Source organism: Canis aureus, chromosome 2, assembly GCF_053574225.1.
Source record: "Canis aureus isolate CA01 chromosome 2, VMU_Caureus_v.1.0, whole genome shotgun sequence".
Classification (NCBI taxonomy): domain Eukaryota; kingdom Metazoa; phylum Chordata; class Mammalia; order Carnivora; family Canidae; genus Canis; species Canis aureus.
The window spans coordinates 73131957-73420314 of NC_135612.1; the positions used below are offsets into that span (position 1 = coordinate 73131957).

General features: G+C 39.4%; 2 protein-coding genes, 4 long non-coding RNA genes, 1 other non-coding gene and 2 pseudogenes across 25 annotated transcripts; 5 read left to right on the top strand and 4 right to left on the bottom strand.

Moving 5' to 3' along the window:
• The first annotated feature begins 15771 nt into the window (after positions 1-15771).
• On the top strand, positions 15772-28001 carry LOC144290992 (uncharacterized). The gene is made up of 3 exons (XR_013358451.1): positions 15772-16022; positions 24270-24387; positions 26068-28001. It is a non-coding gene; the product is annotated as an uncharacterized LOC144290992 (long non-coding RNA).
• A 5572-nt stretch (positions 28002-33573) lies between these two features.
• On the top strand, positions 33574-44748 carry LOC144290994 (uncharacterized). The gene is made up of 3 exons (XR_013358452.1): positions 33574-33861; positions 43945-44192; positions 44399-44748. It is a non-coding gene; the product is annotated as an uncharacterized LOC144290994 (long non-coding RNA).
• Positions 44749-44806: 58 nt separating this feature from the next.
• Positions 44807-48822, top strand: LOC144290999 (uncharacterized). Its single transcript, XR_013358455.1, has 3 exons — positions 44807-45148; positions 46116-46484; positions 48109-48822. It is a non-coding gene; the product is annotated as an uncharacterized LOC144290999 (long non-coding RNA).
• A 20233-nt stretch (positions 48823-69055) lies between these two features.
• Positions 69056-122758, bottom strand: RHOH (ras homolog family member H). 6 transcript variants are annotated; one of them, XM_077878992.1, is made up of 4 exons: positions 122620-122758; positions 115388-115903; positions 70585-70717; positions 69056-70094 (listed from the first exon to the last, which is right to left on the bottom strand). In XM_077878992.1, exon 4 carries the CDS (start codon positions 69892-69894, stop codon positions 69319-69321), a length of 576 nt encoding a protein of 191 aa, XP_077735118.1. In that variant the 5' UTR covers positions 69895-70094; positions 70585-70717; positions 115388-115903; positions 122620-122758; the 3' UTR covers positions 69056-69318. The 6 variants fall into 6 exon arrangements, with proteins under 6 accessions (XP_077735118.1, XP_077735128.1, XP_077735113.1 ...); XM_077879002.1 differs by lacking the exons at positions 115388-115903; positions 122620-122758 and adding exons at positions 106319-106404; positions 109478-109930; XM_077878987.1 differs by lacking the exons at positions 115388-115903; positions 122620-122758 and adding an exon at positions 109478-109930 and having other exon boundaries at positions 70604-70717.
• A 25572-nt stretch (positions 122759-148330) lies between these two features.
• N4BP2 (NEDD4 binding protein 2) lies at positions 148331-226469 on the bottom strand. Of its 14 annotated transcripts, none has more exons than XM_077878873.1 (21): positions 226339-226469; positions 213364-213465; positions 210755-210860; positions 204847-204929; positions 202879-203218; positions 197866-199012; positions 197174-197298; positions 191157-191245; positions 186022-186098; positions 180142-180297; positions 175873-178256; positions 175187-175272; positions 174625-174670; positions 173173-173369; positions 170994-171089; positions 170327-170445; positions 167912-168050; positions 163567-163755; positions 162433-162601; positions 153288-153411; positions 148331-151997 (listed from the first exon to the last, which is right to left on the bottom strand). In XM_077878873.1, the coding sequence occupies exons 5-21, from the start codon at positions 203102-203104 to the stop codon at positions 151952-151954; spliced, it is 5415 nt and encodes a 1804-aa protein (XP_077734999.1). In that variant the 5' UTR covers positions 203105-203218; positions 204847-204929; positions 210755-210860; positions 213364-213465; positions 226339-226469; the 3' UTR covers positions 148331-151951. The 14 variants fall into 14 exon arrangements, 12 of the variants coding, with proteins under 12 accessions (XP_077734999.1, XP_077735017.1, XP_077735010.1 ...); XM_077878891.1 differs by lacking the exon at positions 226339-226469 and adding an exon at positions 225665-226084; XM_077878884.1 differs by lacking the exon at positions 210755-210860.
• LOC144301851 (U1 small nuclear ribonucleoprotein C pseudogene) lies at positions 153419-162419 on the bottom strand (annotated as a pseudogene).
• Positions 184760-185210, top strand: LOC144291004 (acylphosphatase-1 pseudogene; annotated as a pseudogene).
• Positions 226470-226671: 202 nt separating the features above from the next.
• On the top strand, positions 226672-229184 carry LOC144301856 (uncharacterized). The gene is made up of 2 exons (XR_013368748.1): positions 226672-227089; positions 227852-229184. It is a non-coding gene; the product is annotated as an uncharacterized LOC144301856 (long non-coding RNA).
• Positions 229185-273406: 44222 nt separating this feature from the next.
• Positions 273407-273479, bottom strand: TRNAK-CUU (transfer RNA lysine (anticodon CUU)). The gene has a single exon. It is a non-coding gene; the product is annotated as a tRNA-Lys (tRNA).
• Positions 273480-288358: the final 14879 nt, after the last annotated feature.

The window sequence follows — 288358 nt, forward strand, 5'->3', positions numbered from 1 at the left end:
TAGGACCAGACATATCCATTGGCATATTAATTCAGGTTAACAGAGCACTCAAATATTGAACTTTGGAAGTTCATGATTTTCATGCCAACAGCTACCTTTCCCCAGCTCATGGGTACTAATTCTGAACAGTATCTCACATAGTCTGTGCAAAACCACCACCCAGTGGAGTATACTCTGGTCAGAAAAAGGGGACCCATCATTCAAAGAATTTCTGGAGAGCACAATAATCTTTTCAAAAATCTGCACCTTTTGAGAAGTGGCAGTCACTTGTCACAAGTTCACAAAGTATTCCAGCCATTTCAGAGTTTCCAGGAGCCAAATCCTCCCTGACAGACCAACTTTGAGGCACTAATTTATAGCCCAAATATGATAGTAAGATATTATAGACATTCCATAAAATCATAGTTTTAACATAACCTATTACATAAGTGATACATATTTGTTGCAGAAAAATTAAGAAGCATAGAAATACGCAATGAAGGAAAAGAAAAATCACCCAGAAGCATCCAACCAGGCAGAAATAGATAGGGTTCACATGGCAGCCATCTTTTTTAAGTGCCCATGGAACATGTTGTCATGTCTTTGAGACCTGGAAGGACATGGGCCATTAGCAGAACTCTGTCTTGCTCATGAACACACAAGTGCAGAGGATGCTTCTAAATACTCTTTTCGTGTTCTGATGCAGTTGCAATGTAGTTCACACACAGTTTACCTTGAATGGTCTCTCATCCTTTCCTGCCCCTCTCCTCACCCTCAACCTTATTCAACCCTTTTCAGTTGAAACTGCTGAGAACCCTTTGCCCATTGGGGTCAAGGCCAATGTATCTCTGGCTCCACTCCAGAAGAATGAAGGCAGTGTTTCCATCCCTTGGAATAGACTCCTGCCTGACAGAGAACCCTAGTAAATTCTTTTGCTGAAACAAAAGAGGAGGGAAGGGAGAAGACAAACACTTTCCTTCTGCTGCTGCATTTTTTTAATTGCCAAAGTCAAAAATAATATCTGATAAAGGGTTTCTCCCCTGTAAATCAATATGACATGAATATTTTCTCTCCATTTCATTAAATATGAAATCAGAATAGTTTTAATTTTTGAAAAGCTCATTCGGACCATCTAGCTGAGCTCCTTTGTTTTACAGATGAAATATCTGAGGCCTAGGGAGAGGGTAGATAGAAAGGATGCCAACTCACCACCAAGAGCCATGCCAGGTCTTTAGTCTCTCTCCCCTAGGGGCCTGACCTCTCTACTGTCCTGGAGCTGTGACACCTGCTAACCAATTCTTCTCAACTCATTAAATTCTCAGGAGATGCCCCAGCATCCAACACCTATTTCACTGCTACTTTCTACATTTGTTGGATTCATCCAGGGCATGCATCTCAAAATTAAAAACTCAAAGTTCCTTTAAAGGAGTGGTCTCCAAATTCTTTCATTATGCACCAGAGTTTGGGGTGAGGGCTGCCAGCTGGGATGCCAAGTCTCCCCCCAAAGAGCTACCCACTAAGACAGGGCTCTCCAAACATTTTGGAGTTTGTTTCTGTCTCGGTTCTCATAATTAAGAAATACAATATGGTGTAGAGTTTAAGACAATACACTCTGGGGTCCCAAATGCTTGAATTCAAGTCCTGCCCATCACCTACTAGCTGTGTAACTTTGGGCAGATTATTTAACCTCTCTATGCCCTAGTTTCCTCTTTTATAAAATGGGGACAATTATACTAGTGCCTGCCTCTTGGGTTGTTTTGAGAATTAAATGAGTTAAGATATGTGAATCCCTAAGAACAGTGCTTGGCCATAAAATGAGTTAAATATGTGATAATGAAAGAGGGGCAATGCACCCCAGCATTTTTAAAAATTAGGCATGTAACCTGTAGCCACAATTCCTCCCATTCTGTGTGTGTGTGTGTGTGTGTGTGTGTGTGTGTGTCTTGTCTATCATTCTTCTCACCCATTTCTTGGTTCCTCCATCCCCAACCTCTTGACGGGCCTAATTAGAGGATTGTCATTATACTATAGGTGGGAGAATAACAGCCCCGTCATTTTCTTGTTGTCCTTTTTTACTGCAATGTTACTATTATTGTCGATGCATGGTGGATTTATTTGTTTACTTTCTTACTTATTTTTTGCAGTACTCTTTTTAATCCTCTTACCCACTTTGTGAAAGTTAGCCGACCTAAATCGATCACAGAAGCTGGCAAACTCTTTCTGTAAAGGGCCAGATAGTAAATATTTTCGGCTTTGCAGGCCATATGGTCTCTGTAGCAACTACTCTTCTTTGCATCTGTGCTGTGAACGCAGCCATAGGCAAGGTGTAAATGAATAAGCATGGCTGCGTTCCAATAAAACTTTATTTACAAAAATAGATGGCCGGCTATAGTTTGCTACTTTTAATATACATCATCAAATCCTTAAGTCCACTTAGCCAGGCTCAGGCAAACTGCAATAGGGGTCAGCATCCCAGAAGAAGGACCCTCAAAGGAAAAGGGAGTCATGATACACAAGCTTGCTGTGGGCAGATGGGTGGTGAGGCCAGGGCTGACACCAAATGCCACTCATCCAGTGAAATCCAAACTGTCTTCCAGTGCAGGTGCCCAAGGGCCTATATAAATTACTAGAGAGAGGGAGCTCTCACATAAAATGAGCTTTTCCACTGAAGAATCAGAAACACTTGGGAACTAGAGAGCACACAGCAGTCCTGTTTGATGTCTGGAGTCCAAGGAAGCTTCCTTACTTCCACATGGTGACCGTTAGAGCATCATGGGCAGGAAATCAGAGTCCCCAAATAGGGGTGACATACATGATGATAGAAAGTGTGGCTACAGCCAGGTGAGGGGCTGAGAGCAGGGGAGTGTTTCAGAAGTACATGTCCCTCTTAGGTCCCCATGAATGAGACAGGCAGAGCCTGGTGGCACGGCTGTAGCAATTTCCCTGAGTCCCAGAGCACTGTTCTGTTTCTAGGATGGTGACCCCTATCCCTCAACTGTACCCAAATCCATTTGGCTTGGGGAAATGCAGGTGAAATCACAACAAAAAGGATTCAGGAAAGGCAGGAAGGAGGACCTGTAGGAAACAGGAGCAGTGGGCTATGCATCTCAGCAGGGTGCTAGCATCAAAATAGCTCTTGTGGGGCCATGCCTCCCTTTGTAAATGCACATGTCTCCTTCCCCATGGCCTTCTGGCACTGCTAGAGGTGTAGTAGACTGGAAACTCTTCACGCCAAAAGCCAGCAGGACAACCTCTCTTGGTGCTTCTGAGCATTGTGAAAAAAATGGCCAACTCCCAAAATGACATAAAACAGACCCCGCTCCTGGGCATCATCTGGGACTCCTGTCTCTCACTCACATGGTGCCAGGGCTGCCATTACAAAATACCACAGACTAGGTGGCTGAAACAATAGAAATTTTTTTCCTCACCGTTCTAGAGGCTGGAAGTCCAAGATCAGGGTGCCCCGAGGGTTGGTTTCTTCTGAGGCCTCTCTCCTTGGCTTGCAGATGGCTGTCTTCTCCCTGTATCCTGACACAGCCTTTCCTCTGAGTGTATCCGTGTCCTAATCTCCACTTCTTATAAAGACACCAGTTATACTGGATTAGGAGCCACCTCGATGACCTCACTTAACGTTAACCGCCTCTTTCGAGATCCTATCTCCAAATTCTAAGGTACCAGGGGTTAAGTCTTCAACATACAAATGTGAGGGGGGGCTGGGACACAATTCAGACCATAATACCCCACATCCAGTCGGTCAACATATCCTGGCTGTTCCAGCTTCACAGCATTTCTGGAATCCAGCCATCTCTATTCCTCTCACCATCAGGGTCCTGGTTCAAGCCCTAACTGACCCCCCTCTGGTTCCACCAGATTTGCCTCCTGACAGCAAGCCTTGCCCCACATTCCATTCTCCACACAAGGCCAGCATAAGTCTGACCATGTCACCCCTGGGCTCAGCCCTCCTAGGGGATTCTCATCGTGCTCAGAACAAAAGCCCAAATCCTTACCAGTGACAGCAAGATCTCTGATTTCCCATCTTTAACCCTGTTCCCCTGGCTTCCTTCATCCCAAACACTGATGTCCTCGCTATTTCACAAACATACCACTTCTGCTCAGGATCATTGCTCCTTTGGTTCCCTCTGCCTGGGGCACCCTTGGAACATATCCTCTCAACTCCTCCTCTCTCTCTTCCTTCTTGGTTCAGCTCAAACACTTATCAGAAAGCCCTCCTCTGAGGACCCTCCCCAAAGTAACACTTCAATCCTTCCTATATCTATTCCTTGTTTTCCTTTCTCATGGCACTTATGACCGGCTAAGGTACATGCAGGTGTGTGTGTATCTGCTTGCTCATTGTCTGTCTCCCTACTAGAAATTAAGTTCCATGAGAGTGGGGACAGGGCCTTGTTCTGTGCCGTATGCTCAGATTCAGAGGAGATATTTATTGATGAAATAAATAAGCATTATTTAAAATGAGAACAGAATCCAAGGAATTAAAAAGTAGGGAGAAGGCCAGCTCTCAGACAAAGGATGGTGGATTTTATGATTCATGAGCTTCCCAGAATCTTTTTAGCACTTATGGCTAGGGGATTATTTACAACCTTACGTTACTACTCTAGTGCTGTGTAGTGTTTTAACCTAGGTCAAAGCAAAATTCCTTGAGAACATGGATCATAATTTCTACTTCTGTATATGTACCCTGTGCCTAATACCTAGCGCGAGCTCAAGGGGAGCAACTGCCAAGTTCAGATAGCTGCATCTGCCATGGATGCAGGAGGAGGGAGTGATGGCATCTCTCCCATGTCCCTGCTGACCTAACGCAACAGGAGAAACATGAAGACATTAGGAGGAGTCCTGTGACCCAGGTTCAAGTCTTGGGATCACCACTTACTAGTTATATGAGCTTGAGCAAGTCACATAATTTCTTTGAGTCTCAGTTTTCTCATTTGTTAAAAATGATCATTACAATATTTACTTCAAAGGGTATTTTGAGGATTAAAGAGGAAACAGGTAAAGTGCCCGGCACATACTCAGCATAGGGCAGGCTCTCAATAAATGTCAATATGATTCCCCCGCTGAACCTCACAGGCTCCAGTAGACACCAAAGCCTCCATTGGTAAAAAGAGACCCATTACGTTGCCAACAGAAGAGCCAAGTTCATGAAGAGACATGAGCAGGTGATAAGGGATATGCAGTTTTCTGGGTCAGGAGAACAGCTGATATATGAGACAGGGTATCCGATGCATCCAGGTGAATGATCCGGGGATCATGGCAGGCTCTGGTGTCGATGCTTTGTCAGAGGACACACACTATTCTCCCTGAAACCTCCTCAGGGAATATATTTGAAAGCCATAAAACTTTACACAGTTATTTAGGATGAGTACCCCTTGGCTTCCTCTTATTTCTGGGGTCTTTCTTCACCATGTGCTAAGGACCCCCCATCTATGAGACCCAAAGGCCCCCTCCTTCTTGGGACTTTCTGAAATTTCTTTTGTTCTTAAGTTTCTGATCCCTTCCTGCCCCAGTATGTTCTCCCTCCACTAGCTTTACTTCTCCTTTCATAGCAGCTCATGTGGTTACAATTACACCATATTTTCCTGCTAATTCCAGTGACCATCTCTCTGATGGCAAGGGTTAGGTGAGAGACAGACAGGCAGGGAGGAGGCGGGAGGGGTCACTTCTCCTGTTAACCATAACTTTGAGTTGCTGGTCCTCCTGAAGGGGAAAGGAAGGGAAAGTGCAGAGGCAGCACCAAGCAGACCAAAGTCACACTCTTCCCAGGGTATTTTGGGAGCTTTGGGCTACCAACAGCTCATACAAATATGTGTTCCGTGAGAAGCAGCAGCATGTCTCTATGGGCCCAGGTCCTCACTTATCCCCCACCTCCACCCTAGTCCTGGTCAGAGGGAACCAAAAGGACATATTAAAACAGAAAAGATGCGGGATGCCTGGGTGACTTAGTGGTTGAGCATCTGCCTTTGGCTCAGGTTGTGATCCCGAGGTCCTGGGATCGAGTCCTGTATTGGGTTCCCTGAGGGGAGCCTGCTTCTTGCTCTGCCCATGTCTCTGCCTCTCTCTGTGTGTCTCTCATGAATAAATAAATAAAATCTTAAAAAAAAAAAACAAAACAGAAAAGGTGTGAGAAGGGGCTTTCTCACCAGAGCAACAATTTTTTAGCAACATTGGGCAACTGCCCTCAGTGCCTGAGCCTCCTGAGCTCAGATCCTTAGCAAAAAGCAGCTCAGTGGGAATGAATGGCTTACGTCCCTGCTTCTGAGAAGCATCTTTGGGATGAGGGTGTGGAAAAGAGAGTCCTGACAAATAAGACAGGAAAACTGGAAGACAAGAATTCCCAATTTTTTCCCCTCAGGGCCACTTGTTAATTTTCTATTCTCCATTTCTTCTTCTCACCTATCACTGCCATTGACCCTGGCTTGACCCTGGCTCCTTACCATTGATCTGAATTGGAGGAGACCAGCAGAGCCATTGGAAAGACAAGGGAAACCAGGGGGTGGGGGAGGGAGTAGACATGCATCCACTGACCATGGATGAGCCAGGGCAGGAATAGGCCATCAGGGAAGACCATCAGACCTTCGCTCTTTTCAGAGCCTTTCATAGCCATACTAGAGCCTGAATAAAAGAGAAAATCAACAATACTGATCCTGCTATCAGAAAGGGAGATAGAGCATACAGACTCCTAACTCTGGGAAACGAACTAGGGGTGGTGGAAGGGGAGGAGGGCGGGGGGTGGGGGTGACTGGGTGACGGGCACTGACTTGACGGGATGAGCACTGGGTGTTATTCTATATGTTGGCAAACAACACCAATAAAAAATAAATTTATAAAAAAAAATACTGATCCTGCTAATTATAATTTTGACTATTTATCATTTTCTGTTGATAATGACTTTTTTGCATCAATTTTCACTTTTTAAAATATTGCATAAAAACACTGTATATATTCATTACTGAATGGCACCTCCTTAGGATTTGCTCTTGCCTTACCCTTGGTTAGATTTAGCCCAGCTGATGTGCTGGTCAAGTCACTGGTCTCTTTAAGGAAAGAGAGGCTGGAGGCTATAGAAATCAAAGTCCATTTTTTTAAAATATGTAACTGCAATCCTACAAAAAAATATTTAGAAGAAAGAATGAAAGTCTCAACCACAAAAATGGCCCAAATTTTAGACACAATTCAGATCCTTTCTTTTTCTAACAAAGCCAGGGTACTTCACCTTACCAACCACCAGGTGTCTCTGTAAACTCCCTGCCGGTCCCCACACAAGACACTCAAGATAACGTCATAAGTAAAATCTGCGGTTTTTAACCAGCTCTAAAGAGATGGCATACACCCAGAGAACAGTTTGAAATGCAACAGCTCAAATATTAAATCTACAGAGATCCATCCATTTGTCTGGGATTGCTGGCTACTAGCTAAATGCTTATGATAATACAATCTATTAACAAGCTATGAAATAGATTGTTAGAATCAGTTTGTCCTAATCAATATCCTTTCTAGAAGGTCCCTGCATTACTCTTTCCTCATCCCTTAGCCAGATTAATGTCCAACAAAGCACAATTCTGCAAGACCATAACAGTATTTCAGTAGGGTCTCAGAGAAATCAACTCTTCACCCAGGCTTTCGGGACTAGCCCACTCACTCCTCTTGGGCAGGGGATTTTGAAAACAGCATTCAAACCATTTGCTTTTGTTTAAAAAAAAAATGAGTAAATGCATAGAGTTCTATGGTCAGGGCAGCCCGGGTGGCCCAGTGGTTTGGTGCCGCCGTCAGCCCAGGGCCTGATCCTGGAGATCCAGGATGGAGTCCCATGTCGGGCTCCCTGAATGGAGCCTGCTTCTCCCTCTGCCTGTGTCTCTGCCTCTCTCTCTCTCTCTGTCTCTCATGAATAAATAAATAAAATCTTAAAAAAAAAGAAAAAGAGTTCTATGGTCAATGTCCAGTAAACAGAATGGAAGAAAAGTTGTAGCATTCTTGAAAAAGTAAGTTTACCTACGCACGTTATTTTCCACCCTGCTGTCCAAAGGAAATGTAAACAGTCCAGTGAATAGACTATTTCCCCTGACCTTGTTTTTTTCTGAGGTCATTCTGCAAATTAGCCCTTCTTCATTCCATATCTGAGAGGGGCCAGGTAAATGGCTGTTGCGGAAAACCTCTGTGATGATGCTCTTTGAGTTTTTCCAGCTTGCCCAAGACAGCATCCATTCTTCATTCTTAAATTACTACTACGAACCATGGCAGGAACAGCCACTAATATTTATGGAGTGCTCACTACATGCTTGTCAGCACAATAAGAGAAACTGACAAATACTATGTCCTTGAAAGGTCATTGCTCTGCGCTCCCGTGACAGTCAAGCTCACCTGGTTTTCTCCCAGCTTTCTGGGCAACTTCTTCTCATCTAACCCCTTCTTCAATGTGGGGATTTCTCAGATTCAGTCCCAGGCCCTCTACTCTTGGTTAGTGTAGCAGAAAATCTTAGCTGTTAAAATACAATCTCAAACTGTCAGAAAAGAAGAAGAAAGAGTGGGTTGCAAGAGGATAAATTGATTGCATGCACTGAAAAGGGAGTGCCAACTGCAGGTTTGACCCCTCATCCTCGCAGGGGGAAATGAATTCTTTGGATTAGTGCTTCTTGCCTTTAAAGTGCAGTCAAATCACAGGGTGGGTGGATGTCTTGTTAAAATGCAGGCTCTGAGTGAGTTTGTCTGAGGTGAAGCTGAGCTTCTTCGTCCCACATGATGCTAATGCTGCTGGTCCCCAGACCACACTCTGAGCAACAAGGCTCTAGATGACTTAATAATTATAATGAGGTACTGATAAAGTACACCTAAGTTGCCAGTTAAACTGACAGACCAAGTCCATACATAATAATGGCTGAATTATAGGATGGGGAATAGAGATTGTGAGAACTGTTTTTTTTTTTTTTTAGGATTTTATTTATTTATTTGACAGAGACATAGAGACAGCAGAGAGCACAAAGAGGGGGAATGGCAGAGGGAGAAGGAGAAGCAAGTTCCCCGCTGAGCAGGGAGCGGGAGGTGGGGGCTCCATCCCAGGACCCCCAGGACCCCAGGATCATGACCTGAGCTGAAGGTAGATGCCTAACTGACTGAGCCACCCAGGCGCCCTGAGATTGTGAGAACTTTAAAGAATATTTGTTTCTGTTTTCTAAAACTCAAAATCGATTTGAACTTAAAAGGAACTTAAAATTTTGGTGATAAAAGGCTAAAAGGCTTAACCTCAAGATTAATTACACAGGCTGGAACTGCTAGACCGGGTACCCCTACCAGGAATCAATCACTTGATAACAGAATCTGCAAAATGAGCTAGTCTGAGGGGGGGTGTTTTTTTGTTTGTTTGTTTGTTTGTTTTTGGTGTCTGTGTGTGGATGATCTATATGATTGTTGCAACCATAAGTTGATGTAGAAATAGAAATCCCAGGAAAGAAGAAAATTAAAATAAGAATTAAAATGTAGGTAACAATGGAGATGATGAATGAACAACCTTAAATCCACACTAACAATTTAAAATAAGATTTGCATAATAATTTCTGTAATCATTGCAAAACTAGTGTGTGTTTTACCAGGTTTTCAAGATGTTGGATGCATTTAAGAACATCCAATGTGTTTGTTTTGTGATTTTAGTTAAATGGATAGAAGAACTTAATTTAGGCTTACAATCAACACGTAAATCTTTAGAGAAGATTATTTCCTTAAAACCATAACTTTTGCTTTATTAGTTATATATGTAACTATATAAAGAGAGAAATGCTGACTTTGAGGATAGAAAAAATGCTAGTTGCTTAATAAGTATATGGGATGGTCTCATTGACCTTCTTGGAGTCTATCACATGCTCTGAGTTCCCTGCCAAAGCAGGCCTTCCAAAGTTCCTTTTTCCTAGAATGCACCACCCCCGATTTTCATATGCCTCTTTGCCTCAAACCTAGTGCACTCAGTGACTCTTACCCTGGATCATGAATTCCTTACCACTGTGCCCTTATAGCCCCGCAAAGTTATTAGTATTATCTCATGTACAGATGAGGAAGGAGGCATGGAGAGGTTTTTATTTTTTTTTTTTAGGATTGTATTTATTTATTTTAAAGAGAGAGAGCATGGGACCCCTGGGTAAGTTAGTGGTTGAGCATCTGCCTTTGGCTCAGGTCATGATCCTGGGGTCCTGAGATGGAGTCCGCAACAGGCTCACTGCAGGGAGCCTGCTTCTCCCTCTGCCTGTGTCTCTGCCTCTCCCTCTGTGTCTCTTATGAATAAATAAATAAAAATGTTAAAAAAATAAAAATAGAGAGAGCACATGAGTAGGAGCAAGGAGTGTGGGGAGAGGCAGAGGAAGAGAATCTCAAGCAGACTCTGAGCTGAGTGCAGAGCCTGATGTGGGGCTCGATCCCACAACCCCGAGATCATGACATGAGTCAAAATCAAGAGTCAGACCCTCAACCAACTGAACCACCCAGGGAACCCAGCATGGAGAGCAACATATATCCAACTGGCAGATCTGGGATGGAAGCAAGTTCTCTCTTACTCGTGAGCCCACGATCAATGTTATTATGCTGAATTCTGTAAACAGTGATCTCTAAAGCTGGGTGATAATGCTGCTCGGGTGGTGTGCTGTCGTCTGCAAACACAGAGTCGCATAATTACAGGAAACTCTCAGAGCTTCCCCAAAAAGGAGATTTGGGACAAATCTTTAAACACTGCTTCCTCGAAGGACTAATTATGGGAGAACACAATGAAAATGCACACCTATAATTTAGGCCTTAATATAAGTTATGCTACTTGCCCTTTACAAAATCCATGCACTGCTATGATCAAAGGCCCAGCGCAGTGCACTCTCCTAACTTTTTTACATTGACAGAATAGCACAGTAGTTAATTGTCTCTAAAAGGATTCTGGGCCCAGACTGTCTGGGATCGAATCTTAGAGCTGCCATTGTTTCAGCTGAGAGGCTTTGGGTAAGTCACTTAAACTCTCCCATGTTCAGTTGACTCATCAGCAAAGAAAGCATAATAAAGGACCTACCGTGAGGTTGTTGTGAGGCTTGAATGAGGTAATGATGCACATAAAGAGCTTAAAACATGAGTGAATCTCTAAAAGGAGATAGCAAACATTTACTACACGTCTATTAATATTATAGAACCTGAGCAGCCAGTTGAGGAACCAGAACTTGAACCCAGGACATTAGATTCTCATCTCTTTTCCACCAGATCCAATTACTACCTTATCCATTTTGGCTGAACTTGCTCACATTTTCACTCTGCAGGCATGATACACCTTCCATATGCCCCCCTTCCTCATTTCCATTGGTGCCTTTCTTTTCACTGTGTAATTGAAAACCCCGACTGCAGAAGAAGGTTTATTTATAGCGGAGAAAAAATTAGCGTTATTTAGCTTGAGCTTTTCCGCAACCATCAGTCCATTACTGTAAGAGCGTCCACATTTACATTGCAACATCATTCTGTTTTCCCAGTGCCCTGTAATCATTAATTAGCTACTCAAAACAATGTTTATTGAATGTCTATGGAGAGAGAAGCCTGATCCAGCTTTCTTCCATCAGAAACCAGCATCTTCCCTGAGCTCAGATGCCCACATACCAACCACTTACTGGATAGCTCTGCTCGGATGTCCCACATGCATTGTAGACATGGCCAGATTTTAACTCGTCTCCCTGTGCCAAAACTGTGCGTTGTCCTAGCCTGCCCTCACAAACCACCACATCCCATCTGTCACCAGTCTCCCTTGGTCCCATCTCCTAAGGCCATAAGGCCCTTTTCTCATCTCCGTGGACACACAAGATAGTGTGGCCTGGACTATTGCAAATTGCCTCAAGGCTGGTCCCTCTCCATCAACCTCTTCCTCTTCCAGTCCCTCCTTCACATCGCAATTACATAGATCTTTTGACATCTCACCATGACACAACCCCCTCCCCATGTGAAATCTTTCCATGTTCCCCCATCATCCATAGAATGAAGCTCTACTCCGAGACCCAGCCCTTCATGTTCTCAGCCCCACCTTCCCCACATAGTGTTAGTGCTGGGGAGGATTTTCAGCCCATCCGCAGGTTCCGTGCTGCTGCCCCAGTTACTCCCTCAGCCCGGAATACTCATCGTGCCTTGCCTGACCAGTGAACAATTGCTTCTCTTTTAAGAACTCATTTTGAGAGTTGCCCAATCAATTAAACTTTTTTCCAGCATCCCCGGGCAGAGTGCTGTACTTCCTCCTCTGTGTTCTTGAGGTTTCCCATACATGCTTCTATTATGAGGCCCAGCCTACTGTTTAATTGCTTACATGGGTGTTCCCCCGACCAGCCCGAATACCTTCCCAACAGCTCTATTTGTCTTGGTATCCCCGGTGCCTGGCACTCGAGAGGTGCCCAATAAACACTCGAGAAATACATAATTGTGGTGGCAAGAGTGAGAGCCTGTCGGGAAGGCTCCTGGCTGCCAGCTCACCTCCTCCTGCCACGGCACACCTCCCCAGGCAGCCTGGGTCAGCCTCCCTCCAGGACTGGTCCTCTGTGAAAGGATGGTGGGAGCTGAGTGCTTCGGGTCTTAACCTTCCCTGGCCTGGGCCAGTGCCAGCATGGCTTCCTGAAGAGGGAGCTGGAACCCGGATATAAATGGGGAGAAGCCAAGCTACCTATTGCCAAGCTCCATCAGGGTCCAGCTTGTCAGAACCTGTTTCCGAAAGGGTGTGCTCTGTTTGGCCCAGGAGCTCACAGATTCCAGTCAGAACGGAAGGAGCTAAGTGAGTCCAGACTCCACCTTTGACCCAAATGCAATGCAGTTGCCGCAAAGCCACATAGATGCTCAAGATTCTATGCTCCTTCGAGAAAGATTTGTATGGAACTCATCTCAGGTAGCAAGACCCTTGGCAAGGGGGGACAAGTCACTTAACTATTTTTGATGAATGAAAATATTTTTAGATAAAAATTAAAATCGTTTGCTACTGGGGGCACCTGGGTGGCCCAGTTGGCTGAGTGTCTGACTTCTCCTCAGGTCATGATCTCAGGGTCCTGGGATCAAGCCCCACGTGGTGCTCCTTGCTCAGTGGGGAGTCTGCTTCTCCCTCTCCCTCTACCCCTACCCTACCCCTGCTGGTGCTATCTCTCTTTCTCTCTTAAATAAATAAATGAAATCTTTAAAGAAAAAAAAATCATTTGCTACTTTCCTAATACAAACAGGCCCCAGGAGGTAAGTTCTGACCAGAAACTCTGCTACTTAATTCAGTCTCACTACAAATATTTACTAACCGCTGGGCAGAGAGTTTATGGAAGAATTAGTACATTGTTTCTTCCTTCAAGGAGCTTATAGAGAAAAAAGATAAACTTCTAAGAAAAGCTGAATAATAAATAAGCAGCGAGTTAAACAAGTAATACAAGAAGAATATGCCTCAAAGAGGTGACTCACTGCCAAAGAAGTTCAAAGCAGGGAGATGACGATGGCCCCCAGGGTGGGCGGACTCAGAGGGCACAGAGACAGGGCAGCTTGCTCTCCTCCAACAGGTCAGGTCGGACCAGCTGGGTGATTGGACCAGCAAGCCCAGCGAGCTGGAGGGTAGGGGGTGGGAGTGGCGGGCATTTTGGTAGAAAGAATAGAGTAGATGCTTCCAATTTGATGTGTAAGTTTCTATTTTGCCATTTATTAGCTAGAGATCTCAGTCACTCGTTAACCTCTCTGTACCTCGGTTTTCCTGCAAGCCTCCCTAGAGCATCCAAGACCACAAGCATTTAGCACAAACACATGTGCTAAGGCCTGCGTACAAAGATGAAACGGGAAGACCTAACATGTGAGGAGGGCCAGTAAATATTAGTCCTCTTCTTCCTTTACCCTCCACGGCTGTCCTCTTAAAGGAGGGTTGACCAGACCCAGCAGACTATTCCTCAGTGAAATGCAAGATGTGGGTCCAGAAGGTGCAGGAGAGACAGGAAAAAAAAAAAGTGTGGAGACACAATAAGCTCATTACCATCCACTTTTCTGCCCTCCTGTCCCACCTTCTATTACGAAGTGGTCTTTCCTCCCTGAGGCCAGGCGTCCTGATTTGCGGCCACCACCACCCCACTCCCTTGTGCTTTGACAAAGCCTGGGAGTCGCCAAGGTCAAAGGCAATAAATAACCCTTAGTCAGATGCTATCATTATCCCAAACGCCTGCTGCTCACTTAATTTTTACCTATTCATTTATTTTTTTTTAATTGCAAAAGACAACCACTAGAGGGGCCTAGGAGCTCGGACCCTATTTATTGGCAGAACGCCTGCCGTGCTTGCTGAAAAATGTTAGTAGTCAGGGTCCACAGAACATCCACTGGGAGCTGAAAACAATACCTGCTGTACCTTCTGCGATCTCTTGGTAAAGAACATGGCTCCCTTGAGGCTAAAAACCATTCTTAACTCAACCCATCCTCCACAGCCCATCAGGCTAGGCCAAGGGTTTCTTAGCTCTGATTCCATTTTTCAGTGTTTCCTCCTGATTAAAGCCCTTTGGCTCAGCAGGATTGTCTCTAATGACAGTAAATGGTTCACATGAGGATGAGGCAATCTTTTCACATCTTGAGCTGCCATCCCTCTTGTAAAGCCCTGCCACTGTCTGAATTCACAGCCCTGGATTCTCAGGAAAGCCATCAACCTGGGGTTATAGGTTTGGTTCTTGTACCTCCCCCCACCTCTACCCCCTACCCCAATTTCTCACACCACAGGGAGAGACTTGAATAGCTATTGTATTTTATCTACCTATAGCAATCCTCATTAAAATCAACCACTCATTTGCCAACACACACACACACACACACACACACCACAAAAAAAGCCCCCACAAAATTCAGGTCCCTGTGTGCCTCTGGGGTCACGATAACTCAAGTCTCCGTGACCAAAGCGGAGTGGCAAAGCTTGTTTTTCCTTAGCAGGAGTCTGCTTTCACAAGAGTTCCTCTCTTACATTTTCTTTGAGACACTCACGCACACTCCAGCAACAATGGAAAGGAGCATGATTTCCCAAGCAGGTTGCCTAGAAACCACTCCTGTGGTTCTGAAACTAATTTAAACATGAAAATTCAGCTCCTGACTCATGCCAGGAATGCATGTAATGGTTTTCTCAGTATTTTACTTTCTTTTTCTTTCACATTACAAAATTATGCATGCTCATTGCACAAAAATGGAAAAGAAGATGAAAATACACAGGTCCAGAAAGAGAAAAATCCCCCATAATCTCACTACCAGAGGCAACTGCTGTTGTCAGTTGGGGATATTTTCTTCCAGACTCTCTGCTTCTATGTATTTTTAGCATTGTTGATATTAATACTGAATTTACATAGATCTTGCTTTTTTCACATAGGATATTACCAGCCTTTCCCATATGGCTAAAATTCTCATAATGATTTTTTTTTAAAGACTGCATTATATTACAGTCAATTTCCCATTATTTACGTGACCATTCCCTTAATGCTACACATTTAAGTTATTTCCAATCTTACACCATTTTAATCGATGTAGTCATGGTCATCTTAGTCCAAAATACTATGTATTTCCTCATTATAAAGTCATAAAAGGAATTTCAAAAAGGTTGAGTGTTTTAGAAACTTTTTTTAAAAAATTGAACTAGTGCATGTTTATAATTTTTTAAAAACTTAGACCATTAAAAAGAAAAGTAAAAGTAAAAGTAAAAGAGAACTGTTCTTTCTAGTACCACTTCCTATGGGTAATCACTGCTACCAGAAGTTTTCTAGGAATATAGAAGCACATACCTGTGTTTGTTTATTTGACACTATACTCTGTTCTACCACTTACTTACTTTTTTCACTTACTGCATCTTGGAGATCTTTCTACACCAATCCAAGTTGATCAGTTCTTTTTAGAAGTTGCACAATATCCTATTAGATGATGTGCTATAACTCAAATGCCTGGACAGTACTTCTTACTGCGCATGATACGTACTCCGTGAGCTGGGAACCCAGCACAGGGTCTGAATCTACACTGCTCTGTCCACACTGCACCTTTGCCGAAAAAGGGAACACATGGTTGCACAGGTAACAGCTTTACCTCTGGAATTAGCATTATAGTCTATAGAGGTCTCCAAATTTTTCCCTTTTTTGCTCTTTTGTTATGGCTGTTTTCAAACTAAAAGTTTACTTACTAATCCTCGCCCACACTCCCTCCACCCCTACCCAGCCCCAGGGAACCACCATTCTACTTCTATTTCTATGAGTTCAGCATTCTGATTAATTGATTCTCTTTTTTTTTTTAATTTTTTTAAATTTACTTATGATAGCCAGAGAGAGAGGGGCGGGGGGGCAGAGACACAGGCAGGCTCCATGCACCGGGAGCCCGACGTGGGATTCGATCCCGGATCTCCAGGATCGCGCCCTGGGCCAAAGGCAGGCGCCAAACTGCTGTGCCACCCAGGGATCCCGGATTGATTGATTCTCTATTTAAGTAGAGTATTTGCCCTTCTCTGTCTGCCTCATTTCATTTAGCATAATGCGCTCCACATTCATCCCTATCAATCTGGCAATAGCATAATTTCCTTATTTTTTAAGGCTGAGTAATATCATTCAATTATTATATATATGAAATATATATGAAATATATATTATACTGTATATTTATATAATATTATATAGACATCTCATTTTCTTTTCCCACTCAACCATCAGCAGACACATAGGTCGTTTCCATGACTTGACTATATGAACAATTCCGCAACATCCCTAGAGTACAAATATCTCTTCAAGATAGTGAGTTCATGTCTTTTGGATAACAGCGCGAAAGTGGGATTGCTGTATCATGTGGCAATTCTATTTTTAATTTCTTGAGGAATCTCCATACTGTTCTCCACAGCAGCTGCACCAGTTGGCATTCCCACCAGTAGCGCACAAGGGTTTCCTTTCCTCCACATCCTCGCCAGCATTTGTTGTCTCTTGTCTTTTTGATAATAACCATCCTAACAGGTGTGAAGTGATAAGTCTTTGTGGTTTTCATTTGCATTGCCCCACTGATTAGTGATGTAAAGCACCTTCTCATGCACCTGTTGGCCATTTGTATGTCTTCTTTGGAAAAACGTCTATTCAGATCCTTTGCTCATCTTTTAATTGGGTTATTTGGTTTTTTGCTGTATGAGTTCCTTACATGTTTTAGATATTAAGCCTTATCAGATTTGTGGTTTGCAAATATTTTCTCCCGTTCCATAGTTGCCTTTTAATTTTGTTAATGGTTTCCTTTGCTGTGCAGAAGCTTTTTAGTTTGATGTGGCCCCACCTGTGTATTTCTAGTTTTGTTGTTTTTACCTCTACGAATTTTTCTTATCTCCACACCTGTTGTTTTTTGAGCATGTTTCCCCCTGCCACTTATGTATACTTATCTATTTATAAGTTATACACATATGCTACTTTATGAATATACCGATGTTTACATGACAGGACACACACTAAAGATGGACATTTTAATGGGTTGAATTAAAGATGAAATAGACAACAGTAAATTTATTTAATAATAAATTATATAAAAATATATATGTAATAAGATCATTTTACTCTTTTTGATCATGTGATTGCATATACTTCATCATACTTAAAAATATTGATTTAACATCCTATATTACAGTTATTCTGGGCTTTGATTCTAAGTTCAGCTTATTTCAATAGTTGATTTTAAGGGTTGTTTTTGCTGGCCCTACTTGGAGTCCTGCCAACCAAAAATACAAACTTGTTTTGAAAATCCACTTTGTGCTCACATTATTTAGTTTATCTTTGATTCATGGCTACTTTGGAAGAATCTTTTAATGCTAGCTACCAGGGGTGCCTAGGTGGCTCAGTGATTGAGCATCTGCCTTTGGCTCAGGTTGTGATCTTTGGGTCCTGGGATCAAGTCCCGCATCAGACTCCCCGCAGGGAGCCTGCTTCTCCCTCTGCCTGTGTCTCTGCCTCTTTATCTGTATCTCTCATGAATAAATAAATGAATAAAATATTTTTTTAAAAAAGCTAGTTGCCCATGTCATAACCTTTAGCTTAACTAAAATTAGGTGAGATTATTCCATAAATCCATTTACCCAGGCACATGTCCAAAACCAGATCCCTGATCTTCCACTTCAAGCCTGCTCTCTGCCTCATCTTCCATGACTCAATTATTGACAACTCCAGCCCCTCAGCTGGTCAGGCCAGAATCCTTGTGTCTCTCCGTCAGCTTCCTTTCCTTCTCTCAGCACTACATGGAATCCCTTAGGAAACCTATTAGCTCTACCTTCAGGTCATATCCAGAACCTGAGCCCTTCCTGTCCCTTCTCCAGTACTGTCCTGGTCTAAGCCACTGTTCTGTCTCACTTACAGCTCTTGCAACAGCACCCTAACCATCTTCCTATGTCTGTCCTTTCCCTCCATATCTATCTAAAAGGCATATATGTAGACCATTTACTCTAAAACACTTTAGTGTATTTCCTAATAAGAATATTGTCTTGCATGACCATAGTACTGTTACCGACCTTAGTAAATATAACATAAACACAGTAATTTTATCTAAGCTACCATCTGTCTTCCTAGCTTGTCAGTTGGCCCACTGACGTTCTGTAAGACATTTTATTTTGTTTAGAACAGGATCCAGTCTGAGATCAGGGTCAGGTATGATATTTACTTGCTGGAACTCATTACTCTTCTTCATTTGGAACATTCTACTTTGTCTTTTATGATACTGACATTTTTGAAGAATACTAGTTCTCTCTCCCCTATTTTTTTTAAAGATTTTATTTATTTATTCATGAGACACACACACAGAGAGGCAGAGACATAGGCAGAGGGAGAAGCAGACTCCCTGAGGGCAGCCGGACATGGGACTTGATACCAGGACGCTGGGAAAACTACCTGAGCCAAAGGCAGATAGATGCTCAACTGATGAGCCACTCAGGTGCCCTTCTCTCCCCTATTTTTAAAAGAATTTTCTCATTTGAGATTTTTTAAATTTAAATTCAATTTGCTAACATATAGTATAAACACCTAGTGCCCATCCCATCAAATGCCCTCCTTAGTGCCTGTTACCCAATTACCCCATCCCTTTGAAACCCTTTGTTTGTTTCCCAGAGTCAGGAGTTTCTTATTAGAGAGGTCTTCCTCTCTAATTTTCCCCCATTCAGTTTCCCCTCCTTCCCTTAGGGTCCCTTTCACTGTTTCTTATATTCCACATACAAGCGAAACCATCTGATAAGTGTCTTTCTCCGATTGACTTATTTCACTCAGCATAATACCCTCTAGTTTCATTTGGGGTTTTTTGATGATTCCTCACCATTAAATTCAGGTTATGAATTCCTGGCCAGAACATTATAGTGATGCTGTGTCCTTGCCAGGGTATCACATCTGGAGGCACACAAAGTCCATCTGCTCCTTAGCAGCAGCATAAATTTTAATCAGCCGACCAAGGTGTGGTCTGACTTCTCCACTGTACAGCAACTATTTTTTCCCCTTGCAACGAATAAGCAATTTTTACATGGGTATTTTAAGACCCTGCAAATATCTTATTCCTCATCAAAATTTCCACTTGGATTTAGCAACCACTGACGATTCTTGCCTAAGCTGATCTTTTATTGGATGACTGTAAAGGGTACCTATCAAACTCCAACACAACCAGCACATGTACCAGACAACATATGACATTCTACTGTTAAGCAAGAGCCCTTTCTTCTCCTTATCTACTTATTATCAGCATGGATGCATGGATTGCAACTTTTCACTAGTTTGTGACCCATTGCTGTCTTTAATTACTTCAATGCTCAAACTGCCTCCCATTTACCCGGTGGAAGCCGCCTGGGTGCCTGTGCTCTTCTTTTAAAATGAGATCCCATACAGCAGTATGCCCCGTTTTTTGAAAGTTTACATTATGCCACTTGGCTTTTACAAAAGACCTACATTAGTACCTGTTTTCACTAACTGAAAGAAATCCAAGAGAATTTTTGTTTTTGTGGAAAAAGGTGAAATGCAAAAACAACATTTGGTGTTTGTTTGACAGCAAGCGCCCAGCGGCGAGAGAGGGGCCCCGCCAGGCTCCTTCCCCAGGAACCACGCTCAGCATCCTAGTGTCAAGCCACCGTAGTTGTGAATTGGGTCACAAGCATCTGCACTTTATTGCAATTTATTCTGTGCATTTGTTAGCAAGATGTGTCGCCAGACAGCAGGAAAGCCTATGAGAGGTTATTTCTTGAGTCTGGGGACACTCAAAATTGCTCCATATAAATTAATGGTAATTGCTCCTTTGCTTTATGCCATTTTGGCTTATGAAAGGTTTCAGAGGAACGTTCTACTTTTGGATAGTGAGGGAAATCTGTAACTTCCTTGCTCTGAGTTGTAGCCATGCAACCTCTCCAAAGGAAGAACCCATTTCTAGCCCTGGTTTTAGAGCCTTCTCTCAAAGAATAACATGCTGCCCAAGACAGGCCTATGATATAAAGAAAGATTTATCATGAAAAATCTCTGAATGAAAGTCTCTGTTAAAGATAATGTGGAGCAGTCTCTGCTTCTCAGTGGCTCAGGCAGTTAAGTGTCCAACTCTCAGCTCAGGTCATGATTTCAGGGCTTCAGATTGAGCCCCACATCAGGCTATGCACTGGACATGGAGCTTGCTTAAGATTCTCTCTTTCCCTCTCCCTCTGCCTGCCCCCACTGTCTCTCTAAATGAATGAATGGATGGATGGATGAATGAATAAATGAATGAATGAATAAAGTAACATGGTACTTAGGTATGTGCTGGCTTAATTACTGAACCTCCAGCCATCCCCCAGAGGGGCAAGTACTATGCATTGAGCATGGAGACTCAAGTAAGAATGGAGCTCAAGAGACTGATGTCTGAACAGACAAAGCAAAGAGAGGCAGTGTGGTACAGTGGTGGAGAGCACAGACCCCCAGCCGGACTGCCTGCAACTGGGAGAACTCAGTTCTCTGGCTTCGCAGCTCTATGACTTTGGCAGGCTACCTGACGAGGCTGTGCTTTGGTCACGGCACTTGTACACTGAGCACCACTATGGTGCATCTGTCTGCTGCAATGATTAAGTGACTTAGTACTAAAGTATTCAAACCAATGTCTGGTCCACAGTTAGCTCTCAATCGGTGCTGGCTGTTGTTAAAATATAGTAAATAGAAGTGCTGTAAAAAAGGATGTAAATGTAACCTTTCTGGGAGTTTCGAAGGAAGTAGCAAGTGAGCCAGACCAGAAGAAGAAAAAGGACTTCCAGGTAGGCCTAAGGGCGCTGGTCAGGGAGATGGCATCTCATTCCTGCAATGACAATTCCTTGTTTATACACTTTGTATTTACCCTGTGTCTCCCTTCCCCTCTGATTTCTGGTTCTCCTTATTATATGAAGGAATGAACAAACTCACCAAGAAACACCATACCCCATGACATGCTGACAGCATTTCACAACATTAAATATGACTTCAACACAGTCAGGATTGACTCCCTGCCCATCTAACCGCACCCCCACACGCTCTAAATGACCTCCCCAGGTCCGCCCTGAGTCTTTTTACCTAGCCATCAGGGAACCAGGGAGCCAGTGCAAGGCCTGGCTTGGGATGAGAAAGGGATGGGGCAGTACTTATGAACCCAATGGAAGATGGTAGCCAAAATGAGTGAAGAGGAGTGTGCTCTCATAACCAACTCAAGCATTCAAGTTCATTTTTGAGAATACTGTATGGGCAAGGGTGACATTAAAAGTAATTAACACACACAAAAAAAGTAATTAACAACTAGTACGACATGGACAGCCATCAGAGCAGAGAACGGCATCAACAACCTGCCATGGTGCAGAGCTACCCTGTGTGCTCTGCTCTGTCCAAAATAAACCTATTCATAGTCAAGACTCTGGATCTACCCAACTGGCTTCCAAGTTGCATATCAGGTCAGAGTAGGAAAACTAGGTGTCCAACCCAGGATCATATGCAGCACCAAGCACAGTATCTGTACATAGTAAGTGCTCGATATACATTTGCTGAATGAAGATGCAGCATGATTAGAAGCATGAACTTCAGAGCTAGATGGCATTGGGCTAGAGTCTTGGCTATGCCGTGAACTGTCTGTGTGGTCTTGAGCAAGTGACTTAAACTCTCTGTGCTTCAGGCACCTTACTTATACAGTGGGGATAATAGTAGTTGCCAGATTAAATAAGAAAAGACAGGTTTGAACAGTACCTAGCACATAGTAAGAACCCAACAAGTATTAGTTTTCAATGTCAGTTATCTAGCATTCAAAAAAGAGGTGTGTTGGAGGACTCACATAAAGGATCTAAGCCACTAGTCAGGTAGTCAAATAAATGTTGGCCAGCCCCAGGAAAGAAATTGCTGTCATTTGGCTAAAGCCAGATACTTTTTACTTGAGTTTCAGATATACTCTGCCTCGCTCTAGAAGTTTCTAGGTCCTCTCCTCTTTGATTCTAGGCTTGGTCTTCCTGACCCTAAGGAATCATCCTAGTAAAAAGGAAGATGTTATCCCAGGTGCCACACTTGGGAGCTCCTGTCTTCATTCACTGCCTCTGCCAATCTCTGGGGAGCCTCTCTCAAATCAGAAGCAATGCTCAGCTGGGGCTGAGGGTCTAACAGGCACCTGGACCACTGCCTCAATTCCTAGTTAGGTGTCTAATTTCGTCCTCTTCCTGCCACCACGCAACTCATCCACTATGTCACATAGAGCTAGACAAGTAATATCTCATAGCCCTGGTGATTAAGCGTTCACCACGTGGCCCCAAGAAGCAGACAAAGCGTCGTTTTTGTTTGCAGATGAACCATTTAATAAGAGACTGATGCTAGCGTTTGCTAGCTATTTACAAGGAAGTCAAGCAGTGGTGACTTAGGTTTTCCACCTCTGATTGGGAGTGGGAGGTGATTTTCAAGGGTAATGTCACTTAGCAACTGAAAGGAACTCTAAAAGGGCTCCTTTCTGGTCTGTGGCTAATCCAGGTGACTTTGGGATCCCCATTTCCTTGAGATTAGAGTGCTCACAGTAGATACACTCTTTATCAATTGGCTGTATGTGCTTCCTGTCCCAGGGGTTTGAGATGGGCAATTGCAGCCACGACTACCGGATATAAGCAGAAACTTTACAACCACAAGCTTCCTTGTTGTTGCTGTAGCCCTTCTGCTTCCAAAGTTCAACGGGAAAATAAAGTGGGTCTCTTGGCCCACAGTTCCATTTCTAGCCAGTTCTTCCAGAAAGGAGCCTTGGTGAAGGATGACAAGGTTGAAAGGACATTTAGGGCCAGCAATCGGTTGTCCATTCTTTTTTTTTTTTAAGATTTTATTTATTTATTTGAGAGAGAGAGAGAGAGAGTGCAAGCACAAGCAGGGGGAGAGGCAGAGGGAGAAAGAAAGGGAGAAGCAGACTCTCCACTAAGCAAGGAGCCCAATGCGGGGCTCAATCCAAGGGCCCTGGGATCATGACCCAAGCTGAAGGCAGATGCTTAACCAAGGTGCCCTTGGTTATGTATTCTTTTTTTTTTTTTTTTTTGCTTTTTAAGATTTTATTCATTTATTCATGAGAGACACAGAGAGAGAGGCAGAGACACAGGCAGAGGGAGACCAGACTCTTCACAGGGAGCCCGATGTAGGACTCGATCTCTGGACTGAGATCACACCCTGACCCAAAGGCAGACAGAGGATCAACCACTGAGCTACCCAAGCATCCCTTGGTTATATATTCTTGATTATCCATAGCATTTAGTAGTCAGAATGGAAAGGAAAAGCAATATGTTCATTTTCTATTCAACTGGTTGATTATAGACGCCAAGATAGTGTTATAGGAAGTCATAATGTTAGAGCAGGAAGGGGCCCTGGAGACCAAATAAAGTTACCCATTTTAGAGAAACTGAGGCCCTAGAACATTAGGTTTCTCTCTCAAGACCATCACATTGTCCAGCAGTAGAGCCAAAATTAGCACCTCGATATCCTGCTACAGGTCTAAAATATTAACCCTTGCACATGGCAAGTGGCATTTTCCTGGCAGCAGAAGAAATATACAAGAAGGTAATTCTAGTTCTGGGATCCAATCCTACTCGAGTCTGAGCATATCTCATAACTCCAGCAATAGGCTTGTGGAGGAGATCCTAATTGTGTCCAAATCCATTCTCCCATCCTACAGTAATAAAATGCCAAAGGCTAACAGGGCACAGGGCTACTCAGGAAAAAAAAGAAAAAAAGAAAGCTACACTTCCTTGTATGCCTTACAATGAACTCATGTCTGAGTCCTGGTCAGCAGGATGTAAAGGAAAGTAGGGAGTGCTTTAAAGGACAAATGTATACATTATCCTCCAGGCCAATGACTGAAGAGCTGACCCAAGGTCTGGAGCTGGAGCAGCCATCTTGGGCCACGAGGTAGAAGCCCGATGTTGAAGAGGACGGAACAACAAGACAGAACAAAGCAGTGATCGGGGTGCTACCACACCAGCCCTAGGTTGCCTCTGTTTATATGAGAGATAAATATTTTTTAATCCTTTTAAAACCACTGCTATTTGGGGGGGGGTGGAGTTCAGCCTCAAGAAAAATAATGCAACTCTAATGTCAGCAGCAAAACTCTTTTGAAAGTTTCCTGTAGGGCAGCCCGGGTGGCTCAGTGGTTTGGCACAGCCTTCAGTCTGGGGCCTGATCCTGGAGACCCGGGATGGAGTCCCACGTCGGGCACCTGCATGGAGCCTGCTTCTCCCTCTGCCTGTGTCTCTGCCTCTCTCTCTTTCTCTCTCTGTGGGTCTCGTGAATAAATAAATAAAATCTTTTTAAAAGAAAGAAAGAAAGAAAGAGAAAGAAAGAAAGAAAGAAAGAAAGAAAGAAGAAAGAAAGAAAGAAAGAAAGAAAGAAAGAAAGAAAGAAAGAAAGAAAGAAAGAAAGAAAGTTTCCTGTAGAGTTTCCCAGAAAGAAATATGAGGATTTCGTTTCCTGGACCTGGTGCCTACTTAAAGAGAAGCGCCTATTTCATAGAGAAAGGTGGGAGCCAAGGAAAGATCCCATCTACAAAATAGAGCCACTCTCTGATGATTTGACTTCATTTGGTTTTTAAACCAGTTCCTCCTTTAAAACAAGAGTTCTGTGGAAAAGCTGAGCTATCTGTTCACACCTACAAATCAGAACATCCTCCACTGATGGGTTAGGAGCTTGGGGAACAGGTGTTGTCGTGTCGTGGCTTCAGGAGGAAGTGACTACCCTCGGGGAGGGTAGGCCATGTGGGACTGACGGGATGGGAGTGCAGGAGGCAGCACAGCCAGGAAGGAAGGTGCACAGGTGTGGGGGCTCCATCACAGTGGGTCTACTTGGACTCGTCTTTGGGAGGCTGGGACAGCGCATGACCACCAGAGGGCAGCAGTGGGAGGTGAACCTCAGGGGCCTCCACATGGTCACTCACCCCAGGTCCCTAGTGGAACCCAGCCTGCTGGTCCAACCCGGGTCTCTCTGCTTCTCTTTGTCCAAAGTCGCCCTCCTTACCAGAGGGAGTGGGAAAGGAGTCGCTTCCCTAAGCGGAGGAGGCCGAACCAGCAGCTTTCATAGTCATCAGCTTAGGGTTCCCTGACAATAATCGTTCCCTCCTTCTACCACTTTTTGCCATCTCTACATCACACATTCAACATCTTATTAAAATAGACTTTATATTGGGTTGCTTTTTTTTTTTTCTTCACTTGGCTTTGCCCTAAGCAATAACAGCTGTGAAGTAGCAGGTTTGGGGTGGCATAATTATTACATTTAAAAAAAATGTCTGTATTACCAGAAAATCCTCTAGCTACCAGTAGCGGTATGCTTAGAGAAACAATGCATTATTTCATCAATGCCCCCAATGACCCAACGAAGAAAGAAACAATATTATCCCCATTTTACAGATGAGGAAGTTGAGACTCCGTGAGATTAAACAGCTTCCTCGGGAGTTTTTCACCAGAGCTGGGATTTGAGCCAAGGTCTGTTTGAGTTGAAAGGCCTAGTGCTTGCTTTCTCCCAGGAGAAGGAAGGCGAAGACCTCTAACGCTGAAGCAGAGGAGGAATGAGAGGGAAGACTCCCAATCCCACCAGAAATCCTCCCCTCAGCTCTCCCTCACTTGCTGCCATTTCTTCTTTTCCTTCAGGTTCTAAGAATGTCTCCTTTGCACCAAAACAGAACATTCCAGAATGCATCCCTCCTAAATAAAGGCTGCCAACTCCTCATCAGGAATGAAATGTCCTTTGGGATTTTTTTATCATCTCTAAAATGACGATAAAAAAATTCAGCTCTCTGTAGTCCTGGATAAACCAGTAGGGAAGGAGAACTAAACTTTCTGGAGGAGTCTCACAACATACCCGTGGGAGGCTGTGGAGTGTGCACTTGTCACATTGAGCCCGGAGGACGGCGGGGAGTAGAAACCTCAACATTTATCTGCAGCGACTGCTCATACCTGAGAATCATGGTGAGAGGTGTAGTCGAAGAGAAAACCCCAGACTCTGCTTCTTACCAGCTGCATGACCTTGGGCAAGCCCCTTATCCTCTCTGGGCTTCAGTTTCACCCTCAGTCAGAAAGAAGGATCTCTGTCCCAGAGGGTTATCTTAGCAGTAAGTGGGGGAGCCTGTAAGTTAGTATTAAAACATGCTACTATCATTGTTATTATGTTAACTTACTGTGAAAGTACAAAGGATGTTCTTTTTTTATGTAGATTATAAACCAATTTTTCCTTTTCTTTTTTTGAGATATCAGAGTTGTATCGATATACATTGCAAAATGTGAAAGGACAGATGTGGCCCTGCCATAATAATAATCAGGTCCACAGCTTAAGCAGGAAGGGTTTTCATGTTCAAACCCAGTTAGCTTAAAGTAAGTTGTCGCACTTGGGAAATATTGCCTTGTCTTTCTGGAAACAAAAAAGAAGAAAGAAAGAAAAAGAAAAGAGAAGAGAAAAGAAAAGAAAAAAGAAAGAAAGAGAACATGTCCTAAAGCAACCCAAAAACTGTTAAATTTTGAAATACCCCTGGCCCCAAAGTCTCACTTCAGACACTGTTTCCTCTTTCCTGAATATTCTAGCCCAATATGCATGACTTTTTGCCTCTGCCCCAGGGCCCCACAGAAAGAACAGACAGGACATGACTTTGCCCAAATTAGTTTCACTTTCTCCAACCAGGCCAGTCACAGCCATGGAGAGCTGCCTCCCATGGCGCTGAGGGCATTTCTGTTTTTCTTAGTGCAAGGCAGGGAGGACTTAAGTCAGAGAGCTCGGTGATGCAATGAATTTTCCAGCTGCCAATGACACTAGAACCTCATCACATTTTTTTGTCTTCCTTCCTAACCCCGGAGTGTAGCAAGCATCCATGTTCTCATTAACAAAGCCACCTGTTGCATTACCACCTGTGATGACTGAGGCAACCTTTGTCTACTACTTATTTACCATCTGGCTTCACAAGATGGAAGCTACGTAGTGCAAATAGCAGAGAAATAAAGTTGGAAGGCAGCTGGGTCCCCAACTTCATGGAACCACATACCAACTCTGGAAAGCTTCTGCGTGATGAAATCACCAAGAGCCTTCCAAAAACCAGATGTTCCTGTCCCTCTCAGGATGACTACCATCCCCCATAGCTCTCTGCTAGACTCATCTCAACCCCACTCTGCTCTAATGCCAGCACAAACAGATGGCCTGGGGAGCAGTGTTCTCTTCATCTCATCAACTTCTCTTTGTCATACTGTAGCTTGATCCTTCTGGAGAATGGTATTCAATCACCAGAGACTCATTCTGTAGAGCTTGATTGACCAAGGGGAGAGAACAATCTTCTTACTATAGCCTAAATGTAGATATCTGGGACCCCAGCCTGTCTCCCCCCCCCCCCCACCCCACATCTGATATGTAAACAGCTACGTTTTAAACAACTTCTCAAATTCTGAGGGTTTTATCTGTCTAATCAGCTTAGTGTTGAGGGAGTTTGGAGCAGTCAGACACTCACTCGCCAATGGCTAAAAGAGAAAGAAATACATAAAAAGATTTGTTAGTAGTCACTTTGTGCAAAGCAGAACTCACATTTGTCTTCCGTCTAAAAAGCTGGTCATCGACTTTGAATGTGGTTTCATTGATGCCGTTAGAAAATATTTTACCTCTAAACGAAAAGAAAGATGAACTGCCTCTCAGAAAAGGCAGAAGTAAGAGAGAATAAAAAAAAATAGAAAAGCTGATACAATTCTGTTTTGATGTTTGATGACATTCAGTGTCCCAGAACAGTGCTTTGGGAATAATTTTTCCTTTTGATCTTGCAGTATGAATGGACACGGAGACCATCTATATGAAAGGACAACCTGGGTACATAGGGCAGAACAAAAGAATTTGCCAGGAATGGGAAAAGCACACATATATAAATAAGCAGAAACATTAACTCCTGTCTGACTACTAAGTTATAATCTCCTCTCCACTCCATATCATACCAACCAATTATTCATCAGTACCCTTCAAATGTAAAGAGTATGGTAAAATTTATGTTTCAGATTTATCTCACCTTGATGCCAGGGTGGCCCTCCCGGGCATATCTGCCATCTGCCCCTTCCACGATCCCTCCTCCCTCAGGGACCAGAGAGTAGCACTCATCTTGAATTCTCCTGTAAGCTGCAACGCCTAAGGATGATCTGATGCAGGTATATAGTCTCCGCAACGTGTCCCTCTCTTCCACTTTCTTTTCTTGCTTTCCCACATCCATTAGACTACTCTCCTCACCCAGATCCTTCCAACCCCAACAGTTTTGTCTTTGATCTCGCTTGCCTCCTCCTGATTTGGCCAATCTTAGAGCATCCATGAGGCTTCACGATATGGAATGAATATAGGTCATTTGTTCCAGGTCATTTGTTCCATTCATTAAATTTATTTATTCATGAGACTACACAGAGAGGAGAGAGAGGCAGAGACACAGGCAGAGGGAGAAGCAGGCTCCGTGCAGGGAGCCCAATGTGGGACTCGATCCCGGGTCTCCAGGATCACGCCCTAGGCTGAAGACGGCGCTAAACCGCTGAGCCACTCGGGCTGCCCAAATTCTGGCTTTTTACTTCCTAGCTGCATGATCTTTGTCAAGTTACTTAACATTTCCACTTTAAGAAAAAGTGGTTCTAATACTACCTCAGAGGAATTCTGAGGCCATTAAATTAGAAGATGTATGTAACATCTATGGCACATTTAAGTGCATGTTAAACATCAGGATTTTTTCTTCCCCTGTCTATTCCCCCAAATAGTCCTGATTTAAAGGATTATTTGTCAGCAATTACACTAAATAGTTTGGCATTATTATTACTCAGGTTTCATTCAATGTTTTCATTCATCATTCTAAGGAACACAATAACATGTCATTTTTGGCACCTGCCTCTGGGGAGGTAGTGACATCTTTTTTTAGTCGTAGATCATTTTCATAACTGGCTCTTTACCTTCACATAATACATCAGAATCTGCTCAGTTTGAAACTGTGAGGATCCTCAATGGTTTCATACCCAGCTCTGGGAAGCCTCTGTTGGCCCCTTGGGAGCTAGAAGTTTCTACTTCTCTTCCTCTGAGGGGACACTGCTGAGAACAGGTGGGAGGGCTGCCTGTTCAAGTGTGGCCTCAAAGACAAGGTGGAAATGAAAACGAGGTGAGAATGTGGTGCAGTAGCCTGTGAACCCGAGACACATAGCTGTGGGGAACAGTGGCCGGGAAGGAGTCATTTGCACAAACCAGTTAGCAACCAGAAAATGGAACCACCCGCAAACAAATCCTGTAAGAGAGGGACAGGGTTTTCCAGTATTGCTTTTACCGTGAGAGGATTGTGCTGCATCTCAACTCTTAGTGCCATTTGATTTGAGGCTGCTCACACAGATTTCTTTGATGACGAAAAACTTGCAAAATCATTCATTTTCTCCCCTTTATACCTCCATGCCGACTAAGCCAGAGGCCAGACTCCATTGCAAACAGAGATGTATTAGTTAAGATACAGTTGAGGCTGCTGTGTAAGAGACACAAAAGAGAAAATTTATTTTTCTGATGTAACAGTCTGAGCATAAGCTTTCCAGAGCTGGTACATGCTCTTTGGTGTTGGAGACCCAGCTTCCTATCTTTTTGCTTTGCTATTCTCAACATATAACTCCTATCTGTGGTGTCAGATGGCTGCTCTGGCTCCCACCATCACAGCCACATTCCAGCTGGCAAGAAGAAGAAAAGAAACAAGGGAGAGCATCTTGCTTTCCTTCAAAAGAAGTCTGGAATTTCATGGGTGCTGGGATGGCTCATTCAGCTGAGCATGGGACTCTTGATTTTGGCTCAGGTCCTGATCCCAGGGGTGGGATGGAGCCCCTATGGAGCTCAGTGCTCAGCAGAGAGCCTGCTTGAGATTCTCTCTCTCTGCCCCTCCCTCTGCTCGCAAGCACGTGTGCACTCTCTCTTTATCTCTCTCTCTCTCTAAAATAAATAAATAAATCTTAAAAAGATAAAGTCTGGAAGTTCCAAATATCACTTCCACTTTCATAGCATTGGCCAGAACTTAGCCACATGACCACACTCACTGCTGCAAGGGAAGCTGGGAAATTTAGTCCTAGATGGGCAGTAAGGAGTCCAGCTAAAGCATTGCTACAGAAGACACGTAGAATGTGATATCGGGGGACAGTTACAGTTAGCATTCTGCCCAAAGGATCAAAGAGATGTTTAAATCAGCAAAACCTGCTGGGTATGAGGACATATTTTTTGTGGGTAGTAAAGCCGACATAGGTGGAGCAAAGAGGAGAGCCCCAATTTGAGGGGCAGCCCTGTTCACCCTAGATAATACTGTTACACTGAAATTCAGGTCCAGTGTTCCAGAGCTGCTGGTTTTCAAGAGAAACCAGAAATGGTTTCTTTTTAAAAATATGATATCTCCCAACTTTAAAACATTGGCTCAAAAACAGTTTAACATGGTATAGGCTGAACATATCTGTAGAATGACATTTGGGTGCCTGTGTTAGATTCAATTTGCATGAAAGTGTCAACTGTGCTTAACTCTCTGCCTGAAATGCTAAACTTTAGAAATCTAAAATTAGAACTAAAAGGCAAATCGATTTAGTAAAAAAAAAAATTTTATTTATTTATTTTTTTGATCAAGACAAACTCCTCAAAGTAAATAATTTCTTGGCTTGTGGGTCAGGCACTGAAACAAAAAAATCAGGAGTTGGCCATGAATTTCTTTCATCCTTCAAATACCATGTTTCACTTTAGATGTGAAATAATTGTACTCTCGATCTGGTTTGCAATGACCAGGTAGTTACTTTAACTAGATAAATGAATTGGAAGAAACACTCAGGCTCCATTTTTCAGTGCAAGATGGAAATGATAGGCACAGCAGCCATGAACCTGCCATTCAGATCTCCTGCTGTGGGGAGCACGGCTGTGGGCCCCGTGCTGCCCTTCTGGCTCTGCCACCGCTTCACATGAGGACCACATCTCCCGTGAGCTTCTCCCAACCAGTGATCCAGACAGAAGGGGGACTTCTCCAGTGATCCACTTTGGCTCCCAGACTCCTCAGCAGCCTGGCCAAACCAACCTTCCTTCCTTCCTTTCTTTCTTTCTTTCTTTCTTTCTTTCTTTCTTTCTTTCTTTCTTTCTTTCCTTTCTTCTTTCTTTCTTTCCTCTTTAAATATTTTGAGAGAGAGAGAGAGAGCACACCCGTGCACATGCGTGTGCATGGGCTGGGAGGGTTGAGGGGGTAGGGCAGAAGGAGAGACTCTCAAGCAGGCTCCGCTGCCTTGGGTTCCAGCTCACAGCCCTGAGATCATGACCTGAGCCGAAATCAAGTGTCAGGAACTTAACTGACTGAGCCCCCCAGGCGCCCCCTGGGCAAACCTTTCTTGTAACTGTTCTGCAGTCTGAGGCTCCTCCTACCCTAACCTTCTTCCTTTCGCAGGTGTCAGAACTCTCCCCTCACCCCCGCGGCCCCCCCTGCCCCCCCGTCACCTGCCCCCACTTCCTTTATCCTTCACAGGCTCTCCCCCTCAGAAATCCCTTGCACATCTAATCCCACCATGACAACTGCTTCAAAGCAGGTGAACTAACACATGAGGCCGATGAGAGCAACAGCAGTTATACTTGACTGTGTGCTAGGTGCCCGGCATGGTGCTTACCCGGTGTGTAAGAGGCCAGGAAGGTGAAGGGGTGGGCAAAATAGGTGGAGGGGATTAAGAAGTACAAACTTCTGGGACACCTGGGTGGCTCAGCGGTTGAGCATCTGCCTTTGGCCCAGGGCCTGATCCTGGGGACCTGAGTCTCATGTTGGGCTTCCTGCATGGAGCCTGCCTCTCTCTCCGCCTGTGTCTCTGCCTCTCTCTGTGTCTCTCATGATTAAATAAATATAATCTTAAAAAAAAAAAAAAAAAAGAGGAAAAACTTCCAGGAAAAAAATAATGACAATGGCTAACTTTACTGAGTATGTTCCAGGACCATGCATTACAGCCTCACATGTATTGTCTTTACAAAAATCCTGAGGTCCATAGTGAACGACCATTTCCCTTGATTCTACAGATGTGCAACTAGGTTAAATAACCTGCATAAGGTCACATGTCTAGCAGAAGTAGACAGTGATTCAAACAAACCCACGTTGGTCTGATTCCAAAGCCCATTTGTTCATACATCGGATATTTGTGTATTCCTTCCCAATTTCTTCCATACCCAAATATCACCACATATTACCCTCGTGACTTAAGTGATTCATGAATAGCACCTGCACAAGTATTTACTTAATATTTCTCTTTAACTGGGATACCTGGGTGGCTCAGCCGTTAAGCGTCTACCTTCAGCCCAGGGCGTGATCCTGAAGTCCTGGGATCGAGTCCCACATCTGGCTCCCTGCCTGGTGCCTGCTTCTCCCTCTTCCTGTGTCTCTGCCTCTCTCTCTGCGTCTCCCATGAAAAAGTAAATTTTTAAAAAATTTCTCTTTAACTGATTTTTAAAACTTGACTATATTTATCTTTAAAAAGTGACATGATATCCCTGAAATAAATGGTAATCTGCTATTCCTGCCAAAAATTAATCCTAAAAGTAATCACAGTAAAAACAAAACAATAGTATCAAATTTTAGCCAGACAATATAATACCATTTAAGGAGACATTATATCCAACTAAAGATTCAAAATTTGGGGTCTGCACTCATTTTGTGTGTTTGTTTTTTTTTAAGGGTAGATCAGTAAGTGTTAGGTGGTAAGCATCAAATGAAAACATTTTTTTTTTCTTGACAAAACCAGAAAGATTGACAAAACTAAAAAGGGACTAACTTTCCCAGTCTGGGACTCAGTGCTCTTCAATGCTGTAACCACGTATCCTGAAAAATTCTCTTGGGTGGTTGTATTTGGGAAATGATGAGTGATGGAAACGGAAGAAGGCTCATTTAGACAGAAAAGCAACTTTATACAATGGCCCCATGCCCCTGAAAGAAAAGAAAAAATCAATTTAATTCCTTTCCAGCCTCTGCAGGTTCTCAGCACTCACAATTGTACCCTCTGGTTTTTCTGGAGAGTTCAATTTTTCAAAAGTAAAACAAACCAGAGCCTGCAGCATGAGTGAACCCTGCTTTTTGGGCAGGTGTATCCGGTAGAGAAACAAAACATCGCTCTGTGGTTAGGCTGCCTAGTACACTGGAGTTCAACACATTCAGAAATCAGCCTGCCTCGGTGGTGGTGGGGTTGCTGAACCACACAGCGAGAACATGGGCCCTGTGTAAAAAGCTCCCAGCCTCCCTGCGTACGGAAGACAGCACTGACCCAGAGCTGAGCAAAGGGCAGGCTACAACCCCTGCCACCTCTGAGCTGGGCCTTTCAGCCACAGCCCCATGTCATTCATGGTTGAAGTCCTGCTGCCGCAGGGCCACACAAGGTTGTTGCAGCGCAAGCCCACTCTGGCCACACTGTGAGTTGGAGAGAGCTTTGAAGCCATCAAGGAGGTGAGGAGAGGGCTTGTCACCAGCCCTCCTTTCTGATTCTGAGTTCCTCAATCAATTTTTGTCACGTGTTGTTTGCATTTGGTTTGGTAACTGGCTGGCAAATGTAGTTGGACCTGGAAGCAGAGACAAGACTGGGATGCCACTGTGAAGAAGTGTTTCAGACCCTCTGTTCATCATCACAGAATCCCAGCTTTGTGCCCACTTTGCAGATGGGAACACAGAGTCACTAGGGACTGAAATGAGTGGCTTGAATGCTGAGATGGGACTGCCTGTCTATGGCAGATTCCTCATTCTGTACCTCTTTAGGCCTCTGGATCTCTAGTATACTATTCTTTTGAATTAATCCTCATCCTAGCAGACATAAGAAGAGGAGGAGGAGGGGGAGGAATAAGTAACATTTGTTGAATGCAAAACACTCTAAGTGCCTCATCCTGTTTAATGTTAAAACCCCTACGGGTTGTGTGTGTGTGTGTGTGTGTGTGTGTGTGTGTGTGTGTATTCCTCTCTGCCAAAGAGAAAATTTGAAACACAAGAGGTTAACTGCCAAAGGTGACCCAAAGGAAGGACTCAAGCCCAAGCGGTCTGACCTCAATGACCAAACCTATATCCACTATGCTGTCTTTTCAGGCAGACACACCTGCCTCTAAATCCAGACTCTATCTCTGTGTTACTTGGGGCAAGTCACTTGACCACTCTGAACACTGTTTTCTTATCTGTAGAGTAAGGATAAAAATAGTGACTATCATTTAAGGATGGTATGAAAAGCAGCTAAATGAGGTTATTCAGGTGATGGGCTTTGCATGGTGCCTAGCATACAGGAAGAGCTCAATAAATGCCAAGTATAATTAGCAACAGAATTGTGGCCTTCAGGATTGATCCACTTCCTCTTTCCTTCCATAATGGCTATCCTCTTTCTAGTTACCACCTGCTGTTTACCTAAACAGAGCTTCCTTTTTGGCTCACTCGATGTGATTTGGCTGATCTGAGGCATCCTCCTCATACAGCCTCTCCCCTTTGGAGCTGCATGCAGGAGATCATGACAAGTCCATCAAGCACTTCCAGCACCATCAAGGATTTGTAAGGGCAGTGACAAAATCTGGGAGATAGATGGTATCATAGAGTTGTTTGTCACAAAAGGTAATGTACCCCAAAAGGGGCCACTGTAAAACAAGCCGCCCATGATGTATGTGTGCCCCAGGACATCTTAGAGAATGAGTTGACTTGGAGGAGTGAACAGAGGAAGATCACTCTGTGATGAGAAACATAGAGTTTGCAGAATCTCTACATATAATGGTTTTCAAACACGTCTGTGAATTCTTTGACACCTGGCACATCAAGAGGTGGAGTCTAATCCCTTACCCTTGAATATGGACTGGATTTAGTGACAACTGCGTGACTTCTAGGGCTGGATTATTAAGGGTGTTTTGCCGTGGCTCTCTGTCCGGATGCTTGGTCTTCAAATCCAGCGGCCATGGCAGGAGGAAGCCCAGTGACAATGGGGGCCCAGGGATAGGTGTTCTGGGCCTCAGCTCCAGTTGAAGTCCCCAAGAACAGACAGCCTTTGTGATGGCTCCAGCCCAGTCCACCATCTTTCTTCAAATTAGTGACAGATTCCCAGTAAGAATTGCCTCCTGAGCCCATAACCATAAATGATTGTTGCATTATGCCACTGAATTTGGAGCGATTCATTATACTGCAGTAAATAGCTGGACACTACAATTTATTTCACAAAGTTCTGCCTCTAGGTCACTGTTAGCTACTGAGAGCTCTATGTTACTATTGATTTTAGTTACTTTGGAACTATTATTTTAGCACTTACTTTCATGAGGTCTAATAATTTTTGTTAGGTACATATCAAATAGTTTCACAATCCACAGTGATCATTTTTATCAATTTATTTTTTTAAGATTTTATTTATTTATTTGTTTATTTGATAGAGAATAAGAGAGAGATAAAGAGAATAAGCAGGTAGAGCTGCAAGCAGAGGGAGAGGGAGAAGCAGGCTCCCTACTGAGCAAAGAGCCTGATGTGGGGTTCGATCCCAGGACCCTCAGATCGTGATCTGAGCTGAAGCCAGATGCTTAGCTGACTGAGCCAGCCAGGTGCCCTCATTTTATCAATTTATTTAAAAATAATTCTGAGGGATCCCTTGGTGGCGCAGCGGTTTGGCGCCTGCCTTTGGCCCAGGGCGCGATCCTGGAGACCCGGGATTGAATCCCACATCGGGCTCCAGGTGCATGGAGCTTGCTTCTCCCTCTGCCTGTGTCTCTGCCTCTCTCTCTCTCTGTGTGTGTGTGTGACTATCATAAATAAATTTTAAAAAATTTTAAAAAATTAAAAATAATTCTGTAATAAGAACTAGAGTCACTTTGTATGTTCCCCTGAGGAAGAAGCAGGTAGGCAGCCTTTCCTTGGAATAAACCTGAGATGACTTTTTTAGCTCCCTAAGCCATCACAAGTAGGGAAGCTTTAGGATGAATTGACCCTTGAAGCCCTCTTGGAAGAAGGACTGAAGCCAACAGAGAAGCAGAGCCCTGATTCCCCAGGCAGCCCCAGCATATTGGGCTGTGAAACAATAATGCAGAGGTTTTCTGTAAATCATCAGCCAACTGTGAAGTGTTTTCTAGGATTCAGTTTTGTTGTCAACACTCCTGGATATAAAGCTTCCAACCCTCAGCACCTACAACAAAAATGAGTATCTATATAAATATTAATACATATATATAAGCACACACATACACAGGGCCCCACTATCTTACCAATTGTGAGCCTTGAACAAATTACTTAACCTTACAATCTCAGTTTTTTGTGTCTAAAATGGAGATAATACTTTCCTCATAGGATTATTGTAAAGTAAATGACTAGAGCAGACCAGGCTCAGTGAATATTAGTTATTAAAATAATTCACACACATAACACATATAGAAAAGAGATGGGAGAAATTGCACCAAACAGTTATTGTAGTTATCTCTGAGCCATAAGACTATGGATGCTTTTTATTTCCTTTCTTATAATCATATATTTTGAAGACATCCTATGTTTCATTAATTTTTTCATTATTTTTTTAAAAAATATTTTGATAAAAAAATAAATAAATATTTTGATAGAAACTATTTTTTTAAATGAAGGTGGTTATTAGATGATAGGATTATGGATAACTTTCTTAATGTTTTAAATGTATTTTGTGTTTCGATTTTCTCAAATTGACTTAGTGGGATTTTTAGGTCTAGGAAAATACAGATGGAGGATGAATTTAGGCTCAGCCATGTGGTACAGATCCAAGATTTCATGGTTTCATTATCTCGTTAGATGGAGATTACTGAGGATTTCTGCAGTCATGGTCAACTTCTCGGAGATGGTAGAGTTCAAGGTTGAAACAGGAGAATGGGAGCCTTTTCCAGAGGACTAGTTCTACTCAGGTCTCATACACATACACATACAAACACATATGCACGCATACGCACACACAGCTTTAGCTCTAACTACACCAGGTGCTGAGGGAAACAATCCCTATTTTCAAGAGTTTACTGCCTAAAAAAAAAAAAAAAGTTTACTGCCTAATGGAGAAGGTATACACATAGAGAAGTAATTTTTCCATTTAATGCAGTAGATACTAATATAAATACGAGTGCAGGTTTTGATGGAAATGCAGGCAAAACATATTAGCCCATCCTGGGGTTCAGAACAACTTATTGGAAGTGAAGTTTCTTGAGCAAAGTCTTGAGGAATCTCTTAGGTCAGGCTGTTAAAGCAAAACGTCACAGACCAGGTGTCTTCAACAACAGACATTTATTTCTCACAGTTCTGAAAATGGGAAAGTCCAGGGTGAATGTGCCAGCAGATTCGGTGTTCCATGAGCACCCCTCTTCCTGGCTTGCACATAGCTGCTTTCTTGCTGTGTCCTCACATGAAGGAGAGAGAGAGGGCTCTGGTCTGTTTCTCTTCTAATAAGGGCTCTAATCCCATCATAGGAGCCCATGACCTCATCTAATCCAAAGGCCCACTTTCAAATACATTGAGGAATATAGCTTAGATATATGAATGGGGGGTGGGGGTGGGCATGACATTCTGTCTATAGCAAGAGAAGAGTCAATCCCAGGGATAGAAAGATGGGTGTTCGCAGAGGCTGGAATAGAAGAGTGAAAGGACATTGGTGTGTGCAATAAACAAGAAGAGTACTCTTCAAACCCTCCCTGCCCCATCTCACACACAGAATCCTTTCTTCAAACAAACAAACAAAAATCCCATGTGGGAGCTTAAAAGCTAAAATACATAAAATTGGGTTGGCTGTATAAGGGCCGTAATGAATATCTCTCCCCAGAGGAGGCCCATGAAACCTGTCCCCACAAGGCCCAAGATTCCAAGGGGAGTGGGAGGTAGGACAAATCGACTCTGCCAGAGCAACTGGTGGGGGCCAGGTCTTGGATGGCCTGATTTATTCTATCTTTGTAGAAATGCAGTGGGGCACCGAGGGGTTTTTCTCTGAGGAGCGTGTGCTCAGGGTTGTACTTTGGAAAAGGGAGTGGCAATATGTGAGGAAAGTGCCTTAATCTGGGGAAAAGACCATCGAGACTTGAACTAGGACAGGGATTGTGTCAAGAAGAGGGTAGGTTGTTGGAGCATCACTAACACTATTTTTCAGAAGATTATTTTCCACTAGGAAGTTTCATAGGAGGTCTGGCCACCTACATGGATGTCAGCCCATATGGGCACTCCCATGGCACATCATTCATACCAACCTCTTTCCAGCAGCCATTTACCCATCCAATCCCAATAGCCCACCTAAAGAGATGCCTGGTTTTGTGAGTGTGTGTGTGTTTGTGTGTGTGTGTGTGTGTGTGTGTGTGTGTGCTTAGAGAGAAAGATTGAGAGAATGCATACAAGTGAATGAGGAAGGGGCAGAGGGAAAAACAGAGAGGGAGAGAGAGACTCTCCGGCAGACTTGAAGCTCAGCACAGAGCCCACCATGGGTGGCTCTCGATCTCACAACCCTGAGATCATGACCTGATTTCAGTCAAGAGTTGAACGCTTGACTGAGCCACCCAGGTATCTCAAGATGCCTGTTTTAAACATAAGGGCAATGAGGTATGTAGCTGTGGTGGTTAATTCTGTGTCAACTTGGCCAGGCCAATATCTAGGGGCACCCGATATTTAATCAAGCCCTAGCCTGGACGTTGCTGGGAGGTATATTTTAGATGATATTAACTTTTAAATCAGTGGTCTTGAGGAAAGCAGATTACACCTCATCATGTGGCAGGCCTCGTACAATCAGTTAAAGGCCTTAGAGAAAGAAGAATGACTCCCCCAAGGAAGAGGGAATTCTGTCTGCAGTCTTTCCTGGGTCCCCAACTTGCCTGCCCATGCTGCAGATTTTGGACATGCCAGACTCCACAATTGTGTGAGCCAATTCCTTAAAATAAATCTCTTTCATATCTATATCCATCCATTTATCATCTATCTATCTTTCTATCTATCTATCCATCTATCTCTCTATCATCTATCTATATCTATTGGTTCTGTTTCTCTGGAGAATCCTGAAAAATACAGTGGCTTACCCCATTGACCAGATAGAGGCAGGAATAAAATGCTGATTTGTAACAACTTATTAATTCAAAAAAAAACTTATTAATTCAGCTTCACCACCCTTCCTTCCACAACAATGAGTTCAGAAGGTGGGGCAGGTGATGCTCTTACTCAGCATTCCTAAAGCAGACCTCTGATTACATCACCAGCCTGCTTAAAATTTTCAACGATTCTCCGTAGCCTGCCAATAAAGTCCCAATTACATGGTCTAATAATGGTCAAGGATCTCTGGACTCAACCTCCATTCCCTGTCTTACCTCTCACAACTTAAATTGATTATTGTGCACCAGATTTCACTCACTTCCCTGTAAGAAGATTGTATGTCCACATCCTTTGCCTTATGACTTATAGTCCCTCCACAGGAGGAGTGTAGATTCCTGCTGCACTGATTTCTGGGCTTCTCCACATAACTTGTTTTGCCCAATGAAATGCAATCAGACCAGACAATAACCATCCTAGCAATAACTTTAAATGCTTGTGTGATTTGGCTGAACTGAGGGTTGGTGGCCCCTAGGAAGGTGGGGAAGAAGAGTGCAGAACTCTCTCACGAAGATCGTTTTGCTTTTCAAGTATGAAGAATAACAGCTGCCCCTTCTAAAACTTTCTCAGAAATCCAGATTTTACACTCTGATGTAGTGTGAAATTGCTTCACTCTAAGCAGTGAGCAGCCTGTTGTTTCTTGAAGGTTTATTAAATCACTTATGATTCTGGATATTTACACTATAAACCAATAGATTTCTTTGAATCTTAGTGTTTTTTGAGGGGAAATCTCTTAAAATTATGCCTTGTTTTACTTTTACTGTGTAGTAGGGTAGGAAAAAATACCTCAACAGTGGATATCAACTCTTAATTGAATATAAAATGTCTTTTTTTTTAGGACGATAGTGTCATGGGTCTTTCGAGATGGAAAATAAGACCCTGAGACATGGGAGAACAGGTGTGGGGAAAATGAAATGGCAAAACTGTTCTGCTTTAGAAATAAATAAGAATTGGGGCAAAAGTGGGAGGCAGAGAGAGAGTGCAGAGATTGAAGGAAAGTGGAAAGAGAGAGAGGAGATTAAGCAAAGATCAAGAGGCTGGAATCCAGATTGGTTGAAGCACAGACCTGCAGTCTCCAAAAACGTGTTTTATTTTTTGTGTAGTAATAGAGTTCCAGCTGGGCACTTGATTGCCCGCTAGAGACTACACTTCCCAGGCTCCATTGTAACCAGTGTGATCACATGACTATGTGTTGCCAATGGCATGAGAATGGAAATGATGTATGCAATTGCTTGCTTAGAAGGAAATCCTTGGCCTCCATTTCCTCTTCTTCTCTACTCCCAATGGGCTATTTGTAAACATGGTTTGACTCAGCTTTGACCATGCAGATGAGGACACAGCCACTCCTAGAGGATGGCAAAGCAAAAAGATAGAAGGAGCTCTTGTTTGAGTGACAGCAGAGAGCAATGATGCCCTTCATCCTGGACGGCTCTTCCTTTGGACCAAAGGAAGAATCTCATTGTTTCAGCAGCTTAGCCTAAATCTTAACTGATACAATGGTAAAATCATGAGGGGACTTTTGAAAAACAGAGATAACAATCATTCATTTTTTTAATTTACATTTTTCAGTGTTCTAAACCCCTCATCTTTTGACTTTTGGCAAAATGTGTTACTTACATAAAGGCCTATATAAGTAAGAAGCTTGTATAGAAATCAAGGAGAGGGTCTCGTATCTGGGCCGACAGAGCACAGTCAAGAATGAGAATGTGTGCAAGATGGTTTATAGACTGAAATAACCCCATAGAAGTAGGAGCTAAAGGACAACCTGAAAATGTGAGCTCACCTGAATTCACAGATATCTCAGGGAAGGCCTGGATATAGAATGGAAGGATGTTTCAATGCAATCTGGATCTTAGGGATCAGGATAAGTCCAATGAACACTTGGACCAAAACAGTGATTAATCCAAAAAGGCAGGAATATCTCTGATGAGAGTGATGTGAAAAAGCCTGGAATATAAATTCTAGAGTCAGATGGCATGTGTCTCAATGTCTATTCTACTGCCTATAACTATGTGACTTCAAGGAAGTCACTTAAAATCTAAGCCTCAGTTTCCTTATCTATAAATTAGATATAATAATAGCTGCCTCGTAGTGTTATCATAAGGAATTGAAAGGAATATTGTACATAAAGCATTCAGCAGATTGTGGGACATATAATGAGAAGCCAACACATACTAGCTTTTACTACTACTATTAATTTTTTCACAATATTAATATGAGATCCTATTATTCAAGTCAAGGAAAATCATTAACTTTGAGAATCCTTTGGTGGAGTCAGGGGCTCAAATGTTTCTGACTTGACCTGAGGAAAGTGGGTGGGAGAAGGGTGTCACTCCAGCATTCAAGGTGTACCCGACCAAGTATCAGTAGCTCCATTGTGCGGATGAGAAATAAAGTTGAGAAAGGTGTCTCATTTGAGTTCAAAGGCATTTTCGCAAAGCCAGGCTGAGAAAACAAGAACACTTCTCCTGTAGTTTCCACTGCCCTGGAGCCTACCCCCTCTTCCTTCCCACTGTGTCCCCGGTTCAGTAAGCCACCTACCACCCCTCAAGGAACTCAGGCAGGAAAGCAACAGTTCTGTACTTCCTGTTTTCCTTCACCCCCTACTACTAATCAGTCCTCACTATTTCATCTCCAGAGTTCTCTCAAATCCATCCACTTCTTTGTCCTGCCTCTGCCAGCAGCCTCCTTCAAACCACCCACCGTGGCTTCTTCATTGCTGTCCACACTTGCATTCTTCATTTTCCTCTCCTCTCAGCAGCCACAGAGATTTTTAAAAATCCAGATGTAATTACTCCTGGCCCTGCTTCCCATTGGCTTCCTGCTGCCCCAGGATGAAATCCCAGCAGCCCACTTTCTTTGGGTCAACATATAATAGGCCCGTCCCCTGCCTAGTTCTCTTGAAACTCACACCACCAGTTTTTCTGTTTATAGAGCAGAGCTCCCAGCCTTTGAATGCTGTTTCCTCTACCTGAGCAGTTTTCTTCTCTCCCTCCCCTCATTTAACTAACTCATTCATCCAAAAACATTTTTATCAAGCTCCTACTATATGCTAAGTCCTACTGTAAGCCATAGAGGTAAATAACCTCTTCTGTCCTATGAACCTTATCTGCAATCTGGTGAAATCTATGGACCTTTTTCTGAGACTAATGGTTTTTTGTTTTGTTTTTTGTTTGTTTTTAAGGATGATGATGTTTTATTTAAGTATCAATTTTTATCATTGTTTTCTTATTTCACTTGAACCTCACCATAAGCCTATGGTTAGATAAAGTAGATATTGTGCCCCTCTTTTCCCCAACATATTACAAACAAAGTTGAAAAGAATATTACAGTGAACACTGTAATAGGCAGATTAATGCCACCCCCCCACAAAGAAGTCCATGCTTTAACCTCTAGAACCTGTAAATATGCTATGTTATATGGCAAAAAGACTTTACAAATAGAATTAAGGACTTAAATATAGGGAGATTATCCCTATAGGAAGATTATCCTGAGTCCAATGTAATCACATGAGTCCTAAAAGGGGGAAGAGGAAGGTAAGAGGAAGAAAAGGTAAAAGATAATTTGAAACATGGAGGACCTGACCCACCATTGCTGGTGGTGAAGATGGAGAAGAGAACTGTTATGGTTGAATTGTGTCCCAGGCTAATGCTTTCTAAATACATAAAATAAATATGGAGGATTACAAAAGAAACCAAATGTACTGAAATAGTTACCAAAATCTTTTTAAATTGTGATATAGTAGCATATCTGTTATTTTATGATTGCATTAAATAACAAAATCTAGCAATGGGTCTAAATAATATAATCTCCTAGTAGTGATCAGTATAAATGGTATTTTAAGAGATCTGTGAAACAGTAGTGTGTGACAAAGTCTCAAGGACAGCTCATACCACTGTGGTTTGTTGCCTACATTCACAATGGAATGAAATGCTAAATTTCAGTTAGATGTTAGTAAAAATAAAGATGTCATTTTTTTTCCTATCCAAATTCATAGAGCCCAGTTCTATCCACAGACTCCAGAGAGTCCCCTAGATCAGATTAAACCTGGGGAATATAGTAAGAAACACAGGAGCTTATGTTCAAGTGGCAGGGGGTGGGGGGAGGCTGATAATCCAATAACTTCAGATTGTGCTGAGTTGTTTAAAGACAATAAAATGACTTCAGATTATAACGAATTGTTGAAAAAAAATCAATAAAGTGGGCACCTGAGTGGCTCAGTCGATTAAGTGTCTACCTTCAGCTCAGGTCATGATCCCAGGGTTCTGGGATCAAGTCCTGCATCGGCTCACTGCCCAGGGGAGAGCTTGCTGCTCCCCCTGCTTGTGCTCTCTCTGTCAAATAAAAAATAAAAATCAATAAAGTGAAAAAAAAGTAAAAAAAAAAATCAATAAAGTGATAGGGATTAACCAGCAACTAGGGTGCCTGATGAGAGTGATGTGAAAAAGCCTTCTTTTTCAGCTGAACCCCAAAGAGAAGGATCTGGTCTGAGAAGAAGCCAACCAAGAGGTGCCACAAAGGGAGTGGACAGTGAGAGCCTGGCCCAGCCTGGCAGACAAGGGATATGAAATCGGGGAAGTACATACACATCAGTCTTAAAAGGCCAGAGTAGGAAGACCTTGAACTCCTGCTTCAGTTCCCTCCTCTTGAATATCAGGATGGCATTGAGACCAGCACCTGGGGGCTGCTATAGAAGCCCTTGAGATCATGTGAGTGAAAGGCCTGGTAGACAAGCACACTATGGAAGTTTCCCACAGATCCCACCCTATCTCATTCAACCCCATGGGTGTATACAGTTGGAGTCCCCATTCCTCTGAGAGGTTGGTTAGATCATTTGCTTAAGGTCACATAGGTGGTTTAGGACAAAGCCGGAATTCAGACGAAGCTATCTGACCCTTTTCTCTTTCTTCTCTAGGGAGAAAGCACGAGTTCTTTCATATCAAGCTCACCCAGCTCTCTGGTGGCTCCCAGGACACAACCTGTCTGTGATCCTTTCCCCCTTGACAGAGCAGCATCTCCCAGGAGGAGAGATGAAAAATCCAAATGCTGCAACTAAACGCTGCCAGGACTGAGGGAAGCCACTTAGCCCTAATTTCCTTACTGTTAAAACCAGCATAACCATGGCAACACACTCCAGGGCTTTTATTAAAGAATCTGACTGTGAAAATCAGCCTAAATCAATGGAAGGAGGAGAAGTGCTCCGTGTTTTACACACACACACTGGTTGCCATCAGCCTCAGCACCCTGAGATGCTAAAAGCATCCTCCCTGCAGAGGAACCCGCCCCCCCCACCCCCGGGGGCCTCCCATCCTTTTCTAAGAGCACAAGCTCCAATGAGCACTTCCCGAGAGACATTTCTCTCCCGTAGCAGATAAGGGTCCAGATAAGGGGTCGGGCATATGCTATATTCACTTTTCTAAAACAGCCCAAATGCAGCCAGATAGTGTCTCCTGTCCAATGTGGAGGAGCTGAGAGAGAGAACCAGGCAGAGGGTGAGGTTGGGTCCAACCTTCTCTGTTTTCACCCTCTTGTTTTTCTCCGCCTTTTGCCATTTCTCCAACAACCTGACCTCAGAGCCTTCCTCTCTCGATGCCTCTGGAGATGTCCTTCGGTTGGTGCTTTGGCCTCAAGTGTGTGGAAAATCTGTTCTTCCAGCTTCATCCAGGTGTGTCTGGACAGGAGGAACCCTGCCTCCACCTGCTGCAGAAATGAGAGGGATGAGAAAAAGCATCAGCAGCTCTGTGGCCCCCATCCAATTCACTAAGACCTCACTGGATTGGGGGACACACCAGGGCCCTGTGGGGGGCCAGGAGCAAAGCTCAGGCCATGCACCATGACCAGTCTAGTTTACCAAGAGGTGCATCTTCCCACTTCCTACCCCTTTTATTTCACTGTCACCAGCAGGCCAGAGGGTGCCCCAGAAATGACAGAGGTGAACTTTCTACTGAGTCTTCCTATGGCCCACCCATGTGCTGAGCACATTCACCTCATTTAAACTTAATAAAATTCTGAGGTGGGTACTATTATGACCTCGTCCAGGACAGGAAACTGATATCTAGAAAGTTTAATCCCTTGCCCCAGTTCACTTGGGGGTTTTGACCTTGGGTCATCTGACTCCACGGTTCTTACTTCCCCAGACACTGTTGCCCAGTCAAAGGATGGGGCTGGATGGTGAGATGGTGATTAGGCCAGAGTTTATTCTGGGCCTAGAACTGATTTGTCAAAATGAAATGACACAGGCAATGTTGTGTCATGGGGACTCTTAACACATATACCGTAAAATGGTCACAGATTTTTGTGACTGGAAAGTATTAACTGCCCCTTGGCTTGCCACAGTACCTCATGGAAACGAGGCTCTGACTGACTCATGCGTTCGGCAGCTGCCTAATGCTGGCAGCAAGCTCCTCTTTTGATGTGGCTTCCCTCTCAAACTTATCATGCCAAACTGCTAGAGAAAAAGAAAATTCATTCCACGGGACTAAGTTCCTACTCATCTTGGCTGCAGCACATAGGGAGGAGAGAGCAAAGAAAATGAAAAAGAGCAAGTGGGTGAGCTTGTAGCAGTAGCTCGCAAGGAAGCTGGGCTTCCCCAACCCGCACAACCTGACAATCTGCCTCTCTGTGCTCAACAGATGGAAACTGTGTCCTGAGGTGAATGGTTCCCCTCAAGCTGTCTTCACAACAAAACAGACCCTGAGCCCTACCAGAGGGAGGAGGAAAAAAAGACCAAAAACACTGTGAATTAAGAAATTTGTCAGAAGAAAAGGGGGGACCACTCGCTGAGTTTGCTCTCTCGGCCTCTCACCAAGGACCTCAGGACCTGGAGTCTTCCTCAGCCTTGGGCTATAGGCTGCTCACTTCCCTCTCTGGGCCTCATGTTTTCCTCAGAGACGGCAGCTCCCCATCCCCCTCGCCCCGAGGGCAGGCCTGCAGCTTCGTGCACTTGCTTTCCCAGCACCAACACAGCACCCCCCACATAGTGGGTGCTCAGACCCCTTTTGGTGAGTACATTCGTGAAATTCTGAGACCCAGAATTCTCCCTGAGACCAGGTTCTGAGAACCTCTGGAGGTTGCCTCCAGAGTCCTTTGGAATCAAACCCATTTTCTCCTGGGAAGCATAGCTCTCAGCTTAGGAAAGTACAGGTGCCACAATGTGGGAACAGAAGCTACAGTGAGATCAGAGCAGATGATATCTAGAGAACCTCCTAAAAGGAAAAGTATGTGTCAAAATATAATGGGTAATTTTGCAATGTGATAGAAAGTGTTGTTCCATGTTTTCAACCCCAGCTTTTATTTGGGTTAAAAACTTTTCTGTTTCCTTTGCCTGAGTCTGAGACTTACATCCTGGCTTAGATACTTATGCTGTACATGTATGTGTGTATATGTATGTCTAAGTCTGTATATATGCATATATGTACACTCTGATCATAATCACAGCACCGTTGAGGCCTCTGAGGTGATCCCCCAATAAATAACATTTCTCTTCCCTATCCAGATTCTGAACAAGTTAAGAAGTAAAATAGAAGAAAAAAGCCAGAGGCCAGGATGTCACCCTTATTACTGATAAAGCTGGATAGGAAGGCATAGGTTGGTGTAAGAGTTAAACAAGCTGGCTTCCTGAACCCCAGAATCAGGTAGATTTCCCACCCGTTCTCAACAGTGCTCTCCAGGGTCAGGGGGTGAGAGAGGGCAGCCCAGGGAGACCTGCTCTATGAGGATTTTCAACATGAAATATCAGAGGAGAACACACGCCATCCCTGACCAGGCCTGGCCCCAAAAGAATAAAAAAAAAATTTTATTAGTTCTTTTCTTTATTAGTTCTTTTCTCTATTAGTTCTTTTCAACTATACCTGGTTGTTTTCCCCATATTTACTGATAAAAGAAAGAGAGACCCAGAGTTATATTAACCAAGCTTCCCTCACAAGAAGGAAGCATCAGAAGTGGGAAAGAAGTGTCCCCCACTAAGATGCAAATGTAGCACTTGGTCATTTGAATTAAATGTCTGTTTACATACTGTCTCCCTCTTAAGATCATAAGCCCCTTGAGGGAAGGAGTTATGTTTTATTTATCTTCCTTTGTGGAAACCTTGTACTTAGAAGGCATGCAAATGTTTGCTGAATGAATATGGACCTGGAGTCTAAATAGCCTTATGTTCAAATCTTCTTAGCCAATTACTATGAAAACTGAGCAGTGTTTTACACAGAAGTTGCAAATGGATAGCCCACAAACTACATCCAGCTCAGACATGATTTCTTTGGCCCACAGGGTATTGGTCCACCAGTGTCTTAAAAGTTTGTAAATAAGTTAATAATACGTAAAACTCAGGAAATTTCATATAAAGATCTGGATTTCTGGCTTCTTCTCAAAGCTTGGAAGACTTGATTTGGTAGATGATTGCAAAAATGGCCTCAATTTTTCATCCTTCCTCTTTTCCATACACTTTGCAATGCCACTTTATAGTTCTTCCCATAAAGGGTTGGAATCTCTATCTCCACGCTCTTTCTCTGGCTTAGCCTTGTGACTTACCCTGGTCATAGAATATGACAGAAATGACAGTGAATCAGTTCTGAGTTTGGACCTGCAAGGACTTGTTTACTTCTCTCTTTTTTTTGGAAACCTGCTAAGACCCCATGTGAACAAGCTTGGACTAGCCTACTGGCCTATGAGAGATCGTACTGAACAAAGACAAGTTGTCTCAGTTGTGCCAGCCAAGGCCCGAGACATGGGAGAGGGCCTTTCTGAGATGAGCAAAGCCAGCCCACAGCCAACCCACCAGCTGACAGCACATGCATGAGTGACTCCATCTAAGACTAGAAGAACCACCCACCTGATCCACAGATTTTGGACAATAATAAAAGATTATTGTTTCAAGCCACTGAACAAATTACCATTTGTTACATAGTAGTAGCTGACTGATATACCTGGCCACATCAGACCAGCTGTCCCTCTTGGCAATACTTAGGTGGGGAGAGCAACCCCTTGAATGAGGCATGAGTTTTGCATCGCCCCACTGTTCCTACCACTGTTCGCTATTATCTCTCTCACCCAGTAGCTGAGTGATAGAGGACAGTAATTACCATTGTTGAGTGGTTGTTTTCCTCATCATTGTGTTAAGAACAAACTAAAATAGTTCTTATAATCAAGACTATCAATAGAGATTAAGAGAGCTACATATTCTAAGCAGAATGAGAGAAAGACAAAATATCTTCTTACGCTAACTACCCTAACTCCGTATATGAACCTCTCAGTGTGAGCCCTTGATTCAACACCTCCCAGCTTCAGTGTTGTCTGTAAAATGAAGTTAAGGACACATGCCTCAGAGGATTCTTTAAGAATTGAGTTCAGGGGGATCCCTGGGTGGCGCAGCAGTTTGGCGCCTGCCTTTGGCCCAGGGCGCGATCCTGGAGACCCGGGATCGAATCCCACGTCGGGCTCCCGGTGCATGGAGCCTGCTTCTCCCTCTGCCTGTGTCTCTGCCTCTCTCTCTCTCTCTCTCTCTCTCTCTCTGTGACTATCATAAATAAATAAAAATTTAAAAAAAAAAAAAATTGAGTTCAGTTTAGCAGAATAGCATAGTGGTTTAGCAATATGCTCTGGAACTAGACTGCCAGGGCTTAAATCCCAGATTTCCCACTAACTAAATCTTTGCACGGTGCCAGATGGATGCAAACTGCTTCTGATAGATGAATAATAAAGCTACTTTAGCCTCTTTCCTCTGTAAAAATGACTTCTAATCTGTACCTTATTCTAGTAAATTCCTATCAAAGCCAATGGTAAAGACTATTACTTTAGAACTACCCTGAGAACTAATAGGGACCAAAACAATGTCAATTTGCTGAGAATTAAATAATTTTATAAGAATTATGAAATATTTATGTCTGTGATCAAAGGATAAATACCTTCTGAAAATACCCCAGAGAAATAATGTAAAGGCAAAAACACTTAGATACCCTAAATACCCTACCCTCCACCTTCAGATCAAAGGATAAATACCTTCTGTGATCAAAGGATAAATACCTTCTGAAAATACCCCAGAGAAATAATGTAAAGGCAAAAACACTTAGATACCCTTAATACCCTACCCTCCACCTTCAGATCCTCGTAATTCTTCCAAGTAACAAGCAGTCAGGATCACACTTGGAGGCTCATTGATTTTATCTTGGAGAAGTTTTAGTTCTGGAAACTAAGCTTTTAAAAATGAATTAGGCCTGTCAAACTTGCTCCTCATCAAGCAGAAAGGATCAACCCTTTAATAATGTAATTTTCTCCACCTAAACTTATGGAGAACCTGAGATCTAGAACAGCAGTAACTCAACTAACCAAGGACCAAAAGGCCTTTCAAAAAAATCCAATTTATGACACAGGGGAGTGACTGCAGCTGTGATTTGTGGAGGGGCACAGTGCTTTGAATAAACTTCCAGCATATCCCACTCCTATGAAAAGGAAGATCTTCCTCTTTCTGGATGCTACCACTGAGTGCAAGCCCCTCCATCCACCCTGAAATTCTTTCAGAGGAGGACTAGAATGCATTTGTGATTTACGTTAACAATGGAAGGAAGGAGCTACTAACTCAAGACAGCCTCACTGATGAGCTTCCTATACCTTGCCAGTTGCATATGGACTCTGGTTTCCCTTCTGTAAAGTAGGTTGATTCTTTTTGCCCTTTCCTACTTCACAGGTGGCGGGGTGATGGTGGGGAGAGCAGCTAATGAATGCCTGCTATGTCCCAGACCCTATGCTAAGCTCTTAACACGCATTTATCTCACTTAATCCCCACAAAAACTTGTAAGAAAGATATTTGCATTATCCCCAGTTGATACTGGGGAAAAAAAAAAAAAAACAAGGATCCTGAGAAGCCACATAATTTGCCTTTGGTCACACAGCTAACAAATGGCTATGATGAAAGAACATAAACTCAGAATCATCTGCTGATGCTAAAACCTGGCTTTTAACCTCTGTACCACATATCCTTGATGCAAATTTATAAGACCTCGAACTCATAACACAGAGAACAAACTGGTAATTGCCAGAGAGGTGGTGGGTGGGAGACCAGAGACATAGGTGAGAGCGATTTCTTTTTTAAAGATTTTATTTATTCATGAAACACAGAGAGAGAGAGGTAGACATAGGCAGAGGCTGAAGCAGGCTCCCTGTGGGGAGCCCAATGCAGAACACAATCCCAGGACCCACGGATCACGATCTGAGCCTAAGGCAGACACTCAACCACTGAGCCACCCAGGTGTCCCAATGAGAGGGATTAAGAGGTATAAGCTTCCAGTTATAGAATATGTCCATCACAAGGACAGCAAGTACAACACAAAGAGTATAGTCAAAAATATGGTAATAACATCATATGGTGACAGATGGTGGCTATACTTATCGTAGTGAGCTTTAAGTCATGTATAGAATTGTCCAATCAATATTATACACCTGAAACATTGGATATCAACTATATTTCAATAATACATTTTTTAAATCATAGAAAATCACATTAAATATTCAAAAAGCTTGGATGAGACATTAGAAGAGTAATGAAAACACAGTTTCATGTTATTATCCTTTGGATGTAGTATTGAGCTCCAAAATAAACTTCATTTCCAAAACATTCTTTCCTACTTGTGGAGAAAAAAACAAAGGCTTTTAAAAAAAAAATTGTTTTCAACCCACAGACCTTGCAGTGGTACTATACCAGCTCAGAGCACCCGAAGAGATATATAGAGACGAGTCACCTCCTTTTATAATTGAAGACACTGCAGCTAGGAGAGCAGAGGGTCATGGTAAAGCCACAGGGGATCCGGTCCAAGCCCGATTTTGCTAGGCCTCACTTAGTTCTCCCCTGGCCTCTTCTACAGAGCTTTAAACTCTGTTTTGATGGTTCTTGGAAGCCCTGAAAAATTTACCTGTTCCTCTCCCTCCCGGTCTCCCTCCCTGTCCCCCCTACCCCCCATCAACCACATCTTTGGGCCCTCGGTCATCTCAAGCTGTCTGTACTTGCTGGGCTGTCTGCTTCACAGAGCTCTGCAGTAAGGTGCAGGAAGGGCTGCAGGTGTGAGCTCTAATTATATGGTGAGAGACACCCCCAGACCCCAGCTATTCTCAGCTCACCACACTCCAGGTAGTCTCATCACTCTGCTGCAGAGCGGCTCCCCACATATGAAGACAACAGCAACTGATGTCTGCAGAATGAATCTCCAGCCTTTGCATAGATTCGGTAGCAAAGCACTAAGATATATAACTGAACAAAATAATGAGCTCTATGGAAATATAGCTGATGAAAGCCCCATTCTTTAACATTTCAGCTAGACCCAAATGGAAAAATCCTCTATGGAACACTCCACTCAAGCTTTTGCCAATCCCTTTTGGATGAAACTGCTCTTGATAAGGTCACTGCTACATTTAATAGATCAATGGGCAAATTTTCAGTTCTCTTCCACTTGAATATCAGTGACATTTGACACAACTGAAGAAGGATCAGTGCCCAGATAATGATTTCACATATCTGAGAGATTCATCAATGCCCTGGTGACAAATTTTTGGTAGTTAACACCAAAGGAGACCAGCATTTTTTGTAGCTGTTGAATATATATTTGTGTTCAAGTTAACTGTGTATAGGTTCCTCTGTGAAATAAGTTCAGTTCTTCTCAATTTAGCTTTTTTTTTTTTTTTTAAGATTTTAAGTAATCTCTACATCCAACATGGGCCTCGAACTCACCACTCTAGATCAAGAGTCAAATGCTCTACCAACTGAGCCAGCCAGATGTCCCTCAACTTAGCTTTTTTACTGTCTTTTGGAAGTACTAAATCTCTCAAATTGCATAAATCTGTTAGAAATCTCTAACAAGAGATTAACCCTAAGAAGATATATTATTATCAACTGCTGTCCACATCCCTGCAACTTGGGGATGCATCAGGAATTGCATAGGCTCCTGGTTAAGGCCACAGATTTTACTGAAGCCTTCTGGAACCTCACTGCCCAGGCTCAAATTTGGCTCTAATGCTTACCAGCTTAGAGAGCAAGAGAAATATAAAATGTTCAAGGCTATCAGGAGCAGTTGCATAAGATTCTCACTGCATAAAAATGCTCAGCCAAGGGAAGAGTAGCCTCCATCTTGTCCATGCTCCTCTCACCAAGCCCTGTGTCCAGTTGCAAGGTTATTTCTGCCTGAAAGAAGGGCCTTTGCTTGCAGGGGTGTGTGCCCAAGAAATGTGTCTTTTCAGAGGAAATGATTTTTTTTCTAGTTTGCACGAAGTTGCCTAATGACTGGGTTCTCTAACTGCAACTCTGAAATTGGGTCTTTGTCTTCAATATAATTGGTCATGAGATCAGTTAGATACAGAACCCTAACACCTAGAACACTGCCTGGCACAGAGCACTCAATAAATATCTGTTGAGTGAATGAAAATAAAAGTCTGAGAACAAGATGTAAGTGCTGAACGTTGTGGAATATAGCAGTATTTCTCAAAGTGTGATCCAGGAGCCCTGGAGCTTTCCAAGACTCTCTTCAGGAACCAGAAGGTCCAAACTATTTTTATAATAATACTAAAGCCTTACTTGCCTATTTCTCTCCTTTTCTACAATGTTCAGAGTTCACTGATACGGTTTCAGATTCCACATTGCAACTAACTTTTAAGAAATTATAACATCCATTTTTAGAGTACTACTAAAAAAACTATCCACAATTATCTAGAACGGCCTTTAAAGTACTTCTCTTTGTTCTAACTACATACATGTGTGAAGCTGAATTTTCTCCATAAATTGCATTCAAAGCCACACATTGCAAATTGCACCTGATTGAATACAGAAGCAGATATGAGATCCAGGTAAGTTAGACATTAAAGCAATTTTCAAAAACATAAAACAATGGTACCTTGCTCACTAAAATTTTTTATTTAGGAAAATAGAGTGATTTTTCATTTAAGAATGTGTCATGATGTTAACATTTGATGTATTACTATTATTACTTCAAATGAATTAATAGACAAATATTTTGTCATTTATCCATTATAATTTTAATTTGGTTAATATTAATAGCTACTACCACTCATATCAACAAAAACTCTTTAGGTTTTCTAATGATTTTTAAGAGTGTAAAGTGGTCCCAAGACCAGAAAGTTTGAGAACTGCAGAAATGAAGCAAACTAGATGATCAGATCAGTTGAGGAACTTTGTAAAAATACAGATTTTGGACCCCATCCCCCTAGGTTCTGATTCAGCTGAGCTGGGATAGAGCTCTACGAATCTGTGTTTTGTAAGAACCCCCCCAGCAATTGTGATCATCAGTTACTGGTAGAAATAATACACACAATAGAAGTTTGGGGAGTTACAATCCTTTAGTAGGCCTGTGCAACAGTTGTCAGAAAAGGCTTCAGTTATCCAGCAAACATTTATCCAGTATACACCAAGTTCCAGGCAACGTTGTGAATGTTGGCCAGACACAGCCCCTGTCCTAAAGAAACTTACCAACCAGTGGGAAAGACAGACAGGGCAGGCAAGAGTCACAGCACACAGTCATGGGGTTCATGATGGGGGATATGGGGTGCTCTGGGAACACAGAGGTAAGGTGCCCCACTTCAGAGACCTGACCTTGCAGAATGGGAAGGTTCTGGAAAACTGAAGGGAAATGGTAACAAGGACCTGGATTATGAGCAATGATCTGGAGACAGATGGTGATGATGCCCATGTGGTGGGCAGTACATTGACCAGCCTGGCTGGCAGGCAGGGCCAGCTAAAGAGCAAAACAAGATAAGATCAGAGAGGCTGGGTGGGCCAGACAATGGAGAAGGTTAACCTCAATTTGCTGCTTGGAGTCTGGTGGAGGCATGATGTAAGAAAGGCTTTAAGATTACAACTTTGGTGACATCGTGGAGGGTGAGGGGCTGCAGAATGGGATGGCTGCTAGTGAACAATTAGAATAATGTGATTCTGAGGCCATCCAACCCAGGCAGGAAAATAAGCAACAGTGTTCATGACCATGGTCTAATGAAAATTAGATAATTCACTGAAAATCAAACAGTAGGATAATATAAGTTCAAGAAACCCTCTCTGAACGTTCTCTGCCCTTTATGTTTGGATTTCATGAATATTGTTATAACAATGGCTCTTGAAATTTTAAAGTTATGGACTTTTTTTTAATATTTCATTTATTTATTCATGAGAGACACAGACATAGAGAGAGAGAGAGAGAGGCAGAGACACAGGCAGAGGCAGAAGCAGGCTCCATGCAGGGAGCCAGACACGGGACTCGATCCCTGGTCTCCAGGATCAGGCCCTTGGCTGAAGGCAGTGCTAAACCGCTGAGCCACTTGGGCTGCCCAAGTTATGGACTTTTTTATGCAAATCTGATGAAAACTTTAGATATTTTCTCCGGGGGGGGGGGGGGGAATGAAATAAAGCAAAAAATTATGTGACTAAGCAAAATTTTCTTCACATATTTCTTTACCTTCTTGTTTTCTCTTGTTTCTAATAGTAAGTATCATTACTTACTTAGCAAGAGAGAAAAAAGAGGGACACCTGGGTGGCTCAGTGGGTTAAGCATCTGCCTTCGGCTCAGATCATGATCCCAGGGTCCTGGGATGGAGCTTTGTGATGGGCTTTCTGCTCCACGAGGAGCCTGCTTCTCCCTCTCCCTCAGCCGCTTCCCCTCCTCCTGCCCCCTCTGTCAAATACGTAAATAAATAAATCTTAAAAAAAAAGGGGGGGGAGGAGAAAAACAAAAGAATACTTTTAGCAGAATAAGGCACCAGAGTCTTCTTTTAAGAGGTAATAGCAGCAGCAGAGAGGCTGGGGGTAGAGATTCTACTTTAAAGGCCAGGAAGCCTCTTCCTGGGGACCCCAAAGGAGGCAGCATTGGGGGAAACAGGGGCTGAGTCCAAGCACAGTGGAAGAGGAGGGGCTCATGAGGTCCAGCAGGACTTGACTGATGCCTCGATAGAAAAAGTGCAAGGCTGTACTTGATAAGTAGGAGTGATTGCCTAATAATACAGCTTTCTTTCTAGAAATGTGCTATACCTTTATGCCCACCAGACATCGTAGCCATAACCAAGTGCAGGTTTTACCTTTCACTGAGCTCCTTATGAGCCCTCATCTTCCACAGCTTTTGGACCTAGTCTTCCCCCAATCAGGGTTGCTTGTCACAATTGTGAAGGCTGTTCACTGAACAACGCTCTAGGCAAAGAGGACATGGGAGACTGAAACCCAGCCTGTGCTGGGCTTGCCCGGGTTCTGTGGGTTGGCATGGGGCCATGTGCACCCAGAGCAGGAGCCATGTTCTAATTGTCACAAAGATGTCCTGCAGGGTATCAGAGCTCTCTGTGTTCCCTGTCTCCTCCCCTTGCCTTTACCACAGGGGCCATGGCAGAGAACCGTTAGTTTGTAAGTCTCCACAACACAATGTGAGCTGGAAGGGTTGACCAGACTCCCATCTCCCTTCCTCCCTCTCCTTACTCTACTCCTCCACCCCTCCCCTCCCCCTACTCCAGCACCTCTTACACATGGACTCTAAGAAAATAGATTGAGGTAGAAAGAGAAAAATGACTCACTACATGACAAGTGTGCTTCTTCTACCAAGAGCAGAAAGAAGAAAGTGGACCCAGACAGAAGATAGCAGCCACCCCCCTCCCCTTGGCCCAAGCCTTCGAGCTAAGAGAAAAGTTGTAAAAAAAAGGGCAGCCCATAAATGGTACCTGAGTAACAGCCACAGACTCGAAACCACAGGAGAGCTCTGTGTTCTCCCACTGCTGTGGGGTGAACGGGCTTGGCTGCCTTCCAGATCACACACCTGCTGCACCCCAACTCTGGGCTAAGTCTTTCAGCTGGAATCAGCCCCCAGTTCAATCTACTTAATTCCCTCCCCCTCTACCTTAAGAGGAGCTTTGAAAGTGTGGGAAATGCCAATGTTCCCCACATGCAAGCACAGCTGACTCACCCACTTCAGGCTGCCCCCTCTGCCTCCCAGGCAACTAGGCTCCTATTGCACAGACAGTCCCTTTCCTGAGGCCCATGATGGATCTGCTCCTCTAGTCTTGTTCCTGTGAGAGCACGCTAAGGCCCAGAGCTTGATTTGGAGCCAAGTAGTAACCTGGTCCTGCAAGGCTTTTACTTCAAGCCATGGCCAAGCGTCCATAGGCATCATCATAATAATGGTGAATGTTCATGGTGCACTTATTAGGTACCAAGTCCTTTCTAGTGCATATCTCACTAAATTTAAGGCCACAACCTGAGGAATGTGTAAATCCTCAGAAATACTGTAAAGTTTGTGCAGGGTCACCAGGTCCCACACGCTCCACAAACCCAGTCAAAATGACCTCCACTTTCCTCTTTAGAAACGGACATCTGTCAAACTCTATTGTAGCCTTTCTTCAAGGAAAGTGGCCTGGAGGAGTCTGTTTCAAAAATCCACCCTTGATAAAAATGGCCAGCTAACCATTATTAGACTAGACACAGAAAGAAAAGAATGGTCAAAAGTCAACTAGACGTTATCTGATGGTCGACTGGGGATGGGGTGGAGGTGTGAGGGTGACTGGTTTCTCAGAACAAGTCAATTCCATTAAAATTCCATTAGAACCCCATCAGAAAATTGCAAAAGTATCTTATCAGGAGTACTGATTTTCTTCCCAGGAGGAGGCTCTGAATTACATCACACACAGAGAGGGTCTGTCCCAGACCATGTCTGGGACAATTTTTCTTTCAATGTTCTTATGGTGAACATCACATTATATTGATGTAGTATATAACTGCTGCAATCTAATTATGTAATAATAACACATAATCATGGTGTCACAGTCATCCTCGGAAAGCATCAACCTGTATGCCTGACTTATAACAGGTGCTTACTAAGTGTTTATTCGCTAAGTGAATAAGTGAATGAATGAACTTTCCCAAACAGACAAGAAATGAGTGAACTAGATCAACACTGCTCAAAGTGTCATCCAAAGACCAGGCAGGGTAGGTCTGCAAACTCTTACTAGATTATGGCAAGATAAGCACAGAAATCAAGAGGACATATTCAAAGTTTTTAGCAATTGGATAATGTCTGTTGAATCTAATAATAAAACAATGGGACTTTCATTTTATATGACCCTTTTTGTTTCATTTTTTCCTACTAATTCTTTGTCTTTTCTTTTTCCAAGAACTCGATATGCTTTTAAACAGTGTTGGTCTGCATGAGATTGGAAATTTAAAAAAAGAAAAGATCTTTTACTACAGCAGTTTAATCAGACAATCACAGACAGACCCCTTGGAAAGGCCAGATGACTCTCTCATGTGAGAAATTTCATTCTGAAAAAAATACCCTGGCAGAGAAAGAGATCCTGAGTCAGCCATACACAAACCTCCAGCCAATGAGCTCTAACAGCAGCCTTATCTAAGATGACTAGTCATTTTTTGAAGGGGAGAGAAATAAAAGTGTCCATGCCACCTCCTCATCTACAGCTTCTCAGAGTCATGGTGTAGCTTGGAGGTTCGGCAGCTCTCATGAGCTCCTCCCTCTCCTGTCCCCAAACTTCAGAACGAACCAGGGAGAATCAGAGACATTAGCATCAAAGCAGAGTAAAATCCGAGGCTCTGTGTTGTGGCAGGATAGGGGTTTTCTACCCCCATCCCCCCACCTTCTTACCTTTCTCCCCAGTCCTCCTCCCAGCCCTTCCTGGGAGGAAGTCTGGTAAGATGGAAGAAAATGAACAGGAGAGCCTAACAATGCACACAAGTCTTGTCTGACAAGTGTCAATAGCAACAAAAGAAAGATGTGTTTGTTTCACAGCTGATGTATTCTGAAGGGCTTAAGCCTCCTTCAGGGAGCTTCTGCATGGGAAGGGCAAAGAAGATAGGAAAAAAGGTGATGGTGGGGGTGTGGACAGAAGGGGATATGTGGGCAGAAAAGACCACAGAAAGAAGACTGAATGGATGGCTGTCAAAGCCTGAGATGTACTTATAGGTGACTCACTAGGAAACTAAAGAAATCTCTGAACTTCACATCTGTCATGCCAAGATTTTTCTTTTTGGTTCTGGTTGTTCTCATAGGCCCTCCCAGTATGTGACCAAGGGGCTAGAGTGTGGAAGCAAATAGGGGGAACCACTGTTGGGAATGTGGTGGTCAGGAGCCAGGGCTGGAGCCAGATTGCCAGGACTGAATCCTGATTCTCACACATACTCACTGTCTGACCTTGGGTAAGGTTCCTTATCTGTAAAATAGAGATCATAACAGTCAGTACCTTTCTCTTGGGTGCTTACAAGTGAATGAATTAATGTATGTAAAGCATATCAGGCTAGATATATCTGTGGTCGTTACTACAGCATGGAGCAAGGCCACACGCAGACACACACACACTCTGGCATTTCCAGTACAAAGTTCAATAGACACCAATGGATGTGATGAACAAGCATGTGGTTATAGATTCCTCAGAAAAATCTGGAATACTTACCACACTGCCTTTATACACGACAGCATAGGAGTATGTGTATGCATTAATATGCTGATACTGAAAGCTGTTCACAAGACAGTAAGTAAAAAAAAAAAAAAAAAAAAAAGGCAGTTGGAAATCAGATGATGCTAAGCAATCCTATTTTTGTAAAAATCCACACATGAGTATATGAAAAATTCTGGAAGGAGGGGCACCTGGGTGGCTCAGTTACTTAATCGGCTGTGTTTGGCTCAGGACATGATCCCAGAGTCCTGGGATCCAGCCCCACATCAGGCTCCTTGCTCAGCAGAAAGCCTGCTTCTCCCTCTCCCTCTGCTGTTCCCCCTGCTTGTGCTCTCTCTGTCAAATAAATAAATAAAATCTGAAAGAAGAAAAAAAAGAAGAAAGAAAGAAAGAAAGAAAGAAAGAAAGAAAGAAAGAAAGAAAGAAAGAAAGAAAGAAAGAAAGAAAGAAAGAAAGAGAAAGAAAGAAGAAAGAAAGGAAAAGAAAAATTCTGGAAGGATAAATCCAAAAAAGTGATATAATACTGATTATCAGAGTGATTTTTATTATTGTCTTTTTGCTTTGCTGTTTCTTTCTAAACTTTTCAACAGTAAGGATACACTTATATGATGGGGGAACAGATATACAGAGAGATCTATGTAAAGACTTTATTTCCTTTATGATTCCTTTAACCTGCCCCAACCAGGCTGGCTTGCAGATATCCCTGCTGAGCATTTGGGGGGGCAATTGGGACAGATCCTTCAGGTCCCCCCAGGATTCTTCAAGTCCTGACCATGAGTTGTTCCAGGCCCATAGCTCTGGCTGTTGAGCTTGTTAGTAATGGGCAACGCAGAGCCGCCGTCTGGCTGTTGTGTCCTGTGTCTTCCTGCTTCTCTACTGTTTCTGGTTTCATGTGGGGGCCTCTGTCTCTGACATTTTCTTTTTCTTTTTAATCACCTGCCAATGCCCCTGACATTTTAAGTAAAGGGTAAACCTCTAAATGTCCATCACTCCAACCTGAAACAGATAGACACAGAGTCCATAGCTCAAAGGTAGAGGCTGAAAGGTCAGAGGCCTGAGAGAAGAGGGAGGAGCACCCAGAACCGAGTACTCAAGTCCTAGTGTAGTAGCTTTGCCTACAACCAGCTGCGTGTCCTTGGGCAACTAGGAGACTCGGTCTCCTTATCTGTAAAGTGATGAGGTTGAGCTCAATCCTTCCTGACATCCGTTCTAACTCCAAAAGTGTGAGTCTGGTAACATAAGAATAATAATAACACATAACATAATATAGTACAAACATTACATAAATAGGGGTGCCTGGGTGGCTCAGTGGTTGAGCGTCTGCCTTTGGCACAGGTCATCATCCCGGGGTCCTGGGATCGAGTCTCGAATTGGGCTCCTCACAGGGAGCCTGTTTCTCCCTCTGCCTATGTCTCTGCCTCTCTCTGTGTGTCTCCTATGAATAAATAAATAAATAAAATTTATTTATTATCTCATATACAGATAAGGAGGCATGGAGAGGTTTTTATATTTTTTAAGATTGTATTTATTTATTTTAAAGAGAGAGAGCATGGGATGCCTGGGTAGGTTAGTGGTTGGGCATCTGCTTTTGGATCAGGTCATGATCCTGGGGTCCTGGGATCGAGTCTCACATCGGGCTCCCTGCAAGGAGTCTGCTTCTCCCTCTGCCTATGTCTCTGCCTCTGTCCCTGTGTCTCTCATGAATAAATAAAAATTTGAAAAATCTTTAAAAACTATTACATAAATAGTAATACTATATAGTATAACAATAGTAATGACATAATAAAAATAATAGAGAAGCAGAAAATGTTGCAGCCATGTTGATTTAAATAGCAGACTCTCAGTGGAAACATATATACTAACAGAAGGAGGGAAAATATTTAATGTGTTTGCATGCAATATCCAGAGAATTAAAGCAGATATGGTTTGGGGCCTGGATTAACAGATAATTTCCTTCTTTCAGACCTTCCCATTTGTCAAACAGAGATATAATCTATGTCTAGCCCACATAATGAGTGTTTAGTAGACAACCACACAGTAGAGGAACCAATTTTTTAAAAAAATATGTTCTGGTGGTAAGGAGGGTAATAAGGGCAGCAAGGGCTTGGAGATGGAGACCTTGCCTCTGGTCAGCAAGTGGGTGTGCAGCCCAGACGGGTCACCTCGCCTTCCTGGGCCCCATCTCTCTCACTTCTGCTTCGCAGGGTAGGGTCCTCTTGAGCCTCAGCTGGAAGCCCAACAGAGGGGAAAGGGGGAAGTTTGTGCCACAAGATCTACGCACAATCCCAGTTCTGCCAAGCACCAGTTAAGTGTGTGTGGATGAGGCATTAGCCTTCCTCACCGGCAAAATGAGCCCAATAAAAACCCCACAGCATTGTTGTGAGGTCATGTGAGACGATGTCCATGAAGTGCTTGATAACGTACAGAGTGCTGAGTAAATACTGGCAATTATTACAGTAAGACACGGGAAACCCCTCGGACATTGCTAAAGAGCTGTCGGAATGAATATGTGAGATGATGAGAGTGAGGAAGGGCCCACTCTAGGGATGGAGCCCAGCTCTCCCATGGCCATGGCCCCATTCCAGACCCTGGAGCAATCAGGGATGGGGGGGGGGGGTACCTGGCTGCAGAGAGAAAATGATGAAGAGGAAGAGGAGGAGAAAGAGGGCATGTATTTGAGAAGTGCATCTGTGCCATGATTACTGGGGACTTTCTGAAGATTTTTTTTTTAAATATGTCCGTAAATCTCCTGGTCTCCTGAGACCACAGCTCTGCCATCCAACAACCGCCTTGGCTTAGCTGCGGTGACTCACTCGTAAATTGTGCCCTTGCCTGCTGGCCTCCGTGGGCAGCTGCCCTGGCAGGTGGGGCACCTCCCTGTGTTCTCTCCGGAAGGGCCAGCCGGGCCTCGGGTGGGCAGGCGGGCTCCCGGGCGCTGCGACCTTGCCCGCGGGTTCTTGGAACCGCTCCTAGGGCCCAGCAGGAGGCTCTGGGCGCTACTTCGAGTCCTATCTAGACTCTGCGTTCTAGTCATTTCCTTCCTTGTTTTCAGAATCCGGGGGAAACGCTTGCCTGTGGAGGCCCCAGCACTCCCCTGCTTCTGTAAGTTATGTCACCGTCTGTGCCAGCCTGTTGGCCAGGCCTGGGAACTGCGCTAAGCCCACTGGCGGGTGGGCTGGAACCCCCAGTGAGGACTGGCACTTCTGAAGGGAACTGGGGACAGAATGCCGATGGTTGCAAAAAGCACGTGTGTCCCTCTCTCGGGGACAGGAAAGAAAAAGCTAAGCCTGCTGGCTTCTTCAGAGGAGTGGTTGGGGGTTTTGTGTGTGTGTGTATTTAAAATTTTTTAAGATTTTATTTATTTATTTATTTATTTATTTATTTATTTATTTATTAGACAGCCGGAGCAAGGGGGCTGGGCTGGATGGGGGGAGGGAGAAGGAGAAGCAGACTCCCCACTGAGCAGGGAACCTGGCATGGGTCAGAACTCGATCCCAGAACCCAGTGATCACTACCCGAGACAGCGAAGGCAGATGCTTAAACTCAGTGAGCCATCCAGGTGACGCAAGAGTGGTTTGTTTTTATTTTTACTTATTTTAAAGATTTTATTTATTTATTCATGAGAGACACCGAGAGAGAGGCAGACATAGGCAGAGGGAGAAGCAGGTTCCATGCAGGGATCCCGACATGAGACTCGATCCCAGGACCCTGCCTCGGATCAACCAGGCGTCCCAAGGAGTCGTTTATTTTTAAATGATGTGGTATATCTACGCCATCCAGGCTTCTTCTCAAAACAATAAACTACCGAATATTCTCTCTCCCTGTTCCTAATTCATCTTCTTTATAGCACTGATCACCCGTCCACATTTATCTGCTTTGCTTACATACTAATTAACTACACAGACATACCTATCCCTACCCAACTGGCTACTAAACTCCACAAAAGCAGGAACTTTGGCTATTTCCAGTAGTGGTGCTAAGGTCATGGTCCGATGGGGGAAAGAACACATAATTATGAAACAACATGGTAAATCCAATGATGGGGATGTGCTCGGTCATTACCTCTTATAAAGCCTCCAAATTTCTCTGAATCCCGCCCCCCATAGAGAAGCTAAGGAGTTTAGTCAATGCTGAATGAATAAATAAATAAACAGAGATCTGTTTCCTTTCAGGGAACTGAGCTTCTGTTGATCCCTCTGTAAGACACTAGAGGCACCTGCTCTGTGTTAAGAAACAATACGGCGGGACACCTGGGTGGCTCAGTGGTTGAGCATCTGCCTTTGGCTCAGGAAGGGCATGATCCTGGAGTCCCAGGGTTCAAGTCCCACATCAGGCTCCCTTCATGGAGCCTGCTTCTCCCTCTGCCTGCGTCTCTGCCTCTCTCTCTGTGTCTCTCATGAATAAATAAAATAAATCTTAAAAAAAAAAAAGAAACAATACAGCAAATTATAAAGTACTGGAAACCTGGATTGAAAAGCAGATTTATGAAAAGTGAACAAGGGAAAGAAAATCTCTCTACTCATGATGCTTAGAGAAAAGAGTACCCAAAAGGTTGGTAGGAAGAGTGAGGCAGTCTGGGTTTGCTACCAACTTGTGGAGCTTTGGGCAAGTGTTGATCTAAGTCCCAAGATCTTAGTGTCTTCATTCACAAAACAGAAGGGTCCTCCCAGCTCTGAGGTAGATAATGTGAGAGATAAATGACAAAGCTGCCACTTACTGAGCATTTACTATGTGCCAGACATTGTACAGCTTTTACCTATACGAATTCCTTTAATCCTCCCTGCCTTGTAATGTTGTCTCCATTTTACAGAGGAGGAAACTGATGAACAAACAGGTTAGTTAACTTACATGAGGCTGCAAAGGTGGTGAGTAGCAGGGCTGGAATTCAAATCTAGCTTTGGAATTTAAATTCAGATTTTTTTAAATTCCAGCTTTGGAATTCAAATCCAAATTTTACTGTAGAATCTGAACTTTTAAAAATCTTTTAAAATTATGAATGGTATCAGGCACACCATAGAGTGTATAAAACACATAAGAATATTTTTGAAGACTAAATAACAGAAAAAATTAAATGATCACTCATGTACCTACTTCTCAAACCTAAGAAATGAGACATTACTAATGTTTGTGACACCCCTGGGTGACCCTGCTCAGGCATATTCCCTTCCCTGCCCAGAAAAAGGTAACCACTTATTTCAACGCTGTGTTAATCATTCCCATGCTTTAAAAGGTTTTTTTTATTACTTTAAATATTACATTGTTAAGTTTTGCTTGCATTTGAATTTCATTAAGTGGAATCATATTGTATATATTATTTTGCTACTTGATTTTTCAACATTGTTTACATTCACCAATATTGATATATGCAGCTATAATTAATTCACTTCTATTGTTGTATAGTGTTCTGCGTGCGATATACTAAAAGTTAGTCACTTTTGGTTGATGACATTGAGTTTTTTCTAGTTTTTGTTATTACCTACAATGATGGTAAGAACGTTCTCATACATGCTTCCCAGGAAATCTATGCAAGTATATTTTTAGGGCATGGAATTTCTAGGTCAAGGATATAGGCTACACAGCACTACTAAGTGTTGCCAAATGTTATACTAATTGGCACTCCCAAGAACATCATGTAAGATTTCCAGTTGTTTCACATCCTTGCCAAGACTTGGTAGTGATACTTTTTAATTAATTGCCAATATAGTGGTATGAAAATGATATCTCAAAGTGGATTTTATATTCATTTCCCCGGCTACTCATGTTAATTGAGCACTTTTTCTATTGTTTATTGGTCAGGCCATGCATATCTCCTCTTCTGAGAAATATCCATTTTTAGATTAGGCTGTCTTTTCTTATTGATTCATAGTTGGGGGGGTGGTTATATATTATGGGTAATAGCAGAGCTTCTTAAATATAAATATGTCATCAGAAGACACACAATTCTTGAACTCTTCTTTTGCTTTTTCAGATTAATCAACATACTCTTTCTTTCTGCATAAGAATCCCCCCAAAACATAATGACACCACCAGTTCAACAACAGTTTACAAACATAAAGCACTTTCACAATCATTACTGTACTAATTCTTAGAGTAACCCAGGAATAAGTATCTTTTTTAAGACAGGGAGACTGAGACTGAAAGACACACATGACCCAGATCTTCTGACTCCAAGATAAACCATAATCATCTGGCCTCTTACTCCCTCCTGATGGCTCTTTACCTGCCATTAAGCATTACGTTCAGTGTCAGAATAGATTTTAGAATCTATCAAAAAAGTTGATGTGGACTTCAGGTTGAATCAAGTAATCTTAATGAAGTTATATCACAAGTAAATTCTAGGGTTCATTTTATCTTTTCTGGTAAAAAAAAAAAAAAACTGCTCAAGATCTTGGCCAATGATTATATTTTGCTTTATCAGAACAGATACAATCTGAGCAAAAATAAGGCCCACCCTTGAGCTGTTCTGATCCAACTCAACTCATAGGATTGCCTTCTTGGCATTCAGGATGAGCACTCACACATGGCCTGTCCCCTCTGCCTATCATAATTCTCCAGATCGCATACTCGATGAATGCCCTTCCTCACTACCAAAGCCTTAAAAGGAAAGAACCAGGCTCTTCTCTCCCCTGTCACTCCCTCATTCAGAGGAAATATGTGAAACCTGAGAGATGGAAAAGTGAAATAAGAAAAAGAGAATCGTTTCCAACCTTTTATAGCATCATATAATATATTTCATCTCTGCCGTTTCACAAACAATCAACCTATGAAATTGTACTTATAAGCCAAGGGTTAGAGCAGGGGCTTTTTGCAAATGATGATGCTCTGTTAATAAGGAGGATCCTGTTTTCATTACCAGAAAGAAAAATAAAAAGGGAGGACTGAGATCAGATTGGAATATTTTATTAAAAAAGATTTTTAAGATATAAGCCACCTGACTGGCGGGGGTGGGGTCTACAAGGCTGCATGAGATCGGATGTGGCAAAGCCATACATACAATTGGGCTGTTCTGGGAGGAAATGGGGCATAGCGGTTTTGAGCAGAGCTTTGTAGTCATACAGATCTGCTCAAGGCCCCTGGTGCTGTCACTCATCTGCTCTCTGGCCTTAGATTTGTCACATCAACATGCCAAGCCTCAGTTTCCTCGTGTAAGATGGTATTTATTAGTGTGGCCACCTATACACCATCTGATAAGATTATGCACACTCAAGTGCTTAGATAGTGCCTGGCACACCTGAAGCACTCAATGAACTTGAACCATTAGGATGCTTTTGGCTTTCTTATTGCTCAGCCTAATTTCATCACACTCGATTCTACTGCCCCATTTATTTATCTTTAGAGAGAAAGAAAGAGCGTGAGAGGGTGGCAGTGGGGGGCGGGGGAGGAGGCCAGAGAGAGGACTGAAAGAGAATCTTAGACAAGCTCCCCAGTGCTGGGCTCCATCTCATGACCCCAAGATCATGACCTAAGTCAAAATCAAGAGTCAGATGCTCAACCTACTGAGCCACCCAGGTGCCCATCTGCTGCCCCATTTAGGCAGTCAATATAAAGTAACACTGAACAGGATGAATTATTCAAGCACTCAAATCAAGTCTTTAATGTAAACGAGCATATTTAATGTTGCCACTTGGAACAGTTAAGGATCCACACATAATAGTCTACAACATGGTACAGTGAGTTTTGAAGTGCAAGAAACATATGCCTGAATCTAGGCAGACAAAATATATACACACTCATGTAGAACATACACCGTGTGGACTCGAACATGATGACTTCACTTCCCACCTCGCTAGGCTGGCAAGCACCTGCTTCCTCCTCATAGCCACCTCGCAGCATAGCAGCCCAAATCCTAGCTCTCTTTCCAAGTCAATCCAACACTACTTTGTTTAGCTATGGTTTCCTTCCATGGGCCTGGCCCTGGGGACACTAAGATGCATAGGAGGTGCCTCTGCCTTTGAGAACCCACAGTCCAGCAAGTGATACACCAGTTGGCCTAAACTTCAGCCAGGTCCCTGGGGAGGACTTATACATGGATTCCTAGTCTCACCTGTGAGGACTCCCAGAGGGAGTCTTGAAGCTTGGTTCCTGCCAAAAGGCAGAGCACGTACATGTGTGTCTGCCCAGGTGAAGGCAAAGCCATATGACTGAGCCCTCTCTGGCTTTCCTGTCTTCCTCCCCTTCCACTGTGGAATCACCTCCTTCCTCTTCCCTCACTTAGAATCAGGTCCTGGGGCCCTCCCATTTTCAGACAACCCCCTCTTCCACCTTCCTTCAATAAGAAAGAACGAAAAGCCTACAGACAGCCAATTTTAGTAAGTAGAAATTCATTCCTGCTAACATGTTAAATACCCCTCCACCCTAAAGACTGGCCCTGAAGGAAAACCTACATGAATGATTTAAGACCGTTCATATGTTGAAGGAGAGGATCAAGATCAACAGGGAAATCAGAAAAGATGATCTGTCCTCACCTCTCTTGCCTGTTAGCTTTCAAGCCCCAGCCCTCTGGACATGCAGTGAAGAGAGTTGGATACAGGTGCTCTTAAGCCAGGCACACGGGTGATATAGAGGTGAGGACAAGCCACAGGACCAGAGGGCTGGAGATGTCTGGGTGAAGGCAGATATGTCAGTCAGTCCCAGGGAATTAAGGGAACCCTAGACCCCAGAGAGTAAGATCCAGGTACCAGGCCTTTTCCTGGATGTGAATGAGAGAAGAGGAGGAGGAGAAAGGAATCTGGGGATGAGCAAAAATCTGATTTTTACACTGATTATAGCATAAAGGACTGAGCACATCAGGAAACTAAAAAATTGGGTTAGTTAAGTTAACTAAGTTATTCACAGTCGTTCATGCCAACTCTCTTACTATCTGTATACATCAGGAAACTAAAAAATTGGGTTAGTTAAGTTAACTAAGTTATTCACAGTCGTTCATGCCAACTCTCTTACTATCTGTATACAACAATGGCCATGTTGTGCTAAAACAATGATGTACTTCAACAAATGTGGTTCAGAGTAGTTCTAAGTTTTATTCAATTAGGTGAGCAAATGATATACCTGGGCGGCCACCTTGACAATTTCTCCCTCCAGTTACATAGTCCTCTATCTCAACTTTAACAGCTGAGCAATACTGTTGCTGTTAAGCTATTGGATAGAACGGGGCTTGGGGTGGGGAGAGGTATGTCCTTCTGTATTCAATATTTCTCCTGATAACTTTTCATTATCTGAACAATTGCTATACAGTTTGCTTGTTTCCTATGCTTGGAATTTGTGGGGTTTTTTTTCACTCAGGTGTTTCATATTCATGAAATAATGAAAATTGTAAGTCCCTATCTTTTTCCCCCTTACACATATGTAGGTAGACATCTTCTCAATTACTTGGATTGGATCCTAACATTAATAAATCATGTTGCCATGCCAGCTCAGTTTAGCACTCAAATAGCAAATTTGCTAAATTACTGTCATACAGAAATTGGAGCCTGCTCTTCTTCAGAAGACCTACAACCAGCTAGGAGCCATGGTGTTGGAAGAAGCAGGCAAAGTGCACCAGTTCCTGAAATGAAAGTGAGACTTCCTCACTTCTGTTCCATTGGAGCAGTCTGATTCCCTACCTGGAAGGTTTTCCTTCCATCTATTTTGGTGAATGAAGGAGGAATGCTTAGTGCACACTTGGACGTCTTTGGGTAAAAGATAGTTTCATAAATAAGAAATGCCTTTAAAAATATAATTACAGGGAAATCTAGTGCTGGCTGTTTAAAATTTTAATTTTTAATTAGGCAGCATTAAAGAATCTTATGTTATTGAACTGTGTTGTATATACAACTCTGAATAACAGGTGGATGGAAAATTAATTGCAAGGATCAAGCTATGGTCATTTTAAAATTTGATGACCTAGTAATATCTAGAAGGCAGGTGGTCTCAACGAAGTCACTAGTTCAGGGGAAAACACTACGAGCCAGAGGACTATTTCATTCAACCAGTAGTTTGTGTTTGGGAGCATGTAGGGAAAGACTTTCCAAAAGTAAAAACTAACTCTATACAAGAGCTATACATTTTGTTATTACTTAAATAAAATGTGTCTTTAAATATGGACTGCTTTGAAAACCTCACTTCATCATCCAAAATTACAGTGACTAAAACAAAAAAACAAAAAACAAAATTACAGTGACTATTTTGCTTTTTTAATCAAAGACGGAAATCTTCATTACAGAACCTTCTAATCGGACTGGGCAAGCGGCTCATTTGTAGAGTGTATTTCATGAAAACAGCCAGCAGCCAAGTCTCATCACCAACTGTATCCTAAGGGAGGTGCTGTGCAGGACGTACCTAGGAAGAGCAAGAGTCCCTGCTGGCTTGCCTGCTCTCTCTGTCCCTATTCGTCTTTGCAGGGAGTAAACGAGCGTGGGCGAAGTCTCTGGGAGGTTAGAAAATCTTGCACTCGTTGATGGAGAAAAACCTCCTTCTGTTGCGTCTCCTGGCTTGGTTGACGGCTGTTCGGACGGCACACTCAAACACCTGCTGAACCCCCCGGTTGCTGAGGGCCGAGCACTCCAGATAGCCCTTTGCTCTCACTTCCTGGGCCAGTTTTTTTCCTTCTATGGCATTGATGCAGGAGGCCCTGTGGGGCCCCACCTCCCGCTGGTCAGTCTGGGTAGCCACCACCAGCACCGGGGTGCAGGGCAAGTTGCTCCTGATTTCAGCAATCCACTTATTCTTCAGGTTGAGGAAAGAATTATGGTTGGCCACAGAGTAGCACATCAGCACCACGTCGGCCTGCTGGTAGGACAGGGGGCGGATGCTTCTGAAGGCATCATTACCAGCTGTGTCCCAGAGGCCCAGGCTGATCTGGATGCCATCCATGAAGACGTCTACACCCGTGTTCTCATACACCGTGGGCTTGTAGGCCTCAGGAAAGGTCTCTGAAGTGAAGCGCACCAGCAGAGAGGTTTTCCCCACAGCAGAATCTCCCACCAACACACACTTGATGGAACTCAGCATCTTCCCAGCCTGGATTCCCAGTTACAAGTTCAGAATCCCAAGTAAAAGAGCCCTCAGTGGCCTGCTGAAGCAAATGCCATTCAACCCAGGGGATGAAACCCAGGCGGGGTGGTGTTCTCAGGACTTCAGACAGCAACTCTCTCCGTCCATCTGAAGGTGAGCACGAGCTACATTGAAAACCTCCCAAGGCCGATCTTCAACTGCAACAGAAAGAGAGAAAATTGAGACTTTCTTTTTCTTTTTTCTTTTCTTTCTTTCTTTTCTTTTTTTTCTTTTTTTTTTTTTTTTTAAGAGAGCGAGCGTGCTCATGCAAGTGGGGGCTAAGGCGAAGCAGAGGAAGAGAGTGAATCTCAAATAGGAACCATGCTCAGCGCAGAGCCTGACTCAGGGTTCGATCCCACGACCCTGAGATCATGACCTGAGCTGAAATTAAGAGTCAGATGCTCAGCCAACTGAGCCACCCAGGGCTCCCCTTTCCCTTTTTAAAGACGGGGGCTTCCTCATTGACACGCTGATTAATCACATGGCTCACCTCCGTGTAGCCAACCCACTGTCCACATTCCCCCATCACAGACGCCCACAACTCCACCCAGTCAAGAAGCAGAAGCTGGTTTTATCTCTAAATCAGCTTAGTGATAAAAACACCAGCAACTGCTCTGATATCAACATGAAAAAAACCTCAATAGCAACCTGATGTGTGAATGCTCACTTTCCAACAGCACCCTCTCGAACAGGAACAGCTCTCTCTATCGGCTTCTGCCCCAAGTGGGGAAGGCTGCAGACGGTAGCTTCAGTTTCTAATGGATCCCAGCCACTTTGGGAACTGAAAGAAAGAGAAGTGTAATGAGTGACAAAAGAAGCACTTCCCTTCATTTATTGATTAATCAGCCAGTCCTTGGTTTATGTGGGAATTCATGCTGAGGTCACAGAAAAGAAAAAGAAATCACCAGAACTCTAAAAATTTGCTGTGGTTTTTCTCTTGAGGTTTTGCCAAAAATCGGCTACAGAGGCAATAGAAGTGACACTGTCCTTGGCACTGTCTGTATCTGACATCGAGCTCCATAACCGATATGAATACGTAACCTGAAGGACATGACTTCATCTCCGAGCTCAGTATACACATCTGCAAGAATGTGATAAACTGAGGAACCACTTCTCAGAGATGTTGTTGGATTGAATTAGTTCTTTTTTCCCAACATTTCGAAACAGCCACCTATGTATAAGGAACTCTGCTAGGCCCTGGTGATACAAAATACCTTGCTTAAAAGCAACCCCATTCAGTGCAGGTCATTTAAACTGGGCTGCATAAATATGACAGCATCTGAATTTTGTGGAAGGGTCAAATACATTCTCATTCACCACAGGTGTGAGAGCTCCAGACGATGAGCTCAGCCTTGGAGACAGTGTCCTGTCTGCAGAGGGACGTCATAGCAGGCCAGCCCAGCCTTAGACAAAGGAAAGGTCTTTTAGACCAAAATTCAGAGTAAAGGTTATTAATACAATCTGGGCTTATAACCTCCCCCACTGGCAGTATTTCTGACCTGTCACATGTAAAGCAATGTATAGGTTTGCCTCAAAACATAATTTTTAAAAATATTTATTTATTTATTTTAGAGAAGGGAGGAAGGGGCAGAGGGAGAGGGAGAGAGAGAATCCTCAAGCAGACTCCCCAGTGAACAGGGAGTCCTGTGTGGGGCTCAATCTCAGGACTCTGAGATCATGACCTGAGCTAAAACCAAGAGCTTGCCACTTAACTGACTGAGCCATCCAGGCACCCCTCAAAACATAATTTTTAAAAAATCACTCTTCTAAATCTTGCCATTCCCTTCCAAGAAGTCTTTATTCTTATTAACCTATAGTCTCTGTTTGTTTAATTAGACTTAATAGTCTGCAAATGAGTTAATCAAATACATAATTTGCATGATTTTCACATATTCATTTTTTAACGGTACATGAGCTGGTGACTTTGACCACGTTACCTAGTCTCTTAGAGCCATGGTTTCTTCATAAAAATGAGAATTAGAAAAGTACCTCTTTATGCAATTATTGTAAATATTCAGCAGGTGGAGAGTCTGTCTTAGCACGGAACCTGGCACATGGGACCAATAGGGAACCATCATGTTATGTATTCCCACTACTATTTATTTAAAATGCCAAATATTGGGGGACCTGGGAGGCTCAATGAGTTAAGCATCAGACTCTTGGTTTGGGTTCAGGTCGTGGTCTCAGGGTCCTGAGATCAAGCCCCAAGTGGGACTCCCTGCTCACTGGGGAGCCTGAGATTCTTTCTTTCTCCTTCTCCCTCTGCCCCTCCACCCACCACTCTCACATTTGTGTGTGCTCTCTCTCTAAAAAAAAAAAAAGTAAAAAAATAAAATGCCAAATATTGAATGTCCATGGCACAGGGGCTGGGATGTCAACTGTTCAGCTAGACTCTATCTAAAGACTCACAGTGGGTCACTCGCATGCATCATGGTCCTGGATACCTACCTCTTTGTCATCAGACCTTTGAGCATGATCTTGGGGGGCTTTGTCAGGTCTCAGACTTTAGCTGTTTAGACCAACAGATGACTTAAATATATGCGTTTGTGACTCCCCCCCCCCCGCTCATTACATGGTCCAAAACCAAGACCTTTTAAGACATTTTTTAGTTTTATTTTAATGCCAATGGAGCAGGACTGGAACTAGGAAAAAATATTCATGTGTCAGGCTTTTGGTTATTAAATAAAATCTTTCTAATCGATTGATGGACTAAAAGCCAAATTTCCGGAGTAAGTACCTGCAATAAGAAGTCAATGAGGCAAAATTGTTAAGAACACCAGCTTTAAAGTTGGATGGATCTGGAATTGAATCCTGGCTCCCAACCAACCACCTATGCAACAGAGTTTTAGCAGAGTTTCTTAACCTCCCTAACTCTCCATTTCCTCCTCTGTAAATCGATGTAATAATATCCACATCACCCGGTTCCTGAGAGCATTAAGTATAAAAATCCCTAGCATAGTGCATAATATAACATACTGTATGTACATAGTCAACACATAGCAAACATACAGTAAGTAGTCCCTATTGTTAATATCATTGTCAAATAATAATTACTAAATACAGTGCTAAACAATGATTAATTATAAGTGGGGAATTAGAAGTAGCATGATAGAGGTTTCTCTGCCAAAGACTGCCCTGTATATCTTATAGCAAGTCATGATGACCAAGAAAAGGGGGATTTCTTGCCACATGAAAACAAAAATATGATGTGAACAAAGAAATTCCCATGTGAGCTTTGCCACCTACCAAGTTTCCAAGAGTCAGTGCCTTTCATTCCCAGCCAGCTCCAGCACTAAGAGGCACATCAAATCAGCTCTCAGAGCCTCAGTTTTCCAAACTGTAAATCAGTTAGACAAGATTAGCTTTCTCTGTGGTTCCATTAAAGCTGAGGCCAAAGGAGAAGGCTTCATGACCTGCCTCAGTGAATACAAGAACATAAACCTCTGTATCGTTCTGTAGCAGTAAAGACAGACGATAAACCTTGGTGATACATGTGGCCTTGAGCAGATGGCTAAATATGGAGCTGGGAGAGGGAAGGGGAGGGCCTCCATCCAGGTTGGAGCACAACCCTATATAAACATGACAGATCATCTCCAGCTGGTGTGTCCTGCAAAAGAGCCTCTGTGGGTCCCACCATCAGCATGGAAGGGGAGTGGACGTGCTTTCAGTGGAATTTCTTCTAAAATGAGAAATTCTCCCTACAAGGGCCTGGAGGTGAAAAATAGGTGTGGTTTTTCAGTGGTGCTACACAAGTGGTTAACCGGCAGGGGTGCCCCAATTCTCTCTCTTCACGCAGAAGAGTTACTGAGAGTGAATTCAAACAGCATCATGAGTGATGCCACCAAGTGACCCTGGGAAGACTTAAGTCACACTGGAACAAAACGAACCTTCAATCTCAGAAGCTTTCAGATCACAGTGACTTGATTTCTGTCTCCCTTTCTCTTCTTTTTCATCATTTTCACAGAAAGGAACCCCTTCAAGGGTCCTGGATGGTTCACACAGGAGAGAACGTGGGGACTAGGCTTCATTTCCCAAAGGCAACCAACCATGAAAGGAGGGAGCTTCTGTCTACCGCCGCAAAAGGACAAAGGCAGACTAGAGGGAGGGCATAGGGACAAGGTGCCCTAATGCACGTCATCTCCTGGAAAGCTGAGGGCTATCCAGCAGGAAATCCCGGATTCACTCTGGCCTTGATTCTTGTCCCAACTAACAGACACCCGTTCTTCCTAGTGATCCTTCTTTGGACATACTCTGTGCTTCTCTATTTGTCCTCACTCATCCCCCCAACTCCCACACCTTTCTGGAAAATGTTCTCTGATGACCTGACCCACTGCTAGATCAGAAGTCCTCTCTGTGTTGTCATAATCTGTCCTCGCAGACCCCTCATGTGACCATCATCGCACCCTGATAAAGTAGTTGGCCGTCTTATGCTTATCCCTCCTCTGCAAAACTGGAATAAGATCTGCCTTCCCTTCTTTGCAGGGGGCTGATAAAAATCAGGTGGAAATGATAATAACACAGCAACAATTTGTGCTTGGACTTTTACACAACTGTACATTCAGAAATACCCTCTCATTTATTGGGAGACACACACAGCCTCTTCAGAACCGTAGAGCACAATATAAAACTAAGGGGAAATTATGACCATTATTAACTTATTATTGCAAGTTCTGGGTTATCTGGCCTTTGATTGAGGCAGCTTATGTTGAAATGTTGATAGAATCCTCAAGCTACCTTTTTTGAAAAATATGAACCAAGGGTGGCTTCTCAATTACAGGGAATACATCTAAAAGTCATCCTCCTCAAAAGAGCTTTGGGCAAAGGACCTGCACTAGTGGCAGCCAATTCATTCATTAAGGAAATTGATTCGACCACAAATTGAACACACTTAGATGATTAAGAAAGCATCATGCTCTTCAGTGATTCCTCTCCCGCTAGAACTTCCATCAGTGACCCCCTACAGTCTAGCAAGGACATCACAGCAAGAGTAGGCCTTGCTCCAGACGGCTGAGCCCACAGAGAGCTCCCCACCTGGCAACAGGGTTGGGTGCTTCATTTCCTTTCCCTTGGCTGGGCACGTGGGGGTGAGTAGGCCAGTCCAAAAACTCTGAAGCAACTTAATAGAAAAAAAAGTGTAATCGTCTCTAAATGTTATTACTCCAAATTCTTACTCCGTTTCATTCTCTAATAAATATACACATAGATGTCTTCTCAACATTTTCTCAGATTTTCTTTTAAATGTTGATTTTCAACATAGTCTACACATTCGCCAGGTTTTAGCTAGATAGCTTCCCATCGCTTCAACGGTTCATAATTGCCCAGCCATACTCCCTGGTCAGCAGGGTCTCCGAGTCACTTCCCCAGCATCGCACCGTAATTAGCAACCGTGCTTTTTTACATATAAAATATATCTATGCACATATACATAGATGCAAGTTACTTTTGCGTGGGATGATTTCTTGGGGGATATATTCACAAATATGTTATTACTGGGTCAATGGTTGTTTTGCGACTTTCATTTACATTATTCAGCATCTTCCAGGGACTGTACCAAGTACTTTGTATTATTCATTAGTTGTTTTATTCATTTTTAAAAACATTTGTTTAGGGCTTCCTGTGTGGCAGGCACCATAACAAGCCCTCAGAGAGTACCAGTGAACAAAAGAGTTGCTGTCTGCATAGAGATTACTGTTTCAGAACTGTAGACACTTCGGGGAGGTTGAGAATATTGCCTACCATCATACGGCAAGCAAATGGCAGAGGCAGAGTGAACCCTCATGAGAGTCCCACCCAAAGCTGTGGCAGCTCCATGTGTCACCCTCAGCCTGCAGTCCCCACCAGCCCAAGCCCGAACATCTCAAATACAACTATGCTTCCAAAGCAAACCCAGTTTCAAGATACTTTCTTTAGCCACCTCTTCCAACCAGATCCCTATTCTTCTCCTACAAACAAACCAGTTCTTGGTATGTTACAAGAAGTGTGCTGTTCTTTGATCGGGAAGCTAGTTGCACAAGTGTGTTCGGTTTGTGAAAATTCACCCAGATACAGACCTACAAAGTGTTCACTTCTCTGTATGTGGATCAAACTTCGGGAAAAAAAGTATTTTTAAAAGTGAGATCACTGCCTTTGCAGCCAACTTTTCAAGTAGTAATTTATCTTGAGTTTCATCTTACATGAGTTCGTTTCACTAATTTTCAACCCTACTTTAATAATTCCCCTTAGCATGTTTCTAATAGCTACAAATAATTATTGAATTCCCCTTCAGAATCAAAGAGGGAAATTTTTTTTAAAGATTTTATTTTTAAGTAATCTCTATACCCAATGTGGGGTTCAAATGCACCCCCCCCCCCGGAGATCAAGAATCACCTGCTCCAATGACTGAACCAGCCAGGTGCCCCTCAGTTAATTTCTTTTTATTTTCTATTAAAATTCAATTTAGTTAATATATACTGTATTATTAGTTTCAAGGGTAGAATTTAGTGATTCATCAGTTGTGTGTAATACTCAGTGCTCATTACATCAAGTGCCCTCCTTAATATCCATCACCCAGTTACCCCTCAGTTTATTTTTATACAAAGATGATCTCTGTTTCAAACGGGTTTTGTTCTGAAACTTTGCTTGCGAGATGCTGGTTTGCAACTTTTAATATATGTTCTCCAAAGTCAGGTGTCTAAGCAATATTTACATTCCTAATTCTAAACTCTATTTCATCCTATCATAATTGAGTTAAAATGAAGCACCACCAAGCACTGAAACTTCCCATTATCTCAGTGCTCTGAGCCTTGAAACCTCTGAGCCAAGAGCCCTGCTCCTCTGACCCACAGGCCAAGCAGGAAGCAGGGCACCCTTCCTCTCCTCTGTTCCAGCCACCCTGCCCAGACTGGTCCCTTCCACTCTGAGGAGCACAATAATCAGATTGTCACAACTGGACTAGAGTTCCCAGCTTGATCCAGGTAATGAACAAGGCTGGCCGGCCAGCCAGCCAGCTGCCCAGAGCACCATTAAGGAGCACCAAAACCTCATCTCAGAACTAAGGTGGCTGGGAAAAGGTAGCTACTACAGCTTTCCCCAAAGTAATAGAAGGCACATTCTGAAAAACTGCTTGGAGTTAGGGGTACAGTCTGCTCAGGGCATGCTCATAGATGGTCACATGATCTCTGAACTTCTTCCTGAAGAACGTGAATTTCATTTCCAAAGGACTTACATTTTCTCAGTTGGGCACGCATGTTTGAGGGCAAAGCTGAACTGTTCAAGGAAAGAGAAAACAAAGGCCAATACATGATATCTAACCATTCTATGATGTAATGTTGCTGTAAAACAAAATTATCAAACTACTGCTGGCCCACAGGCCAAACTCACCATGTGTTTTTTGTATGGCTCATGAATCAAAAATGGTTTTTATTTTTTTTAATGATTGAAAAAAGTCAAAAGATTATTTCATGACATGTGAAAATTATATGAAAATCAAATTCCAGTGTCCATTAATAATATTTTATTGGAACACGGTCATGGCCTTTCATTTAGTATTATCTATAGCTGCTTTCTTGCTCCAATACAATCTCACAACAGAGACATTATGACTCACCAAACCTAAAATATTTACCATTTGGTCTTTTACAGAAAAAGTTTGACAACCCTGCTACAAAGAGACGCAGTTCAGAGTAAGAAAAGAGAGCATGAACTCTGGGGTCAGACAACCTTGGGCTTGGCTCCAACCTCTGACACTTACTGGGTGGTCTTGAGCAAATTACTTAACCTCTCTGAGCTTCAGTTCTTTTGTCGGTAGAGGCAATACAGCATAATGATTAAGATATGGATTCCAGAATTATACTGCCACCCAGCTCCACTAAGTACTGGCTATGTGATCTATGAAAGGTACTTAACCCCTCTACGTCTTAGTTTCTTCAACTGTAAATAAGCAACTATATGTCGATAACATCTCCCTTACAAAAGTTGTTGTATGGAATTAAATGGGTTAGTGAATGTGAAGTACATAAAATGGTACATGCCACAGAGTGAGTCTTACAGAAGTATATCTCCCGTTATTATTATTCCCCTAGAAGGGTTGATGTAAACTTATTAGAAACTGGTAAATGTCATGAGTCTGAAACAGTGCCTGGAGCAAAATAGGCATGCTCAAATAGTAACTGCTTGATGATGTTGACATAAACCAGTACTATAAAACCTGGAAGAGGAAGTAATTAATTCTCTGGAGGCGGGAGAAAGGAATGGTAATCAGGAAACCCTACAGTCAAAAAGTGACATTGGAGGTGTAAGATGAATAAGATTTTGACTAACAAAGAAGAATAAGGGGCATGGAAAGGGAAGGAAGCATGTGCAAAGGTCCCCCAGAATGAAAGTACAAGTTTGGTTTGGGGAAGTGAAGAGTAGTTCCGGGAGGCTGGACTGTGGGTTGCTAGCTAGGGAGAGAGAAGAGGCAGCAGAGGGAATGATGGGAAATGAATCTGCATTCATTTTCATATAATCCAAAATTGCTTCAGGCCTATCAGCATCAACAGTATATACTTCGAGCTCTGCAGCCAACTAAAATCCCCAAGGCCTTTTGCACATATAGTCTTGCCAACCCCTTCTCTTTTAACTTAAATAGTACCTATTCATTAGACTTTCTGAGCGCCTATTATGTATCAGGCATCGTGCCCTACCATGCAGCAGATTCCAAGTTAAATGAGACACAGTCCCTGCCCTCAGGAAATTTAGAGTCTAAAGGCAATACCAGCCATAAACCGCAAGAGTGTCTGAAGAAGGAACAAACAAAATGCTAACAAAGGAAAAAGTGCCACTTGCCACGGGCAGGAATCAAGAAAGGCTTTGTACAGACCAGGGTATTAGAACATGACCCTTAAAACAATTGAGTTGAGATGCGCAGAGATGAAAGAGAAAGAGAAAGAGAAAGAGGACCAGTGAGAGAAGAAAACTCAGGGACACGGAAGGAGGCCGGCCAGCAGCTCAGCGGGGCTCCCAGGATGAGAGAGCAAGCAGGGCTCCAGAAGCCCGTTCCTGAGGATGTGAGGAGGGGTCCCTCGGGGCAGAGATCAGAGGAGCACGTTTGGGGGCTCCTGTAATACGGAGCTGGGAACGAGGAGGGCTTTCTCTAGAGTGCACGCTGCAGGGCTAGAGTGTAGGAGAGGAGCCCAGCAACATCCCTGCGGCAGAACTAACACCCAGGCCTTCAGGGAGAAGATTCTGAGGCCCAGGCCTGGGGGCCAGAGTGGGGATGGGCGGGAGGAAGCCACTGGCAAACAGGAAACGCTGAAGGAAAGACCAGTCTGGGAGACCGGGAAGAATTTTGTATTTCAGATTGGGGTGCCTGCTGATGAGCCAGAGAGATTCCCAGAGAGATTCCCAGAGAGCCAAGGGGCCTGTGGCCACATCACAATGTGAATGAGTGGGAAGGGAAGAAGTGGTGGCAGAAAGATAGTTCTTATTCTTCCATCGACTTTGAGGTGGAATATTTACTTACACACAGTGTTCTTGTCTGCTGCTTTGTTTATAATGGGGAGAAAATTATGTAAGAACAGGTGGTTCTTGGAAAAATTAGTTTATTCCTCTGAGCAATACCATTTTAAAAAAAAAAAAAACTTATTTACAGTGTTAAAAAAAAAATCACATGCTCAACCGACTGAGCCACCCAGAGGCCCCTGTGTGTGTTGTTTTGTTTTTAAATTTGGCTTGGAAAGGAAAGAAAGGCTAATCTGAGTTCCCTTCAGGCTATAGAGAATTTCTATGAGTCCTCAACAGTGTCCAAAGACAGAACTTTTTTAGATCTAGACAGCTAAAATTATTATTCATGAGAGACAGAGAGAGACAGAGAGAGAGAGAGAGAGAGAGAGGCAGAGACACAGAGGGAGAAGCAGGCTCTATTCAGGGAACCTGACACGAGACTCAATCCCGGGTCTTCAGGATCAGGCCCTGGGCTGAAGGTGGCACTAAACCGCTGAGCCACCAGGCAGCCCAAGCAATACCCTTTAAAATAGCAGTGACGAGTATGTTAACTGACCAGGGCAAAATCTCCCTAAGCTAAATAGGTACTATTTAAGTTAAAAGAGAACTAGTTGTAAGAATACATGTGCAGGGGTAAAAGCAGGTTGGAAAATGGTATGTACAGTATGATTGCACAGGTATGAAAAAGCCCAGAGCACTATATACCAATGGGAAAGTGGATTGTCTACCGTCCTTGCATTGGAGGCGATTCTCATTTTCTTCTCCTTATTTATGTGCATTTCAAAATACTTCTACAGTATGCCTGTGTTTTGAAGTGCTTTGTATGTGCTGTTGTTGTTGTTGTTTTAAAGATTTATTTATTGAGAGAGGAAAACCTGAGGAGGTAGAGGGGCAGAGGAAAAGGAAGAAGGAATCTCAAGCAGACCCCCACTGAGCACGGAGCCTAACGTGGGGCTTGATCTCACAACCCTGAGATCATGACCTGAGTCAAAATCACATGCTCTGGGAAACGAACAAGGGGTAGTGGAAAGGGAGGTGGGCGGGAGGATGGGGAGACTGGGTGATGGGCACTGAGGGGGGCACTTGACGGGATGAGCACTGGGTGTTATGCTATATGTTGGCAAATCGAACTCTAATTAAAAAAAAAAATAGTGTTAAAGAAAATCACATGCTCAACCGACTGAGCCACCCAGAGGCCCCTATGTATGTTGTTTTGTTTTTTAAATTTGGCTTAGAAGGGAAAGAAAGGCTAATCTGAGTTCCCTTTAGGCTATAGAGAATTTCTATGAATCCCCAACAGTGTCCAAAGACAGAACTTTTCTAGATCTAGACAACTAAAATTGTTTAAAATTCCTAGAAGCGTTCTCTCTGGCTTCTGGTTCCTTTTTGGAGAGAAGACAAGCAAAACTGAGTAACTCGGCCTCCTCCCACACAGGTCTCAAGTTCATCTCTCTTCTTGCTCATAGAGCTTTTTAAGTCCTTTTTTCAGTTTTTTAGATATTCAAAGGAGTTTGAATATGGCGTGGGTATTAGATGACATTAAGGAAGTATTGCTAATTTTCTTAGGCGATCATCATATTGTGGTCACACATTTTTAAAGTCCTATCTGACAAGTGAATTGAATATGTTGCCTGGGATTTTAGATTATTCCAGAAAAGATAACAACAAGAAGAAATAAGAATGATGGAGAAAATAAAAGTGGGAAGATGTCGAGAACTGTTGAATGACAGTTACATGGGGGTATATTAGTCTGTTCTCTCTACTTTTATGTACTTTCAAAATTTTTTATGATAAAAGTTTTAAAAGGTGGGACCTTTTGTTTTCTATAGCATTTTGTGCAAGCTGTAGTTTTATTCTCATCTTAATTATACCGAAGATGCAAAAAAGTATTACCAACAAGTAAGTATAGTTCATACTACCATGACTTTTTCAAGTATTTGAAAGAATGCTGGTGTATCAAATAACAAGTTAAATAAGAGTAGATGCATAAAGGCTTGGAGCCTACCTCCCATCAGGATGGATCTGGGGCAGGAAAAGCCATGGCTCTGGGTTAGGATTCCCAGCCACATCGTAAAAAAAAAAAAGGAAACATGAGCTTCAAGTACAAGTCCTTCCTGCATCTCAACAAGACATCATCATTAATCCCCGGGAAGTAAGGGAAACTTCTAGAAAATACTTTAGTCAAAGGATACTCTTGAAGTTACTTTGAGATTATCTGAACACTTAACTTCCTACCGGGTATAATTACACTCATTGACTTCTCTTAGCCCTCTCTGCCCCAATTCTGCAGCATTAGCTTTTTGCAAAAGAACAAAGAAGTCATAATGAAAATAACTTGAGAGAAGAAAGAAAGAAAGAAAAAGAAAGAAAGAAAGAAAGAAAGAAAGAAAGAAAGAAAGAAAGAAAGAAGAAAGAAAGAAAGAAAGAAAGAAAGAAAGAAAGAAAGAAAGAAAGAAAGAAACTCAAGAGTGAAAATGTATTACCCACACAAAACCATACCCAAATCAAAGTAACTGAGAGTGAAGGAGAAATTCTGCCCTGGGGGTCTTTTTTGTCTGCAACGGGAAGTTTCTGCTTTAGGGTTTTATGTTTTCCTCTCTGACCTAAAGTAGCTCTCTACCTGATGATGTTTATTTACTGTGAAAATATAGTATCTGCCTGATGTCTGCATAGACCTCCACCAAGTCCAGCTCCCAGCTCTAAAGCACCATCTATGATGAAGAAAACCATCATATTCCAGGGTTTCCCTAGCCCCCCAATGCCAGCACCACCACCATCATCACTCAACATATATACCCAAGCCATGGGTGGCAAACAGCAGTTTCCTTTTATTTTTTTTTAAGACTTATTTATTTATTTTAGAGAGAGAAAGAGAGATGCACACAAGTTGGGGAAGCGGCATAGGGAGAGGGGAAGCAGACTCACTGAGCTGGGAACCTATGTAGGTCTGAGGGAGAGGGGAAGCAGACTCTCACTGAGCTGGGAACCTACACAGGGCTGAGTCCCACCACCCTGAGATCATGACCTGAGCTGAAATCAAGAGTTGGACACTCAATGACTGAAACACCCAGGTGCCCCAAGCAGTTCCCTTTTTCTTTGCTGATCCAATCAGACTGGAGGTGGCCTCCTTATGCTAGCCAATTTCTCTTCTCATTTTCTCTGGATCATTTTTATATATCCTTTTTTTTTCAGATGATAAAAGTAGTACATACACATTCTAGAACATTTCAAAATACTGAGTGATCTAAAAGACCCAAAGGAGAAAACCAACTGCCACCTAGAACCAAAAGCTGTAAGATATTAGTGTACCGTTTCCTGTTTCTTTTTTTCAGTGCATTTTTTTCTGAAACTAATATCATACTTCATATGTAATTTGGTATCTTCTTTTTTTACTTAATATCTACATTATAAATATGTCCTGTATCACTAAGATTCTTCAAACATAGTTTTAATAACTACATAATGTTTCATTACATGAACATAGCATTATTTATTTAATCAATTGTTGGACATTGTTTCTGATGTTTACTGTAATAACAGTGGGTGAATATTCTAAAAATAAATTTGTATAAACATACAATTATTTCTTTAGGGTAAATAGATATGAGTGCAATTACTGGAACAAAAGAGATGTAAAACTAAACCAATTTATACTCCATAAGCACTGTATGAGAGTATTCACTTTATATCACACTACCAACTATCTCTGGGTATAGCATTTGCCAATTTTTTTTGTTCTCATTTGCATTTCACTTATGACTAGTAAAAATTAAAATTCTCTCATCTGTTTAGTGACCAGTTATTCTTTCTTCTGTACATCATCTGTTTTATCAACTTCTCTAGCATTATTTCTTCATGATTTCCTAAAATCTCTTTAGATTAAGATATTAATCCTTTTATGTTAAATAAATATGTTGCAAACTTTTAAAAATATATTTTTTGCCCATGTATTCTGGGAATTCCCCCAAATTCCTGGTACTCCCCCACCATTGAGCAACCACTAAACAAAATATAGCTTGTACACGGATAGGTAAAGAAATTTAGCACAATTTGATGCCCTGAAAGGTCATCTAGTTCAACCCACTCATTTCCCCTATGAGGAAGCCAAGGCCCAGAACAGTGGTTGAGCGACTGGGGGCTGACTAGAGGCCCAGAAATGGGATCAGCTGAGTCAGCACTCTTTCCATCCACCCAGGAGGTTTTCAAATATGTATGATGTCTACATTTTACATGCCATACTTAATTTCCTTAATATTTTAAATGTAGATGCATATAGATAGCTCATAGATAGATGTTCCTAACTGGTGGCCTTTTACTCAAAAGATAGCTCCCAGTTTTAATATAAAAATACTTTTCAAACAGATGTTCCCTTTCTCATTAACTTCCTTCAGGATAGATGATCTCTCGTTAGGGGCTATCACTAAGATTTTTGACATTCTCTAGAATTAGGATAAGCCCTTACCTTACAAATGCTCAGAGTATAAAAGAAGTCAGGGTATTTTGTTCTGGATATTTAACCAACAGCACAGAACGAAGTGAGGTGATTTAGTTTCAGGTTCAATAGAAGAAATTGCCAATTTTTGATTGTTTGCAAAGAGGTGAGATTGAGGAGTCAGGGTCTCAAATTCTCATCCTTATTGCTGATAGCAATATAACCTTGGGCCAATCACATAACCAGGACAAAATGTGGATAATGATGCATAGCTCGTAGGCTTTTTAAGGCAATTAAAATAAATCTATCTCCCGTGCTTTGTGGGGTATACAGAAGGATACCAATAAACACTCATTATGGTACTTACCAACAGCCAGACACTGTTTGATGTGCTTTATAAAAATGAGCCCATCAATCTTTACACGGTACTATATGGTCAGTACCATTTTTGTCACATTTTACAGCTGGGGAAATCAAGGCACAGAAAAATAAATTTCCCAAGATGACAAGCTACTAATGAGGGCTGCAGGGGTTGGAACCCAGCAATCTGGACTCTGAGCCCATTCACAATACTGTGTCTACCTCCCCTCCCACTGCCTCTCATTTTGGGGGAGCCTATTTACCTTTGCAACTTTGATGAAATAAAGCAATCAGCTGTGGTCTAAATATTTGTGTCCCCCTAAAATTCATGTATTGAAATCTAACCCCCAGGGCAATGGTTTGGGGGTGATAGGTCATGAGCACAGGGCCCTCATGAATGGGATTAATTCCCTTATAAAAGAGACCCCAAAGAGCTCCCTCACCCCTTCCACCATGTGAGGACACAGTGAGGAGGTACTGTCTATGAACTAGGAAACAGGACCTCACCAGACACCAAACCTGCTACCACCAGGATCTTACACTCTCCAGCCTCCACAAAATGTGAGAAATAAAATACTGTGGTCTTTTGTTAGATCAGCCTAAACAGACTAAGACACAATCCTAAAATGAAGGCAGGAGAGAAGGAGGAATGGCTGGAAAGACATTTTGCAGCTGGTAAGTGACTTCTTTCTTACTACATTCTTGATCTCTAAAATTTGGAAGTTTTTTCCCTTGAGCAAGCACTCTCACCATTGGGAGACATGCCAAAGAGTGACATTTTTGTAGAGGGCAACTTAGCAGAATCCAGCACGTACTTAGTGTATGTGACACCGGAGCTGAGCACTTTTTAACCTCCCTCGTCTACATGACAAGATTAGTTTCAGTAGTAACGTGTAAGAGTTAGGAACAATGATTATTTTCTTGATCCATTCTTTACCTATGAAACATGTAAAAATTCAAAGAAAAACATATTTTAATTTTTAAATTATTCAAATGCAGTAAAATGTTTCCTGTATGAACTAAAACTTGCATTTGTTGATCAAAAAATATTATACTTTGCAGTTTGTGCTCTGCTGCACTGCTTTCAATTTAAACACAAAACTCCACGAGGTCACACAGAATGGCACAACTGAAGTAAATCAAGTGCTGTTTCATAGGCTCTATAATCATTGTGTGATCATTCTTTATACATAATGCCATAAGGAGGAGACTCACAGTCTGCCTCTGAAGTGAACTCTAATTAAATCTCTACACACACTAAGAACTTACTCTGACTTTATCACTGCCAGCACATCGTGATAATAAAAATCAGACTTACATTGGTTTTATTGCTGTTTCTAAATTCCCTAAAGACGATGCGCCCCCTTATTACCTGGACCAAGGGGTAGACCCCTTCAACCACTCTACCTTTGGTATGCCCTGCCACTAGCTATCAAAAATTTAAATGCACATACCTTTTAACCTGGCAATTCCAATTCTTTAAATACATTATCCCACCTATACAAGTGGTCAAGGCACATGTGTAAGAATTTGCATTGCTGAATTATTCATAACAGCAAGAAAAGAACCGGGAATAACTTAACAGTCTATGAAAAGGCAGTAGTTAAATTCATTTTGTCAGATCTATGTAGCACAATCCAATATAGTGTGAAAAGAATTAGGTCAGCCTATATGAATTGCCCGAGAAGGATGCCCATGATATATTAGTAACTGAAAAAAATAAGCAGTTGGACAATTTGGTAAAGGGTTCCCCTTATGCAGAAAAATAAATGTACAAGCTTGTTCTGGTGCCCCTGAATGCCCAGAATGCTCAGAAGGCTCAGAAGGTCATTGGCCCAGGCAGAGACAAGGTATCTGTGTAACAGTGAGCAAATCTCGGCTCACCATGAATTCTCAGCTCCTCTTACACAAATCTTCCTTCAATTGTCTAAAGGCAAGAGGAACAAAGAGGTAGAACCCAAGAACACAAGTTTGTACAGCTTTTCCTAAGTTTTTTAAACCCCCTTTTGGAATATAGATGTATGTACTTTTATATGGCTTCTATTGCAGACATAATACATAATCATAGGATGAAATATCTCCCTAGATGCTCAAGTTCTGATCTAGGACTTACAGACACTGGGAGAAACAAGCCTATCATGACCTGAAACTTGTCAGGATACTCCAGAGCAAAATTCTTTTTTAACTGCTTAATTTATCGCTTATGCATAGATAATGTTCTATTAACATTCCAAATTAAAGTTTCAAATTCACAGAAGTCTGAAAAAAAAAAGTCACAGGATATCTGCCTTTAATAGAAGGCTATTTTAAAAAAGCCTATTGGGGACAAAGATAATAAAGAAAATGTTAATATAGTTTAGACAAGGCCTAGAGGTCTAAAACAAAACAAAACAAAACCAAAAAAACCCCACTATTTTCTTAGTTAATAATGTCTCTGACCCTCACTTTTTCCCCCCGTTGTTCTCTAGAGGAGAAATGACTTCCCGGAGAGAGGTAATGTGATAGCCACGCGAAGGCAGCATGCTATGACTATGCTTCATCATAATAAGGTCCCGTAAAGCTGGGACCTTAGAGAATGAAATCCTAAATTAGAGAGGAAAGAAGCAACATTCTGCATACAAATGACCTCATGCTCAGCTTCACCCCACAGAAAAATTAAAATTTAAATGGACAAGCGCTATAATAAAGGTAAATTCAAAATGCCAAGAGAACAGTGAGGACAGAGCTCTGACAGCCTCCAGGTGGTGGGGGTAGAGGGATTGGAGAGAGGTGACATTTGAAATGGTCCTGAAGGAGGCAAAGAAAATGGGACTGGAAGGCCGCAACCACACAGAGGAAGTGGCTGGGGCCCAGGGACGCACGTGGGAAAGGCCTGTGCATTTGGAACCTAGAGGTGGCTTTTGTGGCTGAAGCAAGGTGGGAGGTGAGGTGGAAAAGGAACACTGGGGCCAATTTACTCCCTGTTAAATATAAAATTACATCCACCCAGTCACCTGTCTCGTTACCTTTCTCCTCTTCACAGTCCCCATGTCCCCTGGCCGTTGCTGACAATTTCTCCAGACCATGTAGCCTCCCCCAAGCTCGTCCTGCCTTCCCTGCCTTGATACCCTTAAGCATCGTGTTGTCATCTCCTGAAATATGGTCTTTTCCTGCTCTGACTTTTCCTGGTGAAGTTCTAACTGACTCAGAGCCCAGCTCAAACGCCACGTCTCTAGGAGACCTTCCAGAAACCTGGGAAGCATTGGTTTTCTCCCTTATTTGAGCTCACATGTCATATGTATTTCTCTTTTATTTTATTTTTTTAATTTTTATTTATTTATGATAGTCACACAGAGAGAGAGAGAGAGAGAGGCAGAGACACAGGCAGAGGGAGAAGCAGGCTCGATGTACCGGGAGCCCGATGTGGGACTCGATCCTGGGTCTCCAGGATCGCGCCCTGGGCCAAAGGCAGGCGCTAAACTGCTACGCCACCCAGAGATCCTCCTGTATTCCTCTTTTAAAGATTTTACTTATTTATTTATTTATTTGAGAGAGAGAGAGAGAGCATGAGTGGGGGAGGATCAGAGAGAGATACTGACTCCCTGCTGAACAGGGAGACCGAAGCTGGTCTGACCCCAGGACCCTTGGGATCATGACCTGAGCCGAAGGCAGTACCTTTAATGTGTTTATATTTACTTTTTAAAATAGTTAATACATGCCTATACTAAAATCCAAAGAGTACAAGAGTGGGACCCCTGGGGGGCCCAGTCAGTTGAGTCTGACTTTTGATTTCAGCTCAGGTCATGACCTCAGGGTCGTGAAATCGAGCCCAGCATCAGACCCCATGCTCAGTACAGAGTGCTTGCCCCTCTCCCTCTGCTCCTTCCCTGCTCACACACTCTCAATCTCTCTCTTTCATAAATAAATAAATAAATAAATAAATAAATAAATAAATAAATAAATAAATATCTTTTTAAAAAAATGAAGAGTACAAGAGTGAAAAATATGTCTCCGTCTTCCACCTACCCTCTATGGTTCCAGGCCATTTTCCCAGAGGCAACCAGTGTATTAAGTATCTCACACATTTTTCCAAAACTATTACATTATATACACCTGCCTACACGTATGAACGCATATGTGTAATTATCCTGTACACGCACATTCTTTTTTTCAATATGCAAACTACAGCCTACAACTGCACTCCCTACTACTTTTCCCAATAATATATCATGAAACTTTTTCCCTATCAATAGATTTGGCGTTGCCTGATTCTAAATTCCTTTAGTAGAGGACTAAGTAGTCTCTCCTCAGGGATAAATCTGAAAACATAATACTAAATACAAATGGGGAATCAGTGTGGTGCTTTAGACTTCTTTTCACTGTATTGTATGTAGAGGCAGCTTGCAGTGGACAGAGCCCTGGACTGTGAGTCAAGCTTGAATTCTGGCTCTACCACTGACCATGTGACCTCACTCACTGCAGTTAGCTTCCCCAGACTTCAGCTGCTCCATCTGTAAAATTAGGCACCAAGCTCTAATAGGCCTCTCCAGGACTATTTCATGTTTCTATGAAAGCACTGATAACACACACTACTTTGTGAGCAGAGGTTAACAGAGAGGAAGGCAAAGGGGCATAGCTCAAAATTCCTGCCATGATGATCTTTTCCAGCTCCCAGGATTTCCCTTTTTGCCTTGCCTTGCTTGTCCTTCCTTCTCCAGCCTGGAACCTTGGCTCAGAGGATGTTATGTTAAAAAAGGCCTCAGCAAGGACACATCAATCAAGCTAAGCACAAGGGCCTCAGGCCTCTGATTTCAGGACTGTGTTCAGTAGCAAATGTATTGGGTTTCCACAAAATAAAAACAAAATTTGGGCCTCTTTTCCTGAAAACATGTCCCTATTCAATTTAGAGTTAATTGACCTAATCAGCGACAGAGAGAACTTACAAATACTGAGTGCCTTAGGGAGTTTTCAGAGAGTGATTGGAGAAAACATCCAGCCCTTTTACAGACCTCTACAGCAGAGCAACTTGGTGGCCAAGGTGGCCAAGGGCCCAAAGGTGAGTATCATAGAGGCCCCACAAACTCCCACAGTTCTCTGAGTTATCCTCAGGGCTTTTCTGAACAAAACGAAAACAAAAACATATCACTCTGCCTCCTAAATGCCCACACTGAGGACAAAAGTTCTCAAGCCTTATAAAAGCATCCTCCACAAACTTAAAACAACCAAAAGTTGAGGACCAGATGTCCGTGGAGGAGCAACTAGCACAGGTCCTAGCAGGGAGGGAGATGCTAGAAAAACATCTGCTCTGGCAAGGGACTTGGAGCTCTTTCTACATTATCCACAGCTCTGACCTAGAGTTCAGTGCCTTAATGCCTACTCTTGTAACTTCACACAGCTGTCATCAACATGCTTGGAACCAAAAGCATAATCCTAAATCTGTTTCTAGCAGCAGGGACTTTCAGAAAATACACTCCCTGTGGAACTGACTTGCCACTTCTATTCATTTTTGCCCTCATTTGTCTCTAGTCTTTAAATATAAGACAACTTGCCACATAGGATAACTTTTCAAAGAGGAAAAAAGCACACCTTCTTATCATTGAATAGCTTATTATTTTAGAAAAATACTTAACAACATAGAAAATAGTGTATGACAACACTGTTACATTAAAAAAAAAAAAGCAAGTTCAAAACACTATGTGCAAATGACCCTGATTTTTCAATAAAAATAGAACGAGGAGTAAGTAACTATATCAAGATGTTAGTAATGTTCTTATACAATCATAATTTTTTTCTTCTTTGTGCTTATCTATAATTTCCAAATTTCCTTCATAAACATATATTGCTGCTCTACCCAAGCCAAAAAAATAAAAGGGCAAATACAGCTCATAATCGTTTGTGAAAGAAAATACAAATGTGTCCTACAGTTCCTTCCTGGGTAGAAGTAGCATTTGCTAGTATCCTTGGATAAGATTTCTTTTTTAAGAAAGTGTGGCACACAGGAGGCCTGCATCCTGGGTCAGGATCAGCCTTAGACTAATGAAATGACTGAAAAGTCTGAGATCCCCTTCCCCGCCCAGTCACCTTATTTGTCAGATAAGCAAGTGTCTCTGGGTCTCTAAGTCCTTTTCTTACTCAGCCTGGAATGCCTCATAACCAAGCTCTTTCAGATGCCACTCAAGTTACAACAAACAAATGTGAGATAATCCAGGGACTTGAACTGTGCCTGGACCAATCTGCTGGGCATGCTAGAAAAATTCCTAAGGAAACTAAAATCCTAAGAAAAGAAGTTTCTTGTGTCATAGAGATGGGTACCACTGTTAGGATTTATGGGAATTTCTTTCCTTTATCAGTGAGGACCAGAATGGTCAAGAACAGGCTTAACTTAAGTTGCACTTCCTCCCTCTGTCTTGAGAATGGAATCAAAATACAGGAAGTCCATTAGCCAAGATTCTCTCTCTATTGGCAGTGCATGTATGGGAACTGCCCAAATACAATTCTCAGACTTGTTATGTTTCCATGGATGACCAGTCATTTTCTTTCTGATTAATATCTCTTCATTTAAATTCAACTCCTAGGTGATGATTCTCTACTCACCTTCATGTACTAGGCTTGTCTTACTGGTGCAAACCCACCTCAAATTACTTGCAAGAGACAATAGTAAGACTTGGAAAGGAACCACTCTGAACATCACCATTAGCCAACCTTCTTAAATCCATGGTCCCAAAGTGAACTGAAATGCACCAGAGGATAACCTCCTAACCTCATTCCGTCCTTCTCCAACCACCTCTTCTCTTACACATTAGGTAATATCTTATAACACTCAGAAATACCATGAAGACCTCCATCTCCTTCCTTCCACTTTATCATCCTAAAGGTGCTTACCTAATGAAATTAAATTTGGAAACCTCCCAGGGAACTCTTCAGTGTTCCATTTCCCATGAAGTTTCACTAGCCTGTCTCAAGATGTGCGTGCATGCGTGTGTGTATGTGTGTGTGTGTGTGTGTATGATCAGGAACTAAAAGAATGAGACTCACACTTGCTGTTTTGCTAAAATGAGGTCCCAAGAAATTTCACTGCCATTGAGTTAACTATCAGTGGATGAACTATGTATCTGCCTTTTTTGCATCATGGGGTTGTATGAGATAGAGGGCTCCCCTTTTCTACCACTTGAAAAGTCTGTTATCTTCTCTCTAATGATATTCTCCTGCCTGAATTCCAGTGTCACTGCTGTGCATGCACAGAACTGAGTATTCTGGACTCCTCATTTTGAAGAACTATAGTTCAGAAACATCTGAGAAGATCCCCACAGCACAATTCTTCATCTGGGAGAATAAAGATGCCCAGTTATGGGGAATCTTTCCCACAGAAAAATAGAAAAGGAGGAAGATGGTGAAGGAAGTAGCTTCCCAATCTCGCAGTAGCAGCTGTCATCCCTACTGATAAGAATCTCCTGCAAGAAGGTCTTGACTCTCAGCCTTTCCAGTCCACTGGCACAGGAGCCATCCAGCATGTCCCCTTCAGGGACCAGTCTGACCAGAAGATACCCACCTACATGGAGTAATATCAAGGGTGATGAGAAGTTCCCTTACTGCTGAACATCTCTCCCATCATTGTAGTAGCCCTTTCTCTAGAGGCTTGGTGCTTTTTTTTTTTAAGTTTGTTTGTTTGTTTGTTTGTTTGTTTATATTTTAGAGAGAGAGTGTGTGTGCACATGGGGAGAGAGGTAGAGGGAAAGAGACTATCTCAAGCAGACTGCCCACTGAGCAGGGAGCCCAGTGTGGAGCTCGATCCCATGACCCTGAGATCATGACTTGAGCCAAAATCAGGAGTCAGATGCTTAACCAACTGAGCCGCCTAGATGCCTCTAGAGGTTTGGTGCTTTCTTCAAATGTTGAGTCTCTTTGGAAGGTAAAGGCCTTGTTACCGTTGCCACATTTATATACATGTGCTTTCAGTCTCATTATTTCCTCAAAGCCCATTTTGATTGAAAGAGGAGGAAGTTTTAAAAAATACAAAAACCTTATATAAAGAGAGGTGAGATATTGGAAGATATATATTATTGGGCATTAATCCCATTCTCTAAGCCATTCCCATCTAAGTCTGGACCCCTCCTAAGTTAGGATAGCAACCGGTGGCCTACCAGTTCCTTGTGTTGTCTGTGGATGGATAATTTGAATTGTCACTGATCCAAATTCTCAATAATATCATTATGTATTCATTTCTCTGATACACACTGCCCTCTAACTATGTGCTGGGCACCATACTAGATGTTACACAGGGAACAATGTAAGCTGAAAAATTCTAATCCATCCTAAAGTACAGTGTCCAACATATGGCTATGGATCACCCGGACTCATAACACTGATCGTAACTAAGGTGTTCAGGAAGCATTTGGTGTTTATTCACTGCATTTGTTATCCACCCACAGCACTGTAAAGTACATTCATTAGCCTTGAGAAGTATCACAATAAAGCGATCAAGGTGCAAGGAGGGTAAAGTCAGTGGTCCCATATTTAATCATCATCACAATTACCCTAAGGGTTTTATATGTTTTCCTGGGCCCCTCCTGGGTACATTCTCATTCAGTAGGTCTGGGAAGAACCAGAGAAATTATTTGTAAAGCACTAGATAATGCAGAACAATCAGATTGAGGAAACACTGCTTCACAGCTAAGCACAGCTTCCTAGCTTTTCATCTGACCTTCACAGTCTGGGAAGTAAGGACTATTATGTTATTATCCCCATATTATAGGTGAATCAGCTTCAGCACACAAAAACCAATCAGCCCAAAAGATAAAACAAAACAAAATCTCTCTCCTTTTTCTTTCTTTTTCATTTATTCTAAACATAGCAATAGACCTATCGTCATTGATCACCTTAGGAACAATCATTTATGACATCCCTGTTTGCAAAACCCCCTTTCAGTTTTGCCATCTACATAAGAGCAATGTAACAACTTCCTATTAGCCTAATAAAATTACCCTAACACAACAACCAGTGTCTTTCTCCATTGGTTCATTTTCATCACTAAAAATAATGAATATCAAAGATACTTGTGACGCCTGGGAGGCTCAGCAGTTGAGCACCTGCCTTCAGCCCAGGGCATGAACCTGGAGTCCCAGGATCGAGTCCCACATCGGGCTCCCTGCATGGAGCCTGCTTCTCCCTCTGCCTGTGTCTCTGCCTTTCCCTCGCTGTGTCTCTCATGAATAAATAAATAAAATCTTTTTTAAAAAGATACTTAAGAAACATAACACCTATATAATGGATGGACTCTGTTTGGATACTGGATTAAATAAACCAATTCTAAGAAGATGTTTTTGAGACAGTGAAATATGATTATAGATTAAGTATGGGAAACTGTCAAAAGATCACTGCTAATTTCGTTAGGTGGGATAATGACAGCATGGTCATGTAAGAAAATATTCTTGATTTTATAGATGTATAACATAGGTGGGTAAAGTGACATGATGTCTGAGATTTCTTTAAACTATGTCAGCAAAGGGGTAAAAGAGGATGAAACAAATATGGCAATATCTTGACAATTGCTGAATTTGGATGATGGGCATGGGGACTAATTTTAGGTGAATTTGAAGTTTTATAATAAAAGAACTTTGTAAAAAAAAAAAAAAATCAACACTCTCACTTGCCCAAAGTGCCATTTTTCCCTTGTGAAGAAAAAGCCTCGATGCCTATTAAAACATCTTGCCAATAAGCATAATTATGTATCAGATATCCCCTGCACATCAATTCTTTTCTCATTTGTTCTCCAAACGTGTGGTTTTTTAAACTTTAACTGATGGTGATGGAATATAACTTATCTTAGAAAGTTATTTGTTGGGCAGCCCTGGTGGCTCAGCGGTTTAGTGCTGCCTTTGGTCCAGGGCCTGATCCTGGAGACCTGGGATCGAGTCCCACGTTGGGCTCCCTGCATGAAGCCTGCTTCTCCCTCTACCTGCGTCTCTGCCTCTCTCTGTGTGTGTCTCTCACGAATAAATAAATAAAATCTGGGATCTCTGGGTGGCGCTGCGGTTTAGCGCCTGCCTTTGGCCCAGAGATGATCCTGGAGACCCAGGATCGAATCCCACGTCGGGCTCCCGGTGCATGGAGCCTGCCTATGTCTCTGCCTCTCTCTCTCTCTCTCTCTCTCTCTCTCTCTCTCTGTGACTATCATAAATAAATAAAAATTTAAAAAAAATAAAAATAAATAAAATCTTTTTTTAAAAAAGTTATTTGTCTGAAATTCAAAATCAAAAACTGGCATTCTGGGTTGTTTTTTTTTATCTGCCAGATGGGTAATCCTCAACAAGTAGAAAAAGCTCTAAAACATGGGTCAGGATATCTGGGTTCAATTTCATCTGTGCCACTGGCCTCATAAGGAGAAGCAAGCTGCTCGCTGTCTTAAAGTGTTTCTTTCGTTATCCATAAAACAAGAGGATTTCATTCCAGCTCAAAATGCTATGAAATGTGGGTTCTACTCTTATTCCAATTCCTCAGATAGAAATACCTTTTGAAAAAGCACACCTAAGTTACCTCCTCTTTTCAAGGGAATATTGAGAGGGAAATTCAGTAAACAAAAACATATTGCTTGCAAAACATCAGGCCGACGAGCCAAACCATCCACAGCACCATTTATTCAGTGCCTACAAGGTACCAGATCCTGAAGCAGACACATTCATCTATGACCTCATTTTATCCTCACAACAGTCCCACATGGCAAATCATAATATCCCCATTTCACAGATAGGATGACTGAGGTCCAGAGAAATTAATAACTTGTCTCTGATTAGCTTCAAAGCCCTGAGCTTTCCACCACATTTCCACGCCTCCAGTTCTCTCGTGCAGAGAGCATCAGGACCTAGAAGGCAGAACAGAGCGAGTGACAGCTTCTAGCTCATAAGTAATGCCTTTAGATCTTTCTGTTGTGAATGGATCCAATGATTCTGGGTATGTTTATGTTAAAACACAAAAAAAACCAGTGGATTTTAGAATTGGAGAAAACAGAATTGCCAAGTACTTATCCCCTCTCAGTTTATTGATTAACATTTATCAATAATATCTACTATTTAACCAAGTTTTACTAATTGTTTCCTTGATGCGCAGCACTACACTGGATATTGTAGGAGTTTCCTCGCTCTCTTGGAATTCAGCCTATTGTGGAGACAAGATACAGATGCTTGAGTCGGGCAACAAGACATTACGTACACCGAATTATTTAATAAGGCACACTCAAGAATGACACAGACCAGAAACACAGTAGGATTTAAAGAGGAGGGAGAGGGAGGCCTGAGTGGCTCAGTCAGTTAAGCATCTGCCTTTGGCTCAGGTCATGATCCTGGAGTCGCAGGATCGAGCCCTGCATTTAGGGGGAGTCTGCTTCTCCCTCTGAGCCCCTCACCCCCGCTCCTTCTCTCTCATGCTTACTCTTTCTCTCTCTCTCTCTCTCTCAAATAAGTAAATAAAATCTTTTAAAAAAATAAAGAGCGGGGAGAAGCATGGGGGCTGAGGGACCTTGTTAAGAATTTGGGAAGGAAGCAGGACCTAAACTAGGTTGTGAAGGGAAGGGCTTTAAAAAGTTAGAGAGGAAGGAAGAGGCCTTGCAGGCAAGTGGAATCACCTCAGGACTCCCAGAGGAAGGGACTCCGAATAGAGCCCCAGCGGGAAAGGAGTTTGATGGTTAACAAGAGAGGGGACTGCATGGGCGAAAGCACAGATAACGGGAGACCAAAGATGTGTTTAGAGGCCAGGCAGATCAGTGCGAGGAGACCCCAGATAATAGCTGAGGAAGTGGTAGGAAGCAAGAAGGACAAGGTGGACCTCATGCCTGTAAGCAACTGGAAAGCTGCTGGAGGCTTTGGGGTAGGGAGACAAGCTGGAATTAATGTTTAGGGATAACTGGTCCAGCTATAAAACAGCTGTTAGTTTCCATTCAATGTACAAAATATATGTATGGAGGGCCTTGTGTACTAATACACGAAGACGAATAAGACACAGTTCCTTAAGAAATGCATAGCTCAAATAAGAGAAGACCGCCAATGACAAGATCATGGAAGTTGTTCATTAATTTAATTTATGACATCGTCCGTGATAGGGATTGTTAGTTTTCTATTCAATATCTGTGCTTCCCTTTGTTATTAGTAATAGAATCCAATTTTGTTTGTAAGACTATGTGCAAAGCCTCAGGAATGGATCATGCTTGGTTTAGGCCAGGATTTCTCAACCTTTTTTAAAAAAAAAAAAAAAAAAAAAAAAAAAGATTTTATTTACTTATTTGAGAGAGAGAAATAGAGCACAAGTAAGATGGAGGGGCAGAGAGAGGGAGAGGCAGGCTGCCCTCTGAGCAGGGAGCCCAATGCAGGACTCGATCCCAGGACCCCCGGATCATGACCAGAGCCGGAGGCAGACACTTAACCAACTGAGCCTCCCAGACACCCTTCAGCCTTTTTTCCTTTTTTCCATGATCACCCCAAGGACATTTTTAGACACTTTTTTCCTAATCACTACACTCATGAAATTCTAATACCATGTAGATGTCTGGTTATGAATTATATGTATATCTGCTTATATTTGTGCATCTTTATACATTAAAAAAGTAAGATTTTTTTTATGCCTCTTCTCCCCACCAAAAAAACTCTATTTTCTACCTTATCATTAGCACCAGCCTATCCCACCCTGACCCCAGCCCCACCCTATCCCTGTCCCTCCCTCTCCATTATGAATGCATGGTCTAAGGCAATTATAATGATTCTATTTCCTATTTCTCCACCTGCCTCAAACATGTAACCCAGTTCTGGCAGCAACACTGAAGCTGCTACCTGTTTGAGAGGTATGTGGGGAACTTTTGGCTTTCCTAGAAAAAAAGAGAGCCCCTGCCAACTTAGCCTCCCTCCATCTCCATCCAGCCCAACAATCACACGCTCACTCTCAAAGGATGATGAATACACAGGGCTCAAGGCTGCAGCAGCCATCTTGCAACCATGAGGAAAGGCAAGAGAACTACAGAGACAGTATTACTGAGCCACTGAGCCATTGAGCCCATGACAGATAGAGGGAGACATCCAGATTTCTTGTTATATGGGAGAAATTAATTGGGATTTTTTTTTCTTAAGTTACTGTTAGCCAAGTATTGTATAACTTGCAGCTGAAATCATTACTAATCTGTAAGTTATGTCTCACGAACAATAGCTGTCCTGACAGGATCATGAGTTAATTGTTACACCAAAGCCAGAGACAATCACACACAAAAATAAACCAAAAATGTAACTAAGAATATTACACAAATCAAACATTAAAAATTTCACTCACGTTTAAAAGGAAAATTCTCTTCTTTGCTAAACTAATCAACTTTGAAATAATTTAAATAGGTCCCAAATAATGTTTGGCATTAAGACAAATAAACATTTGGATATATTATTGTGTAGAAAAATGGCCATGAAAGGCTACAAGGTAATTTTCTTACATTATACCAGAATGAATACATTTATGATTTGTCTAGTAGGCATGCCTTTCAAAATTTTTAAAAGTCAATTATTTTTAAATTAAATATTCAGATGCATCAGGAAAATGTGCCTCTTAAAGAATACCTTTGGGAATATTTTCAGATAAAAATTTTTAAATAGTCATCTATATTCATCGATTGCATGTTTTATACTTTGCTTAAATTTTTATTATAGCTGAAGCTAATTCTCTCTTATTTTAAAAACATGAACCACTCACAAACCTATTTAATAACTCCAACATCTCCCATTAAAAGTGATTTTTCTATGGCTTATCAAGTTTAAAAATATAAGAGACTTGAGATCCCTCTAAATCTAAAGATCCTCTAAATCTTAAAAGATAAAACTTAATTATAGGTTTAGGGTTCTCAAAGCCCTCAAAATGTCAAAATAACTCTCATATCAAAATCATTTTACTAGTTTCATTATTAGCATAACGCCATAAATTGACTATATTTTAATAAGGAGCTTGGGGCTTTTTATTATGTAAGTAATACGTGTTAATTACAGAAAACACAAGAAAAATCAAAAACATTTTAAAATTATATGTAGTCTTACCACACACTAGATGATAATTTTTAATATATTGGTTTATTTTCACATTCTGAATTTATGTATAAAAAATAAATATAGGCCTCTTTAAGCAAAAATATATGATTTTATACCCTAGGTTTTTTCTTACCATTAAGCATCCCTCAAAAAATATTTTAATAAATATTTAGTAGACTTAAATATAATTTATTTAATCATCCTTTCTGTTGCACGTTTTAGGTGATTTTTAGGTATCTCTATTATAAAAAAAATTTTGTGTTGAATAGCTTTCATATTGTAATGAAATACTGTTTTCTTATGAATAACTCTTAGAAGGAGTCAAAGGCTATAAACATTTTAAGGTTCTTCATTCCTACTGCCCAGTTCCTTGCAATTTTTTGAAAAGAGGCCTTTCTTCAGCCATCTAAAATAAGCCAAAATAATGATTTAGAACAGAGCCTACTAAGTAGTGAGAAAAAAGGATCATTTGACTCTTTTTCCCTGACTGGCTGATGATACTGTTTCTAAATAGTCCTTTGGCCAATATTTTATAGAAAAAAGGAAAAACTTGATAATAATTTAAAGGTTCCTGATCAAACTTTAAAAGACTGTGAAGGCAACTGATTTTTTTTATTTATCCTGCATTATACCCCAGTAATTCATTTGTTAACAATCTAAGAATTGTTAAGCACTCTCAAAATTGGCAAAAGAAAGAAAAGTCATTACAATCGACAGATAAAATAATGACGCTACATACCTGTTGAGAAATAAAACTAGTCGTAACCAAATATACAATGGAAGGAGCACTAACATTTAAATTCCAAGTAGCATGAAGGAATGCAGGAAGATTTTTAAATTATGATCATTACAGCCTCTACAGAAAGGCCCAGCTAACCAGAGGAAGCTTTAAAGTAATATAACTTCATAAGCGTGGCTGGTCCAAGGTAGAAAACAAAATTGAACATCAGCTAAAGCTGAAAGTGTTGGTGATTTTTTCTCATGAGTACAGTTGCACAATCTAGTTTTTACACTGAAAACCACAAGTGTCTAGCCTCTGTTGGAAGAGAAACTTTTATTTTTCTTTCCATATTATCTATATGTTGGGTCTTTCCTGGATGACATGTCAAATGGGTAGCCCTTGGGGAAATCCAAAACTATTGGTTTGGGTTTTGAACTTCTGATCCAGGTTTTACATAGAACTTTGCTGCCATACAGAAAACTCTCAAGTGTTCTTATGGCTCTAGAATTGAAGAGAAACATTGCCGCTGTCCACATTTAGAACTTGCTTTTCCTGAGACAGAGAGGATGAAGAGAAGGTAGCTATAGGACTGGTCAAAGATACCATAGTTTCTGGCCCTTCATTCATTCAAGCGATCCGTTTAATCATCAGCTGTATTCCTCTTCCGTTAGGAAACAATGCTGACTTTGGGCTTCTTTCTGTATATTCTGCACATTTTGGAGGGAAAGTACTAGCATGAGGGCATATTTTATATGTAAAAACATAATCAAATGCTTACAAATAAAATATAAACACCTATATTTATTTTTTTAAGATTTATTTATTTATTCATGAGAGACTCAGACTGAGAGAGAGAGAGAGAGAGAGAGAGGCAGAGACACAGGCAGAGGGAGAAACAGGCTCCTTGCAAGGAGCCGGATGCGGGACTCAATCCCAGGTCTCCATGATCACGTCCTGGGCTGAAGGCAGGCACCCAACCACTGAGCCACCTGGGCATCCCTAAACACCTATATTTAAATTAAAAGTTACACACTACATTGGCTACATTGAACATGTATTACTACTATATTTTTAAAGTCCATGTTATTATAGATATCTCTCTTATATTACCAGATATTCTAAGTATAGGAATATAGTGACAATATTATTTCAGCAGACATAGGAAATTGTGATACTGTCAACATGTAAGACTTTTCTGCCTTTTCCCCTCCTATTTCCTGTATGTACGTCCAACACCCTCTTCTACTCCCTTATCACAACCAGAGGAAGAGAGAGAAAGAGAGAGACTACTGATATAAATTTCAGCAAGTCACTGCCCAAAGATATTGGGACTTCAGGAAAATCAGGTTTTAGCCAAAGAAAGTATACCAAAGGGGATTTCTAAATATTTTAAGGGTTTTTGTAGTTGATGGCAATAATTTTACACCATTTAAATCTGAATTGAAATATATTGCTTTCCTTTTTCCTGTTAGAAGGCATAATCACAGGCATTCTTACACTTATCAATCATGGTTGAGATCATTTTCAGTTGGAAAAAGACAGGAAAAAAATTTTGTGGCAACTGAGAAGGTTCAGGTTGAGATTTGTGTGTTCGGAGAGCTTCAAAAGGCATCAGCTGGAATGGCAGTGGGGAAAGCAAAGGAAAAGTAGGGGTCCTTTTCCAACAGATCAACTGAAAGAAAGAAAGGTCATTAAGGGAGAGATTCATGCCAGTCAATTCCTTGCATTAACAATTAGGTGGCTAGGTGTGAGGACGCCACAAGGAGGGCAATCTCTAGGAGACAGGAGGGGTGGGACGTTTGCTATTGACCTTTGGTGTACATGAGCTATTTCTGTTCCCTGGGCTGTAATTGAGTATTCTATGATGTAGTATTATTATTAAAATGCACTGAACGTATTAAATTAAAATTAAAATAAATCAACTGCATTGAATACACTGAATTGAAATTGGTAGGAGACCCTGCCATGGGTAACAACACTTAAACTGGTTGTAGCAGTTGACCTGCACTAATTACTTGAATTTATTTGTCATAGATTTTCTTTTTCTACCTCGAATCCTTATGCTACACAAGACCAAGAGAAGCCTGACTCAGATTTCACAATTCATGCAGCCAATTACACATATTTTTTCTCCGGAGGGTTGAAGATGGGGAGCATTTTCACTCCCCACCCTGTATCTGCCCTCTCTACTAACATGACACAATAATACGTTCTTATCAACTTTCAACAGAATTGGCTAATTCAAGCAGTTAGGTTTCCGGTAAATCTCCAGACCCTGCCTAAACCCCTATCATAGTCCAAGCAGACAGGAGATTAACAAAGACATGATCTTCCTACCAAAAACACTAGTTCCCCAAATTGCAAGTCAGGTACCCACTAACAAAGGAGGGCTAACTGGGCTTCTGTGGTTTAAGGCTACAAAGGAAAAGGACTTCTCTCCAAAGCTATCAGGGTCCAAACAGATGATCAGCTTCAGATAGGAAAACCTAAACATAGGTTCTGCACTCAGAACCAAGCACATTACACACCAGCTGCTGCTTTTCACCCCAAAAAGCAGCCTGACTAGGTATCCAGTATTCACCGAGGGGCATCAGTTGGCCCCACACTAGTCACTATACCCTGGAGTTGGCCGTGTCAATATTTACAACCTGCCTGTATTTTCAAAAGGAACCACATGATCACAAATCAGACATTAAAGTAGAACTTGAGAGGGTGCTTTCCCAAATGGGAACTAACTCTGGCTTCACATAAGAGAATTCAAAATTAAGGACTTAGAACGTGAGTCGTATATACTCTGAAAACCAACTCCACCTCCACATCCACATATTTACTCAAGTTAAGGGTCCAGTAATATAAAACTACACATACATCTACCATCTTGTCCTCATTTTAACCATCAACTGGAAAGTCAGTAATTCTCTTTGGCAGCTGAATCCAGCATCAGCAATAATCAGAACTTTTTTGTATTGAAACCTCTGAGGCAGGAGTTCTTAATGTGAGGACTCTGGACAAGTGGGAAGCTTGAATGGGCTTTAGAGGCCCCCCAAGTCCCCTAAAGTTATATGGCAAGTGTGCGTGTTCCTGCATTCCTGTATGAAATTTTTCTCAAGAAGTTTGTTGAAGTTATTAGGAAACACTATGCTGAAGTATAAGCCAATCAGTCCATGCAAAACTCTTTTAAGTGGAGAATAGGAGAGTGGGGATGTGCACCCTTACACATTCCACAGATTCTGAGTTGTGTCTACAGTGCTAAGAAGGATTGTGATTTATTCTTGATTTGTCATGCCATGTCCCAAGAGACTAGTGACCCTGATGATAAGAAATGTGAAACTTTTTTTTAAAGTAAAAGATTCATCTTCAGTATAAAGTTGGAAGAACCCACGGTATTAAAGGCTATTTGAGAGTCTATTACAATCATTAACGTTCTTCTAAATCCAAGTGCGGCAGATAATCTCAGTACAATGAATGGCTCCTGTTACTGCAATGTCACTAAGTTTATTTTGTGATCTGTTGTTGTTATGGCATATGTTTAAGTGTTATTACTATTCTGAGTGCTAAAATTCCATATATAAAGAACTACATTTCATCAAAAACTTAGACTTTCTTTCCTTCTTTAATGTAATGTTATCATAACTGAGGCTCAAAATACTTTCTGGACATAGCACTGCTTACTCTACTCACATTTATTCTTAATTACCACTTCCCAGTAGTCTGAAATAGAATGTTTGTGGGGTCCTAGACCCTCCCTATGACCATTGCTCTCTGTGCTATCCCCTTGTAGTTCCCTCATTCACAGCTACTTCCAGTTGGCCCAAATGCCTCACTAAAGTCATTTCACTGTGAAAGGGAATTTGGTGGTATAAACTATATATATTTAAGGAGTGGTATAAGTGCAGCCTCCTCTACATATTCAATACAATAACTTATCCCTTCTGGCTCTTCTTGGTTGTCATACCCCTTTACAACATAAGTCCTTAGATCCTAAGCCTCAAGGTAACAACCTCACCCCCTACACACACACACACACACACACACACACACACATTCCCTTGGCCGATCCAATCTTCAATCTGACAATGTTCTCAAAGTATAATCTGCAGATCATTTGTATCAGAAACTTTATGGAGAGACGCCTGGGTGGCTCAGTGGTTGAGTGTCTGTCTGCCTTCGGCTCAGTTCATAACCCCCAGGGCCTGGAATCGAGTTCTGCATCTGGCTCCCTGCAGGGAGCCTGCTTCTCCCTCTGCCTATGTTTCTGCCTCGCTCCTTGTGTCTCTCATGAATAAATAAAATTTAAAAAAAAACTTTATGGAGTGGATAGACTTGTTAAAAATGAATATTCCTGTCAATCCCCAGACCCACTGAATCAGAATCCACAGAGGTGAAACCTAGAAAGCTGCATTTATTTGTTAACATGACCCCCATCCATCCAGATGACCTGTAAATGCACTAAAATTTGAGAATCCATGATTGAAAAGAATCATTTCCTCTCTAGCTTGAGTCCTTTTGTTTTCAGATCTAAATAGAACTGCTTTCCTTTCCATCTTGCTCAACTCTGAGGTCAGCATTTCCCTGTCTTTTCCTGAGAAATGTTCTCTCCTCTCTCTGGGCTTTACCAGTTGATTTTCTCTGGACTATTTCCCAGCCTCTGCAGTCTACCTTAGCAAGTCTCCAGGACTCAGCCAGTCACTACTTCCTCTTTCCTGAGCTGCCCTAAAGAAACCCCCTTATTGGGTCCCTGGGGAGGCTCAGTCAGTTAAGTGTCCTACTCTTAATTGCAGCTCAGGTCATGATCTCAGGGTTCTGGGTTGGAGGCCCATATCCGGCTCCCTTCTCAGACTCAGGGAGTCTGCCTGTCTCCCTCTCCCTCTGCCCCTCCCCTACCCCTTCCTACCCCCCCTTCCTCTCCCCACCCCTCTGCCCCTCCTCCTCTACACCCTCCCCTTCTCTGCTCATGAGTGTGTGCACTTGCAGTCTCTCTCACTCTCTCTCAATAAATAAATAAATCTTTTTTAAAAAAAGAAAGAAAAAAATAAATAAAAAATAAAAATAAAAAATAAAAAAAGAAAGAAAGAAACCCTTTTATCATCCACCACTCCGGATTGCCTGGGTCCAAACTCCCTTTACAATACCCTGCCCAGAGAGCTATAGTACATATCTGCATGTTAAAGGCAAACTTCATCTGGTCCACATTCCCATTAAATGTTGAAACTACTTACAATCACTTATTTACATGCCCTCTCCACAATTTTTACATGCACACACACCACTACTCCAATTAATGAAATAAAAACAAAATTCTATCATTTTGCCATACTAACACACTAAATGCTTGCATTGTTTTCCACTCATGTTTTATCTTCATTCATAACAAAATCAGAATATAAGTGAAAATTTTAATCCTGTTTTTCTAATTTAACACCATACCAAATATATGGTAATAGCTATCATAAAGTCCTTACCTTTAAAGACTACAAAGTATTCCGTGGAGTTAAATGCTGCCAGAATCATTATTCCTTAGTTCGGTTATGAGTGACAATGTTCCTGCATATTATTTTTTCCTTCTTTGAATTATTTATTTAGAATCTATCCCAGGGATAGAATTAAGGGATCAAAATGTATGAACATTTTAACGCTTCTTAACACATATTGCCTAGTTGCCATATTTGTATTTTACGTAGCCCCTCAGTGGTATACTGATAAAATGTTTAATAGCCTCTCCTCAAAAAAGTGTAGGGAGCCTGATTTATAGTGTTTGCCAATTTCCTTGGTGTAAATATTCCTATAATGGCCAGTTTCAAGCTACAAACTTGAATGCAAGTTGGAAAGAGATGCTCAGTAGCACACTATTATATAATGTTTCTATCAAACAGATAAATGGAAATAAGCTCAAGAACATTGATAATAGGGCAGCCCCGGTGGCTCGGTGGTTTAGTGCCGCCTTCAGCCGAGGGTGTGATCCCGGAGACCCCGAATCAAGTCCCATGTCCGGCTCCCTGCGTGGAGCCTGCTTCTTCCTCTGCCTGTATCTCTGCCTCTCTCACTCTCTCTCGCTCTCTCTCTGCATCTCTCATGAATAAATAAGTAAAATCTTAAAAAAAAAAAAAAAAGAACATTGGTAATAGTAAAATGTAGTAAAGAACTAGGAAGTAATAAATTTTGAGTATTTATTACCTTTATTTTTAACATAACTTATTTAATTGTAAGTTATAGAATTTAATTTTTAATGGCAACTGTGTTTAACAAAATTGCAAAATTTCTGGAAATATTACATTTGGCTCTTGCAAATAAGTACAGGCAGGCTCCTGCACACCACTACAAATATTTCACTTGCAAGAGCACGTCTTTTTTTTTTAACTGAAACCATTGAAATTCCTCCTATTCCCATCTGTTGTCACAAACAATAACCATGCTTTCAAGTTAGCAAGTTATACAAATATATAATGAATAAAGCATAATGCAAAAAAGAGAGAGAGAGAGAGAGAGAGCAGGAGGTCTATCTGAGCCAATTAATTCCACTCACCCTCCCCCAATTTGGACAATATTCTCTTCATGCACTTATTCACTAGTGGTTTTTTAACGGGGTCACCTACAACAACTACTCAATTATTTACTAACTCAAACAATGACTGAGTGGCTGACTATACGCAGTTCTCTTGGCAAACATGATGAGAACCATACTGCCTGTTACTTAACCACTCTCTTCCTTGGTTTTCTTTTCTACGAAATGGGGAAGAGGTCACTGCTGACTACAGTGTTACAAGAAATTAAGTATAGAGATAAGAAGGCTCCAATTTATGCTCTAAGAAGCAATTGAGTGTTCTGTAATGTTTTGAAATTTTCTTCCGAAAGTAATTCATTAGTATTCTGTTTTACTGGAAAAGAGAAATGGGTGATTTGGCACTTTCTCACTTGAGAGCAAATTCTTTTCTTTGGGTTTCCCTGAGTAATAATGAACAGCCTCTACATGTATATAACAGAAGTTTTTAAGTGGCGCCCTACTGCTTGAGTGTTAAAATGTAAATATGGTGGATGAAAACTCTAAATATGCTCACACCTTTAACTCAGTCATCTCACCCTTAGGATTCTCCTAAGAAATAAATTCAAAACAAAGAAGCACCTGGGTGTCTCAGTGGTTGAACATTTGCCTTTGGTTCAGGGCGTAATCCTGGGATCCTGGGATCCTGGGATCGAGTCCTGCATCAGGCTCCCTGCAGGAAGCCTGCTTCTCCCTCTGCCTATGTCTCTCCCTCTCTCTGTGTCTCTCATGAGTAAATAAATGAAATCTTAAAAAAAAAAAAAAAAAGGAAAATACTTTTGTATGTTGATATTAATCACAACAAAGAGATCATTTTGCCTCATTTCAGGACTTACTAAACTTACCATCTTGGTGCTTGGCATCTTGATAAAAGAGTTCTGGATAAATGACTTTCAAATGCTCACCTATAGAACAACTGCCTCCAAGTCACCTGGGGGAAAGTGTTTGTACTGATTATCACAGATTCTTGGACCAAATCCCAGGGCTGTGATGCGATACATGAGAATTACTAGTTTTTAAAAACTCCCCCAAGTGGTTTTGATGTCCAGCCAGCTTTAGGACCTATGATTCCAGGCCAGAACCAAATAAAACAAATCATCTCTGAACAACTGTTCATATCCAGGGAATAGTACATGTTCGTATGCAAAGCACCAAGAGGTTGCTCGAAGTTTCAAGCAGCTGCTTGAGTTAAATGACTAAAGAGCCACATAGGAGGAGATTTTGTTTCTGGCACCTATCCACCTGCCTCTTGGACACCCTCCTTGGTTGTATTGCCCACCCCAGCATCCTCTACCATCATGCTGCCTTCTGTCATGCTCCACTTTGGCATCCCATCCAGACTTGGGCTCACTCCTTCGCATACACAAAGCCCCAAACTTTCCTCCCTTCTGTTACTAGTAGGGCTCTAGAAGGGAAACAATATTACTATTTGACCAAGGTAATCTGTACATATAATTTAGAAACCCCTGTATAATGAACATATTGACCATATTTGCATTTTTTTTAATGGGATGTTTGTCTCTAGTCTGGAGAGTGAAACAGGAAAGCAGGATGCTTTTCAATCCTGGGTCACCCAAAACCCAAGCATCTAGAACCCATATAAGCACTTTGGGCACTCTTTGTCAAAATAGTCAATGAATAGAAATAGATTTTTGGCTATGCCTTGCTAGCACAAAAATTAAAATACCATAAAATTAAATAATTTAATTTAAGCTGGACAAAGAAGAGCCACCCTCTGCCCCTAATGCCAAAAACGCCTCTAAAATTCCACCCAAAGCATTCAGGGAGCAATCTCAGGCCCAGATGTTCACAATTAACACAGCAGTGACTAAGAGAGTTGTCTTATAAGTCCAACAACCAGACATGGAAAGGCTTAAAAAATCAGTTTCTCATCTTGTTTTCCTTTTTTCATATACATTATTACTATAAAATAGCCAGCCATGTGCTTATTCCTTACTTAGGGGTCAAAAAACATTAATTTCCAGCTTTCATCCATTAGCCCCATTTTCCTTTGAAAGGAACACTGGCATTAAAAGAGTCCCTTTACAGATATCTTGTTCCCAACCAGGGACCATATCATCTTCACTCTCGTATCCCCACCAAGTCCTTAATAACAATTACAATAGCTGCATTTCTTGACAGTTTATTTTATACCTGGCACTAGGCTAAATGTTTTACATATTTTTTATCTCAATTTTATCCTTACAACAACTCTGACATAGGTATTTTCAGTTATTAAAGCTGCTTTACAAATACTTGCTTTTAATCTGAGGATTGAAGAATGTGTGTCTGAGGTTCGTTCCTACAGCTCAGAAGCAACAGTACCGGATTCAACACAAAGTAATCTGGCTCCAAAGTCTGGGTTCTGGTTCACTAGACTGTATTTTTGTTATTAGATGGATGCAAAGTTTTCACAGTTCAGGTTAAAAAGTACCAGCTAATCTATAACATCTCATTCAGATATGCAAAGGAAACAACACATATTTCGTGGAATTTTTGGACTGGCTTTTGAAGACTAGAAACTCGCTCTGTCAACCAACTCATCCTCCCAAGAGGAAGGCCACTTTAATACTGGGTGATTGACATGTAATAACCAGAAATGGAGGTCACAGGAGCCCCCAGCCACACGAACTTTTCTCCATATAAATGGCGTAGTAAGGGAAGACAGTGGGGGGAAGGCAAGTGGAAGATCACACACGTGGAGATGAATAAAGTAGCCCCAACATGAAGCGGCAAGGATCTCTGGGCTCCCTGTCACCTGGAATTCTGTGCGAGCTGTGAAAGCTGAGGAGAGGAACCTGATGGCATAAAAAGACCAGAACGCTATTGAAAGGCATCTGTTCTGCTCAGCAGCCTCTCAGAGTCCTCTGTAACCCATCTACATCTGAATATTCCAAGCTTATTTCCTGAAAATGTGTAAAAATAAACTTTCTTCTTTTGGGGGCCAGTCTCCTCAACTGGACTGCTCATCCCGTCGATATCACCTTTGTGCCTTTACCCATACAGTCCTCCTGTTGAATTAATCTCCCCTTTCTCCACCTGCTCAAATCTCATGTCCTTCCAAGGCCAGGTCTTCCAGGCCCACTCTAGCTTACCCTCAAACCCTCTTCTTGGAACTCCTATAACTTACAGCCCACATCATCCCAGTATTCACTCAGTTCTCATCTTGCTCTGCTTCCTAAATTTTACTTCTCACCACAGTTACTAGACTCTAAGTTCCTTGTTCCTTCGGGTAGAGAATTCCTCATATGTCTTTTATATCCTCCACAGCAGTAGCTTGGAATCAATAAGTGATTATTGACTATTTGTTGCTTGTTTGAATATTTCAATGGCAGCTTTAACTTAGGAAAAGCTCCTAAAACTAGTGGTTTCTCTAGCGTTATTTAGCTATATAACCCAGGCTATGGATGATACCTCACAGCATGTCTCCGAATCAAATCCCCTCAAAAACTTAATTTAACTTAAAAATAAATCCTTATGCATCATATACCACTTGTAGAAAGAGGATTTGAGTATTGTCCATAGGTGAAACAGACGAACTAGGAATCCCAGATCCAAATCCTCATCATCAGGATTTTGGTTGGTTTCTTTTCTGATTTAGAAAATTTTAAAACTCTTATTTGTATAACTGAAAGGATCTTTACATTTACTTCTCAAGCATAGGGTGATATTTAAACTACCCAAATATTTTAATTCAGTTACAGTCAGTCACAAGCATTTGGATTCTCTAGGAGAATATCTGAAAAAAACAAAAGCCAACTATTATAACTTGTAACATTGAAAAAACTATATGCATCTTGTTAGCATGGCGGGGGTCGGGGGAGAGTTGGATACCAGAGCAAGTCCCCTTCCCTCCTTAATATGGTTTCATACTTTACAACAGGTAGCACAAGATAATTACTGTGTTTAGCCCAGAGTAAAAACTAAATACACTGGAGAGCTTTCTTTTTAAAGAAGGAAAATTTTTAAAGAAGAAAGTATTTTTAAAGAAGCCAAAGCCTTACCTATTGTAGAATGCCGAAGATGTTTCTTGACACGAAAATGACTGACTCCGGATGTCAATTTGTTCAATGCAGGTAAGTAAACGCAAAAGCTGTCCAAGCCCTTTTACTGTTATGATTTCCTTCTGGGATCAACTTTTTCTTCCTCCCCAAGAATATAACTGTTACACTTTAGAAGAACTAAAAATATAAGAGGTGAGCTGGAAGAGAATTCAACCCAAGATGGTTGAGTTTAGTGTGCTCGGTGACTGAGGTGGCAGGAACCATCAGAATGTGACGAGTGAGATTAGCAAGTTCCTGTGCATAAGTCAATTTCCTGTAGCTGGCTTCTCTGAAGAGGGGATTTCATTTGTGTGGGTTTACCCGTGTGTGTGTGTGTGTGTGTGTGTGTGTGTGTGAGCGTCTGTGCACTCGCACGTGCATTTCTCTCCATGACAATATGAAAACTTGCCGAAATAAGAGGCCCCTCCATTTCCCACCAACAAATCACCAATGTAAAACTGAGGAAAGGAAGAATGAAAAATCCAGATGATTCCTTAAGGAAGTGAAAGCAAGCAGAAAAAAAGGGGGGAAAAAAAGTGTCCACCTCTCTAACTGGTCTTAGTTAATTTCAACTTAGGGGAAAAAAGCACCTTAGAACATACACATCAACTTGGGGAACATACCAACTATGGAGGGAAAACAGTAGGTGGATGGTTTGTTTTTCTTTGATTTATTAATAACTATCAAACAATAATTTAGAAAGAACTGACTCAGCCAGAGTGAGAGCTCAAGCAGCACCACCAGGAATTCACCCTTTTTTGGACCAGCACCTGTGTTATGAGGTAGGTGACTGAGTCGTTTTCAGACTCCTCACAGTTTCATTATTTGCCTCCAAACACAAATTTACTTTTTTTTTTAACTTTTGTGCAATCCAGGTGTGTAGAGACCATCTGCATGTAGATTATGGTGAGATTGCCTAGACCAACAAATTTAACTTTCATGATATGCTCACAATGCCCCATGCCTCAAATCCTTGAAATCTTAGTGAAAATCTTAGTCAAAATATCTATTGCCGTGAAGATAAAGCAAACTCCATTCAAGTCAACAGCTACCTGTAGAGCCAGTAATTTTGTGTAGGATTTGGTGCCGGGTGCTGAAGTAGGTGAGAACACAGAGATCAGCAAGGTGCATCTCTCACTCAGAATGGTTAAGATCAAGGGAAGGAGAAGGACATGCACACAAAGGAGGTGCTCTGAATCAGGATTTATTTATAGATCTCACTGGAAAAATCCTGGGACACAGGAGTCAGGTCAATGGGAAGTGTATGCAACCGTTTACCAGTTAAAATAGCCTCTGAGCATTGACGTAGATTCTCTTGTAATATTCCGAGGAGCCTCACTGACTTCCAGGAGACCCCGCAGACCAGTAGCATCATTTGAGGATTATCTTCGTCATTGTAAATTCAGGAAACTGTTATGCATCTGACACTGTACACTGAAGAAAAAGCACAGAGACCAAGACAGATATATTTGCTGTCCTCACAGCACCTATGTCCTAGTTGGCGGGGGACAACTGGGGGGGGGGGGAGGGCAGAAGGCAGGGAGTGGGGGTGGAGGCTAGACAAACTAAACCATTCAAATAAATGTAATAATTACAAATTGTAATGATTATTACAAAGGAAGCAGAGAAGAAGCTAAGCTAAACAGCAAGACAATCTCTATGTCCTACAAGTAGTCCAGGAGGGCCTCTTTGAGAAGCTAACTTAAATTTAAGCCGAGACCTGCAACCATGATTCTCGGCCCCAGCTAAAAATTAGAATCATCTGGGAAGTTTTTAAAAAACAGCAGTGCCTAGACTCCACCCCTAGAGATTCTAGTTTAATTTGTCTGGGTTGGAGCCTGGGTGTTAATATGCCTCCCGCCCCCCACCCCGGCCCCCATCAGCCTAACATGCCGCTGCTACTCTAATAATGAGAAGGAGAGGCCTGGAGAGAGTGGGAGGAAGGACCTTCCAAGCAGAGGCACTTGTATGTGCAGAGTCCTTGAGATAGGAAAGAGTTTGCCATGTTCCAGGGAGTTGAGGAGGACTAATATGTCTAGAGTGCGGCAGTGGCCGGCCTAAATGGTGCAAGGTGAGCATTCTCAGAGAGGGACACACACTCACTAAGCCCATAAGAGGTTATTACGTGAACCCAAGTGTTAATTTGCCAACGTGCAGTAAGAACTCAATTTGCCAGGCGAGATCCTTGAGCTCTCTGACAAGTGCCTTATTCTCCGTGGAAAGCCAGATCACCGTCATGATATCATTAGGTAAGTGGAACATAGGGGTTGTGGATCCTTTAGTCACCTCTGGTTTTGTTCATCAAAAGATTTAGGGCAGCTTGTAAAGATACATACACCTTAGCAAAATAAAACCAATAAAAAAAAATGAGAAATGAAAAGATGACGCCAAGAGAAATGAAGACAAAAATTCTAAAACCAGAGGTGAGGTTGGTGCAGAAAATAAATGCCATGTGGTTCTAAGCTTTCAAGCAACCATACAAGATGTCAAATTCTACCACATAAAAAATCGAGTGCTCCGTCAATAAAATGACTGTGCTGCTCAGGATGCTGAGACTAGAGGGAAATGTGGCCTCTGGATCCTCATAGAGAGGACGTCCAGGCTGAAATGAAACACTGTCCTTACACTAAACCCCGCCAGCAACAAGTTTTGTAGGGTGGTCCCTTACGCTGTTTCTCCATGTAGGCTGATTTCATCTCCCGAAAGAGTTGACGAAATGCAATCCCAGGGCGCAAGTAGGGGAGGGTGTGCCGGAAGGCGGTGGTTAATACAGGGTGCACGGGCCCTCACGCTGCGGGAGGCGCCAATTTAATGCAGAGATGAAGATCAATTTCAGACTTTCTGTAGAAAATGGGGGCTAGAAGAGTTTTTTCATTCAATCTTCTACAAGATTGGGGGCGGCAAAGAGTTCAAAATTGGTCACACTTCCAGCAAGAGACCCAGGGGCTTTCTGTGCCCTCGTCCCTTGAGACAGCAAGGGAGTCAGACAAGGACAGCCACCTGCATGGACAGTCCCTTCTCCACCTGTTGTAGAAGGTGAGACGAGACTCTGCCCTTTGAGACACAAAGCCAGAGGTGCCAGGTAGTCCCAGTGGCTCAGAGGGTTGGTGCCGCCTTCAGCCCAGGGCGTGATCCTGGAGACTGTGGATCAAGTCCCACGTCGGGCTCTCTGCATGGAGCCTGCTTCTGCCTGTGTCTCTGCCTCTCTCTCTCTCTCTCTGTGTGTGTGTGTGTGTGTCTCATGAATAAATAAATAAATGAAATCTTTAAAAAAAAAAAAAAAAGCAAGAGGTGCCACAGGCAGAGGCCTCGGGCCTTATACATTTTCTCCACCAAAGGGAACACGTGAACTCCCAGGGTCAGGCTAGGTGGGGTGTGTCCGACGGTCCAAGCATTCCCACTGCCTCCTGGATGGTGCTGGGAAGGGCATTGCTGTGTCTGGTTGCGAGACTCCCCTTTGACTCAGGGCTCCCTGCCTGACCTCTTTTCCTCTGATGGCCTGGCTCCCTGTGTGTACGGTAATTGTCATTTCTGGTGTCCTCGTGTAGACTTTGTGCTTCCTCCTGCTCCTGATATGACAAAGTTTCTCCTTTAGCCTCTTCCACACCTTTCATCTCCACATACAGTTTAATCCCAGAGGGGGTTTTCTTGCTGGGGGTGAGAGCGGGTTGGGGAGAGGAATCTAAGTTTCTTCCCTTTCTGGAAATCTCTCTTTTTGGTTCTCTCCCAATCTCTCTCTGTGTTTCCGTATCTCTCTCTCTCTCTCTCTTTCTCGATTTCTCCCCCTCATTTTGTTAATAGACAGGGGTAGTATTGAGGGGTGGAAGCAAATGACTTAAAATACGTGTACATACCACATGCTCACAGACACACACACACACACACACACACACAAACCTCTCGGAGTGTCTGTTCTGATGCTACATAATCCAGCCTTGGGACCGAGGTTGGGGGAGATCCTAGGGAATTCAGAGTGGTGGGCAGGAAGGAAGCCAGGGGCATGGGGTTCCTGGTAGGGAACTGTCCCTTGTTATAAGCCATAGTCTGGGATCCTACTTCCCATGAGCTGCTACACCACCCAAGCTGCCACTGCCAGAGCCCCCACCAAACAAGCCTTGTAAAGTCCACTTCCAAGGCCCTCAAGGGGCCTGGCCTTGCTCCCTGGTGTATCTCAGGCATGGACTCGTCAGTCACGCAAGAACCATTTGCTGAACGAAGACATATTCTCTCATCGAAACCTTGCAGTAGCTCTAAGTGGTAAACATTTTCAAATATGTCTTATGGCCAAGGAGTCCTCAGCTGGTTGAAGAAACTCTGGCCTATGAAACACGGAACAGAGATTTACCCCATCCAGCTGTCCTGATGCTTCACCCCGCTGTCTCCCCACGGAGGGAGCTGGGCCACTGTGGGGAGGGAGAGGCAGCCAGAGCCCCCGAGGGCCACAAGCCCATTTTATGTCTCCTGGGTGCTCGTCTGAGATTCCCAGGCAAACACAATCCGGTAAAGATCAGGATCTGCTTTCTCAAAATACCTTCATTTGAAATGCCCTCTGATTTGGTAGAAGCACAGTCTGTTTTCTCCTTAATGGTGTCCTAAGAACAAGGACCTCTTTTACTGAGGATTTTTATGTACATAATAAGACAACCATCTGTGTACCCTGGACTCATGCATAAGTGGTATTCTTGCCCATTGCCAAGGCGCTTTGCTGTTTATTCCAAAAAGAACCCTTAATGACAGTGATAATCATAGCAAATAGTAAAATCTCAGAAACCTTGCGACACCAATCATTTACTAAACTATTTCTACCCTGGATTAGTAAGATGTCTCCCCCTTCTTCTTACTATTAACTTATTAACTGAGATGATTTAGATTTAGTGGGTAGCTTTTAATGTTTACACAGACCCCCTCACCTGTGATATGCTACCTAATAAGATAAAATATTGCACTGGATTCTGGAGATGGAAAATATGTATTAAAACCTCATCTGAATGCTTTGAAACCTAGGGCATTAGTCATATTGTGATTATTCTTACCCAGCTCCCCATTGTGTGATAACTGTATTAAACCAAAACACACGTTCCTTCTGATTGAGAGATTTCACGAAGGGGATTGTAAAATGTTAGCCCTTTGTAAGAGAAAGAGCTTAATTCTGATGTAAAGACATGGGAGCAAAATACATTCCTGTAAAATGCCCTTTAAAATTCTAAAATTAAGATATCTTAAAATGCCACCAGCTTGGAAATCACATGAACAATTTCTCCTTCACCCATCTTAACTCCTTATAAACAACAGCCGCCCTCCCCAGATAAGAATATCATCTCAAGCATCTTCTAGCTCCCCTCTTATTGCCAGAACCATCATTTCCCCCGCTGTTCTTCTCATCATTTATCTTCTCTTCGACTGTTGTAATGTAACACGCTGCTCTTGTTTAGCGCATATAAGGTTTTTGGGATTGAGCTGCCAATTTTTAACCGGGTTTGTTTGCTCTGTATAACTATGTGGATCTAGCAAACATTTACATCCTGGTTCTTTTTATTGCAGAGCCATAACTCAGAATGATGCAGGCTCTTGTTGCAGAAGATGATAGCACCCAAAGTAGTCATTCAAGCTGTGGCTGTAAAGCTATGGTACTTTTCTTTCTTTACCTGTCAGCCTAGGGCTGATGTAGTCAGATGACCATTACCCTTCAAAGCAGTTGCTTGGCAGTTGAGGCACTTTCCCAACACTGCAGGCATGAGTCAAAGCACTCTGAGAACCTTTGTACAATATCCTTCTGACACGGGTTAGTAAATTACAAAAAGAAAACCAGAATCACTCCACGCTGCTCACAAGTGTTTTTAACTCCAAATATAATCTGCCTTGGTCACCCACCTTATTCACTGGATGAAGCTCCAAAGGGCTGTCTCCCCAAATCACATCCACCCGAAAAGGACAAAGGCTTGCTATCATTGAAGAAATGTAAAGTAATGTGCCTCGGGCTCAGAGAAAATCCAGAAGACCAGCTTGAAACATGATGTAAGAGCAGCATCTTTGGGTCAAGTGCATTAAACTCCCAGGGGACCCGTGCAAAGGGCACAACATTCACTCTGATGTCGAAATTCTGATTTGTTTTAAAAAGAGGAAGAAGAAGGCCATCACCACTTCTTCTCACATTCATATTTTACTCGTTGCCTTGATAGGGATCTTCAGTTTGGGCACAAACATCACAGGGTAACTGCAACTCAGCACACCTGCTCAGAGCGGGGGTTGCTCTGAGCAAATGCTCAGAGCAAATGTTTCAGTTATAAGGCAGAGACCGATGAGTGCTAACTTGCCATCTCTTCAAAATAACAGATCTCCCGCACAGTTCTGGAAGGAACAAGTTAAAGCCTGCACCCCGGGGGCAACCTGAAATGTCAGAGAAAGTATACATTTGAATTCAGACAAAGCAAGATTCAAATCCCATCTCCATTTAATTGCAAGGATAAGGCCCTGATCTTCCCGTCTGGAAAGTAGGTATAATAATATCTATCTTAGAAGGATTTTATTAAAAAGCTGTTGAGTCCTTGAAATTTAGTAGACGCTCATTACATGCTGGCTATTATTAGCCACACCTGTTTTGCACTTTCGCCTTCTGGAGTGTATCTCCTCCACCCCATCTCCTCCTTGAATAACAAGTGTTAAATTTCATCATTTGAGAAGCTTTGCCAGTGCCCAAATTCTGGTTGATAAAGTCATACAACCTTACATATCATGCATAGGATTCTCACGTCATGTGTTTATTGTCTCAACAGTTTAAAAGAATCTAGAATTTTTAAAATGTAATCTACTCCCACCAGGGGCTCAAACTCACGACCCCGAGATCAAGAGTCACATGCTCTATCAACTGAGCCAGGCACCCTAAAGATCTAGAAGTTTTAAAATCAAGTTCTTAACAGTACTTTATGCTTATGCATAATTAGAAAATCCCAGAATCTTCAGACAGACCTTCTGAGGTCCTCTGTTCGTACACTACAAACTCCTTAAGTGAAATTTGTCCCTTCTTTTCTCATTCAACAAATATTTATTGAACACTTGCTCCACTATTTATCAAGCACTATCCTAGGCCCTGAGGAGACAGCAGTGAACAAGAACAACCACAAAAATAAAAGAGCCTGCTCTCGTGAGTTTGCATCTACTGGAGAGACTGGCAATGAACATGATAAATTAGTAATAGACTATGTTCCACTGTGCTAATTATTAGGAAGAAAAATAAAGCAGAAAAGAGGGATAGAACGCTTGGACGAGGTGCATATCCAAATACAAAATTCAGGAAAGTCCTCACAGAGAAGAGGAAGGAGGTAAAGTCTGTTTTTTAAAATACCCAATAGTGATTTTAATGTTCAATGGTCCTTAACATCAGCATCCATACCCAGGTTTAATGAGCATTTGCCTTCTGCTCGTTGCTGGAAGCCCTGCTTCCTCATGTGCCTGCAGTGGGGTGGAGGAGCCGACTACACATCTTTGGGAGGAGGTCCATCCCAACTAGAAGTAGGGATCTTGTGGGTGCTCACCTCTTGGCCTCGGCCCTCCACTGTGCTTACTTCTCTCAGCTTTCTGCCCTTTCTGACTCTGCTCTGAATCCTTGCAAGTCATTTCATGATGGACTGTTGACATCTAGAAAGATATATGACCAAAGCTAAATACCTAGTGGAAAGTTTCAGGGTGATGGGAACTTTTCATGACAGTGCCACAAAGCTGCATTGGCCTTCAGCTTACTATTCTCTGCTCTCATGCTCCTTTTAACCCTCTCATGATAATAATTTAAGAACAACAGTCACACTTGGCCTACTATTTACTGAGCATTTAACATGTTCCAGTGAAATGCTTTATGTGCTTTTTTTTTTTTTTTTTACTTAATCATCCTAACAAGTATGAGGTAGGTACCATGGTTATCTCCATTTGCAGAGGAGGAAACAGAGGCAGAGAAAGCTTAAGTATCTGGTTCAAGATTGCCCAGGCAATAAATGGCATGACCTGGTTCCATAAATCACTTTTGCGATGGTAGTCAGTTGAATTTTGCCAGTATCTTCAGTATCCGTAATGACAGGATACATCTATATCACTTAAATATTAGTTCTTAGTCAGGTCTCTCACATCAGATGGCTACCCCAGGCTGGTAGCCAGCCTGTTTGCCTGGATTCTACATGCCTTATTGAAAAAGATTGATTTTTCAAGAGTTGTCATTATTCTCATCCAAAAAAAAAAAACAGAAGTATTTTCCTTTGCCCTCTCAATGTTCCTTGTGCTTTTAAAGAATGGTTCTTTGCTTCTTTTGTCTTTTCCAAGAATGCCTCTCATTTCCTGCTTTTTTGTGTATAGGCATGAGTTTTGGACACATTCATTTTTAGATGCTATTTGTATTAGCTGTCACCACTCTACAAACAGGCCAGAGAAATTTCAGGCACTACTAAATAGTGGTGCTGACAACGTGAAGGACAAATGTAAAAATGTCTTCACCTGCACTCCCGAACAAAGTTCTGGAAGTGGTTACAGATACGCACTGATATATAAAAGAGACTTGGTTCTGTCTTCTGAAAATCACACAAACTAGAATTGATAGGGCTTGTTAGTTCATAATTTGAACAGGTGGTTCTCTTCAATGAATAAAATGAATCTTACAGGAACAAGTAATGAACACAAGGAATTCAGGATATGTTTGTTATGAGCTGAAAATAAGATGACCAGTGGTGTTTTAATTACATATAGCAGTTGCACAAAGACCCAGTTTGTATGTAGATTTTTAGCTTTGAATGAATGTAGTCCCATGTTTTTGTTCTTAAGATACCATTCTCTCACTAAAAATGGACACCTGGGTGGTTCAGTCAGTTAAACATCTGCCTTTGGCTCAGGTCATGATCCCAGGGTCCTAGGACTGAGTCCCAGGGTGGGCTCCCTGCTCAGCGGGGAGTCTACTTCTCCCTCTCTCTTTGCCCCTCCCCCCTTCTCATGCTCTTTCTCTCTCTCTCTCTGAAATGAATAAAGAATCCTTTTTTAAAAATGGTTGAAAAGATCAACTGGGGACCTCTTTAACCTCTCCAGAAAGTAGCATATTCCTTAAGCTGGTGTTTACTTCAGTAAAAAATTCTATATTTGATCTGTTAGCAAATCTGGAATTATTTGGCCCAAGCTTTGGGAGACCAGATTCAGATTAACGTATTCCTTCTTCCTTACCGATTAACTTCTTGTCTTAGAAATACCCACTGCTCAAATGATAAATGTTGAGCCAACTAAGCAAAAATGGTGAATTCCATTCACTTTATTACTGATGCAATATTCACGGAGAGAACTAGCTTGAAACATCTTCGTGAAAATTTGTACTTATCTAAAAAGTGCAATTAGGTCCATAGATTAAAAAAAACAAAACATCGTGTCATCCAGCTGAGACTTGATGCCAGTTAGCATTGCTTATCTGGAAAAATAGTCATAGGTACAGTGAAAGAGAGACAGATGTGTGCAGTAGACTCAACAACTTTCTTCTGGAAGGTACTACTTTAATTCCTTTGCTTCTAGTGGCTCAGTCTAAAGAAGGAAGCAATTTCAGGTCAGTATAAATAAAAATATATATAATGAAATGGGAAGGTACTCACAATATGATGTTCAATAAAAAGAGCACAATACCAAATTTGAATTTGAATTCAACTTATTATATACACATATGCAAGTGTTAATTAGACGTAACCTCTGGATAACAAGACACAAGTGATTTTTATGTTTTCCTTTTTCCTTTCTATATATCCCAAATTTTCTATAATAAGCATTTATCATTTATGTAGAAAAATCGTTGCTGTTGTTTTTGTCTGCATTGGGCAAGTCTACCCAAGTTTTCTCCAAAGACCCTTGTCACTGCTTCAGCAGAAATGTGTTTTGCATAATACCCAGTGATTTTATAGCAGTTGATTCTCAGAGGACAATTACTGAACCACAGCTGAACCTTGCGAAGTCATCTTCCTCATCACTCATTCTACAGGGTCATATTTAGACGATTCCAACCAGATGCAAATTCCACTTCCTTGCGGTCTCCAAAAACAAGGGATTCCAGAGGTTTTTGCACTAAACCTCTTAGAAGTTCTGTCTTAAATTTCCTTTAAAATGCAAATCATGGCTGAGAAAGATATCCTAAGCTATCTAGGAGCTTTATCTTCTCAAGGGAAAGATAAAGGACTACTCAGAAATAAAAAAGTGAGGTTTCCGGGAAACTTATGCAGTGCCTGAGCTCAAAAAGAAAGAGGTAGTGGGAAATGCTTTATGCTTTATTAAAGGTAAACATGTTTGTGACAAGTGCAGTCAACGATTGCAACATTTGGTTTCAAACTAAATCTGCTTTGTTCTAATTATTAGTATTATTACCTAAATCATTATAGCTGTGCAGTTTTTTAATCATTTAGGAGAAAAGGGAATTATTTCTGTGAATTCTCCTTAATGAGCGCTTTCTGTTTAAATGATACTGAAAATTATACATAAAATTTCAAGATTAATCATAAATACTTATTTTTATTTTTTAACCATGTAAGCCTTTTAAAAGCAAAACTTCTATTACAACATTTTCAAAGTAAAGATTTTAAGTTTTCAGATGCTTATCAAAAGCAAATTAAAAAAAAAAAGATTTATTTATTCGTTTTAGAGAGAAAGGGGAAGGAGGGGCAGAAAGAGAGGGACAGAAGCAGACTCCCTGCCAAGCGCAAAGCCCAACTCTGGGCTCAGTCTTCTGATCCTGAGATCACCACCGGAGCCAAAATCAAGTCAGTTGCCCAACCAAGCCACCCAGGTGCCCTCAAAACAAAATTGTTTACATCAAAATGTTAACCTACTTTCTTCTGGATGATTGGATTGTAAGGGGTTTTCTTTTTTCCTTTTTTAAAAACCTATCTACATATTTTTAAAATTTTTTATCGTAAGAATATTTATTGATTTTATTATAAGAAGAATAAAAAAAAAGAAGAAGAATCAAACATCATTATAAAAGTAAAAAAGGTGGAGGGGGCATGTGGGTGGCTCAGTCAGTTGAGCACCTGATTTCAGCTCAAGTCGTGATCTCAGGGTTCTGGAATGGAGCCCCATGGGATACTCAGTGGGGAGACTGCTTTTCCCTCTCCCTATGCCCCAACCCCTGCTAGTGCTCTCTCTCTATCATATAAATAAATAAAATCTTCTTTAAAAAATGTTAAAAATGGTTTTTATGGGCAGCCCTGATGGCTCAGTGGTTTAGCACTGCCTCAGTCCACGGCGTGATTCTGGAGATCTGGGATCGAGTCCCACGTTGGGCTCCCTGCATGTAGCCTGCTTCTCCCTCTGCCTGTGTCTCTGCCTCTCTGTGTGTGTGTGTGTGTCTCTCATGCATAAATAAATAAAATCTTTAAAAAAAAGGTTTTTATAATTTTGAGCAAACCTTTCTATGGTATTTATTTTTTCCTATGTTTATTATTTGAAGTATGAAATAAGATTGTTTTTGTTCTCTGTAATTCTTGTCTTTTCAATTAATCTTCTAAATATAAAATAATGCAGTTTTTAAAAAAGTTTTTTCTAATGCTTTGAAAGGAAAACATTAGGGACACCTGGGTAGCTCAGGGGTTGAGTGTCTGCCTTCTGCCCAGGGAATGATCCTGGAATCCCGGGATCGAGTCCTACATTGGGCTCCTTGCATGGAGCCTGCTTCTCCCACCGCCTGTGTCTCTGCCTCTCTCTGTGTCTCTCATGAATAAATAAATAAAATCTTAAAAAAAAAAAAAAAGGAAGGAAAACATTAAGTTACTAATTTCCTTTTAACTTTGAATTTTTGTCTTTCAGATTAATTTACTATTTACAAAATATTTTTATGTATATTATCATATTTGATCCTCATAAGATTGCTATAAAATAGCGAAACCCAGTATTATTATTATTCTCAACAATCTTCATTTTATAAATAAGAAAAGTGAAGTTCAGAAAGGTTAAGCAACTTCTATACAAGGCCACAGAGCCAGTGAGTGAGAGAACTCTCTAGATCAACTAACTTCTACAGCATTTTCCTACAAGAAAACAAAGTACTTTTCCCAACTGATTCATTAACACAGGAAAAGGTACACATTGGAGAGAGAAATGCAAAAAAGTCAAGAAAATCTGTTACCGGGCAGCCCGGAGGCTCAGCAGTTTAGCACCACCTTCAGCCCAGGGCGTGATCCCTGCATGGAGCCTACTTCTCCCTCTGCCTGTGTCTCTCCCCAGCCTTCCTCTCTCTCTCTCTGTCTCTCTGTCTCTCTATCTCTCATGAATAAATAAATAAAATCTTAAAAAAAAATCTGTTACCTTAAAATCATAGATTAATACTAAAAATACAAAACTGAAGTATCTGTACAATAAAATTCTAATTTTATTTTTTTATTTTTCAAAAAGATTTTATTTATTTATTTAGGAGAGACACACAGAGAGAGAGAGGCAGAGACACAGGCAGAGGGAGAAGCAGGTTCCATGCAAGGAGCCGATGTGGGACTCGATCCCAGGTCTCCAGGATCACGCCCTGAGCCAAGGAATTGCTCAACCGCTGAGCCTCCCAGATGTCCCTAAAATCCTAATTTTATATGAAAAAAATGTATTCATGTGTCTAACAAAATCAAAAATAATTAGATCAAATAATAATAGTAATTGGTGAAATTGAAGATAATTTTTTCACTTATTTTCCTTTCATCTTTTGTACTCTATAAATTTTTAACAGTTAGGATTAATTCTATAACCAAAAAAACATCATAAGCTGTTGTTAATAAAGTACTATAAACATACAGTTTATTCTCTTTAGTGATACTATAATGTAATTGGTTTCACTTCAGTTTCTTGGTTTGCTGTAAATTTTTTATTTAAAAAAAAGGCAAAAAAAAAAAAAACAAAAAAAATTAAAAAAAAAAATTAAAAAAGGCAGTTGTGGTTTCAATGTAAAAAAAAAAAGTAATGAGAAATCATAGCACCGTGTTTTGAGGACTTCGCCCTCTATTAGAGCCCATTTAGCAATACAGGGCTAGTTTTGAGAATGTGACCTAAAAAAACATTTCTATGGTTTTCTTTGTCTCTACAATACGTCCCAATGTTAGCTGTTAATTTGGATGACTACTTACCCAATAGTCATTTCCTTTTCCTTGCTAAAAGAACCTGTATTTCAGGATGGGCAGAGTGCCCCAAATCAGGGGATGAACCGTGATGTCCAACTGTGAAAGAGAATCTTCTGGTTCCTGGCTTCCCAGTTCCCTTGTAGCTCTGAGTAGCCATGTGACCCAGTCCTACTCAATAAAATATTCAAAAAAGTCTTTTTGAGTGTTCCTGGGAACGATGTTCCTCACCAGTGAGATCAGGGAGACATAATCAGAAAGCACCTGCCTTTCTTTCATGCTTTGGTATTGTCATAGGAGAATGCTATGCTCTGAGAGCTTCAGCAGCCATCTTAGGACAAGAGGGAAAGCCAAGAAAACTAAAGAGGCACAGAACCAGTACACTGTCGATCCACTCACCACCTCTTCATTTTTAGTATGTGAGAATATCATCTGCCTGCATTATCTAAGACACAGTTTGTTATTCTAAAACTTGCCTTTGAATGTCTTTTAATGATGTAGTAACACATAACAAAAATTTGAAGTTGAAACTATCAACATCTTACAGAATATAAAAAAAATGTTAGCCAATACCCAATCTAAATGGCCAACAGTGTGGAGTGTCATACAGAAATAGGCTAGGGATACACAATCTTATATGTCAACTATATCTCAATAAAGCTGAAAAATAAAAAGATGGTTAGATTATTTTACAGGGATATTATACAGTCATTTAAAAATAATATTTAGGGAGACAGTGTGACCACATGAGAAGATGCTCACAGTGTAAGATTAAGTGAAAATAAAAGGAAAAGGAAAAACAACTTGGGAATATACATGCATTATGATTACAACAATGTTTTCAAAGACTGTGAGAAAACAAGCCCAAAGCATTAACAGGAATTGTCTTCGTAGGGGGAGGGAAGGGGGGGATAGGATTGACAATAAATTGTTTTTATCCATTCTTCTATTTATTGACTTATTGAATTATTTTATCCATTCTTCTAAATATTGGACTTCATGGATTATAATTTTTACATTAAAAAATATTAAATAGGGGATCCTTGGGTGGCTCAGCAGTTAAAGCGTCTGCCTTCAGCCCAGGGCATGATCCTAGAGTCCCAGGATCGAGTCCCGTGTCAGGTTCCGTGCATGGAGCCCGTTTCTCCCTCTGCCTGTGTCTCCGCCTCTCTCTCTCTCTCTCTCTCTGTCTCTCATAAATTAATTAATTAATTAATTAATTAATAATCTTTTTTAAAAAATTAAATAAAGCAACTCGTATAGATGGTCAATATACGTCCCTGGAGGAATTAATACCAAATACAAGACTATGGTTGGCTCCCTTTTAGCAGGCTCAAACTTCTTAGTTTTTCTGTGAAAGCCCTTCCTAACCTGGCTCTTGCCTACCCTTCTAGCCCCGCCTCCCACCCCACGTCCAGTTCCAGCCACAGGGAATACTCCTGCTTCCTCTGTGTTCTTGCCTCTGCCTGAAAAGCCTTTCCTTGTGTACAAGATAAGCCTTTCTAGTTGTGCCAAGATGGATGGTCATTCTCCAAAATCCCTTTCCTCAGTAATAGAAAATAATTTATCCAGCCCAGAATAAAGGCTGTATATTCCAGCCTTCCTTTCAGCTAGATGTGGTCAAATGGCTTTGTTCTGGCTACAGCAGTGTGGGCAACCTTCAGGCAACCTCCAGGAACATCCTTAGTGGGAAGAGGTACTCTCTCATCTTTGTCCTTTCCTTCTTAGATGCTCAAGTTTGAACACCAACTTGAACCATGAGATGAAACCCATGAGTTGAGCTTAGAGAAACTAGACAGAAGGAAGCTGGATCCCTGATGATCGTGTTGCTGCCACACCAGCCCTGGAGCACCTATCTCTGGGTTTCGTCTGCACAGAACAGACAGATGGATAACTATTTTGCACATCCCACTATTGTTTTGGGCTTTTTGGTCATACACAGTTAAACCAAATGCTAACTGAGGCATTAATTTATGAGATAAGCTAGTAGCAAAATGCTTTTAGAAGAGGGATGACAACAGAATCACTCAATTGCTATCCAGAAGAAATGAACAGAAAGTTAGGAGTTTGGGGCAGGCATGCAAAGGAAAACAGAAAGGCTGAAGAAGAGAGACGGCTAGGAATGGGGTAAGAAGCCAGGACCACCAATGACTATTTGGAGAGGAGATGGGAGCTAAGATTTGACCAAAGAGGTTTTAAGAATAACAATGACTAATATGAAATATTAAGTCACCTCCTATACTCTGCTACAATGTAATTCCCTGATGTTCCCATATTCTCAGTAAAAATCTAATATACACAATAGCCTGGCATGAGCAAGTTTTTTTGAAAAATTAAAAAAAAAAAAAAAGGGATGCCTGGGTGGCTCAGTGTTTGAGTGTCTGACGCCTTTGGCTCAGGGCATAATTCCAGAGTTCCAGGATCAAGTCCCACATTGGGCTCCCTGCATGGAGCCTGCTTCTCCCTCTCCCTGTGTCTCTGCCTCTCTCTCTCTCTCTGTCTCTCATGAATAAATAAATAAAATCTTAAAAAAAAAAGGGTCAAGGCAGATAAAACAACAGCATAAGTGCAACACCAAAGGCTGTACATTCAGAGGAAGCTGAAAACAGAGCTTATAATAAGCAAAAGCTTCCCTAAATCCCCAGAAAAGTGGGTAGAAATGCTGGATTTCCAAAATGCAACCATTTTTTAGAACCGATATTGTACATATATTAGCACGTTTTAAAGCTATTTATATGTATGTTTTGAATATCATTTTTCTTTATACCAGAAATAGTCATGCTAGACATACCCTTTTACAACTTACTTTTGTTTTAACAAATCAATATGCCTGGGACATCTTTCCAAATATATTAACCTCATCCTTTAAGAATAGCATAATATTCCATCATATGGAAACTCCATAATGAATTTAACTAGTCCATATTGATGTAAATTTCCTTTTTTGTTATTGCAAACAGCGCTATACTTGTACAAAATAATGTATTTTGCACACCTGAATGTAATTGTGCATTAACAATGAAATATTCCTGGAATAAATGACAGAAAGAGACTTTTTAAGGTTTCAGAGTAGATATATTTCTTATTAGAGTAGCTATTACCAAATTACATTCCAGAGAAGACTATCAGTGATGTACAGGAGAGCCTGTTTGTACTCTCACCATACTAGATGTTATAAATTATTTTACTATTTGTCAGCTGTAAAGTGGTCTCATGCTAATTAATTAGTGTGATTTAACATCTTTTCACATATTTACTGGTCATTTACATTTTTTCTCTGAAATGCATATTTCTATCTTGTACCTGATTTTTTCTATTAAATTAGTTTTTTATACTTACTTAGAAAAAAACTGTTTTGTGTTAAAGATATCAATAATTGGTCAATATATATTTAACAAAAGTATCTCTTGGTCTGTCATTTGTCTTTTAATTTTGTCTGTGGTGTCTTTTGCCATGCCCAAGATCTTAATTTTAGAAATGACTTAGAAGGGGCACCTGGAAAAAATAAAGAAGAAGAAGGGGCACCTGGATAGCTCAGTGGTTGAGCATCTGCCTTTGGCTCAGGTCATGATCCTGGGGTCCTGGGATTGAGTCCTGCATTGGGCTCCCTGGGAGGAGCCTGCTTCTCCCTTTGCCTATGTCTCCCCCTCTCTCTCTGTGTCTCTCATGAATAAATAAATAAAATCTTTAAAAAATAAAATAAGAAGTGGCCTAGAAAGATTTTGCCACTCCAAAATGTAAACCAGATTTTTTCCTTTATTACTTATCATTCTATCAAAATTACATGGCAATAACATAATAATTAAGAGTACAGTCTCTAGCACCAAACTGCCTGAGTTCAAATCTTAATGATGCTATACAACCTCGGGAAAATTTATCTAACTTCTAAATGCCTTGGTTTCCTCATAAGGCACTTGTGAGGCTTAAATGAGTCAGTATCTACTCGCTGCTCAGAACACTCTTTGCAACACAGAAAGTTTCCATAAACATTAGCTAATAATATTTTGCCATGTCTTAATGACAGTAGTTTTCCAAACTGTTTTAATATCTGAAACAGCCCACAAATAAACACTCCAGGAAATGCATCCAATTCTTATAATGGTCTTAACCTTTCTGCCACCTGCCTCTATCAGAAAAATGAAACTCAGCAACTGTAGACAGAAAACTGAAGACAGCAAATAAGAAGGGCAAGGCGCCACACAGCAAATCAAGCAGAAGTACCAGCCACAAAACTCAACCAGCTATAAGGAAATAGAAGGACAAACAGTAGGAATTATGTTCTACCTGTGAGTGTTGCCCTGGAGGGGCTCTCAAACAGCAGTTGCGCAAACCTGTCCCATCCTATCTGAGGCCAATGTGCCCTTCACATTCAAGGCAAGCTCACTTCCTACACATGTAACCTATTCATTTAGCAAGTCTCAGGCACTACCTTGTGTTTAGAGAGCCTGATCATTGTCCTTGGTAGCACTGCGGCTGGAAGGCCAAGATGGCTCATTTTTTATTTTAACCATGATTCTGTGTTGTGTTAATAATCACTGGAATTTCCAGAAAGGCACATGCTGCCCACATACTGCTAGTTCATCTTTTAATTCTTGAATCTCTTCCCTATCTGTGAGTACCTGTTTTGTGCCTAAAGCTGAATGATTTATTTTTCTTTTTCTTAATGAGTCAGCAAGGATCTTCTCTATAGTATTTATATATCATAAGGAATAGCTTTTGGTTTTACTATATTTTTATTTGCTTATTTATTTCTGATTTTAGCTATTTCATTTGTATTGATACAGACAGGCAACATAAAGGTAAAGACTGCTTTTTTTTTTTTTTTTTCTGGAGAGAGAGAGAGAGCGAGAGCGCCTGTGCATGCACAGGTACAAGGACAGCGGGGAGGGGAAGAGGGAGAAAGAGAATCTTAAGCAGACTCCACCCCCAGCACAGAGCCCTGCATGGGGCTCCATCTCATGTCCCTGAGACCATGGCCTGAGCCGAAATCAAGAGTCAGTCATGGGGCACCAGGGTAGCTCAGTGGTTGAGCAGAGTCTGCCTCTGGCTCAGATCGTGGTCTTTGGGTCCTGGGATTGAGTCCTGGATCAGGTTCCCCACAGGGAATCTGCTTCTCCCTCTGCCTATGTCTCTACTTCTCTTTCTGTGTCTCTAATTAATAAATAAATAAAATATTTAAAAACAAACACACAAAAAAAGAGTCAATCACTTAACTGACTGAGCTGCCCAGGCGCCTCAAGACCGCTTTTGAATTGTACTCAAGCAAGCAATTCATCCCCCTGTTACTTTCTTTGATTTAATCTGTTGTTTGTTTTCTGGTTGCTCAAGTGAAATCTTCAGTCTTTTTTTCTCAGTTACTCTTGTTTCGTAATAAAAGCCTTTGGTTATGGCAATTTTATTTGAATTTCAAAGGACAGAGTGACCTCAGTAGACATCTACACTACAAATGATTTATAAAAGTAGAGTTGTGCTCTCAAAAAAGGCCTGTGTGAGAAAATGGTGAAACGGAGTAAAGGTGAGTGTGGAGAAAATGGTAGAAGATTAGAACTGGGAGCAGCCACCAAAAGAGCCAAAGTCCTGCACCCTACAAATGGGCTCTGATCACAGACAATGAGATAATTTGTCTGATATTTAAAAATTGGATATCTTCACACTGAGTTTTTGCTCTTGTTGAGCAAGAAGTCTTAAAAATCAAAGCAAAGCAACCTCTTTCCCTCCCTTTCTTCCTCTGCTGATAGCAGATGACCTCTAATCCCACAAAGAACCCAGTTAACTCTTTCCTTTCACAATCAGCCCATGTCCAAAATACCATGCAAATTCTGTTTTCAAAGTTGAGCTTCAGCCAAGCACTGGCCCAGGCCTTCTCCTCCTTTCAGATTGGAAATTGGAGAATTCCAGAAGGCAGAAGAATAAGGCTGGCTATTGGTAACACCTGCTTTGACTGTGAATTTTAGATGTAAGCTCTGGGAGCTTAAATAATTGAAAGTTAATTCAGTGAAAAAAAGATATGTCACAATTATGAGTCCTTATTATGGTTCCTGTCCTCATATTTTCTCCCAGTCACCACAGAGTGACTTAATTGCCTTAATCCTGCAGTTCTTAACCAAAGTTGGGGGAAACAGGGGTATGTCTATCGAAATCATCTTGGGAGGTTTTTTTTTGTTAAAATTATACACTCTCCACTCCTAGAATCATAAACAATGATCCAATCAAAGAGGAAGAGGGGGAAATAACAAAAGATGAAAAGGAATCTAGGAATCTACTTTGGAAATAATTAGAAATGAGGACAGATGTTCACCACATTATTAGTGATGAAAATTGGTCAGCATGAATGTTCAACAATAAGATAATAAATTACATTATAGTAATTCACATTATGAAGTATGTTTATAACTATGACAACTAAAAAAAAAACTATGACAACTAATACTTTTAATAACATGAGGAAAAGTGCATGGTTTAACTTTCATTGCAAAATTCAGGATACAAAAATATGTATAAAATATGATCTCAACTATTTAAATGTTTCATGTATAGATGCAACAAAAAGGTTAGATGGGAAAGTCACCAAAATGCTGGCAGATTTTTTGTTTTGAATGAGATTAATGGAGAGTTTTATTTTTTTTAAACACTCATTTTAAAAAAAAATTTTTTTTTATTTATTCATGAGAGACACACAGAGAGGCAGAGACACAGGCAGAGGGAGAAGCAGGCTCCATGTAGGGAGCCCGACATGGGACTTGATCCCGGGCCTCCAGGATCATGCCCTGAGCTGAAGGCAGCGCTAAACCGCTGAGCCACCCAGGCTGCCCAATGTAGAGTTTTAAATGTTTCTCTTTATACGCTTTTTTGTGCCTTCAGTGTTTTGCTCACCAACATTATTGCTTTTATATGCACACATAAATCAAGAAGTGTTGATAGGTAAAAACTTCAAATCTGTACCTTCTATTTCTTATGATCAGTTCTGAAAAAAGAAAAAGAAATACGAAAAGGAAGATGGGAAGGGAAGGAGAAAGTGATAACTCAGAGACAAGGAAGTATTAGTTTATCAGTACTGGTGATATTCAAAATATTTAATGAGAGTCTGGCCCAGGCTCCTTGCAATGAGAGCACAGGATGACTGTGGCTAACAGGTCCACTCACACTGGTGTATGCTCACTGATTATCAGCCAGCTTGCAGGCTCACTTTATAAGGGAAGGTGTTGGGAATATCTTGACCACCATTTGGAGCCTTTAAATACATGGTCTACTTTCAGAGAACGTGTTTCCCTCCAACTCCCTCTGTCAAAACCCTGCATAGGTTCTTCCTCTTCCATGAAGCTTTTCCTGGCTATCCCAGTCAAAATAAAGCTGCTTTCTGTCTCCTGATAGCCTTTTCCCCATACCGCTAATGTAGTATTTATCATAAATGCTGCCTCATAGCATAGCAACCATGCATACTGTTGTCTTTCCTGCTGTTCCAGAAATGGTTGAGAGCAGGGGCTGTATCCCCACAGTACCTAGCATGGTAAAAGTCACATTTGAGTCCTCATACAACTATATAAAAAACAAGGCTCCTTGTCATTGTGGGGTACCTTCCAGAAAGTAGAGGGGAATAGTACAGCCAATTGCCTTTTGCAACTTTGGGTGTAAATTTGCTTCTATCCAGGATCTGAGCAACTTACTGAGGTGAGAAAACAGACAGTTTTCCTAAACCAGGAAACCTCCCCTCTAAGATGAGGGGAGGTGGCCTGATTGTAAGAGAAGCCTCTACTGATGGTGAAAGTAGAACTAGATAGAGGTCAAGTCCCTCCTTTGTGCTGGGGTAGGGGGAGATTAGGGGAGCAAATGGGCAGCATCGGGGTAGTGTTACCTGGACATATTCTCGTAGATACCCACAGGGAATACTGGATGGTGCTTTTGCAAAAAGACAAAGAAGTTCTTAGCTTTGGAACATCATAGAGTCAATATAATCATTCACTCATTTAGTCAACAAACATTACTACTACTGTGGTTGGGCCATGTGCTGGACATTGGGATGTTATATGATAAATACATGCTGTGGGGAAGGGTACATGAAATGACACTCCCAGACTTATACACACACAGCTGAGTTGAATTGATTCAAGCCCACTGTATTGGTTTGCTAGGGCTGCTATAAGAAAGTACCATAGACTGGGTGGTTTAAACAGCGGAAATTTATTGTCTCAGTTCTGGAGGCTGGAAGCCTTGAGATCAGATGTCTACAGATTTGGTTCCTTCCACAGGCTGTGAGGGAGGGATCTGTTCCAGGCCCCTCTCTTCTTAGCTTGTGGATAGCCATCTTCATCCCGTGTCTCTGCATATTGTCTACCCTCTCTGCATATCCATCCTTGTGTCCAAATTTGCCTTTTTGATAAGGACACCAGTGTATTGGGTTAGAGCCCACCCATATGATCCCATTTTAACCGGATTACCTCCGTAAAGACCCTATCTCCAAATAAGATCACATTCTGAGGTACTGGGGATTATGTCTTTAACATATGAATTTTGAGGGGATATGATCCAACCCTTAATACCCACCCACATCTAACAGATAATCCAAAATTAAACTTAAATGTCATCAGACAGTCCTGAACTGCTTCTCTGGGCCATACTGCATAGGGACTGTCACCAAGCATTATCCCTGGGAGCAAGGTAGCAGAGACACCAATCATAGCAGCAATAGGTTAGGTACAAAATGGCACTCTCATCCTTCCAAGGGGATTGGCAGCCTTCTCCTAGAGCTTGGCTCCTGTTTTCCTGTCTAGTTCCCGGCAGCAGGGATAGCCCCACAGCAAACAATGTTTATGATAGCATGTCCTGGCACTTCACTTTGGATGGCTTTGCCAAGTGCAGAAGATAGGTGGAGAAAAGTTGAAGCCCAGTCCTTTAAATATACAACCCAGCAAGATAGGCTAAACATAATATTTAAATGCCTTTCCCAAATGCCAACATAACTGATAAAATCAGTAAGCTGGGCACCGCTAAAAAAAATATGCCAATCTGCTTTATTGAAATATTAAAACTGAATTCTCAAATTCCAAAAAATACTTAAATCTCTCAACTGTAAGCATGTAAAATATATATTTTATAATACTTATTCCCTTGTTTCAATCACTTTTTAACATACCAAATAGGAACTAACGTAGAAAAGATGTCATTGAACAAAATGAGGATACTTTAAATATAGTTGCACTGTCTTAAATGGCTCATGACACATTAACCCAATCATTTAAGTTAATGCGTAACTTGATATAGCTATTGAACAAGAAATTATCTCATTTGGTAGCATCTGGCCAAAAAGATACAGCTGGAAAAAATATAAAGCATTAACAATTTCCAACAGAAAACAAAAATGGGTGAGATCTGCTGAGCTCATGCATGTATACTTACTAGAAGTCTACCTAGTTCATTTTCTGTTTTATTTGTAACCTTTCAATATATTGCCACAATGAACACTTATGTTGGTGTGGTACGTGTGTTCAGTAAATAGGCAAAATTAAATTAAATTAAATTTAAGTTTAATGATTGATGACGGATTAAAGACTCCAAGTAATCCAGTTATTAAAATTTGGTATAAAAAAGATGCAGAAGTTTCCTTTAAATCTCAAAGGTGTCTGATTAGTACTCTGAACCTCATCAGAAGTATGAACCAAATGAAAAATACATAAAGCATTAACTACCGGCACTCCCTTGGTGAATTTGTAAAGTATTCATGGACTAATTTCTGACCTCTAGTGGTAAAGTTGTAATAAGATCCTCAAATATATATTATTATACTCCAGCCTGAATTACTGCCACCATTCAAGAGAATCCATCTATAAAAGATTAAAAGGAAGACAGTCAACCACAGTTTCAGAGGGCTCCGATCTCTCTGACCCTGGGTGGCTCTAGGGTATTAGTGAACTCATTGGCTGACTTCCATTTAAATGCTAATTTCAAGAAAGCCTATCCAACAACTCCAGACAAAGCAATAGTTCTTCAGACTCTTCCTCTCCTCAACCTCTTCAGAGTGCTAGTGATTAGGGAAAACCCCAAAAAAGTGAGGAGAGAAAAGAAAGGTGTGGATAATTGCCACTCATGAGTGCTCATAAGTGTAGATATATCACTTAATCATATATAATAAATTGTTTTCAGAAACAAAAAGTAATAGTGATATACTAAGAGGAATATAAATTTAGACGTTAGAAAGTAATCCTTTCACTATCGTATATAACTAGGCAGATTTAAAATTTTGAAACCATGAAGTGAATGTAACCATTAAGACACTGACCAGAGGGATCCCTGGGTGGTGCAGCGGTTTGGCGCCTGCCTTTGGCCCAGGGCGCGATCCTGGAGACCCGGGATCGAATCCCACTTTGGGCTCCCGGTGCATGGAGCCTGCTTCTCCCTCTGCCTATGTCTCTGCCTCTCTCTCTCTCTCTCTCTCTGTGACTATCATAAATAAATAAAAATTAAAAAAAAAAAAAAGACACTGACCAGACATTACACCACTGCAGAGAAAGATTGCCAACATGATATTTTTTGAAATAATAGCAGAATTTAAAACTTGGAGAGAAAACATCTTTCTCAAGGAAAACAAAACTACTTTCCCTAATGATAATAGGATCATCATTTTGACTTGTCTATTTCTGCTAATACAGGCATTGAAATTGGAAATTCCCCAATATTACCCCAATATTACAGCTCTATAGAGATGCTGCTCCTTCCTACATCTGCTCCAAATCACAGCCCTTCCCATTGTTTTAGATTTTGTCCTTCAGAATCTACATACACATGCAACATTACCACACCCACTTTCTATTTTTTTATCTCTACTACAAGCACTTTCTTGTATTTGTATGTATGCAGGTAAGTTATGTGTGTACTTTTATCTTGTTTACCTCCGCCCTCCATCTAGGCCCTCAACCAAAGTTAACTACCTGCTGTTCATCTCTACATGGCCTTCTTTCCATTCATATAATCATAATATACACATATCTCAGAGTTGTCATTCACTGGTACGGAAATAGAATTATATATATATATATACTGATTTTATTGTCTACTTAACAATAACACAGAATGGAATGCCATCAAAGTTTACTGGTATGCATCTGTAGCAAATTATATTTTCCAAAAATAGCCACAATATATCCTGTCCCACGTGGTATTCCAGAAACTGTCCACTCTCCTATAAAAAGTGTGGAGTCAAAAAATAAAAAATTTAAATGTGGAGTCTATTCCCCTCCTCTTGAAGCTTGGTAGGCCTGTGACTGTCTTGACAAATAGAATGTAGCAGAAGTGATGCTGTGTGACTTCTAAGGCTAGGTTAGCAAAGATACAGCTTCAATCTGTTTCTATCTCTTTCTTCTTCACCTCCCTGTCCTCTTCCCCTTTCTCCTTCCTCTTTCTCTTTCCTCCTCTTTCTCCTTCTTGCCTACCCCTCCCCTTCCTCTCTCCCTCTCTCTGCTGCCATGTTGTGCAGAAGTTCAAATTACTCTTGGAGCCCATGTGCAAAACTTCTAGTAGACAGCTCTAGTTAAGGTCTCAGCCAATAAGTCAGACTGCCAGATATGTTAAGTGAATGAGTCTTTAAATAATTCCAGATCCTTCCATGAAGTTCCCCTCTGCTTTCTACATGAGGCCTCAGACACCGTGGAGAACCAACAAAACCATCTCCATTGTGCTTAGAGTCTCAGCTGTGCCTCACCCAAATCCCTGACCCACAGAATCCACAAGCATAATAAAATTGTTGTTTTACGTCAGTAAGTTTTGGGGGAACTTCATTACAATAGATTACTGGAAGAGAATCGACTTGTCTATTCTAGTGGCTGCATAGTGTTTTATAGCATGCTATATAATATGGCTGGTTTGATAATTAATTTGCAAGGGTGTTCACTTTGTTCCCTGTTTTTGCTACTACAAACATTACTTCAATAAATATCCTTAAATATATATTTTGAGATGTTTTTATTTCCATGAGAATCGTAGAGTAGAATTGCTGTATATTTTTATTTTTACTACTTCTTTTCTTACTCTGGTTCATAAGAAGTTTATTCGGTGGAGTGAATGGGGCTTTTATTTATCTTTGTTTTCTCTTCTGTCTTTTATGGTTCATTTTCTAATTTATTAAGATGAACATTGAGTTCTTGGGGGTTTTTTTTGTTGTTGTTGTTGTTTGTTTTGTTTTGTTTTTGAGTTCTTGTATTTTTAATCCTTGTTTGCATACAGCTTTTTCTAAGTAGGTTCCATGCAGGGTATGGAGCCCAATGCAGGGCTTGAAGTCATGACCCTGAGATCAAGACCTGAGCTAAGACCAATAGTCACACCCTTGACCCATTGAGCCACCCAGGCACCCTGCATATAGCTTTCTTTGGGTCTTGTAGATTTGGTTATGCTAGGTTTTCCTTTTTTGCTTTAAAAAGTTTATAATTTCAATTTTAGTTTCTAATTTGACCTAAGAAATTATTTAGGAGGATAGTCTTAAGTTTCAAATAATTGGTTAAATTATCTTTCTAAAATCTATTTCTAATTTCACTGATTTTCTTCTAATTTCATCAGATAATGTGACCTGTAAAAGTCTTTACTTCTAAATTTTTTATTGTTTTTTTGTGGAAAACTTTATGAACAGTTTTGTAAGTAGTCAATGGTCATTGGGAAAAATATATATAATCTTTATCTAAAGAATGTAAGATCATGAAAAAAAAGTAAGATTCCATATATATTTATTAAAGTGTATATGTTGATCATGTGCCTTTGTACTATGTTACTTTTGGGGGGGGTCTACTAGCTCCATCTATTTCTGAAAACAGTATAGGACAAATCCACTCTAATTTCATTTTTATGAAATTGTATTTACATTACTAATAATATTCTAGTTTACATATATTTATATACTTAAATATATATACATATATTTAACTACTATGTTGTTCAATGCATATATTAATATATTACGCCCTTCATAGGAAATGTTCTTCTTCCTGTTCATTAATAGTTTCACCTGGCTGATGTTAACACTGCCTCTCCTACTTTTGTTTGCTTGCATTTGTGTGTTTTCCCAATCTCTATATTTTAGATTATTTCCTTATTACGTTGTGGTTCCTATGGACAATGTATTGCTGGGCTTGCTTTTAATCTATAGTCCCATCTCTGTCTTTTTTTTTTTTTCCATCTCTGTCTTTTTATATGAAAACTGAGTTCATTTATATTTAATATAATTTCTGATATTCTTGATTTTATTACTTCTTTTTTTGCTTACTATTGAACATACTTAATTTCCCTATTTCATTTATATTCACTAGTATGCTCAAGTTATAATTTATTTCCTTTTTCCCCTTACTATAAATTTCAAAATTATATACTTTCCCATTCCGTGCTTACCTTCCTTTTTATTTTCTGAAAAGCTACAATTTCCCCACCGTGTTAGTCTATTTTCCTGATCTTTTCCCTCCACTTCAGTAAGATAATACTTCTTGAATGCTTTTACTTTCCACTCCTCTTCTTCCACCCCCACTTTTTGGATTTTGCTGAGAAATGTTGCACTTTTACTTCCAGGCTCTCATTAGTAGAGTCACATTTATGTTAGGAGTCTTTATTTAACACATATAGTATATATTCCCAGTCATTCCATTATTATCCACATACAAGGCTCACTGCTCACTTACCACTTTTTCCCTTATACTTCACCGTCTCCTTTCTTTAGATCTCTATTCTTATTAATTTGTTGATTAGCTACAGCCCTCTTTTCATAGTTTTCTTGGATGGCATATGAGTGCTATATTCTTCGAATCCTTACATTTTCTCATTCCTTTCCCCCTAGCAGGTGAATGATCCAGGCTGGAAAGAAACCTGCCAATTGAGTTACATTCCTTTTCTCCTAATAGGGATAGATATTATTTCATTGTCTGATGCCAGTCTGATTCTTTTCCGTTGGTAAATAACTTCCTTCTGTCTGGAAATTTGCAAGGTTTTTCTCTTCAACCTTGGGATTCAGGAATGCTGCCAGAAAATGTTTAAAGTGTGTGTCCTTTCTCATCAATTCTGCCTAAAATTTCATGGCACTTTCAACTGCAAATACAAGTTTTAATTCAGCTCAGGAAAATTTGCATCTATTAAATTTGTTTTTTCCCTTGTAATTCACACTGGAACTCCTATTACCCACATATTAGATCTCTGGATTTGTCCTCTTTCTTCCAGAAGTTAAAGTACCCATTTAAGAATTTGAAAAGGTTATTAATGCTTTTCCTGATAATACTGGATCATCACCAAGACCAGCTAACTTATCTAATTATAACATTTGTTACTACACTATAGCCTAATGTGAAATATAATAATATGCATATCATTTGTATACTAGATAACTCAAAGTTGGCTTTTCTCACTATATTTTAAAATGTTCATCTATTAATTTAATTATGTCTATTTTTAAAAATACTTTTAAAGCAATATACACAGTCTTTTAAAAATCTGTTCAGATGATGAAAGTAAAATCTCCATCTTCTACCTCTGACTCCCCAGGCCCACCCTTACCCCTAAGATAACCTGCTCTTCACAATTTCTTACAAAAGCTTTCAGAAGTTCTTCATGTATAACAGGGACAAAATTATTACTATAGAAGTATCCACAGCTCCTTTCCATGCTCATACCTACTAACAAAAAATTTTGACATTTGCACCCTGATCCCTTCCCACCTCCTACATTCCTACTTCCCACTGCCTTATTATGCAGTTGGGACAAATAGAAGTGGGAGACTTCTTTTGGTTTTTTTTTTTTTAATTTATTTATGATAGTCATACAGAGAGAGAGAGAGAGAGGCAGAGACATAGGCAGAGGGAGAAGCAGGCTCCATGCACCGGGAGCCTGACATGGGATTCGATCCCAGGTCTCCAGGATCGCGCCCTGGGCCAAAGGCAGGCGCCAAACCGCTGCGCCACCCAGGGATCCCAGAAGTGGGAGACTTCTAAATGAAGAAGCAAAGAAGTTGAGGTAGGAGATTTATATCCCAAAAGCCCAGACCCACTCGCTACAGGGAGGAAAAAAAAGAAAGAAATGGAAAGAAAGGTAGAGGGATGATAGATGAGGCCTAACACTGGCAGAGACATTAGGGAGAGTTTTGGCAAAAGGGGGGAAACAGAAACTTTGGAGTGTCTATAGGATATGAGACTGTGGGGGACAGAAAGGCTATGTGGATATGCATACATTAAGAGGTGCTCATGCAACTTATGTTTTATATAACTTCTGTTGGATAAAATATGTTTAAATTAAGCTTTTTGAGGAATACAAAGATTAGAATTGCTTTCACTGTCTCATAAGCACAAGGCCCTCTGAGACTGTCATTTGAGGCCCAAGATCTATTCTGTTCGTTTTATGTGTGGGTTTGCATTCATGTATGTGTGTGTAGATGAATGTACGTGCATTTAGAAAATGTATAGTATATAATATTTATCCACATGTATCATTTTGTAAAAACATTTATTATGATTTTTTAAATAAGCTCTACATCCAACATGGGCCTTGGACTCACAACTCTGAGATCAAGAGTCAACATGCTTCACTGACTGAGCCAGCCAGGCACCCCTACATATATCCTCTTTTAAAAAACACAAAACTGTGGGACACCTGTTAAAAAGCACAAAACTGTGGGACAGCTGTTAAGCATCTGCCTTGGGCTTGGGGAGTGATCCTGGAGTCTCAGGATCGAGTTCCACATTGGGCTCCCTGCGTGGGGCCTGCTTCTCCCTCTGCCTGTGTCTCTGCCTCTCTCTGTGTGTCTCTCATGAATAAATAAATAAAATCTTTATAAATAAATAAATAATAAATAAATAAATAAATAAATAACACAAAAGTATAAATACATTTTTGCACCTTGCTTCTTTTCCCCTTCAATATACGGATTAAGTTATACCCTGCCTACTTCCTACAAAGATTTGAATTCGTTTACAATAAAATCATAGGCAAATTTTTGACATGACTCCAAGGATAAGACCAAAAAGTAAAAGGGCTAACAGAGAAACTATATTCAGAAATTCTAGCTAATGGTTTCGTTGCATAAATGTAATAAAAAAGTTAATAAGGTACTTTATTTTTTTTAATTTTTATTTATTTATGATAGTCACACAGAGAGAGAGAGGCAGAGACATAGGCAGAGGGAGAAGCAGGCTCCATGCACCGGGAGCCCGACGTGGGATTCGATCCCGGGTCTCCAGGATCGGACCCTGGGCCAAAGGCAGGCGCCAAACCGCTGCACCACCCAGGAATCCCAATAAGGTACTTTAAACACAGATTCCTAAGTAACCAAATGCCAAACCTTACTTTTGAAAGGAAGAAATTAATTTTACCTAAAAAAAGACTTAACAATGAAAAGAAAAACTTAACTCAGAGCTTAAAAAGACAGTGAGCTTCTTACTGTGCAGCTCCATCCACATCAGAATCTTAGCAAAGAGATTCAGGAGAGTGCCATCAATTCTCAATTGTTTATACAAGCAGAGAAACCAAGATAAACCAAAATAGTGGGTAATTTTTAAAATATATTTTATTGGTTTTTTATATCCAGATGGATAAATGATCAGGAAAAAAGTGTTCAGACAAAACAATGAAGTCCTACTGCAAAGAATTATTTCACAAAGACCTAGGAAACTGTTCATTTCCCATAATCCTCTCAGTTCCTCCCGATGACCCCATCCATCTCATCCCTCCAGTATGTGCAAAACAGTAGATTAAAGCAGAATAATCCTTATAAATCTTTCCTCAAAGTGGAGCTGTGTTGAGTCAGATCCTATCAGTGTGAAGGATGGGGACCATGCAAATAAAGAAAATGTGTTTTAATCCATCCATACTTTAGGCAGATGGCTTTAAATCTTCCCCTCCATTTCACTGCCTGTCACCTTCTGTACAGTATGTTCCTAAAATGGATGATCCAGAAATTTGAAATCCCTTCTGTGACCTTCTCCATGCTGATAACCATCATCCCCATGCTCAGCCACAAATCAAACTATGTGGGGAACAAATATCCACAGTCCTAATATCTTGAACTCTGATATTCTCTCCCTTCCTACATCTTCCTTCCACCTTCCCTCTCGGACACTTTCTGAATCTGTTCTTTATCTCCACCATACCTTCTCTTATTCACCTCCATTTCCCCACTCTATCAGCTCCCTCCACTTGATTCCACTTGACCCCTAATCTAGTCTGTATCTCATAGTCAACCATTTCAACTTCATACATACAACACCCTAAATTCCTTCTCCCTTCCTTTCCACACTGACTCCCTGTTATACCTAACACTAACTAACCTTGCTTAACACAACTGATGTGTGTTTCTCTTCCCTTCTGAAAATTGCTGGAGAAAAATCAATTAATTGATACAATAAACAAGTATCAGGTGTTTAGGATATACAGCTCGCAATCCAAAACCTGGCTCTGCTATTTATTAGCTAAGAAAGTTTGGGCAAGCAACATAATCTCTCTGAACATATGTTTCCTTATCAACAAAGTGGGATATATCCATTAGGATTCTTGGAGCTGTAACAGAAAATCCAGTAAAAAGTAGCTTATTGTCTCCCGTAATCAACTGGTTAAAAATCAGTGCCAGGGTTAATTTAGTGGCTTTGTGATGTCATCAAGAACAAAGATTCTTTCCTCTTTATGCTCCACCATCCTCAGCTCATGGACTTCGGTGTTAGGCGTATCTCTTCATTTTACTACATTGGTGACTGCAATTCCAGACATCACATATAGACACCAAGTCTTGCTGAAGAAGAGTGCACCTCCTTCCATGTGCCTCCTCTCTGTATTTGTAAAGGAAACCTTTCCTAGAATTCTCCTTAGGTCCCTTTGGTCTGGTCAAATATCCACCGTCTAGCCAATCACTGGCAAAAGGAAATGGGATTACCATGATTGCCTTTTCAACCAATCATAATTCACTTTCGGCAGCTAGAGGGGGGCCAAGCTTTCCTAAGCATTTTGCCACCAGATACTTGTTTTAAAAAGCTGCAATAGAAAGAATACCTGTTGTGTAGGCCAGCAACCTCTGTCATTTGGGCAATAATATCTGCTCCACAGGGTGGTTATAAAGATTATAGTGGATACATTTGTAAAGTACCTAGTGATATCTGGCACATGGCAGACTGAGGGCTTTTAAAGATGTCCACAAATTCTTTAACATTCTTTCCTTCAAAAAATAGATCTAATTCCCTTATCTTTGAATATGGACTGTACCTAGTGACTGGGTTCCAACAAATAGAATTTGGCAAAAATAATGGTGTGAGATTTCCAACACTTAGGTCATAAAAGGCATTGCAGCTTCTGTTTTGCTCTCCTGGACTGCCCACTCTGGAGAAAGCTGCCATGTTGTAAGAACACTCAAGCAGCCTAAGGAGAAGCCCACACAGGGAGAAATTAAAGATTACCACCAACAACCAGCACCAACTTACAAGCCATATAAATGAGCTATCACCTTGGAAGTGAATTTCTCAGCCCAGGTCAAGCCTTCAACAAACAGATGCACCAAGCCACATCTTGGTTGCAATCTTATGAAAGACTCCAATCCAGAATGATCCCTGCCTGACACTCCAAGAATCCTGGGAAACTGAGAATAATTTTTGGTGTTTTAAGACTAAGTTTTGAAATGACTTTTTACACAACAATCGATAAGACATATTTTGGTACTAAATGGGAGTTCTGCTCTAACAAAAACTTTAAAATGAAAGAATAGCTTTGTAACTTGGCAGTGGACAGAAGCTGGAAGCACTTCGATGAGAGAATTAGTGAAGACTTTAAAGGGCCTTGCTTGAAGGGACTGCCAGTGAGAGTGGGAAGGCTCATGAATTTACTATGACAGACCAGGTAAAATGTATCTTGGTTTTCTCCTCCATAAGTTTTAAGTCTGACCATTGCTGAAAGGTAATATGCATCATGGTTAAATGCAACTTTGGAACATGAATGCCTTGATTTGAATCCTGGTTCCATCACCTCTTATCTACGTAACATTAGGTAAATTGCTTAACCTTTTTTATGCTTCAATTTCCTTCAGTGGATTTTTTATAAGGATTAAATAAGTTGCTGTGTGTAAGCTTAAATAAATATATATATAATTAAAAATCATATATATATATACATATATATATATATATATATATATTTTTTTTTTTTTTTTTTAAATAGGTTTGTGTCCCATGGCAGAGCTGATTATAGTTGAGGACCTGCAAACCAGGATTGGGGTAGAAACCAAGGAACATTACCTTGAGTAGTCAAAAAAAGAATAAAGTCTTTCTGATGGGCTATGCCACTAAGGTAGCATTTCTTAAGGTGTGGCCCACTTACATTAGAATCATTGAAGTATTTATTTAAAATTGGGGTCCCTACCTTCTGAGATTCAGGAAGTCTAAAGGAGGGCAAATATCTGTATTTTAACTGAGCCTTGTGTGGATGATTCTTGTGTCCACTAAAGTTTGTAAACTATTGCATTGGGGAAAGGGAATCCAGGTGCATAGCTGAAAGATGAATCTCTTTGAATTCTACTGTTTGATTTTTTTAATTGGGGGCAAAATTGCCTGTTCTCCACAATTTATCCATTTTTGTTTTAATATCCAAATAAGATACATTAAATAATAATGTGCTTGATTTGCCATTGAGTGAAACTAATGCTCTTGAACGATCTGCCACCTTTATCCTAGACTTGTGGTAGTCCCTGGCATACATCTACATACCCCAGTTGACACACAAGCTTTTGCAATAATTGCATAAACCCATTTTATTTCTAGTGTCTGAGATGACAAATACCACTAGTATTGTCAATATGGACATTTGATAATTCATCCTCTGGCAACACTTTCTTCTAATTAGCCTTTTTGTACTATAGAAACTGAGAAGTTTAAAACTACATATCCTAGACCTCTCCAGCAGGTAAAAATCTGGATACAAAATAGTTTACACCAACTAGATAATACTCTTATGGAATGCGGAGGCAGAAGTAAGTTGAAGGCTATCCACCTACTATGTCTCATTCCAATAAAACATCAAGTTATGGAGAGGTCAGGGTTTTCACAGCAAGTTTTCTGGTGTCTAGTCACCAGTTCTGAGTACACGGAGAGCCAGGTGTGGCAATGATGCCATGGTGGACTTTTAATCATGGCAGAGGTGGCAGGAGGTTAATTCTGTCCTGGAAGTCACTCCCTGATCAAATCTAGAGTTCACTCCTCTAGGTCTTCTACCGACTTTTTAAAAATACTTATTATAGTTTTGAACATATTCGAAAGTAGAACCAAAGATTAATGAAACCCCAGCTTCAACATTTACCAACTTAGACCAATCTTATTTTCTAAGTACCCCCACACACTTCACTTTAAGTAAATTCCAGATATCGCATTTTATGTTTTAGCATGTATCCCTTTTTCAAAAAGTAAAGACTCTAAAAAATATAATCACATTGAAAGAATATATTGGTCTCTGCCCGTATTTCCTGGCAGAGCTCCTGAAACCCTTGCACTCATTTCCCAAGTGATAAAAACACTAGGAGAATCTCTTGTTCTGATATTTGTCTTTGACCCCAAGGCTCCTAAAGCCCATGTTTCTAAGTGATAAGTGCACTAGCAGCATCTTTTATTCTACTGAGGTGACTCTGGGGGTGGGCTCCTGGATAGAGGCTGACCACCAGAAAGAAAAACCAAACCATGATCAGAAACTTGGAATTTTCAGTCCGAGCCCTCATCTTCAGAGGCAGGAAAGGGGCTGGCAATCGGGGTTAATAATTGATCATGCCTATGTGAGGAAGACTTCATAAAATTCCAATACTACGGGGTTTAGAGAGCTTCCAGATGGATGAACGTATCCAAATAGGAAGGGTGATGCATCCCAACTCCATGGGGACAGAAGCCCCCACACTGGGGACCCTCCCAGATCTCACCGTAGGTATCTCTTCATCTGGCTGTTCATCTGTGTCCTTTATCATATCTTTTAATAATCTGGTTTACATAAGGAAGTGTTACCTTGAGTTCTGTGAGCCACTCTGGTGATAATGTATCAAACCATGGGGGGAGGGGGCATTGTGGGAATCTATGATTTACAGCCAAGTTGGACAGAAGTTGTAGGTAACCTAGAGACCTACTACTTGCAACTGGTAACTGAGGTGGGATGACAGTCTTGTGGGACTGAATCCTTAACTTGTGGACATTTTCTCTGGGTAGATAGTACATGAATCGAGTTGAATTGTAGACACCCAACTTGTGTCAAGAGAATTGCTTGGTGTGGGGAGAAACTCCACACTTTGGTGAACAGAGGAAGGTATTTTGTGTGTGTAGTAAAGAGACACAGAAAAGATAACACCAGGAGGAAGGACTGGGTTTTTCCCTACGCAAGGAAGAGAAAGAGAAAGGAGGGGGTAAAACTGGATTTTTCCTAGTATGTTTACAGTATCATCCCTAAAATTAATAAAGAGATAAATGGATAAATAGGTCTTTAATATAATTGTCCAGTCAATGTTTACACTGCCATCGTCTTACTTAAAAAAACTTAAGTTTTTTGCTGATCAAGTAAAGTCCACAAATTCCAATTGGTTGATATGCCTCTTCCATCTTAATGTTTAGGTTCCCTTTCCATCTGTGTTTTTCCTTTGCAATTTATTTGAAGAAACTATGTTGTTAGAGCATCCCACAGTCTGTCTTTTGGTGGTTACATCCCATGGTGTTGACATAGTCCTATATCCTCTGTAATTCATATAAATTGGTTAAGATCTACGTACAATTGCCTCTAAGACTTGATCAGATTTAGGTTCAATTTAGTTGTTTCCACTGATTTTTGAGTCCCCAATTCTATGTATTAGATACATTTCTGGGATAGTAGAAGCTACCAAAACACACACACACACACACACACACACACAAAGCATTATATTGTGCATTCAATCAGATGGACAACTACAAGACATATCTCATTTCATTTCATTTTGCTTTAAAGCACTTCACAGATACTGTGTTTTTACAAAATGAAGGTCTATGGCAACCCTGCATCAAGCAAATCTATTGGTGCCATTTTTCCAACAGCATTTGCTCATTTTGTAGCTCCTTGACATGTTTTGGGAATTCTCAGAATATTTCAAGCTTTTATTATTTGTTACAGTGATCTGTGATCAGTAATCTTTGTACTACTATAATGGTTTTTGAGGACCACGAGCTGTGGGGCTTACATAAGACGGGAAACTTAGGGGCAGCCCCGGTGGCGCAGCGGTTTAGCGCCGCCTGCAGCCCAGGATGTGATCCTGGAGACCTGGGATCAAGTCCCACATCGGGCTCCTTGCATGGAGCCTGCTTCTCCCTCTGCCTGTGTCTCTGCCTCTCTCTCTCTCTCTGTGTGTGTTTCTCATAAATAAATATAGCTCCTTAGAAGCAGCAAAATATTTCTGTGTTCAATAAAGATATTAACCTCTAAAAAAAAAAAAAAAAAAAAAGATGGGAAACTTAATTGGTAATTGTTCTGTGTGTTGACTGTCCCCAGTGGCTGCTCCCCCATCTCTCTCCCTCTCCTTGGGCGTATTTCCTGAGATACAATATTGAAATTAGGCCAACTAATAACCCTACAATTTGCCTCTAAGTGCTCAAATGAAAGGAGTCACTCACTTTAAATAAAAAACTAAAAATGATTAAGTGAGGAAGACTTGTCAAAAGCCAAGACAGGCCAAAAGCTAGACCTCTTGGGCCAGTCAGCCAAGTTGTGAATGCAAATGGAAAGTTCTTGAAGGAAAAGTATAAATGCTACTTCAGTGAAAAGATGGTAAGAGAGTGAAACAGCCTTAGCGCTGATAGGGAGAAAGTATAAGTGATCTGTAGAAGATCAAACCAACTATGTAATTCCCTTAAGCCAAAGCCCAATCCAGAAAAAGATCCTAACTCTTCAATTCTATGAAGACTGAGAGAGGTGAGGAAGCTGCAGAAGAAAAGTCTGAAGCTGGAAGAGGGTGGTTCATGAGGTTTAGGGAAAGAAGCTGCCTCCAGAACATCAAAGTGCAAGTGAAGCAGCCAGTGCTGATGTAGAAGCTGCAGCAAGTTACCCAGGGGACCTAGTTAAGACCCTTAACAAAGGTGGCTACACTCAACAACAGTTTTGATGTAGATAAAACAGCCTTCTAACAGCTAATGCAGCTGGTGTCTTGAAGTTGAGGCTTTCGTTTACCATTCCAAAAACCTAGGGCCCTTAACAATTATGCTAAGCCTACTCTCCCTATGCTCTCTAAATGGAACAAAGCTGAATGACAGCACATGTGTTATAACATGGTTTACTAATTTTAAGCCCACAGTTCAGACCTACTGCTTAGAAAAGATTCCCTTCAAAATATGACTGCTCACTGATAATGTGCCTGTTCACCCAAGAGCTCTGATGGAGATGGACAAGATTATTGTTGTTTTCATGCCTGCTAACACAACACCCATTCTGCAGATCAAGGAGTCATTTTGACTTCCCAGTCTTACTAGTTAAGAAACATATTTCATAAGGCAGTAGCTGTCAATAAATAGTAACTCCTCTGATGGACCTGAAAGCCTTCTGGAAAGGATTCACCATTCACAGTGCCATTAAGAACATTCCTGATTCATGAGAAGAGGTCAAAATATCAACATTAACAGGAGTTTGGGACATCCAACTCCCATGGATGACATGGAAGGATTCAAGACCTCAGTGGAAAAAGTAACCATAGCTATGGTGGAAACAGCAAGAGAACGAGAATGAGAAGTAGGGCATGAAGATGTGACTGAATTGCTGCAATGTCATAAAACTTTTAACAGACGAGAAGTTGCTTCTTATGGACGAACAAAGAAAGTGGTTTCTTGAGATGGAATCCACTCCTGGTGAAGCAGCTGTGAAGACTGTTGAAATGACAACAAAGGATTTAATTATCAAGAAAACTTCATTGAGAAAGCAATGGCAGGGTGTGAAGGACTGACTCCAATTCTGAAAGGTCAGCTATGGGTAAAATGCTATCCAACAGCATCACACGATACAGAGAAATCATCATAAAAGGAAGAGTCAATCAATGCAGCAAACTTCGTTTTTGCCTTATTTTAAGAAATTGCTACTATCAGCCCAACCTTCAGCAACCACTACCCTACCTAATCAGTCATGTTGCTTAGTGATATCATCTGAATATTTAAGTCAAAATAAATACAACTATGATTTCCTCTTTATTATTCCTAGCACAGGTAATCACTGACAAAGATACAGTGAAGGAATGCAGCAGGAACTGATTTTCACATTATTTGCACCCAAAAATCAAAAATGATGTGGCAGAAACTACGAATTCCCCTAACACATAGTCGCTTTCCTCCAAGAGAACGCCCAAATTGTAGCTGACCATACACTGAATTAGGATGACTTCCCAGCGTCTCTTGCTAGACGTGAGCACATGACTAAGTTCTGACCAATAAGACTTAGATGGAAGTGTTGTATGGCAACTTCCAAAAATCTTCTATAAAAGATCACTGGCACTTGCCCATCACTCCTGTCGTCCTTGTCCTTCCACCAACAGAATGCAGATGCGATGATTTGAGCTCTAGCCACACACCATGGTTTAGGAATTGAAAGCTACACCTTGGGTATGATAGGAGTCCTTGATCTCCAAAAACTTCATGGAAAAGAGCATGCCCATAAGTCCTGGAGTCTCTATCTCTGGAATTTTATATTAAGACAGAAAGAAACTTTTATCTTTATCATCAGGAAAACTCCATGATATCAGCTTCCTTTGTATGAAGGAGGAAGGAAGATTTATAAGTGGCAATTTTTTAAAGACATACACTGTGGAGCCACATCTCTCTTAGTTGGAGATAATAAGGTATTCTTTCTTTTCTTACTCTTATGAAAAATGTAATTGCTCTCTCATAGGAGTCAAAGAACTCAGGTTTGAGTCTTATCTCTGTCCTTAACATGCAACTAAGTCAACCTCTCTAAGGCTTTGTAAGACACTTATGTAGTAAGATATTCTTGAGCTTTAAAATATAACATATATGGAAGTGTTTCATAGTATAAATAACTATACACAGATAGTTGATGAGAATTATAAGATACCTTCAGGTAGAAACTCTATCTCAGACTGTATCCCCAGTAACAAGTACTCAATAAATATTTGTTGAAGAGATATTTTTAAGTTTTTGCCAAATGAGTGAATTATTCTGCTTTGGAGTGAATAAAGTTCAAAGGTCTTTAATATTAATTAAAGTATTACTTGAGTTTCTCAGAACCACAATTCCTAATTTTGCCATCAGTCAAAAGATACAAAGGTGTGAAAAGATAAACCTAGCTAATACATTTATCTGGTTCAAAAGTGGATCCCAATTTGCTATAACAAAATAATTTAAATAAGAATAAAAGCTGTGGTACAGAAATAAAATTTTTATGACCTTCTTCTTTCCCTTGAAATTACAAAGTTTTTTTTATGTGTATTTAAAAATGTCTTTTATGTATATATATATTTTTAAAGATTTCGTTTATTTATTCATGAGAGACAGAGAGAGAGAGAGAGAGGCAGAGACATAGGCAGAGGGAGAAGCAGGCTCCATGCAAGGAGCACGAAGCAGGACTCAATCCCGGGCTTCCAGGATCACACCCTGGGCTGAAGGTGGCGCTAAACCACTGAGCCACACGGGTTGCTCATTTCTTTTCTTTCTTTCTTTTTTTTTTTTTTAATAAAAGACATATTTTAATACTTAAACTACTAACCCTACCATATCAAATGAAGGATTTCCTCACACTGGACTGTGGCTAAAGTACTTTATTAAATTAAGTATGTAATTTGCAAATGGTTTCATAAGAAATTTTAAAAGCAAAGTTATAAAACATTTTCAATAAAAAAGTACAGAGTTAACAGCAAAATTACATTTTCTTTATAGTACAAATAAAAACATTTCATTTCTGATATACTGTCTGAAAATTTTATAATATATTCTCCAACAGATAGCTGCAATATTAACATTTTAATGAGAAGTTTTGTGGTTAATTTCAATCATTTGTTAATAACAGGTTCATCATTTGGACCATAAAAGTCAACTGCTCAACTTTAAGGAAAATAATAAAGTCTGTCATTAGATAATGTTAAGTTACAAAAGGCTCTTCGGGATATCCATGTATTCCAGCCTTGCTTCTCTACTAAATTCTGTAGAGGCATTAAGTAATATGTAAACTTGAATTACATTTTAAAAATAAGCACCATTAACATACATTCTACATAAATTACTTTACCTTTGAAATGACACTTTTTTTGTACACACATTTTTACTATGTAAATAAAAATAAGCAATATTTAACCACTACACAGAAAATTACCAAACTTCACTTCATTGCACAATGGAAAAGCACTTAGAAAAAGCACTTGAAAAACAGCACAGATTATTTTTGTGTCTTTTTTTAATACATTTTGTCATTTTCTTAAATTGAGAGCAGTTAAAACATTGTCAGAGCAATTTCCTGAGTCTCAAGAGTTTCCAATTTCCAGCTCAGAAATAACCAATCTTGCTATTATAACGTCCTTTTTCTAAGCACACAAAACACTTGAATTTAAAAAGAGAAAGACCAAAATAAGGACTGGAAACAATCCAACAGAATTGTTTAGCTTTTCCTCTCAAAATGTGTTATAATACCAAAGACACTTTAAAAGTGTAAGTCCGAATTTCTACTACATAATATGTCCTATATTTAAAGGCCATAGAATTATAAATAGTATGAAAACACTAATAAATTGGGGGAAAAAAACTCAACTTGAAAATAATAGAGATATATGAACAGCCAATAAATCCAAGATAACATGCTTCCATGTCTCATGTTGAAGGAAGTAGATGATTTGAAAATACTGTTAAAGACACTCCTTTAAAAGAGAGAGAGAGAGAGAGAGAGAGAGAGACTCCTTAGTCCAACCCCCTTTCCCCTGTGGTTTCTACATTAGTTCTCTTTTTTTCTCCTGGTAGAAAAGAAGACTACTGAAAAGATGTAATTGTTACTAAGACCTTCCAAACTACAGAAGTGGTGTACTTTTAGAACACTGATACACTTGTGAAGAGCCATTCTAACGAGTCATCATGTATTAGCACAAATATACCAATACCTGAAAACTTTGATAACTGATAACTCCCTACAGTTTCTACTTTCGACATATAGGGTTTGGAATGAGCAAGAGAAGAATCTGATAATCCCCAAACTATGTTTACCTTTGGCATACAGAATTTAGAAATGGGCAAAACAAGAAAGGAGAAACTATAAAGTTTTCTTTCGTAATTACATGTTGTTTAAACTCTGCTAGTCAGTCGGGCAGGAGGCAGTTTAGGATTAAACAACTTCATAAAAACACTTGAGATACTCAAAATTTGCCTACATACTATGAATGATGATTAAGAAAAAATACCCTAGGGCAGCCCGGGTGGCTCAGTGGTTTAGCACTGCCTTCAGCCCAGGGTCTGATACTGAACACCCGGGATCGAGTCCCATGTCAGGCTCCCTGCGTGGAGCCTGCTTCCCCCTCTGCCTGTGTCTCTGCCTCTCTCTGTCTCTCTGTGTGGGTCTCAAGAATAAATAAATAAGATCTTTAAAAAGAGAAAAAAATACCCTAGATTTACCAAAATAAAGCCTAAAATTAAGGTTGGTACAGCAAAAAACATAGTTTGTTTCATTTGGTTTCTGCCCACAAAATACCTCATCCCTTGTTCTTTTTGATTGCTCCCACATTAATCATAATTATAATAACAATGAAATAAATTTAGCTGAAGTGCACAAAAGTGAAGCTTTTTAAAACCGGGTGAAGAAATATGAAAACATGGAAAGTGAGTATGCAGCTGCACACACCTGAATAACTTCAGATTTAGCATTGTTATTCACATTTCTTAAATCATATTAATTTATACATAGAAATATTTTATTTCATTAACTATATTTTTATAGTAAGTTCTTGAACTGCTTTATTTTTAATGTATACAACACTTCTAGATATTATAAAAAGCATATGCTAAACTGTTGGATTTTTTTAACAAATTATTATCAAACAAGAATAATATTTCAATACCACTCACTGTTTCTAAATAATAAACATTTTTATTTTTGTGGAAATAAGTTTAATGATACAGCTCTTTTAAAAGCATGCTTTCACGATATGTAAAAATGTGTTTTTGAGTTTTATTTTCATTAAAATGTCTGTTCTTTTGAGAAACCATTCTGTAATTCAGGATTCTTTCAGTAACAACTCAACCCTGTAATTCCTGATCCAAATGACTTTTAAGCTTATCAAAAAAGCAACATAACCATTTGTTAAATTACATATATTGGAAATATTCTCTATATCCAAAGTCAAATTTACTCAAACCATTGTTTCATATTGGAAAATTATACTTTACCACACTAAACTTGTGTAAATGAAATTATAATTGACATATTAACAAGACTTTTTATAGCTCACACAAAAAAGAAGTCAATGAAAGTTTCCTTTCAGAAAGTTGGCTCATCTTAAAAACAAATGTAAAAATGTTTAAATTGTAAAGATTCCTTTTAAGATTATATCAAAAATGTTTTCTATATTTGTTTTAAATTAATAGGACTTTGACCTACTGCAGTTTAGAAATCATATGCCTCAAATATAAAATATAGTTCTTTAGTATCATCTTGAAAACCACTTACACAGCTCTAGAAGTTCAGTAAGACACAAATACTTGGTCGATACCTCACCATTTCTCCTTCTCTAAAAACTTTTCTGTCTACAGAAAGTATAAAAGTGTAATATAATCTCAGGCTCCAACTTTCCTCCTAGAAAATGCACACACACACGCAACATAAGGTAAGAGATCAAGATATATACAAAACAGAAGAAAGTGCAAAACGGCATGTCTTCCTTCCTGTAGAATATGGCAAAATGAAATGGTTTTTTGTAGTTAGTTTTGAAATCAAAAGTATTCAAGTGTTTTTTGTCAGATTTCCTTCTTCTTTTAATACAAGGCTTTGATGGGCATGAACCAGGTCTCAAAGCACTTTAAAAACCTCTCAAAGATGCCTTTAGAATTTTACTAAATGTTAAACAACAATTAATATAAAGGTAACATTTTCTGAGAAAGAATCAGAGCACTTCAAACTTTAAAACTGCAGCTGATAATTTTCTTAGACATTTTATAATCAATAAAAATTCTCTTTAATATTTTTAACAGACAACCTATTTGGCATTTGATTCAGTAAAAAATTAAACTTCTCTTGAATTCTGAAAAACATCATCATAATGTTTTTGTTACAACTGGACATTTCTAATAATAAACACATATTTACAGGAAATTGACTAAATTATCACAAATAAACTAATTTTAACCTACAAACCTTCACACTCTAAATCAAGGATTTTTTTTTTTTTTTTTTACTTTAGCATGACTTTCAAGCACCCTGGTTTAATTTCAGAGAACCTACAGAAATGAAAAAAAGAGTTATTTTAGGTAAAAATTTCAAACTGGTTAAGGAATATATCAGGCATGTAATCAATTCCAAATGTCTTTGCTAAATGTAGTATTTACTATCAAAGTACTCTCCTTTTTAAGTCAATCATCCAGGACCATTATCTATGCTTATGGACCTTATAATCCATTGTAAAAATAAATAATCCTAAGGCTAGGGGTTACTCCTAACCTAGAAGTTATTTAAGACTTTTCAAAACTCTCAAGCCTGAATCTGACCTTCATGAAGAAGCGCATGCTGTATCAACGGTAAGATGATGTCTGCATTAAATTATTTTACTATTCATTGACCACTAAAAAGAAATCTCTAACATAATCAGTAAGTCTAATTGATCAGGCCATGATATGCTTCCAAGTCCCTCAGTGTGAAATTAAAAAACACTGGTCTCTACAAGAGATAATTAATACTAACAGGATAATGTTCTAGTCCTGAACTACTTCTTTTGTAATAGAAACTCTAAGATGTCATGTTTTCATGATCAGAATTAATGCTACCATTTTCTATAATGTAGCCAAACAACATTTTTTACATGGCATAAACAAAATATGCTATGCTAACTAAAATTAGAAGTTGGGGGGAGGTTGGTACCTAATTATAAACATCCTCAAGGAATCTATCCATCAACAGACCTTTATTCTTGGACTTTTCTTGTCATTTCCTGTTACTGACTTATAACCACTTAATGAAAAAGGACATTTCATGTTTATCAGCTAAGATCATTAATGGCACTTGACTTATGAAGATGTATAAATTACTACTGACTTCTGCTAAAGTTTAAAAAATCCAAATTATAATCATATTTTAGCAGAAACCTCCAATGCCTTCCAAAATCCACAAAGGAATGATAGTAACTTTAAACTGGTGTGTGTGTGTGTGTGTGTGTGTGTGTATACACACACACACACACACTGGTGATATATAATCTAATTATTTTAGATAACACATTATCAAAGAAATACAACTATACATACTTTCCATTAGATTTTAAATTTATGATAGAAGTAGTTTTGTCAGGTAATTACTTCAAAAAGGAACAAATTTTTTCTTTCATTTCTAGTTTTCTGAACATCATAAATCCATCAGGGAATGTTATATCATAATTTAAGTATGAATCTGTGACTAAAATCAGATGGTTAAATTTAGTTGGCTATTTTAATAAATCATCTGAGCTCTCTCTCTCAAATTTTGTTTACTATCTGTATGGGCAATTGCCATGATCAATAAGAGAAATCTATACTCACCTGAAGCTATGGCTTGTGAGGTATTTAATGACGGCTGGTTTGATGCGTGCAACTCCTCCTTGGCTGTGGTTTCCTCTCCCCGTAATCACAGAGAGATAGGACTTACCACCATTCTGCTTAAATTCTGTTATAACAGGAATTGGAAGAGTTAAAATTCATTTATCTTACGTTCTCAATAGAAAACAAACTTTACTCAAACACATATGAAACTACTTTTTTTTTTTTTAACTAAAACAGTTGGCAATTTTATTTTCACATTTCACAATACAAATGAAAATTTGTGCCTTTTTTTTGGTCCCACTACTCCCCTGCAAAAACTGTTCTCTGATAGGAAGGGGAAGCAAGTCTTCCTTGTCATGCTGTTAGAAAACACCCAGAGTCACAGCACCATGATCTCCTGATGAAGTAGAACAAGTAATATAAAATGAATATAAAGAGGTTCCTATCTCTCCTTATCTGTCTGGTCGAGTCATTCCTGGCCAAGTGGGCACCATCTTGGGATGGGCAGGAGGTCTCATCATTGGGGGCCCAGGCATCATTGGCATGTGGCCTCCCATAGGTGGCCTCATTCCAGGAACAGGTCCCATTGGCATCATCCCAGGAGGAGGAGGGCCCATCATTGGCATCATGGGAGGGCCCCCAATATGGCGGGCCTGCATCATACCAGGGCAAGGAGGACCCGGGAGACTGGGGGGAGGTGGGATCATTGCCCCTGCAGGAGGAGGAGCAGAAAATGGAGTAGGAGGCATCTTTCCTTGTTGAAATGCAGTAGTTGTTTTGTTGATCAGGCTCTGAGTCTGTTCTTCCATCCATTTCTGATAGTAGTCTTTCACATTCTCTTTGTGTTTCCTACCACTGCAGTGTGTCTTTCTCACAGATGGAGATTCATGGGTGAGGTATGTGTCATAGTAGTCACAATAAAACTTAGGCATGTTGCTCTGCATGCCATTGGCTACTCTGTCCCCGTGAAATTACTTTCATGGGGATTTAAAAATTTATAATTTCAAAAAGCCCCCAAAATTGATGTTTTTAAATGTAGGTTTCATCTATACTGTTTAAGTATGGCAACCTCAAAGCAACTCATCCACCTAAACACAAGTGAAATTTCTTCCCCTGTGGGGAAGGAGATTTCTGTGTGCTACCAGAATTTCTCTCTAAAGTAATGATAATGACAATAATAATATTAATGATATCTAACAATTATTATATACTTGGAGTCAGGCATTGCTTTAAGTAACTTATATTTATTAACAGAGAATCTTCACAATGACCCTTTTTTAATTACTCTCAAGCCAGCCAGCTTTGGTCTAATCTGAATAGCAGCTTTGCCACCAAATGACTGTGTGGTATGACCATGGACAAGTTACTTAGCCTATTTGTGCCTGTTTCCTTATCAGTAAAATGGGATATAGCCTTACTGTTAGAGATAATCAATTGTTAAGAAACTCTTCCAAGGGCACCAGGCTGGCTCAGTCAAAAGAGCATGTAACTCTTGACCTCAGTGTTGTGAGTTCGAGTCCTATATAGAGATTACTAAAAAGATAAATAAAACTTAAAAAAAAGAAGGGAGAAGAAACTCCTCCAAAGAGATGCTTTTTAAATATCAAATGAGCCTAGGCCTCTTATGAATACAGCTCCAGCTTTGGATATGACCGTGTGAAAAGTTATAACCCAAAGTTATAAACCAAGTGTATAAACCCAAAAAGTTGATAACAGCTGCAAAAAAATAACAAAAACACTGTTAAATAAGAGTTGACTTAATGAATTTAATAAATACTTGTTCCTCGGGATGCCCGGGTGGCTCTCTGTGGTTTAGCGTCTACCTTCGGCTCAGGGACGATCTCAGGGTTCTGGGGATCGAGTTCCGCATCCAAGTCCCTCCTCTGCCTATGTCTCTAACCTCTCTGTCTCTCATGAATGAATAAATAAAATCTCTTTTTAAAAAATGTGTTCCTCAGTTATAAAGAGCACAAGTTTTGACCTTTAGTGTAAAATACATATACACATAATATATTCTATATTCTGCTCATTAAGTTGCCCTGAGACTCCTACAGATCCACAGATACTTTTTCAAGTCTCATATCTCCCAGGTAACGTTTAGCCCAGAACTTTAAGAGGTATGTTGCTCTTGCATTTGTAATTCTTTCTTTGCTTAAGATCCCCATTTCTACTCTAGTCCATATCCATTACTTTAAGCAACATTTTGTTTAAAATTCAACTCTTCCTGAGTGCTGGCCACATAGGGTATTCACTTTGTAAAAAATCTTTATTCTATATAATTATTACTTGTACACTGTTCTTTATGGTTGTGCTATTAGAAGGTTTACTTAAAAGAACTCAGGACAGGACTCCTAGCTCAGTGGTTGAGCGTCTGCCTTTAGCTCAGGGCATGATCCTGGAGTCCCTGGATCAGGTCCCATATCGGGCTTCCTACATGATGGAGCCTGCTTCTCCCTCTGCCTATGTCTCTGCCTCTCCTTCTCTCTCTCTCATGAATAAATTAAATCTTTAAACAAACAAAAAACCTCAAATCTTATAAGTACACATAATTCACTCTCATCACTCTTTCACTGCTGTTCCCCTTATCAGTGAGGGCAGTCATTACCCATAATTCACTCTCATCACTCTTTCACTGCTGCTCCCCTTATCAGTGAGGGCAGTCATTTATATCACCTCCTTTTTAAATTCACTGCTCTGAAAATGTTCCACAGCTGAATCACATGCCTGAGATAAAGTAGCTGTTCAAAGGATGTTTGTTGAATGAATTAATGTGTATATTTAAAGGTTCCCAAATTTCAGGCTATTCTTAACATTTGTCACTTAAAAAAAAACACACACACACACACACAAAAAAAAATTAAGGGGCTCCTGGATAACTCAGTAGGTTAGGCATCTGTCTTTGGCTCATGTCATGATCCCAGGGTCACAGGATCAAGCCCCAAGTTGTGTTCCCTGCTCAGTGGGGAGCCTGCTTCTATCTCTGTCTCTCCATCCTATTCTGTTCCCACTATCTCTCTCTCTCAAATAAATAAATAAAATCTTAAAAAAACACTATTTAAACCATTTTCAATCCTAGCTCAGACTTATTTCACTTATAAATATTTTAGTACTTACTTCAAAAGGATAAGGACTTTTTTTAAAGATTTTATTTATTTATTCATGAGAGACTCATAGAGAGAAAGAGAGAGAGAGAGAAAAAGAGAGAGGCAGAGACACATGCAGAGGTAGAAGCAGGCTCCATGCAGTGAGCCCGACATGGGACTCGATCCCGGAACCCCAGTATCACACCCTGGGCCAAAGGCAGGCAGGCAGGCGCTCAACCCCTGAGCCACCCAAGGATTTCCCAGGATAAGGACTCTTTAAAAAAAAAAAAAAAATCACAATGTCACCCATGCTGTATTTTAAAAACAGTTCCGTAATATCATGTTTCTAAAAATAGCTAAAAGTTTCCCTCAAAAAAATGTTTTTACAGTGGTTTGCCTATATCGTGGTTGAAACAAGTTGACACACCACATTTGGTTGATATATTTCTGAAGTAATTTTTAATCTAAATGTTCCCACCACCCTGGGATTTTCTTTATGGTTTGTTGAAAATTTTGGATCGTTTATTTTTAGTCTGAATATTGTTGACTGTATCCTGATGGTGCCATTTAACCTGTTCCTCTGTTCCCTGTAAATCCCTATAAAGTAGGAAAATTGCAAAGATAGTGGTGATGCATATTCCATAAGGGTCAGATATATTTTTGTTTTCACCCCCAAGTTTGACAATCATCTTTTATAACTAAAAGCAACAGGGGAGCCCCAAATTTCCCCTGCATGTATTTCTATTCAAGAATACTACCATCTGGTGGTGACTGAGAGCAACTACAGACTACCACAGGTGGCAACTCAGGGCTAGGCCTGGCTTCAGAACAGGTTTGTATCTTGGGTCTGACCAAGTATCACCTTACACAAGTTATTTAACTTTTTTTTTCTTGTAATCTTTTTTTGAAATACAACTGATATACCATAAAGTTCATTTTTTTTAAATGTATGGTTCAGTGGTTTTTAGTATAGCACAATATTGTGCAACCATAAACACTAATTCCAGAACATTCTATCATCTCAGAAAAGTTCTATACTTGTTAGTTGTCACTCCCCATTCCATACTTTACAGCCCCAGCAAGTACTAATGTACTTTCTGTTTCTATTGGTTTCTCTATTCTGAACATTTCACATGAATGATAATCATATAAAAAGTGGCCCTTTTGTACCTGGTTTCTTTCACAAAGCATGTTTACAAGGTTCATCCATGTTGTAGCATATTACCCTACTTCATTTCTTTTTCTGACCGACTAATATTCCATTGTATAGATACACCAAATTTTGTCCTTTCATCAGTTGCTGGATGGACATTTGGTTGTTTCCACTTTTAGGCTATTGTAAACATTCATGTACAAGTTTACGTATGAATGAATGATGTTTTCAATTGTCTGGTGTACATAACTAGTAGCAGAACATCTGGGTCATATGGTAACTCTATGTTTAAGCTTTTGCGGAATGCCAACCTTTTCCACCATGGCCGCACCATTTTACATTCCCACTTGCAACAAAAAGGGTTCCAATTATCCACATCTTTACTAACATTTATTATTTTACATTTTATTAAACTTTTAACTCATTAGTTTCCTCATCTATAAAATGAAAAGAATATCTACCCTTTATTTATTTATTTAGAAATTTTTGGGGGGTAATGAATGAAACTCAACAATGATGATTCAATAATTCCTGGCCATAAAAGACAGATTTTAATAATCAACTATACAATAAGCATTTTAGAAATACTGGGATACACAAAACTGTAAGAGGCTGTTAATGGGGAACCTGGACAGCAAGAAATGACAGTGTAGGTAAGTAGTCAGAAAAAGAGGAGTGAGTGCTTGGGTGGCTCAGTAAGGTAAGCATCTGCTTTTGGCTAGGGTCATGATCCCAGAGTCCTAGGACTGAGCCCCACACTGGGTTCTCTACTCATTGAGGAGTCTGCTTCTCCCCCTGCCCCTCCCTCTGTCCCGCATGCTCTCTCTCTCAGATTTTTTAAAACTTTCAAAAAAAAAAAGGAGAAGGAGCAAAATACAAGATGAGAATGGGGAGGTAGGCAAGGAAGAGACTATATAGAGATTTGGGAGTTTATGCTAAATGTAACACGGCAACCTGTACTTTTGTATCGCAATGCTAATTACTTTGTAACTATTTGTTCACTGTCATGTACCTTACTAGACAGCAAATTCCATAAAAATAGGGACCATGTTTCTTTAACTGCTCTATCCTTGATGCCTAGAAGATAATCAAATTTTTATTGAGTAAATTATTTATTCACCCTCTATAGACAGAATATTCTCTTATAATACTTCTATATAATAAGTTTTCTTTTCTCCAGATTAAATAATATATTTAAACTGCTTAGATTTTTAATTTTCTAATCTTTATTATTACTGTTTTCTAGATTTTCTCAAAGGTTTCCAAAATTCTATTTAAAAAAACACCAGGGGATAGAGATCCTTTATCAAGGAATGTCTGCTAATAAATACAGAATGGGGCAGCCCAGGTAGCATAGTGGTTTAGCGCCTGCCTTCATCCCAGGGCATGATCCTGGAGACCGGGGATCGAGTCCCACATCGGGCTCCCTGTGGGGAGCTTGCTTCTCCCTCTGCCTGTGTTTCTGCCTCTCTCTCTCTCTCTCATGAATAAATGAATAAAATCTTTAAAAAATAATAATAATACCAATAATAAACACAGAATGCACACAAATTACAAAACACCATTATGTAACCACCAATATAATAACTGATTCATTCAAGGACCATCTAATATTACTGGTGATGCTAATGGATGCTAATATTACTAGGTGAAATACTAATGGATGCTAATATTACTAGGTGAAATACTGCAAGAAAACAATTATTCACACAGCTGCCAAGTATCAAATGCCAAAAACTACTAGTTAATTACAAAGAAAAAGGACATTTACATAGAGAAATCCATTTGATTTCTAGAGTTCCACCTTAGCTAAGAAATCAAACTTAAGGGAGACAGAACATAAAGACTCCTAACTCTGGGAAACGAACTGGGGGTGGTGGAAGGGGAGGAGGGCGGGGGGTGGGGGTGAGTGGCTGATGGGCACTGATGGGGACACTTGATGGGATGAGCACTGGGTGTTATTCTGTATGTTGGTAAATTGAACATCAATAAAAATTATTTTATTAAAAAAAAAAGAAATCAAACTTAACACCAATAATGGGGCAAACTATGTGTGTGTGTGTGTGTGTGTGTGTATCTCGATGTGTTCACCAAGGATAACTCAATATCACCTATGTAATTTCACCAACAAAATTAACTGAATCTAATCATGAAGAAAGAATCAGACAAAACTATAGGTCAATCTACCAAAGGCTGGGAGTCTTCAAAAATGTCAACAACACAGAAGACAAAAATAGGCAGAGGAACTGTTCCTTTTTTTTTTTTTTAAGTAATCTCTACACCCAATGTGGAGCTCGAACTCATGACCCTAAGATCGAGAGTCACATGCTCTACTGACTGAGCTAGTCAGGTACCCCAAACAATTTCTATACTCCTGAAGGATATGGGGCAATCAACTGGAACATGTGATGTCTGACCGGATCCTGCCTTAAAGGAGGAAAAAATGGCACAACTACATAAGACATTTCCATACAGCTGGAAAATGAATGTGGCCTGCGTATTAGACAATATTATTTTAACAATGTTAAATGACCTTAAAAGTGACAATGGTACTGTGGTTATGTAGGAGAATGGATTTGTTCTCAAGAGATAAACATGTTGAGGTATTTAGAGGTAAAGTACCAAGATGTTTAATAACTTATTTTCAAATGCCTCAGCAAAAAGTAATTTTAAAGAAATTAAACAAATGTGGCCAAATGTTAACAAGGCATCAATCTAGGTAAAGGATATATGAATGTTTACTATATGATTATTTCAATTTCTCTATGGGTTCATAATTTTTAATACAAAAAGGCAAGGAAAAAGATAGCAATAAGAATATACATGGTGATATGCAAAGTAAAGTTCACTGTAACATTATAACTAAATGTGAGAGAGGAATGGATACATTATGATGCACTCACAGAATACTATATAGCAGCTACAATTTTAAAAATCAGACCAGGGCAGCCCTGGTAGCTCAGTGGGTTTAGTGCCGCCTCCAGCCCAGGGCTTGATCCTGGAGACCCGGGATCGAGTCCCACATCAGGCTCCCTGGATGGAGCCTGCTTCTCCCTCTGCCTGTGTCTCTGCCTCTCTCTCTCTCTCTCTCTGTGTGTCTCTATGAATAAATAAAATGTTTAAATAAATAAATAAGTAAGTAAATAAATACATAAATAAATAAATGAAGTCAGACCATCAACAAGAGTATATCCTGAAAACCATATTGGGTAAAAATAAAGTTTGGTTTCAGATATAGTGTGAAACCACATATATTCACTTTTTAAAATGCACAAATGAAATACTATAGACTGATTATTGATGAATCTACCTATAGTAAAGGTACTTTAAAAACTAGGCAAGAACCAAACTGAAAGATTTTATTTCTACTAGAAAGAGAAGAAAGAGAAAATGATTGGGGAAAAAAGGGGGCATCTGAATGGCTCAGTTGGTAAAGCATGCCAACTCTTGGCCTCAAGGTTGTGGGTTCAAGACCCACATTAGTGTAAAGATTATTTAAAAGTAAATAAAATAAAATCTTAAAAATACCTGGAAAAGAATACAAAGGGAAGAGTAAAAATAAAATATAAAGCATACATGGTAAAATGTTATTACTTGGATTCATGGGTACTTAGGTGTTTTATTCTATTACTGTAAACTTTTCAACATGGTTTTTATGATAAACAGATGAACTCCCAATCTCTATATCAATCATATTTAATCAAGTATTTAATTAATTACAAATGATATATGCTCAATTGACAAACCTGTATAAAGTATAGTACAAAGCCTCCCTATACGCATATTATATATATAATATTATATATGTATAAGTTAACCAGAAAAATATAGCTATCAGTGAGAGGGCAGGGTTATGGAGCTACGAGGTCATAGCCGAAGCATGGGACTCCATGTCTCCAAAATAAAATGGAAGATAAAGAAAAAGTCAACTGAGAATTCAAAAATACTCTAGTAAGGATAAAAGGCGATGACTTCTAGTATTGGAGTCTGGAGTAACTAAAACAGATTGAATTTTTCTAAATGCTACCATCTGATAATGAAAAAGAAACAAGATACTTTAATGTATATGAAGTACATGATATTGGATGGAAAAAGATCCTCACCCAAAGCCCTGGGAATAAGAAGAACTTAGAGAAGAAGCAGGGGCCCTTCCTTGACCTGTGAAGACCAAACACAAGCAAAAGGGAAAAAGGGAGCACCTCCATAGTACAAACACTCAGAAAGCCTAACTTCTATAATAATTCTGTAAAACTATCACCTTATTTACTTCTGCATTTTATTAAATACCTATCAAACAACTGACATCTCATAAATATCTATTAGCTTCAGGATGCCTGGGTGGCTCAGCAGTTGAGTGTCTGCCTTTGGCTCAGGGTGTGACCCCAGAGTCCCAGGATCAAGTCCCATATCAGGCTTCCTGCATGGAGCCTGCTTCTCCCTCTGCCTATGTCTCTGTCTCTCTCTCTCTGTATCTCTCGTGAATAAATATATAAAAAAACCTTTTAAAAAACTATCGATTAGCTTTAATAAATGTCTACTGAACAGAGATGTAGGATATTCCTGAAAGGTTCCATTTCTAAGTCACACAGGATTCTCAGATTATACCATGCCCTCCGTTTAATAAATACAGCAAAGGAATACAAATATAACTGAAATAGGGAGTTACCTAACTAGAATTTAAATAAAAACTTCTGAAACAAACAAATATGAAATAGGAAAATAAAATGTTAATGACTATGTCAATGAGGATTCTTTTCCAAGAAGGTCCCCTTGCAGAGTGAGCCTAATACAAACATCTATAAATATGACACAGATATCCTGCAAATTCAGATTCTCCTGAATTGGCAAGTTTACTAATATAAACAAATACATATTCTATACTAAAAATTTGTCATTACTACAGTCCTACCTTCAGTCTTCTGCTGTAAAACTGTCATCAAATGTTCTATAGCTTCATCCACATGCAGCCCATGGAGGTCTAAAACATTCTGTGGCAGCAGGGAGGCATTGACTTTCTCAAAGATCTCCACAGCAGCAAGGTGATTGGCTTCTTTCATCTTCTGCTCATGGAGACTACCCTTTTATTATAAACAGATCACCAGTAAAAACTTTTGGTATTTGCTACTTAGAAGGCAATAAGGAAACAAACAGTTCCCCAAATAAAAGGTAGAATAAAAAAAGGGAATAACATATCCAAAATTTTAAATAATGCAATGGGCTAATATGCAAGAATGCACCAAAATTTAAGTGAATTTTATTGAGTTAATAACATAGTTCTTAAAATACTAAATCATCATTTCTAATATATTTTCTGATCTAAAAAATCACTGAAGAGGAAGACTTAAACATCACCTATCTCAAGAAGGAATCCATCAGTTTACCTTTTGATAATCCTGGTCTCATTCCTTTCAACACCTTGTGGTTACCCCCGAAGCCTTTCCTCAAGGTATGTTACTGGGGCTCACAGGGTTATACCAGTTTGATACCTTTCTCCCCTCTATCAAAAAAGCAAGGCATTATGGAACCACAAAGCTAAAAAGGAAATCAGACAAGTTTCTTGTAATACCATGTCCAATGAGCCTGAGTCAAAATTTTACTTCCTTGAAAGACATTAATGTAACTTTTCCTGACCATAAAAGTGATACACTACTAAATATTCAAATATAACAGAAAGCACAAGTCCCCTGTAATTCTACCCGGAGATGGTCAAGATTAACATTCTGTTGTCTTTCCTTCAGAAAACCTGTATCTGTTTAGAAGCAGTGCTGACAGAATTTATCCTAAGGAAAATATGGACTGTCAGAATAAACTAATTCATGTAAGCCATAAATGCAAAAGAAACCATAGAAATTGAGCATTTCAAAGGAGAGGTAATTCTCAGAACCTTACATTGCTTATACATTAGGATATCTTATGTCCCTTATATAAGCTACATTCCCCAGATAACTTAATCTAGTACAATAAGAGTATTACCTGCTTTAGGACACTATTCATACATCATTAAGTGACAAAGAAAGAAACAGTAATCACTTTTCCTTTTTACCTGCTGGGCATAAAACGTGGCAACGTGTTTTTTCCCCATCCGATAAGCTTCTTTCGCTTTGCTGTAGCATTCCATCCTCTTCTGTTGGTGCAGAAAAGCCTCTGCCCTGTAGTCATTGTACTCTGGGTACTCAAAATCCTGGAAAGATGGTTCACTTGGTATATCTTCAGTCTCTTTCGATTTCTTTGCCTATAAGATGTTATAGAATAAATAAAATACAAAGAAAGTAAAAAAATACAGGCTTTTCCTTCAGAAAATGTGTATGAAAACTGTGGTCCACAATTTTTTACCTTTCTTCTCAGAAAACAGACTCTCCCAAAGTCTACCTAGTAAGTCATGCACTTAGCAACTACATTAACTTTTTCATGCTATAAGGTACCTCTTCTTTAGTCACTCTTATCTTAAAAGATGTTGAAAAGTTTTCTAAAATTATCAAAATATAATTAGGTCACAAAATCAAACCAAAAAAGAAAACACAAGATCTTCAAAGAATAAAACTCAATTAGCTAATGCAAAATTTTCCAAATTTTAGTTTGTAAACCTATAGAGTCTAGTCACTGAAAGTAGTAATGGTATATTTCAATTTATATGTTTTAAAAAACGATCAATAAAATAATTAAATAATATTCTTTTTAAAACATAAAGGCACGGGGATCCCTGGGTGGTGCAGCAGTTTGGCACCTGCCCATGGAGACCCGGGATCGAATCCCACGTCGGGCTCCCGGTGCATGGAGCCTGCTTCTCCCTCTGCCTGTGTCTCTGCCTCTCTCTCTCTGTGTCTCTCAAGAATAAATATTTAAAAAAAAAAAAAAACTAATTAAGGAGTAAAATAAAGGTATCCGCATACTTCTAATTCATTATCAAAGTCAAAAATCTATAAATAGGGTTGTCTGAGTAGTTCAGTGAGTTAGGTGGCTGACCAGCTCAGGTTCTGGGATCAAGCCCAGTGTTGGGTTCTGCACTCAGTAAGGAGTCTGCTTTTCCCTCTCCCTCTGCCCCTCCACCTGTTCATTCTCTCTCTCAAATAAATAAAATCTTTTTTAAAAACCTGTAAATAACAATTGATTTATTTTTACAAAATACCCAATCTATTTTTTTAAAAAAGATTTTATTTATTTATTCATGAGACACAGAGAGAGGGGCAGAGACATAGGCAGAGGGAGAGGCAGGCTCCTCACAGGGAGTCCGATGTGGAACTCGATCCCCGGACCAGGGATCACACCCTGAGCCAAAGGCAGACGCTCAACCACTGAGCCACCCAGGCGTCCCAATACTCAATCTACTTTATGAAAGAACACAAGGCTCTCTCTCACATAATATTCATAGACCTACATCCTTATGTCATTCTCACCAGTACTTAATAACAAGCTTGTTTCATATTAATGTTTAAAATGTTTTTAAGATTTTATTTACTTATCCATGAGAGACACAGAGAGAGAGCGGGGCAGAGACACAGACAGAGGGAGAAGCAGGCTCCACGCAGGGAGCCCAACACAGGACTCGATCCTGAGTCTCCAGGATCTCACCCTGGGCCGAAGGTGGCGTTAAAACACTGTGCTACCTGGGCTGCCCTATGTTTAAATTTCTATGAATATATGGTTTGCATCTCTAATAAAAATCAAAGATTTTGCAAGAAGAGGATAATGAAAATGCTTTCTATGACTTTTGAAAAGTCACAGTGCTTAACAGTATGAACATAAATATTTCCTAGCATTAGAGTCTCTGTTGGCGTTCAGACTAAAAAATGCAAATCACATTCGGTTCTCTGGGAAGAGATGCTTCATTTCTTATTCTTGAAAAAGAAAAACATAGTATATGAGAAATGCTTTCTCAAATAGCTACTCTCTTTCAAAATAAAATAAAACCATGATTTATTTCTATATCCATTTCATAGTGATGTGGTTTATTACTATAACACCATTAACAAGGGCCAAGTGAAATACACGCTTCTTGGGGTTGTGGTTGTGAGTTTGAGCCCCATGTTAGACATGTGGAGACTAGACTGACAAATAAATGAATGAATGAATGAATGAATGAATGAATGAATAAATAAATAAGCTTAAAAAAAATCCAGCCATTTTCTCTATAGAAATTGGCAAGCTGATCCTAAATTCACATGGAACTGCAAAGGCACCAGAAGAAGCAAAACAATCTTAAGAAAAGACCATAGTTGGAAACTTATATTTCCTAATTCAAAACTTATTACAAAGCTACAATAATAAGGCAATGTGGTATTGATATGATGACAGACATACAGATCAATGGAACAGAACTGATAGTCTAGCAATAAATTTACAGTCAATTCATTTTTGACAAGGGTGCTAAAGAAAATTCAGAGGGGGAAAAACAGTTTTTGTAATAAGTAGTTCTGTGACAACTGGATATCCACATGCAAAAGTATGAACTTGGACTCCATCTTACACCATATTAACTCAAAATGGATCAAGGATCTAAATGTAAGCACTAAAATTATAAAATTTTAGAAAAAAAACAAAAACAAAACTCCAAAAAACATAACAAAAGACAATATAAAAAAAATTTCATGACCTCAGAAGGCAACATTTTTTTTTTTTTTTAAGATTTTATTTATTCATGAGAGACACACAAGAGAGGCAGAGAGAAGCAGTATCCATGCAGGGAGCCCAACGTGGGACTCGATCCTGGGTCTCTAGGATCACACCCTGGACTGAAGGCAGCGCTAAACTGCTGAGCCACCAGGGCTGCCCAAGGCAACAGTTTCTTAAATATGACACCAAAAGTACAAGTAACAAAAGATAAATTGCACATCATCAAAATTAAAACTTTTGTGCTTCAAATGAAAGACCTCATCAAACAAGTAAAAAGACTACCCTCAGAATGGAAGACAATTTTGCAAATCACGTATCTGACAAGGGACTTGTATCTAGAATATAAAAAGAACTACAAGTCCAGAATAAACATTTTTAAGGGGCAATTAGGTGGCTCGGTGGGTTAAGTATCAAACTCTTGATTTAGGCTCAGGTCATGATCTCAGGGTCATGAGATGGAGCCCCATGTAGGGCTCCACAATCAGTGGGGAATCCACTTGAGATTCTTTCCCTCTGCACCTCCCCAAACCCCTGCCCGACTCCTGCTTTCATGTGCGCATAGTCTCTCACAAATAAATAAATACATATATACATACATACATGTCTTAATGGGCAAAGAATACAAGCAAACATTTCTTCAAAGAAGATATACAAATAACCAATAAGCACATGATAAAGTGCTCAACATCACCAGTCATCAGAGAAATGCAAATCCAAATGACAATGAGATACTACTTCTTTTATTAACCCATTTCTTTTATTTCCTGGTTCCTGATGCTTTGACATCTGGGTCCTTGCTACCCCCTGGAAAGACAGTACCCTCAACCCTGAGGTTGGCTAATTCCTAGAAATAGCAAACAACTCATCTGCTATGTAAACCAATCTAGAGCCCATAGTCTCAACCACTTCCTTTATAGGGTTCTCACTCTCAGGGCCACAATTCACGTTGCCTAATCACCCACACCAGACAGCAGAAAACCTGGGACAGTTTTACCCTCTGGTGCCTGCCGAGAATGTTCAAACTAGCCAATCCTAAACCCACTTGCCCTGCCTCACCCATTCCTCTCCACAGAAACCACAAAAAAGGCTGTGGCCACATTTCCCCTCTCCTCCCTCTGTCTCCTCACTGACTCTGGTGCTTCTACATGTGGTCCTGGGTGGCAGGCCACACCTCCTGTTTCTAGAGATCTATGGAGTATAATAAATTTCCTCCTTCATGACATTTCCAAGTCTCAGTATCTTAACATACCTGATTAAAACAAATCCCGGGTACCCTTAAGACAACTTCCACCCACTAGGGAGGCTATCATCAGAATTCAAACAAGGGTCAGAGACAATGTGGATAAATTGTAACCCTCATACATGGCTGGTGAGAACATGTTATAGCCACTTTTGGGAAAAAGTTTAGCAGTTTCTCAAATGGTTAAAAATTTCTGCCTACATATTTACACCCTAAAACCCATCATACTACCACCCCACTGCTACTCAATTAAGTCTCATACTCTACTGTAATAGAGCCTATACACAAAAAGTTACAGAAATTCAAGTGCTTGACATACACAATGATATTGAAGAAAAAAGCATGACCAACTATAAATTCACTATTTTGAGCAAACAGATATCCTAAATCAAATATATTATTGGTGGTTAAATTTCCAATCTGGTTAAAATGTGAGAAAGAATCATTAAATTATATCAATAAACCAATTGTATTTTCATATACAATGATTTACCATTATAGTAAAAATAAGTAACTTTATACTTTTTTTTTTCTATACCTTTTTCTCCTTAGACTTCTGTGTAGTATGAGAAGTGACATTCTCATTTGGGTGAACAAACTCTTGCGCTACGACCGTTTTTACAGGGTCTCCTTCAAGAACACAGTTTAGAAACTGAACTGTGTGTTCTAATGAATAGCTGTAGAGAGTTACAAATATAATGTCACTTAAAAAAATAAAAGTTATATGGAAACATTAACATAAGCAATCCTTCAAACATTTTTAGAGAATGAAAAATTTGCTTACTTCTAAGTTTTATTTTTTTTCTAAGTTTTAAACATTGACATTATATGTTCTTTATATAAAACCCTGAAACGAAATCTGACAAAGATAACCCAAGAACAGAAAATCATAGACCAATCTCACTTAATTGCTGCTGCAAAAATCATAAAATTAATTCCTACCCTGCATTTAAAGAAAAAAAAAAAAAATCAGGGGTGTCTGGCTGGCTCAATTGGTAGAGAATGTGACTCCTGATCTTGGGGTCCTGAATTCGAGGTCCATGTTAAATATAAAGATTACTTAAATAAATAAACTTTTTTTTTAAAAGAAACCATCAAAAACAAAAATCTGAAGGTAAAGGTTTTATTCTAGAAATTCACTATTATGATTGAAATACACTAATAAAAAAAAAAGAAATACACTAATAAACTAAAAAAATCTGTAGTAGATTCTCAAGCGATTATAAAAAGGCACCTATTTAAAACTCTCTCGCTAAAATACAAATTTAAGAAACATGTAAGATTGAAATATATACTATTCAAACCAGAAGTATTCCAAACATGCCACACATCAAACACACTGTACCAGTATGATAATTAAAACAATATAGTGGAAACCCAGAACCAAACATAGAGCTCAAAAGAACTGAAGTCTTTAAAAGAAAAATGTGTATTTTGGAAAAAAGCAAATAGTAGTGGTTATACTTTGTATGAGTGAGTAAAGATGATCTATTCATCCAGTTAATTATTTGGAAAAACAAGTTAAATCTCTACCTCATACCATACACATATAATTTAGAAAATTTTAAACTCATGGGTAAATGGGAAGTGCTAAATTAAAACTTTTTAACTATTAAAAATACTGAAGAAAACATTTTCATAATATTAGGGTAGGAGAGACTTCTTAAAATGACATTAAACTTGGAAACCATAAAGGAAATGATTTTCTGATAAAACACGTTAATAAAAACATGTATATGCCCGAAAAGACTAAACTAGGTTAAGTGATAAACATCAGTGTAGAAAAATAATTATAACCTATAGAAACAAAGACAACTACACATAATATATAGTGAGTTCTCACAAATATCAAAAGAAATACAAAGAAACAAACAGAAAACAGGCAAAAAGTAGTAAGTAGAAAAATTAATGAAAAAGTCTTAACTTTCCTAATAATCAAGAAATTTTAAACAACAATGAAATATTTTACCTATCAGGATGGCCAAAGTTTTAAAGATTCTTATTATCCAAGATGGGTTATACTATCAGTACATATAATTAATACAGAAAGTCCTTTAAAAAAAAAAACTGGCATTAGCTGTAAATTTTTTTTTTTTAATTTATTCATGAGACAGAGAGAGGCAGACACAAGCAGAGACAGAAGCAGACTCCATGCAGGGAGCCCGATGTGGGACTCCGATCCCAGGACTCCAGGATCATGTGCTGGGCCGAAGGCAGGCGCTTATTCACTGAACCACCCAGGCAGGCTTCCCTAGCTGTAAAACGTTTCAATGCATACACTCCAAACCAGCAATTTCACTTTAGGAACTAGCCTACAATAGTATTCATACATGTGTGCAAAAATGTATATTCAAGGAAGCTTAGTGCACCATGGTTTCAAGAAGCCCATAAAGAGGAGCATGTTCATTCAAATTACGGTACTTCTGGGGGAAAAGCATCTATCTATATAGGAATGGCAGCAGTGAAGGTTTTTTATGTGCCTTTTTTATTTTTGTAAAAAAGAAAAGTTGGAAAAGCTGAAGGGATACATTTTATTTCTGGATTTTTACAACAGAGATGACCATTATAATGGAAAACAAACAAACAAAATAAGTCTTTTTAAAAATCACTTTAAGGTTACTGTGGAATATTCTATGAACTTTAAAAAAAAAAAACTATTACTAAGTATGGACTAGAAAAATAAATACCAACAAAAAGCAGCATATAAAACCATCTATTTTTGGTGAAATACGTATTTATATATAGACACAAAAGCAAACAGGTACACACACAAGCACATACACACTAGCTGACTATGAACCAACTGCCCAAACCTGCTCACTTCCGATACTATGTACACTGCATTATGTCACTGCACTGACTTATAATATGCCTCTATGAATTATCAGAAAAATTAAAATGATACGTTTTCAATGACATCACAATAGAAACTACATATAATCCTATCACTCACTTGTGGTCCTTGAAAATGTCCACCAGAAAATTTTGGTTAATGGCTGGAAATATCTTAAAGAGCTGCTTCTCCTTTAGTTTAGTGGCACAATCTTTTTCAAACATAAGTGCCTCCCTTTTCTAAAACAAACAAAAGAGATAAAAATCATCCTTCAGACAGAATTCATAAAACTAATTACGCTGATCCAAAAGCATGGTTATTTTGTTGCAAAAAGATTAGTAATTTAAAAGCAATCACAGACTTTCTTCACTAATTAAAGACTGAAATTAGTAATATAAGTATTCTTGCACTATTTATTTATATCCCATTTTTTGCAAAGTATCTGAAGCTGTTAATTTATACATATATATACTCTCACATATACACACCCAGCACAGTCATATTACATAAAAAAGATAAAAATATATAAGCATATAAACAGGATATAAATAAATGAAGAAGTCAGAGTGGAGAAAATAAAAGTAAGAATATAGGAAAAAGCTAGCAAGTAAAATTAGTATATAAATGCATGCCACAAAATCCTGTACAATTGCTAAAGGTGGGCCACAAATTCAGTTCTGAGCTTCTTAGTGGCCAAAGCAAAGGGGGAAACAAAGATTCTCAGTGTCCATAAAATAAAAACAAACCAGTTGCTCAGGAGAAGTACAGCTTTTTCTGGTACTGAGACCTGAGAGAAATTTCTCCCATGGGTCCTCATAAAATGGACACTGTGTGATGCTGTGAACAACGTCCTCAAAAACATATTCTCCTCAATGGGCAGAAACTACAACGTACAAATAAGTTGCAAATTCAGGTTGACAGAAAATCTTAAAATTCACAATTTAAAAAATTTTCACAAACATTTACTCCAAAATAATTGCATGAGAACTGTCACTGATTGTTATTTTTTCACAAGTCATGATTGGATCTGTTTAAATTGCCAAACTAAAGAACTTTCCTAAAATGTGCTTTTTGAATTCTAACCTAGGATTATGGTAAACATTTTTAGTGATTGCTAACTCTAAGACAATTTGTTGACATTGTGATATAAGTACATAATATTTTTGTTTGCAACAAAGATGCTAATTATTTGAAGAATAACTTCCTATAAAATTTCAAAGGTGACTCAAAAATATAAAAATCATAATAATCTAGAACAACCATAAAACAATTGTTGCTTTTGAAGCCTAACATATTTAGATCATTTGTAACACCAAACAATAAAAGAGGATCCACAATAGGTGACAATCTGACCAGTAGAAGAGCCTGGTAAAGCTGAACACGTCACAAGAGTAAATAATAGAAACAAGCCACCTCAAGAATTAAAGATATTTCATGATAAGCATTATAATCTGAACTTACTAAAACTTCAGTGATCAGATTTACTAGCACTCTACAAGGTCAAAGAGTTTCTAAACCACAAATTTTAAGGTCTCATCAATAAACTGAAAACTTACGATCTTAACCATCTTATAATTATTCTACTCATATATTATGCCTAATGTTTATTTTATATTCTTTGCTTAAAAAATACAAAGTGTATTTCTCCTCTGGAGACAAAGAGTGAAGAGAAAGCATCAAGAAATTTTCTTACTGAAGTTCTACCTAAGGAGAAGTATCCTTAGGACCAAATAAGTATAACTTCTATTACCTAACCCATAGAAAAATAAGCAAAAATCACTGATAGAAAAAAAATGAATTAAGTTGGGAAGTCAAAGATACTCATCTGTTCACTATTACACTGAGAGATTAAAAGGCAGATTAAAACCACAAAGATAAGTTTCAGAGTTTCAGTAGTAAAAAATGGCATTTCAACAAAAGTTGTCACATCATTTGGACATAAGTTCTAAGTTTCCTTATTTTTTTAAGAAAATGCATTTCTCTGATTTATTACGCATATAAATGAAGAGGATATCTGAAACAACACTACATTGTAAGACCCTACCCAAAGAGACTGTTCTTGGATTATGTAAACATGGTAATAGTAGCATTACCATTAGTAGCATTATTTCCAATGGTAAAATGGTAGCATTATTTCCAATTTAATTAATAAGATAACTGGGGAAAATAAGTATGAACATGGAGGAATCTCATCATTCTTCCTATGTCCCAATTCTATGTATTTCAGCCAAATATACAGGTGCTCCTTTGAGTAGTCAAATGAGTAAGAAAGTAAAATGTTTAAGATCACCATCTAAAAATTATTTCTTCTCTTTGAGAATTGTACTAAATAACCTCCTGGTCTTTTCCTTTTTGATTCTGAAATTCTGATACTAACATTCAGAATTCCAAAAAAGGCTAAGAAGTAATGCAAAAGAAACCAAATTGACTTACACCTTCACAAAATTTGTTATGGTGAATAAGGAACAAAAATAAAGTTCAAAATAAAGTTTCTGTTTGAACTGTCTGAAAAGTTAGAAAAAGAAGAGTATTTAATTTTTTAATTCAAATTCATAAGTTTTTAAATTTTTCTCTAAAAATTTTGTTTTGGGGTGCCTGGGTAGCTCAGTCAGTTAAGCAACCGACTCTTGGTCTCCAACTCAGGTCTTGATCTCAGGCTCATGAGTTCAAGACCTGAATTGGGTTTCATGCAGCCTACTTGAAAAAAAAATTGTTTTGAGGTTGGATATTTCTTTAATAGCAAGACAGACATTTCTTTTTACTAATTTATTAATAAAGTTATCTTTAAATGAAAGATTTCATTCATGTTTTTCAAGAATTAAAAAATTTACAGAGATAAATGCTAAAAGTTAAAAAACATATACAGCCCAATCTCCTGAAATACAGAATCAAATGAAAATCACAAAGTAAACATACAATCAACCTAGAGTCAGAGACAAAGGCTTAATAGTTATACTAACTCATACCAAATCATGTTTTTCCTGTAAGGCAATTTCTTCTGACATTATTTCTCTGAGTGAGACTTTTTTAGTTTGAGCGTTCCAATGATCCAATAAGGGTAGCATTTCAGGTGCTGCTAAAGTCTTCAGTAATTTTTTGCCTGTTTTCTGAGATGATTTTTGTTCTGGATTATCAAGACCAATATGCCCAACCAGGGAAGGATCTACAAAAGCAGCACAAATAGTATCAGGCCCTCAACATAAACATACAAATTTTAAACATTACTCATTCTGTTACAACTATGTCAGAAAGACCAAAGAAACATGATTTTTTTATTTCTTGCTTATAACTCTGATGTTTCAAGAGATGTCTTCACATAATTATAAGCAAGAAATATGTATAAAAGTAGGAATATTACAATGAGCAGGATATCATTGTAAATCAACTCCATGCTTCCCACTCTTTTTTAAACCACATTGATTGACACAGAAAGAACAACACACGCATACACTGGTAAACAAAGGGAACTGCAGCCAGGTGGAAGCAACCAGCTAGAGCAGTTCTGCTCAGCCTTGCTCAGCCACTGCAAGGACTGAAAGGATCAATATTTTGGCAAACCCATAACCCATTAGAGGCACACAACAAATACTGAACAAATGATATTCAACATAAGGAAAAAACTGGACATTCTAAGAAATTCATAAACGCAAGATTTAATGTATAGTATTTCAGCATCTCTAAGGGCTATCGCACATTCTGATATATTCCTTTGCTTTCCCAGAGAGTGAAGAAACAGCAGATACTGCCATCCACATAACACTGATACCCTTTCAGCACCTCTAGCTCTCAAATTGCTTTAGCTCTTAAAGCTGCAACTTAAGTATACCCCAAGAATCTTCAACCTGGAGTCCTGGTGTGGAGTGGATAAGAGTCACGTGAAGGAAACATGCACAAAAGGAGGCCCCTGTTAACAGCTCTGCCACCCTGCACTAATCACTGAGGACGATGCTATCTAAGATGTCTTGGAATCAAATATTTCAATTTGACTGATGTTCCAAAAGCAAACTGACTTTTGTGCTCTAATAAAATTAACACCAATAAAATTTTTGAATAACCAAGTAACAGCTGAATGATGCTCTCAAACAATCAAATGAACATTTTACTGTTCTCAAACCAGAACAAGTTTTCTTTCCTTCAAAGCAAAATCTTAAAAAGGAAACACCTTGATTATATGTATTAGAGTACACCTAGGGTCTTCCACTGCACTCATAAAAGTTAATCATAGGTGCTTTTCAGTTCTTCTAATCTTATGTCAATATCAAATGTTAAATATTTTAAAAGAACTTTTATTTGCAAATCAGAATTCCTGGGTAACATACTTAGTGGAAGTACATTTAATAATGAGTTAAAATTCATACACATACACCAAATTTAAACATCATGACAAGAACATCAGAAATAAAAAATATATGCTTTACCTTGCATAAACTTGCCACAGGATACCTCTTCTTGTCTTTGTCGCTCCTAAACACAAATATAGGACAGGGGATTGGCAAAGGAGGGTATATTAAAAAACAAGGTTATACTATTTTTCTCTAGAAATCAGTTTTCGTTGTAAAACTATCAATCATTCTTGCTAAATCTAAGTAAAACAATAAAATCAGATGAGTAGGAAATATGACTACATCAATATATTTTTTCTACTTATAGAGCTCTTAGGCTGTAATTTTAGAATGTTTTTGAAATTTAATCAATCAGCACTGCAAGTCTTTAGAGAATAAAAAACTACTTATGATTTTTCTCTTAAAAAAAGGCCATCAATATATGGAGCTCCATCATTAGTTATAGAATTTGGCCAGTTTGGAAATAATCTAAAATACTGGAAAGAGAAAAAAATATAGTATCAGTAACCTGCTTACTAGTAAAAGTTCATTCTCAAAGTCAAAATTCAATACACTTCTTTCATACAACAGATTTTATTAAGAGCAAAGGTGAACACAAAAGGAGCTCTTCAAAAAAAAAAAAAAAAAGCCTACCAACCATTATAGATTCTTTCCATTTCTCATGAATCACTTTAGCCAGATTCAGATCTATATGAACCACACAATCCTCAACTGTTAGAGACCCTTGTGAGGGAAAAAGAAAAAAGAAAATATAATCATTACTCATTATACATTTTCAGAAAACATACTGAACCAACTTATAACCATTTGTATTATTAATTACTATGTTTCTAGTTCTAAATATCTTGGAATATTTTTGTTTATGTAGTATGTCACTTTTTTCACACTTCTTGGCATGTGTAATTATATACAGTTCTTCATATATTTAAGGTATTTATGCCCATTAGTCTAAATGTATATATTCATTTCCATTAGTCAAGACTTTTTAAGTGTGTTCTAAGAAATTAAATTAATCTTGCCTTAAGTATATCTGGAGGAGCACCACAGATTCAAAAAGGTTCATCTGTGCAAATAAGTATGAGGTAAATACCACAGGAAACTTTCAACATATGCATGGGATGAACACAAACTCCATATAAATATTATTTCTTTAAATTACATTTTAAAAAATCCTCTACAAAAAAATGTGTCAAAAATAAGGTAGGCAACACAAATTCCTTTTCATTTAACATATGACATTATTTTAAAATTATGACAGAACCCTAAATCTGTAGCCTATTCACACAAAGACACATATATATAGGTAATCTGTTTTTTCTTTACCTGAATCAATACCAACAGGGCCAAATAATTCATTGAGCTGAAAAGCCAGCTCAGGGGGTAATGCCAATTCCAGACAGTCTATGGTCAGTGATTTGGCCATCACTGGCATGGGATTCAACGTCTCAGTTTTATCTTCTTCACTAACTTCAGCTGAGAAAGTACTCTCAGCCATTAGAATTTTTTCCATTTCCTGTTCATCTTCATTCATAAATTCTTCAGTGTTTGGAAATCTCATATAATCCTTTGGAAGATTTTCATTTTTCTTTATTTCAAGAGAGTCAGTAAAGTCAAGTTCTTCATTTAATTCAAGATTTGAAGTGCTTGATACAGAGTTTAAAATATCAGACAAATTCAAAGAAGAATGTATACTGTCTCCAATCTCCGTGGCTTCTAGATTCTTCTCCATTTCACTCATATCTTTAGCAAGAGTTGGTTTTAGAGTACCTGGGAAAGACTGCTTAATGTTATATAGACCTGGAAGTTCTACCTGACTACTGGGAAGTACTTCATTATTATTCTTTAGATCTAGAGTGGCATTAGGAAATAAACCTGTTATTAACACAGGTTTTTCAGTAGTTATAGCTCTTATTTCTGCCTGCTCTGAGTTTCCCTCTTCTGAATCACAGGTAGATTGTACATCAGGGTTATTAATAGCAGTGCCATGGCTAAATTCTGGCACAGAACTAGAATCTTCCAAAGTTCCTCTTTGACTAATAATTTCCTTCAAATTTAATCCCAGAGAAAATGGCCCAATTTGTGCTTCATCGTACGATTTTTGGATATTCTCAAATTCAGTATCCTCACATAATTTTGTTTCAGAATCCAACAAGAGACTTGTGGCCCAAATAATATCTTTGTTACACCTCTCATATAAGTCCTTTAGGGCTTCTAATGAAAAGGACCCAAAGAGTTTACAAAGAATATTAAGATTTTCAGATTCATCAGCACTGGTAAGCTCACTTTCTTCAACATACGTGCTCTTATCATACATTACCCTATATGGAATTGTTTCTTGAACATCTAACTTTGTGTTAATATTGAAAGCTTTTGGTTTAAATCCATCTAATTGTCCTGTTAACACTCTCACAGAATCTGAAACATTAATTTTATTCTTTTCTATTTTCCATAAGAGAGCAAAATCCTGTGGTTCAGTCTGGGTACACATGCCTTCTTCTATTCCAGGGACTGTATTAGGTTTTCCTTCTGGAAATTCAACGGAAGTTTGTGGTCCTACTACTCCAGGAAAAGTTGGCCCACTGTTGGTACTAGTGAGAGACGATGTGTGCTGTCTATGAATCTTTTTACTTGGACAAGTCTTATTCTCACAGGTCACTTTATTGGGTAGTGTTTCAGAACTCCCTAGAGTGGAGCTACCCAGGGTTTTTAATTCTTCAGGGCTTGTGCCCCAACAACAGGTCTCATGTGCTATGTAGAAGGCTATTTCATTCATACTGTCATTAGTTCCAAATTCTAGGTTGGGTTCCTTTAAACCATCCTTTGGCATTCTTGACCTGTGCTCTCTCTGAGCTAAGGAATCAGATGAAGGCCAGTCACCCACAATGTTAAATGACTGTTTTTCAGTATCTTTATACGTATCATATTGACAGGAATTGAAAGATTCTGAAGCATCATCATACTGTGACTTCTTGTCATCCTCTATACTTTCATTTGGAGATTCTCGTTGCTGGATATGATCTATATTTGCAGATAGAGTATTATCTAATACTTTGCGTGACTGAGGGCGATTATATTTTTTGTCACTTTGTATAGATGAAGCTTTTTCAGTTTTTCGGTTCCTTTTGGCCCTCTGACCAATAGTCTTATCAACTGGCCAGTCACCGACAAAATTTGATAGCTCATGTCTTGGGAACTTTTCCAAAGTTGACTTGCTTTTTTGTTTTCCAAAGGCTTTTTTCTTTACTGTGGCTCTTTCTTCTAATGTTTCACCAGGTGAAGATTTTTCATTTTGAAATGGCACAGTATCTGAAAGATCATAGTCTTCTTGATTATTTTCACCACAGCAAGTACTCGGTGACATTCTCTCTACAAAACTATCTGCATCAGTTTTACTATACTCTTTTTCAGAAGCCAGTTCTACTTGCTCTTCTCTTTTACTTTCTGTGGCTTGTACTTTGCTTTCAGAATCAGAAAAATACACGTCTGAAACTTCCTGAATAAAAGCACTCTGATTCTGAGAATTCGTAACACTTATTTCTGTTCTTCCTTTGTTTAAATCTCCATTAGAGAGATATGTAACATTCTCAGGTAATATAGTTTCTTTGGCCACTTCAAGTTTCTTCTCTTCAGTTAACTCTAGATGCTTCAAAGATGAGGATAAAATATTTTCTTCTTTTTCAGAGGTAACATCTTCATTGTCTCTTGGGCTGTAAGATTTTTTTTAAAGTATTATAAGGAAGTCTCTTAATGTGGTCATTAACATTATGATTTAAAGAAGCATTCAACTGAAAGACAAGGCACTTAACATTCATTCTAAAACTTCTATAAATAAACTACATTAAATTACAAAAGCTCATCTGATCTTTACCTAGTACATTAGAACACTTTATTGTAACCCCAACACCTAACACAATGCTTGGCATGTAGGAAGCAAACTTTTTTCAAATTAAATAATAAGCATGAGATTTTCAGTTAAGGTGTTCATGTGCATTAAATATTAAAGTTAAGAATCTAAATTTGTTCCTAGAGGGGACACCAGCTCCATGGTTTCTTTCAAAAGTATTTAATATATATGCCTTTATAACACTTGTCATTTGCTACAGAGGAAAATGCTTAAGCTTCATTTACAAAGTGACAAAGAGTCAACATGATGTGCACAACTAAAAGAAATGAAACAAAGGGAGGAGAGCTGTCATTTGAAATGTCAACTGTTAAATTTTTTAAAACCATCCTCAATGTTAACCTCAGACTTAAAGCACTTTTGCCTAATCATTACACTTTTAATTTCAGTGCTTTTTCCTTAAGTCAACTGATCAACTCCTCTTCCTTTCTCTCTTTTTAGAGGGGGAGGGAGGAATGAAGGGAAAGGGAGAGAGAATTCTCAAGCAGTCAGCTAAGCTCAGAGGCAGGGCTCAATCTCACAACCCTGGGATCAGGACCTGAGTAGAAATCAAGAGTCAGACACTTAACCAACTGAGCCTCTTTCTTCTTTCTTTCCTTCCTTCCTTTCTTTCTTTCTTTCTTTCTTTCTTTCTTTCTTTCTTTCTTTCTTTCTTCTTTCTTTCTTTCTTTTCTTTCTTTTCTTTCTTTCTTTCTTTCTCTTTCTTTCTTTCTTTTCTTTCTTTCTTTCTCTCTCTCTCTCTCTTTCTTTCTTTCTTTATTTCTTCCAGGAGTTCTCGAAGTCCCAACTCTCCCATGAAGCCTTCCTCAATGAAATCACATCTAACACTGAGTTTTCTATATGCCAGATGCTATTCTGTGTCGTTAGAGTATTAATTCATGATCCTTATGGGATTCTTAAGAGCAAAGTGTTATTGCCATTTTAGAAATGAAGAGCTGAGTATAGAGACACTCTCTAATTTGTCAAAGATTACAAAGCCAGAAACTCATAGCTCAGGAGCACATGCTCTATCTAAACCACTTTGCAACACTGCTCTTCAATAAAAGAGCATTTATGAATTTTCTCTTCCCAACTCCTTTTTAACAGAGCCTCAACCACCATTCCTTATCAACAAAAAGTGTGGGCAATTTAGACTTCTACCTTATATTTAAGGCTATTCCTTAACTCACCTATCTATTCAATTGTTCATATATCCTAAATGTTTAATAGAATCAGTACTATGCTGGACTGCAAACTTTCAAAAGGCTATGACTTGTATTACTTAGTCAGGGTATACCATAAATAATTAATTTTTATAATACTAATTTGAAAGAGTATTTTTACAAATACCTATAGAAATTAAGAAGTGATGTAACTATATATAAAATAACAATAGGCAATAACAGATAAATACTGGAATAGCAGGCAGTTACATAAAGAAGGCAGGAGTATTCACAGTATAAACATGGACTCACAAAACCCTGAGGACAATGTAAAAACTCCCATGTCATTGCATATATACCTTCAGTTCTCTTGCTAACCATATACACCTTGCTGTAGGTAAAACTATATCTAAGCTCTATAAATAATATACATCTACTTTTATTTTTAAAGTTATTTGGCAGTGATTTCACAAGCTCCAAAATTATTCCTTTTAATTCTTTTAAATTATATTTCAAACTGAATTTTTGTACACAGGAACTTTAACCTACCTAGTATTTCTGTCCTCACAAGAATATGCACACAACGCAACACGTTCAATTTTCTCTGGAACTGAAGAACTCATAATTATTGGCACTGAAACAAAACGCTGATAATGTTCCAACATTCTTGTTATTTTTTCTTTGCTTACCCCATGAATATTACGCCTAAAAGTTTCGGGGGAGAAAAAAATAGAAGAAATATCGGTAATTAAGTTTTTCTTAGGACTGGAACATGAAATGTCAAAAAAAATGATATTTCTAATACGTAAAAATATCTAAGCTGGTTTATTACAACACAATATATACTGTTGATGCTAATTTCATCTTATTCAAGAGGTCTTAAATTACCATTTCTTTAATAATTCCACACAATCTTTTCCAATCATTTATCAACTTGGAAAAAACCAGCAGATCCAAATAACTTTAAAAGAAGTTATTCCCAAACTCTGCAAAAAACATTTCATAAGAATATGACCATCACTTTAAGACTAATTATTAACAAGTAAAAAAAATCCCGCTACAGTCTTCTACTTATGCCACTATGGCAGACTAGAGTTCCAAAGGGCCCTCCTGTTAAAATAAAACTGGATTCCAAGTCAATTATAGCAAACTTATGTTTTAATACAGTTTAAGTTCAAGCAAAGGAAAAAAATTGCTGGTATTTGAAGTCTCTGGATGTCTTAATATGAAATTTATTACATTTGTGCTCTCACTCATGGTAGCTTCTTTGTGGGTTTTGTTTATGAACTCATATTTAGTTGAACCTAATATATAAGAATCCTTAGGCCTTAAACTGGGGGTGCTTTCCTTCATACCTCATGTGGATTTGCATCTGCCAGGAGGCCAGATGGTATGCTTCAGTCCCTCAAGGATCTTGTCTTAATGAAAACATCTCAGTTGCAACATTCCTTCCTTGGGTTGGATCCAAGGCTTAATATCTGGATCCCAGGGCTAATATTAGTATTTGCCACCTGGGCAAATCTGGCTTTCATATTTACCTACCTCAATCTTGTCTGGTTTCAGATCACAGAGAAGCAAAGAGATAGAAAATATGAAAGAGAAGTTAAGAGACATAGACATAGAGGACAGAGCAAAAAGGTAGTATACATCTAATCCAAGTCCCAGAAAGACAGTTCATGAGACAGAAGCAATTTAAAGAAAAATGGCTGAGATTTTCCAGAATTGATCGAAGATATCAATCCCCTGATCTCAGAAGCCCAACAAATTCCAAACAAGATACATAACAAGAAATCCACTAGAAACATGGTACTGAAATAGTAGTCATACACGAAAGATGAAGAGAGGATATTGAAAGCTGCCAGAAATTAAAGGGAAAAAATACCTAGTTATCTACAAAGAAATGAAGTATTAGAATTACAGCTGACTTAACAATAATGGAAGTCAAAAGAGAATTAAATGTTATCTTCAATAACAGAAACTGTCAATCTAGAATATATACACCCAGTGAAAATATCTTACAAGAAGGAAAGCAATAAAAGAATTTTAAGATTTAAAAAAAAAAAAAGGAGTTTGACATGAATCAGAACTACACTGTAAAGAAAATCCTAAAAGATAAATGTCAGACAGAAGGAAATTTCCAGATGAAATATCTATGATAAAAGAAAAGTTAAGCACAAAGCAATCTCTATATGAGTGAAAACACACACTATACATCCTGGACAATCATAATCATAGCATGTAAGTTGGAAAGGAGGTTAAGTATCAGAGTTAAAATGTTTGAAGGAAGGCTAAGAAAATGGTTTGACTTTAAAGTTTGCATGATCAAAGTTTTAATGTAATCACTAAAAGGATAAAAATAGCATATACCATTTCCAAATTAAAAGAAAAAAATGAGAAAGTCTGCATTCAGTGAAAAAAATCCAAAATAAGGCATGATAAAAAGGGGAAAAATCAAATATAGTTATCTGTGATAGGAGAAAAATAATCACAGGAAAGGTGAGATAAAGAGAAAGTAGAGCAAGACAGTAAGAAGCAAGACCAATTATATGAATAACCAAAAAAGAATTACGCTTAGGAATGAAAAGGCAAAGATGGACAGAGAGGATTTTTCAAAACCCAGTCATATTGGTTATAAGAGATACACCTAAGGCAGCCCGGGTGGCTCAGTGGTTTAGCACCGCCTGCAGCCCAGGGCGTGATCCTGGAGACCTGGGATCGAGTCCCTCATCAGGGTCCCTGTGTGGAGCCTGCTTCTCCCTCTGCCTGTGTCTCTGCCTCTCTCTCTCTCTCTCTCTGTGTCTCTCATGAATAAATAGATAAAATCATTAAAAAATAAAAAAGAGAGATACGCCTAAATGTAAAGACACAGAAAAGTGAAAAGTAAAAGTATGAAAAAAAGAAGTAACACTCAAATCCTAAAAGGAAACTGGTATAGTTCTATTAATATTAGACAAATTAGATTTCATATTAAAAATTAATATTAAGGATAAAAGAAAGTCACTTGCCAAAGATAAAAGGTTCAATTAGACAGATGCAAAACCTTTAAGCTTATAAGCACATCAAAAAATATCCTCAGGATACATAAAGTGAAAATAGGCAGATTTATAAGAAACTGACATACTCAACATAATAGAAGGAGGTTTCAACACATGCCTCTCATACAGATTTCCTCATTCCTGTCTTAAGCACTAATCTAATCAAGCAAATTTTTTAAAAGGTAAAGCTATAGAAGATGTAACCAACAGAATAAACGTGATTTATATATAACTACTATACATCTTTATCAAGCAAACATGAAACATTTATTAAAAATGACAATGAACTAGGCCATAAAATATATCTTTTAAAATATCAGAGAATTAGTATCACACAAATGGCAAAATCTTAACTACTACAGTTAGGTTGAAAATGAATCTCTTAAAAAATAAAATTTAAACATCATCTGTTCACAAATTTAAAAACATAGTTTTAAATAACCCAAGGGTTAAAAGGTAAAATCAACCATAATGCAAATTAGAGGATAAATGATAAAAAGAAAGTATGATATATTAATATTATATATTAAAATTCTAGGAGCATCTAATTTATAGCATCAAATGCTCATGTAAGAAAATAGCCTAGGGGATCCCTGGGTGGCGCAGCAGTTTAGAGCCTGCCTTCTGCTCAGGGCGTGATTCTGGAGACCCAAGATCGAGTCCCACATCAGGCTCCCTGCATGGAGCCTGCTTTTCTCCCTCTGCCTGTGTCTCTGCCTCTCTCTCTCTCTCTCTCTCTCTCTCTCTGTATGAGTCTCTCATGAATAAATAAATAAAACCTTAAAAAAAAAAAAAAAAGAAGAAAATAGCCTAAACCTTCAGGTGAAACCTTATAAAAAATAACAGAATAGGGATGCCTGGGTGGCTCAGCAGTTGAGCGTCTGTCAGCATGGGGCATGATCCCTGGGATCAAGTGCCATATCAGGCTCTTCACAGGGAGCCTGCTTCTCCCTCTGCTACGTCTCTACCTCTCTCTGTGTCTCTCATGAATAAATAAATAAAACCTTTAAAAAAAAAAAAACAATAAACAAAGCAAAATAGATTTTTTTTAAAGGCAAAGAAAGTAGAATAAAAAAGAAGCAAAAATGGGCATCCCTGGGTGGCGCAGCGGTTTGGCGCCTGCCTTTGGCCCAGGGCGCGATCCTGGAGAGCCGGGATCGAATCCCACGTCGGGCTCCCGGTGCATGGAGCCTGCTCTCCCTCTGCCTGTGTCTCAGCCTCTCTCCTCTCTCTGTGTGACTATCATAAATAAATTAAAAATTTTTTTAAAAATTTAAAAAAAAAAAAAGAAGCAAAAATGAACTGAATATAAAACAAACTTATAATGGAAAGATCAAAGGAGCAAAGAAATGTTTATTTGAAAAAGCTAATAAAAAAATCTGATCTTTGGTGAGAATAATCAAGAAAAAAAGAAGGAAGATACACATAAACGTATTCAGATTAAAAAGGGGAACTTAAGTATGGATGCAACAAAGATGTAAATGGTTAAGTGAATACTATAATTGTTTTAATAAAGTCTTAATAAATTTGGAAACTTAGGTGTAATGGACAAACTCCAACTGAAACTTCTCACAAAGAAAACACCAGGTCCAAGGTTTCCTAAGTAAGTTCTATCAAATATCCAAACCTACATAAACTCAGAAAAGAGAAAAAGAAGAAATACTTCCCAATTACTTTTACCAACCTAAAACTATGATACCAAAGCCAGGCAAGAAAGGGCAAGAAAGAAAAAAAACTACTGGTCAACCTCACTCAATTATATAGAGGCAAAAATCCTAAGCAAAATATTGGGGGGAAAAATCTAGTAATGTATCAAAAACATATAAAATGGAATGAGGTGCTGATACATGCTCCAACATGGATGAACCTTGAAACATGATGCTAAGTGAAAGAATCCAGACACAAAAGGCCACAAATTATATGACTCCATTTATATGCAATGTCCAGAAGAGACAAATCCGTAGAGACAGAAAAGCAAACTAGCGGTTGCCAAAGGAAAGGGAGAATTGGGAGTGACCAAAAACTGGTATGGGGTTTCTTTCTGAGCTGATGGAAATATACACTAATAAGATAGGGGTGATGGTTGCACAATATAATGAATATACTAAAATTAGGTTGTCCTTTAGTTAGCATTGAAATTAGCTAAAATGGGCCGAGGCTACTCTGCAGTGGGAACCGTGGGCGTGCTGGTCGGCCGTGCTGTCCCGAACGCCCGAGAGGAGGCCGAGGAGGGTGTGGGCATGAACATGGCAGAAGGGGACACCCTGATATCAGTGGATTATGAAATTTTTGGGAAGGTCCAAGGGGTGTTTTTCCACAAGTACACTCAGGCTGAGGGTAAAAAGCTGGGATTGGTTGGCTGGGTCCAGAACACTGACCAGGGCACAGTGCAAGGACAATTGCAAGGTCCCATCTCCAAAGTGCATCTTATGCAGGAATGGCTTGAAACAAAAGGAAGTCCCAAATCACACATCGACAGAGCAAACTTCAGGAATGAGAAGGTCATCTTAAAGTTGGATTACTCAGATTTCCAAATTGTGAAATAATGTCCTGAATTTAAACTTTCTAAAATAAACTCACTGGCTTTGTTTTTATTGTTATTATAGAATTAGTCTGTGTTTAGTATTAGAATGGGTCAGTAAGTTATGTTAGTGTAGGTATTTGAATATTACTGTATAATATATATATGATAGATGACAACTCTACACAGTTCTAAATAAATAAAACTACACTAGAACCTTCAAAAAAAAAAAAAAAAAAAAAGAAAGAAATTAGCTAAAATGACCAAGAAGAAAACACCAACTAAAATCAAGTTAGGAAAAAAAAAAAAAAAAATCAAGTTAGGGTTATCCCTAAGGGAATACAAAGCACAAAGCAAAATACATTGTGTGTCCATGTCCTAAGTAACACTTTCATGTAAGTCAAACAATCATATTAAAAAGTATAACCTTTGGGAGAAGGGCAAGGAAGGGGGAGGGTTGTACAATACCCGCACAGCTGGACATTTGCTACCTTTTCCACCTACAGTTTTCTCACTTCCTTTCAGTATTCTCAGTCACTAGGCAACTACAATGATTTTGTTCCTCCCAGTAATACATGGTTCAGGTATGCCAAACCCCAGAGTCTGTTCTAATTTCAGATATTGACATTATACTATTAGTTAGTAATAAAGTACTGACTATATAAGACAATTGGAATTTTTCTATTAACTCAGTATTAAGAACAAAAAGATACAAACTCTTCATAAATTGAAAAAGGTCTACAAGAAATACAAAATTTGTTAACAACATTGCAATCTAATCCAGTTTCATTATTTATAGGGAGAAAAAATCTAGATGAACTTTCTATCACTGCCATAAAATTAAAAACATGTTAGATAGTCTTTAAATTTTACCTCGCAAGTTCCTTTGGTTTGAATTTCCACCACGTGTCCGGTTCCCGGAAAAGGACTTTATATTTATGTTTTTGAGACTACATACAAAAAAGACAAATGTATTTAAAAATAATACTTTCATGAAATTAAATGCATTGTTTCCAAACACACAGCATGTTAAAACTGAAAGAATCTAAAAGATTATCTAATTGTCATCAGTTTGTTAAACTGGCAAAAGGTACAATCTCTTTGACCCAGCAATTAATTTCCAGAAAGCTAGGCTACTAAAATAATTATTTAAGAGTGTAAATACACACACATATTCACACACACACAGGATATCCAGTTCACCATTATTCTTTATAGCAAAAGAAGATAACACAGTGACTATAAATATGCAACTGGCTAATAAATGAAGGTACAACCATACAATGCAAATACAGCAATTTAAAAAATGCTGTATGTGCTAATGAGAAAAGGTCCCAATATAAACTGTTAAGAAAGTAGGATACAGAATTTCCACTTGGGTAAAAAAGAATTATTCACACATTTTTACATGTATCGAAAACTTCTAGAAAGAGTCTCAAAAATATTGTTAAAAGCATCTACCTTGAGGCCGTAGGGCTTTTTAGCATTCTTTTTTATAATTTGGATACCATACATGTACTACTTTTATAACTTTAAAACTATTTTAGGGACGCCTGGGAAACTCTGTGGTTTAGTATCTACCTTTGGCTCAGGGCATGATCCCAGGTCCTGGGATTGAGTCCCACATCAGGCTCCCTGCATGAGCCTGCTTCTCCCTCTGCCTCTGTCTCTGCCTCTCACTCCAGGTCTCTCATGAATAAATAAACTAAATCTTTTTAAAAAAAAAAAAAAACCTATTTTAAATAATAGCTTATTCTATTTTTCAAACCTCTAATATGGCTATAATCTAAGAGCCATGCCCTACGCTTGTATACTAGATCCATCTCCTCTCTCTACCTCAAGGGTAACTGAGTTTAGCAACTGGCTCCTCTTTCTGAGGTGGCATTAATTCCACACACACCCTCCTTGAATCAGTCTCATCACATTCAGTTATTTCTCCCACCTTATTCTTAATCTCCTTCCCCTGGCCAGTGATCTCCCCATTTTCCTGTTCTCTTTTGTAGGAAAATGTCTCAAAATAATTACTACACTGTCTCCAATTCCTCTCACCTCTCTTAAACCCACTCCAGGGCAGCCCCGGTGGCTTAGCAGTTTAGCTTCAGCTCAGGGCATGATCCTAGAGACCCAGGATCGAGTCCCACGTCAGGCTCCCTGCAAGGAGCCTGCTTTTCTCTCTCTCTCTTGTCTCTCTCTCTCTCTCTCCGCCCCCCCCCCAATAAATAAATAAATAAAAATATTTTAAAAAACCAACCCACTCCAATTGGCTATCCCTCTCAAACTGCCCATCAAGACCATAAATTACTTCCACACTGAAAAATGCTATGGTTAATTCTCAGTCCTAACTTGACTCTCAGCATTTGTCACAGTTCATCACTCCCTCTCCTGACACTTTCTTCCTACACTCTTGGTTTTTCCTCCTGTCCCACTGGAAGGGTGTTCTCACTCTTTTTTGCTAGACCTTCTTTTATGTCCAGACCTCTTCCCACTTAGTCCTTGACTTAATCCTTCATCCTCTACTCGAATCTATACTCACTACTTTGGTAGTACCATCCCATTCCTTGGCTTTGAGTATCACCCATATAGTAGTAACTCTAAGATGCATATCTTTAGCTCAGAATTCACTCCTGAACTCCAAGTTCAAAGATTCAAAGACCTATTCAACAAATTTAACATATTCAAACCTAAACTTGCGAAATCCATTACCCCATACCCACCACAAAACTATCTTATCTGAACCCTTCTCCATCATTCTCAGCTCATGACAACCTCTAATTACACAGGCCAAAAACCAACCTGTATGTCACAATGAACTCCTCTCTTTCACATCCATATCAATCTAGTAAGAAATTCAGTTGGCTCTACTTTCAAAATCTATCCAGAATCTAACCACTATTCACTGTCACCTTCACTGCCACCATGTTGGTCTATGCCATAGGATTTCTTACTTTAATTACCACTACAGTCTTCTAATTAGTCTCCCTGCTTCCATCCTCGCTACTGCCCAAACCCCAAGTCTATTCTGAACACTGCACTATAGCAATCCTGTTAATAGCTGGATCATGTCATTACTCTGCTCAAAACCCTGTTATGGACTAAATGGCCATGTCCCTTCAAACCCCGTATGTTGAAACCCCACTCCCCTCATGTGACTGTGTTTGGAGATAAGGCCTTTACGGAAATAATTAAGGTTAAATGAGAATATAAGGGTAAAACTCTGATCTGACAAGATTTGTATGCTAATAAAAAGAGACATCAAAATTCATTATTCACCATAAGAGAAAACGGCAAGAAGGCAACCATCTATAAGCCAGGAGAACAATTCTCACCCAGAAACCAACCCTGTCAGACCTTGACCCAGGATTTCAAGCATCCAGAACTGTGAGAAAATAAATCTCTGTTGTTTAAGACACAGAGTCTGTGGTATCTTACTATGGCAGCCTGAGCAGATTAATACAACTTCCATGTCATTTAAGGTAAAAATCTAAAATTCTTACATGAGCCAATGAGCCCTTCTATAATGTGCCCTACCATCTCTCCCAACTACCATTACACCTCTGACCTCATCTCCCACTACTGATCCCCTCAGTTTTCTGACAAGATGCAAAGAATTCATTGCTATTTTGTCATTCTGACAGAAAAGCCCCCAATCAACCTAAGTAAGTGACATAACACCCGGTAATGACTCTACTCACTTTCATCTCCTTACCTCAGTACCAAATTTTATATACTTTATTCAGGGGCTGGCAACACCCCCGGTCTCTAATTACCTAAAGGAGTGCCCTACAGCTCTTAGGATCAAATTAATTTTAAATGAATACACATACCTAGGTGGGGGGGAGGAGAGGCTATGAACATAAAGACTTTTTTCAACTCCCATATCAATAGGCAAATCTTTTTTTTTTTTTTTTTTTTTTTATTTATGATAGAGAGAGAGAGAGAGAGAGAGAGGCAGAGACATAGGCAGAGGGAGAAGCAGGCTCCATGCACCGGGAGCCCGACGTGGGATTCGATCCCGGGTCTCCAGGATCGCGCCCTGGGCCAAAGGCAGGCGCCAAACCGCTACGCCACCCAGGGATCCCTCAATAGGCAAATCTTAATAATGTTATATTACTTGGGAGGATTGTGATTTATGTTAAACTATAAAAAGCTCACAAGGGAAACTATATATATATATATATATATATATATTTAAAGCAAAGTAGTAAGTTTTGCCAGGTGCCACTAAGCATATCTGAATGCTTGCTACTTAACCCCAACTCACTACTCAACTACTTTTGTAAGTGATAGTCATGATAGTAATAGACTGTTATCTCCAATCTATTCCACTCCCCCACAGCTCTCATTATCTTGCTGCCAAAAGGAGCAAAAAGTGATCCTCTTCTCTACAGTAACTGTTATAGCTAAAGAAAAAAATGAATTTGATATTCTATGATAAGCAGCAGTTCTTCATATTTCTAAGTAGAGTTGGGGAGAGAAAGGGAATCAATATTGGAAAATAGCTTCATAATTTCAATTATATAAGAAAAAAGGGAAAGAAAAATATTATGGAAGCCTGAAGGCTAAATAAAAATCAGTAACACAGTAATGTAAAGCCTTCTTTATTTTCTATACAGAAAAATGAGTATTAAAGAACTTTCTAAGATGACAGTAGGAAGCTAAGGGAAACTTACAGAAAAGTCAAGTAAGGTTAAGGGAGAAAATATTACCCATGATAAATACGTTAGGCTAGAAATCAGGAACTCCTGAGGCCAGAAAGCAAACTGAATTTCAATTCCCAATGTACTAAAATTGAGTCTTTGTTCCCTCTACTGCCCCCGCACAGAAGTAAAATCTCATTTGCTCTCAAAGGACATTAATTTTATTCAAAAAATGAAGAGTCACACCTTCAAAACAGTACAAGTGCACTAGACAGCAAAGGAGGTACAGATTGGATATGCTGAGGACATAAAAGAAGGACATTCATTAACTGAAAAAACATAAACTGAGCTTTAATGTGCCAGACATGTGCTAATATTGGAGGAATAAACAATTCCCCATAATCACAAAAGGTTCATTCATTCACCATTTTAACTCAACAAATATATATTTACTATATGCCAAAGCACAGTGCTATACCACGGAGATTCAATGATGAATAAAACAACAGACCTATCCTCAAAAATATATAGATGGCTTACAGCCAAATTTAGCCCATCAGCCAGTATTTCTACGGCCTAGGCACTAAGGATAGTTTTTATGTCTTTAAAGGATTATTTAAAAAGAAAAATAAGAAAAAGGAGATACTACAACAAAGACTGTATGTGGCCCACAAAAACCTAAAATACTTACTATCTGACACTATAGAAAAAAGTCAGCTAACTCATGGCCTACTGATAAAAGCAGCATGTTTAACGGTATCACAGAAGTAAACCAGAATGCCATTAAAACAGAAAGAGCTTTTTAGTAAATTAAAAAATACTAACTTCCTGAAAAAGGTGACATCAAAGCAAGGCAAAAGAGAAAAAAAGAATCTTGGCAAATTTGGAGAGCTGGAAAGAGTTGAATTTATAAAAGTCTGAACTTATCAGAAGAGCAAAATCCAAAGAAATTTGGTCACTACAAAGATCCACCAATATTGAATCTGCCAAGTAACAGCAATAAGGAAAAATATTTTCTGTGTATATACATACATATACATGCACACACACACACATATATATACTCATACAAACATAAAATTATAATTTATTATGTATATACAAACATAAAATCATAATACCATTACTTTTTCATAAAAGACATCAAAAATGAAATCACAGGATTTAAAAATTAAATCTCCTAATTTGAAAACTGAATAAATTTAGCTTTATGCAAAAACTATTTCTATTTTTCTCATTTTGCTTAAGACCAGAGAAAGTTCGGTTACAGACCATCCAAAGATTGTTTGCTTGAGATTCACTTGTGTAATTAACATCTCCCAACAATTTCAAACGTATTACTATAGACTTATGACAAGTTATGGTACAAACCAAAGAAACATATGGCTTCATTTCCCATGCCTGTAGGTTTGTATTATCTATTATTATAGGAGACACCTTCTTCTCAAATGCTTCTTTTGCTGAAAAACACAAACAGAAAATGACAAATCACTCTTTATAACAGTATTAAGTATATTCTGTTGAAATTTTAAAAATCTGATCTTGGGGATCCCTGGGTGGCTCAGGTTTGGCACCTGCCTTTGGCCCAGGGCATGATCCTGGAGTCCTGGGATCAAGTCCCACATCGGGCTCTCTGCATGGAGCCTGCTTCTCCCTCTGCCTGTGTCTCTGCCTCTCTCTCTGTGTGTCTCTCATGAATAAATAAATAAAATCTTTTAAAAAAAAAATCTGATCTTGTCTCCATAATTTGAAAATCACAGATATCCAACGAAAGATGAATGGATAAAGAAGATGTGGTTTATGTATACAATGGAATATTACTCAGCTATTAGAAATGACAAATACCCACCATTTGCTTCAACGTGGATGGAACTGGAGGGTATTATGCTGAGTGAAGTAAGTCAGTCGGAGAAGGACAAACATTATATGTTCTCATTCATTTGGGGAATATAAATAATAGTGAAAGGGAAAATAAGGGAAGGGAGAAGAAATGTGTGGGAAATATCAGAAAGGGAGACAGAACGTAAAGACTGCTAACTCTGGGAAACGAACTAGGGGTGGTAGAAGGGGAGGAGGGCGGGGGGTGGGAGTGAATGGTTGACAGGCACTGGGTGTTATTCTGTATGTTAGTAAATTGAACACCAATAAAAAAATAAATTAAAAAAAAAAAAAAAAGAAAATCACAGATATGTACTAACTTTACTCAAAACCCTACTTCTTCTTTTTTTTATTAAGAGAGAGGAAGGAGCAATAGGAGAAAGAAAGAGAGAATCCCAAGTAAACTCCACACCCAGCTCAGAGTCCAACGCCAGCCAGGCTTGATCCCACGACCATGAAATCACAACCTGAGCCAAAATCAAGAGTTAAATGTTTAAACAACTGAGCCACCCAGGCACCCGAAACTTTCCTTCTAAAAATCACTTTTGAGCATATAAAAAATTAAAGTACCAGTAAATATTGGATTATAAGTAATAAATACTAAAGTTATAATCAGGGACATCTGGGTGGCTCAGCAGTTGAGCCTCTGCCTTTGGCTCAGGGTGTATCCCAGAGTCCTGGGATCAAGTCCTGCATCAGGCTTCCTGCATGGAGCCTGCTTCTCCCTCTGACTATGTCTCTGCCTCTCTCTCTGTGTGTCTCTCATGAATAAATAAAATCTTAAGAAAAAAAAAGGTATAATCAGAGAAAATTATAAAACTAACTTTTTTGTTTTGTTTTGTTTTTTGTTTTTTATAAAACTAAGTTTTATGTGTTACATATATAAACAGCATAAATGTGGGGGGAAAAATCATATCATAAAAACAACTATGCTAAAAGCAATGTGGTATCCTGTATAAGATTCCACATGGGAAAAGAACCTTAGTAGAAAAACTAATATCCAGGGGCACCTGGGTGGCTCAGTCAGTTAAGCATCTACCTTCAGCTCAGGTCAGCTCCCAGGTTCCTGGGATAGAGTCCCACACCCCTGCTAAGCAGGGAACCTGCTTCTCCCTCTCCCTTTGCCTGCCACTTGTCCTGCTTGTGCTTTCTTACTCACTCTCTCAAATAAATAAAATCTTTAAAAAAAAAAAAAAAGGAAGGAAGGAAGAAAGAAAAACTAATATCCATGTGTGCCTGGCTGCCTCAGTCAGTAGAGCATGCAATTCTTAATCCCAGAGTTGTGAGTTCAAGCCCCATGTTGGGTATGGAGCCCAATTAAAAACAAAAATTATTTTAAAAATTAATTAATTAAAAAACTTTTTTAAATAAAAACTAATATTCAAATAAAGTCTGGAGTTTAATATTAGTTAACAGTAGTACACCATTGTTAATCTCTTAGTCTTGACAAATGTACCATTGTTAAATAAGATGCTAACATTAGAGGGAAATGGGTGACAGGTATACAGTAACTCCATATTGCCTTTGCAACCTACCCATATACCAAAAATTATTCCAAAATAAAGTTTTAAAATAAACAAGCACAAAATACAAACACATGCAAAAAGACATAATAATCTGCAATAAAGAAAACACTATACTGTTGTACAAGAGATTTTTCTAAAAAAACTACCTTTCTTCCCAAGGAATTAGGCCATTCACAAAATTAATAATGAAGCACAATAAATAAGCCTTACAAGGAAATTATGTGGAAGTTTTAAAAGTTCCCTGTACTCTCTTACAACTCAATAATAAGAAAGCAAAGTACCTAATTTAAAAATAACAAAGACTGGGATCCCTGGGTGGCTCAGTGGTTTAGCACCTGCCTTTGGCCCAGGGCGTTGACCCTCAAGTCCCAGGATCCAGTCCCACATGGAGCTCCCTGCATGGAGCCTGCTTGCTTCTCCCTCTGCCTCTGTCTCTCATGAATAAATAAATAGAATCTTAAAAAAAAGAATGGTAGAATTAAAAAATTAAATTTAATTTAAAAAATAAAAATAAAAAAAATAACAAAGACTAAGAAGCTAGAAAAAGGAGACAAAACTCAAACCTAGCAAAAGGGAGGAAACGACAAAGATCAGAACAGAAATAAATGATACAGAAACGAAAAAAATAATAGGACAGATCAATGAACCCTGAGCTGGTTCTTCGAAAAGATCAACAAAATTAATAAACCTCCAGCCAGACTCATCGAAAAAGAGAGGATCCAAATATACAAAATCATGAAAGGAAGAGGAGAAATAAATAACAATCACCACCACAAAAATATAAACAATTGTTTCAGATTATGAAAACCTACAGGTCAACAAACTGCACAACTTAGAAAAAATGAATAAATTCTTCGAGACATATTACCTAACAAAAACTAAAGCAAGAAGAAATAGAAATTTTGAGCATACTAATTATCAGCAATGAAATTGAATCACTAATCAAAAAATTCCCAAAAAACAAAAGTCAAGGACCAGATGGCTTCACATTTAAAGAATAGTTAAAACCCATTCTGCTCAAACTATTCCAAAAAATAGAAGAGGAAGGAAAACTTCCAAATTCATTCTGAGGCAAGCATTATCCTGATACCAAAATAAGATAAGCACCACAAAAAAGAGAAATACAAGTCAATATCACTCATGGATATAAATGTAAAAACTCTCAACAAAATCCAACAATACATTAAAAAAAAAAAAAAGGCCAACAATACATTTAAAAAAATCATACACCACGATAAAGTGGAATCCATTCCTGGGTTGCCAGAGTAGTTCAGTATTTGCAAAACAATCAACATGATACATCACATCAATAAGAGAAAGGATAAAAATCATAGATCATTTCAATAGATGCAGAAGCATTTGACAAAGTACAACCACCATTCACAAGGAAAGTCATCTGCAAAGTAGTTCTAAATGGAACATACTTCAACATAACAAAGGCCTTATTTGAAAAATCCACAGCCATCATCATCTCCAATGCTAAAAAACTGAGAGCTTTTGCTCTAAGATCAGGAACAAGACAAGGATATCCACTCTCACCACTTTTATTCAACATATTACTGGAAGTCCTGGCCACAGCAATCAGACAAGAAATAAAAAAAAATAAAAGGCACCCAAATTATAAGGAAGAAGTAAAACTCACAGTATCTACAGATGACATGAGATACTATATATAGAAAACCAAAAAACTACCAGAACTGGTAACTGAATTCAGCAAAGTCACAAAATACAAATTCACTGTACAGAAACATGCTGCACTCTATACTCTAATAATGAAGCAGAAAGTAAAATTAAGAAAACAATCCCATCTATAATTGCACCAAAAACAATACAGTACCTAGGAATAAACTCAGCCAAAGAAGTGAAAGACCTATACTCTGAAAACTGTAAAACACTGATGAAAGAAATTCAAGATGATACAAAGAAATGTGGAAAGGTATTCCATGCTCACGGGCTAGAAGAAAAATACTGTTAAAATGTCTATACTACCCAAAGCAATCTACAGATTTAATGCAATCCCTATCAAAATACCAAGAGCATTTTTCACAGAACTAAAACAAAAAATCCTAAAATTTGTATGGAACCATAAAAGACCTCAAATAAGCCAAGCAATCTTGAAAAACAGAAACATAACTAGAGGTATCACAATTCCAATTTCAAACTACAAGACAAAGTGATAGTAATTAAAATAGTCTGGACCTAGCATAAAAAGAAAAACACAGGTCAATGGAACAGAAAATAAATAAGTAAATAAAACTCATAATTATATGGCCAATTAATCTTCAATGAAGAAGAAATGAATATACAATAAGAAAAAAATCTCTTCAAATGGTGCTGGAAATACAGGACAACATGCAAAAGAATGAAACTAAACCACTTTCTTTCACCATACACACACAAAAAAAAACCCCTCAAAATGGATTAGAAACGTTTATGTGAGACCTGAAACCATAAAAATCCTAAAGAGCACAAGACAATAATTTCTCTGATATCCACCGTAGCAACATTTTTCTAGATAGGTCTCCTGAGGCAAGAAAAATGAAAGCAAAAATGAACTATTGGGATTACGTCAAAATAAAAGGTGTCTGCTCACCAAAGAAAACAATCTACGAAAGAAAGAAAGAAAGAAAGAAAGAAAGAAAGAAAGAAAGAAAGAAAGAAAGAAAGAAAGGAAGAAAGAAAAAAGAAAGAAAGAAAGAAAGAAAGAAAGAAAGAAAGAAAGAAAGAAAGAAAGAAAGAAAGAAGGAAAGAAAAAACAATCTACACAATTAAAAGGCAACCTACCGAATGAGAGAATATATTTGCAAATGACATAACTGATAAATGGTTAATATCCAAACACATATAAAGAATTTATACAACTCAACACTCCAAAAACAAATAATCCAATTAAGTTAAGCTCCCTACTCTTCAGTTTGAGGAGAGCCGTTTTTACTCTCCCACTGTCACCCCATAACAATAAAATCAATCTAGAAAAGAGTAGCGATTAGCAACACAGGAAATATTTCTTATTAGGAAATAGGAACCAAAGCACACCAGAGAACTGGAGATATCTTGAACTATTCTGAGACCCATATAGAAAATCTGATACACTTTTGACAACATCTCCATTGATTAAACTAAAAAAATAAAGAATAAAACCAAAACATGCCATGCCATGTTCTAAGCATTTTACAAAAATTAACTTGTTTAATCCTCATAACAATTCTGTGAGATAAGACTACCTCTGGGACACATGGGTGGTGGCTCAGTGGTAGAATGTCTGCCTTTGGCTCAGGTCATGGTCCCGGGGTTCTGGGATCGAGTCCTCCATCAAGCTCCCTGCGAGAAGCCTGCTTCTCCCCAAGGGGAGCCTGCTTCTCTATCTGCCTATGTCTCTGCCTCTCTCTGTGTGTATCTCATGAACAAATAAATAAAATAAAATCTTTAAAAAAAATAAGACTACCTCTTTCACCTCTTGCTATGTAACTTGTTATAATTTTTTATGTTATATATAGTTGAATAAATAATTCAGTTTAACAATTAAATGAGGGGGCACCTAGCTGGCTCAGTCGGTTAAGCATCTACCTTCTGGGGTCCTGGGATGGAGCCCAGAGTGGGGCCCTGCTCAGTGGGAAGTCTGTTTCTCCCTCCCTCTGCCCCTCACCCATTCATGATTTCTCTCTCTCTCTCAAGTAAATGAAATCTTTAAAAAAAATGAAGGGGAGGGATCCCTGGGTAGCTCAGCAGTTTAGCGTCTGCCTTTGGCCCAGGGCATGATCCTGGAGACCGGGATTGAGTCCCACATCAGGCTCCCTGCATGGAGCCTGCTTCTCCCTCTGCCTGTGTCTCTGTCACTGTCTCTCATGAATAAATAATTTAAAAAAATAAAATTTTTAAAACAAAATGAAGGGGATTTTAACTTTCTAAAAACTGTGTATCTCTCAAAATACAAATATTTTATATTGCTCTTAGTATTACCCAAAATCTATTGTCTATTCTTACCACGATTCTGGTTCCAGTCGTGTGCTTCTCCTAGGTACTTTACATCAAACTGATACTGCCCATTTATGTAAAAATAATCATCAGTACTAAGAATAATTCCACTTGGATTATCCTCTTGCAAAGTCCTGTGAATGACAAATGGAATTATTTTTATTAATTTTTCTTCTAAATTCCCTCTCCTAATTTTTACAAAGCCGTAATTCAAATAAAGAACTCGTACTGTTACTTAAAAGTGAGAATATAATAATATCCAGACAAATCATACTGGAAAACCTCTAGGCAGAAGTCTGATACCCAAGAAAACTGAACTAAAACAAGTCTATTTTATTTCTTGAATTCAAAATCAGTCATGGCTTTTTAACTCTATAATCAAAGTTGAACTTTTCTTCCCAAACTAGTTCTCTTTCACATAAAGCTATTTCTACTGATCTCAGAAGCTCGTAATCTTGGAATTATCTTTAAATTTTTCTTCTTATCTCCCAAAATGATATTCTAAGGTAACAGAATTCAATAAAAATTTTTGGAGAAAAGAATGCTGATATTAGCTACAAAGAAAAAAATAGTAAAAAGAAAAGATCTTAGCAGTTACTAACATCTCTATTAAATAAAAGGATTTCACATGTTCATACTCTCCATCATAAATGTTCAGGTTCAAGTATTATACTTTTTAAAAATTCAATTAAACCTCATACCTTGCCAAAAAAGATTTTCCTGATCCCGGAAGCCCTCTGAGGAGAACAAGAACTAGTCCAACATAAGATGATGTCTTCTTTCTTACGACCTGAGAAACTGGGGTTTCTTGTACTTGATAAGCACTTGTTCCCTCTTTATTTCTCCATACCTTTGTTGGGGAAGTGTGAGAAATAACTGGAGGGGGAAACGTGTAGCTGACCGGTCTCCAGTGCGTAGCGGTGGTTACAACAGGAGCTACAAAGCCATGATTTCCTTGAAAGAGGTCAAAAGCAGGAATCATTGGATTCCACATTGGTGGAGGTGGAGGAGGAGGCAGCAGCAGAGGGAGAGGGGTAAGTACAGGACAGTAATTCACATCTTTCCCCTTTGACGGAAGTTCAGTATGTTTGTGTGGTTTGAAACTGAATTCTTCAGAAGGTACAAATGCATCGGGGACAGAGGCAGATTTCTGATCCCCACTTGTACCTAGTAAATCAAGCCCCAAATTTTGCGCAGTAAGGCTTAAAGGAGCCTGAGGTTCACTGGCATCCAAATCTACAGGGGCTTGAGAGAACGGAGTCTCAACACACTCAGATTCTAAAAGCTCTTTCTGCCTTTGACTGAGATTGCTACTACTCACCATAGTGTTATTTGCTACATTTAAAGAACTACTGAGAAGAGGATCTTCCAATGCCAATACGTCATCCTTTATAAAATTTTTGGACTCATCAGAAACAGAATGTGAAATTAAGGTGTTTGAACTTAACGCAGAGGCAGAATTCTCTAAATTTTCACTGTCCAAATCCATATTCTGTGTAGAAAGAATGGGAGTCATATTACTTGAATCTGAATTTATAAATGCACTCGGGTCACTAAAACTATTAACACCTTGCAAAGGCAAAAATGAGTATACTTGGTCATCAGGAGAAGAGTTCAATTTCTCAAAAGCATTCTGTATTAAGGAATCCAAGTCTTCAGTTAGCTGCATGTCCAAAAATGAATCCATTTTTGAATCTTCCCTCTCTTCTTCAGGAGTATATTTTTCCATTATTTCACGTCCCACAGCACTTACTTGGTTCTCGGAGGCAACAAAGCTTTTTGAAGATGATTCTTCTACCTTGGCATCAGTGGCAGATAATTCTAATAGACAATCCATTGCATTTTCAACTGTACAAGAAGAGCAATATATAGTTGTATTGAAAACAGTAAATAAAATCCATGTAAAATTATACTTTTTGTACTGAATACAGAAATTTATAAATATTCAAGTCATTTTTTAATTAACATTTTACTAATACACAAGTCTGTATCAATGCAAAGTTTGAATGATGGAGTCATGCAATTATGTTACTATCAGACAAACTATAATAAACTAGGATAATAGGGATCCCTGGGTGGCGTGGCGGTTTGGGGCCTACTTTTGGCCCAGGGCATGATCCTGGAGACCGGGTATCGAATCCCACATCGGGCTCCCGGTGCATGGAGCCTGCTTCTCCCTCTGCCTATGTCTCTGCCTCTCTCTCTCTCTCTCTCTCTCTCTGTGACTATCAGAAATAAATAAATAAATAAAATTTTTAAAAAAATAAATAAATAAACTAGGATAATAAACTGCCACCAAGTAGACAATCCCTGATAAATTTAAGTAAAACAAAATAATATCTATAAACTATAAGTATCTATAATTGCATATATTATGGTTATTTATAAAGACCCAAACACCAAAAAATAAAAAATAAAAACTTTTAAAAGACCCAAAAATCCGTTAACTTATTCAAAATTTAGCTATTGCCCATCTTTTTAAAAATTAAGCATTTTTAAGTACTCTCCTGTAAATCTGATTTGTTTATATAGTTTATGCAATGAATTTCATTTAATACCAAAAAAAGCTATTAGCATGTATTACGTATCAGACATACTTTGTTCAAAGTAAATAAGACATAGTTTTTACTACACTTAAGGGATTTTTTGCAGTCTAACAGAGGCAATTAAAGATAATTAAATTAGAAGACAATTACATTATAATATAATATAGATTAAATAATGCACACTTTTAGTAATACACAAATGCCATAGCAGCCTTATAAGAGAATAAGGAAGATTCCACATAAGGTAATATGTGATCTGGGACTTGAAGATTAAAAAGAAACTTGTCAAAGGAGGGAAAGGGAAAGCCAATCTTGAAAACACAAAGCATGTTTAAGGTATTAAGAGAAGTTGGTTGGAATGTGGGTACACAGTAGTATGGTAATAAAAGGAGACAAAACTGGAAAAAAGAGCAAGTGGAACTGGCAAGAGTGCTATATGTCATGGTAGGACATACCAATTTTACCTTCTAGGGAAACTACCTGTCACCAAATTTGAGCTAGGCACTTTGTATGTATCACCTCAATGAGCCCTCAAATAATACTGTGAGGTATAGTATTTCTAGCAAATAGATGAAGAAAATGAAGTTCGAAAAGTACATTAACTTAACCCAAGTCACACATATATTAAGTGACAGAGCCAGGACTGGTATGTCTGACTCCAATGCTGAGCTCTTTCTGTCCTAACACAAATACAGAATTAGAATTGTTAGACATTTGAAGTTTGGAGTTTTGCTTATTTCTGTACTTTGTTTTGTTTTAAGGAAAATAAATAGGGAAAGGAAGCACAGCACAGGAGTAACAGCTCTGGTCTGGACTCAGAAAACCAAACTTCAATCCCTACTTGCTGGCTATGACCCTTTGAACAAATTACTGAACTTTCCAAAGTCTTGATTTTCTCATGTGCAATATGGGGATAATAAAAGTACCTACCTCATAGGGTTGTTGTGAGGATTAAATGAGATAATCCATGAAAATGTGCTGTGCACAAGGACTGGCACCTAGTAAGCACCCAATTAATGTTCCCTTAAGAAGAAAAACAAAGAGGGATTGGAGGGACAAGCCTGGCAAAGATACCAGTTAGGAGATTATAGCAATAGTACAAAGGTTAGAAGCCCTATACATGGGGGGGGGGGGGGGGGAGAAAGCAAGCACACAAGCAAACATAAGTATTTCTATGAAGAAAATTTATATAATAGAAAAACCCCAAGATCAACCCAAAAAATTAACATGTATATAATAAAAAACAGTATTAAGTAAAAATAAGCAAAAGATCATTATATATATATATATCACAATATATATATATTATATATATATATATATATATATATCACAAAAGAAAAGTCTTTACACAGAGTGTTGGAAAAAATTAAACCAATGGTATAAAACAAAAAATACATGAATAAACAATTCACACTAGAACATAAAAATCAATAAACAACCATCTATAAAAATGCTCAATAACCTTGTTTATTTAAAGGAAAAAAAATAAGAAAAAGCAAAATTTTATTCCTATTAAAATCTTTAATACTAAATGCTGAAAGGGCACACCTCTTTGGTAGGCAATTTACGGGTATGTTTCCAAGAACTGAAAACTGTTCTTACCTTGTGACATACAAAAATAAAACGTTGGAACTAAGAAAAAAAGCCAAAAGAAGGGAAAAATGATTTGTACCAAGATGTCCTCTGCTGTATTAATTATTCATGAAAAACTTATATATAATTTAAAAATCAGAGCACAATTAAGTGGGATATTAGAAAGCTATTAAAAATAAATACAAAGATCACAGCAACACTGAAAAAAATGTTTATGTTAGGTTTAAAAAGCAGAATATGTAGTTTCATTAACACTATTTATTCAGACTACTCAAAATATCAGTATTTATAAATAAGGTGTAGAGAAGATCCTGGAAAAGAAAAATGTTTTCTGTTAGGATGTAAGGGTAATATATTTTTCTTGTCGTTCCTCATTACTAGGTTAGTATATGTGAAACAAATTTTAAACACCTCAACATCAGGAAATAAAAAAGTAGTACATAAAAAAAAGTCGTACATAAAACTCTATACAGTATCATTTTTGAGCATAATGTGGACTGCTGAAAACTGTTTTTTTGCACACATAACAGGATAGTTAATATATTCTCATCACAGTCCATGTAATGAATAAAAATGAATTTTCATGCATTAGCAAAACTTCCCCAATCTAGAAAAATTTTATCTTATACTAATCATGGCCAATAGTAACACTAAGCATCAACATTTAATTTACTCAGTCAACTTTGAAAGTTTGTCTGTAAACATACTTCTAACCAATTTATTATAAGTTATTAATAATACTAAATTGAAAACTTAATCAAAAAAAAAACAAAAAAACCCTCAGTTCTTACCAAAAAAAAAGTCCTATGAGGTACATACTACTATTTTTCTCATTAACAGATAAGAAAACAGACCCAGAGAGGTTAAGTAGCGGAACTGGAAATCTAACCCAAGTTTCCTGACTCCAAAGCCAGTATTGTGAAACACTACTCTAATAATATCAACTTCTAATCGGCTCTCATTCCCACAATTACAATGATTTTTTCACTCAATAAATATTTACTGAGGTCCTGTATGAATCATTTGTTATTTTAGGGACTGGGGATACAGCAGTAAAAACTTTATAAAATCTGTCTTTATGGAGCTTACATCTTAAGACAGCAGTCCTCAATTGGGGATGATTCTGGTCCCCAAGGGACATATGACAATAGGTGGACACATTTTTAATTGCCACAACAGGCTACTGAAGGTTGCTACTGTCAACTAGAGAGTATAGGCCAGGGATGCTGCTAAACATCCTATGATTCACAGGAAAGCCACTCACAACAAGGAATCATCTGGTCCAAAATGTTAATAGTGCCAACCTGTTCTAGAGGGAAGATAAAAAGAAATAAAACACAGAATGTAGTATCTATACATATATCTTACACCTAGAACTGTGTATTTCTTGAGAGCAGAAAAAACTGCTTTCTTCTCATAACACAATACCAACTTAGTACCTTGCCCATAGCAGGTGCTCGATAAATTAACAAAAGAGAAATATGGCAGTTGTTTTTCTATATTACTACTGGCGGTAAAGTACATGAAGGCTTCTTATTCTATGCAAAGGGTTCAAACTAAACTTTTTCTCACCTTTGAAATCACATTCAGAAAGCATCAAATACACTACATCGGGGTCCAGATCAGAAAACATCTCTGAGATACTGGTGAAGAGTTCCTCCCGATCAACTTTTGTCTCACACATGGAAGGAAGAGTAGTGGGTGGCTCCTCACGACTAGCCACACTGGATACAACTTCCTGAGAGCTTGCAGTCTTCCGAAAAGGATTTCCCCCAAGATTTTTCTTTCTCCTTGGCATTCTGACTTCCAAAACTAAAATGTTCCCCTTTTCTTATTTAAGATGTTTGATATTTAAGTCATACCTCAAAGAAAACACGGTTAAATATCTTGTACAATCCAGCAGTAATAGGACCTAAAATAGAAAGCAAGTAAAAACACTCAGACTATATAGTTGTATTTCCATTGCTAAAATCGGAATGACATCTTTATTTAACACTACGGAAGTACCATCAACTCTGATAGCAAAGCCAAAAAGCAGTAAGACAACCTCTTACACTTTCTCCAAAACATTCAAGTTTTGCCAGGATTGAACATGTTAAAAGATTAAGATATTAACAAATAAAATGAATTTTCACAACAGTGAGCACACTGTTTCAATGTCATTATTTCATTTTTAAAAACAGTATTCATAAATGACAATGCCTACTGAGCACCTACATTTGGATGTCTAATAGGCATCATAAACTTAACATGTCCAAAACTGAGCTCCTGATCACCTCCTCCACATCCGCTCTTCCCAGTCTTTCCCATCTCAATTAATGCAGCTCTGTTCTTCCAAATGCTCAACTCAAAAATCTCAGAATAATTCCTAACTCCTCTCATCCCACATCCAACCACTAAACAAATTTTGTCAATGCAACCCTCAAAATGTATCCAGAATATGACCTTACCTCACTATCTCACTGCTACCACAGCCTGTCGCCTGAATTAAGTCTCCAAATCAATCTCCCTTCAGTCTCTCTCTATATGTAGGCACAGCGATCAGAGTGACTCAGTTATAAACTATAGGTCAGATCACATGTATCTTCTGTTTGACTATCTACTGACTTCCCATCTCATTCAGAACCCTTAAAATGGCCTATAACCCAGACATGTGTTACTTCTGTACTGTCATCCCTAAACCTCTTTCCCTTGCTCAGTGTCATTCCAGCCACACCTTACCTCCTTGTTCTTCAAACACACCAGCCACACTCCCCCATGGGAAACTTTACATTTGGCTCCCTCTTCCTAAACTACTGCTCTCTCAGGTATAAAGTCTATTTCCTCAACACCTTGCTATCATTACTCAAATGTCACCCACTCCAGAAGCCAGTCTCCAACACCACTTATCCTTCTTCCCTTACTTGAATTTTCTCAGAAGTCTTATCTTCTAACACGGTATATGTTTTATTTGTTTTTATTGTATTTACCACCCATATTCAAGTACAGTATAAGTAAGCTCCACAAGGGCAGGGACTCATTGATCTAGAGAACCTCAGATAGTCTACTTGCTTTTCTCCACTTAGATGTATCTAATAAACATTTCAAATTTAACATATCCCAAAAGAAATGTCTGATAATCTCCCCAAAATCTGCTCTAACCATTTGGTCTGGCAACTGTTCTCATTCACTCATATTCCAGGGGCCTAAATGCTTTTTCTGCTTCCAACTCTTGTCTCCTGCAGTCTATTTTCAACACATGAGCCAGAATGATCTATGCACAACATACATACATACATACAACAACACACAAGTCAGAAAGAATCAAAGTCTTCTCTATGTCACTCAGTGAAAGCTCAAATTCTTACAGTGGCCCACACCTCCCTGCTGGCCTTTGATATATACTCTCCCCCAGAATCCTTCAAACCTTTATTCAAGTGTCACAATCAATGATTTCTTCCTTGATTATCCAATTTAAAATCATGTCCCCCACTCCCTCTGCCCCAATCTCCCTTTCCTCTAACCACCCATTGCCCTTAACACCCATACTATAAAATTTACCTTTTAATTAAATTTACTGTGTCATAGCTCTCTCCATCTTCCAGAACTGCACTGTCAATATGGCAGCCACCAGCCACATGTGCCTATTTAAATTTAAATTAATTTAAATTAAATTATACCTTTCTCTATTAATAGCACATAAAGTAGAATTTGGAGGAGGAAAAAACAAATGCCAGAGACAGAGAAGGACATTATGTAATCATAAGGGACAGAGCACCAAGAGGACACAGCAACCCTAAATGTGTGTGTACCAAACAAAAGAGCTACTAAATAAGTGAAGCAGAAGTTGACAGAATTGAAATGAGAAACAAATTGACAATTCTAGAAACTTCAAACCCCCGTTCTCAACAATTGATAGAATTGATAAACAAAGATAAACAAGAATATAAAACTCAGTAATACCATCAATTAAGAATAATCAACCTTTATAGAACACTCTACCCAACAGCAGAATACATTATTTTCAAGTGCCCACCAAATAGGTACCAGAAAAAGACCATATCCTAGGCTTTAAAACAAATCCCAACAAACTTAAAAGAAGTGAAATCATATAATGTATTCTCTGACCAGAATGGAATCAAACTAGAAATCAATTAACAGAAAGATAACTGATAAAACTCCAAACATTGAAACTTATGCAATATACTGAATAATCCATGAGTCAAAGAGAAAGTCTCAAGAAAAATTTAAAAATACATTGAAATGAATGAAAATATACCATATCAAAATTTATACAACACAGCTAAAGCAGCAACGGTGGAAATTTATAGCAAATTTATAACCAAATGCATACAACAAGAGAAAAAGTCTCAAATCAATAATCTAAGCCCTCACCACAATTACCAAGAAAAAGAAAAGCAAAACAAATCCAAAGCTAACAAAAGAAAGGGAATAACAAAGACAAGAGCAGGACCAAATGAAACTGAAAACAGAAAAGCAAAAAAGAAGAATCAGTGAAACAAACTAATAGTTCTTTAAAAATAAAAATGACAAACATCTAACACAACTGACAAAAGAGAGATATTACCAATATCAGGAATGAATAAAGGGTTATCACTACAGAACCTTGTATGCTGAAAACTATACAACACTGATGAAAGAAATCAAAGATTTAAATAAATGAAAAGGCACAGCATGTTCGTGGACTAGAAGACTGAACATAGTAAACAAAGTTTTCCCCAAATTGACAAACAGTACTCCTATCAAAACCCCAGCAAGGGATCCCTGGGTGGCGCAGCAGTTTGGCGCCTGCCTTTGGCCCAGGGCGCGATCCTGGAGACCCGGGATCGAATCCCACATCGGGCTCCCGGTGCATGGAGCCTGCTTCTCCCTCTGCCTGTGTCTCTGCCTCTCTCTCTCTCTGTAACTATCATAAATAAATAAAAATTTTAAATAAATAAATAAATAAATAAATAAATAAAAAAAACCCCAGCAAGATTTTCTCTGGATATGGACAAGATTATTCTAAAATTAAATGGAAAGACAAGGGAACTAGAATAACTAAAACGATTTTGAAAGAGAGGAATCGTCAACTTCAATTTCAAGATTTGTTATGTCACTATACTAAACAAGACAGTATGGTATCAGTAGAGGGACAGACATATAGATCTGGAAACAGATTATAGATCTGGAAACAGAACAGAATATACCAGAAATAAACCAACATAAATATGCCCAACTGACTTTTGCCAAAATTGCAAAAGCAATTTAATGGAGAAAAGATAGTCTTTTCAACAAATGAAACTGCAGCAGTGAACATCCACAGCTTAAAAAAAATAAATCTTGACCTCAGTCTTGTACTTTGTAGAAAAATTAACTCAAAATGGATCAAGAACGTATTAAGTCGGGATCCCTGGGTGGCGCAGCGGTTTGGCGCCTGCCTTTGGCCCAGGGCGCGATCCTGGAGACCCGGGATCGAATCCCACGTCGGGCTCCCGGTGCATGGAGCCTGCTTCTCCCTCTGCCTGTGTCTCTGCCTCTCTCTCTCTCTCTCTCTCTCTCTGTGACTATCATAAATAAATAAAAAATTAAAAAAAAAAAAAAAAAAGAAATAAGACAAAACGACTGCCATCACCATTTCTATTCTACAGTACTACATTGTACCAGAGATCACAGCCAGCGTGTTAAGACTTGAAACGGAAATAAAAGTTAAGGATTGGAAAAAAAGAAATAGAACTATCATTATTCACAGGCAATACAACTGAGTGCATATAAAATCCAAAAGAATCTACAGATTATCCTTTAGATTACCCAGGTAATTTAGTAAGATTGCTGGACTGCTTTTCTCTCCACTAGCAATTAGAAATGTAAAAATTAAATCTAAAGGTCTGGACCTATCAGCAGCATTTACACAGCTCGTAAATCCCTCCCTCAAAGAACACCCTAAGGACATTATCTTCTAAGAACAGGGCCACTATCAGAATTTTCTTACTATTCAACTTGGGAAAATGTTGTGTTCCAGGGCTTAGCCCTAGGTTCTCCTCTTTTCCCACTTCTTTGGTGACCTCACCTAGTCTTATGGTTTTAAACATTAACAAAATGCTAAGAATTTACATCCCCAAGCTGCACCTCTTCCCTGACCTCAGACACACATCAAACTACCCACTAAATATCTCCACTTTGTGTATCTAAATAGACATCTCAAACCTAAGTCAAAGGTTTGCTTTAAAGCCTCTAGTACCTCTGCATTTCATATAGAATAAAAATCAAAGTTCTTAAAATGGCCTAGTTAAGATAGTAAACAGTCTGGTTCCATAATAACTCTTTCAAATCCTTTCTTGCTACTCTCCCTCTTGTTCTTTCTTAAATTCACCCAGTATTCTCCTGCTTCACTATCCTTATATTTAATTCATAGCCTAAAATGTACTCTCCACAGATACCTTAATGACTCACTCCTTACAAGACTTTACTTATGGCACCTTTGCAGAGAGGTTTCCCCTAACCATCTAATGTAAAACTGCACATATACGTTCTCTCCATCTCCCTTTCATTATTTTTTTTCTCCAAAGAAATTATCATTCTATAATTTTGATGTTTATTTTGTTTAACATCTGTTTACCCTGACACTAGAAAGTAAACTCTTTGAAGACAAAGGTTTGGGGGGATCCCTGGGTGGCTCAGTGGTTTAGCGTGGCTAAACCTTAGCCTTTGGCCCAGGGCGTGATCCTAGAGTCCCAGGATCGAGTCCCACATCAGGCTCCCTGCATGGAGCTTGCTTCTCCCTCTGCCTGTGTCTCTGCCTCTCTGTGTCTCATGAATAAATAAATATTTTTTTAAATAAAAAAATAAAAATAAAAATAAAAAGAAGACAAAGGTTTTTGGCAATTCTGTTCACTCCTGCGTTGCCCTCACTAAATTAAATAATAAGTACCAAAATTATATACCAATACCAAAACAATGTTTAGCACATAGTAGCACTAAATAGATTTCTGCTAGATAAATGAAGGATTAAGGTAAGGAAAAAGAAATAAAAACAGGAAAGCAATAGGTACAGAATCCTAAAACAAAATAGTAATAAAAAAAATTTTTTAAGTTTAACCCCATTAATAAAATGGAATTAAAAGAATATTACTGGGGTGCCTGAGTGGCTCAGTCAGTTAAATGTCTGACTTTTGGGACACTTGGGTGGCTGGGCGATTGAGCATCTGCCTTTGACTCAGGGCGTGATCCTGGAGTCCCCGGATCAAGTCCCACATCGGGCTCCCTACAAGGAGCCTGCTTCTTCCTCTCCCCATGTCTCTGCCTCTCTGTGTCTCTCATGAATGGATGAATGAAAATCTTGAAGAAAAAAAAAAAAAAAAGTCTGACTCAATCTCAGTTCAGGTCTTGATCTCAGGATCCTGAGTTCAAGCCCATTAGGCTCCACGCCCATTCTTTCTTTTTCTTTTTTACTGTTATGTCAAAAATAATTAAGTTGCCTAATAGATAAAAAATAATTTTTAAAATAAGAATAGCCATTGTTGGCAAGGCTATAGTGAAATAGGAATTCTCAAACATTGTAATGACAATAAACTAGTATAATCTTTCTAGAAAGCAAAGTGACACCATGTATCAAGAAACCTTAAATTACAGCTGACCTCTGAACAATGGTGAAGGAGGTATTAAGAGCACCGATCATCCATAGAATCAAAAATCCACTGACAGTTTTTAACTTAACTACTAATAGCCTATTGTTGACTGGAAGCTAGAATATAAAGTCAATTAACACAAATTTTATAAATGTACTAGATACTGTTCTGTTACAATAAAGTAAGCTAGAGAAAAGAAAATGTTAAGAAAAATATAAAGAGGAGAAAATACATTTACAGTATTATACTGTAAGAAATCTGTATGTGAGGGGCATCTGGGTGGTTCAGTGGTTGAGTGCCTGCCTTCGGCTCAAGTCACAATCCCAAAATCTTGGGATTGAGTCCCACATCAGGCTCCCCATACGGAGTCTGCTTCTCCCTCCGCCTGTGTCTCTGCCTCTTTTTCTGTATCTCTCATGAATAAATAAATAAAATCGAAAGGAAGGAAGGAAGGAAGGAAGGAAGGAAGGAAGGAAGGAAGGAAGGAAGGAAGGAAGGAAGGAAGGAAGGAAGAGGGAGAGAGGGAGGGAGGGAGGGAGGGATGAATGAATCTGCATGTGAGTGGATCTCAGGTAGTTTAAACCTGTGTTGTTCAAGGGTCAACTGTACTTATATTCTTTCATCCAACAATTCCACTTTTAGGAATTTATCATAAAAAACAATCAGATTTACATATATAAATAAATATTTATATAGAGATGTTCAAAATATAGTAATGTTTTACAAAGAAAAATTTAAAAATAAGTAATAAGAAAGGAATGATAAAATAATTTCTGATCATAGTAAGTATAATTTATTATATACTTAACATATGCCAGCTACAATGTTAAGATCAAGTAAGTAATATTATACCTATTTTGCAAATAAGAAAATAGAGACCAGAAAAGGGAAGTATCAAACTTAAAGCTCTTGGGACGCCTGGGTGGCTCAGCAGTTAAGTGTCTGCCTTCAGCCCAGGGTGTGATCCTGGAGACCTGGAATCAAGTCCCGCATCAGGCTTCCTGCATGGAGCCTGCTTCTCCCTCAGCTTCTGCCTATGTCTCTGCCTCTCTCTCTCTCTGTCTCTCATGAATAAATAAATAAAATCTTTAAAAAAAAAACTTAAAGGTCTTAAGTAGCAAAACTGGGATTGAACTCAGATTTGTTAGACTCTGCTAAACAAAATATCCCTTTAGATTCCTAAGATGGAATTTTATAGTCATTAATTAAAGACTGTATCTTGAATATTTAATTGAGAGGTTTTTTTTTTTTTTTTAAGACAATGTTAGAAAAGAAAGCAAGACACAACACTCCATATAATTTATACAGACACCCAAATGGGATTAGGTTAGATTAACTATAATATTAGACTGGAAAAGAAATCTCTGGGTAGTGGGATTACAGGTAACTTTATTTTTAACATACTACTGTTTTTATATACTACTTTTGTATTTTCCAAATAACCTCTAATATAAAGATGCTTTAACAATCAGGGGAAAAAAAATAACAATCACTATTATCAAAGCTGAATCTTAGACTTCCTCTATACTTCCTCCAGATGGCAAACCATAAATCCCTTCTAACTTTTTCCATTGTGTCTATTTATATGGAAAAAGATCTAAACATGTAGGCGGCTTAAGTGTCCAACCAATATTTAGTATAGTGAAGAATCTCTATAAAACATACTACCACTCAAGTACCAGTTTTACTTTATATATCCAGATTATTTCAATTCCATTTACTCACTTGAGTAACGTTCTGTTTTTGTATCAACTGAACTTATGCATCTTCCTTTTTCAATAAAGAGAGCCTTATTAATACACTAGTTTAAACAAGATTATGTAGCTTCTTCATATACATACCTGACCTAGAGAGAGTGTATTCTAAAAGGATATGTGAAATAAGGATCGGTAAGTAAGGTTTGATATATTATGGAGAAATGTGAAAGAACTGGCTCAAATGAAGAACCTAAAAGCAAATAATATAAATTTTTGTTAATAATGAGACCATGAATATATAAATTTCATATACACATTTTCCAAGCTCTTCTACCTTTATTATTTAATTTTACCTGACAGAGAACCTAACCAATACATGCTTGCTCATTGACTATCATCAAAATATTCTAGCATGGTTAGCAGAAGTCTTATCAATTCTGTTTTGTTTTGTTTTTAACAGATAAAGATAGATGTTCTTTTAAATCTTAAAAAAAAAAAAATCCAGGTTACATGAAATTTATAAAAGTAACAAAGTGAACACGAACTCTAACAGTGGTATGGCAGTGGTCAGTACTGCCATTAATGTAAATATACCAATAACCACTTCAAAAAAAAGACACCTTCCTACTGAAAGCTATATCATCAACACAATATTAACACTAAAAAAATTTCCCATGTCATTTTATGAATAACTCTGCTATATTTATATAAGGACTACTAATTTTAGATAACTTACCTTTATAGAAAAATATCAGAAAATAATACATTGCTATAACAGTCAAGAAAGATATTCTATTTAATACACAATATCAACTATCTATAAAGAATAAGCCTAGGAAAATCAATACTAACAATCAAATTTATTAGTAATACTTTAGTTCCAAAAAAAAGAAAAGTAGTACTTTAGTTCCTTAAAACCATCAAAGACAAAGAAAAATAAAAAATCTCTCTCTAGGGGATCCCTGGGTGGCTCAGTGGTTTAGCGCCTGCCTTTGGCCCAGGGCACGATCCTGGAGTCCCGTGATCGAGTCCCACGTCGGGTTCCTGGCATGGAGCCTGCTTCTCCCTCCTCCTGTGTCTCTGCCTCTCTATCTCTATGTCTATCATAAATAATAAATAAATAAATAAATATTTTTTAAAAAATATCTCTCTAGAAGGAACATATAACTTGAAATCATAGGAATTAACCATGGCATTATCCCAAGCAAGATCAAGAAAATCTCTTTCAGGGGCACTTGGATGGCTCAGTCGGTTAAGCGTTTGCCTTCAACTCAGGTCATGATCCCCAGGGTCCAGGGATCGACCCTAACATAGGGCTCTCCCCTACTGCTCCCTCTTGCTCTGCCCTCCCCACTTGTGCACTCTCTTGCTCGCTCTCACTCTCTCAAATAAATCTTAAAAAAAAAGAAAGAGAAACATCTCTTTCAGAAGCAAATGCTACCAAAACCAATCAATCCATCTTTACTGGGGATTAAGTTACCTACAAAATGATTTTAAGGATACCACTGTGATAAGGATAGAATAAATACTAAATCACATCAAGATACCAAAGGGTGTGTCACTAAAAAAGACAGTATTTATAGAAAACATAATCAAATTAAGGTAACCAATAATCTTAAAATGTAGCTATGTGGCATAAGAACTATTATAATTAATCACTGAACATCCTAAATATCAATAGGTAACAGTATAGCTAAATAAATTATAGTAAAAAATCACCCTTTAGGATACTAGGCAGCTATTAAAAAGTTTAAGATAGAATGAAGAAACCAGATGTGTGGAGAAACCAGAAAGATCTCTGAGACATATTCTTAAGGGAAAAAGCTAATTGTGGGGCAGCCCCAGTGGCGCAGCGGTTTAGCGCCGCCTGCAGCCCAGGGTGTGATCCTGGAGACCCGGGATCGAGTCCCACGTCAGGCTCTCTGCATGGAGCCTGCTTCTCCCTCTGCCTGTGTCTCTGCCACTCTCTCTTTCTCGCTGCATCTCTATGAATAAATAAATAAAATCTTAAAAAAAAAAAAAAAAAAAAAGCTAGTAGTTAAACCATATACAACTTTTGGCCAAAGAATCCAGGAAGGTGTAATTCTCTGAATTCTTCAACACTTCTTATAATCCTTCGTTACTTACTTCCAGAACTAGTCTTGCTTCATTATTTTAGAGCCTCACATTGTTGCTTTTACCAACATATTTTCTTCTATATGTGTTGATTTCCCCATTAGCCATATTCCTTAATAACACAGATTATGATATATACTCCAACCTGGCAGTTGGCCGTAGTCCCACACATAAAATAGGTGCACAAATATTTACAGATGGTGAATATGTAAAATATGAAGAAGCATTTTAGAAGCAGAGAAACTAAAGCAAACATTAAAGGAGAAAACCAGGACTATAATACACTTGTTTTACGCAAACACAAGCTCTTTGAGAAATTCTAGTAACATGGGGGATCCCTGGGTGGCTCAGCGGTTTAGTGCCTGCCTTCAGCCCAGGGTGTGATCCTGAAGTCCCGGGATAGAGTCCCACATCAGGCTTCCTGCATAAAGCCTGCTTCTCCCTCTGCCTGTGTCTCTGCCTCTCTTTCTCTGTGTCTCTCACAAATAAATAAATAAAATCTTTAAAAAAAAAAAAAGAAATTTTAGTAACAAAATTTGTGACTACAGTTTCCAAGAGATTTTTTTAATCACTCAAATAAAAATGCTTGAAAACCTATGTGTAAAATATTCATACTCTGTGACTTTAACAATACTTACCATCTGTCTGGCATTGATGCTACTAACATGCTTGCTTATTAAGGCCACAGTTGATATCTGCAAACTCTATAACTCTTCCTGTTATCCAACATGTCTTCTTTACTGCCAAAATAAATAAAATATTTTATGTATATACTAAAGGCAAATTTAAATTTATGTCAAACTATAATCCTAAATGAAATCAAAGTTCAAAACATGTAATACGTATAAATACATATAATATTCCACAGAGAAAGCCACAAAAGCAAAAAGAAAAAAAAAGATCAACCTCATTTGCCACCACTGGAGGTAACTATTACACTGTGGAAAATGGTTATATTAAAAGAAAAAACTAAGCATTTATTCTTCAGGTAAAACATTATTTCAAGGTAACAAAGTAGCCCTAACTAATGAGGGAAACTTCTTCATGGAAGATGACTATGCAAAAGGAATGTAAAAGGAACAATAGAATGTTAACATTTATAACAAGTAACTGAACAAGAATCAGCAATCAATGAAGGCTAAAATCACCATTAGGTTTAAGATTGATAGAGATTACCTGGTGCCAAAGTGCCACTGCAGAGGACTTACTAGATGCAAAAAGATAACTTTTTTTTTAAGATTTTTTTTTTTTAAGATAAGAGACACAGAGAGGGAGGCAGAGACACAGGCAGAGGGAGAAGCAGGCTGCCTGAGACAAGCCCAATGTGGGACTTGATCCCAGGACCCCAGGATGACGCCCTGAGCTGAAGCAATGCTCAACCACTGAACCACCCAGGCGACCCACAAAAAGATACCTTTACAATAAAATAATCTGGTAATGATCAAACAGAGCATCAGAATGATGGGAAAACTAAATATTATGTGCTCTTAATATGAAACAACATGCATACACAGCATAACTAAATAAAGTATTCTTCCAAAAATCTTCAACCTGAATCTGAAACACCTTTAGATCTAACTCCCAATTAAATATTTTTTTGGAAAAAAAATAAATGAATAAATGAATGAATGAATGAATAAATAATAAATAAATTTTTTTGGGAGGGGGAAGGGGCAGAGGGAGAGGGAGAGAGAATCCTAAGCAGGCTCCATGCTCAGCACAGAGCCCAAGGAAGGGCTTGATCTCCTGACCCTGAGATCATGACCTGAGCCCAAGTCAAGAGTCTGAAACTTAACTGACTGAGCCACCCAGGCACCCCCTAACACCCAGTTTATAGAAAATATAGGGAATAGAGTAACAAGTTATACTATATCATGAGTAAATAAAAAACGTCCAACATTCTCAACAGAACTAACAAATCTGTATCATGGAGTAAGAGACGGAGGGTGGTGAAAAGATAGATAAGAGGCAGTTTCATATTAAAAAAAAAAAAAAACTCAAGATATAACGAAGTGCAATAGGTAGGTCTTGATTTGAACTGGTATGAATGAATGAATGAATGAATGAATGAATAAATAAAGTGCCTCAGTGGCTCAGTCAGTTAAGCATCCAACTCTTGATTTTGGCTCAGGTCATGATCTCAGGGTCATAAGATCAAGCCCTGCATCAGGATGAATGCAGGCCATAGACCCTGATTAGGATTCTTCCTATCCCCTCTCCCTTTGCCCCTTCCCTCCTAAAAAAGTAAATTTTAAAAAAAAAAGTAAAACCTGTTTTGGGAACAAATGGAGAAATAAGACTATGGTATGATTATTATATTAGAGAATTATTGATAATTTTGGTAGGAATAATAATGGTTTTATAGTTATATCAGAGAATATCCTTTTCCTGGAAGATATACACTAAAGATAATATACCTTCTTGTAATTTTTTTAAAAGAGCAAATTTCAAATTAAATCCTTAAATGAAATTTAACAAAGCCCAAAATATATACTTATAATACTCAAAAAGGAAAAAACAAAAAATAAATTTCACTTTATTTTTAAGTGGCTCAGGAAATTTATATATACACATATGGAAAGTAAATGTGGCAAAATTATTAACAATTATTGAATCTAGGAGGTAAGTGTATAAGAGTTCAATGAGTATATTCTATTCTATATGCTTAAGTTTTTTGCCAAAGTTTTTAAAATGTACTATGCTTCAAGTAAACCAGTTTGTTTACATAGTAAAAAATCCTTTTTTAATCCAAATACCAACCCTTGGGGGAACCGGGTGGCTCAGTCTGTTAAGCACCTGCCTTCAGCTCAGGTCATGATCCCAGAGTCCTGGGATTGAGGTCTGAGTCGGCCTCCCTTCTCCCTCTGCTCCTCCCCCCTTCTCATGTGCGCTCGCTCTCTCTCTCTCTCTCTCATTTAAATAAATAAAACCTTTAAATAATATACCAACCCTTTATTTGGAATTTCTAAATCAAATATGACAAGTTTTCATAAAGCAGAGTAAAGATTATACCTGGTTATCTATCCGTATGTGTCCTGAGAAGAAAAATTCAATCACACTCTAAGAGAAGAAAGAAACAGAAAGAAGAAATCTTAAAGTATAAAACTGAAGGAGGGGCTCCTGGCTGGCTCAGCCAGGGGACCCTATGACTCTTGATCTCAGGGTTCTGAGTTTAAGCCTTATATTGGGTGTGGAACCTAGTTAGAAAATTAATTTTTTAAATGAAGAAAAGGACCCATGGGACACCTGGGTGGCTCAGAGGTTGAGCGCCTGCCTTCAGCCCAGGGCGTGATCCTGAGTCCCAGGATCAAGTCCCACATCAGGCTCCCTGCATGAAGCCTGCTTCCCTCTCTGCCTATGTCTCTGCCTCTTTCTCTCTGTGTCTCTCATGAATAAATAAATAAAATCTTAAAAAAAAAAAAAGAAAGAAAAGGACCTTGAACAGACAAACAAGACAACCTTGAGAAATTAAAACAGAGCTAGAGGCTTCACACTTCTTGATTTCAAAACATATTAACAAAACTACAGTAATCAAAACAGTATGGCACTGGCATAAAGAAACAGAACAGCTGCACTAGAATATAGAGCCCAGAAATAAATCCTGACATATACAGTCACATAATCTTTCTTTCTTTCTTTTTTTCTTTGTTTCTTTCTTTATTTGAAAGAAAGAGAGAGAGAGAGACAGGGAAACAGAGAGCTAGCGAACAACAGCCAGGGAAGTGGCCAAAGGGGTGAGAGAGGAAAACAGAAAAAGTCCCAAGCAGACTCCACGCTGGGCATGCAGCCTGACGCAGAACTCGATTTCATTATCATGACCTGAGCTGAAACCAAAAGTCAGTTGCTTAACCAACTGAGCCACCCAGGCACCCCTAGAGTCAAGTAATCTTTGACAAGGATGCCAAGGCTATACAATGCGGAGAGGATCGTTTTTTCAACAAATGGTTGCTTTGAAAATTGGATATTCACATGCAAAACAATGAACTTGGACCCTTACCTGACACCATATACAAAAATTAACTCAAAATGGGTTACAGACCTAAACATAAGACCTGAAATCATAAAACTCTAGAAGAAAACATGGGTGGGATGCCTGGGTGGCTCAGCGGTTGAGTGGCTGCCTTTGGCTAAGGGCATGAGGGCATGATCCAGAGTCTGGAGATCGGAGTCCTGGGATTGAGTCTCACATTGGGGTCCTTGCATGGAGCCTGCTTCTCCCCCTCTGCTTGTGTCTCAGCCTCTCTCTCTCTCTCTCTCTCTCATGAATAAATAAAATCTTTAAAAACAAACAAACAAAAATCCATAATGAGATATCACCTCACATCTGTTAGGATAGCCACTAACAAAAAACAAAACAAAACAAAAAGGCGGGGGGGGGGGGGAAGGTGTTGGTAATAATGGGAAGAAATTTAAACCCTTGTGTATTGTTAATGGTAATGTAAAATGTGCAGCTCTGAGTAATATATAGACTGAATTACTATATTGTATACTTGAAACTAATTTAACACTGTTAACTATATTGGAATTAAAATTTTTTTAATAAAATTAAATAAATAAAATGTGTAGCTGCTACGGAAAACAATATAGGAGTTTCCTCAAAAATCAAAAATAGATTATGATTATGATATTTTTCTCACTTTGGAGTATACATCAAAAAGAAATAAAAACAAGATCCCCACAAAATATTTGCACAATCATGTTCACCACAGCATTATTCACAATAGCCAAGAGTGGAAGCAACTAAAAATGTCCATGCAACGTAAATGTTCCCTAACAGAAAAATGGATAAAGATACATGGTGTGCGATGCCTGGGTGGCTCAGTGGTTGGGCACTTGCCTTCCGGTCAGGTCGTGATCCCAGGATCCAGGATCGAGTCCTGCATTGGGCTCCCTGCAAGGAGCCTGCTTCTCCCTCTGCCTATTTCTCTCTGTCTCTCTTTCTCTGTCTCTCTCATGAATAAATAAATAAATCTTAAAACAAAAAAAAACATGGTGTATATACAAACAAACATGATGGAATATTATGTAGCCTCAAAAAAGGAAATCCTTCATGGATAAGCTTTGAGGACATTATGCTAAGTGAAATAGGCCAGTCACAAAAATACAAATACTGTATGATTTCACTTATATAAAGTATCTAAAGTAATGAAACTCTTAGAAACAGCAAGTAGCATGATAGTTGCCATGGGCAGAAAAGGAGAAAAGCAGAGTTGTTCGGTAGGAATAGTTTCAGTTCTACAGGAGGAAAATGTTCTAGAGATCTATTGTAATAACAACGTACATACAGTTAACAGTACTGTACTGTTCATCTAAAAATGGTTAAGATAGTAAATTTTATGGTATATGCTTACAGATTTTTTAAATAAAGCTATAAATAAGGGTTAAGTTTAACCACAAAGGGAAAAAAAATAAGAGGTGTTTAGCAAGGAAAAAAGTTCACTAAGAGAACTGGAGTCAGAAACAGAACAGGAAAGAAAATCACAAATAGAAATCCTGAGAAGTGAACTACATTTAGTTATAACTACATAATCAATTATCAACTCTGCATCCTGTGATAGAATAGATGTACTGGATCTTTACAGCTTCTGAGACTACGTGCAAAATACTCTATTATCTACTAGAATTTATACATATACTCTAATCCATCTCCTACTCAACCACTTCTTTCCTATGAACCATCACCTACCAAAAAAAGTCTCCATCTTTTCCTTCCTAAAGTCTAGTTCTAAAAAGTCTAAAAAGTCTAGTTCTAAAAAGTTCAAATTCTTCCATTGAAAAAACTGTTTAGAAATTTGGTATTCTCAGGCCACCTGGCTAGCTCAGTCAGTAGAGCATGCCAGTCTTGATCTCAGTGAGTTCAAACCCCACACTGGGTTTAGAGATTACTTAAAAATAAAATCTTAAAAAAAAAAGACAAAGAAATCTGATTTTCTCAATGCACTCAGAATTGATAACATCAGGTTAACTCAGACTAACCAAATTCCTAATAATCTCTGCATATAGTTTTTTAAAATAATAATTTAGGGACGCCTAGGTGACTCAGCAGTTAAGCATCTCCCTTCGGCTCAGGGCATGATCCCAGAGACCTGGGATCAAGTCCCACATCGGGCTCCCTGCATGCAGCCTGCTTCTCCCTCTGCCTGTGTCTCTGCCCCTCTCTCTGTGTCCCTCATGAATAAATCAATAAAATCTTTTAAAAAGTAATAATAATAATTTACATTTGTTGTTCCAAATTCCCACTTCTTGTTGACCTCTTAATCCAAAGCAATTTTCCTCCTGTAGCTTTTTCTCTGGTTTTTCTCTGGCTGCCCTGTCAGTCTCCATTGATTTCTTCCCTTTTGCTTATTCTTTCAATACCACTGTTCCCCTAGACTCTGTCCCCAATTTTCTGCTCCATCAGCTTTTTCTAGGCCCATCTAACCCCATGGTTTCAATACCTGTAACTATGACTCAGCAAAGAATTCTCTCTAAAACGCCAACATACTTAACTGCCTGACAGACATAATCACTTGGATATTACATAGGCACTTCAAGTCTGAGAGCTCCAGCTTAAAATCCCTCAGTGGCTCTACAGCTTTCAAGATCAGGTTCCAACTCCTTGATAAAGCACTCAAGGACTTCTATGATCTGGTCCCTTATGTACCCCTAGCTTCCTCTTTCTCTATTCCTCCTCAGAACTCTCTTATTATTTCTGTATTTAATTATTTGTTTCCCAAACAATATAGGACACTTCACATCTCTGTGCTTCACAGATGTTCTGTCCAAAAGTCCCTCTATACCATCCCACCCAACTCATATTTCTTGGCTTAATTAACTTTCCTTCAGAAGAGTTTTCCACTATCCTAAAGTCTGACTTAGACACAGCTCCCGCTGCATCCTAGATATACCTCTATCTTAACACCTCTGTATTTACTTGTTTAGACTACTAGTCGGTACACATCTCCCAGGTAGCATGTTATTTGGCAAATAAGACTTCATTAAGTATTTATTACATTCCAGCACAAACCAAAAACCCAAATTAGTTCTTAACATATTAGACTTTCCATTTCAGTACCTGGAATACTCACGTATGTAATATTGAATATCTCTTTCTCACAATAAAGTACCTGGGAAAATAAATTTATAATCAGAAGAATGGTTAAGAATTATAACGAATATTCTTTGTGTCTGCCCAGAACTCCATCTGCCCTACTCCACCAGGGGTCTGCTAGCAGACTCCTGACACATAAATGAGCACGTAACATTATCTACACTAGACTAAGCAGAGCACCTCATCTCTTCGGCTACAGAAATTGGTCAAGGGATGGACATGTGGCCAAATCTACTAAAACCTCAGACATAAGGCTCTAAATAGATAAGCCTATGCAAGAAGGAACCAGGTCCCACCATGTGAAGTATATCCATCATAGGAGAAATGGCACCAGTATGCAGATTTTAAGTATAGGAAGGACAATGGGTAAGTTCCTACCTTAGCCCTCATGGCCATCTCTAGCCATACAATTTATGTTATGTGGTTATTAAACCAGTAACTTTTCCCTCTATAGGCGATTTCAAACTGTATCTATTACTTGCAATCCAAAAAGTCCTAACGAGAAACTGAACATATAGAAATTTTCCGTAGGGGCAGCCCAGTTGGCTCAGCGGTTTAGTGCCGCCTTCAGCCCAGGGCCTGATCCTGGAGACCGCGGATCGAGTCCCATGTCAGGCTCCCTGCATGGAGCCTGCTTCTCCTCTGCCTGTGTCTCTGCCTCTCTCTCTCTCTGTGTCTCTCATGAATAAATAAAATCTTAAAAAAAAAAAAAAATTTTATGTGAAGATTTTTATGCAAAGATTTCATCGAAGCTATAAAAGGGCCTACCTAGTATGTGTTTCCTAACTTAGAAAACTTTCATCTATCAGATATAGTGTCTCCTTCCCTTCCCTACTAGGTAAACCCCGAAATAAGTAAATTCCCTCTATGCAAATCACATCATTTTTTAAGATAGTCAATTCACCTTTTTCATTACATCTTAACTACTACATGGTGAGAGAACAGATAAGCAAACTACTACAATGTGATAATATAGAGTTGGCTAGGGAAACAAACAGAAGACATGGAATGATCATGAAACCAAGCCTTGAGATATCAAAAAAAGCTTCCCCATAGAGCTATCAAACTGACTGACACCTGAAAGACAAGTGTGAGATAACAAATCCCAAGAGAAGGGAAACAGAATTAGAGAAGGCATTCCAAACAGAGAGAAGCTCCTGTTCTCAGGACTAGATTTAACAAACTTGACATCTTAAAGAAGAAATCCAAGTAACTGAATATGAAGAGCACACTAAAGACAAAGGGAGAAAGCAAGAGAGGATGAAGATGAAGAGAGAAATAGAAAGCCAGATCAGGGGATCCCTGGGTGGCTCAGTGGTTTGGCACCTGCCTTTGGCCCAGGGTGTGATCCTGGAGCCCCGGGATCGAGTCCCACGTCAGGCTCCCGGCATGGAGCCTGCTTCTCCCTCCCTCTGCCTCTCTCTCTCTCTCTCTATCATAAATAAATAAATCTTTAAAAAAATATATATAGAAAGAAAGAAAGAAAGAAAGCCAGATCAGGAGGATCCTGAATGCCAAATAAAGAAGTTCAGCCTTTATCCAAAAATAATGAAAAGCCACAAAAAAAAAGGTTTTTAGCAGGGAAGTTAATGTGCCAGATAGATCTCTCTGGCTACAATGGGGGGAGTAAGGGAGGAGGACTGGAAGGCAAGACTGGCAAGAATAACCACTTAGGAGGCAATTGCAGCAATCCACGTGAGAGAGGATGCTAACCTTGAGCAGGATGGTAGGTAACCTTAGGGACAGGGAAAAGGCAGAGATTCAAGAACTACTAAGAAGAAAGAATCCAACAGGGCTCAGTGATCAATGAGAATGTGAAAGCAAAAAGAGAGGACAAGAAATAGCCCACGTTTCTGCCAAGTTGTTATTAGCAATGTCTACTACTTACTGAATTCTTATCACATATGCATTATCTCATTTAATCTTCCCCTAGAAAGACTGAAAAGAAACAGCCTATTATTCTCTATTTTTGGTTTGAGGGTGGGAGAATAAAGTTGTTAATGACTACAGTTCGGGATATGCTTAGTTTGAAGTACCTGTGGGGAGCGTACAAATGGACATGTCATGAAGATAGATGATACATGAGTCCATTTATCAAGAAAAGAGCTTTGGGTTGAAGATAGAGAATTACCAGAATACAGATAACAGAGAGAAATATTTTTAAAAGTAAAATATCTCCTTTATTCATGCCAATATTTATTTAATACCTGTAAACCTAAAGTAATTAGGTTGGGACCAGTGTTAGCAGGAAACAAAAGGAAGATTCAGTGAAGCTCAGTTACTAGGAGGATGAAGGAGCGCAGCATAGCAGTTAAGTATATACTGGAAATATACCAAAGGTTCAAAGGTTAGGGGGGAGAAGGACAGAGGAAACAGTAAAACACTGCAGGCAGGAGAAATAAAATTCAAACACAGAATTTTTTTTTTTTAAAAGATGCCCTGGGCAGCCCCGGTGGCACAGCGGTTTAGCGCCACCTGCAGCCTGGGGTGTAATCCTGGAGACCCGGGATCAAGTCCCACATCTGGCTCCCAGCATGGAGCCTGCTTCTCCCTCTGCCTGTGTCTCTGCCTCTCTGCCTGCCTCTCTCTCCGCCTCTGAATAAATAAAAAATTTTAAAATTTTAAAAAAATAAAAAAAGATGCCCTGCTTCAAGGCGCCTGGGTGGCTCAACTGGTTAGGCAACTGACTTGTCATCAGCACAGGTCTGGATCTCATGCTTGAGAGTTCAAGCCCGGTGTTGGGCTTTACTTAAAAAAAAAAAAAAAAAAAAAAAAAAAAAAAAAAGCCCTGCTTCAGAACCAAAAAAGTAAATATTATTCATGTCAGTTTCCCAAACTAATTCTTAGGTTTAATGGATAAAGGATGTATACAAAAAAAAAATTTTTTTTTTTAATAACGGGGAAATTCTCTCTAAATACTAATGCATTTTATGATGAGGTCCCTGCATGGCTCAATTGGTTAAGCAACTGACTCTTGATCTCAGCTCACGTCTTGATCTCAGGGTTGAGAGCTCAAGCCTCACATTTAGTCAGCTCCCAGCATGGAGCCTACTAAAAAACAAACTAATGCATATTATGAAAGTAACAATAAAATTAAATGGTACAAGCACAAAAATCCTATAAAAGACTGAGGAACTATTTTAAAAAATCAAGAGTCCAGAAAAAGTCCTCTCAAAATTTATATGTAAAAGAAAGGCTTTCCAAAACAAGAAAGTAAGATTAAAGTTTTTAAGAGTGGTAAGATGATTTAACAGTAATTTGTAAAAACGATTAGATGGTATCACCTTGGAATTATGAATTTATGCTTAGAATTTATCCTAAATTCTGAATTTATTCTAAATTCAAATTTTACAAATATTAGGAAAAATAATCACATCTGTAGAACAATGAAATTTTTTAATTTGAAATAAAATTATGAATAGGAAATATGAAAGCAATGACAAAGGAAAAGAATGATGGATTCATGTATGAACATTTTAAACTTCTGACAAATAAAAGTAAACAAAAAGTAGAAGAGCAAGCTAGAGAAAAATATTTTCAGGAAAAAAAGACACTAATAACCATGTATTTGGACCATTCTCAAAATTTTAAGAGAAACATACCTAGTAGATGATCAAAGGGCATGAACAATCCATGTTTAGAAAAATAGTGTCCACCATCAGTCTAGTGATGTTTAGTGAAACTGGTACACCCACAGCCAGTGCTCAGCCAAGTGCAACATGTGGGTTCCTCCTGCTACAAATTTCCCTAATAATCCTAAAAACCTAGTTGGCTTAGCTAGCTTCTTCCCTTATGGAAATTAATGAGATGTTTTTTTTATTTTCAAAACTATGTGAGTTTGGATAGCACAGATTAGTTAACCTGAATCTAGATGTATCTACTGAAATAATGTATGTAGAACAAGGCTGAGATTCTTCCAACAGTCTGACTACCTAAACATATTTTAAAACTTGAGTAGAGTGGGTAGGAAGGTATTTAAAAGTAAATTTGGGGATCCCTGGGTGGCTCAGGGGTTTGGTGCCTGCCTTTGGCCCAGGCGGTGATCCTGGAGGCACCCAGATGGGAGTCCCATGTCAAACTCTCTGCATGGAGCCTGCTTCTCCCTCTGCCTGTGTCTCTGCCTCTCTCTCTCTCTCTCTCTTATGAATAAATAAATAAATCTTAAAAAAAAAAAGTAAATTAAATAAACCTTGGTTTATGGAGTAATGTTAAATTCCGTATATATAAAAAAAATCCGAGTATAGTTTTATATAAGCAAATTGAACTATTCATTATAGATGGAAAATGTTTATGTGACAAAATATACCATACATCATCAATTTTAAGACATTTTTATAATTCTGCAATAAGGATACATCCTAAAATCAATGGCATATCACTGTTACTTGGAGTTTTGAATTGTTTTTTATTGTGTAGTGGTACATAAAATAATCCAAAATGTACCTACACTGATATTTATTTAGCCTCTGAGGAGTACAAGCTACTATGCCTACTTGAATAAAGAAAAAACATTCTTCTGTAGTAACTTAAGCCCACTTTTTCTATTTAGTCCAATACTTGAGCCCTCTTTACTCTTCTCCTCAAAGCTATCAAAGTCAACAGGTATACAAACTAACATTCATCAGTACGGTGGGTTTCTTTCTGCCCTGGGATTTTGTACTGGCTTTGTTTTTCTTTTTTGTTTTTTTGTTTGTTTGTTTGTTTGAATTGATATAGACTTTTTTTCATGAATTGTTGCCTCCCCGTACAAAAGCAGCCATTTCGGGGATCCCTGGGTGGCGCAGCGGTTTGGCGCCTGCCTTTGGCCCAGGGCGCGATCCTGGAGACCCGGGATCGAGTCCCACGTCGGGCTCCCGGTGCATGGAGCCTGCTTCTCCCTCTGCCTGTGTCTCTGCCCCTCTCCCTCTCTCTCTCTCTATCTGTGTGACTACCATAAATAAATAAAAGTCTAAAAAAAATTAAAAAAAAAAAGCAGCCATTTCTTCCCTGTTCTTCTCAGGGTCCCCACCCCCACCCTGGCACGATCATCACTTAAATGATAACGGCTCTATCTAGCATAGGTACGGTACTAAAAACCGTGGATGTAATCTCTGACCTTTAAAAATGAGCAGCATTAGAAAACTGAACCACGCCGACTCTATCAACAACACAAAACACATGACGCTTACATCTCGCAGCGTATAAGGAGGATTCTTTCTCTCATTGAAAAATGAAAGATGGTGAAAACGAGTTACAAAAGAGAGCTGGATGTTTGGGAGGGAGGAAAACAATAGAGATAATAAAAAAGGAACGAAAAGGCTGATGTGCGAGAGGAAAAGATAACCCTTTTTTTTTTTTTTAATTAAAAAAAAAAGTGAGAGAAGAGAGGCATCCGCAAATCAGTCCCTGTTTCCTCTCCTCCACACCCCCCCCCCCCCCAAGCCAGGTTGATAGCCAGGATTTTCTTCCCTGCGCTCCACCAATCCCCACCTTTTCGGAGTTAACCAGTCTCCAGGCAAGCAGCGCGCCCTGATTGGCTCGAAGATGTCGAGTAGAAAAACCAGCCAATCCCGCCTTCGAGTCGCAACTGTGCTATGGAGACATTACAACCACTGCATGGCGAGAATGTGTACAAACCTGTCCCTGCCGCAAATCCCAGATCCCTACTTCTCCAGGCTGCTGCCCGATGGAAGCTTCTTTAAAAGCCACACTGGGCGTGACCTGGCATGTACACTCTGTCACTCCAGCTCCCTCTCGGGCGGGGGGCGGGGGGCAGGGGGCCGGGGCCCGGGGGACCACCACACACGCAATTTACGGTTTTAGCCATTAGAGCCTAAGGCATGAACGGCGCCCCCGGGCAGGTGACTCACTCGAGCCCGGCGAAGGCGGATTTCCAAACGGGCATCTCGGAGCGGGTCCGGGGGGCGGAAGGGTTCAAGGAAGGTCCCGGCGAGGATCAAAGTTGCGGCGGGGGAGGGGCGGGTGCGCACGAGGGTCACGGAGGCGCAAACAACAGCGACCCGGGCCGCGTGCCCGCAGGATCCCCCAAATCGGCACGCGTGGAGTGCAAGGCTGTGTCTGGATACTGAAGGAAGGAGTAAATACACGGCTTCGCTACGACGACGTGCCCGGGAGGGTGGCCCGAAGTTCCCAGAAGGCGCCTCCTGGGAAACGCCGAGGGCGCTCGCGGGGGCACGAGGTCGCGCGCCGGCGGGAACCGGCCGACGAGAAGCCCCCGGCGCCGAGAGGGGTGTGTCTGGGGCCTGGAGGCCCGCCCGGGACGCGGGACGCGGGACCCGGGACCCGGGGAAGCGGCCGCGGCCCCCGCCCCCGCCCCCGCCGGCCTCGGGCTGCGCGCCAGGGCCCGCCTCTCGCCGACGCCTCACTTCCCTCCCGTCCGCGCGGCCGCGGCCCCCACGTTGGGGCGCTGGGGCTGGAGGCGCAGCGCCGCCCGCCGCTGCCTCGGGCCCTCCGCTGCGGCCCGCGGCCCCGGGGTCCCTTCCGTCCTGGCCCCGCCGCCCCGCCTACCACCCGCCGCCTTTACCTGCTCCGGGAGCGGGGGGAGGCCGTCGAGGCCGGGGCCGCGTCGTCGAGCGCGCGACGCGGCGCTGCGGATCCGCAGCCCTTTCCCGCCGCCGCCACTGCGCTCTCCGGCGCGGCGCTGGGCGGGCGGCGGCGGCGGCGGCGGCGGCGGCGGCCGCGCGGGGGGGGGCGGGGGGCGGGGGAGGGAGACGCGCGGCGACGGCCGGGCGGGGACACACTGCCGCTCTCCGTCCGGCCCGGGAAGAGCAGCCTGGCAGCAGCCAGCCGCGGGGGGGCGGGGGCGGGGGCGGGGGCGGGGGGCGGCCGAATGGGGAGGGGTCTCGGGGAGTAGGAAATGGCTGCCACGTCGCGCGGCTGGCTCGCCGCCCTCCGCCGCGACCTCCGGTTCATCCCCGAGCTCCGCCATGGCGCGTGGCCCGCCCCGCGGGGTGTCTCCGGGACCCGGACCCGGACCGGGCCCGCGGGCGCTCCCGGTGCTCCCTCCGCCCCCCGGCGCCACCCGTAACCCTGAAGAGCTCGCCCGAACTCCCGCGCTTCCCCTTCCGTGGCGGGGCGGCCCCTGGGAGGAGCAAGCCCGTTTCGACGTGTCCGGCTGGGGGGGCGGGGGGCAGCTGCTCTGAGCCCGTGGACGTGATCCGTGAGGGGCCCCAAGTATTTGCCGAAGTAAAGGGCGCGGGAAAGCGCAGCTGCTTCCGGCCCTCTACACGCTCGCGAACCAGAAAACCAAAAACAGAAACACAAGGTCGTACTCGGTACTAGTCGCGGCGGGGGAGGCCGCCTGTGCGCGGGTCCCGGCGGCGAGTCGGGAGGGCGCGCGGCGAGCGGGAGCGCCTCAGCCGGGCCTAACTGGGCTGCGGACGCCGGGCCGAGGGGCGGGCGGGGGCGGCGAGGGCGTGCGGGGCGGCGGGGGGCGGGGCGTGCGGGCCGCGCGGGCGGCGGGGGGCGGGGCGTGCGGGCCGTGGGGGCGGCGGGGGGCGGGGCGGGGCGGCGGGGGCGGCGGGCGCGCGAACCATGCGGTTGCGCGCGCGGCGCCGAGCGCGGAGGTTCCCGGGCTCAGCGGCCCCCTGGCCGCGGGGAGACAAAGGGGTGGACGGACTCCCAACCGGGCCCCCGACCCGCGCCGCCGACGGCGGTCGGAACGAGGTGGCGGCAGCACCGAGACGTGGACTTGTTTGCAATGCAAAACTGCACGCACCGCCCTTTGCCCTCCAGGGAGAGCTTGGGTTGTGAGACGCCGAGGAAAAGCGACGAGGTGTTCTTCCCCCGCTGCGATCCCTGTGCTAGGAGCCCGTCTCCTACGCCTGCTCCATTTCTCCTCCTAAACTCTGCTTTCTTTGTTTTGTTTTTTGTTTGTTTGTTTTTTTCTGTGTTCTGACATGAAATCAGTGTTTGCAGCTACCCGAATTTTTTTCACCCTTGCTTTCTGGTGCTGGTGGTTTTGCTGATCCGCTTTTTTCTCCCTCTGACCGACTCCCCTTGCGATGACTTTTCATTCCATCTTCCTTGTTTTTCAGAGAAGCAAAATAGCCTCCTGACCAAGTATTCCTCTGCGTCGAAGAGACAGTCAATGTTGTAGTAATTGCTTTAAACTAAGTGGAAATTTGGAGAAAGTTCAAGTGGATTTTTATCTTCATCTGGGTCTAACTGGAATACCTACTCACATTCAATGAAAACATTCTAGTGGCTTGTTTTTGGGGTTTTTTTGTTGTTGTTGTTGCTTTTTTTTTTTTTTAGAATCAGAAATACTTAAGCAGAGAGCCTCAGGATGGTAGATTTTCTAATGAAACCAACTAGACACAAAAATATAAATTGTATGATTTATTGTATTATTGGTCTCCATAAAGAAATCACAATATAAAAACCTTTATTAATGCTTTTATTAAATTTCAAGACAGCAAAAGTTTTAATAAAGTACCCAGAAACTCAAGATACAAATAGCTATTGCTGAGAACCTAACATTAACTCTGCCTGTTAATGTTAATTAACAGCGATTAAAAGAGACTAATAGCAGTGATACATGCCACTCAGAAATGAAAGAACCCTAGTAATTATGAACTTCAAACAAATCTAGCAAATTAGTATTAATTTTGTTCGTATGAAATATGTTCATGATAATAAAAACATCTAAATTCTTGATTTTCTTTGAACATTGTTAAAGATTCATCACGTCTTACCTGAACAATAACAAAGTGTCTTAACATTGGAAAACATATTTCAAGCCAAGACACCACCCAGCCTGAATTTTTAAAAAACGAATGCTTACTACACTAATAAAAGGAAAACATCGACATTACAAAATTCTGAAAGTCAGACTCAAATGAAGAACAAAGCAATTTTTACTCAACATTCACAATGCCAGCCTTCCTTTGTGAATATTTATAAAAATGTTCTCCTTCCTTATTGGTTTAAATTCTAGACCAATAGGAGAAGCACAACACATCTTTCAAAGGGTGAGACATCAGCCTTCGGTTAAGACATTGGATAAATAGATTGTTTTTCGTGCTCATTCTCATTCAAGATCATCTATCTTTTCAAAGAAGAAATTTAAGAATCTTTGAATGATTGAGTATCTTGATGTACTTTCAATACTAAATTGCTACTCCTGATCACACTCTGGCTCTCTGTAATCTTCCAATTGGTTACATTACAATTAATTAGTTAAAATATTAAATCTCTAAAATGCCAGATGAATCTGAAGAATGACAAAATGCCTACCACCTAATATTCTAAATAGGTTGAACACTGTCATTTCTTTATATGAAAGACTGGCCTTTAAGGAAATAATAAATTTTCTGTTTTAGAAAATGTCTTGGATTTTTATAAATAAAATAGTCAGTGCATCATAAATCTTTTACGTTTTATTTTTCTAAAGCCATCTTTAATCTATTTAATGGCTAAGTACTAAACCTACTTGTTTATATTTATATTATGTTTAGAACATAAGTATGATTTCCTCCCAATCAAAAATAATCTATGCTTTCACATTCCTATGCTTTGATTTTGACTCAGCATTCTGCTTAATTATAATTATTTACATATTTATAATTTCCCCAAGTAGTTCATCAATTCTAAGGATAGTTTCCATCTCCCATTCAATTTTTTATTCCTCACTGCCAAACTCAGAGCCTTGTACAAAATAAACACTCCACGGGTATTTGCTGAATGAAAGAATGAGTGAGCATTATTCTATAACGGAGCATATGGCAAATCAAAGAAAATCTGTCTCAGGATTTTTTTCTTCCTCTACATAATAGCTGATAAATACTTGTTTTCATTCCCAATTAAACTTAGAATAGCATTGTTATTGTTTTGTTGCAGTTGTTGTAAGCTCAAGCTCCACACCCTGCGTGGAGCCCAACACTAGGCCCAAACTCACAACCCAGAGATCAGGACTGGAGATCAAGACCTGTCAAGAGTCAGACCCTTAACCAGCTTATCCACCTAGGCGCCTCTTGAATAGCATTGTTGCAAGAACTTGACTAAAAGAAAGTAGGACCGACGTATGCTGGACTCCTAGGTTTTTCGACTTTAAATTTGGTGGAAACTGGATAGTGGGTAATAATATTGCTGTTATCTAAAGTAAATAAAATATCGATGGGCTTATCTTTATACAGGATTGCTTTACCAAGCTCAACAAGAGCTGCAAGCTCTGTGACTTTGGGAAAATTACTTAAAGCCTTTCTAAAATTCAGTTCTTTCATCTCTCAAATGCATTTATTATATTCACTTTCTAATTGAAATAATGAAACCATGTAAAAGTAAAGACTCAATAGATGGTAGTTATTATTACTTGCAGATATTAGTGGACTCAATCATGAAGAAAAATTATTTTTTGTATAATTGTCTATAAAAGGCATAAAGTTATGCTTAAAAAAATTTTAATGAGAAAAATTTTTAACGTGGAAACAAATATCTTGAGGGAAGGAATAGAATATTAAAAACATCCACCAAGAGGAGATAACTTTTGAGAATTTAAATGTGCTAAGAGAATAGATCTTAAGTATTCTACACACACACACATACACACACGCACACACGCACTCACAAAGTAACCATTTGAGGTGATGGATGTGTTAATCATTTCACAATATATGTTAAATCACATTGTACATACATGACTATATATCATTTTATCAAGTGTACCTCAGTAAAGCTGGGTGGGGGGCAGAATGAGGAGAAAAAAAGTCAACCCAGTACTGAGAAACCAAACAACATAACAAAAAATAAGCAAGCAAATAAAAAACAAAAATAAACTGAAACTAGAAAAAATAAGGAGAACGATGGCACTGCAGGCTGAGTGAAAACTTCATGAAAACCCAAATCTGACTGTGTCTCATAAACTTCACCGCCCCCCACTATTTATTTTAGCTTTACTCAAAATTTTAAGAAATAAGAAAATATGTAAATGAGGGTAAATAAATTTTACATTTCTTTTAAACTGGAAGGCTTCTTCTTTTAAACTGGAAGGCTTCTCATCGCAGTTTGTCCATCGCAGAGTTTTTAGGATAAGCTGGTAAAGGGTCTGACTCAGCGGTTGAGCATCTGCCTTAGGCTTGAGGGCATGATCCCAGTGTCCTAGGATCGAGTCCCACTACAGGCTTCCTGCCGGGAGCCTGCTTCTCCCTCTGCCTGTGTCTCTGACTCTCTGTGTCTCTCATGAATAAATAAGTAAGATCTTTAAAAAAAAATTCTCGGAGTTTTTACTATGATATTGTACATTATAAAAGAGAGGAAATACGTATATTTCCAAACTTACTTGACCAAAAATCTTTATCTATAGAGAGTATCCCAGGGCATAAAATTTCATATCATGCTTTGGTAAGAAACACTCCTTTATATGTTTGAAGATAAAATCCCAGCCTCTCAGCCCATGCGTCCAAATCTGCCACTAATCCTACAGAAATGGACTTCAAATAGACCTCAAGCCTCGAAACCCTGAGGAATGCTCTTGAGAAATTTATCTTTGTTTTACCCAGTTTCTCCATAAGTGAGTAGGCAGGCATGAGGCAGTCTCCAAAGTTGACAGGGAAGGGTGGAGATGGGATTGGCAAAGAGAGTATTAAGCACACACACACAAAAAAAACAAAAAAACCCACAGAGAACTAGAACTACAGAATGGCAAGGTTAGCTTTCTCATGCCTGGGAGAATCTGGTGGATAATGATAGCAGCCACAGTTCTGTCTTTGTGGGGGATTTTTTACAGTAAGCCACACTTCAGTCCAGAAGCATGTTGTGGTAGCTCCAGCTTTTTTTAACTGCTGAGATTCCATATCATTCACCACTAAGGAACCATTACATCCTATAACCATCCCTGTTGAAGTCTTTCTGACAATCACATTACTCTTGCATTTGTGACAATCATATATTTCCCAATATAACCTGCTTTCCATGATGTTGAATCCTTGGCTAACAATCATTCGTTTTCATTTACTTCTGTCTTTACAAAATCCAGCTCAAGGGGCAATTGGGTGGTTCAGTGGTAAGTGTCTGCCTTTGGCTCAGGTGGTGAACTCTGGGGTCCTGGGATCGAGTCCCACATCAGGTTCCTTGCAGGGAGCCTGCTTCTCCCTCTGCCTGTGTCTCTGCGTCTCTCTATCTCTCATGAATAAGTAAATAAAATCTTAAAAAAAAAAAAATCTGGCTCAAATTCCTTTTCTCCCATAAAGTTTCTCCGAGATTCTCCAAACATACTGAACTGCTCCTTTCTCTATGCCCACAGCAATTTGTATATTACCCAGTAGACTTTATGGATCATGTAACTTCACTAAGCTGAGAGCTGTCTTCCCCAAAGCAAGAAGACATAGCCCCAGTAACTCGAAAAGGTTCTATACACATTGAAATGTAGTAGACTCCTTTTAGGGTATCTTCGTCACTCACAATTTCCGCTTTAGTTTTCTTACCCCCATTTCAAAAAGCATACTCCAGGATTAAAAAAAAATAATAATAAAAAATGAAAAAAAAAAAAATAAAAAAAAAAAATGACTCCACCTCCCCAGCCATAGTGAATTAATCAAGAGTGAGTGTCTTTATCCAATTAGGCCTCCCTGGGAAATTTTAGAATTAGAACAAAGACAAAAAAGCATCATTAGTAAAATCAAATGATATACAAGAAAAAAATGCAATTCATATTGAAGACAAATCACTGATTTCTCTAATATATTAATATCTAGAAATCAGTAAGAGAAAGATCAATAATCCAATAGAAAAAAATAGACAAAGCATAAAAGATTGCTCACAGAAAAAGAAAGATTACTCTTAAATGTGTGTGTGTGTTCCAGTTTTTACTGCAGCATTATTTGTAATAGCAAAAAAAATTGGGAAAAACCTAGATGTTGATCAATAGGGAACTGCTGAAAAATATTACATTACAACATCAAATCCTATGGCATTCTCTGAATGCTGACACTGTACAGTTTCCAGAATAAATTGCTTGGTAAAAATGTGTATATATTATACTGCCATTAGTGGGGAAAAAAATACCTAAACAGATAGACACATAGATAAATGTATTTAATCATATATACATAAAATAGGTCTGGAAGGAGCTGGAACAAACGTACCATTGGTTGCCTTGGAGAAACAGAATAGGGAGCTAGAGGGAAAAGGCTGGAAAGACTTTTCACTGTACCTTTTTGAACGGAAAGAATCTATTTACTGTTTTTAAAAAATATCATTTAAGGAAGAATAAAATATTCTAGAAAGATTGAGTTTCTTTGTGCAACTAAGCCGATACAGAGTTAACTCAGGGGTTGGATGGCAAATATATTCTGCAAGAAGACTGGGGGGCAAAGGAATCTGTCTCAGAAAGAATGAAGCAGACAAAGCAGGGATGGGAAGAAAACAGTATCTGGGCTCTCAACGATTTGGTTGTAGTCTTTCTTAGGGTGAGCTACATCAAACCTCTCCTTGGTTTCCTTAAAACATTCCTTTTTGGGCCTAGGTTATATAGTTTTGTTTTTTGTTTTTTGTTTTTTAATTTATTTATGATAGTCACACAGAGAGAGAGAGAGAGGCAGAGACATAGGCAGAGGGAGAAGCAGGCTCCATGCACCGGGAGCCCGACGTGGGATTCGATCCCGGGTCTCCAGGATTGCGCCCTGGGCCAAAGGCAGGGACCAAAGGCAGGCGTCAAACCGCTGCGCCACCCAGGGATCCCTCTAGGTTATATATATATATATATATTTTTTTTTTTAATTGATTTATGATAGTCAAGGGGGGGGGGGGGCAGAGACACAGACAGAGGGAGAAGCAGGCTCCATGCACCGGGAGCCCGACGTGGGATTCGATCCCGGGTCTCCAGGATCGCGCCCTGGGCCAAAGGCAGGCGCCAAACCGCTGCGCCACCCAGGGATCCCCCCCCTAGGTTATATAGATTTATAATAAACCTCCTCTTGTGGGGCCTAAGTTAACTTGAAGTGTTTTCTAATAATGGTGTCCAACAGAGTTTAACTATTTAGTAGGGTTTTTTTGTAAATGCATGTCAAAATGAAACGTGACGTTCTTTATATAATGAAATCCATTTCGGGTCTCAAAATTTGATTATACTATTTAAAAATTTTTAAAAAGGAAGAGACACACATACAAAAATTCACCTCTTTCAGATTGACAGAGGGCAAGCTCAACAGACATTCTAAAAGATATTCGCCCTAAGCAAAAGTAGTGCTTGCTGATGGAAAATATAAACTGGGCCTGGGGCCAAGTAGCACATTCCACCTAATAGACCTACCTCTCTGATCCTGCCTGAAAGCTGAGACTTCTCAGTGAATGTTTGGTGATGGCATTTCTGAAAGACAAATTCTTGAATATTGCTAATTAGGATGGAGTTTGAGGATTGTAGGACATGTTTGTTGGTTTGGTTAAAGCTGATTTGTATTTTGAAAGGAAAAGTATTAGGGAATAGAGCAAGAAGAGCACCAATCCCAGTGTAATTATTTGAGCATATTCAAATATAAATTTCTAAGACCCAGGACTAATTAACACTTTGAGGCTAAATCTTTCTGGAGGTGGTATCCATTTCTTTTTCCATGTTTTCAAATCTATGGATAGTACTATTTATTTTATATCATCCTTCCCAGTATTGAAAAAATAGGAAATACCTGGGAAATTCCTAGAAGGTCCAGAATGGTATTTGTAAAGCAGCTCCCAGAGTTAAAGCAGCCTAAAAACAAAGTTAAATATATTTTGTATGAGCCTGATATTGTAATGTACATTCCAAGGATTGCAGTATAGAAGCTTAATTTGTGTTTATATGCCTTTTTTTTTTTTTTTTTTTTGAGAAAGAGAGAGAGAGCACGTGCACATAAGAGAGCAGGAGCCTGGGGAGGTGCAAAGGGAGGCAGAAAAAGCAGATTCCCCACTGAGCAAGAAACCTGATGGGGAGTTGTCCTCCATCTCAGAACCCTGGGATCATGACCTGAACTGAAGCCAGACACTCAACCAACTGAACCACCCAGGTGCCCCATACATCTTTTATATAAAGTGAATTTAAACAAGATGATCAAATTATGTCTGCTGTAAAGTCAGAATAATGTTATATATACACTAAGGGGTAGAAGAGCACAATTTATTTGTATCATTGAAATACCATTGAAAAATTAAATAACATTAAATAAATATCAGGAGCTCTTCTTTTTTCAACCAATATTTCTAGAGAATTTAGGGATAATGTAAAAGTGAAAGACACAGTCCTCGTCAAGGAAATTGTGGCAATTTTTCTGAGATAAGATATACGTAAAAGCTCATTGTCATTTTTTCTAAGGGGAGTAGGAAGGTGAAATGGAAAATAATATTGGCTTTTTAAAATTTTTTTTTAAATTCAGTTAATTAACATATAATGTATTATTGGTTTCAGAGGTAGAGGTCAGTGATTCATCAGTCGTATATAACACCCAGTGCTCATTGTATCACATGAACTCCTTAAAGTTCATCACCCAGTTACCCTGTCCTCCATCCCCCACTCCAGTGACTTCAGTTTGTTTCCTATGATTAAGAGACTCTTATGGTTTGTCCCCCTCTCTGATTTTGTCTTTATTTTTTCCTTTCCTCTCCTATGATCCCCTGTTTTGTTTATTAAATTCCACATATGAATGAAATTATGTGATAATTGTATTTCTCTAGTTGACTTATTTCGCTTAGCATAATATCCTCTAGTTCCATCCACGTCTTTGCAAATGGCACACAATTTCATGTTTTTGGTGGCTGAGTAACATTCCATTATAAATATATACCACATCTTCTTTATCCATTTTTCTGTTAATGGACATCTTTCCATCGTTTGGCTCTTGTAGGCATTGCCACTATAAATGGGGTTCAGGTGTCCCTTCGGATCACTACATTTGTATCTTTGGAGTATATACCCAATAGTGCAATTGCTGGGTCATAGGGTAGCTCTATTTTCAACTTTTTGAGGAACCTCCAGAGTGGCTGCACCAGCTTGCATTCCTACCAACATTTGTACCTGGGTGGCTCAGTTATTTAGCATCTGACTCTTGGTTCCAACTCAGGTCATGATCTCATGGTTGAGGGATTCAGTCCTTTGCTGGGCTCTGTGTTCAGCGGGGAGTCTACTTCAGATTCTCTCCCCCTTTAATTCTCCCCCAGTCTCTGCCTTCTTTTGCATGTCCTCTCTCTCTCTAAAATAAATAAACAAACAAACAAATAAATAAAATCTTTTTTTTTCTTTAAAGAGAGAGAGAGAGAGAGGCAAAGACACAAGCAGGCAGAGGGAGAAGCAGGCTCCATGCAGGGAGCCTGACATGAGACTGGATCCTGGGACTCCAGGATCAGGCCCTGGGCCTAAGGCAGGCGCTAAACCGCTGAGCCACCCAGGGATCCCAATAAATAAAATCTTTAAACAAAAAACACCCTTATACGTTTCTTTGAGTTTTAGCTTTAAGCCAATTACAATTGTGATTCTCAAAATGATTGAAGTTTTTAGCTAACTTCAATTTAAAAATTGACTGATGATAGAATTAAAGCATTATTACTTACAAATGAACAAAAATGAGTTAGAAAACATCTATAATCCTTTTAGTTCAGTTAGAGAGTAAACTAGTATTTATTAAGCCTCTGATATGTATCAAGCATTTACTTAGATATTTTCATCCATATTGTTACAATGTAATTCTTACAGTGGTTCTCTAAAGTGAACATCTTTGTTCCTGCTCTATGATTGAGGCTAGGAGCAATTAATTACCTTTATGGAGCTCATACATTAGTGACATAGCAGAAGTAAAAATGCAAACCCTACACCTGTTTAGAAGCCCATATTTCCAAAATCCCTATCAAAATATCAACAGCATTTTTCACAGAACTAGAACAAACAATCCTAAAATCTGAATGGAATCACAACAGCCTCTGAATAGCCAAAGCAATCTTGAAAAAGAAAAGAAAAGCTGGAGGCATAATTATTCTGGACTTTAAGTCATATTAGAAAGTTGTAGTAATCAAAGCAGTATGGTACTGGCATAAAAATAGACACATAGATGAATGAAACAGAATAGAAAATCCAGAAATAAACCCATAATTATATGGTCAATTAATCTTTGAGAAAGCAGGAAGAAATAGCCAATGAGAAAAATGCAGTCTCTTCAACAAATGGTATTGAGAATACTGGACACTAACATGGCAAAGAATGAAACTAGACCATTTTCTTTCACCAGACACAAAAATAAATTCAGAAATGGATTAAGAACCTAAATATGAAACCTGAAACCATAAAAATCCTGGAAAAGAACACAGGCAGTAACTTCGTTGACATCAGCCATAGCAACTTATTTCAAGATATGTCTCTTGAGATAAGGGAAACAAAAGCAAAAATAAACTATTAGGATTACATCAAAATAAAAAGCTACACAGTGAAGGAGGCAGTCAACAAAACAAAAAAGCAACCCACAGAATGGGAGAGGATATTTGCAAATGACGTATCTGATAAAGGGCTAGTATACAAAATATATAAACAACTTTTAAAACTCAACACCCAAAAAACAAATAATCCAATTAACCAATTGGGCAGAAAACGTGGATAGACATTTCTTTTTTTTTTTTTTAAGATTTTATTTATTCATTCATGATAGACACAAGAGAGAAAGGCAGAGACATAGGCAGAGGGAGAAGCAGGCTCCCCATGGGGAGCCCAATGCGAGACTCGATCCCAGATTCCAGGATCACGACCTGAGCCAAAGGCAGACATTCAACTGCTGAGCCAGCCAGGCGTCCCACTACTGAGCCAAGTAGGTGTTTCCAGACATTTTTTTTTAATTAATTTATTTATTTATGATAGTCACAGAGAGAGAGAGAGAGACATAGGCAGAGGGAGAAGCAGGCTCCATGCACCGGGAGCCCGACGTGGGATTCGATCCCGGGTCTCCAGGATTGCGCCCTGGGCCAAAGGCAGGCGCTAAACCGCTGCGCCACCCAGGGATCCCTCCCAGACATTTCTTTAAAGAAGACATCCAGATGGCGAACAGACACATGGAAAGATGTTCATCATCACTTATCATCAAAGAAATGCAAATCAAAATTACAATGAGATCACCTCACACCTGTCAGAATGGCTAAAATCAACAATACAAGAAACAATGGGTGTTGGCAAGGATGTAAAGAGAAAGAAATAGTCGTGCACTGTTGATACAAATGCAAACTGGTGCAGCCACTGAGGAAAACAGTATGGAGGTTCCACAAAAAGTTAAAAATAAAAATACTTTATGATCTAGCAATCTCACTCCTGGGTATTTACCCAAAGAATACAAGAACACTAATTCAAAGGGATACACGCACCCCTGTTTACTGCAGCATTGTTTACAATAGCCAAGATATGGAAACTGCCCAAGTGACTATATATTCGCAATGACATGGATAGAGCTGGATAGTATAATGCTAAACGAAATAAGTCAGAGAAACATACATGTTATGTGTATGTTAACTAATTCAAATTAAAATAAAAACTTAAGAACAGGGCCCCTGGGTGGCTCAATGGTTGAGTGTCTGCCTTTGGATCAGTTCGTGATCCAAGGGTCCTAGGATCAAGTGCCGCATTGGGGTCCCCACTGGGAGCCGGTTTCTCCCTCTCCCCGTGTCTCTGCCTCTCTCTCTCTGTGTCTCTCATGGATGGATAAATAAAAAAAAAATTTTTTTTTTGGATAAATAAAATCTTAAAAAAAAAAAACAAAAAAACTTAAGAACAACATCAAGAACAAAAAACCTGTTCCAGGGTGCCTGCCTGGTTCATTTGGTTGGGTGTCTGCCTTTAGCTTGGGTCATGATCCCAGGGTCCTGGGATCTGGCCCCATGACAGGCTCTCTGCTCCAGGAGGAGCCTGCTTCTCCCTCTGCCTACTGCCCCCCTGCTTGTGCTTTCTCTCTCTCTTTCTGTCAAATAAATAAAATGAAAATTTAAAAACCTGTTCCAAAGCAGAAATCGGTCATCATTTGTAGGATCATGTCAATACATTTCTTCATTTTTCTTTTGGCTAATTCCAGGATGTAGAAGGATTTGATCTGCCTGGGGCATAAAAGAGGGAGGTTCAATAAGAGTATTTTTGCAAAGACTGACTTGTATGGGTCAGGGTAGTGCTGCTTACTACACAAATTCTCCAGTCTTTTTCAGTTCAATTCGGTAAATTCCTGTGATTTATGTTGGGGTTTTGAGAGGTCTAGAGAATAGCCCTCTTTTCTATCCAGACTGAGAGTAAAGGGCAAGTGTAAGGTAAATGATGGGTCAAATATCACCTTGAGCTGATAAGGGCTAACTGGAGGATGTAGCTCATGAGAACCAAACTGTCCTGTCACCTGAAGTTCTGAATTGGACTTCCCTACCCTGTTCCACAGGCAAGCACAAAGCCACATTGTGTCTTGCATGGGGCCAGTGGCTCTTCTGCCTTTATGGGTACCTCCTTCATTGAAAAAAATTTTAATTACACTTTATGACACTGATATAAACAAAAATATATTAATATTATATTTTATTTATTTTTATTTTTTAAAGATTTTTATTTATTTATTCATGAGAGACAGAGAGAGAGAGAGAGAGAGAGAGAGGCAAAGAGAGAAACAGGCAGAGGGAGAAACAGGGTCCATGCAGGGAGCCTGAAGTGGGACTCGATCCAGGGTCTCCAGGATAATTCCCTGGGCCGAAGGCAGGTGCTAAACTGCTAAGCCACCCAGGGATCCCCTAATATTATATTTTTAAACATTTTCTTTGACCTACAAGTTCTTTTCTTTTCCTTCTGATTTTAAATTAAAATGAAACATTTTAGGGACCTGAAAGTATGCTAGATCCTCGACATTGGTCGCATCATGTCTAATGGAGAAGTTGGCCCTGGGCATCACACTGAACCAAGTAAGTCTTAAATCCTGAGAAAAGTATGTGCTCTCTGAGAGCAGCCTTACTCAAGGAAAAGAGAGGAAATGAGGCAAGATGCCTAGGTTATTATTCCCAAATCTACCAATTAGATGTCACTCTCCCTTCTCTGGGTGGGGAAAGGGATAGTGAGCAGCTCAGAGTTATACCATCCTAGCTCCATCCACATAAAAGAAAATATCAGTAGAGAAAAAGCCACCCTGCCTTAGCAAGTCTGTTCTCACCATTGAAATGGTTGTGTTCAGTTATCATAATTTGATAATCCTGGCCTTACAATTATATATCTAAGTCTTCTTGCTCCAAATTCCTGTTTACCAGAAAACTTTCTGATTATAACTATATGGCTTTCCATATAGATTTTCCTACAAAGAAAGTGTATCAAGCAGCTGATAAAACATACAGTCTGCTCTTTGGTTTCATTTATCATCGTAAATTGGTAAATAAGTATTCTGATTTACATATTATTTTCACAAGAAATTGGTTGGCATGAGAATCCCTGGATTCGTTTAATTCATTTAAGTGATGTTACCATGTTAACTGAACCAGAAAAATTGAGATTCAAAATCTAAATCATCGATGGCTTAATCCAAGGTACTACAACCCCAGAGGACCCCACCTCAGTGGTCAGCAAGTTTTTGATGGTTGCAATTCATTTTTCCCATGCTCTAGCCACAACATAACCCTCTGCCCTCATACTGTTTCTAATAATAGCGTATCCTCAAATTAGATGAGTGGTGGGGGAAGAAAAAGGAAGAAATACTCGCAAATTTTTCACAACTGTTATTTCCTTCCAGTTCTATCTAATGTCAGAGGATTAAGAATACATGGCTTTTTTCCATGGCTCATAATTAGGGAAGAATTAATCATTTTCAGTTAGATCTGTGTAAAAAATCATATTCTTTTTTTTAAAGATTTTATTTATTTATTCATGAGAGACACACAGAGAGGCAGAGACACAGGCAGAGGGAGAAGCAGGCTCCATGCAGGGAGCCCGACGGGGGACTCAATCCCAGGTCTCCAGGATCAGGCCCAGGGCTGAAGGCGGTGCTAAACCACTGAGCCACCCAGGCTGCCCAAAAAATCATATTCTTTACAACAAAATATCTATTGGAAATTATCTTTTGGTCTTAACTATGTCCATGGCCAGATGAGATATCATCTTGGATCAAGATAAAGAATAACTGGTAACACAATGAAGTTTTATTGTTATTGTTGTTTTAAGATTTTATTTGAGAGAGAGAGATAGCAAGAGAGAGCACAAAGAGGGAGGAGAGAAGAAGCAGGTTTTCTTTGAGGGAATAGGGGGCTCAATCTCAGGACTCTGAGATCATGACCTGAGCCGAAAGCAGACACATAACTGACTAAGCCACATAGATGCCCTCTCAACAAAGTTTATAATGGGATATATCAATAGTTATATTCTTTCATTAACTATATATTGAAAGCCAATGACGTGTGAGTCAGTAGGCATCTAACATAATTGGAGCCTGGGAAGCATTATCTAGCTGTGTATCCAGTAAAAGGAAATAGATTTTGGTAAATATATATTAATTTCTAATTCAACAACTGGGATTATCATTCCCATTTTCAGAAAAAATGGAGACACAGAGAGTAAATAATTTGTCCAAGGTCATATCTAGAAATCATATAATCGTGACTCAAGTCCCAGCCTCTTCGGTTCAATAAATATTTGTTGTGTCCCTACTCTGTGGCAAGCCCTGTGGTGGACATTGAGGGGACAGCCCTACTCTTCCCTTGAAGCACTCCACCCACCAGTTTCCTAACATCAATTCAGTAAACCTACCTCCATGACCACTCATACTTTCTGCCAGCCCTCTTGGTTCCATGGGAGAGACATGCCTTCTCAAAACCAGGAGTACTCTCTACCCTGTGATTTAGATCCCACCCTTCACCTTTATTCTTTTGGTGGTTGTTGGTTCTTATGTTTTGTTCTGAAATAGTTTTAGATTTAGAGAAAAGTCACAAAAATAGTACAGAATTCATGTACATCTTTCACTGAAGCTTCCTTTATTTTTTTTTTATTTTTTAAAGATTTTATTTATTTATTCATCAGAGACACAGAGAGAGAGAGAGGCAGAGACATAGGCAGAGGGAGAAGCAGGCTCCATGCAGGGAGCCTGATGTGGGACTCGATCCCGGGACTAGGATCACGCCCTGGGCCAAAGGCAGGTGCTAAACCACTGAGCCACCCAGGGATCCATAGCATAATGATCAAAAACAGAAAGTTAACATGCTATATACCATTAACTAAACTATAGACAGTATTGAGACTTTACTAATCTTTACCTTAATGTTTTGTTTTGTTTTGTTTTCTCTGTCTCAGGATCCAATCCAGGATCCCATATTGTATTTCTTATTGGGTTTCCTTAGTCTCCTCCAGGCTATGACATTTTCTCAGTTTTTTCTTGTCTTTCATGACCTTGATGAGCATTGGCAGTAATTTTGTAAAATGTTTCTCAATTTCATTTCTCTGATACTTTCTTTTTTTTTTTTTTAAGATTTTATTTATTCATGAGAGACACAGAGAGAGGCAGAGATCTAGGTAGAGAAGAAGGCTGCCTGCGGGAAGCCCAATGCAGGACTCCATCCTAGGACCCAGGAACCCCAAACTGACCCAAAGGCAGACGTTCAACCACTGAACCACTCAGGCAGGTATCCGTCTGATATTTTCTAATGATTAGGTTGAAGTTATGCATTTTTGGCAAAAATACCATAAAAGTGATATTGTGTTCTCAATGCATCATATCAGAGGGTACATGATGTCCATACATCTTATTACTGATGGTATTAATCTTGATCACTTGGTTAAACTAACAGCTACCAGGTAGTTATTATTTTTTCCTTTGTATGGATAAAAGACTTGAGTTACTTTGAGACTATGCAAAAATCCTGTTCTGCTCAAATTGCCACTCACTGATTTTACCATGCATCGGTTGATCTTGCTTAAAACTATTACTGTTGTGTTTACCTAATAGAGACTGTATATTTCCCTTATTCATTCTACACTTATTAACTGGAATTTTTCTGTGAGGAATAGTTATGTTTTCTCCCTAATTTATTTGTTTAATTATATTTATGTCAGTATGGACTTACAAATATTTATTTTATACTATGGGTTATAATTCAATATTATCATTATTTTGTTTCTAAAATTGTTCAACTTTGGCCATTGGGAACGCCTTCAGGCTAGTTTCTATATCCTTTTGACATGTCCACTTCTTTTTCTTTTTTACAAATATTTTATTTATTCCTTCATGAGAGACACAGAAAGAGAAGCAGAGACAAAGGCAGAGGGAGATGCAGGCTCCCTGTGGAGAGCCTGATCCAGGACTCAGTACAATCCCAAAACCCCAGGAATCACAACCTGAGCCAAAGGCAAATACATGCTCAACCACTGAGCCACCCAGGTGACCCATGTCCGCTTCCTTTTTAAAGTACTTCCTTACAAAAAAAATAAACAAACAAATAAATAAATAAATAAAGTACTTCCTTATTTTCTTGTACCACAAGCTATTCCAGGCTCCTTGGAATCGACAACTTCTCCAAAGAGAAGTTCCCTTTGTTCCCCTGGTTCCCTTTGTTAAAGAATGGCATTTAAGAACCAATCTGGGTGCTAGATGTGCTCATTGCTACTAAAGTGTCTTCATGAACAGAGGCCCTCCTAATGAACAGAGCTAAGGAATTTCATGTATGTATATTAATGCACATATGCACACCCATTTATATTTCTCTCTCTCTCTCTCTATATATATATATATAGGTTTATAAATATATATAGGTTATATATATATATAAACTCAAGTTCATATATATATAACCTATTTTTTTTCTGACACGATTGATTCCAGATCCCAAAATTTATTCTAGCCTTTCTAGCCTTTCTCTTCCTTTATTTGTAACTTCTTTCTCCAACAATGAGAAACCTGGCTGTCATTATCTATAATACATACACTCATAGGTTCAATCCTAGTATACACATAAAGTAATTAGAGAATGTTAACCCATAGCAATGTGAGAAACAGATTTACTAAGCACAGTATTTGTGTAGGTTTTTTGTCTTTAGTCTTACAGTATCTAGTCCATATATTGATCACTTGTATTTTTTTTAATATTTTATTTATTTATTCATGAGAGGCACACACAGAGAGAGAGGCAGAGACACAGGCAGAGCAGAATCAGGCTCCATGCAGGGAGCCCGATGTGGGATTCGATCCCAGGTCTCTAGGATCACACCGCGGGCTGAAGGCAGTGCTAAACCGCTGAGCCACCAGGGCTGACCCACTTGTATTTTTATTTATTTATTTTTAATTTTTATTTATTTATGATAGTCACAGAGAGAGAGGGAGAGTGAGAGAGGCAGAGACACACACAGAGGGAGAAGCAGGCTCCATGCACCAGGAGCCCGACGTGGGATTTGATCCCAAGTCTCCAGGATCGCGCCCTGGGCCAAAGGCGGGCGTCAAACCGCTGCGCCACCCAGGGATCCCCCCACTTGTGTTTTTAATATCTTTTTTTCAACTAACATCTTCGTTTATTAAAGTGTAAGTAGAATTAATCATTTTTAAAGTTTATATTTAAATTCCAGTTAGTTAACATACTAGTTAGTAATATTAGTTTCAGGTGTATACTGCCACTCTAGAAGGAGAGATAGTTTCCCTGACAAACAAAAACTAAAGGAGTTCCTGACCACTAAACCAGCCCTGTAGGAAATATTAAAGAGAATTCTTTGAGTGGAAAGGGAAGATCAAAAGTGACAGAGATAGAAAGGAACAGAGAAAATCTCCAGAAACAAAGAAGCAAGTAATAAAATGGCACTAAATATATTTTTAAAATCTTTTTGTAAAAGATTTTATTTATTTATTCATGAGAGACACAGAAAGAGAGAGGCAGAGACACAGGCAGAGGGAGAAGCGGGCTCCCTGCAGGAGCCTGATGTGGGACTCAATCCCGGAACTCCAGGATCACACCCTGAGCTGAGGGCAGACGTTCAACCATTGAGCCACTCAGGCTTCCCTATTTTTTAATCTTTTTAATGCCTTCCTCTTAGCAGCATTTAAAACTCAAGCTCTCTCCCAAATGATAAACACTGTTCTCTCATCCCATATCCTCATTCTACTATAGTCTTTAGGACTGAGGGCAGTTGAATAGTTCTATATTCACTATCTCCAATCCCTCCTCTTATATTCATTCTTAAACTCATTGTACAGACTTCCATCTTCACTATTCCTCCAAAATTACTCTTATTAAGATCACTTCTAATCTCTGTACTCTTACAATAAGCGAATTTTTGCTTGACCTCTCAAAAAAAATATTTCACAGGGTGCATGAAGCTCTCTCTTCCCTTGACACCTAGGAGGCCAGGAGACTTTTCTACTAGCTCTCTGGCTAATGCTCTTGTTTTTTCCAAGTTCCTCTTTTGTTTGCTTCAGAGGATGGTGCTTCCCTGATTCTTTTCAGCACCATTCTTTTTTTTTTTTTTTTTTTAAGATTTTATTTATTTATTCATGAGAGACACAGGGAGAGAGAGAGAGAAAGAGGCAGAGACACAGGCAGAGGGAAAAACAGGCTCCACGCAGGGAGCCCGATGTGGGACTCGATCCCAGGTCTCCAGGATCAGGCTCTGGGCTGAAGGTGGCGCTAAACCGCTGAGCCACCTGGGCTGCCCGACCTTCTTCCATTCTTACTGTCCAGCTCCCTGAATTATCTCAATGCACCCAATATTTTATAATTACCATATGCATGATTGGGTGACGGGCACTGGGGGTTATTCTGTATGTTGGTAAATTGAACACCAATAAAAAATAAATTAAAAAAATAATAATAATAAAAAAGAAAAAAAAAAGAAAATGACTCTAAAATCTAGAACTATAATTTAGATATTTCCAGCAAGCACCAGAATCATATATCCAAATGCCTCTTAGCCAATCTTTACTTGAATATCTCAGAGGAACTTTAGACATAACATGTTCAATTATTAACCTATCATCAGACATGATTCTCTCAATAAGCCTATTTTCAAACGCTTTTTAAAACTCTCTTTCCCTTCACTTAGTCTAAGACTTTAGATATGAATGAATTAATCATTTTTCATACTGAGTTTCATATTTTGTTCAGTAATAATTCTGAAATGTGATACTCATTGCTGAAAATGACACACCTTCTAGTATTTAAATACTAGATATTTAAATAAAATTTAAATGAAATAAAAATTTATAACACTTTCAGAGCAGAAAAACACTTATTTTTCTTGTAGCAATGAATTCCTTTTATCTAAACAGTATTTCCTGGTTTCTCTCAATAAAAAATAATTAAATATTTTTATGTTTCATTTAGATTGCATTTCTTTCAGCTCCAGAAGTTAGAAATGTATATATTTAAATTTTGTTTAAAGTACCAACTAATGAGGAAAATCCATCTCTAGTGTTCTTTTAATTACACTTGCAGTGTGTACTAAAGTTTCCAAGCCAAAGATTCCTGGGCTTCCTTCATGATTTTTCTGTATTATACTTTTGCTCACCCACACACAATTAGCTATATTGCAGAGTATTCTTTGTAAAATGTAAATCTGGTTAGGTCACTTTCCTATTAAAACTCTCACTCTTATAAAAAAAACAAAAAAACTCTTGTGTTTCAAATGACAACATCAAGAAAACAAAAAACAATCCACAGAATAAAATTTCTTTGCAAATCATATATCTGATAAGGGACCTGTAGCTAGTATGTGCAAAGAACTATTGCAACTCAAAAATAAAAAGACAAATAACCCAATTTTTTAAATGGGCAAAGGATCCAGACACTTCTCCAAAAAAAGATATACAAATGGCCAATAAGCACATGAAAAGATACTTGACAGCATTAGCCATCAGTGGACTTTCATTTACCATGCATTTCTGAGGCTTTGACGTTTGGGGGTCATGCTAATGCTGAAGCACTTGTCCCTCCCAGGGCTATCCAACCCTTAGACAGTAAAGGACTTGCCTGCATATGCTTTTCATATGCAAACCAACCAATCCAGAGTCCTTACCTTCAACCACTCCTTTATCAGACTCTTACACTCCAGACTAGTATTTTCCTACCCTAATTACCCCAAGACCAGGTACCAGGCAACTAGGAGCAACTCTCTCACCATTGCAGAGCCTGTGGAAATTATTCTGCCTAGCCAATTCTAACCCTACTTACCCACCTTGCTTGCTTTTTTCCCATAGAAACCATAGTAAAAGCTCTTGCCCACATTCTCCTCCCCTCCTGACCTAACCTGGTGCCTCCCCTTTTGGCTTCCTCAGGCAGGGCTTGGTATAACCCCTCTTCTTGTGATCTGTGAGTAGGACAGCTCTCTTTTCCATGACAGTCTGATTTGTTGACCTTGCCATACTTGAATAATAACAAAACCTATATTTTAAATTTTTTTTTTTTTATTATTTATTTATGATAGGCACACAGTGAGAGAGAGAGGCAGAGACACAGGCAGAGGGAGAAGCAGGCTCCATGCACCAGGGAGCCCGACGTGGGATTCGATCCCGGGTCTCCAGGATCGCGCCCTGGGCCAAAGGCAGGCGCCAAACCGCTGCGCCACCCAGGGATCCCCAGCCTTCTCTTCAATCATCATTACTCTCCTCCTTTGAGTCTAATTCTAGTCATGCTGAACTTTTTTTTGTCATTTCCCCAAACATGTAGTGGTGATTTTAAAATATGTTTATGGAATCTTTGATGCTCCTTTCAAAAAGTTTTAGGCTAATTCTCTTCTCCTTAGAGATGGGGGTAGATAGACTTAGTGACACTTCTAATGAATAGAATGTTGGTAGAAGTGATGTTACATGACTTCTAAGATGAAGTCATGAAAGACATCATGGCCTCATTGCTCTCTCTTGGATCTCATGCTCTTGGGAAAGCTGTCATATTTCAAAGATACTCAAGCAGCACTAGGGAGAGACCCTAGTTGTGAGGAACTGAGGCTCCTGCCCATAGCCATGTGGAAGATCTCAGAGATCTTCCAGTCATGCTTTGTTAAATGACCAGATGACTGCAGCCCCCGTCAGTATCTTGATGGTACCTTTGTGAGAGATCCAGAGCCACAACCACCTAACAAAGTCACTTCCAAATTTCTGACCACAGAAACTGTAAGAAGATAATAGTGTGTTTCTTAAGACACTAATTTGGGGGATTAAGAAAGATACAATATAATATGACATGCTATCCATTACCTCCAAGCCAAATATCATAAGATGTTTGCCTCACTAACCTCCTATGATTCTTATCCTTCTCAGTTTCGAAATAATTTTTCCATGCTTCCTTAACTACTGATTATGTCTCCCTGCTACTTGCTACCATAGCACACATCCATTTAATCAAATTATTTGTATGCCCCACTATACTCTAGGTTCAGTGAGGTCCCATATAGAATCTAACTTATCAAAACTGTTTTCCTAGCACCTGCCATAGTGCTGACGTATGTTATACTATAAATAAATACTTAAAGAATGAATAGTTAAATGAATGAATGATTGAATTAAGAGTATATTAAGGAGATAATAATGAGATAAAGAACCTATGTATGCAAGGCTCCTCTGAGAGCACAGAAAAATGACTTTTAATTTTATCTGTGTTACTCCCTTACTGTGTAACTTTCGGCAAATTACTTAATATCTCTGTTTTTCATTCTTTCTAATGGACAGTTTCCCTATGTATAAAATTAGGATAATAATAGTTTGTGTGTCATAGGATAGTTGTACTAATAAGTTAATACCCAGTAGAAAAAAATAATAACATTTGGGAATTTAGAGAAGAGCTAATGAGAAGAGAAACCTAAGTAGAGTCTCAAAGCATGTGTATAAATTGGGCAAAGTGTGTGTGTGTGTGTGTGTGTGTGTGTGTGTGTGTGTAGGCTTGGTGGTGGGGTGGGGGGAGCCCTAGGCAGAGAGAAATGAAGAAACAAAGTTTCAAGGGTTACAGATAGCAAAGAGCATGCAGAAAACTTCAAGCTATTCAGTATTGCCAGAGTATAAAATGCAAGGAATGGGAGCAGCAGAACAGGAGGCTAAAGAGATAGATAGGGAGGTAGGGATAGTAACATGGAAGGCCACCTATGCTATATTACAACTTTGCAATTTATTCTGAAAAAAAAAAAAAAAACAAACAACTGGGACCATTGAATGGGAGTGAGTTGGTCATATTTGTATTTTGGACGTACTGTTTAAACAAACAAACGAGAGTCTCATACTCTATCGACTGAGCCACCCAAGCACCCTGGACATATTATCCTGATTGAGTTAAAATCCATTAATCTCCATACCATTAAAAAAATAATAAAAAATGTGGACAATAAAAAGTGTTTGGAAGGCATGTGGAGAAATTGGAGCCCTTACACACTGCTGTTGCGAATGTAAAATAGTGCAATTCTTCAGAAAATACTCTGGCCGTTCTTCAAAAAGTTAAACATAGAATTACCATATGATCCAGCAATTTCACTCCCAGGTATATACCCAAAAGAAATAAAAACACAATTTGTCCTCTCAAAAATATACATGAACATTCACAGCAGCATTATTAATAATAGACCAAAAATGGAAATAAGTCAAAGTCCATCAACTGATAAATGGATAGATTAAATCTGGTAAATCAGGGCACATGAGTGGCTCAGTGGTTGAGCGTCTGCCTTTGGCTCAGGTCGTGATCCTGGGGTGCCAGCATCGAGTCCCACATCGGGCTCCCTGCATGGAGCCTGCTTCTCCCTCTGCCTGTGTCTCTGCCTCTCTCTGTGTGTCTCTCATGAATAAATAAATAAAATCTTTAAAAAAATAAAAATAAAAAATAAATCTGTTAAATCTGTACAATAGAACCACAAAACCTGGCCATAAAAGGGAATGAAATATTGGTTCATGCTACAACATAAATGAACCTTGAAAAACATTATGCTAAGTGAAAGTAGATAGACACAAAAGGCCACATCTTATAGGATTCCACTTATATGTAAACTATAGATAAGTAAATCTGTAGAGCCAGAATGTAGATTAATGGTTATCTAGGATTAAGGCAAGGTGGAATAGGGAATGACTTATTCCCTTAATGGATGAAGAGTTTCTTTTTTTAAGGGGCACCTGGCTGACAGTCAAGAGCATGACTCTTGATCTTGGGGTCATGAGTTTGAGCCCCACACTGGGTGTAGAGATTAGTTAAATAAATAAAACTTTAAAAAAGGGGGGGTTCTTTTTTAGAACATAAAAACGTTCCAAACTGAAATTATGGTGATGGTTGCACAACTCTGTGAATATAGTAAAACCACTGTATGTATACTTTAAATAGGTGAATGTTAAGGTGTACAAATAGTACCTTAAGAAACAAGGGTTTTCTTAAAAAATGAATACTCTTTCCAATAGAATATTGTGTTGCACGATTATTACTATTATTATTTCTTTATAAGTTTCTCTTAAATATATGTGACATAACGTGTGTCATGAAAGGGTTATACATTTTGATTTGCAGTACTACCTTTTGTGGCATTGAGTTTTTACTTCTTTATCCATTCTAATATAAAATTTCTGAAACAAAATGGTTTAAAAAATTCCCACTCTAGTCACATCTTTATTGAAATAATAATAGTTTGCAGGGCACATTGCAACTATAGAATAAAAAACATTAGAGATGGGGGGCACCTGGGTGGCTCAGAGGTTAAGCATCTGCCTTTGGCTCAAGTAGTGATCCTAGGTCCTGGGGTCAAGTCCTACAGTAGGCTCCCTGTAGGGAGCCTGCTTTTCCCTCTGCCTATGTTTCTGCCTCTCTTTCTGTGTCTCTCATGAATAAAAAATATTAAAAAAAAAAAACAAAACGAAACATTAGAGATGGATTTTCCTCATATAGTTGGTACTTTACACAAAACATAAAATGTATGAATTTTTGACTTCTGGAAATAAAAGAATGTTTCTTAAAAGGATATATCTGAAAAGAATATAAATTGAGTATCAGGCACCCCGGGTGGCTCGGGCGGTTTAGCGCCGCCTTCAGCCCAGGGCCTGATCCTGGAGACCTGGGATCGAGTCCCACATCGGGCTCCCAGTGCATGGAGCCTGCTTCTCCCTCTGCCTATGTCTCTGCCTCTCTCTCTCTGTGACTATCATAAATAAATTAAATTAAAAAAAATAAATAAATAAATGCTTGTTCTCAATTTCCATGATTATCTGGACACAGACAGGTAATACTAATTCAAAAACTAACTCTAAGGGAGGCAAACCCTAAGAGACTCTTAAATATAGAGAACAAACTGAGGATTGCTGGAGGGGAGGTCAGCGGGGAGATGGGCTAAATGGGTGACAGATATTAAGGAGAGCACTTGTTGGGATGAGTCCTGGGTGTCATATGTAAGTGATAAATCACTAAATTCTATTCCTAAAACCAATACTATACTACATTTTAACTAACTTGAACTTAAATTTAAAAGAAAAAAAAAGAACTGTAACTCACAAGTGCACACTGTACTCTGGGTAGCACTTCTTTAGATCTTCCTCAAAGGTGTTAATATGGCAAGTAAGGTGAGGTAATCACTGTCTCAACTATCGTGCCTCTATGACTTACAGACAGAGCACCCCCAAATGAGTATAATTTCCCATGAGCACACAAGGCCTGAGAATGTCTTTGAAGGAGAATGGAATATGTCACCCCAAAATGTGCCACTTTGACATGTGGATTGTTTTGAGCTGAAGTCAATCAAGACCCAGCAGACCCACGACAAACTTTATCTCTCCCTTACCTACCTGAAAGAATTTAGATAGGAGGCCTGGCCCAGAAAGACAGCTATTACCAGAGACAACTTTTTATCTGACAGGCTTATTAACTGTGTGGCAGGACAACAGCTAATTACCAAACAGGCTTTTCTTATTGACCTGTGAATTACCTTCCTCCCCTTTGAAGCCCCAGGCCACTCTCCCATTCCTTAGCTGAGGATGGCATATAAGCCTCAACCACCCAAGATGCCCCTGAGCCTCAGATCTTTGGGCCTCTGGAACATAGGAAATTTAACTTATTTTTGTCCTGTTGAGCTGTTTTATGTCAACTTGATGATTAGACCAGCAGAAGAACATAAGAGAAGGGGAAAATTTCTCATTCTTATAGTTGGCAATTGTGAAGGGACTTATACTGGCTAACATTGCTTACTCTCAGATTACTGCAACTGAGAAATCCTAAGATCTCTGAAAAAAGCCAGCAGAAGGTAAGAATTCATACATGTCAGTCTCCCAAATCTCTGCCTGCAGGATCCATTGGAAGCAAGGGTGGTGAGAGTCCTTTTCTTTTCTTTTCTTTTCTTTTTCTTTTCTTTTTTTTTAAGATTTTATTTTAGGTAATCTCTACACTCAACCTGGGGCTCAAACTCACAACCCTGAGATCAAGAGTCACACGCTTCTCTGACTGAGCCAACCAGGTGGCCCTCCTTTTCTTTTTCTAAACATAGACTGACAGGAGAAAATATTTGTATGAACTAAGTTCCTTGAGTGTAGTGACTCTGGTAAAGATTTGGTATGAGTACTCTGGATTTCTGTTGATCCCTTTCCTCCCAGAGATGGTCACTATTTTTTTCCCCTTAGTTCTGTCATCATGTTCCATGTCCTGAGAGCTTGGCTTTATGACAAATGAGAATATTCTTTCTGGTCTCCATCAATTACAGGATTCCTGCACCAGTATGTATCTGGCAGACAGCCAAACAGGTTGTGGATCCAATATGAAAAAACCATACTGGATCTGACTTGAGCTGGACTGGGTCCAGTATAAAGCAGCATTCTCTTTATCTGACTGTGCCAGCTTTCAGAAGACTGTGTCATAAGGAGTCCAGTCCATAAGGTCATCTCAACTTTCATTGTCTTAGTAGTGCTAGGAAAGTCCCATTCCAGTAGCATCTGCTTGGTGTCACAGATAGCGAGTTTGTGGCTGGAAGAATCTCATGTTCTTTTTTTTTTTTTTTTAAGATTTTATTTATTTATTCATGAGAGACAGAGAGAGAGAGAGAGAGGCAGAGACACAGGCAGAGGGAGAAGCAGGCTCCATGCAGGGAGCCGGATGTGGGATTTGATCCCAGGTCTCCAAGATCCTGCCCTGGGCTGAAGGCGGCGCTAAACCGCTAAGCCACCGGGACTGCCCGGCATCTCATGTTCTTTTGGGAAACCAGAGACACTGTTTTCACCATACCATTCTTACCACCTGTGACAATAAAAGTCTCTCCTTTCTTAGGCTAGCTCTGGTGAACTTTCTGGATCCCTTGAGGGCCACATCTTTTGCACTGCCCTTTGAAATGCCTCTTATGTTCCTGGTTGAGCTGTCAAAAGGCATATTGGTTTAAGTCATTATTGAGATTAAGATTCTATTTGTCAATGGCTAGATGATGGATCCTTTGAATTGGCTAGTTTTGAAAGAAAAAATTTTAGAGAGCTCTCATCCTAAACAATTCTCTTCTCAGTACTAATGGAAAGACCAAATTAAAAAGAGGACATAAAAGAGTATTAGAGCTTAGAGACTCCCTTAACAAGGTGAAAGAACAGAAATTAGACTTAGAACAAAAAGTAATGTCTACATCCAATGTAAATTCCCCTTCTTAAAATCTGGCCCCATCCGCCTGTTTTAACTCTCCCTACAAGATTTGCAGAGAGCACTTCAACCTAATCTTCAGGCTCAGAGCATATAAATGCAAATGTAAATACTGCAAGCCAGAGATTGAATTTAGCAGAAGCATCCAAGACAGGCAATAGGGCTCACTTTGCTGTTTCTTACCATTTCTACTTTCCAGGGCTCTGTAATCTGGCTCTACCAGGTTTAGGCCTTCCTATGTAATGTCCTTTGTGGATGTACTCTAGATCCCCACTACAAAGAATTCACGTCCTATGGACGGCATCAGATCTTTTAAATTATAAGGCCACTTTATCTCCATTTTCAAAAGTTCCTACCAAGTTTAGAGAAGAGTTTGAAAGATCACTAGCCATTCACAACTCCATTCATAGTGGCCTTGATTATCTGCTAAGAGGTGTTTATCCCACCCATAATTTTTTTTTAAACTTTTTTTAAATTTTTATTTATTTATGATAGTCACACAGAGAGAGAGAGGCAGAGACACAGGCAGAGGGAGAAGCAGGCCCCATGCACCAGGAGCCCGATGTGGGACTCGATCCCGCGACTCCAGGATCGCGCCCTGGGCCAAAGACAGGCGCCAAACCGCTGCGCCACCCAGGGATCCCCCACCCATAATTATAGTTAAAATAAACCAGATAGCTCCCTGAGGATTCCCCCACCCCCACCCCACCACTGCCATTAACAGAGGAAACAGATGACTAGAATTTCTCATAGGCCTTCCTACAGGTGATCAGCTGAAGGCTGATGTTCAGGGGCTGATAGAAGCAACAATAGAAGCTTTCCCCTCTAAGGTAAAGTGGTCCAAGGTTGAATTGTGAAGCAAATCAAAGATAATAACTGGATGGGTGAATTGACCTACGATGTCATTTAGCTGCAGCCCAGCTCTTGGAAGAACTGAGAGCAACCATCCTTATCTTACAAATTTTCACTAAACTACAAATACAGCTCTGGAAGCAGTTCAAAGTTCACCTATTCCTTTTCACAAACTTCCAAATCTCCCCAGTTGATGTCAAAAGGCTTATAAATATTGGCCTCAGAAAACCAAAGTCCTTCTTGGGGAAGCATGTATTCTTTCTCTATGCTTTTGTGATGTAAATGTTGACTTATCTAGGCCATTTCTATAAAGTACAAACTTCAGGGAAGTAATTCTTATGAGAAGAAGAATGAAAGAGGGAAAGGTCATTTGAAACTTAGACAAATGAAAAAGCCCCTAAGTGTCCTCCAGAAATATTGGTTTTAAAAAGGCTTTAACAGGGATCCCTGGGTGGCGCAGCGGTTTAGCGCCTGCCTTTGGCCCAGGGCGTGATCCTGGAGACCCGGGATCGAATCCCACATCGGGCTCCCGGTGCATGGAGCCTGCTTCTCCCTCTGCCTGTGTCTCTGCCTCTCTCTCTCTCTGTGTGACTATCATAAATAAAAAAAAAAAAAAAAAAGGCTTTAACCACCTGAGCAGGTAGTATAAATTTATTCCATCTGCCAGAAATATGACTTACATGCAACTTTTCTTATAACTAGTGAGTCTTATATTATTGTACCTGAGTCATAGCAGTAATTTTAAAACGGAAGCTATAACATCTCTGTTTCGGTCTATTTGTATGTCTATATATACATGTGTTATAAATATGAGGCATTTTCCTACCTCCAGATGGTATACTAAAATTAATCTGTAAAAGAGTTCATTTAATTAGCTTAAAGAAATTAGTTTATATAAATTAAATAAATTAATAAATTTTTCAGAAATAGAATAGAAACTAACCCAAATGCTTTTCAGGTTCATATGATCTGGGAAAATATACTGAAGCCAGTTTAAGTTGCTTAGTTTAGTTAAAATAGATACATCTTCAGGGTTACCAGAATTAAGTATAATACTTTTATTCTATCTAGGGTTTCTAAAGGTCAAATGAGTACATGTTATCTCTTACAAAATTTGTCAGCAAGAAAAAGAGGTTGGTATGATGGCTGACTTTGTCTAATATCTCAAGAAGTCTGTGTGGGTAGCCTAAGCATAATTGTTAAGAACAAGTAAACTGAATAGATATAGGTAGGATAAAAAAGTTTTAGATGAACTTTTTAAAAAAGATTTTATTTATTGATTGATTTTAGAAAGAGACAGCATGCATCTGTGCTTGTGAGCTTGTGAGCAGGGGGAGGAGCAGAGGGAGAGGGAGAGAATCATTTTTTTTTTTTTTTTTAAGAGGGAGAGAATCTTAAACACACTCCATGCTCAGTGCAGAGCCATCATATAGAGCTCAATGCCAAGACCCTGAGATCATGACCTGAGCCAAAACCAAGAAGAGTTGGACACTCAACCAATTGAGCCATCCAGGTTCCCCTAAGTGACTTTTTAAAATAGTTTCCCCAAATCTTTGTGGAATCTGAAGCCTTTAATTTTGCTAAGGTAAATTAAAGAGTGAGTTAAATCTGTTAAATATCCAGATCATTTCCAACTAAGATAAAATACTAACACATTAATTACTGGACATAGGCTTATCCACTTTTTGCCTCCTTTTACAGAGGAACTAAAGATATTTGGATATATTCATAAACATGTTTTGTGCTATGTTGAGAAATTTACTATGAAAAAGCATGTTCTCCCAAATTATAAAGAGTATTCATAAATTTGCCAGGCCACAGAATGCTAATACAAAAGGCAGTTCATCTTTTCACAAAAATGAAGTTAAAAAAATTATAAATGGGTAGCCCGGGTGGCCCAGTGGTTTAGCACCGCCTTCAGCCCAGGGTGCGATCCTGGAAGCTGAGGATCAAGTCCCATGTCAGGCTCCCTGCATGGAGCCTGCTTCTCCCTCTGCCTGTGTCTCTGCCTCTCTCTGTGTGTGTGTCTCTCACGAATAAATAAATAAAATCTTAAAAAAAAAATTTCTAATATATGTATTCTACAATAACAGTAAATACCTATTCTTCTCAAAATAGTCCATAAAATAGAAGAGGAAGGAAAGCTTCCAAATTCATTCTATGAAGCCAACATTACCCTGATCCTAAATAAGATAGAGACACTATAAGAAAAGAGAACTGCAGACTAATATCTCTAATGAACATAGATTCAAATATCCTCAACAAAAATGCTAGCAAGCTGAATTTAATAATACATTAAAAAAAATCATTCACCATGGTCAAATGGGATTTATTCCTGGGATGCAAGTGTGGTTCAATATTTGCAATCAATGTGAGACATCACATCAACGAGAAAGGATAAAAAACAGTGATCATTTCAATCGATGCAGAAAAAGCATTTTACAAAGTACTGCATTCATTCATTAGAAAAACCCTCAACAAAGTAGGTTTGGAAGGAACATACTTCAACATAATAAAGGCCATATGTGAAAAACCCACAGCCAACATCATACTCCAAGGTGAAAAACTGAGGACTTCTACCTTAAGATCAGGAACAAGACAAAGATGTCCACACTCACCACTTTTATTCAACATATTACTGGGAATCCTAGCCATAGCAATCAAACAAGAAAAAAAGTAAATAAAAGGCACCCAAATTGATAAGGAAGAAGTCAAACTCCCACTATCTGCAAATGACATGAGATGAGATACTATATACAGAAAACCCTAAAGACTCCACCAAAGGGCAGCCCAGGTGGCTCAATGGTTTAGCATTGTCTTCAACCCAGGGCCTGATCCTGGAGACCTAGGATCGAGTCCTAAGTCGGGCTCCCTGCATGGAGCCTGCTTCTCCCTCTGCCTGTGTCTCTGTCTCTCTGTCTCTCTGTCTCTCTCTCTCTCTTTCATTCTGTGTGTGTCTCTGATGAATAAATAAATAAATAATCTTAAAAAAAAGACTCCACCAAAAAACTACCAGAATTGATAACTGAATTCAGTAAAATCACAGAATACAAAATCACTATACAGAAATCTGATGCACTCAATACACTAATAATGAAGCAGCAGAAAGTGAAATTAAGAAAACAATCCCATTTACAATAGCACCAAAACAATAAAGTATCTAGGAATAAACTTAACCAAAGACGTGAAAGACTTGTACTCTCAAAACTACAAAACACTGAGGAAAGAAATTCAAGATGGCACAAACAAATGAAAAGATATTCCTTATTCTTGGATTGAGCAGTCTATAGGTTTAATGCAATCCCTATCAAAAACTAACAACATTTTTCACAGAACTAGAACAAATAATCCTAAAATTTGTATGGAAGCACAAAAGACCCTGAATAGCCAAATCAATCTTGAAAAAGAAAAACAAAACTGGAGGTATCACAATCCCAGATTTCAAGATATACTACAAAGCTATAGTAATCAAAACAGTATGGTACTGGCACAAAAGTAGACACATGTCAGTTGAACAAAATAGAGAGCCCAGAAACAATCCATGAATATATGGTCAATTAATCTTTAACAAAGGAGGCAAAAATATGCACTAGGAAAAAAGTCTCTTGAACAAATGGTATTGAAAAAACTGGAGAGCTGCAATGGAAAAGAATGAAAGTGGATCACTTTCTTTACACCATACACAAAAATAAACACAAAATGGATTAAGGACCTTAATGTGAGACCTGAAACCATAAAAATCCTAGAAGACAGCACAGGCAGTAATTTCTCTAACATCAGCGATAGCAACATTTTTCTAGATATGTCTCCTCCGGCAAGAGAAATAAAAACAATTGGGATTACATCAAAATAAAAAGCTTCTGCACAACAAAAGGAAACCATCAACAAAACTAAAGGACAACCTACTGAATGGGAGAAGATATTTGCAAATGGCATATCTGATAAAGGGTTAGTATCTACAATAAATAAAGAATTTATACTACTCAACACCCAAAAAACAAATAATCCAATTTAAAAATGGGCAGAAGACATGAACAGACATTTCTCTGAAGAAGACATACAGATAGCCAAAAGATAAATGAAAAGATGCTCAACATTACTCATTTTCTGGGAAATGCAAATCAAAACTGCAATGAGGTATCATCTCACACCTGTCAGAATGGCTGAAATTAAAAACACAAGAAACAACAGGTGTTGGCAAGGATGTAAAGAAAAAGAAATACTCATGCACTGTTGATAGGAATGCAAACTGATGCAGCCAGTGTGGAAAACAGAATGGGGATTTCTCAGAAAATTAAAAATAGAACTACCAAATGATCCAGTAATTCCACTACTGGATATTTACTCAAAGAATATGAAAACACTAATTCAAAAAGATACATGCTTATAGCAGCATGATTTACAATAGCCAAGATATGGAAGTAGTTCACATGTCCATCAATAGATGAATGGATAAAAAAGAGATGATGTTGGGACACCTGAGTGGCTCAGTGGTTGAGGATCTGCCTTTGGCTCAGGGCGTGATCCTGGGGTCGGGGATAGAGTCCTGCATCAGGTTCCTTGTGGGCAGTCTGCTTCTCCCTCTGCCTGTGTCTCTACCTCTCTCTTTCTCTCTGTCTCTCATGAATAAATAAATAAAATCTTGAAAAAAAAGATGATGTATATATACAGTGGAATATTAGTCATAGGAAAGAATGAAATCTTGCCATTTGCAATGACAGGTGGATCTAGAGAGTATAATGCTAAGTGAAATAAGTTAGAGACAAATACGATTTCACTCCTGCAGAATTTAAGAAATGAAACAAATGAACAAAGAAAAAAGAAAACTTAAAAAAACAGACTTTTTTTTAAAAGATTATATTTATTTATTCATGAGAGAGAGAGAGGCAGTAACACAGGCAGAGGGAGAAGCAGGCTCCATGCAGGGAGCCCGACATGAGACTCGATCCTAGGTCTCCAGGATCATGCTCTGGGCTGAAGGCGGCGTTAAACCGCTGAGCCACCCAGGCTGCCCAAACAGACTCTTTTTTAAAAAAGATTTATTTATTGATTCTAGAGACAGAGTGAGGGAGGAGGGGAGAGGTAGAGAGAGAAGGAGGAAGAAACTTTAGCAGACTCTGTGTTGAGTGCAGAGTCTGACGTGGGGCCCAATCTCATGACCCTGAGATCAGGACAGAAGCAGAAACCAAGAATTGGACATTTAACCAACTGTGCCACCCAGGAACCCCAAAAACATATATAGGGAACAAACTGTTGATTACCAGAGGAGAGGCAGATGGGGTGATGGGTGAAATATGTGATTGGATTAAAGAGTACATTTATTATGACGAGTACTAAGTAATATATAGAATTGTTGAGTCACTATATTGTACCCCTGAAACTAATATTACACTGTATGTTGATTATACTGGAATTAAAACATTTTTTAAATGTTATCTCCTTGTTAAAAAAATTCTAATATATATAATTAAATCTACTAGAAATAATAGGGCAAACATCTAAGGACCCAAGTAAAATAGAATGTGTGTTTTCTTGTGTGTGTGTATGCCTATGTGTGTTTTCAATAAAAGAGGTATGAGGGCAGCCCCGGTGGCCCAGTGGTTTAGCGCTGCCTTCAGCCCGGGGTGCGATCCAGGAGACTGGGGATTGACTCCCACATTGGGCTCCCTGCATGGAGCCTGCTTCTCCCTCTGCCTGTGTCTCGCGAGCACTCTCTATCTCTCTCTCTCTCTCTCTGTGTCTCTCATGAATAAATAAATAAAATCTTTTTTTCTTTAATAAAAGAGGTATGAGGAAGAGAAATGCATTTTTGTTTTGTCCTAAAGAGAGACTGGTTATTTCAAAATGGGAAAGAAGGGAAAACATAAGACAAAATCTAAAAATTGTAGGTTTGCGGAGACAAAATCCTTAGAAATTTTATGCATGGTCAGGACTGGCTAAGTCTGAAATAGATTTAATTAAGTGAATGAATTTTAATAAGAAAAGTAAGCTCGTGCAAAATTAGAATTTAACTTTCTCTCTGTTAAAAAGACATTTTTTAGACTATTGGTCTGCTCTTAATAGGAGATTATACATTTTTCTTTACCTGTTAAAGTAATCTGCCTAGAAAACAAAAGAGTTCTTTTGGTCAAAATAATCTCTCGTGTTGTCTTTACCCAATTTTTGCTTAAGAAAGCTAAATCTTGTGGTGCCTAGCTGGCTCAGTTGGTAAAGCATGCAATTCTTGATTTTGGGATCGAAAGTTCAAGCCCCTCGTTGGGTGTAGAGATTATTTAAAAATAAATCTTATGGGATGCCTGGATGGCTCAGCAGTTGAGCCTTCGGCCTTTGGTTCAGGGCGTGATGCCCTTGCAGGGAGCCTGCTTCTCCCTCTGCCTATGTCTCTGCCTCTCTCTCTGTGCCTCTTAAGAATAAATAAATAAAATCTTTTAAAAAATAAAATAAAATCTTATAAATAAAAAAAGAAAACTGAATCTTCTCTATTAAAAGAGCTAAGCTTTTTTTTTTACAATTATTTATTTTTTCTTTTGTATTTGCCTGCAGAATCTTTAAAATTTTTTTAAAAATTTTTATTTATTTATGATAGTCACAGAGAGAGAGAGAGAGGCAGAGACACAGGCAGAGGGAGAAGCAGGCTCCATGCACCGGGAGCCCAATGCAGGATTCGATCCCGGGTCTCCAGGATCGCGCCCTGGGTCAAAGGCAGGAGCCAAACCGCTGTGCCACCCAGGGATCCCCTGCAGAATCTTTTATTGTCACTATTGTTAAATGGGTAACTAATTAGTATTTTTTCATAGTAACCTATGATCCTATTTTGACAGATGTTTTAAAACTTTTTGATATTTTTGACAAACTTCAGAAAATCAAATTCCATTTGAATGGAGTCTTTTTGACCTTGAACTAACTTTAGGATTTTCCAGGGGTTCCTGGAACATCTCAAAGATTTGTTCTCTCTCATTACAGAGAGAGAGATGTTACACTAATTAGGCTTTTTTGTTATGTTAAATTTAATGGGAAGCATTCTCAAATAACTGATGCTAAATCTTCTGAGATTATGTTTGTGTGGATATATGTTATTAATATAAGTGTTCCTGATCTTGTATAAAATGCCAAGAAATCTGATTATGTCCTGGTATAACTTAGTCATAACTTAGTTATTATCTTAAAATGTATGTCACAGAAATAAACAGATCTTTAACCATGGCTAGTTTTAGGTCTTTTGTCATTTATTGTTGTCTTATTCTGATACTTTTGTAATAGTGTTCAAGAAGATTCATGGAAAGAACTTTGACAACTACAGGTTTCTGATAATTTATTTTTTAAAGATCTGAATAGATTCTTTTTTAAAATATTTATTTATTTATTCATGAGAGACACAGGGAGAGAGAGGCAGAGACATAGGCAGAGGGAGAAGCAGGCTCCTCGCAGGGAGTCTGATGTGGGACTCGATCCCGATCCTAGGATCACACCCAGAGCCAGAGGCAGCTGCTCAACTGCTGAGCCACCCAGGTGTCCCTCTGATAACTTTTTGATCATAAACTGAACTGGAGAAGAATTTCCAAAATTAAGAAATACCTGGACTCAAGCAGAACAAATATAATTAAATGGGACTGAATGAACTGAGGAGGATGATTATAATTTTTTGTGACTTTTTGTTTGAAACACTGCTGGTTCCTTAATGTTTTGTTTTTCCAGATTTAAGGAAACATTTTCTTGTAAGCTCTCTATAACTTATAGTAGCTTGTAACAAAGATGAAACATTTATGTTTTCTCCTTAACTGATCCCCCAGCACTCAGAAACTCTTGATTCCGCTTCATGGCAAAATAATTCATTATTTGCATAAATTCAGTAAGAGTCTGTTGTCCTTGTTACAAGACACAATTGGAAATATTACTTATATTACCAAGGCTTTGGCTGGAATGTCTATTTTGAGAATGTGCATAGAATCAGTTATGACCAGACAGCTTTAAGGGCTAAGGTTGACTTTATGGAGCCAACAAAACCCCTTGAAAAACTTGGCCTGGTACCTTGTTTACAGATTTCCTGATAGCCTTAACAGGTGAGTGAGGAAAGCCACTTCCTGGCAGTCTCAGAAACCTCAGAATATTTCGGGGACTTTGAAAAGAAAGTAATTTACTCAAATTTATAGGTATTGTAGGCAAAGCCAAATGGTGAATACATGGCTTGGTTTCCTAGCATTTTTTTTTTTTTTAAGATTTTATTTATTTATTCATGAGAGACACAGAGAGAGAGAGGCAGAGACACGGGCAGAAGGAGAAGCAGGCTCCATTCCATGCAGGGAGCCTGACGTGGGAATCAATCCCGGGTCTCCAGGACCACACCCTGGGCCGAAGGCGGTGCTAAACCGCTGAGCCACCAAGGTTCCCCCCCCCCCTTTTTTTTTTAAGATTTTATTTATTTATTTATGAGAGACACAGAGAGAGGCTTCCTGGCATTAAGAAGCTTTTAAGGGAAGCCTAGGTGGTTCAGTGGTTGAGCATCTGCTTTTGGCACAGGGTGTGATCCCAGAGTACCGAGATCGAGTCCCACATTAGGCTCCTTCCATGGAGCCTGCTTCTCACTCTGCTTTATGTCTCTGCCTCTCTCTGTGTCCCTCATGAATAAATAAATAGAATCTTAAAAAAAAAAAAAAAGAGGCTTTTAAAAGTCCAATCTGAGGGTGCCTGGGTTGCTCAGTCAGTAAAGTGTCTGACTTTGGCTCAGGTCATGATCCCAGAGTCCTAGGTCTCTCTCTGACTCTTCTCCATCTTGTGTTTTCTTTCTTTCACTCATATAAATAAAGTCTTTATTAAAAAAGTCTAATTTGAGATTCCTAATGAAAAGTCCCAGCAAAACAGATTTAAAAGAGGCTATATGATCAATCACTATTCTTGTGCACTTTTAGGCCAACTTTATTGAAATTAGACTCAATTTGCAAGGTTATTGAAACTAGACTCAATTTGCAAACAAACTCATCTCACTGTGGTTATCTTTGAAAAGTAGGAGTGATTAGAGAGAGAAAAATTATGTTTCAGTAAAACATACTTGTGGATACAAAATCTAGTGTTATTGTCTTTGAGGTTTTGTTTTCTACCTATACTAAATGGACTAGATCCTGAATTCCTCTAGTTTCCTCCAATTTTTGGCCACAACTCTCCAAACTAATTTCAATTTTCTTTCACCCTTCTGATTTGGAATCATTGAAAACTAACACCACCGTTCCCCAAAGCCATGTAAGCTAAAGCTAAAAAACTTGTTATAAGCTTCAGAGAAATCACCACAACAGCTCACGTATGGACAGTCTTCATGCCTGTTGCTCTCTGGCTACTCAGAGAGATACTACAGGCATCAAACCACAAACCAGGAAAATCTATCAGATTGTCCCTGCCAGCTCTTATGCTATCTGAAGATGCTTCAAGCCTGACATCTAAAAAGCTTCTCAGGAACACCTGGGTGGCTCAGTTGGTTAAGCATCTACCTTTGGCTCAGATCATGATCCCAGGGTATTAGGATTGAGCCCCACATCAGGCTCCCCTGCTCCGCAGAGAGCCTGTTTCTCCCTTTCCCTCTGCTCTCCCCTGGTGCTTTCTCTATCTCTCTAGTGCTCTCCCTCTCTCTCTCTCTTTCAAATAAGTAAATAAATATCTTAAAAAAATAAAAGGTTTCTTGATTATCTGCCTTCGGAACCCAGACGCTGATAATCTGCTCCTTTGTTTTTCTTTTGTTTCCATACAAATCCTTTTATTAAATACTTGACTGTTTGAACCACAGTTCTAACTTTGGGAACCCACTCACATCTTTGCTTCCTGAAATGAGACACAGCTGTGTAAGTGAAGTGACCTATCCTTAGTAGTAACAGATTAGTTCAATGAGATAGAACAATCTACCAACTCAACTTCTAGACTATGAAACTATTTTTTTTAAGATTTTATTTTTTATTCATGAGAAACAGAGAGAGAGAGAGAGAGGCAGAGACAGAGGGAGAAGCAGACTCCCCACAAGGAGCCCGATGTGGGACTCTATCCCAGACACCGGGATCAGGACTTGAGCCAAAGGCAGACGCTCAACCTCTGAGCCATCCAGGCATCCCTAGACTATGAAACTTCTTGGCCAAGTTTCAAAGGCAGGACTGAAGGCAAGTAGAATATGCCACCCCAAAATGTGCTACTTTGGCATTGGGTTATTTTGAGCTGAAGTCAATTGAGACTCGATCCAAGACAAACTTTTACCTCTCCTTTACCTACCTAAATTATTTATTTATTTATTTTAAGATTTTATTTATTTGTTCATGAAAGGCATAGAGAGAGAGAGGTAGAGACATAGGCAGGCAGAGGGAAAAGCAGCCTCCCTGTGTGGACCCCAGAATCATCACCTGAGCCAAAGGTAGACACTCAACCACTGAGTAACCAGGTGCTCCTCCCTAAGAGAATTTAGATAGGGTCCCTGGCCCAGAAAGACAGTTATTACCAGAGACAACTTTTTATCTGACAGACTTATCTGTGTAGCAGGACAACAGCTAATTACCAAACATGCTTTTCTTATCGACCTGCGAATTACCCTCCTCCCCTTTGAAGCCCCAGGCCACTCTCCCATTCCTTAGCTGAGGATGGCATATGAGCCTCAACTACCCACATGCCCTGAGTCTCAGATCTTTGGGGCTCTGGAACATAGGAAATTTAACTTGTTTTTGTCCTATTAATCTGTCTTATGTCAATTTGATGATCAGACCAGGCAAAGAACATAAAAGGGAAGAAAGGAAAATTTTTCTGCCCCTATACCTTTAACATGACTGTTCCCCAAGTGGCAATGCACAGTGGTCTAAAAGACTCACCTACACCACCATAGCTAATTAAAATAAGGATTCAAAAGAATAAAAAAATTCACTCTCATTTCATCCTCGTGCCCCATAACAGCCCAAACACCTTCCTCCTCGATCTTCCACTTAGCCAACAAAAATCTTGTAATTAAGAAGGGAGGATCCTTTTCCAACACCAGCTCATATTTAATAGTAGGTATAGAAATACCTGAAGAAGTTTTACTTCTTTTACTTCATCACAAATTTTTTAGCAAATAACACCAAAAAAAAATTGGAAGAAATGCTTCTGATTCTGTTGCTGTCACAGCATCTTAGTAGAAAAAGCCACGGACCTGATTATTGCAGTGCCACATCGGTCCTTCTATATTTTGCAACATGTATCAATAAAATTCTGATATCTCAATTATACTGGGAGGAACTCACTTTGGCAACCCTATATTTCCTAGAAGAGACCAACTATTGCTCCAAACAAAGGAGAGGACTCAAGAAAATGTAGAAGCTCTAAGAAAGGCAAACTGGTTGAAAAGTTGACTGTGGAATTTCTCTTGAAGCCGAAAGTTTGCACAACAAGCAGGCTGCTTTTACTTAGATTATATGTTTATTTGTAGTGGTTTATGGTAAGGACACCAGCTGATCAAGTATGTGATACCTGCCTCTAAGAACTAGGAATGTAGCAAGGAAGTCACTCAAATAGGGTATAAAATTTAAAAACTCAGTAATCAAGACAAATAATACTTGAATGCAATATTTTTAAAACTCAAATTTGATACAAAATCCCCCATAATGAACAAAATATCAAGACTTTAAATAAGATAGGATTGGTATTACTAATTTTCCTTTTTGTCTCAGGCTCCAGTATAGCTAGGCATAATACTGCTTGGCATTGCCACTGAGCAAAGAATACATGCAGACAGAATTGCTTTCAAAATAATTTTGTATGTTTTTTATTTTTTTTAATTTTTTTTTAAATTTATTTATTATAGTCACACACAGAGAGAGAGAGAGAGGCAGAGACACAGGCAGAGGGAGAAGCAGTCTCCATGCACCAGGAGCCCGACGTGGGATTCGATCCCGGGTCTCCAGGATCGCGCCCTGGGCCAAAGGCAGGCGCTAAACCGCTGCGCCACCCAGGGATCCCTTTGTATGTTTTTTAAAGATTTTATTTATTTATTCATGAGAGACACACAGAAAGAGGCAAAGACACAGGCAGATGGAGAAGCAAGCTCCCCACAGGGAGCCCAATGCAGAACTCGATCCCAGGACCCCAGGATCATTCCCTGAGCCAAAGGCAGACCTCAACCACTGAGCCACCCAGGCATCCCAACTTTTGTATTTTTTTCAAGTAAGTTTGGATAGTGGTGATCAAGGCAAATGCTAGGATGTCACCTTCACAATTTCCAGAATCAAGATGGCTGAGCATTGACCTTTCTAATCTCTTCTTTGAAAATCTCTAAACAGAACGGGAAACAGAAACACAAACCCCATTTTTTCTGTCCCACCCCCACTAACTCCATTTTCAACAAAACTAGGAAATATCTGTACCCCCAACCCACAATATATGAAGACAAAAAGCAGGAGAAGGAATGGTAACTAAATTAGCAGAGCAGAGGAACGCCTGGGTGGCCCAGCAGTTACCTTCTGCCTTCGGCTCAGGGTGTGATCCCGGAGTCCCAGGATCAAGTCCCACATCGGGCTCCCTGCGAGGAGCCTGCTTCTCCCTCTGCCTATGTCTCTGTCTCCCCGTTGTGTGTCTTTCGTAAATGGAAAAATAAAATCTTAAAAAAAAAAAAAATTAGCAGAGCAGGAAAGACCAAACTTTGTTGGAGAATGCTCTCAAGAAGCAGCAATACAACCCATTCCAGAAAGGCTTAGTTAGCAAATGAAGCCTGTACCCTGGAAGGAATAGGGCACTGAAAGCAATGAGAGGTGTCCAAAAAAAAAACTGAAAAAAGAAGCAGTTAGCCCTACAAGCCTTCCTCCACTCCTATCAGTCAAGCAACCACCCCTCCCCAACTTCTACAAGTACTTTATTGGGGAGAAACAACCTAAGAGACTTTGGGGGAGAACCAGGCAGGAAACGGGCAGGATGAGGCTTTAATTAAAGTCTGCCCACTGAATGGTGAGGCTCTTCAGTTCCTTACCTCACCCTGTGTTAGAGGCACCACCAGCCAGGTTTATCTTTCTCAGGCAGCAGATTAGAGGCTCTCTCTCCATAAACTAAATTGCTACAGAGAAAGTACCTACACATACTGACATTTGGGGGACCACACCCACACCCACAAGCTGCCTGACTACCTCCTCAATCTAAAAATAAGCCCACAAACTAACAAGACCTGCCCACTCACACAGTTTCCAATCAGCTTTGCAGTGATTCATTTAAAAACCTGAACAAACATCCAAGGATCACCAGATCTTCGAGGAAAGCTTCCAACAATAAAGACAGAGGCCAAAACAAATAAACCAAAGGAGGAGAAAAAGAACTCAGAGGAAACAGATAATGCAAATGGTAAAAGTAAATTAATATTATCAGGGAGATAAGATTTTAATTCCATGAAATAAGACTAAATCCTTTCAGAAGGAAGGAAGGAAAGAGAAGGAGAGAAATGAAATGGGGGGAGGGAGAAAAATTAGAAACAAAAGGTGATTTTAAAAATTTAAAATGAGGGTAAGTAAAAAAGATAACAAAATTAAAGTATTAATCCCAGAGTTTCAATATCTAAATAAAAGAGTTCCCCAAAGAGAGGACGTTGGGAACAAAATTATAAGGAAATAGCACAAGAATATTTCCCAGAGATAAAGATCAATGGAGCACCTGAATGGTGCAGTTGATAAAGCATCCAACCAACTCTTGGTTTAGGCTTGGGTGTGGTCTCAGGGTAGCGAGATGGAGCACTTTTAGGCTCCGTACTCAGCGTGGAGTCGGCTTGAGATTCTTTTGTTCCCCCTGCCTCCCACTTATGCTCTCTCTCGCAAATAAATAAATAAATCTTTTTATTTTTTATTAAATTTTTAATTTTTTTTTTTAATTTTTAATTTTTTTAAAGATTCTATTTACTTATTCATGAGAGAAACAGAGGGAGAGAGAGGCAGAGACACAGGAGGAGGGAGAAGCAGGCTCCATGCAGGGAGCCCATCCTGGGACTCGATCCCAGGTTTCCAGGATCACGCCCTGGGCCAAAGGCGGTGCCAAACTGCAGAGCCACCCAGGCTGCCCTGTTTTTCTTTTTTTTTTTTTTTTTTTTAAAGGTCAAATCTCCAGTTTATTTATTTTTATTTTTTTTAAAGATTTAATTTATTTATTATTCATGAGAGACACACACAGAGAGAGTCAGAGACACAGGCAGAGGGAGAAGCAGGCTCCATGCAGGGAGCTCGATGTGGGACTGGATCCTGGGACTGCAGAATCATGCCCTTGGCGGAAGGCGGCACTCAACCACTGAGCCACCCAGGCATCCCAAGTCTCCAGTTTAAAAGTGCATATTGAACATGCAATCATGGAATCATTATGTTGTACACCTAAAATTAATATAATCTATGTGTCAATTGTATGTCAATAAAAAAGAACATACTGAAAGCTCAATATAATAAATTTATAAAACAGCAACACTAAGACATGTCAACTTGAAATTTCAGAACACCAAAAAAGAGATGACTCTAGAAACTTTCAAAGGAAAAAAAACCATAAACAGAAGATTGAGAGAATCATGTTGAATTTCTCCACAACACTACATGCTAGAAGATAATGGATCATTGTCCTCAAAATACAGAATTAAAAAATTGTTTTTAACTTAGATATATTTAGACATACATAGTATTAAAATGTTTATACTCTTCATCAGGATGGCATTAGAGGATACATTCTAGCAAAATAGAGGATACACTCTAGCAAAATTATTTATAATAATAAACCCAGAAAGATAAGTCGTCAGATCCGGGAAACTGGATAGTCCAAGGATGACTGCTGTGTAGTAGATCTAGAAAGAAATCAGTACAGATCCAAGTAGGAAGACAAATACCTCCAGGAGGGAGGGCTACGTGGGGAAGAAATGGCAATGATAGCGCAGAAAATGGAATTAACAGGCATTTTACAGAGATCAGAGATTCAAAGAAAACTAAGCAGAGGGGAAAAAAGGGGCAGATGTTAAATATCATTCTACACTTTCAGGCTTAGCAGTAGATAATATTTACATTGAAAACTCTGGAAAGTTGAGGAGGAATCCCATATTTTCTAAATACAGAAAAATGTTTATGCATAAAGATATCCTTTACAGTAATTAATTATAAAATCAAATAGCAAAAATAAACTAAATGTCCACTAACGTGGACATAAACTAATGTCCAGAGAAATAATTAAATAAATCATGACATATCACTTGATGGGATTTAAATTAATAACATTACAACCTTTTCTGCATACCAAGCACTCGTTTTAGAACCTGCCTTGGGAGCAGCCTATTAAATTGAAAGGAGGAATTGAAAAAAGGAGACTGAAAGTTGCTTGCGTGTTATTGTTGTTGGAAACTAAAACTAAATGCCTTGTAGAAATGTCAATCAAGTAAATCCAAAAACAGGCAGCCAAAAACAACTCCAACTAACATGTTGTTAGTCTCTAGTATTGTCTGTATGAAGTAGGAAACAGAAGGTAAATGTTTTGGTAAACCTGTCTCTGATGGCTTTGGGAAGAAAGACACAAGGTTCGGTGATATGATCTTGAAGTGGTAGAGCCTGGAAAGAGACAGATGACTGCGGCATTGCTGACCTACTTCAAGAGTGATTCATTTTGCAATAGGAAACAAGTCAGGAAAGATCTTGCATATAGCGAAGAACAGAGGGCTCACATTCCCCTTTTCCCAGAGCAAGATCCTCAGCCAATCAAAGGATCTGTCCCTCCACCCCAGCAGCCCCAGGCATAAAGTCCTGGCTGTTTCTGAATAGGATCAGTAAGACAAGGAGGCAGGAATCCCTGCAAACCCTACTGGTTGACTCCAAGCCCCAGAGGCTCTGAAATCATCTGCCAGAATGCTGAGCCTTTTATGCAATAGAGCTGTTACATGATTTCAACAGAAATGCCCCAAATGCTTGAAAAGCTGATCAACTTTGGCTCTACATTACATCTAAACCCCCTAAAACAAGACAAACAAAAACACAGTATGAGAAGTACAAGAGTCTGTATTACATTTTCTTAGTTAAGACTATTTTGAAACTGAAACTCCTCCAACTCCCTTTAGCCAAAAAAGAAAATTCGCCATAATGATGCAGGGGAATCTCTTAAACCCATGGATTGGAAACATAGCTGGGAAACCTGGAAGAGAAAACTCTCACAAACCAGACCAAATGCCCTTTTAGTCTCTAGTCTGTCTGTCTCTTTGTCTCCCTTTCTTCTTTTCAACTGCTTTTGACCAATATTTTGAACTCATTGGTTCGATTGTCCTTCACTGCACCAGTCTGGCAAAAATCCCAGCCTGTATCAATCCAACATTTAATATCATCTGTAGGTAGATCTGTGCTGCTATGGACACCTGAAGAAAACCATACTGTGCAGATTGGTATGATTGAGACCAGTATGAATGCATGGTCTCCAATATCCACTGGACCTTTAATACTGCTCAGGGAGTCTTTGGCTCCCCTATTCTGTCCACATGTCCATTCTTCACAGCTCTTCTCTGCTCTTCTCCCACCTCCAATCCCGCTGCCTCTCGCTTATGAGTATGGACTCCCCTCATCTCTTACTTTACAAAGAAAAGGAAGTAGCAGTAATAGATCATTAATAATAACAACAGAAGAAGAATGTATTAATAGAAGAGTGCTCTGTTAGGTCTTACCAACTAACTATTCTTTGATCTCTCTCCTGTTAAATGGACAAGGCATGAGAGAGAGAAAGAGAGAAAAGAGACACAGGCAGAAGGAGAAGCAGGCTCCCCACCGCCCGATACAGGACTCGATCCTGGATCCTGGGATCACGACGTGAGCTGAAGGCAGCTGCCCAACCACTGAGCCACCCAGGGGCCCCCACTCTTTTACATTTTTAATTTAAAATTTTAAAAGTATAGCTTGGGGCCCCTGGGTGGCTCAGTGGTTGAGTATCTGCCTTTGGCTCAGGTCATGATCATGGAGTCCTGGGATTGAGGCCCACATCAGGGTCCTCCTGCCTGTGTCTCTGCTTCTTTCTGTCTCTCTCATGAATAAATAAATAAAATCTAAAAAAAAAAAAAAAAAAGAAGTATGGCTTGAGCATGAACTATTTTAGAATGTGCTAGAGGATATTGTGGTGAACTAGACAGATGTGGTCCCTATGAACTTTCTAGCCTAGGAGACAGACTTTGACTAAAGAATTTTAAGTCTGATTTATGTTAACTAATGGGAAGTACAGGATGCTGTGGAAATACATAGCAAGGAAATTTAACTTTATCTAGGAAGTAAGGGAAGGCCTTCTTGAGGAAGGTAAAATTTAAAGTTGCCACTTAGGAATATGTAATAATTCAATAAGAAGAAAGAGGCTTAAGTTCTATGCAGGCACGAAAATCCGATTGAGATTCCTGTGAAATTTGACAAGTGTATTCTAAAATTGAAACTAAAAATGGGATGCCTGGCTGGCTCAGTCAGTAGAGCATGCAACTCTTGATCTTGGGGTAGTGAGTTCAGGCCCCATGTTGGGTGTACTCTTACTCATATATAAACAAACAAGTAAATAATTAAAATTAAATAAATAAATAAAATTGAAATGATAAAGAATAAGGTTAGGAAGCACCAAAACAATCTGAAGAGGAATAACATAGAGGAACCTGTCCTATAAAGACCTTTTATAAAGTCATAGTAATTAAGACAGTATGGTGCTTGGTACAGCAACGAAACCCTCTCTACGCTTGTGCTTTTCTGCTCATCCTTCAGGACACAGTATGAATTATCACTGCCTCCAGGAAATCTCTGGCTGTTCCTGCCCTCAAAATCTTGAGTACGGGGATCCCTGGGTGACTCAGCGGTTTAGCGCCTGCCTTCGGCCCAGGTGTGATCCTGGAGTCCTAGGATTGAATCCCACATAGGGCTCCCTGCATGGAGCCTGATTCTCCCTCTGCCTGTGTTTCTGCCTCTCTCTCTCTCTCTCTCTCTCTCTGTGTCTCTCATGAATAAATAAATAAAATCTTAAAAAACAAAAACAAAATCTTGACTAGGTATCATCTTGGGGTACTTCCATAGCACACTTACTTCCCTGATACTTAACACATTTACTCCAATATCCGTTTCCCCCACTCACTGTTAGGACAGAGATCATTACTCTTTTTCACTGTCAATCCTCAGCCTACTAGCATTCCTTTAATGGAAGACTTGAAGTACTACCTTAAAGGCAGTGTGAAGACAGTGCTATCCCACCCCACTCCTGCCTATCTCTTGCTACTGTTGACTTTCCAGCCACTCCATTTATTGAAGACGTTAGTACTTTTGGCCATAGTCATATTTTCATAAAGCCAGCCGATTTTAATATCTACAAAGATAATCCATCCAAAATTTGTCTTTGAAGTTTCTTGACATCAGGCAGCCCAGTGGCTCAGCGGTTTAGCACCACCTTCGACCCAGGGCATGATCCTGGAGACCTGGGATCGAGTCCTGCGTCAGGCAACCTGCATGGAGCCTGCTTCTCCCTCTGCCTGTGTCTCTTCCATTCTCTCTCTCTCTCTCTGTGTGTGTCTCTCATAAATAAATAAGTAAAATCATTAAAAAAAAAAAAGGAAAGTACTGAAGTTTCTTGACATCATCTTCTTTCAATAGATTCACTCTACCTCAATGTCTCACTTGGAGGGTCATAAAGTCAACCTTCAAAATCATGAATTCAATCTTTTCTACTGTGGACATAAAGGACATAAAGGAATGTCACCCAAAGGAGAACAAACAGGTTATTTCTTCAGAGCTTGCTATAGCAAAGGAGTCAGCCACCATCACTTGCTTTTGGCAGAGAGAGACTCAATGGCAAGCAAGAAAGCTTTATAGTAAAAAAAAAAGAAGAAGGCTCCAGGTATGTTCTGATTGGTGGTTGTTGGCATGAGGAAGCTGATGGCATTCTAGCTAGAAATGAGACATCTTTAGGGAGCACACGTGGCACTCTCTTGTTCTGAGTTGGAAGAGAGGGCCAATAAATAAATAAACAAATAGGGAGACCAGCAGTCATTGACCAAGTCCTGATCATTCCATGCCCTTTGATGCAGAGGTTACAGTCAGAATTCTATTGCCATATACGGTTTGGTTATTGTCCAATTCCATGTTCATATGGTTTGGCCATTGTCCATGAAAGACTATAGTCAGTCTTCTACTACTCATTAAGCATCATCTTCAATCTTTCCAGTACCTATGCAATTACTCCCTCTTTGATGACTCTTTACCTTATGTTTGGACTAATTGCCATCTCTTACTGGATTTCCTTTTCCTTTCCTTTCTTTTCTTTTCTTTTTTAAGTAGGCTCCATGCCCAATGTGGGGCTTGAACTCATGACCCTGAGATCAAGAGTCACATGCTCTACCAACTGAGCCAGCTAGGCCTCCCTGAATGGATTTTCAACTTCTCCCTATTGGATATTTTCCTTCAATATCCAAGTAAGTTACAATCTTTTCCAACATAAAAAACAAAACAAACAACAAACCCCAATCTGAATTCCATCTTTTCATCTACTAACACACCACTACCCTTTGCAAGCAAACTTCTCAGTTTTTCTTAATTTTTGGATCCATCAGAAGCCTCATTCCCACCTCTTCTCTCTACTTTCTGAGGCAGTCTTTATTCTAAAATTGATGTGTATTGGGGTACCTGGGTGGCTCAGTGGTTGAGTGTCTGCTTTTAACTCAGGGGATGATCCTGGGCTCTTGGGATCAAGTCCTGCATCAGGCTTTCCTCAGGGAGACTGCTTCTCCCTCTGCCTATGTTTCTGGCTTTCTCTCTGTGTCTTTATTCTCATGAATGAATAAATAAATAAAAATCTTTTTTTTTTTTTAGATTTTATTTATTTATTCATGATAGTTACACAGAGAGAGACAGAGAGGCAGAGACACAGGCAGAGGGAGAAGCAGACTCCATGCACCGGGAGCCCGATGTGGGATTCGATCCCAGGTCTCCAGGATCGCGCCCCGGGCCAAAGGCAGGCGCCAAACCACTGCGCCACCCAGGGATCCCAATAAAAATCTTTTTAAACATTAATTAAATTGATGTGTATCATTACCATCTTTTTTTCAAAAAGATTTTATTTATTTATTCATGATAAACATAGAGAGAAAGAGAGACAGAGACATAGGCAGAGGGAGAAGCAGGCTCCATGCAGGAAGCCCAATGTAGCACTCGATCCTGGGACTCTAAGATCACGCCCTGAGCCAAAGGCAGACATTCAACTGCTGAGCTACTCAGGCGTCCCTCATTACCATATTTGTATGTACCTGAATTTTACCATTAGGTTTAACTATACGAAGTTTTAATATTTGATCCTTTGGAAGTATAAAATAAACAATTTCATTTAATTCAAGCAGGTGTAAATGTATGTAAACCTATAAAATATATACTATGGCTTTTTTTTGTTAAAATTTTACATAAATATATCTTTAAAAACTTGTTTTTTCGTGGAGAGGTTGGCAGGGGATGGGATGACTGGGTGATGGGAGCTTAGGGGGGCACTTGACAGGATGAGCGCTGGGTGTTATACTATATGTTGGCAAATCGAACTCCAATAAAAATATATATATTAAAAATAATAAAAAAAATAAAACCTTGCTTATTCAGATGCCTGGGTGGCTCAGTGGTTGAACATCTCTGCCTTTTGCTTAGGTTATGATCACAGGGTCATTGGATCGAGTCCCATATCAGGCTCCTTGTGGGGAGCCTGCTTCTCCCTCTGCTTATATCTGTACCTCTCTCTGTGTCTTTCGTGAAAAAATAAATAAAATCTTTTAAAAAATAAAATAAAAACTTGCCTCTTATGTATAATTACATTTTTAAAATTCTTTATTTGAAATAATTATAGAATCACAGGAGGGAGTAAAGACAATACAGAGAGATCCTGTGAATGCTTCATCCAATTTCCCCCGATAGTTATATTTTATATAACTATAGCACTATATCAAAACCAGAAAAATGACATTGGTACAATGTGTTTTGATAGCTTTATACCACTTTATTATGTGTAACCACTGCAATTGAAATACAGAACTAGGGATCCCTGGGTGGCGCAGTGGTTTGGCGCCTGCCTTTGGCCCAGGGCACCATCCTGGAGACCCGGGATCGAATCCCACATTGGGCTCCCGGTGCATGGAGCCTGCTTCTCCCTCTGCCTGTGTCTCTGCCCCTCTCTCTCTCTCTCTCTCTCTGTGACTATCATGAATTAAAAAAAAATTTTTTTAAAAAAAAAGAAATACAGAACTATTCCATTATCACAGATGTCTCCTTGTGTTCCCCCTTTATAGCTTATATACATACCCTAAAAACTTTCACAACCACTAATTTATTTTCCATTTCAATAATTTTGTCAGTTATAGAAAGTTACATAAATAGAATTGTGCAGCATATGTCCTTTGGGGACTGGATTTTTCACTTATAATAATGCCCTTGTCACATGTATCCCCAGTTTACTCCTTTTTTTTATTACTAAGTATCCCATGGATACTTACCCCATGTACTATTGCTAAGTACATCCATTTTATACCAGTTTATTCAACCAATCACCTATTGAGGGACATTCTGGTGATTTTTGGTTAGGGCAATTACAAATAAAGCTGCTATCAATATCTGTATACAGTTGATATGTGGACATAAATTTTCATTTCTTCATAATAAATGCGTAGCATGCAAGTACTGAGTTGTGTGATTAATATGTTTAATGTATGTGGTTAATGTATGAGCAATCTAGCTTCTCTATATTCTCATCAGCATTCACTATTGTCATTACTTTTTGTTTGTCTATTATGTCTTTTCTTTTTTTTTAATTTTTTAATTTATTTATGATAGGCACACAGTGAGAGAGAGAGAGGCAGAGACACAGGCAGAGGGAGAAGCAGGCTCCATGCACGAGGAGCCCGATGTGGGATTCAATCCCGGGTCTCCAGGATCACGCCCTGGGCCAAAGGCAGGTGCTAAACTGCTGCGCCACCCAGGGATCCCTATTATGTCTTTTCTATTAGATGTGTAGTAATTCTCATTATAGCTTTAATTATCATTTCACTAATGGCTAGTGAAGTTGAACACCTCACTTGCATCAAGATAGTATTTTTTTAGTAATCTCTTCACACCTTTTACTCCTTTCTTTTTTCTTTTTTTTTAATTTATTTATGATAGTCACACAAAGAGAGAGAGAGGCAGAGACACAGGCAGGGGGAGAAGCAGGCTCCATGCAGGGAGCCCGACGTGGGATTCGATCCCGGGTCTCTAGGATCCCGCCCTGGGCCAAAGGCAGGCGCCAAACCGCTGCGCCACCCAGGGATCCCTACTCCTTTCTTTTTTTTAAGATTTTGCTTATTTGTTTTTTTAGAGAGTGTGAGTTGGAGGAGGGGCAAAGGGAGAGGAAGAGAATCTCAAGCAGGTTCCACCCTAAGCTCAGAACCCAATGCAGGGCTCCTTCTCACAACCTTGAGATCATGACCTGAGCCAAAATTGAGAGTCCCACACTTACCTGTTTGAGCCACCCAGGTACCCTTTTTACCTGTTTTCTAACTGGATTTTTTTAATTTTTAATTTTTATTTTTTTAAAGATTTTATTTATTTATTCATGAGTGACACAGAGAAAGAGACAGATACATAGGCAGAGGGAGAAGCAGGCTCCTCACTGGGAGCCCAATGTGGGACTCGATCCTGGACCCCGGGATGATGACCTGAGTCAAAGACAGATGCTCAACCACTGAGCCATCTAGGTATCCCTAATTGGAATTTATTTTTTTTTAATGTTGGGGGTTCTTTATATGTCCTAAATGTAAGTTCTTTATCAGATATGTAGGTTGAAAATCAGAACAAAAGTTTTAATTTTGAAAAAGTCCAGTTTATCAAAATTTTTTACGGGTTCATGTTTTTGGTATAATATTTAAGAATTCTTCATCAAGCCAGGATAGGTTCCAGAGATTTTTCTCCTGTTTTCATCTAGAAGTTTATAGTTTTACATCTTGCTTTTGAATCTGTGATCTGCTTTAAGTTAATTTTTATATTTTGCCATATTGATACTTGTAGTTTAGTACAACTTCTGCACAACTTTTTAGGATAACAGTGTATGACTAAATCACAATGCATCAACTTATTTCCATAAACAGTGCTGCAGTGATCATCTCTGTTCATTATTGGGATATCATTTTGTGCACAGTAGTCCCTTTTCAACTCATTCCAAGAACTTATTTTGTTAATTTTTATCATTGCTCAAGTGAAACATTTTTTCCCTTCAACTCAACACTTCTGGTTTTCTCCTCCTACTTCTTAGGTCACTAGTTTTCAGCTTTTTTTTGGAACTCTTTTTTTTTTTTTTTTTAGATTTCATTTATTTATTAAAGAGAGGCACAGAGAGAGAGAGAGGCAGAGGGAGAAGACAGGCAGAGGGAGAAGAGGGAGAGCAGAGGGAGAACACTTCTGGTTTTCTCCTCCTACTTCTTAGGTCACTAGTTTTCAGCTTTCCTTTGGAACTCTTTTTTTTTTTTTTTTTTTTTTAGATTTTATTTATTTATTAAAGAGAGGCACAGAGAGAGAGAGAGGCAGAGGCAGAGACAGGCAGAGGGAGAAGCAGGCTCCCTGCAAAGAGCCCGACGCAGGACTCCACCCCGGGACTCCAAGATCATGCCCTGGGCTGAAGGTGGCGCTAAACCGCTGAACCACCTGGGCTGCCCTGGAACTTTTTTTTTTTTAAGATTTTATTTATTTGAGAGAGAGACAGAGAGAGAGAGAGAGAGAGAGAGAGAGAGAGAGCACGCCCAAGCAGGGAGAGCAAGAGAGGGAGAAGCAGACTCTCGCTGAGCAGAGACCCTGATGCGGGGCTTGAACCCAGGTTTGATCCCAGGATCCAGGGATAATAACCTGAGCCAAAGGCTGGTACTTAAACTGCTGAGCTACCCAGGTGCCCCTCCTTTGGAACATTTTTACCCAGCTTTGCGACAGTGGAGTCTCCCAGGTTCAGTCATTAGCCCTCTGTTCTTGACCTTGTATACATTTTTCCTTTACACTGTACATTCCATCCATTTCCATGGCTTCAAGTGCCAATTAATTTCTTTACACAAGACTTCTCTTCTGAGCTCTAGATTCTTATCTCTAACTCCTGACTGAACATATCTTCACTCAGATGTCACACATTTGGTTATTTCAAAACTTAACATTGTCAAAAACTCAGTATGTCCATAGCCATATGATAACATAAATCTAATTTTATGCAGTTTTCCAAGTTCCCCCGCACCTTTGAGCCTTTGTGTATGTCACTTTTTTCTGCCCAGAATGCCCTCTCCTTTCTCTTTGCATAACTTTTCTACTCTTTCACCAAGCCTAAATTTAAATATCATTTCTTCAGCAATATCTTCACTAATCATCTCCAAACCAGGGCTATATTCCCCTTTACTTTTCCTTTAGATACCCTATCACAATTACAACTTCAGTATTTTGTTTTTTGTTGTTATTAATATCCATCTTCCCCACTATATGTCTTGCTCACTGTTATATTTCAAACCCTTAGCACAGTGCTTGGTGCATGACAAATGTTTAATAAATATTTGTAGAAAGAAACATAATTTTTAAGTGAATATTTGAGTAGCTGAATAAGTAAATATGTGAATGAAACATTTCAAAAATCTTAAAAATATTTACATCATTGATTCACTAATCACTCTTCTGGACTCATCCTATGTGAACAATACTAAATACAGGCAAAGCTTTATACATAACCATCTTCACTGCAGTCTTCTTATAACGGCAAAATGTATAGATGATCCAAATATTCTATAAGGGAAACATAAGTATATTAAAATTAGGTAACGTATTTCCAAATCTAGTGGACTATTAGAATCCCCTGAGGCACTTTTATAAAAGTAGAGATTTCTGAGTCTCCCTCTGGAGCTACAATATTATGGTCTCTGTGAATGGACACAGGAAAACAGTCCTTAGATTTTTCGATGATTAGCCGAGTTTTGGAACCACTGGGTTTAGTGCAAAGAATATAGATTCTGAAGTAAGACTAACCTTGCTGTTTATCAGCTCTATGACCTCAGGGAAGTAAATTTTCAGACTCCCCTGAGGCACGGTCTCCTCATCTGCAAAATACCAGTCCCTAGGGGTGCTAAGGAATGAATAGGGTGGTGTCTGTAAGGAATTTGACATGCGTGCATGTTAAGTAATTTGCTATTGGTGTTAAGGTACATTGGCACTATAGAATATTCTACAGCTACCAAAATAATCTCTCTGAAAAAATTCTTATCTTCCTATGACTTTGAGTCCTAGAAAAAAGGACATGGTACACTCAAACTGGGTAGTTTCAGGGGATTTAATAAAGGGATTATTTACAAAAGGCTAGGAGAAACCAGTAAGGATTACTGCAGTACTTTGGGTCTGTCAACAATTGCTACCATTCCTAGGCCTAAAAGAGAGACCCCAGAAAGGGTAAGTATGTGGAGAGAGAAAGGGTCTGACAGGAGCTGGGACCTTCAGTAAGGGACACAGCCAACCCACAGCAATCTTTCAAAGACAGAAATTGAAATAAATACTCTGTTCCCTATTGGCCAAACCTATTTGGAGAACCCAGTAAACCTACTGATGAAGTACTTATTAGTCCACCTCCAGGGACACAAAGCAGCATAAAGAAGGGAGAGGATTAGATTCAGACCAAAGCAGAGTAAGAATAATATATACAAGAATTTCAATTGTATAAAATATCCTTAACACTTAGGTCATAAGTATACATCAACATTTTAATATTGGTTGTTTTGGGGAAGTGGGATTATGGATTACCTTTCTTTACTCTTTCTAATTTTTTGAATATTCTAAAAGTTTCAACCATAAATAATAATAGTTAACATTGATTGAGCACTTACCAGTTTTTGAGGGTTTTTTGTTTTTTGTTTTTTTTTAGGATTTTTCTTTTTTTTTTTTTAAGATTTTATTCATTCATTCATGAGAGATACAGAGAGAGAGAGAGAGAGAGAGAAAGAGAGGCAGAGGGAGACGCAGGCCCCATGCAAGGAGCCTGATGCAGGACTTGATCCGGGGACTCCAGGATCATGCCCTGGGCCGAAGGCAGGCACCAAACCACTGAGCCACCCAGGGATTCCCTAGGATTTTACTTTTAATCTCTACATCAAATGTGAGCTTGAATTTACAACCCTAAGATTAAGAGTCACATGCTCTACTGAGTCAGCCAGGCACTCGTGAGCACTTACTGTTGTATGTGCTTATGTGTATCAATACATATCATCTTTGCAGCAACCCCATAAGTTTGGCACTATTACTATCCTCATTTACAGATGAAGAAATTGTGGCTAGCAAGATTAAGTGACTTATTAGAAGTTACACAGCCACAGCAAATAAACTACGGAGCCATGATTTAGACATCGTTATTCTGCTCTAGAGCCCATGCTTCTAAAAACTTACTATGTTATATTCACACTAGACAAGCAAGAAAGACTTTTACAAAGGAAAAAATTAGTATACTTTGGGTTTTTTCAGTGCCTGCACATATGATCAGGGGTTGGGGTGGGAGAGGGAATCTCTAGCAGAATCTCAAGCAGACTCCAATGTAAGCAAGGAACCCAACATGGTGCTCAATCTCACAAACCTGAGCTGAAATCATGAGTCTGTCACTTAGGTGACTAAACCACCCAGGTGCCCCTGAATAAACTTTGTTTTAAAGAAAAACATTTTATAGTACTTTTTCCTGGTATTCATTTAAAAATAAAAATATAGGGACACCTGGGTGGCTCAGTGGTTGAACGTCTGCCTTTGACTCAGGGCAAGATCCCAGAGTCCCAGGATCCAGTCCCATATCGGGCTTCCTGCATGGAATCTGCTTCTCCCTCTGCCAATGTCTCTTCCTTTCTTTCACTGTGTGTCTCTCATGAATAAATAAATAAAATCTTTAAAAAATATATATATAATACATGTAATACCCATCCTATATATGCTATATAATATTAATATGCAGTTTAGTATATATAGTATAACAGTATAGTAAACATAGTAATGTATAATAAAATAATAAGATTTATATATTTGATTCACTAATCTCACTTCTTTCTTAGTAATAAAATCTCTCTTCTTTCTTAGTAATAAAATCTCTGATTTTCATCTGGGCATGGGGCCACCCAGAATAATGACCGCGTTTTCCAAATTCCCATATAACTATGTGGTATATCTAAATTCTAGACAGTGAGATGTAAGTAGAAGTTATGTATGCAATATCTGAAAGTATTTTTGAAGGGAAAGAGCAAGCATTTCTCCCATTGTCCCTTCTGTTGGCTGGCTAGAATGAGGATATGATGATTGGAGACTAAGCAGCCATTTTATTTATTGTTTTTCTTTTTTTTTTTTTTTTCAGATTTTATTTATTTACTCATGAGAGACACAGAGAGGCAGAGACACAGGCAGAGGGAGAAGCAGGCTCCATGCAGCGAGCCCGACTCGGGACTCCATCCCAGGACCCCAGGGTCACGCCCTGAGCCGAAGACAGATGCCCAACCACTGAGCTGCCAGGAGTCCCCTAAGCAGCCATTTTAGATCATGAGGTTAAAACCACATCTTATGTTTGAGTGAGTAGCGAGGTAAGAAGAATTTGTACTGAAGAAATAAATGTTGGCAAGGATGTGGAGAAAAAAGAACCCTCGTGCACTGTTGATAGGAATACAAACTGGTGCAGCCACTGTGGAAAACAGTATGGAGATTCCTCAAAAAGTTAAAGATAGAGCTATCCTACAATCCAGTAATCACACTATTTGATATCTACCCAAAAAATACAAAAACACTAATTCAAAGAAATACATGTATCTCTATGTTTATAGCAGCATTATTTGCAATAGCCAATTTACGGAAATAGCCCTAGTGTCCATCAGTAGATGAATGGATATAGAAGATGTGGTATATAAATATAATGGAATATTCTTCAGCCATAAAAAAGAAATGAAATCTCGGCATTTGCAACAACATGGTTGGAGCTAGAGAGTATAACGCTAAGCGAGGGCAGCCCGGGTGGCTCAGTGGTTTAGCGCCGCCTTCAGCCCAGGGCCTGATCCTGGAGACCCAGGATCGAGTCCCGCGTCAGGCTCCCTGCATGGAGTCGGCTTCTCCCTCTGCCTGTGTCTCTGCCTCTGTGTGTGTGTGTGTGTGTGTGTGTGTGTGTGTGTCTCATGAATAAATAAATAAAAATCTTAAAAAAAAATGCTAAGCGAAATAAGTCAAACACCATATGATTCCACTCATATGTGGAATTTAAGAAACAAAACAAACGAACAAAGGAAAAAAGAGAGAGAGAGACAAACAGACTCTTATAGAAAACAAACTGATGGTTACCAGAGGGGTACATGGGTGAAATAGGAGATGGGGATTAAGGAGGGCACTTGTCATGATGAGCACTGGGTGATGTATAGAACTGTTGAATTACTATATTATATACCTGAAACTAATATGATATACAGTGGTTATGTTAACTAACTGGAATTAAAATAAAACTTTTTTTTAAAAATCACTCTTTGAACAGATGGCACAATTAATTCTATTTTTTGAAATATGTTTACTTATATAATTATTAAAATGTTGAATATTTCTGGAGTCTAGAGATTATAAGAGCATGCACATCAAAATCCTCTGTGAAGTTTTAATTACTTTATTATGAAATATTACAGACATAAAGAAAGGTACAAATCATAATATAAAGGGCAACCATGTACCCCATACTTTCTTAAGAAATAAAATATTACAATGTTGAAACCTCAGAGTGTTTTTCCCTATTCTTAGTTCTTTCCACTCTACAAAAGGCAGTTTCTATCCTGAAATTAATGATTATCATTCCCATGTACATCTTCATATTTTTACTACCTGCATATATCACTCTAAAGAAAAGTTATGATTGTTTTTGCCTACTTTTAATTTGTATATGATTTATACAAATGAAATAAATTTCTTGGGTTTTTCTGAAATTTGGGGGGGTGCTTAATGTTTTTGAGATATATTCATGTTTGTTCATGTAGCTATACTTCATGCCACTTACTTGTATTTTTAAAAATCTTAGCATCCCATAACTATATTATACTGATCGAAATTAGAAGAGTAGTTGCCTTTGGTAGGCTGGAGCAGACTAGTCTGGACATAAGGGAATTTGAAGATGAATGAAATGTTCTTTATCTTGTTTTGGGTAGTAGTTACTGAGTGTATGTGATTGTCAAAATTTATTGAACCAAACATTTAAGATCTCTGCATTTCATTGTATGCTAACTTTATCTCTATAAAAAATGATTAAAAGCAAACAAGCAAAAACAACAAGAAGAAACTCTAATCTCAGACATTCTAATTTAGTAGGCTGTGCTGGGGATAAACATGAATTTTTTTTTACAAAGTTCTAAATAAGGGACGCCTGGGTGGCTCAGTGGTTGAGCATCTATCTGCCTTTGGCTTAGGTGATGATCTCGGAGTACTGAGTCTTGCATCAGGCTCCCCGCAGGGAGTCTGCTTCTCCCTCTGCCTGTGTCTCTGCTTCTTTCTTTCTGTGTCTTTCATGAATACATAAGTAAAATCTTTAAAAAAAAAAAAAAAAAAACGGTTCTAAAAAATTCTGAGGGACACCCTCAATTGAGTACAACTGCCATAGAATGACACAAGATTGGAGCAGGAATTAGGAAGAAGAGTTATCTGTCAAAGACCTAGGAAACATCTCATGGCATTGTGTGGCCTCCCTAGACTTCTTTATAGTATAGGTGGCAAGTTTTACAAGAGCAGAAATAGCAGTGTTTGACCCCCAAATCAAACATTAATGGCAGCTAGGCCTGACTGCAATAAAGCTAAGATTTTAACGACTTGGTAATGGATAACTTAATTGAATTTTTTCAAGTTTATTTATTTATTTATTTTAAAGTAATCTCTACACCCAACGTGGAACTTAAACCTATGACCCTAAGATCAAGAGTTGTATGATTAAAAAAAAAAAAAAAAGAGTTGTATGATCTTCTGACTAAGCCGGCCAGGCGCTCTACAACTTAACTGAATTTAATTCTTTCTCACACATTGGTGGAGGCACAACTAGGACTATATCTATACCTTATACCTTACATATTTAGGTGCAACGCCTCTTCAGATTATCTAGTTTCCCTCTCATCTCCTTTTTAAATCTTTTATCATTGTTCTCCTATCTTATGTTCCTTTCAGAGTCAAATCAAGAAAGGGATCTCTCAGTTCACCCTTTATATAAGACTTGATTTTTTAAAAATATAATTTCCAATGGACATTCTGCAAAGCTCTTTTGTGCAGAGTGCCATTTTAAAGATAATCTGCCTACTTCTCATAAATTCAGGGATAGGTACCTCTCCAAAGATGCCAATTGAGGGATTAAATTCAACTTAAATTGGATGCACTTTCTGGAAAGGCCCCTAATGTGAAATTCCTTTGTGCATTTTGCCAACGTCTTGGCCAGAGTTTCTGTCTCCATCTCTCATGTTCTCACTTCATTATTGAAAATCCTGAAAATTTCAGCTCTCCTAAAATAGGTGAATGTGAAGATCCTCACTTCACTCAAAATAGCTGCCCAATGAACAATTGATCAAATTGGAATCTATTTATATTTCCATCATAGAAAACATTTTTTTCTCGAGGATCCCTGGGTGGCTCAGTGGTTTGGCTCCTCCTTGGTCCAGGGCATGATCCTGGAGTCCCAGGATCAAGTCCCATGTCAGGCTCCCTGCATGGAGCCTGCTTCTCCCTCTGCCTGTGTCTCTGCCCGTCTCTCTCTATGTTTATCAAGAATAAATAAATAAAATCTTTAAAAAAAAACATTTTTTCTCATTATAAAAGCAACACATGTGTGCATCAATGCATCAATTAGGAGTCTATTATTGCAAGCAACATAACACAAATTGGGCTAACTTAAGCAAAAAAAGAAAGAAAAAGAAAAAAATTTACCTGAAATGTATTGGAGTAGTTCACAAAATCAGAGAAAAAAATACAAGATCTGAAAAGCTGGGTGCAAGGGAAAGGCCAGGAATCTGGAAGTAATAGTCTTTCATGGGCTGCCTTTCCACAAATATTCACTGACCTCCAACTACACGCCTGGCACCACTCTGGGCCCAGTTGAATCAGACATGGGAGGAAAAGAAAAGAGGAGAGTCAAGCAAGACTATATCAAAAAAGAAATGTTTGAAACAGGGCTGAGGGTTTTCCATGTGGCCAAGAGAGCAAACAGCATGGGTAGACATACAAAGATGTCAAAAAGGATAGAAGGCAAGTAGGAGAAGGGAAAATGACAAAGAAGGCAGGGAAGGATACCAGAGGTCTTTATGTCTAGTCCTCAAAACTGAAGTGGAACTGGGGGTGTAGCAGTTGTGGGTCCAAAGAAGGGAGAGGAATTTGGCCTAGATTATACCCAGACAGGGCCGACTGATAAGAAAGTCAACTACACCAAAATCACGTAAGAATGTGAAATTGAGGGGATCCTTGGGTGGCTCAGCAGTTGAACGTCTACCTTCAGCGCAGGGCGTGATCCTGGAGTCCAGGGATCGAGTCCCACGTCGGGCTCCCTGCATGGAGCCTACCTCTCCCTCTGCATCTCTCTCTCTCTCTCTCTCTGTGTCTCTCATGAATAAATAAAATCTTAAAAAAAAAAAGAATGTGAAGTTGAAATCAAGTGGCATTTGGCCTGGGACTAGTTGGGTTGTGAGATGATTCCAAATATTTCAGAAAGACCCAGAAGTCTGATATAAATTTGGTGAGTAAAAAATCAAACGACCAAAATGCTTGGACAACAAGAACAAGAATGTTCTGAGTGAATACCAGAGACAAGAGCTTATACTCACAGGTAAACTACGTGTGAGAGAGCCAGCTCTACTTTAAGAGCCAGGGATGTTGTAGACACATTTATTCATGAAATATTTAGACTTAATCATAGGTAATTGAGAAGAAGAAAGGAGGAAAAGGAGACACCTTTACTAACGGTGTATGGGTAGTATTTACTAATGTCAGGCCTTGTTTGTTTGTTTTTTTAAAGATTTTATTTATTTATTCATGAAAGAGAGAGAGAGAGAGGCAGAGACATAGGCAGAGGAAGAAGCAGGCTCTCTGCAGGGAGCCTGATGTGGGACTGGACCCCAGGACGCGAGGATCATACCCTGAGCCAAAGGCAGATGCTCAACCACTGAACCACCAAGGCATCCCAATGCCAGGTCTCATTTCAGGAACTTTACACACATTATATAATTTAGTCCTCAAAATAATCTTAGGAGATAGATGCTATTATTTCTCTCTTTTATAGGAGAGGAAACTAAAGACCAAAAATCCTAAGTATCTAGTAAGGTACAAACCAGAGTTTTCTGGCCTTAAAACTTAGACTCAAACTCGCTATGATGTGACTTTTAGGATCAAAGTCATAGTGGTTGCAGAAAGGAGGAAAAACAGCATGAAACAAAAGAAGACGGAATTATTAGGATTTGGTGCCCAAAATCCTGGCCCTGGGGGATTGCCATGGGGACAAGGATTGGCTCTGTGCTCTGTGTGTATGTGAAGAACTAAGTGTTGGGATTTTGGGTCTGTGGTGATTTGGGTCAACTACAGTGAAAAGCCAAAGAGACTTCTCACTTTGTTGTCAACTTTCATATGTGCAGGGGTCATACAGGAAATGCACAGGGAGTTTGTGGGGAGCAGTTGTTGAGATTGTGGGAGGACAGGTAGTGGTAACACATCCTTGGGCACAAGCTTAGACAAATACCATACTGAGCCTCCAGCGTCTTCCTGCTATAGTGGTAGAAAGGTAGCTATGGCAGCAGTGGCATACTCTCAGTTTCAGAGGTAGACATTTAAGCTTCAGCCCCCAAGGTTCCTCGGAAAGTTCAGTGGTCAGGATCTTGACATGGCTGGCCCAGCAATCCATAAAGAGCAAATGGAACAGACTCTCTGGTTTCTTTAAGGTCATTATTCACAGGCCTGAGTAAACGCTTGGGGTTATTGGATTTATCAGGAGTAAAGAAACTCTTGGAAGAAGATAACCTGTCCCTTAACCACAAAATGAAGACTCCAGCTGTTTAATCAGAATAGTGGAGTGGAGGGGGGAGGTGTGATCTGTGTAATGGCACATCAACTAAACATTATATTTTAGATAGAAAGAATAATATGCACAAAGTTCAGAGTGCAAGGAAAAACACTATTTTGAAATGGATTACACAAACAATGTTCTGCCATTTCCACAAGCAAGCTGCTCTTCCTCTTGTATTGTTTATGCTAGCATATAAGTGAAGTGTAAAGTTAAAGGAGTAATGATAGAAAGAAATTAAAAAGTTAAGAAGGGCTATCATTTGAAGTCTTGTAAGCCCTGTTACTCTTTATTCACTGTCATCCATTGATTTGGGAAAATTTTGAGTCATTTTCTCATTGGCTATTCTGTTTCACTATAGTCTTTGCTTCTGAACCCATATTACGAATATATTGAGGTCTTTTTGCTCTATTTGCCATGTTTCTTTTTATGTTTTTTTGTTTCTTTACCTCTGTATACTATATTCTATATATTTTCTCTAGATCAATTTTCTAATTCCTTAACTGTCTTTTTAGCTAGTTTAGTCAGCTATTAGACTTGACCATAATTTTTAAAATTTCAATGTTTACCTTTTCTTTTTTAGAAATTATATTTTTGAAGGAATTCTATTTCTTCTTCTTGGAGGAAAGAATGTTTTCAAAGCTCTGGTCTTTTTTTGATGTCTTGTTTTTGTTCTGAAATTTTCAATTCCTTATTATATATAATATATATTAAATAATTATATTTATGCTCTCTACTGAATAGGTATCTGCCATCTTTGGGTGCCTTGCTTTGCTGATTATTGTGTCTCTCTTTATTGATGGAGGCTAGAGTTTCCCTCTATGTTTTGAAATTTTTGTATGGAAACCTCATGTTCAGCTAGGCTTTACCTTTGGGAATCTTGTGAAGCCTGAGTTAAGAATATGTATCTCTGTAGAAGTTTTTACTGACATCAAGTCACTTTTCTTCATCAGCTTTACTGAGGTATAATTTACTTTCAATAAAATTCACTAACTTAAAGTGTACATACAATTCAATGAGTTTTGATAAATGTAAACAGACATGGAACTGCAACCATAATTAAGATATTGAATATTTCTATCACCCTAAAAAGTTCCTTTGTGCCTCCTTGTAGTTAATCCTCTTCTGTCATCCAGGCAACATTGATTTGCTTTATGTAATTACACTTTTGATTCCTATAGAATTTCATATAAATGGAATCATATAATCAG

What these genes read in the sequence shown, in the direction of transcription:
- RHOH (XM_077878992.1), bottom strand. Translation starts at nt 69,894, where the DNA reads ATGCTGAGTTCCATCAAGTGTGTGTTGGTGGGAGATTCTGCTGTGGGG.
- N4BP2 (XM_077878907.1), bottom strand. Translation starts at nt 203,104, where the DNA reads ATGCCAAGGAGAAAGAAAAATCTTGGGGGAAATCCTTTTCGGAAGACT. An exon ending in CCCTGTTGGTATTGATTCAG is followed by an intron (nt 175,273 to 175,872) that starts GTAAAGAAAAAA and finishes TTCCCTCACAAG; the next exon opens with GGTCTCTAACAGTTGAGGAT. An exon ending in GACATTTTCAAGGACCACAA is followed by an intron (nt 168,051 to 170,326) that starts GTGAGTGATAGG and finishes AACTCTCTACAG; the next exon opens with CTATTCATTAGAACACACAG.